This window comes from Dendrobates tinctorius, unplaced genomic scaffold, assembly GCF_039654945.1.
Source record: "Dendrobates tinctorius isolate UK_male_01 unplaced genomic scaffold, ASM3965494v1 ptg000183l, whole genome shotgun sequence".
NCBI classification, from domain to species: Eukaryota; Metazoa; Chordata; class Amphibia; order Anura; family Dendrobatidae; genus Dendrobates; species Dendrobates tinctorius.
In genome coordinates this window covers 5,910,009-6,186,058 of record NW_027361850.1, presented here as the reverse complement: position 1 = coordinate 6,186,058, position 276,050 = coordinate 5,910,009, and the positions used below count along the sequence as shown (strand labels likewise).

Genomic DNA, 276,050 nt, shown 5'->3' with positions numbered 1-276,050 from the left:
TGTATTCAGACCCTTTACTCAGTATTGAGTACAAACACCCTTTTGAGCTAGTACAGCCATGAGTCGTCTTGGGAATGATGCAACAAGTTTGTCACACCTGGATTTGGGGATCCTCTGCCATTCTTCCTTGCAGATCCTCTCCAGTTCCATCAGGTTGGATGGTGGACAGCCATTTTCAAGTCTCTCCAGAGATGCTCAATTGGGTTGTGCCATCTGTCTTAAAAGGTCACCTTCTTCATACAAGAAATGCCTGTCAGGATTGTACAGTCAATTGTTAAAGAGGAACAGCCCTTTTTGATAGAAAAATTAAGGGGTATGGTTCTTCAGGAGGTCCAGTAATTCCTAGGCACTTTTCCCAGTCCCTCCCAGTAACGCCATCAGGGGCGAAAAAGAGGAAGATATCCATAGAGGAGCATTCTGACTCTAACTCCCAGGGAGGTCCGGGATCCTTCACTAGTGAGTGTTGGGAAGAAGGCGAGTTTGTTACAGGGGCAGATCAGTCCCAAAGCAGTAAAAAATATTACTTTGCATCAGAAGATTTGGAAGAACTTCTGACGATGGTGAGAACCACTACGAATGTGATAGAGGAAGAAATTGTCCAGAACCCAGTTCAGGACGAAATGTTTGGGGGTCTAAGATCTAAGATCTCAGAAAGAGTTAGTGCTTCCGGTACATGAGAATATTCAAAAGCTGATATTGGATGAGTGGGAACTGGTGGAAGAGCGCTTAGGAACACCAACAGAGCTGAAAGGAAGATTCCTACTGGAGGAGGAAATATCCAAATGCTGGATAGAGGTACCAAAAGTGGATGTACAGGTGCCAAAAAAGACAACCTTGCCCTCTGAGAATTCCTCCCAATTACGAGACCCTATGGATCGCAAGACAGCCTGCTAAAGAAATCGTTGGAAATCTCTGAGGCTTTGTTGGATGCGAATGTGGGATCTACCTGTGCAGCCAGGTCAATGTTCCAGTGGCTATATCAGCTGGAGGAACACCTCCACATGGGTACCTCAAGACCAGAGTTATTAGGATCTATACCTCTTTTTTAAAAAAAAAAAAAAGCAGCCAAGGGGTTCCTGACCGAAGCATCCGCAGAGTCGGTAAAAATGGCAGCCAGATCTTCGGTGTTACCAAATTCAGCCAGAAGAGCATTGTGGCTGAAGTTATGGAGCAGAGATGTCGTTTCAAAGGTCACACTTTGCTCTATTCCCTTCAAAGGAGAATATACAGTACAGACCAAAAGTTTAGAAGAGCAAGTCTATTGGGTACTTGGGCATTAGACTTCCAGAAGATTCATATAAATTATATTGTCTTAATTATAGACCCATTATTCTTAAAGTGACTAATCTCCTGAATTCGTGGAAACATTTTATTTTGTCTTTCACCGGGAAATGTCACTTAATTAAAATGATAATCTTTCCAAAGTTATTATATCTATTTCAAAGATTACCACTTTTATTATCCAAATCGGACACTAATCTATTGAATAAGACATTTCGACAGTTTATAACGGGAGTCGGGGGCTGTTCACGCATTGGGTTCTGTAAACTACAACTGCCAAGAGCTGAGGGAGGTATTAATTTCCCTAATATTGCTAGATATAACATAGCAGCTAACCTACGATATGTAATTGGTTGCGAGGAACATCCCACTTTGCCAATACTCACTTAGGGGGGCAGCTTTATCCACATACAGTACAGACCAAAAGTTTGGACACACCTTCTCATTCAAAGAGTTTTCTTTATTTTCATGACTATAATACCCATCAGATTTGAGGCTGCCTTGACGTTGGCTGGTGGGCAGATATTTGGCCAAATTTTATACTAAGTCTCATATTTTTTCTATAATTCTAAAGCTGTATTGCAATTCTAATTACATATATTCCACATTGACATGCCTTAGCATGATAGAATGCAACCATTCTTTGTATAATGACCTCAAACACACGTCCAGGCTCTGTAAGGGTTATTTGACCAAGAAGGAGAGTGATGGGGTGCTACGCCAGATGACCTGGCCTCCACAGTCACCAGACCTGAACCCAATCGAGATGGTTTGGGGTGAGCTGGACCGCAGAGTGAAGGCAAAGGGTCCAACAAGTGCTAAGCATCTCTGGGAACTCCTTCAAAACTGTTGGAAGACCATTTCCGGTGCTTACCTCTTGAAGCTCATCAAAAGAATGCCAAGAGTGTGCAAAGCAGTAATCAAAGCAAAAGGTGGCTTCTTTGAAGAACCTAGAATATAAGACATTTTCAGTTGTTACTTTTTTGTTAATTATATCATTCCACATGTGTTACTGCATAGTTTTGATGCCTTCAGAGTGAATCTACAATTTTCATAGTCATGAAAACTAGTTAACCCCTTGTGATGGATTGCAGCGGGGGACCTGACTGAACAGCGGAGAATTATGTAGATTGTTGGTCTTTTATTTATTTTTATTTTTTTTACAGAACAAGGGCTTTTTTTGGGTTAGCAACATAATAAATTTGGTCAAAAACTTTGTGTAATTATTTCATTAAAATTTATTAATGTCTGTCTTTTTCAACCTTTTACTACTATAGGATTAATAATGGATAGGTGTCTTATTGACAACTCTCCATTATTAACCAGGCTTAATGTCACCTTTCAGTAGTAAGGTGACATTAACCCCTTATTACCCCACTTGCCACCGCTACAGGGCAAGTGGGAAGAGTCGGGCAAAGTGCCTCTTTTTTTCTGGGCAGCCTCGGGCTGCTATTTTTAGGCTGTGGGGGGGGGGGGGAAATATTAATGGCCCCTTACCAGCCTGAGAATATCAGCCCCCAGCTGTCTGCTTTAGCAAGGCTGGCTGTCAAAAATGAGGAGGGGGGGGGGGGGGGACCCCACGCAGGTTTTTTAAATTTTTTTTTTTTTTTTTTTTAAAGCGTGGGAACCCCTCTATTCTTGATAACTAGCCTTGAAGCTGACAGCAGCTGAGGGTTGCAGTCCCCAGCTGTGAGTTTCGTCTGGCTGGTTATCAAAAATAGGGGGAGACCCACACCGTGTTTTTTTTTCTTAATTTATTTTTATTCGGCGCAGGTGCGGCAGATGAATACTCCCATCCACCGCTGCTGCTTTCACTGCAATTCGTGGTAGTAAGTGTCAGATGATGGGATCAGTTGTCCCATCAGCTAACACCAGTGACCAGAGCTAAACTGGGCATGCTCAGTTAAAAAAACGGAATCCATCGCTGGATTCCGTCATGTGACGGACTACGATGGATCCGTCGCCCATAGGCGACCATTCTAGCAGGCAACGGATCCGTCGCTGTCCGACTTTTTGACTGAGACAAAAAACGTTCCTTTCTACATCATCTCCGGCCGCCGGACAGAAAATTTCCAATGGATCCGGTGAACGATGGAAGAAACGTGAGGCCATCCGTCGCTAATACAAGTCTATGAGAAAAAAATGGATCCGGTGGCATAAGTCTTTTTCAAAATTTGACGGATTGAGACTGATTACAAAAAACAGATACGTGAAAGGGGCCTTACTGGGCTTATCGATGGTATCCCTTGTTCTCTCAACAGATATTTTGGATATTCAGTTGTCCGATCATGCCCTGGTGGTTTTCAAATCTAGATTGGTAAATCCAGCATACAAGGAAAGGAGGTGGAGGTTTCCGTCTTATTTATATTCGTCTGACGATTTCAAGGCTGTGTGCCAACGTAACCATTTTTTTCGCGTTTTTACTGGCAAAAACGCTTAAAAATCGTTCAAAAGAAGCACCCCACTCAGTTTAATGCATTTTGCACTTTTTGTGCATATTGATGTTTTTTCCACGAAAAAACGTTTTGCGGTAAACGCCGCATGCTCGTTAATTTTGCAGAAAAGTCCATGTTTTTAGCTATTTTCTATGTGTCTGGGGACGCTTGGAAAAAATGCATCAAAAACGTGTGGGGAAAAAGCGCCCGTTTTCTGGGAAGGAGTCCGGTTTTCATGCAGAAACTTTCTGCAAACGTGGGCACATAGCCTTAGGCTTATCTACAGATGTCGTGGAACACATATAAAGAAGACAATAAGGAACACTGTGCTGATCCTCACTTTATTCTGGGATTCCTCTAAGGCAGTTTTAAGGTGACAAATAAACTATGTTGGGAATAATGGAAAAATTACTAGAGGCCACATTAGTGGCTCAGGAAAAATTGACTCAGGCCTATAAACATTTTAAACTATTCAATACCCCCATAAATAAACAGAAATTCATAGAGGATAAAGAGGTAGCCAAAAACATTGAGCATGAAAGAGTGTTATACAGTCTAGATTATCAAAAACACAAGTATTTTAAATGGGAGAACAGGCCGGGGAAGCTACTTTCCTCACTAAACTTTTTAGACAAGCAACTAGAATCAATAAGAGCTGTATTCAAGATGAGAAAATTACAATGGATAATGAACAAATAGATGAATTTAGACATTTTTTTGGATCTTTGTGTGCAAGTGGAGGAAAAGAGATTGCAGAGGCTTCGTGCTTCTTTCAGGATGAGGTGGCTCCTAGTATTGCGGAGGATCATAGAAATTTGCTTAATGCACCCATTACCATTACGGCAGTGTTGACAGCCATCTCTACTCTTAAGATTTCTAAAGCACCAGGTCCAGATGGGTTTAGTGGTGAGTATTATAAAATCCTAGGTCCATCGGTGGGACCACACTTCTGCAAGTTAATGGAATAATGGAGAGGGGCTACATTCCAGATAGATTTAATGAGGCTTGTATTATTTTGCTTCCTAAGCCTGGGAAAGATCCGTTGCAGGTAGAGGGGTATCAATGCAGATTTTAAGGTCCTTACAAAAATATTGTCAACTACGGTCCAGCAGGTTATTCCTGAGCTAATTTCATCACATCAGACGGGGTTTGTACATGGGAAATCAATAACCTATAAGAACAGCGATAGGTGCCATATCTAGTAGTAGGCTCAATAACAGTAAAAGGAACATAGTGGTGGGTCTCAACACAGATAAGGCCTTTGACAGGGTCTATTGGAATTATTTATATAAGCTATTGGAGGTCAGAGGGTTTGGGTCCTGGTTTTGCAATGCTATTAAATTGGTATATAGGGACCCCACATCTAGGCTTTTTATAAATAACACCCTGTCGGTGCTTTTTGCCATCCAAAGGGGTACGAGACAAGGATGCCCATTGTCTCCATTATTATTTAGTTTGGCATTAGACCCTTTATTGAGAACGCTTCAAAATTTGCCATACTTTCATTGGATTCCCACTGGGAACATGGAGACAAAATTACTAGCTTTTGCCGATGATATTTTATTATTTATATTGCCAACCCAACACAAGCTATCCTAATCATAATTTCGACAATCGAAGATTTCGGGAATCGTACTGGCTTTAAAATTAATTATAATAAGTCAGAAGCATTGGCAATATTTAGATTGGGTAGAGTAACTGAGAGCTGGTTTCCCTTTCAGTGGAAGAGCAAGTCTATTGGGTACTTGGGCATTAGACTTCCAGAAGATTCATATAAATTATATTGTCTTAATTATAGACCCATTATTCTTAAAGTGACTAATCTCCTGAATTCGTGGAAACATTTTATTTTGTCTTTCACCGGGAAATGTCACTTAATTAAAATGATAATCTTTCCAAAGTTATATCTATTTCAAAGATTACCACTTTTATTATCCAAATCGGACACTAATCTATTGAATAAGACATTTCGACAGTTTATAACGGGAGTGGGGGGCTGTTCACGCATTGGGTTCTGTAAACTACAACTGCCAAGAGCTGAGGGAGGTATTAACTTCCCTGGTATTGCTAGATATAACATAGCAGCTAACCTACGATATGTAATAGATTGGTTGCGAGGAACATCCCACTTTGCCAATACTCACTTAGGCTGGTTTCACATTTGCGTTAAAACAACGCTGCGCCCTGCGTCGTTAAGCCCCGAGCCGGCTCCCTGCCCGCCCCATCCGGGATCACCGCCTACTTTCGCATTTGCACGCATGCGATCGGCGCACCCTATCTTTAGCATAGGGTGCGCCGATCATGCGCTGCCAGTGTGAAAGTAGCGTGCTGCGCACTTTTGACGGTGCGCCGTGCGCGCCGAAATGCAACATGCTGCATTTCGGCGCGCACGGCGCACCGTCAAAAGTGCACAGCACGCTACTTTCACACTGGCAGCGCATGATCGGCGCACCCTATGCTAAAGATAGGGTGCGCCGATCGCATGCGTGCAAATGCGAAAGTAGGCGGTGATCCCGGATGGGGCGGGCAGGGAGCTGGCGCGGGGCTTAACGACGCAGGGCGCAGCGTTGTTTTAACGCAAATGTGAAACCAGCCTTAGAGGGGCAGCTTTATCCACATACAGTACAGACCAAAAGTTTGGACACACCTCATTCAAAGAGTTTTTCTTTATTTTCATGACTATAAAAATTGTAGATTCACTCTGAAGGCATCAAAACTATGAATTAACACATGTGGAATTATATAATTAACAAAAAAGTGTGAAACAACTGAAAATACTGTATGTCTTATATTCTAGGTTCTTCAAAGTAGCCACCTTTTGCTTTGATTACTGCTTTGCACACCCTTGGCATTCTCTTTATGAGCTTCAAGAGGTAGTCACCGGAAATGGTCTTCCAACAGTCTTGAAGGAGTTCCCAGAGATGCTTAGCACTTGTTGGACCCTTTGCCTTCACTCTGCGGTCCAGCTCACCCCAAACCATCTCGATTGGGTTCAGGTCTGGTGACTGTGGAGGCCAGGTCATCTGGCGTAGCACCCCATCACTCTCGTTCTTGGTCAAATAGCCCTTACACAGCCTGGAGGTGTGTTTGGGGTCATTGTCCTGTTGAAAAATAAATGATGGTCGAACTAAACGCAAACCGGATGGAATAGCATGCCGCTGCAAGATGCTGTGGTAGCCACGCTGGTTCAGTATGCCATCGATTTTGAATAAATCCCCAACAGTGTCACCAGCAAAGCAACATCACACCTCCTCCTCCATGCTTCACGGTGGGAACCAGGCATGTAGAGTCCATCCGTTCACCTTTTCTGCATCGCACAAAGACACGGTGGTTGGAATCAAAGATCTCAAATTTGGACTCATCAGACCAAAGCACAGATTTCCACTGGTCTAATGTCCATTCATTGTGTTCTTTAGCCCAAACAAGTCTCTTCTGCTTGTTGCCTGTCCTTAGCAGTCGTTTCCTAGCAGCTATTTTTACCATGAAGGTGTGCTGCACAAAGTCTCCTCTTAACAGTTGTTGTAGAGATGTGTCTGCTGCTAGAACTCTGTGTGGCATTGACCTGGTCTCTAATCTGAGCTGCTGATAACCTGAAATTTCTGAGGCTGGTGACTAGGATGAACTTATCCTCCGCAGCAGAGGTGACTCTTGGTCTTCCTTTCCTGGGTCGGTCCTCATGTGAGCCAGTTTCTTTGTAGTGCTTGATGGTTTTTGCCACTGCACTTGGGGACACTTTCAAAGTTTTCCCAATTTTTCAGGATGACTGATCTTTATTTCTTAAAGTAATGATGGCCACTCATTTTTCTTTACTTATCTGCTTTTTTCTTGCCATAATACAAATTCTAACAGTCTATTCAGTAGGACTATCAGCTGTGTATCCACCGGACTTCTGCACAACACAACTGATGGTCCCAACCCCATTTATAAAGCAAGAAATCCCACTTATTAAACCTGACAGGGCACACCTGTGAAGTGAAAACCATTTCCGGTGCTTACCGCTTGAAGCTCATCAAGAGAATTCCAAGAGTATGGAAAGCAGTAATCAAAGCATCAGGTGGCTACTTTGAAGAACCCAGAATATAAGACACAGTATTTTCAGTTGTTTCACACTTTTTTATTAATTATATTCTGCTTTCATTAATTTCAAATCTACTAGTAAACTTTTCACATACGTCCCGAATCAGAGTCTTTTGTGATTCGAATCCATCAGCGATAGTGTCTTTAAGGGACTTACAGAAATTTGCCAAAATCACCTCAGATACTAGCTTATTCGAACTAAGAAACCTCTCGTAGTTGACCATGTCGAGAGTTTGGGTATCAAGGCATGTGGCCACGGAACATCCCTTTTTAGGGAGAAGCTTTACCAGACTGCTAGTTAGAGAGAATTCACTTGACGTGCTATCGGAATCTGGATTAGTAGCACCTTTGTCATGTTTACCCCCCTCCAAATTCTTCCTCTTATGCGATTGTGACAAGTCCATGTGGAGTTCCCCCCGTGGACCTCAGGTGTTTGAGATGACTTTGGCAAAAGATTTTGAAACTCAGAAGCTCTCTCTGTGTCTGTTTCCCCTTAGACGCTTTACCATGGCATGCAGTGGAGGCACCCGCCAATGGAACATGTTTACCATCTCCCCTTTTAATGGGGAACCTAGACTTAATCGGACTGACCAAATTAGGTAGGTCAGCTGTTGGCCTAGTTTGCGGAGAAATCTAAGTTTTTGGGATTTTAGTAGTTGAAGATTTGAATCTAGCATTACCTGAGGCCATGTTGAGAAATGGCAAGTACAGTGAGCAAAATAAAGTTAAAAATTATAGCTAAGGAAAAGAACTCCCCACATCATATTAGCATAAAGTATGAGGACTGTTATGCACTAATCCAGGGGTGGGGAACCTTTTTTCTGCCGAGGGCCATTTGGAATTTTATAATAGCGTTCGGGGGCCGTACAGAATTATTAATAATGATAAGCGAGTATACTCGTTCGGGTTTTCCCGAGCATGGTCGGGTGTACTCCGAGTATTTTGACGTGCGCGAAGATTTAGTTTATGTCGACAGTGCACCCGCTTCCCCAGTGCAGCCATCTCCTCAGTGCACCCTTTTCCACAGTGCAGCCATCTCCTCAGCGTAGCCATCTCAGTGCACCCGTTTCGCCAGCGCAGCCATCTCCTCAGTGCACCCTTTTCCCCAGTGCAGCCATCTCCTCAGTGCACCCGTTTCCCCAGCGCAGCCATCTCCTCAGTGCACCCGTTTCGCCAGAACAGCCATCTCCTCAGTGCACCCTTTTCCCCAGTGCAGCCATCTCCTCAGTGCACCCGTTTCCCCAGTGCAGCCATTTCCTCAGTGCACCCGTTTCTCCAGTGCAGCCATCTCCTCAGTGCACCCGTTTCTCCAGTGCAGCCATCTCCTCAGTGCACCCGTTTCTCCAGTGCAGCCATCTCCTCAGTGCACCCGTTTCTCCAGTGCAGCCATCTCCTCAGTGCACCCGTTTCTCCAGTGCAGCCATCTCCTCAGTGCATCCATTTCCCCAGTGCACCCGTCTCCTCAGCGTAGCCATCTCCTCAGTGCACCCGTTTCCCCAGTGCAGCCATCTCCTCAGTGCACCCGTTTCGCCAGAGCAGCCATCTCCTCAGTGCACCCGCTTCCCCAGTGTAGCCATCTCCTCAGGGCACCCATTTCCCCAGTGCAGCCATCTCCTCAGTGCACCCGTTTCTCCAGTGCAGCCATCTCAGTGCACCCGCTTCCCCAGTGTAGCCATCTCCCCAGTGCAGCCATTTCCTCAGGGCAGTCGTTTCCCCAGTGTAGCTGTCTCCTCAGTGCACCCGTTTCTCCAGTGCAGCCATCTCCTCAGTGCACCTGTTTCTCCAGTGTAGCCATTTCCCCAGTGCACCCGCCTCCTCAGTGCACCCGTTTCTCCAGTGCAGCCATCTCCACAGTGCATCCGTTTCTCCAGTGCAGCCATCTCCACAGTGCACCCGTTTCTCCAGTGCAGCCATCTCCACAGTGCACCCGTTTCTCCAGTGCAGCCATCTCCTCAGTGCACCCGTTTCTCCAGTGCAGCCATCTCCTCAGTGCACCCGTTTCTCCAGTGCAGCCATCTCCTCAGTGCACCCGTTTCCCCAGTGCAGCCATCTCCTCAGTGCACCCGTCTCCCTAGTGCAGCCATCTCCTCAGTGCACCCGCTTCCCCAGTGTAGCCATCTCCTCTGTGCAGCCATCACCTCAGGGCACCCGCTTCCCCAGTGTAGCCATCTCCTCTGTGCAGCCATCTCCTCAGTGCACCCGTCTCCTCAGTTCACCCGCTTCCCCAGTGTAGCCATCTCCTCTGTGCAGCCATCACCTCAGGGCACCCGCTTCCCCAGTGTAGCCATCTCCTCTGTGCAGCCATCTCCTCAGTGCACCCGTCTCCTCAGTTCACCCGCTTCCCCAGTGTAGCCATCTCCTCTGTGCAGCCATCACCTCAGGGCACCCGTTTCCCCAGGGCAGCCATCTCCGCAGTGAACCCGTCTCCTCAGTGCATGCTCCGCTCATCCCCTCCAGACGCTCTTTCTACACCCCCCAAGCGCCCATTCCCCCCGCCGCTACTCATTCCCCCCCCGCCTCCGCTTTCCTCTCCCCCCAGCTCACCTGTGGCTTGGTCCGACTCCAGTCCATTCCCTGCTGCTGCTTCTTCTTCCTGTTTGTGTGTGAGCGCGCGGTCACGTGGTACCGCTCATTAGGTTAATGAATATGGGCGCCACGCCTATGAGAGGGGAGTGGCGTCCATATTCATGATCTTAATGAGCAGTGCCACGTGACCGCGCACTAACACAGGAAGAGCAGGACCATCAAAACTTTAGCGCAGGCACGGCTGAAGGAGGTGAGTATGATGGGGGGGCAAATGGGGCCCTGCTGAGCACAATACCGCAGCACCTCTTAAAGGGCCCGCGGCCACAAAATGGGGAAAGTGGCTGCGGGCCGCACAGGATGATATGGCGGGCCGTATAGGGCCCGCCGGCCGGACGTTCCCCACCACTGCACTAATCAATAGTATGACAGGAAGACTAAAACTAAATTATGGTATGGAATAAATAGTGTATTGAGTGATATGACTTAACAAAATTTCCTCAAGCCTTGTGAAATGGTCAACTCTTCCAACAATTTATCTCACTAAGATGAAATTTATATCATAAATTATATAAAAGGGTTAACACACAATATGTAAATGTTATTGCAAAAAGGAGTCAGATGAGCAACTCTCTAGTCTAAAATATATTAAATGAGTAACACTTTTAGCAATTTATCTCTCTAAGATGAGATTTCTATAAACAGAATTATCACCCAGTATATAAATGTAATTGCAAAAAAGAGTTAATTGAGTAACTCTCTGGAGACTAAAAGACATTAAATGGTGAACACTTCTAGCAAATTATCTCTCTAGGATGAGATTTCTATAAGCAGTTTATAATCTATAAAAGTCAATGACAAAATAGTTTACTTAAGCATATAATTACATCCAATGTTTATCAGCCGGGTGACTCTTCTTTAGTGATACGTTAGTCTAGAAAAGAGAGAGACAACAAATTGCGAGCATATATAGTATTGTAGTTAGCTTAAAGGTACTTCCGGCAACATATGAAGTGAGAGGCCAAACAATTGCATCAATAACCTTGGCCAGACTTACCCACAAGCCAAATATATAAGGACATATACTATGATGCCCAAAGTGTGAAATGAACTCTCCTCTATAAAGCAACTCAGCACAATACCCTCCTTTAATGTCCAAGTCAATAAATTAATGGACCAGTTTGTGGATGTAAAAACATGAAGTTAATGCTGAGTCCCTTAACATAGATAAATATATATAAAAAAGGAAAAAGAGATAAAAAGTGCCCAGTATTTGGCTATAACCAAGCAAGAAAGTTCAGTCTTTGTTTACCAGGGCCCTAACAGGACTCTTAAAAGGTTAAATTATAGCTGCTTTTGCATTAAAAAAAAAAAACTTCTTGTTATTCTTCTTATCTTCTTCTTTTTCTTTCCTCTGTGTCTTTAAGATTCAGCTTTACCTGGCTCCTCACTCACTGGTATCTCTCCTCGCACATTCCAACCTCTGCTCTCTTCAGCGCAATAAACTTTGCGCCCTTTTCCAGCAATGGCGGCCGCGTCACTTCCGGTTTTGTTGTTTGGACGCGCACAGCTTAGTTAGCTCAGAAAAACTCCCAGGCAGCCCGAGAATGCTGCAGCAGCTTCCCCCATGGTCCCGACGAGTCCAGGGCAAGTATCCCTCGTCACCTCAGGTGCTCCCTCTGTTTTTTTCAGCGTGGTAAAATTTGCGCTCTGTGACAGGAACAATTGCGGCGGCGTCACTTCCGGTTTTGTTGTTTGGACGCGTCACCGCTTCGTTACCTCAGAAGAGCTCCCAGGCAGCCTGAGAATACTGCGGCAGTTCCCTCCACGGTCCCGAAGAGTCCAGGGCAGGTATACCACGTCACCTCAGGCGCTCCCTCTGTTTTTTTTTCAGAGCGGTGAAGTTCACGCTCTGTGGCAGGAAACAATGGCGGTGGCGGCGTCACTTCCGGTTATGTCTTTCAGCCGCGTCAGCACTTCTCCTCACCTCAGGAGCCGCCGGCCTCACTGAAAAGATTGCAACAGCTCCCCCAGCTGCATCAGCAGCTCCAAGACAGATGTCCCACGACTTAATAAGGTGATTTCTAGGCAGATGAACGTCGGACAGGGAGGTCCCAATCTTTCAAAATGGCACCTGACCCCTCAGCAAACGTCCTTATTCAAATGGTGTCAATGATAAAGGCAGCATATAATAGATTCCTTTGTGAAATAAATAGCGCTGATGTAAGTTTTTCTTCACCAGGGGAATCCCTTCACACCTGGTATCATCCCACTGACAGGATCACCTCACACCACACCGATTCTTGTCAGTGAGTTATGGCTGCCAATCAGAAAAAAAAAAAAGTCACAAGCTTTAAATAAAGTATTCCAAAGACTCACTGGTGGTTGTTATCATTTTTGGAGCATTTTAAGCGTATTTCCATCAATTTTATAACTGTCGTTGCTTGACTGTATAGTCCCACGGGAGCTTCAAGCTTACACAACCGCCATGGTGCTCAGCTTAGGCCACGCCCCCAGGGCAGATGGTATCCAACATTATTTTTGTTGATGTTTTTCCTCTTCATTTTTGGTGAGGCCCTAAAATAAAATGAATAGCAAAGAGAGTATAATAATATCTGGGTGCAGATGGTACATTTGTCTAGTCAACCAAAGGTACAGACCTGTGTGCTCCACTCCTGGTTTATTTATATGAATGCGAGAGTGCCCACGTTGGCTTTGGACAGGTGGATGCGCCTATGTGTGATTACATCCCCCTCTGTGATAAACACACGTTACATTACACTTGTCATGGGGCTTGCCAGCACTTCCAAGTAAAAAAGTACAAGCCTAGGCCATGTGTCCAGTTTGGAAACCAACAAGTTAAATGGGCAGACTCATCACTTAGTACCTGCAGACATGTGGACATGGACAAGTACTTTTTCACCATGTTGTTATAACGCTGGCAACTGATTGTACCGACACCGTATCAGATGGTGGTGGTGGATGTTGTGGCGTGCTGATGAATTTTTGACATATTTCAGCCATGCTAACTCTCCCTTCCGGGGTGGTGCACTAGGTGCGTTGGTGACTTCCTCCTCCTCTGCCAGGTGGGAACGCCATTAGTTGTGCCTCTACCAGCGTGTGATTGTATTCACACATTTTGCCATCCCGCTCCATTGAGGGAAGTAATGATGGTACTTTGTCTTTGCAGCAGGGATCCAGCAGGGTGGCACCCAGTAATCAGGAGAGGTACGATCGGGGCAACTCTGCGGTCGTTGCGCAGGCACAGCAGCATGTATTGGCTCATTTGTGCCAGGCTGCCCAGAGGCAAACACAAGCTGTCCTCTGTGGGAGGTGTATGGTCTGTGTCCAATATCCTCCATGCCATGCTCCAGTGATGCTCGTGAGCTACTTTGAGGGCCACCCTGTTGTGTTCACGACATGATGGTGAAGTGTTGTTCTGCAGAGCGACTCACCCGTGCGTGCTGCAGTTGAAACTCCATTATTGCTAGCCTCTGCTCTCACAGTGTCTGCAGCGTATACACCTCTTGACTACCACCTTGTTGATACGTCGCATATGAGGCACTGAGCGAGAAGGCAGGAGTGACGATGCAGCGCACACAGGCGAGCAGCTGCAGGTTGTGAACACCATAAGTGTGCACAGATGACCTACAATTTCTGCAGCAGCTTTCAAATATGGGTAATTTTTAATAAAGATTTGCACCACTTAATTTAACACATGTGGCAGGCAAGGGATGTACATCAAACAGGCTAGGCCTAGAGCTGCTATCAGATTTCACACGCTATCGTACACCACCAGGCCAAGATTTATGTTCAGCAGCCCCAACCACTCATCGGTCTCTTGTTTAATCACTGTCCACAGCTCCTGCGCAGTAACGTCCCTGCCCGTGCTTACTGTTCCATGTATCGGTAGTTATCTGTACCTTGCCACTGATGGCGTTGCGCAGTGCACACCTGATTTTGGCTGCAACATGTGGGTGCTGGACAGGAATGGCCTGCTTGAAAAATTAGTGGTGGATGTGAACCACGTACTGCACAACAGCAACCACCATCACTTTCTTAAAACTGCTTTTCTTCATTAGATGGAATGGCAGCGTTTCAAAGGCCAGGAATTTGTAAATGCTGTTATTCAGGACCAGGGCCAGTGGGCGGGTAGTGTGGTATTTCCTTTCTCTATAGGGTTTGAGTGATGGAGAGCTGAACGCTTCCATGGGACGGGATGGAGATGCTCGGTAACACTGCTGGTGGTGATGCTGTTGTAAGGACGAAGACCAGGCTGCGGGTACCTCTACCGAGCCTGGTCCAGAACTGTTGAGGCTGCCTCCCATGTTGCATGGGGCAGTAATGAGGAGCCGGATCAACCTCATGACCCGGGGAGGCGGGATAAGATAAAAGGAAAAGCATGCGCCGCAGCAGTTTGGCAATAACAAGCAGCAGCGTACAGCTGAGAGCAGTGCGCTCCATCCACCGAGCATCGGCGCTGCGGCAGGCTGCGTTTGCCATCCACAGCGGGACTGCGAGAGATAAAGGTGCCTTGTGCCCCATGACAGAAACCGAGAAAGATGCTGTGCACTCCGTGACTGTACCGCACAGGTGCAGAGCAGAGAAAGCTGAGCACCAGACCTACGCTTGCAGCCTTCCCTGCCAGTTGCTGAACGGCCATTTACGCTTCACACTGGGAGCGCTGCGGATTTGTTTGTTTCGGCTGCATGTGTTTATGGACTAGAGACTCAGCGGAAGGTACCGAAGACCGACTGCTGCCGCCAGTAGACGGACCATCGTTTAAAGGAACCCATGGACTATGGAGTTTTGGAGATGTCAGATGGGGAAATTGTGGACTGAGGACATTACATGTTGGCCATCTATATGGATTTGTTGTACAACCCTGGATTTATGGAATAAAAATAGTTGCATCGGTAACCTGCCTAGGTGATTATTACAACCCACAACATCAGATCTTCACAGGGATGATTTGTTCTCACTTTTCATTATTGTGCTAGCCTAGTTTTTGTTAATCATGAGCTATTAATCTCTTACAGAACCATTTTCGTTTTTCATATTACAGAATTGTATCTTTATAAATGTCACATGGATGGGCCGTATGGCATCCAATGTTTTCTGCTCAGACCCATCTGAGTTGTCACATTGCAAGCACGTCCAGATGAGAAAACCCCACAGATCTGCCCAGCCTGATAGAATAACATTGCTCCGAGTGCAGGCCAATATGCAGAGGACTGCACTCATCTGATTAATATGCCAGCATGAGTGAGACACAAAATGTGAAGCGTCACATATTATACAGAACAGTACTGGTGGTAAAATAAGACAAGGGAAGCAGAACTATCAATATAGAAGAGTGATAAACAGAGGTGACCATAAATATTTGGGTAATTCATAGATAAGGAGTGTGAGGTTTTATTGCCCTGTGATTTTAGGTCTGACCCAGGGCTGTGAAGTTTTCAGGAGGTCTGAGGAGCATATTCCTTCACTGATGTAGCAAGACATAAATCCATGCGACACATTCATTCCAGCTCTGTCACAGGTCCGTCAATTTTGTAAACCATTAGTATCCAAAAAATAAAATGTGAATATTGCCTAACATTACAAAGATATTTTTCCTCTAGAAAATATGCCATCGCCTGTCCCATCAGTGGTGACAGCAGCAGTCAAACCCCCAGCGAAAAGCAGCTTATGTATTTTTAAGAAAAAACAATTATGGACAGAAAAAAAAAAAACCATACAGCTTGTCCGGCTGTATGGGCTCCATGGAAGTGCGGATCTGGTCTACTGGTGAGGACTTCCCTACAGATAGTTCCCCCAGTAAACCGCAATGTGCGGACACAGCCCGATACTGATCCAACTGCAGTTACCACATTTTTTCGGATTATAAGACACACCCCAAATTTTGAGGAGAAAAATAAGAAAAAAATATTTTTAATAAAATGGTGGTGCTTCTTATTGCTTACAGGGGGTGGTGGCTGCGGTTGAAGAGGTGTCTCAGGGTCGCTGCTGGAGGAGGCAGGAGTGGGGTGATTCTGCAGGGCACAGGCAGGGATGAGTGGGGGCTCCGATGTGCGGCATGCTGGTGCAGGGATCTCTGGCGGTTGCTGGCTGCTGCTGCGGGTGTCTCCGGTGCCCAGCGCTGCCCGGGGCTCTGCCGACATTTTCCGAAAGGCCAGAGCCCCGATACTTCCACAGTTCCCTGTGTGTGTTCTGTGGACTCCGGGAATATGGCCGCCACCAGTGGCGGTGCATGCGCAGACGGTGATCTCGGGACCAGTATCTCGAGAGATGAGATTTCAGAGCTGAGATCTCAACTCTCGAGATCAGTGGAAGTACTGGGGCTCTGGCATGTCGCAAAATATTGGCAGAGCCCCGGGCAGCGCTGGACACCCACGCAGCACCGCCACTGGAGACACTCGCAGCAACAGCCGGGCACCCCCCTCATCCCAGCCTGTGGCCTACACCCATAGTATCGGTAAGGAATGTACGCTTTGTAAAACGCACACCCATTTTCCCCCCAACTTTGGGGGAAAAAAGTGCGTCTTACAAAGCAAAAAATACGGTACTCCACTAATGTTACACCAAGTTTTATCATTCTAGAAATGAAAATTGAACTCATATCTGTCAAACTATTTTATTACAAGTCATATAGTTAGAACTAAAATATATAAATATATGCATACATACAAATAAATAATGAGTTTTAGAAATCAAAACAATGAATTAAGGCACATTGGAGAATGACAAAAAAAACACAACAGTTTGTACCAAAGTCCCCTGTGCTTTAGCTGCAAAAATTGTACCCCCTAGCAAGCCATGAGAAGTGGAAAGCAGGGCTGTGGAGTCGGAGTCAGAGTTAGTTTTGGTTGGAGTCGGAGTCGGTAGAAATGTACCGACTCCAGCTTTAAAAAAAATGTATTAATATTTCATAATTGAACTTTCATATGAATTTTATAAATGTTACTCAAATATATATGTTCTATCAAACTATGAACAACAGTGATAAGCAGTTCTGCTGGAGATAGAGACATTTCTTACTTCTTGTGTGTCACTGTTCTCCACTGCCCTTATCTAATCTTATACTTGGTTAACCTCATGCTGCCCCAACCCCCCTACTTACAATGTATGAAACTGAAAGTGAAAATGTGTTGCAAATTCTTAGTAGTAAAGCTCCTCCTCTAGACTAGATCATACTAGGTGTGCGTCTTCCAAGCATCTCACAGCTGCCTGCTACTCAGAAGAGGAAGACTGTAAGAAGTATTATCCTTTCAACAAACTTTGCATCAGTTAACTGTGAGTACATGAGGAATAATAACAGTATTACTGACCACTATATCAGTTGTACGACCTGGCAATAATTTTGTACAATTGTTTTTAGGAAAAACAATTGTCATTTGGATTGTGAATGCAGAATTAAAAACCTGAGAATGTCAAAGAAGCATCACATTAAATCAGCTGTATTTGAACATTTCACCATCACTCAAGATAGAAAACGTTATGTCTGTCAGTGTATGACAAATGATCCAGACGAAAACAAATGCTGTGAAGCCAAGATGAGTGCATATTCAGGCAAAGATAAAAATGCTCCTACCAGAGCTTCTAATCTAAAGAGACATTTACAGCGCTTTCATCCAGAAGTACTGAAAGCAGTGGATGAGAAAGACTGCATCCAAACCAATGAACCAGTGCCCAGCTCTTCCAGCCAAACAAAGGAGCAGAGAACTTTGCAGCCATCAGTTGCAAGATATTTTGTCAGTGACAAAGTTACTGTGACAATGACAGTAGATACATTTAAAAAACAGATCATAGAGCTTGTTGTAAAGGAGTGTGCCTATTTCATTATTTTCACCATTATTTTCACGACCAGCTTTTATGTGTCTGAATGGGGAAATGGCCCGCAAGCTTGGTGTTTCTCTGGAGAGAGAGAGTATTAGAAAATTAGTAATCGAAGAAGCTTTTAAACAAAAGGAAGAACTTAAAAAAACGCTCAAGGGACGCTTTCTGTTTCTTAAAATGGATGCCTGCACACGTCACAGAGTGAACTATTTTGCCATCAATGTCCGATTTGTTTGTGACAAAAATGAAATAGTTACCAAGACATTGGCAGTAAAAGACACCAAAGCTCATCACACCAGTGAGTTTCTCCAGGTCTTGGTGGAAAAGGTTCTGCAAGACTATGAACTTAAAAAAGAGCAAGTTCTTTCTGTCGTAACTGACAATGCTTCAAATATAAGTACTATTAAGCTAATGAATGAGAGTAATGATGGTGACCAGCAGCTAGAAGAACATTCTGAGTCCACAGACACAGAAATGTTTGAAATAGAGGAACACAGTATTGTAACTGAGGAGCAAACTGAAGTTGCTTCAGATGAACAGCAACATGATAGTTTAGATGATCTTGTTGAAACTGTGTCAATATGTTCTTTCATTCATCACATGCGCTGTGTTGTGCATACGCTACAGCTGGCTATAAGAGACAGTCTGCAAGAAGGACATGCTGCTGCACTGATTGGCAAGGTGAGAAAATTGGTTACTGTTGCCAGAACCCCTAAAGTTGACTCAATTTTGAAGAGACGTGCTGAAAAAGGGGCAATTATTGATCAAGCCACACGATGGGGCAGTACTTACTTAATGATTCAGCACTGACGCTAAATGAGTCAGTGGAATCAGGTGACTGAGCTGGAAAAATTGCTAGAGCACCCATTTACAGTGACTAAAAAATTACAAGCAGAGGACTTAACTCCAGGTATTTTCTTAAAGGAGTGGAAGAACCTGATGTTTCGCCTGTCCCAAAGAGGAGGGTTAATTGCAAGTGGCATTGCTACATCAATGAAACGGAGAGAGGAGCTACTATTATAAAATAACATTCTTTTGGCAGCTGTTTATGTAGACCCAATGCATCGGATTCTTCTAGATGATCAACAGCTAAGTAAAGGAAAAGAAGCTCTGTTTGAAATAGCAGTAAGGATGAAAGGGTTGCAGAACAGTCAGGAGGAAGAAGAAGAATTTGGTCGTCCTGCCAGATCTTCACCCTCCTCATCAACTGATGAAGAATTTAATTTCGAAAAATATTTGGACCACAAGGACCGTGCAAAGCGTTCCCGCATAGAAGAGTCATCCCCATCAAGGAACACAGCCAGTACATTTCAGCAGAATTTTTCATGTGCACTAAAAGAAATTGAGAAATTTGACCGTTCATCAAAAATAACAGTGCAACAAGCGAATCCTCTGTATCCTGACATTGTCAGAGATGTTGCCCGAGTGGTTACTGCTTTGCCACCAACACAAGTTAAGGGCATGGCACACTAAGAGATATCACTAGCAATATCGCTATAACTAGTGACGTTATAGCGATATTGCTAGCGATATCGCTGTGTCTGATACTTACCTACGACCGGCTCCCCCGCTGGTTATCGCTGATCGCGCGAGAACGTTCAGGACTGTTTCTCGTCGTCAGCTTCCTGTGGCGCTTCCTGCTGTGACGACGAGCGACGCGTGGAGCCGGGCGGGAGGACGCAGGATCGCCTGGTGTGACAGGTAAGTAGCGATCCCCGTCCCCAGCGATGTCGCTAGTGAGATCTGCCTGTGTGGCAGCTCACTAGCGACCACTTAGCGATGTACCAGCGATCCTGACCGCGTCATATCGCTGGTCGGGATCGCTGGTACATCGCTAAGTGTGACAGTACCTTTAGTGTAGAGAGGTTGTTCTCTGCTCTCAAAATAATTAGATCAGATTTGAGGGCATCCATGAAGGAGGATCTGACAGAGGCAATACTTTTTCTGAGGACAAATTTATAGATTTCTTCTTATTAACTGCATAAAAGTGTTTATTGCATATTTACTTACAGTTTAGAAAAGTTTATAAAAGTTATTTGCTATATTCTAATTGTATTCTAATAAATGTAGTTTTTGCTCTAAGTGGTCTGATTACTTATATGATGGTGAGAAACTGAATAAGCACGATGTTTAATATTTTACAACAGTAAATTTGTTGTTATGAATTGGCCATTTATGAAGGAGTCGGAGCCTGATAAAATCCAGGAGTCGGAGACGCAACTGTGGCTTACCGACTCCACAGCCCTGGTGGAAAGAGGGCAGGGAAATTTCAGAGATCTTAGACTCATTAGTGATGAGCGAGTATACTCGTTGCTTGGGTTTACCCGAGCATGCTCGGGTGTTCAAAATACTCAGAGGACACCCGAGCATGCTTGGGAAAACCCGAGCAACGAGTATACTCGCTCATCACTATCATCTATTTGACATCAGAGGTGCGCGGAGTCACACCTATTTTGGCAGAACACGGATGGTGGACGCACCAGCACTCCATTTGGTGGGGAGATGACAAATGATGAATTGGCATCCAAAGAGGTCACTATTGTGGAGGGCACGGTGACAAAAGATGGAGGAAATCCACAACACCTAGAATAAAACAAAGATTTTTTAAAGAAAAGTCCTGCCTAAGTTGTACAAAAAGACATGGCCGCACCTCCCAATATTCATACCTTGATATAATGCCCATCAGCAAAAATGTACATACTGAACATGAGGTTAATACTTTACATTCTGATCAGACTGTATGAAGCCCACTACCACGTCACTGTGAACAAAACAGTGGGTCCCTAGCCTTAAAGGTGGGGCGCAGTGGACAAACCTTGGTTAGAGCGGCAGCGCACCCGCCAAGGCTAGCGGCAGCGCATTTCCTTCCCTACACCCACTTTCCCAGGCAGACTCCCAGTGCGCAGTCCCATGCAAGCAACATCACCCACTTCTCCCTAGGCAGACCCCCCCTCCAACATGCGCATGCAGCCCCATGCAAGCAACGCCACCCCCTTCTCCCCAGGCAGACCCCCCTCCAGGATGCACATGAAGCCCCATGCAAGCAACGTCACCCCTTTTCTCCAGGCAGACCCCCCTCCAGCATGCACATGCAGCCCCATGCAAGCATCGTCACCCACTTCTCCCCAGGCAACCCCCCCTCCAGCATGCACATGCAGCCCCATGCAAGCAACATCACCCACTTCTCCCCAGGCAACCCCACCCTCTAGCATGCACATGAAGCCCCATGCAAGAAACACCCCCTTTTCCCCAGGCAGACCCCCCCTCCAGCATGCACATGCAGCCCCATGCAAGCAACGACAACCCCTTCTCCCCAGGCAGACCGCCCCTCCAGCATGCACACGCAGCCCCATGCAAGCAACGACAACCCCTTCTCCCCAGGCAGACCGCCCCTCCAGCATGCACACGCAGCCCCATGCAAGCAACGTCACCCCCTTCTCCCCAGGCAGACCCCCCCTCCAGCATGCACACACAGCCCCATGAAAGCAACGTCACCCCCTTCTCCCCAGGCAGACCCACCCCTCCAGCATGCACACACAGCCCCATGAAAGCAACGTCACCCCCTTCTCCCCAGGCAGACCCACCCCTCCAGCATGCACATGCAGCCCCATGCAAGCAACGTCACCCCCTTCTCCCCAGGCAGACCCCCCCTCCAGCATGCACACGCAGCCCCATGAAAGCAACGTCACCCCCTTCTCCCCAGGCAGATCCCCCCCTCCAGCATGCACACGCAGCCCCATGAAAGCAACGTCACCCCCTTCTCCCCAGGCAACCCCCCCTCCAGCATGCACATGCAGCCCCATGCAAGCAACATCACCCCCTTCTCCCCAGACAGACCCCCCCTCCAGCATGCACACGCAGCCCCATGCAAGCAACATCACCCCTTTCTCCCCAGGCAGAGCCCCCCTCCAGCATGCACATGCAGCCCCATGCAAGCAACATCACCCCGTTCTCCCCAGGCAGAGCCCCCCTCCAGCATGCACATGCAGCCCCATGCAAGCAACATCACCCCATTCTCCCCAGGCACAGCCCCCCCTCCAGCATGCACATGCAGCCCCATGCAAGCAACGTCACCCCCTTCTCCCCAGACAGACCCCCCTCCAGCATGCACATGCAGCCCCATGCAAGCAACATCATCCACTACTCCCCAGGCAGACCCCCCCTTCCAGCATGCACATGCAGCCCCATGCTAGCAACATCACCCACTTCTCCCCAAGTAGACTCCCAGCTCCTGCATGAACATCCATTTACCTGATCTGTGCCTCCAAATCCCGCCATGACACAGAAGGCCATCACACTACACAAGTGAGCAGCTAGACTGAAACTTTACCCATCAGTAGCACACTAGCAGGATGCTCTCTATCCACCGGATGCCTCCCACAGTCACGTGTCATGTAGGAAGTGACAGTGAAGATGGCAGTTTCCGGGTTCTGTACTGTGGGGATAGCGCTCTCTACTGGCTGACTGCCGATGAGTACCGCACAGAATGAAACGTCTTTCATGTTCCTTGCGAAAGGGTTAATAGCTAGACTCTTGTGTAACATATCACTAGACTGAAGAAATTCTAAATAGAAACCTATCGCTTTAAGGCGGTGGAACGCACGTACCAGCGCTCGTGACACGCACGTACTAGGAGTTTCTTTACGTTCACTTACGCAAAATCGCTCCGCGCGCCTTAGATTGTCATACAGAGGCTTCCGTTAGTCAGACATATTGTCCCAGAGGAGCCGGGAGAGGCCCTGACAGACCGGGGGCGGCATGGGTGAGATTTGGGGGATGAGAGCGAAGGGGGGATCCAAGTATGACGTTGTTATGCGGGTACTTGGCATGGTGCTGCCCGGAATCCGCCGGAGGGGCTCAGTCTCCCTACCCTGGTGCCTCACTCGCCGCTGTGGGGAGTTGTACTCCATTTCGCACACAAGTTTAGTCTATGTGCTGAGCCCTGGGGTCTTCCCTGTCCCCAGCATTCTCTGCCCTCAGTGCCCATGATGGAGCTGGCAGACTCCCTGCTCCTGCGTATGTGCTAGTGAGAATCGTCTTACTCCACTGAAAGCCTGGACAAGTCCAGCGCCCCTCCTGTACTCGGGTTGTGTCCGTTACTGCAGCTCTCCTCCAACTAAGAATGTGGCACATCTGCAGTACCACAAACCACCTGTGCATTGGAGGGGTGCTGTTTTTGGTCGGTCTCTTGAAAAGAGAGGGAAATGTTTTATAGCGGGGGTTTTCTCCTACTGTAAACCTGCTGGTCTGCAGCCACGAAACAGTGTGATGGGGCAGTATTATACCTCTGTGTACACCACACTACATAGCTTACATCCAGCCTCTGCTACAGCCGTCACCGCTGATCATTGGAGGGGCTGGACCCCCACTGCTATCATCTTGGTGACCAATCCGAACATCAGCTCGCCAACATCGTAGCAGTGTTGAGTGCTACACCATTATTACACGTATATAGCATACATTGTCTTGTGCACAGCATGGCGTCACACATGTAGCTCGGAGAGACAGTGCGCGTGACAATTAGACAATGCCTGTGGCCTGCAAGCAAGCGACAAACTGCAGCGGCACATTGTACTGATGGTGTATAGAGGTTTACAGTGCTCAACACGGTATAAATACAACGTCAGCAAATAGGGAGCCTACTGTAAGCTGTACTTCTACATATATAAAGTCTCACAAAAAAGGAAAGCGCTTCTAAAAGGTGCTGTGTGACCAAATAACTGGTCATGGCTTCTATTAATGGCATTAGTCTGAACATGTATCAGCAGTGTACAGGGTATTGGAATGATCTCCGTAGACGCGTCCCCAAAGTGTCGGGTAAGGCTGGTTTCACACTAGCGTTTTTTAACGCAGCGCATCGTGCGCGTGCATGCGTCCTGATCCCCTATCTTTAACATGGGGGCACATGGTCTAGCGTTTGCACGCGTTCTTATGCGTTTTCGTGCGCATGCGTTTTTTTGTGGCGTGCGCCCAGGCGCGCCGGACGCAACCTGTTGCATTTTTGGTCCGTCCGACCTGTCTCAAAAAAACGCATGCACACAAGTGTGCACGTAATACGACAAAATAACACATTACAGCTTATGGGAATGCAGACGTGCGCATGGACACGCGCACGTCAGCGTTTAAAATCGCATGCGTTTTAAGAGTCAATATGGCTGCAAACTGGTTAAAATGCATGCGCATAAAATAAGCAAACACATGCAAAACGCTTGATGTGTTTTTTGCATGCGTTTGGACTGCGCACGCAGCGCAAAAAACCGCTAGTGTGAAAGTAGCCTAACACATGTATTCTGGGTTGTCGACCTACTCCTATTAACTGGCCCAGAAATCAGATGTTCCTGAGCGTTTATGGACATAGACTGTCTCTGACTCTCTGGACAGTTGGTGTACCGTGTAACCCAGCATGTATGTTGTGTGACGACTCCATCGTGCTAACACCACTCGCTTGCTGATTTCCTATAGCCTGCAAGCTCCAGATTTCCCCTTCTCTTCCTAAGGTGTTGTGAATGCGGCCACTGGACCTCTGTCAGTGAGCAGACTAGCCAGCAGTTTACACTCTGTTGTGACAACCTGCACTTGTTTGAGAACTAGTTCAGTGGCTGCATGAACAATAGATGTCTCAGGCAGGTGCCCCTCTTAGTTGAATGTGGGTCTGTTGAAAGCCACATGAGCTGGCATCTGCCACCTCCAGACATAGTTTGAAATGAGAGGTTGTGTTTGTTCCCAATTGAACCCTTAGGCTGTGTGCCCACGTAGCGTTTTTAAGCGTTTCCGCTGCTATTTTAAACGCGCGATTCTGCCGCGGAAACGCTTAAAAAAAGCATCCATGCATTTGTAATAGAAAACGCACATGTTGTGCCAATGGTGCGTTTTTAACCGCTGCGGAATTGCTTAGCGGTTAAAAACGCAGCATGTTCATTAATTTTGCGGAATTGCCTGCGATTCCGCATACCATCAATTATATTGGCAAAAACGCTTACGAAAACGCATGCAAAAACGCTTGACAAATGCTTACAAAAGTGCGTCAAAAACCGCATGCGTTTTCCCGGGAGCAGGGTGTGCGATTCTGCTCAGGTTTATTCTGCATGAGAATCGCTACGTGGGCACATAGCCTAAGGGTTATGTTAAAAGCCAATCAAGCTGTATGGGTAAGGTATAAAAGTCTACGGTGGGAAAGCTATTAAATTATTTGATTTCTTTCAATCTGACAAACGCTGACAAACAGAAAATGAGCTATTGTTTAAAAGGAACCTGAATCGGAGCCAGCCTCCACATGTTTTTCTCTGAAATGCTTGGAGACCATAGCCGGAGACTAGATAAATGCAGTGCTGCCCCTTGCCGACGTCCCCCAGAGCTGCTGCAGGTGATTGACAGGACTCTCCTGCAACGATTTTTAAAGCATATTTTATCTGAAATGCCAGATTCCTGCTGCCTGTGGTTTGGGAGGATGAATTAGGTGACTGGTTCCCTTTAAATTAAGCCTGGCAATTACAAGCTGCTTGTGGTTCAGGCAGCATGATCAGATCCTGGCTCTATTATTTCTGCCAGGTATGTTTTACCCTGAAATTCTGTTTCATTTGAGATTTAAAAAAAACAAACAAAAAAAACATACATTTAAAAGCCACTTGGGGACCATGTTGCTCGAGTAACTACCAGTGACTTCTCATATAAGCTTATAGAGAAAAAATCCAACCTTAAGCAGTGTCTTCAGCCAACCACACAGTGGGCATAAGTTTTCATAAAATTGCATCTATTTTGCGGGGATAGTTAAAACGCAGCAGATTTACTGCTAAAAAACCGCAACAAAAATAAAATTAAGCATTTCCGCTTTGTGTAAACACAGCCTAGACTCCTATACCCTGTTGAACATAGGGGACATACTGTAAGAAGCAAACGACTGACTCGCACCTCACTGAATGGGATTAGAGGTATACCGACCCTGCTCACATTGTGATGTGGGAGTTGGGGGTGCTTTAATATTGCGTTTAGCAGGGCTGTGGAGTCGGAGTCGGTGCTCATTTTGGTGGAGTCGGAGTTGGAGTCGGTATAAAATGGACCGACTCCGACTCCTAAAATATATAATAAATTGGGTACAGTAATTCAATGCAGGATGTGCTGAATATTTTTTCATAGGAGTTTGGGAAAGTTATGAAATGTCCTATAAATGGCTGTTCTATTCCTGATCTAAGGCTACATTCACACACAGCGTTTTTCCTGTGTTTTTTGAGGATACGTTTTTCAGCTGCAAAAGCTGATCATCTTTTTAAAAAACTGCATCACCTGAAAGGTTTTTGAGCTCATAGATAATGTTTTCAATAGCAAAAGCAGATTAGAAATCTGCTCTATCTATCCATTTATCCATATCTGTCTATCCATATCATATCTGTACCAAAAAGAATGAAAACCGGGTAGTACACCAATATATATTCTGTTCTATCTAAATATCTTGATTATTGGATCATAAAAATGATTAAATGTCTGAGGTTCACATTGTACTACAATAAATTTTTCACTTAAATATAAGCAATATGTGTGGGAGTCGGAGTCGTGGAGTCGGAGTTGGAGTTGGAGTCGGTGTAAGGGAAATTGAGGAGTCGGAGTCACAGGTTTGGCTTACCGACTCCACAGCCCTGGCGTTTAGGCAATTTAGGTTCAGTTGCTCCGCCGGGGCTTAGGTCCGAACCCCTCACAAAATGGAATTTGAACTTCTACACAAACGGAACCATATACTATAATGGTGCTGACACAGCAAATGTGCACTCTGTCATGCATCCTTTTTAACCATGTGTGCCTACTGTAGGCAGACACCTAAATGCAGCCTGCTACGTCCCAGTGACCGCCTCCAGTAGGTGTACATGCCCGAAAATGATGCACGGCTAATCACACGTTTGCTCTGTCGGCACCATTCTAGTCTATGGCCCTGTTGGCACATACATCCGAATCACATATTTGTAGTAGGTTTAGACACAAGCCCAGACAGGGCCACTGGATGGGTGCCTAAATGCTATGTGAAAGCACCCTTAGCTAGCTGGATTACCCTCTTTAAAGTATTTCCAGAGCCAGCTCTTGTCAGGAGAAAGGTCATTATGAACGGAGGCGCCACAATTGAGGTGTGACCTGTTCTGAATGGTGGATCCGGTCTTGTCTACTGTAGATAGTTATCTGTCATTCTAATCTCATCTGTGATGATAATGAGACTGCTGAAACACAACAGAAATGTAAGTGTATCAGTGTGAAAATTATAAGATTTCTTTGTTATAATTACTTTTTTTTTTTTTAGTGATATGGAAAATTGAGAAAAAAGTAAAAATTGTATAACATACGATGCATTTATCAATACTTGATTTAACCCTGTAATGACTTATGAAGTATGATGTCCGTCACACGTTGTCTCCCTGTCTTTGATGAAGGCTCACACACCGAGCCCACATCTTTCTCGTGCAGCTGAGCTCCAATGACAGCGGCTGTTAATGTGTGATCATGTGATGCAGATGTGTTGCCATGACAGCCAATGTTGTGGCATTGCTGTATATAGCAGAAGTGATCAGATCATCGCAGATTCAAGTTCCCTAAGGGGACTAATAAAAACTGTGAAAAGTTTTAAAAAAATGTAAAAAACTTAAAACAATGTGAAAAAAATAAAAGTTGAAATCACCCTCCTTTTCCTTCATTCAAAGTATAAAAAATACATTCAACTGTTATTGCTACGTTTGTAGAAGTGCTATCTATCTATTAAAATGTAAAATAAATTAATTCCATCGGTGAGCAGCGTAATCAGAAAAAACAAGATGCCAATATGGGCAGTTTTTCAGCTGCTGAAACAAATGTACGGTAATAGGTGATCAAAACATCATATCTGCGCCAAAATTATATCAATAAAAACATTGTTCTCATGCCGCAAAAATCAAGCCCTCACTCCACCCCATATCCTGTTGCATTTCTTGGAATGTGGCAACTCAAGCAAATTTTGTTTTTACAAATTTCTGAATTTGTTTCACCACTTACGGTAAATAAAACAAAAATTCTGCATGTTTGATGTCGGTGTAATCGTACTGACCTAGAGAATCATATTGTCAGGTCATTGTTACCGTAAAATTACAGCTGTAGCTAAAACCCCCAAAAAACTACTGCAGAATCGCAGGTTCGCCACACTTTGAATATTTTCTCACTTTCCAGTACAGCATATAATAAAATAAATGGTGTTATTTGAAAGTACAACTCGTCCCAGAAAAACAAGCTCTCACATGGCTATATCGACGGAAAATAAAAATAAGTTATGGCTCTTGGAATAAGAGGGAGGATTAAACGGGGGGAAAACTCAGTTCTTAAGGGGTTTAAACAGTAGGTAATTTCTGATTACATGTTGCTTTTAATAAAGGAATAGACCATCTCTTCTTAAAATGAGTCAATAGTAAAGGAATAGTTTGAAGGGTTGTTAAAGCATAGCTGACCATAGTGAAAGGAGAGCGACGAGGTGTTTGTAAAGACACACAGCTCTGCTCTTCTCTCCCGGAGCAGTAATTGCTGACAGTGAGGTCGATGAGGAGAGCAAAGCTGTGTGTTTTTACATGTCTTTACATATTGCACAGAGAAAGCAGACTTTCTCTATGGACATACTGCCTATGATTGGTCAGCGTCATACAGGGGAATAAGTACATCCCCCCCAATGTAGAGTCTTTGCTAACATCCCCTTGGTCTTAAGCCCCCGTTACACACTGCGATATCGCTAGCAATATCGCTGTAAAGTCACCGATTTTGTGACGTTGCAGCGATATTGCTAGCGATATCGCTGTGTCTGATACTTACCTCCGACCAGCTCCCCCGCTGCTCATCGTTGGTCGCGCGAGAAGCTCCTGGATCATTTCTCGTCGGTCACTTCCTGCGGCGCCGACGAACGACGCGTGGAGCCGGGCGGGAGGACGCAGGATCGCCGCTTCTGACAGGTAAGTAGCGATCCCCGTCCCCAGCGATGTCGCTGGTGAGATCTGCCTGTGTGGCAGCTCACTAGCGACCACCTAGCGATGCACCAGCGATCCTGACCGCGTCATATCGCTAGTCGGGATCGCTGGTGCATCGCTAGGTGTAACGGTACCCTTAGCTTGCAAACTTTGCATTCTAATCTTCACAAATATCTCAGAAAATAAAACATGCATTTTATGCAGCACTCCAGCCACTATTCATGATGTGGCCAGTTTAACATGCTAAAACCGGTGACAGGTAGTCTTTATGTATTTCCATAGTAGCAATAGTGATACATCACTGTATATGTTTTGTGGTGTGGAAGCTCACTAGCGTTGCGAACTATTGGTATCTGTGACAAAGGATGTCCTCATAAACGTTTTAATTTATTTTTTTAATCTTAAGCCATATTGTTCAGCATTGCACAATTATTATTTTTTTTCTTCTAGACTCCTTAGCGAGCCCCGGGAAGGACAACAGTCGCATGAAGAGCTACAAGAACAAGGCTCTAAACCCTGAGGAGATGCGCAGGCGACGTGAGGAAGAAGGAATCCAGCTCCGAAAACAGAAGCGTGAAGAACAGGCTAGAATTTTTAATTTCATTGTTATACACTGTGTAATATAATTGACTGTTTTTGTACCTTCCATAGAAGGTACAGTATGTATGGCGTTGGCAACTTGGTGGCCATCTGTTTATACAGATCCTCCCAACCACTACATTTCTGGTGTCCCCATTTTAGAGATTTGTGGTGGCAAACCAATCTCTGGACCCACTAGCACTTTAATTTTACACGGTGGATAGGATCTATGAAGTCCACCCATGTTAATAGCGCATATGGCCACAGGTTGTCTTCATGCAACTATGAATAGCATAGTAACTGTGAGCTCACTATGTTATTAATTAAAAAGAGAAAAAAACTTAGTAATGGTGCTTAAGGGAGAGAAAAAAAGAGAAAAAAACAAATCTGAATGTTCAGATTCTATCCAATTTCTTAGTATGTATAATATATGAAGTTCTGCTGTGGCATTTCTCTGGGAAGAAAATCTCTGTAGGAATTGTTCTGTTTTCCAACAATGACAAGTATAATTATTCTTATCTGATCCATAAGGTCTTTTTTTTTCCCCTATATGCAGCTTTTCAAGCGTCGCAATGTGGAACTGGTTTCTGAAGATGCATCCATGTTTGATGGGCCTTTGATGGACTCTTATGTCAGTTCTACAACTTCTGGGGTATATTTAGAACTAGAGATGAAATATACTGATTATCGTACTTATCCATAGTGAAGTGAATTTCCTTTTGTCTACTGATAGGATGGAGTGATCACTCGGGAAATGGTTGGACTACTACTATCTGATGATCCTGACTTGCAGTTAGCTACAACACAGAAATTTCGAAAGCTGCTATCAAAGGGTGTGTATGAACATTGCCTATTGGTGTGATTGAGAGGCAGGTATTATAAAGTCATTATGCAAATGTTGGTATAGTATTTGTCCATCCGATCTATACAGACCTATAGAATAATTTGTCAGTGTAAAATGATGATCATGGAAGCTCACCTATTGTTGTTTTTTTTTTTTTTTTTTTTTTTATAGAGCCAAACCCCCCAATAGATGAAGTGATCAATGCTCCTGGTGTAGTAGAGCGGTTTGTGGATTTTCTTCAAAGGAGTGATAACTATACACTACAGGTGCGTGCACTAAAGTAGAGAAAAGCTAATTGTTAGGTAGAAAGATGCACAGAATTCATGATTGTTATTGTTTGTCACAGTTTGAAGCCGCCTGGGCCTTGACAAACATTGCTTCGGGCACTTCACAACAAACAAAGATTGTGATAGAAGCAGGAGCTGTGCCAATCTTTATCCAGTTGCTAAACTCTGAGTATGAAGATGTTCAGGAGCAGGTTTGAATATCCTGTTTGTTTGCCCTGTGTGTTTTTCTGCTTCTTGGTCTGTGTTTTGCTGGTCTGTTTTCTGAGAGTAAGTGTAATTTACTATGGGTTCCTGCAGGCGGTGTGGGCCTTGGGCAATATTGCCGGTGATAGCTCAGTGTGCCGTGACTATGTGCTGAGTTGTGACATCCTTCCTCCTCTTCTTAAGTAAGTATATTGTGCAGATCAGTCAAGTGTAACATTGTATGTACCGTATTTTTCGGATTATAAGACACGCTTTTTTCCCCCCCAAGTTTTGGGGGAAAATGGGGGTGCGTCTTATAATGCGGATATACCTTATCAGCCGTGGAGGAGCAGGGTCCCAGGGTCGCGACTGAAGGAGGCAAGAGTGGAGCGTTGCCGCAGGCTGGGATGTGGGGGCGTTCGGATGTGCGCCGCGCCGCTGCGGGGGGGCTCTGCCGACATTTTGTGAAAGGCCAGAGCCCTCGCAGTTCAATGGTTTCCTATGTGGTGGGCTCCGGGAAAATGGCTGCCATGGGCGGCGCAGATGGAGATCTCCGCATCAAGATCTCGGTAGATGAGATCTCAGCCACCACCCCCAGTAAGCAATAAGACGCATGGATTATAAGACACCACCATTTTATTAAAAAGTTTTCTTATTTTTTTGCCTCAATTTGGGGTGCGTCTTATAATCCGCAAAATACAGAATGTAAGAATATGGCTGATGTGCAACTGTTACAGCAATTAGCTACTTTTTAAAGTGATATTTGTACTGCAATATTTTACAATTTTTTAAGTTTATTTTTTCCCCCTTCAGTCTTCTTACAAAGTCAAGCCGTCTTACCATGACCAGAAATGCTGTATGGGCATTGTCTAACCTGTGCCGTGGAAAGAACCCACCTCCAGACTTTGACAAAGTTTGTATAATTTTTTATTTTAAAATTTTGCTTACTGTAAAGAACACAATTTTTTTTTTTTTTACATGTTTCTTAAGAAGAATAATGATTCCTTTAAAATTCTATATTTTTGCTTTTTCTAGGTATCGCAGTGTCTTCCTGTGTTATCACGTCTCCTGTTCACCAGTGACTCTGACTTATTGGCAGATGCTTGCTGGGCACTCTCATACCTTTCTGATGGGCCCAATGAAAAGATCCAAGCAGTGATTGATTCAGGGGTCTGCCGTAGGCTGGTGGAACTCTTAATGTTAGTGTCAAATATTCTTTAGATTTGTCGGTGGTGAGGGATGGGTACCGTATTTTTCACTTTATAAGACGCTCCGGATTATAAGACGCACCCCAAATTTTGAGGAGAAAAATAGGAAAAAAACTTTTTTTGTAATAAAATGGTGGTGCATCCTATAATCCATGCGTCTTATTGCTTACCAGGGGTGGTGATCGAGGAGGCCGGAGTGGAACATTGCTGCTGGGATGAGGGGGTGTTTTGATGTGCAGCGTGCCGCTGCCGTTGTCTGATACTGCTGCCGCCCTCTGTCCCCTGATGCTTGCCACCACCGCCATTCTCTGTCCCCCGGTGCCTGCTTGCCACCACCGCCGCACTCTGTCCCCCAGTGCTTGCCACCACTGCCGCGCTCTGTCCCCCGGTTCTTACCGCCACCGCCGCGCTCTGTCCCTCGGTTCTTACCGCCACCGACGCGCTCTTGTCCCCCGGTGTTTGCCGCCATCGCCGCGCTCTGTCCCGTTCAGCGTTGGGGGTCTCTGCCGCTCCATGTCTGCTTTCCTGTGTCTTTCTTCCTGGAAAATGGCCGCCGCGCATGCGCAGATGGACATCTCGGCACTGAAATATCGGGAGATAGATTTCAGTGCCGAGATGTCCATCTGCGCATGCGCGGCGGCCATTTTCCAGGAAGAAAGACACAGGAAAGCAGGCATGGAGCGGCAGAGACCCCCCCCCCCCCCACGCTGAATGGGACAGAGCGCGGCGGCGGAAGAAACTACGGGGGGACAGGAGCGCAGCGTTGGCGGTAAGAACCAGCAGACAGCGCAGCGGCAGCATCAGGGCACAGAATGCCGCGGCAAGTACCCTCCGCGGCAGCGCAATGGTATATCCTCTTTGTAAGACACACCCCCTTTTTCCCCTCAATTTTGGGGGAAAAAAAGTGCGTCTTACAAAGCGGAAAATACAGTACTTTGCTATATTTGAGAAATTGCAGATGAAAGGTTAATTGGCCTTTGACTCCAGTTTTGTAACATTTACACACTTTTCATTCTGATATTGATGAGAAGGCATGCGGGAGTCAGATGTGTTAAAATGCATGCACCTCTTAATGAATGTGGCGTGTCTGAAAAGTTGCGTGTGCATCTCGTCACTAACTTACTCCAGTATGGAGTAAGATTAGTTTAAAACACCGTAGCACATCATGAATATGACAAGCGGGTGATGCCACATCCCAGTGTCACCCCAGCTCTGCCCATTTTCTCAGAGCTGGGAGAAAATGGTAGGCGGACGCAAAGGTCACAACATTTTAGTGCAGCCTTACTTACGTTCCAAAATGTTGCAAAATTTCCAAACCTATTATGACCAGATTCTGTTATAAAAGCAATGATGAATCAGACTTGGATTTGTAATAATGCATTTTCTAAAAAAAACCACAACAATATTGTGTATCTGGCATTAAAGCGTAAGCAGGATTTTGTGCAGTAAACTACAGACACTGTCAGGTCGGCGTCATTATACTGATTAAAATGATACCTTGTGGTGAAATCCCTCATGTGGTTGTTTAATCTGTGATTGTAGTTTTCAACTAAAGTCTTTTTTTTTTTTTTTTGTAAAGCTTCTAGCAGATCAATGACTGTACTTTTTTCTCTTTGTATATAGCTAACTTCTCTTTTTTTCTTTTTTTCTACATTAAGGCACAATGATTACAAAGTGGCCTCACCTGCCTTGAGAGCCGTAGGGAACATAGTGACAGGAGATGACATTCAGACACAGGTGAAAACTAATTTTGTCAATTGTGACCTAAGAAAAATTGCACCATATTTATTAAGAAAACACATACATACAATTCCTTATAGACTACACATACAAAACACATATCACAGCATGGGCATGCATTGAAGAAGGGGGAAGCCAGATCAAAAATTCAAATGGATCACTCCATATGATGCTAGGTTTTTTTCACCCTGGATAAATGGGTGTGGGATCTATTTCTTCCTCCACAGCCTTTTAATGACTCTTGGGTTAGTTCCCTGCCCTATTCCCTTTTGCTTACTAACAGTACTGCTCTTTTTAGGAATAGTCATGTTCAGTACAGGTATGCCTGTCCCTGACACAAAGCATATAACACATTTTTTTTTTTTTCTTCATCTTTCTTCTCCATCTAGCCTAAAATAGCCTTGATAACCACCTTGGCCCTCAATTTGTCTCAGCAGAGTTTTCAGCTAATACTTACCTTTCTCTGTAGCAATTATGTCCCCATCTCTTGTTTTTGCCTACCATGTCCAATGTGAAAGTTGTATGCTTTCCAGTAAAACCTTGAGTAATATTTTTTTTCTGCAGGTTATCTTAAATTGCTCTGCTCTTCCTTGTCTCTTACATCTTCTGAGTAGCCCAAAGGAGTCTATCCGAAAGGAGGCCTGTTGGACCATCTCTAATATCACTGCTGGCAATAGAGCTCAAATACAGGTAATGTGAGTATGACCCAATGAAAAGGTCCTTAGTGGACCTTCACTTTTTAACAGTGCTACTTAGTAGACGGAGGCCTAAGTCCTAGTGTTCTGGTATGAAGCTGTGATAAGCAACCAATATTTTCTTCGGTCATTCATGCTTCAGCAATAATTTACAGATGGATTTGACCCTGTTAAACTTGTTTTGCCTGTGGGAATAAAAAACCTGGCAAGATGGAAATGACCATGCCAAATCCTTCCCATGCAGTTCACCATAAGTGCTGTTTAGCTTTTTCAAAGCCCTTTCTATCGAAAACCATTGAATCCGCATTGACTTTTGTTTCCCTTCAACTTTTTGTAACAAAATGTGAAGATCTGGTAGCTTTTAGTCACTATTTAACTAGCAGAACCCTTTTGTGACTTTTGTTCCTCCGATGTCCATCTTTGTTTCCAGGCCGTTGCCGATGCCAATATATTTCCAGTATTGATTGAGATTTTACAAAAAGCAGAATTTCGCACACGAAAAGAAGCTGCCTGGGCCATCACAAATGCCACATCTGGGGGCACCTCAGAGCAAATCAGGTAATAGCAGCTGAATATACATATTGAAAACTTGTGTAGAAAGCATCAGCATTACATCTCATCTAGACATGGATAATTTAATTATGTTAATTTGTTTTTAGATACTTGGTGGACTTGGGTTGTATCAAACCACTTTGTGATCTCCTGACAGTCATGGATTCAAAAATAGTGCAAGTAGCTCTGAATGGACTAGAAAATATCCTCCGTCTTGGGGATCAAGAGGCAAAACAAGGGGGTGGTGGCATGAACCCTTACTGTGGACTGATAGAAGAGGCATATGGTAAGGCTAAGAAATGTGGCTTTTGTAATATGTAGCCAATCTAACACGCAGTCATATTCTGTATGTAGAAGGAGGCTTGGCTGTCAATGACACACAGGCCCTCTCCTAGAAGAAGGTAGAAGCCTTTTCTCTCTCGGATCAGCTAAGGATTGTTACACTGATTGCTCTTTACATTATGTATTCCCCAACACTGCTATTGGATATTGGGAAATGTGGCCGTCGGTATTTAACAACACTAGGTATCCTTTGGCATTCAGTTGGCTGCTGTTGTGCACCTGGAAGCTTCTGTGGGACACGCTTTCAGAAAAATAATCTGAAAGGAGTCAGCATGCAATAAATACATATTTCTCATTCGCCTTATTGGGGGACACAGAGACCATGGGTGTATGCTGCTGCCACTAGGAGGCTGACACTATGCACAAAAAAAAGGTTAGCTCCTCCTCCGCAGTGTACACCCCACCGACCGGCAGGGAATTCCTCAGTTTAGCTTAGTGTCAGTAGGAGGTGGACACGGGTCTTTCATTAGACCCATATCTACCTCGATGTGCGTCGTTCCTTTTCAGGTTTCTCCGGAGGGATACAGGGTGAATAGTCACCTCTGTAGTCCCACGAAGAGGCTGCGAGTACGGCGCGAACTGCCGCCCCGTATCCTCGCAGCTCTCTGCACCAGGACCAGCAGCCTTCCGGGCGGACGCCAACATGTATACGTGTCGGCTTTTCTGAGAGTCCTGGTCGTCCGTTTCCCACCCACTCGCCTGCCGGAGCCTGTCGGTCGGATGAGACGCAGACAAGCTTCAATCAGAAGGTACCTTTATTTTCACGGTTCGGGCCCGGGACAGGGTGAGTATTAGATCCCCACTCGTCTCTGGACTTGGTCAGGAGAGATTCCCTTGGAGCTAGGATGCGGTAGCACTGCGGGTCTCCGGGGCCGTCCCGCGCCTCCAGGCAGCCTTGTTTGAGGTCAGCCGCTGTCCCTATCCCGGACAGGGGTCTTTTCCCCGGCAGCGCTCATGTTGCGGTTCCTCCGCGCCGCCCCTGTGCTGACAGGCAGCCGCCGCGATTAATTTAGGCCCCGGCATCAGTTCGGGCCTACTCCTGTATCACGGCCACGCCCCCCGCCCCTTTCTACTAAGCGGGCTTCTCTCCCGCCCGTTCCAGGCCCTCCCACCGCTCTTCTCAGCCTGTTCCTGGCCAGGGGTGGTGCCGTTTTCAGCAGGTGGTTAGCCCGCTCTCCTTCTTCCCCTGGGAGCGCGTTTTTCCCTGATTCCTCTCAGGCGGTCACCATCTTGCAGCCGCACAGCCGGACGCCCCTGTCAGCCGGATATCGCTCCCCGGGCCTGTCAGCCGGATATCGCTCTGACCTGCAGCTGCAGAGAGGTGGATAACTTCGTCTCTGGGGTCACCGGACCGTGAGTAGCTCTGCATCTGCAGGCTGACACCCTTCTCTGCACCCTGTCCCCCAACCTTCCGGCACTACCTCAGGTTTCACTATGTCCAACTCCAAATCTGACCGTAACCGCCCTGCGGCTCCCTCCTGTACTCTCGTCAAGTTCTTTGCATGCTCTTCTTGCAATCGCAAACTTCCCTCAGTTCAGTCTACTTCCCTCTGCCTGGATTGTAGCAATCCTATTCAATCTGACGCCGCCCAGGAGCCATCTAGGGCCCCAGGCGATAGTGAACCCCCCATGCCTGGGTGGGCCTCGTCTCTATCACAGTCAGTGGCAGACCTCACCAGGGTGTCTCAGTCCCTAGTAGCCGTCTTGGATAAGTTGCCCCTGGACACCTCTACAGGGTCCAGCAGGCCTCAAGAGGTTCCATCTGAGTCGGCCAGCGCTAGTCGCAAAAGACCCAGGCAGGATCTCCAGCCGGAATCCTCTCCTCGCCCCATGTCACCACATAGTCCTTCTCGGCAGCCTCCTTCCCGGGCCTCCTCTCCCGAGTCAGGTGAAGCGCTCTCGGACAGGTCAGCTGAGGGGATCTTAGAGCTGGATTCGGACCAGGATGCGAACATGAGGGTTACTGTGCAGAACCTCATTGCAGCGATCCATCAGACCTTTGACATTGCTGACCCCCCTGCGAAATCCTCAGATCAGGAGGTTTCGTTCAGACGGGAGGAAACACCCTCCAGGGTATTCCCTTTACATTCCGAGTTTGGAAAGATTTTTACCAGGGAAAGAGGGGATCCGACCAGACACTTTCAACGAGGGAAGCGTCTCGACGTTCTGTACCCGTTTGCTAAAGAGCTCACGGACAACTGGTCCGCCTCTCCCTCGGTCGATCCGCCCGTGTCCAGGCTTTCTAATAACACGGTTCTCCCACTTTCAGGCGTGGTGTCTCTAAAGGATTCTAATGATAGGATCATAGAATCCCTAGCGAAGTCTGGCTTCGACGGCAGTATGCCCAATTTTTGCTTCATCTTGGGCAGCAAAAGCCATAGCCACTTGGGCAGAGGATCTTCGTCAGGGCATCCTAGAGAAAGCACAACCAGATCGATTGGCCGATCTTGCCAATCAGATTTCCCATGCGGGGGATTATCTGCTTTCTGCTTCTTTGGATACCGCATCCTGCGCAGTTCAGGCGTCAAGTAACGTTGTGGCAATCCGACGTACAATTTGGCACAAGGCCTGGCAGGCGGACCTGTCTTCTAAAAAGTCGCTTACTAATCTGCCTTTTCAGCGAGGGCGCCTCTTTGGATCCCAATTGGACCAAATTATTAAGGACGCCACCGGAGGCACGAGTTCTCTCCTGCCTCAGTCCAAGCCTCGCAGACCCCCACTGAGGCGTCAGTTTCGACCCTTTCGGGCTTACCGCTGTTTCAATACGGCAGAGACCTCCTCCAACCAACAAAGACCGCAGGCACGCCAAGATAGGAAGAAAGTTTCCTTCAGACCCACTCCTGGCGCTCTCACTCTTCGCAGGGCAGACCATCCAGATCCAGATCTGGACGGCCCACATCAGTATGACTATCCTCGGACTCCCCAGGGTCCCTTCCAATTGGGAGGTCGACTCCTGTTCTTCAAGGACGTCTGACTGGCCTCAGTAGAGGACGCTTGGGTCAGGGAGGTTGTATCATCAGGATACAAGATAGAGTTTGTCTCTCTTCCACGGGATCGTTTCTTCGAATCCCGTCCTCCAAAAGATCCAGCTTTGATCCCGGGGTTCTTTACGGCCATCAACTCTCTCCTCAGTTCCGGGGTGATTGTGCCCATTCCAGAATCTGAGCGGTTTACAGGGTTTTATTCAAACCTGTTTGTCGTGCCGAAAAAAGACGGGGCGGTCCGACCCATCTTGGATCTCAAGCTGCTCAACAAGAGAGTCCGTCTTCGCCACTTCCGGATGGAGTCGGTTCACTCGGTAATCGCTTCCATGGAGGAGCAGGAATTCATGTGCTCAATAGACATCCAAGATGCCTATCTACTTGTTCCCATATTCTCCGGACATCAGAAGTTCCTGCGTTTTGCGGTTCGCCAGGAACATTACCAGTTCGTCGCGCTGCCCTTCGGTCTCGCCACCGCTCCCAGAGTCTTCACGAAGATCATGGCTGCGTTGATGGCCTTGTTGAGGATCAGAGGTCTCGTTCTTTTTCCATACCTCGACGATATTCTGATCAAAGCTCCCTCTTTCCAACATGCACGCCTAAGTTTGACGATCGTCCTGGACACTCTTTCCGATTTCGGGTGGATCATCAACAGGCAAAAGTCCTGTCTGGTCCCTACTCAACGTCTTGTGTTTCTGGGCCTACTGTTCGACACTCGTCGGTCAAGGGTCTTTCTCCCACAAGAGAAGATTCTCTCCCTGCAGCAGGCTGTACGATCGCTGCAGACCACACGATTTCCGTCCCTCCGAACAGCTATTAGGGTCCTGGGAAAGATGGTGGCGGCAATAGAAGCAGTTCCCTTTGCCCAATTTCACGCCAGACCGCTCCAACACGCCATTCTGTCGAGGTGGAACAGGTCGGCTCTGTCCCTGGATCGCCCTGTTCGTCTTTCATGCCGGATCAAACGGTCACTCAACTGGTGGTTGACGTCTCCTCTCATCCTCTTGGGGCGGTCTTTTCTTCCTGTTCACTGGCAGATTGTAACAACGGACGCCAGCCTCCTCGGCTGGGGTGCAGTGTTCCGCAATCACACTGTTCAGGGTCGTTGGTCGACTCAAGAATTTGCTCTGCCGATCAACGTACTAGAGATACGAGCGATCCATCTGGCTCTCGTCCACTGGGAAAGGCTCCTCAGGGGCCTGCCTGTCCGGATTCAGACAGACAATGCCACAGCGGTGGCATATGTCTACCGCCAAGGAGGGACACGGAGTGTCTCAGCCCTGGCAGAAGTGTCCAAGATCCTTCAGTGGGCAGAGATTTCGGTACCGACAATCTCCGCGGTACACATTCCCGGCGTAGACAACTGGGCCGCCGACTTTCTCAGCCGCGAGGGTCTCGCGGCAGGAGAGTGGTCCCTACATCCGGAGGTATTTCTTCAGCTCTACGTCCGGGGGTAGATCTGCTAGCTTCTCGCCTCAACAGGAAGGTCCCACAGTTTGTATCCAGAGCTAGAGATCCTCTCGCAGTGGGCGCCGACGCTCTGGCCATTCCTTGGTCACAGTTCGAGCTCCCCTACCTGTTTCCTCCCCTGCCTCTTCTTCCCAAGCTGCTGAAGATCAAAGCAGAAGGAATTCCAGTCATTCTCATCGCCCCGAATTGGCCCAGAAGGTCTTGGTTCGCGGACATTGTCAACCTTCTCGCGGACGCCCCCTGGAAGCTTCCAGACAGGGCAGATCTGCTGTCTCAAGGTCCGATTTGCCACCCCAATTCTCGGCCGCTCAATTTAACGGCGTGGCTGTTGAGACCGAGGTTTTGAAACGAGCGGGATTCTCCGGTCGAGTAATTCATACCATGATCCGAGCCAGGAAGCCATCATCTTCCAAAATTTACTACCGTACTTGGAAGGCCTATTTCACTTGGTGTGAGGCCAATAACATCGCGCCTATGTGCTTTTCGCTCCCTTCAGTTCTGGCGTTTCTTCAGGCAGGGCTGGATGCGGGGCTTGCTCTCAGTTCCTTGAAGGGTCAAGTTTCGGCGCTGTCCATTTTATTTCAGAAGACTTTGGCCTCCCGCCCTCAGGTCAAAACCTTTCTTCAGGGCGTGGCTCACACGGCTCCTCCGTATCGAGCGCCCGTGGATCCATGGGATCTTAATCTGGTTCTTGAGGTTCTGCAAGGTTCTCCATTTGAACCTCTCAGAGAAGTCTCCCTTTCCCTTCTCTCCTGGAAGGTAGCCTTTCTGGTGGCCATCACCTCCATCCGGCGCGTGTCGGAATTGGCGGCTCTTTCCTGCCGGTCTCCTTTCCTGGTACTTCACCAGGACAAGGTAGTTCTGCGGCCTCCACCCTCTTTTCTTCCGAAGGTGGTGTCCTCCTTTCACCTCAATGAGGATATTGTTCTGCCGTCCTTCTGTCCGAGTCCATCTCACCCTCGGGAGCGGTCCCTGAACAAGCTGGATCTGGTCAGGGCGATGAGAGTCTATCTGTCTAGGACGTCTTCCTTGCGAAAGACGGACTCTCTTTTCGTCATTCCAGATGGGGCGCGGAAAGGTCACCCGGCTTCCAAAGCTACTATTGCTCGCTGGATCAGATCGGCAATTTTGGAGGCCTACCGGGTTAAGCATCGAGTGGCCCCTCCGGGGATCAGAGCGCACTCTACCCGGGCAGTGGGTGCTTCCTGGGCGGTACGCCACAGAGCCTCCGCGCTGCAGCTTTGCAAAGCTGCAACCTGGTCTTCGGTTCACACGTTTGTGAAATTCTACAAGGTCCACACCTACGCTTCGGCGGACGCCAGCCTAGGTAGAAGGATCCTGCAGACAGCGGTGGTGAGTCCACTGGCCTGATGGAAGTTTGTTTCCCACCCCAGGGACTGCTTTGGGACGTCCCATGGTCTCTGTGTCCCCCAATAAGGCGAACGAGAAAACAGGATTTTTGGGTTGCTTACCGTAAAATCTGTTTCTCGGAGCCTTCATTGGGGGACACAGCACCCTCCCATGTTCTACAACTCCTGTTCTTACTTTGGTTGATTGGTTACAGTTGAGTTGTTTGTTCTGTTTTCAATCTGTTCTGTTGCTTCTCCTACTGCTTTCTCACTAACTGAGGAATTCCCTGCCGGTCGGTGGGGTGTACACTGCGGAGGAGGAGCTAACCTTTTTTTTGTGCATAGTGTCAGCCTCCTAGTGGCAGCAGCATACACCCATGGTCTCTGTGTCCCCCAATGAAGGCTCCGAGAAACAGATTTTACGGTAAGCAACCCAAAAATCCTGTTTTTTTTCCCCCAATAGATTTAATCACAAGGTGAAATTTGCAGCACTAGTCGGCGTTCTGATGACCGCTGCTCAATTTCCATGTAGATTTTTTGCTGCGAGTGTATGAGCCCTGGAACATGTATTGAAACATACAGTGAGTACGGAAAGTATTCAGACCCCTTAGATTTTTCACTTTGTTTCATTGCAGCCATTTGGTAAATTCAAAAAAGTTCATTTTTTTCTCATTAATGTACACTCTGCACTCCATCTTGACTGAAAAAAACAGCAATGTAGAAATTTTTGCAAATTTATTAAAAAAACTGAAATATCACATGGTCATAAGTATTCAAACCCTTTGCTCAGTATTGAGTAGAAGCACCCTTTTAAAGGGAAGGTGCTGTGATTTTAATTTTTCTATTAATAATTATTGATTATATAATCAATTATTTTTAATACAAAATTAAATGAACTACTTTTTATAGATTTTTATTTAATAAATTTTACTTTTGCCACTGGGGGCTGCCATTTTCACTAGTGGGAGAGTGTGTTTCTGAGCACGACATTTACACTCCTCACTTACGGCAGCCATGGGCATAAGAGACTGCAGCCGGACTCCGACCGCATCTCTTGCATTGAGTCTGCTTCGCCTGCCTCTCAGCTGTGACCTGGGCACGCCCCCAGGCTGTCCAAGTCACTGCTGTGGGAGGAGATAGCGGCCATTTTATTGTAGCCCACATCATATGCTGTGGATATTTTTCCCCTGTCCTCACACACAGTGCTAAGTGCATGCGATGACAGGAGCTGCCGGGAAGCGAGGGTCCAGGGTGAGTATCTGCAGCCTGTAATTAGTGATCACAGCCTGTAATTAGTATTACAGTGTAGGCTGCAATCATCCCTCACTGCCAACCTAGTCAGAGCACAGCAGGGAGATGTCACACTGCTCTGCCCTGAACACAATTTAGCACTTCCTGGTTAGAGGAGGGAAGGTAAATGCATGGGTTTTTTTTTCCTGTGCATTGTATAGAATCAGGGGTGGGGAATGTCCGGCCCTTCTTTTAGCAGTCTCCAGAGTTTTGATCTTTTCCAGCTTCAGTATAGTGAGGTGTCAGTTTCCCCCCCCCCCCCCCTGCTGTTTTCTTAGCTTCTAACTGGGGGCTGGAAGGTGTCAAGGAGACACAGAGCAGTGTGTACAAGTGGGGAACATGTGTGATACTGACTGCTGAATCGTGTATCTAATCCTATTCTGTGATATGATATACGCTCTGCCAAGCAGTGTGTCTAATCCTATCCTGTGTGATACTGTCTGCTGAGCCGTGTATCTAATCCTATCCTGTGTGATACTGTCTGCTGAGCCGTGTATCTAATCCTATCCTGTGTGATACTGACTGCTGAGCCGTGTATCTAATCCTATCCTGTGGGATACTGACTGCTGAGCTGTGTATCTAATTCTATTGTGTGATACTGTGTGCTGAGCTGTGTATCTAATCCTATCCTGTGTGATACTGTGTGCTGAGCTGTGTATCTAATCCTATCCTGTGTGATACTGGGCTGTGTATCTAATCCTATTCTGTGTGATACTGTCTGCTGAGCCGTGTATCTAATCCTATCCTGTGTGATACTGACTACTGAGCTGTGGATTCTGCTGCGTTTCCGCAGCGGTTTTGGCCCTACGGAAACGCAGCAGTTCCGCAGACCAAGTACAGTACAATGAAACCATATGGGTTTTCAGAAACGCTGTGCTGACGGTGCGTTTTTTTCCGCGCGGTTTTGCTGTGGTTTACAAACCGCAGCATGTCAATTGTTTGGGCGGTTTCCGCAGCGGTTTCACACCTTTAACATAGTAGAGGTGTGAAATCGCAGGGCCAAACCGCAGGTCACTTTACCTGTGGTTCCGCGCGGAAAAAAATGCAGGTGAATCTTCAGCGTGTGCACATAGCCTAATTCTATCCTGTGTGATACTGTCCGCTGAGCTGTGTATCTAATCCTCTCCTGTTTGATACTGTCTGCTGAGCTGTGTATCTAATCCTTTTCTGTGTGATACTATGTGAGATATGTGAGATCTGGCGGTATTATGTGTGAACTATATGGCGGTATTATGTGTGAACTATATGGCGGTATTATGTGAAGTACATGGCGGTATTATGTGTGAACTATATGGCGGTGTTATGTGACAACACTACGTCGGTATTGTGTGTGAACTATATGGCGGTATTGTGTGTGAACTATATGGCGGTATTATGTGTGAACTATATGGCGGCATATAACAACACTAAGTCGGTATTGTGTGTGAACTATATGGCGGTATTATGTGTGAACTATATGGCGGCATATAACAACACTACGGCGGTATTATGAGTGAGTTATATGGCGGTATTACGTATGATCTCTATGGCGGTATTATGTGCCAACACTACGGCGGTATTATGTGTGATCTATATGGCGGTATTATGTGTGAACTATATGGCGGTATGTGAAACACTACGGCGGTATTGAGTGATATGGCAGTATTACGTATGATCTCTATGGTGGTATTATGTGACAACACTATGGCGGTATTGTGTGAGCTATATGGCGGTATTATGTGTGAGCTATATGGCGGTATTATGAGTGAGCTATATGGCGGTATTATGAGTGAACTATATGGCGGTATTATGTGTGAGCTATATGGCGGTATTATGTGTGAACTAGATGGCGGTAGGCGGTATGTGTGAACTATATGGCAGTATTATGTGTGAGTTATATGGCGGTATTATGTGTGAACTATATGGCGATATTATGTGTGGTCTATATGGCAGTATTATGCAAGAACACTATGGCAGTATTATATGCAGAAAGAGGACCCATTCTAGGGTGGTTCTGGCTGAGCACCTGCACACAGGTCTGGGGTAATAGAGTGGGCAGCATGCCCTCCCGTTAGGTGCAGTCAGGGGAGGGCTGGTGAGGCAGCTGAAGAGAGGGGTCTCATTTTTATCATTACTATATGGCTACATATCCCCCCAGCCTGCTTTCCAGCGTATCCCCGGACTGTGCCTATCGCCTCGCTTTCACACATCGCCAGGACAGGATGGAGAAGACAGGATCTGAGGAGGGGAATGGGGTCTTTGCTTGTAAAGTCTGGATCTGAACAGGCCATCAATCAGCAGAAATGTTTCCTGGTTTTCTATGGAGCAGACGGTCCATCCATGTGTATAAAACACAGCGCTCTATGTACAATCCCTCGCTGCTCCGTGCACCGAACAGGATGCCCCCCCCCCCCATAACCCAGCACACTGCTCTCCTGAAATACTCTGTGCTGCTGTCACCCTGCACCCTCCACCATACATCTCCCTCTGTAACACCCCATAGACCAGCACACTGCTCTCCTGAAATACTCTTTGCTTCTGTCACCCTGATCCTTCCCCCATATATCTCCCTCTGTAACCTCCCCATAGACCAGCACACTGCACTCCTGAAATACTCTGTGCAGCTGACACCCTGCTCCCTCCACCATACATCTCCCTCTGTGACCACCCCCCCCATAGACCAGCACACTGCTCTCCTGAAATACTCTGTGCTGCTGTCACCCTGCTCCTCCACCATATATCTCCATCTGTGCCCCCCTATAGACCAGCACACTCTGTGCTGCTGTCACCCTGCTCCTCCACCATATATCTCCATCTGTGCCCCCCTATAGACCAGCACACTCTGTGCTGCTGTCACCCTGCTCCTCCACCATATATCTCCCAGAATCCTTGCTGTCTGCCATCCATGGTGACTATCTACTTGTCAGTAACTTTGCAGTCACCCAAAAAATGGCTGCTCACTGTGTTCCTAAGGCTATGTGCCCACTTATGCAGAAATTTCCTGAGCAAAACCTGATTCCTTCCCAGGAAATCCGCATTTTTATTGTTCGCATTTTTGTCGCGAGTTTTTTGCACGCTTTTTTTCCGGAGCATCCACATTCTCTTTTTTTTCCGCAAAATTAATGAACATGCTGCGTTTTTTTTCCGCGATGCGTTTTTATGCGGAAAAAATCGCATCATGTGCACAAAAATTGTAGAATGCATTATAAGAATGGGATGCTTAATGTATGCGTTTTTTAAGTGTTTTTGCATGGGAAAAACCGCTTCGCTTATGTTGCGTTTTTGTAAGCGTTTGAGCCGGATCAGACGCTGCAGAAACGCTTAAAAGAAGCTTCCTATTAAATTTAATGCATTTTTGGCTTTTTGTGCCAATGCATGCGTTTTTAAACGCTTAGAAAACGCTTAGTGGCTAAAAATGCAGCATGATCATTTTCCGCATAGCTGAGCGGTTTTAGCCATTTCCAATGTTCCCAGAAACCGCACGGAAAAAAAGCGATTTTTGCACAAAAAACGCGCGGAAATAAAACGCGCGGTTTCTGGGAAGGAGTCTGGTTTTCTGAGCGTTTAAAAACGCTAATGTGGGCACATAGCCTAAATGTCATCCTCTCTTATCTCTTAGCAAACACCCAGAAGGGGAGGAGAGGAGTGACACCACACCCATGTCAGCAAACTCCGCCCATATTAACTGCAGGGCAGTAAGGGGAGCTAGTTGTACAATAGGTTTTTGTCAAATTTCAGTAGCTGCTCCCCCTAGTGTTAACAAGTGGAAATACCAAACATTTTTAAATTATTTTTCATATTTTACTAAATTATAAACAAATCATATTTTTTAATAAAATTTAAACCTTTATTCTTTACATTTTTACAATTGCTGGAAAAACATTTTTTTGATGACACCTTCCCTTTAAGCTAGTACAGCCATGAGTCGTCTTGGGAATGATGCAACACTTTCCATACCCACTGTATAGGCAATAGAAAATAGGGCCAAGAAAGTCATTAACTAATTAAAACTTCCATGGTAGTGAAGGAGATAATGTCGCTAATTTAGGTAATCTAGGATAGGAGGAATTATTTTATTCTTTGATGCGCCTGTTCTAGTACCAGGCCGTCCTATCTATAATACAACTGGAGATGTGTCCTGTCCGAAGCCTCGCCGCCTGCGGAGTGTAGCGCTGCAGTCATCGCATGCACATAGCGCACTACAATACAATGCCATTTTATGGAAGACACTGTGTATGCGAATTCACACCGTGCTTTAAATAAAATAACACAAAGCTAAAAATGTATAAATAAAACTGCTCGCCACTCGTATAGCTAGTTATTCTGTATAAGGGTAAAATAGTGAGGAGTCTCAATTAGTTTAATACCAGCACTGCTGAAACACTTCATCAAAAATGTCAAATCTAAATGCGATTGTTTAGATTTCTGCACATGCCATTAAGCATTTGCCTGTTTGGTTTATATACCCTGATATGTTTTGACATGGTTTATTTTGTGTATCCATACATCTATTAAGGGAAGTGCAGGGAACCCCAAGGACAGCCACCCACCGTAGAGCAGGGGTGCCAACCTCTGCTGTCTAGGCAGGGATCCAGATATAAGGGTGAAATGGGGACTATGGATACTTCCAAGCTTTATGATATGTATACATTTTATATGTAAGATACCTGGATATAATATACTGCCTGATATGCATTTTTCCTTTTTTGCCCCAAATAGCTGGTTATGCTATATTATGTGGTGGAGCACGTCCCGAGTTCATGAATTCATATAGGGCTTATTGTTTTTGAGCCTCTTACCTCCTATCTGGTTCTAAGCTTGCATTTGGAGGAGCACTCTGTGGGGTACAGTACTAGAACTTACTAGGGAATTAAAGGGAACATGTCAGCAGGATTGTACTGAGTAACCTACAGACAGTAGGGGACTTTGTAGGGATTTTCCAGGTTTTTCTCTATATTTATCAATACAGCAGTTTGAATGTGTCCTATATGTTGATAGTCCATTATTGTTTAATAAGATACATTCTAATAAAATATAGGGGTCTTTATATGTTGGCTCATACAGTTAGACCTCTTTCTCCTCCTATCACAAATATTTTTTCATGCCTCCACTGTATGCCCAAAACCTGGTCTGAAACGGGCCCTAACATGTCTGAAAATATACTGGCGCCGAGGAAGGCTAAAGGCCCCGTCACACATAGCGAGATCGCTGCTGAGTCACAAGTTTTGTGACACAACAGCGATCTCGCCAGCGAGATCGCTGTGTGTGACAGCGATCAGCGACCGGCCCCCCTGCCGGTATCGCTGATCGCTCTGGGAAACCTCTGGAATTTTCTTTGGTCGCTGGTCTTCCGCTGGCCCTTAGATACCCGATGTGTTCGTTAGTTACCAGCGCGCTGATGCAGGGAGTTGGTAACTAACGTACACATCTGGTATCTAAGGGATGCACGTCCCTTGGATACTCGATGTATACGTTAGTTACCAGCTCTCTGCATCAGCGCGCTGGCAACTAACGAACACAGCGACGCCGTACACTCGACGTCGCTGTGCTGATCGCTGGTGAAGCGGTCTGTTTGACAGCTCACCAGCGATCACGTAGCGACTCACCAGCGATCCTGACACGTTGATATCGTTGTCGGGATCGCTGATGAGTCGCTATGTGTGACTCCAGCTTAAGTCATCCATCTACACCTGCACTTTTCATTTATCTAATGTAATTCCTAAAAAAGCTATTTTAATATAGAATATATTTGAATATATTGATGTTTATCCAGTTGCAAGCTTAGTAAAAGATCATGTCACGTAATAACAGCTCCATACAAGAGGCGATGTTGTTTACCTTTTTACATACATTTTGCTTTCCCTTTCCAGGTTTGGATAAAATTGAGTTCCTGCAGAGCCACGAGAATCAGGAGATTTATCAGAAAGCTTTTGAACTGATTGAACATTACTTTGGCGTGGAGGAGGAGGACCCCCAGATTGTTCCATCAGTGGATGAGTCTCAGCAACAGTATATTTTTCAACCGACAGAAGCCCCTATGGAGGGATTTCAGCTGTGAATCAGAATCCTTAAGACAATTGGAGTTTCCCATCTCCACTATTTGGCTAAAGTTGTGGAGAAGGATGGCTGGGAAGTCGAGCTATTTACGGTTTATTAGGAAAGTTTCTGCCACTCCTCTTAACGCTTTGCTCATGCAGAGAAAGCTGTGATTTAACCCCATACTCAACCTTATGCTGCTTTTTGCGAGGTCTGTATGCAAAGCTCATACTCTCCTCTGCCTCTGAACTCTCTCTGCTTCATAAGGATACATATATATATTTTTTTTCTTTTTGTTTTCAACTTTAAAATGGACTTTTGGTATCTGAAACGCATTAGGGTTGAATGCGTGGAGCATCTGTTCTTTTTGTGCAGCAGAAAAGGAGCAGAGTCAATTGTACATTTATTTTTTTGTTTTCTGTTTAATGAAAAATATATAGTGCTATTTAAAGTTATAAAAAAAAAATAATAAATAAATGAAATGGCTAAAGGCACTGGATAGTGGTGATGAGGCTGAAGCAGTCATTTACACTACTTTCATAGGTTTCTCGGCAGTAACTGTGATATTTTTATTCGTTGCTCCTGTGGACATTTTTATCAGGAGGGACTTGCCAGATTTCAGACATTTATTCTTGTTGACTTGAAGATGGGCACTTGGTATTGGCAACACAAGCTCATGAGTGCCTTATAGCATTACCTGCCTCTCTGAATAGCTGAAGATCTAAAAGGTCCTAATTTATGCTCATGGAAAGCATGTTGCTTTTCAATTGGGTATGACGGCTACAAGGTTGCAGCCTGGACCAGTATTCTTGTAGAAGCAGAATAGTGACTTGCAGTGTAAGTATTTTCAAGAATATTGTGGAAGATAAAAAATGTTGCCACCCAAAGAGCGCGCAGGAAGCGTGTATACTTTACATACAGATGGCAAATGCTACCTTGTGGCAGCTTGAATAATCTACTAGGTCCACTACGTGATGAGATGATTTTGCAATTCTGCATTTGGGTTGCATTTTTACACCAGTATCACAAATATCCTTTTCTTAGGTCATTATCTTTGATTTGTGACTAAGGCCTGTATTGGTGTGAAATGCAGAATGAAATATATCTACTTGAATTAAACTAATACTGAGTTGGCTTTTAGTTCCTTTTTCTTGTTATTGCAAATCTTGTTTTCACCAGATTACCTGGCATCGGATGTCTATGGTTCCTAAGAGCTATTCCTTGTATACAGGACATTTTACTTGTGTAAACAGCATTTCCATACCTTCAATGCTTCCATTTTTAGGGGATGAATCAAATTGCAAATGACTTGCAAAAAAATCTCAATTTCAATCATGTTGGAATTATTACCATAGTTGTATCTTTATTTTTTTCTTAAAAGGGTCACAATAAGGCTAGGTTCACATAGCGTTAATGCGATCGCGTTATGTGAGCCCGCTAGCGCAGATGCTTCATCTGCGCTAGCAGTGACGGACCCCCGGACACCGCAGCCCGCGTCCGAGGGTCCGTCACAGAATGACGGCACATCGCTAGCGCATGCCGATTTATGGCATGCGCTAACGATGCACTCCTAATGGAAGTGGATGGCAGCGTTAACGGATTGCGTTACATCGCGTTATGCCGCGGTGTAACGCAATCCATTAAACGGACTGCATTAATACAGGGTGACCCCAGCCTAACCCACAATTTAGGGCTGGTTTCACACATCTGTCTTTGATTGTCCAATTACATAGTGTGATGCACCAACCGGCCATGGCTACACCGACCCGAAGTAAACAGTTTCGTGCATAGATGAGGCTGTCAAGTTCTTTGGTTAGGAGACCCACGGCAGTTCCGACAATAGGGGTCCATGTTCGGGTCACAAAACATGCTCGTGTGAAACCAGCCTTACTGTGACTAAAGGTGCTGACAACTAGCTTAGCTTTAGAGCTAAAAGAAGCCTCCAAGCAAGTGACTCCATCTGCTAATTCGTTTATGGTCACATCCAGTGGTGTGTTTGATATTGTAGGACTTTTGACATCCATTGGAAACATTAAATGACCATTTTTTTCTCCGTAAATTGACATATACACAATACCAAAGGTAACTTCAGTTTCCAGAGTCACCTTTAGAAGAAAATACGATCATTATTTTCCAGACGTTAAAAGGCCCCACCCCAATTCCCTCAGTGTTTTTCCTGTCCCTGCATGGAGGGACGCACGAGAGAAGTGCTGCTTACCGGAAGGCTCGGGGATTGTGCGGCTCGTCCACATCCTTCCCCCTGTCAAGTGGCCTGAGGCTGACACTTCCTAGAGGGGAGTCCCTCAGCCCCAGAGACCAGCGAGCGGTCGTGCTCCTGAGTTGAGCTGCTCCTCCCGATGGGAGGCGCTCGGACGCTGGCCGGTTTACATCGCTTCTTCCGGAAGTCGCGCTATGTCAGGCCGTCGCACTTCTGGTGACGTCACGGGCGGCGAGATGGACCAGGATGGCGGGGTAAGTGCGCTGTGCACAGCCCCGTCCTCAGCACTCAGCCCCTAAGGCCCCTTTCACACATCAGTTTTTTACCATCAGTTACAATCCGGCGTTTTTTGAAAGAAACGGATCTGGCGACTGATGCTGCTGGATCCGTTTTTTTTCTCATGGACTTGTATTAGCGACGGATAGCCTCACGTTTCGTTCACCGGATATGTCGAATATTTTTTGACCGGCGGGCGGACACGACGCACAAAGTCACGTCTTTTGTGTCCGTCGAAAAATCGGACAGTGACGGATCCGTCGCAATCCGTCGTTTGCTAGAATGAAAGCCTATGGGTGCAGGATCCGTCGTCATCCGCCAAATATATATATATATATATATATATATATATATATATATATATTCATTGAGACATATATATATATATCTGTGTGTGTGTATATATGTGTGTATGTATGTGTGTATATATGTGTATATATATATATATATATATATATATATATATATATATATATATATATATATATATATACACAGAGAGAGAGATATGATAGAGATATATATATATATATCGTGTGTGTATGTGTGTGTGTGTATATATATATATATCATATATATATATATATATATATATATACATATATATATATATATATATATATATTTCTACATAGCATAATAGCCGCTAAATCACCGGCTTCGGTGAACTCATTCCTGAACCCGTCATGATATGACTCATGATTTACATATAGTAACGATTTATGTATGTCAGTGTTTAGTCAATTTAGTAGTTTGTGTTGGGAAAAATTTGGAACTCTAGGGGTTAAATTTAAGGCTATAATCGCGGAAAAAAATTGCATGGGCTCCTGCGCAATTTTCTCTGCCATAGAGGGAAAACCAGTGAGTGAGGGCAGATATTAATAGCCTAGAGAGGGATCATTGTTTTGGCCACCCCAGAAAAGGCACGTCTATAAGATGCACCTTTTCTGGCACTTAGCCTCTCTATTCCCATGGCTTTTAGCAGTTGCTCATGGGTAGAGTTGAGCGACTTTGGTCGGATCGGGTTTCATGAAACCCGAATGAAACAAAATTTGATTCGGATGAAACTGGTCCGACTAGGGCTAAAAAAGTCGGTATTTCCTTTGAAACCCGACCCCAATGCAAGTCAATGGGGAACAAAAGTCGGCATTGAGTGTGATGAATGTCAGCCGGTCAATGCCGACTTTTATTTCCCATTGACTTGCATTGGGGTCGGGTTTCGGACGAAACTCCAACTTTTTTTGCCCTAGTCCGACCAGTTTCAGCCGAATCAAATTTTGTTTCATTTGGGTTTCACGAAACCCGATCCCACCAAAGTCGCTCAACTCTACTCATGGGTTAATAATAATGGGTTAATGTCCCCTTGCTATTGAAAGGTGACATTAAGCCGGGATAATAATGGAGAGGTGTCAATAAGACACATCTATTATTAACCCTAGGATAGTAAAGGGTTAAAAAAAGACATTAATTAAAAAATATTTTAATGAAATGAATACACAAAGTTTTTGACAATTTATTATTCTGCCAGTCCAAAAAAAAAAGCCCTTTTCTCTTTCGTCTCATTGAGGGACACAGGAATCATGGGTGTGTGCCGCTGTCACTAGGAAGTTGACACTATGCCATGAAAAAAATGTTAGCTCCGCCTCCGCAGTATACACCCCTCCGACCGGCTGTAGGACAATCCGTTTTTCCTTAATGTCAGCAGGAGGTGGACAGGGGTCTCTCGCGGACCCATGCCTGCCTCTGTGCGTCGTTCCTTTTCAGGTAACCATGGAGGGATACAGAGTAGATCTGCTACATCTGTATTCCCACACCGGGATTGAGTACGGCGTGTACTGCCACCCCGTATCCTCATGAATCCCATTGGCAGGACCCGAACCCCTAACACAGGACTTGTGTTCAGGTGGCCGCTCCTGGTCCTGACATTCGTCTCCCATCAATCGCCTTCCAGAGCCTGATGATCGAGAGAGACGCCCTGCAGAAAAGGTTGGACAGCAATCTTTTCATGCAGATAACAGACCCCTGTTACTGGGTGAGCTGAAGGTAAGAGGCTGCAGCGTTTTATATTCTGGTCACCAGCCGCCCTAGGCTGAATGTGACTGCTCTAATCAGCACCCTGGCTTGCACCACATGGCTCTAAACTTATTTTGAGAGCCAACACTTACTTTTCAAGCACGTCGGTGCAGCGCGGTTCCAGCCTCCCGTGGCAGCATTATGGCCCTGGGCTCCAGCAGCAGCACGGCCGACGCCAGATTCCGGCTTCCTGCAGGCTCCGCCCCTCAGCTTCCTTTTCCTGTACCAGCGCCATCTTGGTGCTCCAGGAGGCCGGGCGTGGATTTTATAAAGCTTCTAGGCAGTGGGGGCTGTTCACCTCGCTCTCTCCGTCATCAGCCTTCGGGTGGCAGCTGCGGTGGGGAGACAGGTCGTGGGTATAGGTTGCTCCCTCACTCCGCTTTTTACCCCCGACGGTGGGCACCAGGTAAAGCCTGTCAGTATGCCCAAGGGAGAGCAGTCCCGCTCCTCATCCGCTTCAGCGACCATGGTAAAATATATGTACTAAATGCAATGTCAGGCTTCCTTCGGGTCAGTCCTTGCCACTCTGCTCAGATTGCAGCAGAACCACGGTGTCCCCTACTCTAGAGAGCAGGTGCAGCCCCCCGCCTTGCCTGCCAGAGCTCCCGCATTATCCCTGGAGCAGGAGGAAGCCACCCTGCCTGCCGCCCAGGGGCCATCCATCGCCACGGGAGACAGTGAGTGTCCAGGATGGGCCTCTTTCTTATCTATGTCCGTGGCCGACCTTACCAAGGTGTCACAGACCTTGGTAACGGTGCTTGACAGATTGGCACTTCAGACTCCAGTGGACACAGGAGCATCGAAGGAGCCTCCTTTTGGGCCTTCTAGAGGCCGTTAAAGGTTTAGACAGGACCATCAACCCAGGTCCCCTTCTCAATCTATCTCACCGCCAGAATTCCTCTGGCCGTCTGCCTCCTCCCAGTCCTCATCCCTGGAATCAGGCAAGGCATTATCAGAGACACACTCAGACGAGGCTTCTGAGTATGGGCCAGAACAGTCCCAGGGCGTCAAGAATATGGTTCAGGGCCTCATTGCCGCAGCCAATGAGACCTTTAACATTGGGGACGCCACATCAAAACCTAATGATCAGGCTTTTTCATTTAAGCGTCATAAGTCCCCCTCCAGGGTCTTTGCCTCCCACAAGGATTTTGAGGAAGTGTTGGCCAGTGAAAGGGAAAACCCAACCAGGCGGTTTCAGAGGGAAATCCGTTTTGGGATTTTATATCCTTTCCCTCCAGATCTCACCGCCAACTGGACTGCCTCCCCTTCAGTGGATCCACCAGTGTCCAGACTCTCTACCAATACAGTCCTCCCACTCGCCAGTGGGGCAGCCCTAAAGGATCCCAATGATAGGAGGATAGAATCCCTGGCAAAATCCGCCTTTGAGGCAGCAGCCGCTACATTGTGTCCAGCCTGGGTAGCTAAGTCTGTTACGGAATGGGCCAAACAGCTTAGACAGGGCATATTGGCCGGGGCCACACCAGCAAAACTGGTGGAGTTTGCAGATCAAATCTCTCATGCCGGGAGGTATATGGTATCAGCAGCCCTGGATGCCACGTCTTGCGCAGCTCAAGCATTCAGCAACGTGGTAGCCGTCCAGCGGACGGTCTGGCTAAAGACTTGACAGGCTGATTTGTCCTCAAAGAAATCACTGACCAATCTGCCTTTTCAGGGTGCCCGACTCTGGGTCAATGTTAGATCAGATCATTAAGGATGCAACGAGGGGTACAAGCTCCCGTCTCCCTCAGGCCAAGCCTCGTCGATATGTTTTCAAACGTAGGGCTCAGCCCTTTCTCCGTGCCCCAGCAACAGACCCTTATGCTCAGGGCCCACAGAGGTCGCAAGCACCTAGAGATAGGAGGAGGGTATCCTTTCGGGCCACCCCTTCATGGCTTTCCCGCAGTTCCAACAGCAGAGCTACCAGGTCAGGGCCGAGCAGAGCCGCTTCAGCTTGACGCCGGCAGGGAATCCAACTCCCTTCCCAGTATCTCTCCCAGACTAGGAGGCCGCCTTCTCTTCAGAGATGTGGGGCAGAGTTCAGTAGAGGATATCTGGGTAAAGGAGGTGGTATCCACAGGATGCAAGATAGACTTCAACGCGCTTCCGTGAGACTGTTTTTTTCTATCACAACCACCAAAAGATGCTGCTATGGCTCTAGGTTTTTGCGGCAATCGACTCTCTCCTCAACGCAGGAGTAATCATCCCCGTTCAGGAATGTTTTACCGGCTTTTACTCAAACCTGTTTATGATACCAAAAAAGGATAGCTCAGTTCGTCCCATACTAGACCTTAAAAGGCTAAACAGATGGGTCAGCTTATGCAATTTCAGGATGGAGTCGATTCAGTCAGTAATTACGTCTATGGAGGATCAGGAATTCCTATTTTCCATAGATATCCGGGACGCCTACCTGCACGTCCCCATTTTTCAGGGACATCAAAGGTTTCTGCGTTTTGCTGTCCAACAGCAACTTTTCCAATTTGTGGCCCTGCCATTTGGGCTGGCAACAGCCCCCAGAATTTTTACAAAAATTATGGCAGCGATGGTAGCTATATTAAGGGTCAGAGGCATAGTATCAGTACCATTTATTCGGTCATCCATGACGGCACCACCTGAGAGAGGGGATCCACCCTTCAGGAACAGGAAATCCTACAGATACATAAGGGCGGCACCTCTCCCACGCATCAGTTGGTTTCCTGTTCCTAGAGGACAGGATTCCCTACAGATCTTACTATCATGGACGAGGAATCCCCAGGCCGGCTGTCCGACTCAGGTAGCGGGGAGTCTCCTACCTCGGGCGGTGCGGGGTCCCCTGGATGCGCCACGGTGGACCCGAGCAGGGCTCCACGACGGTGTGCTGAGCAGGTGGGAGCGGGGTCCGGCAGATGCCCGTTTCCAGGGCCGGCGCCGACAGGTACGTAGAAATTCCCCCCCAGACCCCGATCCCTGGCCCTCCTAGTGCGGTCACCCCGCGGTCCGGGTCGCGGTCTGGGGCCGGCTGCTGTAGCTTGGTGGCGGGCGGGGAGCGCCATGCCGGGTCGGGCGGCACCGTGTCGCTGGCGGCCTGCGCGCCCCCACGCGTTCACGGAGGCCGGAAGTGACGCGGGGGCGGGGCCGATGGTGCCGGGCCAGAAGTCAGATGCCGGCCGGCTTTTCTCTGCGTCGCCGAGGCACAGGGGGTGGAGTCCATGGACATCTCGGGAGGGGGGGAACTAGCCCCTGGCCATGACACCTGCTAACCAGGATTTCCGGGGGGAGGATAAAAAGGGCACAGAATCGCTGCAGAGCGGCTTTAGCTCATGTGCAGCAATGGATGAGCCAGAAGCTCCCGTGACCCAGCCGGACCGAGAGCAGGAACGTACCTCAGAGAGGTCCCAGACAAGCTCCCAGCAAAAGAAAAAATGAACTGGACAATCTGGCCACAGAAGTTCCTCCAGGCCGAAGTATCCAGCTCGCCCCCCCCCGTGATCCGGTACCTACGCCTTATGCTCAGGGTAAGAGATCTTCGTGCCCTGATGCAGTGTTCTCCTTATGTTTTTTTCTCCTATAGGGGAAGAAGTGCGCTGATAAAGCGAAAAACAGGGAGTGCGCCCTTTGCAATTGCCCCTTGCCAGACGCCTACCCTAAAAAACTGCCGGTCATGTATACGGCAGACGGTAAAAAAAAGTGAGGGGGAATATCTATTCGGTCCAGTCCTAGATGAACTCCTGGAGAAAGACAGCGACTATAAAAAGAAATTCCCTTCCCTGCCCACCCCTTCCTATAGACGTCCCTTCGCTAGGAAGAGATTTTTCCGTAGAAGATCATCCAGAGACCGGGGCAGATGGGAAGGTAAAAAGAAAAAAGGTACCGTGTTTATGTTTGGAGGGGGACGCCAGGAAGCATCCCGTGAGACCAAGAAACCTCCCCAATGACTAGCGGCTCCGGTGGAAGGTAGACTATTGGCCTTCTACCAAGCCTGGTCACTGATCTCAAACAGTAACTGGATTCTGGGGTTGGTAGCCTCAGGTCTAAGGCTAGAATTTTCCTGTGCCCCCCCCGGAACAGTTTTAAGGTCACCCCGCTCAGGTCTTCCCTGTCGGAACAGGCTGCCCTAGAGACTGAAATCCATGACCTATGCCATAAAAAAGTACTGATAAAGGTACCAGAGGTAGAGAAGGGCGAAGGCTTCTACTCCCCTCTATTTTTGGTCCGTAAACCGGATAGTTCTTACAGGACCATAATCAACCTGAAGGCACTCAGTAGATACCTGATCATTTGGCCATTTAAAATGGAAACGATTAATTCCACAATAAAGTTACTGTTTGAAAACTGCTTTATGGTGGTGTTAGATTTAAAAGACGCCTACTACCATATACCCATCCATGCGTCTCATCAGCATTTCCTCAGAGTGGCGGTTCATTTAGAGGGGTGCCCTGGGAATATAACGTAACCTGGGTAGTCTCCACAGACGCAAGCCCTACGGGTTGGGGGGCCCACATGGGGGAGGTCTTAATCCAGGACCTATGGGAGTACCATCAGTTGGAAGTGTCCTCCAACCTGAAAGAGCTAACAGCCGTAGAGCAGGCAGTTAAAAACCTTCTTGTGTATCTACAGGGTCACCATGTTTGAATATTCTCCAACAATCAGGTCACCGTGGCTTACATCAACCACCAAGGTGGGACTCGTTCCTGACCCCTGATGAAGGTAGCAGAGCGGCTGTTTCAATTGGCAGAGCAACATTTTCTGTCTTTAACAGCTCTGCACATAAAAGGAAGAGAAAACACCACAGCGGACTTCCTAAGCCACAACCTTCTAAGACAAGGGGAATGGTCCTTAAAAACCTCCATCTTCGACCTGATCGTACAAAAATGGGGGCAGCCAGAAGTGGACCTCTTCACCACCAGAGAGAACAGGAAGGTGCCTCAGTTTTGCTCTCTAAATCCCAGAGAAAAGCCGCTGGCAGTAGATGCTCTTCTGATCAAATGGGACTTCGGGCTAGCATACACTTTCTCTCCCCTGTCTCTACTACCCCTTGTGATGAGGAAAGTCAGGAAGGACAAGGCGAGGATTATAGTGATCACCCCATTTTGGCCCAGGAGAGCATGGTTCTCATGCCTCAGGACCATGTCGGTGTCCGACCCATGGGTCCTACCAAACATCCCAGATCTCCTATCCCAGGGCCCAGTTTACCATCCTCAGGTGACTGGCCTACATCTGACGGCGTGGATTTTGAACGGTCACTACTAAAGGAGAAAGGCTTCTCCCCAGCCCTAATTAACACCTTGCTCAAAAGCAGAAAACCAATTACAACCAAAATCTACGTTAGGATCTGGAAAAGATTCCTTCAGGGTTCAGGGGTAGTAGCTGGGCAGTCCACACTGATAGCGCAGATCCTAGAATTCTTACAAAGAGGTCTGGACATGGGGCTTTGTTAAATATTAATAATCCGTTAATTTCTTATAAGACTCAGTTCTGTACATTGCTTTAGCTTACACGACATAGGCTATTTTTAAGCTTGGCTCATGGTACAGGACAACTCCATATATACCTGGATCACGTGCTTTAAGAGACGTATATAATTCATGGCTCACTCTAGAGGTCGCTCGATCATTCCCTCACCATCATGAGACACAGACGCAAGATGTCATCTCTGCACAGACATAGCTGAACAGCTGGTATGTAACTTTGCTATTTGAGAAGCTGAACAGAGCCAGACGCCATTTTTACCATTTGCCATCCCAGAGAAAGAAGGTGACAAGCTTAGCTATGAACTAATGGACAATCTCTCTTTCACCTATTTTTATGTTTTTCTGTAATAATCTTTTCTTTGATGGAAGAATCCAAATAAACCACTATATTTTTATCTGGTAACTAGTCCTAAGTATTTTACAAGGATAAGCATTATTTTACATTGGAGAGCCAGGCAGATCTGAATTTTTGTTCTTTTTTGCGGATTTCCCTCAACTTGCCCAAAAGGGGGATTGAACTTTGCTAACATCAGTCATATGTGCAAGTTATCAGGAACTCCACTATTCACAAGAATCAGACAGAATCTAGAAGTGAGGACTAAGAATTGCCAGATGGATTGAGAAGTACTACAAGTGCCAAAGTGCCAGACGTGCTGAAGCCAGACGTGTGAAGACTGGAGCCCAGCATTGTCCATCAAAGGAACAAGCTGAGACGTTTAAAGGTAAGAGAAATAAAATGGATGTCATTAATTCTCTTGCTAAGCAGAGTAAATTGAAATTTAAGTCTGTAGACAAGTCTAATCCAGAAGTATTATGGCTTAGCTTATATGCCGAGTGCGAACTGGAGAATCAGAAGTTAGATTGTAAGTTTTTCAATAGAGAAAGAGAGAGATTAAAAAATATTCTACAGATGGTAGATATATATCATAGATCTGTGTCAGAGAAATCAAAAAATGATTGTGTAAAGGAAAATAGTGATGTTCCCGAGATACATTGTAATGTAGAAAAGCAGTTACAAGATGAAAGGCAAATAGTAGCAGCAGCTATTGAAGGTGACCTTGCAGACGTGGAACAAGATGGAGAAGTAGGAGGAGACTTCAGAACTGACGTAGATGACGTACAAGGGAAAGACGGACCACTAAAAATAGACGACTCACAGGCCCAACTCCAAAGTAAAGTAAGGAAAAATTTGATAAAAATATGCAAAATCATTCCTGCATATGATAACAAAATCCATGTTTGTAGAAACTCTGAGGTTTTTGAAAGCTGTGTTGACAAATTTGATTTATCTAACGAGGAGAAGAATCAGTTGTTCAAAATGTGGATCCCTGTAAACTTTGCTAGGAGATTGACTTTAAAGTTATCTGGTGAAAAACATGATAATTTATCTGATAAGGATAGATTACAAATTCTTATTTTTTGTGCATCAAATGAAAATCATCCAGATATTGATATTCTTCAAAAATTAAGGATTGGTCGGAAGGAATGTACTTTTACGTTTATGTCCATACATGAACGTCTGTACAAAATGCTGAGTGAGAATGTCAAAACACGGTCCCTCATAAGGAGTTTTGTAAGCAAATTTTGGTTTTTAAATCCTGCATCTCGTGTTATTGCGTCACAAAAAGATTCTTTATTGGAATGTGCGCAATCTCTTGATTTTGCCAGAAAACACGAGAATCGTGAAAGGAAAGGAAAAAATTGTGCCAATTTTGTGAAGACAGGCAGAGTAAAATCTTATCAGAAGCCTGTATTAGCAAAGCCTTCTAAAATGATTTTTACCCAAAATCAAATCTATGAAGAACGAAGAAAATCACATGTTTGTTATAAGCCATATGGAATGATGCAAAGGATCACCGAAAAAACTTCACAGTTTAAGCCCTATAAAATTCCAAGTTCTGATTTTCTTTCTGTAACAAAGATGGCCGAATTTAACAGACAGAAGCAGGTGGTGAGTGACATCATGGCCTGTAAACTGAATACTCTGCTCCAAGAATCTATCAGCTTTAAAATGGCAAGAACTTTTCAGGATATTTTTTGCAGAGAAATAAGTCTGGGTGTAGGAATTGGCTAGAAAAAGTAATATATATACAGTATTATGTAAAAGAATTATACAATTAGTCAGTTATATGTAATTATTATATAGAGTATAATCCTGTAGTTTTATGGTTTGTGGATAGATACATATTCATACAGTATATAGTGTTTGTAGAAGTAATCTACTTCAGTAATAATATTTAGAATTATGAATATGATATTAACCTTCTCTTTTATTTTTCCTTAGAATTTTTATTTCAAAGCAGGACTTAATCGGGAAAAATTCTCTTACAAGGATTTATGCCTTTATTTACACAGGAAGTTGCAATAATTGCATGATTTTATATTTAACACTTATAAAGAAAATAACTAACTGCATTTTAAAATATGTTCTGTGTGTGCCTTTACTGCATGGCTTGACATGGCAACCACAGCATATGAAATTTGAACCTTGTTCTAATAATAGGTATACCAGTAATACTATGTCCCTGTTCTTTAGGAAAATAATTTTTTAGGGGGTCTCAACTTTTGCAAACCAATGGAATTTTTTTTCCAGGCCTAAATGTCAAGTATAGCTATACAACATATATTTATGTCATGTGTATTTGGGGAATATTCAAAGAAATATTAAGACTAAATTTAAATAGTTTACAATGCATTGATAATTTGGGTTAAAATACGTGTATTCATCACACCTTCGTATGTGGGATAATATGTGACACAGTCTGAGTGACAGATGACTGAGTGTATGAGCAGCTGCTGAGCGAGTAATGTGATACGTTTGTTGTGTGAGGCCTCAGGATTCTGAATGCAAGAAAAAAAACCAAAAAAAGCTTATCTTTAGAAGAAATATGCAGATCAGTTAAATTATTAGAATATTAGGATATAGGATGAAATATTATCTATACAACATATATTTCTATATTTCTATAGTAATTATTATTTCTTGATTTAGTTAATTGTGGATAAGTGCAATCGCACATCAAAATGGTTTATGAAGAAAATCTACATTTAAATTAATTTTCCAAAGGATAATTTTATGATATTCACATTAGTTTTAATGGTTACACATTTTCAGACAAATAATGGTATAAGCAAGTATAATATTTACACAATTTATACATTAATTATTTTTCATTTTGGTTTTGATAAATGAATTACTTCATGAAACAATATTTTTTTGGTATTAAGGGGGAAAATATGTTTTTGATCCTGACTACATCATCACATTTGATTAATATCTTCTTCACACATTTTAATAGAAAAGAAATATTAATAAGGTACAATGGTATAAGTATTGGGTATAATAACAAGTATATAAAGAGTCATTTCTTTACACTAAGAGGAATATTACATGCAAAGTTGCATAATTTGAATATTTTGGTAACACAAGTTTATGACAATTATGAAATAATCCAGATCATGGAAATATTAAGGGTATATGTTACTGAAGACATAACTACTCTGCATCAACATAAAGGCCTTATTTTTATTCTTATTCTTATTTTTAATTTTCAATTTTTTAATCTATTTTTATTTTAATTCTTAAATTTTTATTTTTTTCTTTCATCAATATTTAGTAAAGTAATATCTACTGAGAATATTGCTTCATTAAATATAGCAATGATATGGTTCTATTACAAAGAAAAATGTTTCACTTCTGAGTTATATGCAACAATTCTTTTATTCATTCATTCGCTCACTCATATATTCTTATTTTGGTTCATGGCTTTACATTCCTACATATTATTAGTATAATAAATATATTCCTTATTAATAAAGATGAAAACACTGGTTACATAAAACACTGACACCTATGGGTTGAAAAAGGTAATTACACCTATGACATAGAATATTTTTTTATCACATGAAAAATATGGATAATAATGTATTATCACTTATTATTGGTTTATTATTTCAATCATTGAAATCCATATACAGTACAAATTCTGATAATTATATGGATATTACTGATTGCTATGGTACGCTGTGATATTATAGGATAGGAAAATTACCAGATTTGGTATAGAATAGGGAATGAAGACTTCGAGCAAGATACTGAAATTACGTTAATAAAGACTTTTCATATTTCTAAACTTTATTGATTCTTACCAGTTGCAAGAAGAAGAATGCCGCTATCCAGAAGTCCCAGAAGGTAACAAAGCTATGATTACTGAGTAACAGATTGACAGTCACAAGTGCAGTATCCACCACTGACAGCCACAAGTGCAGTATCCACCACTGACAGCCACAAGTGCAGTATCCACCACTGACAGCCACAAGTGCAGTATCCACCACTGACAGCCACAATTAAAGTGTCTAACCTGACAACCAGAGGATGATGATCCTATGATGCTGAGATGAACGGTGTTATCATGTTCATGTTCTTACCAAGTTCCAGAGGTTTCCAATCACCTGAAAAGCTTCGATGTAAAGCTGGTGAACAATAAGGTAATTGTCAGGAAGCTACAACCCTGACATATGTCCTGTGCATTAGGACAAGGACTGGTTATGGTGCTATGTTTAGCAAGGAAGAGCCATTTTAACCCTTGCTTTACTGACCAAAGACGTCACACCTGTTCAAAGACCAGTACTGATGAAGGATTCCAGAATATCCAAGGCGAGCCAATGTAAGCCCAGGTTTTTAAAGATGACACTGCACAGATATTAAAGCTGCATTTCATCCATAGACTTTGTTTCTTATCAACATTTGAATTTATGGACTTTGATTTTATACGCAACACGATTTCTACAACATCTATATGCTATAGAAAAACTGTGTTTTTAAAAGAATCAAGAAGAAGACAGAAGACATCAAAATGAAGACCAGATGACATCAGATGATGATGACTGGACCTGAGATGCTTCAATTTAGACTTAGGGAAGTATAATTATACATACTTTATATGAATATTGTTCACGGCTTACCATAACATGAATTCACATCAATTATGTCATTGAGTACTTATAACGGTAATCTGATATTATTATTATTATTATTGATATTAAATTATTTTGTCAAAGAAGAAAGAAGATCTTGTTATATTTTGAGGGTTCCAATTAATGTCTGTCTCCCTCAAAAGGGGGAATTGTTAAATATTAATAATCCGTTAATTTCTTATAAGACTCAGTTCTGTACATTGCTTTAGCTTACACGACATAGGCTATTTTTAAGCTTGGCTCATGGTACAGGACAACTCCATATATACCTGGATCACGTGCTTTAAGAGACGTATATAATTCATGGCTCACTCTAGAGGTCGCTCGATCATTCCCTCACCATCATGAGACACAGACGCAAGATGTCATCTCTGCACAGACATAGCTGAACAGCTGGTATGTAACTTTGCTATTTGAGAAGCTGAACAGAGCCAGACGCCATTTTTACCATTTGCCATCCCAGAGAAAGAAGGTGACAAGCTTAGCTATGAACTAATGGACAATCTCTCTTTCACCTATTTTTATGTTTTTCTGTAATAATCTTTTCTTTGATGGAAGAATCCAAATAAACCACTATATTTTTATCTGGTAACTAGTCCTAAGTATTTTACAAGGATAAGCATTATTTTACAGGCTTTCCACCAGCACCCTTAAAGTACAGGTGTCAGCCTTAGGGGCCCTTTTTAACTGCAACATCGCCCGTAACTATTGGGTCAATAGGTTTATTAAGGCAACAGGCAGGTCCAGATCGGTAGTAAGAAATAAATTTATGCCATGGGATCTAAACCTAGTCCTCACGGCCATGACAGAGGCCCCGTTTGAGCCTATCTCATCAGCCTCCACAAAAAAACTGTCTCTTAAAGTGGCTCTTCTGGTAGCGTTGACATCAGCCCGTAGAGTAAGTGACATCCAGGCGTTATCTAGACTTCCTGCTTACATACAATTCAGGGACGACAGGGTAATTCTTACACCCAATCTAGCATACCTGCCTAAAGTAGCCTCCAGTTTCCATAGAACTCAGGAGATAGTCCTTCCATCCTTCCTCCCTAATCCCACGAACAATAAGGAAAGGAAACTACACACTCTAGACGTTAGGAGATGTCTCCTAGAGTACCTGGCAGTTACCGACCCCTGGAAAAAAGATAATGCCTTGTTTATCTCCTATCATGGCACTAGAAAGGGTCTTAGGGCTTCAAAAAGCTCGCTAGCGAGGTGGATTAGGGAGGTCATTTCATTAGCATACACCTCAAAGGGCAAACCGGCTCCTGGCAAGCTGAGGGCGCATTCCACCAGGGCCATGGCAACCTCGTGGGCAGAGAGATCGGAAGTCTCGATCGACCAAAGATGTAAGGCAGCTACTTGGTCCTCTCCGAGCACCTTTTACAACCATTATAGACTAGACCTGGGTGCTTCCTCAGACCTCTCCTTTGGTGTCAGGGTTCTGCAGGCTGTAGTCCCTCCCTAAAGTAATTATTACTCTCTGTAATTATCTCAGGTGGTGCTGTCATGGACGACCGAATAAAGTTGTAGTTACTCACCGGTTAACGGTATTTTTCGGTGTCCATGACAGCACCCGTATATTTCTTTCCTTTAGTTTAATTGGGGTGTGCACGTCTTCCTCTTATATGTACACTGGTAATGAATAGTTGTGTAAAGTATTGTACATAAATTATGATATTAACCTTGGTGGTCCTCTTTGTGCTCTGTAAACTAACTGATTCGTGGGAGAGGTGCCGCCCTTATGCATCTGTAGGATTTCCTGTTCCTGAAGGGCGGATCCCCTCTCTCAGGTGGTGCTGTCATGGACTCCGAAAAATACCGTTAACCGGTGAGTAACTACGACTATCTCGACGATATTCTCATCAAAGCGACATCCTTCGCTCAGGCCCGGGAAAACCTAGCAGTGGTTTTAAACACGCTGTCCCGGTTTGGTTGGATTGTAAACAGAGAAATCTCACCTAACGCCAACACAACACCTAGAATTCTTAGGGATGATAATAGACACCCGCCGCTCAAGGGTCTTTCTCCCAGAAAGAAAGTGAATTACCCTCCAGCAGGGAATTCGCTCTCTGTTAAAATTCCGACTTCTATCCTTTTGCGCTGCCATGAGAGTCCTGGGGAGGATGGTGGCAGCCTCAGAGACAATACCCTTTGCCCTGTTCCATTCCAGGATACTGCAGAGGAACATCCTTCTTCAGTGGGACAGGTCCATCTCTTCGCTGGATCGCCCCTTCCTCCCTTCCATTCAGACCAGGCAGTCCCTCAAGTGGTGGCTGACCTCCCCCCTTGTTCATCTGGGACGGCCTTTTCCCCCTGTCCACTGGCATGTGGTAACTACAGATTCCAGTCTGCTGGGCTGGGGTGCGGTATTCTGTCACCTGACGGTCCAGGGACAATGGTCAAGGTGAGAATCCTCACTATAAATCAACATTCTAGAACTGAGGGCGGTCTTTCTAGCACTCCTACATTGGGAAAGATACCTCAACGACCAGCCAATCCAGATTCAAACAGACAATGCCACAGCGGTGGCATACGTCAATCACCAAGGGGAACCAGGAACCATGAGTCCTCGGGCACGGGCCGAGGTATCCAGAATATTCAACTGGGCAGAAACCGCGATTCTGGCAATTTCGGCAGTTTACATTCCAGGCACAGACAACACGGCCTCCGACTTCTTCAGTCGGGAGGGGCTCGCAGTAGGAGAATGGTCTTTGCATCAGGACGTGTTCCGTCAGATATGCTGGTTATGGGGGACTTCAGACGTGGACCTTCTGGCGTCGCGACAGAACAGAAGGGTCCAAGCTTGTCTCAAGATGCCGCGATCCTCTAGCAATAGGGGTCAACGCGCTGGTCATTCCCTGGACACAGTTCAGACTCCCTTACCTGTTCCCTCCCCTTCCTCTCCTGCCCAGACTGCTAAAGAAGATCAAGGCGGAACGGGTGCCGGTCATATTGATCGCCCCGTACTGGCCCAGGAGGGCCTGGTTCGTAGAAATTATCAATCTTCTCGCAGGCACCCCCTGGAGATTCCCCGACAGACCAGATCTCCTGGTTCAGGGGCCGTTTTACCACCCGAATTCTTGGTTGCTCAATTTGACAGCATGGCCGTTGAAACCACAATACCGAGAGCAGCGGGATTTTCGGACCGAGTCATTAATACAATGATCCAGGTTAGGAAGCCATCCTCTTCCAGGGTCTATTATCGAGCCTCGAAGGCCTATTTTGGCTGGTGTGAGTCTAATCACATCACACCTATGCCCTGTTCCCTACCATCTGTCCTAGCCTTTCTCCAGGCAGGATTAGATGCGGGTCTTGCCCTAAGTTCCTTGAAAGGCCAGGTATCTGCTCTCTCTATTCTTTTTCAAAGAAATTTGGCCTCCCGCTTACAGGATAAGACCTTTCTGCAAGGGGTGGCACATGCAGCTCCTCCTTACAGATCCCCAGTGGCTCCATGGGGATCTTAACTTGGTCTTGGAAGCCTTGACAGATTCACCCTTTGAACCCCTCCAGGAAGCTCCCATGTCTTTGATGTCCTGGAAGGTGGTATTTCTCGTAGCCATCACCTCTATTAGGCGGGTTTCAGAATTAGCAGCATTGTCCTGTCGCCCTCCATTTTTAAATATGCACCAGGACAAGGTTGTTTTGCGGCCTCCTCCTAACTTTCTTCCCAAGGTGGTATCGGCCTTCCACCTGAACGAGGATATAATCCTTCCGTCATTTTGTCCCGCTCCAACCCATCCTCTGGAGCGTTCTTTGAATAAGCTAGACCTGGTCAGGGCGATAAGGGTCTATTTGGCCAGGACCGTTCCCTTCAGGAAGGCAGACTCGCTCTTTGTTATCCCCAATGGGGTGAGAAGAGGCCTGCTGGCCTCTAAGACTACAATTGCCCGCTGGATCAGAATGGCAATTCTGGAAGCCTACCGGGTCAAGGCCCATTCAACCCGGGCGGTGGGCGCCTCCTGGGCGGTACACAATAGGGAATCAGCCATGCAGTTGTGCAATGCAGCTACATGGTTGTCCGTGCATACCTTTTCAAAGTTCAATAAGGTCCATACCTATGCTTCAGCGGACGCCAGCCTAGGCAGAAGAATCTTGCAGGCAGCAGTGGTGAGTTCTCCGACCTGAAGGAAGTTTCTGTCTTCTCCCACCCTAGGGACTGCTTTTGGACATCCCACGGTTCCTGTGTCCCCCAATGAGACGAAAGAGAAAACAGGATTTTGGTTGCTTACCGTAAAATCTGATTCTCAGAGTCTTCATTGGGGGACACAGCGCCCTCCCATGATTCTATTATCTGTAAAGATTATATGATTGACTTACATGATAATGTCTCCTACTGCTTTTTCACTAACTGTCCTACAGCCAGTCGGAGGGGTGTATACTGCGGAGGCAGAGCTAAAAAAATTTTTCATGGCATAGTGTCAACCTCCTAGTGACAGCAGCACACACCCACGGTTCCTTTGTCCCCCCAATGAAGACTCTGAGAAACAGATTTTACGGTAAGCAACCAAAATCCTGTTCTGTAAAAAAAAATAACATAAAAAAACAACTATATACATACCTCTCCGCCATTCTGTCAGGTCCCCTGTTGCAATCCATCACAAGGGGTTAACTAGTTTACAATGGGGACCGGTGCTAATGCTACTGGCCCCGCTGTAAACCATGGCAGAATGAATTCATCTCTGTGCAGGCGCCCCAGCTGACCAGAAATTAACTGATTAGCGTGGGAAAGTTTCTGTACTTTTTCCCGCGCTGTCAGTTCGCCTCAGGTCAACCGGGAACTCTGCGCAGCCTCACTGACTACCGCTGATGTCACTGAGGCTGAGAGGAGTCCCCAGCTGACCTGAGGTGATCTGGCAGCGTGGGAAAAAGTTCAGAAACTATCCCACGCTATCGAGTTCACTTCAGGTCAGCCAGGGACTCCGCGCAGCCTCACTGACTATCGCAGTTGGATCCGGCGAAAAAACGGTTTCATCCCATTAGTTTTTCACAATCTGCGATGGATTCGTTGAGCCGACGGATTGTGACTGACGTCAAAAAACTGAAGTGTGAAAGTAGCCTAAACTATTCCCTCTCTTGCGCTGTGCAGGATAAGGGAACCTCAGCTATGCCCATGCCTATGCCCAAACGGACTGGCAAAGCCTCCACAAAATCCAGGCGATGCCCCATTTGTCATACGAAGCTCCTTGACACCTATGGCAGAATGCTTTGCGATACCTGTACTACCAAGGTTGTAAGGGAAGAACAGCCATCCTTCTATCTGAAATGAGGTCCCTGATCCGGGAAGAGGTACAGGCCTCTATATCCGGCAGGTGGAGGAGGTCCCAACACCATAGTCCAGACAAGACTTAATGTTCGGGGGGCCTTAGAGCACAAAAGCAGCACGTGTTCCCGATAAGTGATCACATTCACGTTATGATGTTGGAAGAGTGGGAGGATGCGGAAAGACAGTTGGTGCTGTCTTGTGACTTCAAAAGTCGCCTACCTTTTGATCCGGAGGACATTAAGGACTGGGAGGAGATTACTAAAATTGTTGTGCAGGTTGCTAAGAAGACATCCATCCCATTTGAGCACTCTTCAAGTTTAAGGGACCCACTGGACAGTAAGGCTATCATTCTCCTGAAACGGGCTTGGGAGTCATCTGCAGCCTTGAACAGAATGAACATAGCTGCTACGTCTGTGGCTAGAGCTATGTTCTTGTGGATGGAGCAATTGGAGGAACATTTGTCCAATAAGACCCTGAGAGATGATATCTTAGCCTCCCTTCCCCTGATGAAATCAGCTACTGCCTTCTTGGCCGATACATCTGCCGAATCTGTCAGATTCTTTGCTAGGAATAAATCACTGTCCAATGGGGCCTATAGAGCGATTTGGTTAAAATCTTGGTCTGGGGATAATAATGCCTCCAAGACAAAGTTGTACACCATTCCCTTCTCTGGGTTGAGGGTATTCAGGCTGACATTGGATATGATCTTAGAGCAGGCTTCTGATAAAAAGGGGTTCCCAGAAGACAGGTTTAGAAGGAAACAGTCCTTTCGGAAGGGAGTTCCCGCCCAGAGACAATTTGAATACAAGAGTCAGATGTAGGGCCAGCAAAGGAACCTACAGTGGTTCCTATGGTAAAGGAGGGAAGAGCAAGAGCTTCTTGTTTGGGTCGAGCTCGAGACCCAGCAGGCAATGACACCATTCTGATAGGGGGGAGGCTCAGACACTTTGTGACAAATTGGCTCCAGATTACCCAGACCATAGTAGTAGAAGGGTATGAAATAGAATGTACCTCTCCTCCCTCCAAAAGGTTTATTGTTCACACTATAGTGGCAGCAGATTCCGCTATGGCAGCAGATCAGCTCGGCCGTTGTAGTTTCGGTTCCCCTGGCAGAGGTGGGCGAGGGTCACTATTCCTCCCTGTTCTCCATTGTAAAACCTTCAGGAGAGGACTGTACGATAACTCTAAAACCTCTCAGCCTTTGGGTCAAATACAAAAAGTTCAGAATGGAGTCTGTAAGATCTACAGTCCACTTCATAGACAAAGACGCCGTTATGAGCAGTGTCGACCTGAAAAGTGCCTACTATCAGGTTCCTGTCCACCCAGCGTCCCAAAAGTTTTTGAGATTTGCGGTGAAGCTGCCAAATCAAACCTGCCACTTCCAGTTTCCGTGACTTCCTTTTGGCCTGGCCTCGGCTCCCCGAGTTTTCACCAAGCTGATATCAGAGGTGGTGGCTTACCTAAGGAACGAGGGGATCGTCATAGTGCCGTACCTGGATGACTTTCTTGTGGTGGCAAGGTCGACAGAAGGAATGGTTCGACCCAGAGATCTGACCATTTCAACGATGGAGTTCCTCGGCTGGTCTATAAACAGACAGAAGTCTGATTTAATACCAGAGACCAGGAAGGTCTTCCAGGGGGTGCTGCTGGACTCTGGTTGCAGGACATCCTTCTTACCAGTAGGGAAACAGGAGTCAGTGCAGAGTCAAAGAGCTGTTGAGGAACCGAGTCTCCATCAGATCAGCTATGAAGCTGTTTGGCCTAATAACAGCTTGCATCCCTTGTGTCCGGTGGGCACAATTCCACTCAAGAATTCTGCATAGAGATATCCTATCAGTTTGGGATTGGCAGCAGTCCTCACTCGGCAAAACAATGTCTTTATCCCCGGCAGTAAGAAGATCTCTACATTGGTGAACTCAGCCCAGAAACCTACAGGTGGTCATCCAGTGGATTGCCTCCCCGTGCATGGTGATTACTATGGACACCAGCAAGTGGGGATGGGGAGCTCACCTAGAGGGAAGAATTCTACAGGGCAGATGGCCGGAAGAGATCCGCTACAGGTCTTCCATCTACAGGGAGCTTTACGCCGTGTGGGAAGCTCTAAGACGGAATCAGGAATTGCTGAGGAATCAACACATCAGACAACGTAACAACAGTTTCCTTCCTGTGGTACCAAGGGGGCCCCAGACATCGGGCACTCCAAGATCTAGCAGAAAGAATCTTTTCCTTGGCAGAGGAGACATTCCATCAGTAACTGCGGTTTATCTCGAAGGCTCTCAAAACGTTGTGGCAGATTACCTAAGCAGACGGAAGATCTGGCCAACAGAATGGGAGCTGAATGAGGAGGTGTTCCAGTACCTGTGTCATCTCTGGGGGACTCCTCGGATAGTCTTGTTTGCGACCAGGAATAATTCAAAGGTACCTAGATTCTAATTGCTGAATCCTTTGGACGTCCCAGAGGCTGTCGATGCGCTGAGTCAGAGGTGGGACAAGTCCATCTCTTATGCCTTCCCACCGATGGGACTCATTCCTGCTGTCCTCAGGAAAATTCAAGAAGATCGGGAGAAGGCACTTCTGATTGTCCCATACTGGACGAGAAGTTGGTTCCCACTGCTAGGGGCCATGACGATAGAAGACGTAATCCTGCTTCCTTAGAGGGAGGATATTATCCACCAGGGGCCCAGTCTTTCAACAGAACCTAGGAAGGCTTCATCTTTCAGCTTGGATCCTGAGAGGGACATCCTGAGAGCTCGGGGCTTGTCGGACCAGGTCATAGCTTCTATCCAGGCTAGCAGGAAACCGGTCACTTCTGCAATATACTAAAAGATCTTGAAGAGGTTCTGCTTGGAGCAGGGGTGGGCAATTAATTTTCCCAAGGGGCCACATGAGAGACCATGACTGTTGTGGAGGGCTGGACCAATAGCTTGAAATTAATTCTACTCCATATTAATTTATTAATATTAATTGTATCACTTAATATTGAGTAGAACTAAGTATGCTGACACCCCCCTATATTTCTTTGAACCCAAGTATAGCCCCTTCTGCATATCGTATTAACCCCCCACAGCCCCTTATATACAGCCTCCCCTTATACAGCATGAGCCTTGCACAGCTTCCCCATATACAGCATGAGCCCCAAACAGCCTTCCCATATACAGCATGAGCCCAACACTGCCTGCCTATATACTGCATGAGCCCCACACAGCCTCTCCATATACTGCATGAGCCGCACACAGCCTCCCTATATATACTACATGAGCCACACACAGCCTCCCTATATACTACATGAGCCACACACAGCCTCCCTTTATACAGCATGAGCCCCACACAGCCTTCCCATATACAGCATGAGCCCAACACAGCCTCCCAGTATACTGCATGAGCCCCACACAGCACGAGCCCCACACAGCCTCCCTATATATACTGCATGAGCTACACACAGCATGAGCCCCACACAGCCTTCCCATATACAGCATGAGCCCAACACAGCCTCCCTAAATATTGCATAAACCCCACACAGCCTCCCCCCATATACAGCATGAGCCCCACACAGTCTCCCTATATACAGCTTGAGCCCCACACAACCTCATATGTGGCATGAGCCCCAGACAGCCTCCCCATATACTGCATGAGCCCCACACAGCCTCCCTATATATTGCATTAACCCCCACACAGCCTTCCCATATACTGCATGAGGCCCCCATAGCCTCACCATGTGCAGAATGTCATCCCCATAGCCTCCCCACGTGCAGCATGACACTCCATAGCATCCCCATGTTCTGCACGACAACTCCATAGCCTCCCCTTGTGCAGCATATCACCACCATAGCATACTCATGTTCTGCACGACAGCCCATAGCCTCCCCATGTGCAGCATGTCACCACCATAGCCTCCCCATGTTCTGCACGACAGCTCCATAGCTTCCCCATGTGCAGCATGTCATCCCCATAGCCTCCCCATGTTCTGCACGACAGCCCCATAAAATCCCCATGTGCTGTCTGTCACCCCCAGAGAATCCCCATGTACTGTCTGTCACCCCCATAGAATCCCCATGTACTGTCTGTCACCTCCATACAATCCCCATGTTCATACACATGAAAAAAAAAAAAAAAAGACCACCACATGCTCACCTCCGTCCCGTTCCCTGGCGCTCTGCTTCTGTTGCAGCCTCTGGTGCGCTGACTCTCCAGCGGTACACAGATGACGCGATGAGATGACGTCATCGCGTCAGCTGTTTCACACGCTGATTAGTGGAGGAAGTGGCTGGAGGCCCCTCCTCCACCAATGCTGACAGCGCCTAGGGAGAAAATGGAGAGAGCCAGCGGGCGGGCACGGTGCAGTCCGCGGACCTCTGGTTTCCAGCCCCATGGCTGTCTGGGTCCGTGGGCCGGACTAAGACAGCCAGAGGGCTGGATGTGGCCCACGGGCCGCACTTTGCCCAGGTCTGGCTTGGAGGGTGGCAGGTCCAACTTCTTGGCGGGTGCTCTCGAAATCCTAGGGGTCTTAGATTTCCTTCAGGCAGGATTTAATAAAGGACTTAGACCCAGCACCCTAAAGGTTCAGATAGCTGCGTTGAGCACTTACTTTGACTGCCCCTTGGCCACTCATTCATGGATAATAAGGTTCGTCAGAGCAGTACAGAGATTGCGCCCTACAATCAGGCGGTCAACACCCCCTGCCCCCCCTTCGGGTCTAAACCTCATTCTTAGATCCCTATGCAAGGAACCTTATGTTCCAGGGGAACAGATGCCCATCTTGGTCCAGACATTAAAAACGGCGTTCCTTGTGGCCATTACCATGGCTAAACGAGTAGGTGAGATCCGGGCCCTGTCTACCCGGGACCCATATCTTCAAATCTGGGAGGATCATATAATCTTAAGATTGGACCCCTACCTTTACACCCAAGATAGCATCCTGCCAGAACTTAAACCAGGAAATCATTATACCTTCCTTTTGTGAGAACCCCTCAAATGAGGAGGAGCGGGCCCTCCACACGTTGGCGTCAGACGAGCAGTTATTGAATATCTAGAGGCCACTCTTAGTTGGAGGCAGGACCATAACTTGTTCATCCTGTTCGGGGGTAAAAATAAGGGGAGGAAAGCCTCTAAATCGTCTATCTCAAGATGGATTACCTCTGTAATTTCCTTAGCCTATAGGCCCTTTTACATTTAGCGATGCACCAGCGATCCGACCAGCGATCCGACCCGGTCAGGATCGCTGGTGCATCGCTAAATGATCGCTAGTTAGCTTTCATACAGAAAGATCTCACAGCGATGCAGCAGCGACGCAGCGCACGATACTCACCTTTCACACACAGCAATCCTGACGTCCTCCCGCCCGCCTCCACGCGTCGCTCATCGTCACAGCAGGAAGCCCAGCAGGAAGCAGACGACGAAAAATGGAGCCGGACATTCTCACGCGATCAGCGATGGACAGCGGGGGAGCCGGTCGGAGGAAAGTATCACACATAGCGATATCGCTAGCGATATCGCTATAACGTCACAAAATCAGTGACGTTTTAGCGATATTGCTAGCGATATCGCTTAGTGTAAAACCCCCTTATGAGTCAGAAGGCATTAGCCCCCCTGAAGGTTTAAGACAACATGTCAGTATCACTTTACAGTCGCCAACCAAATAGCGCAGCACTGTGATCCTAAACTTCATTCTCCTTTATCCTTGTGTATGTGCCCAGAAGGGGAGGAACTGTTAAAGGCACATGATGAAAACACAAAAATTGAGCTTGATTTAAGTGGGTATACATGCAGCACATAAACGCATGTTCACATTGTCCATAAAGAATACAAAACCTACAAGAAGCAAAATAAACATAAACACAACTGTAACAAAATAAGTAAAATGCAAAAATGCATTTAAATATTAAGTATTTAGTAATACTGTTTTTGATCAAAAATAGCATAAAAACCATCGAAAAGGTGACCCTGATCGGGATGGTTCTACGCTGTTTAATATTAAAAACCTTACCATGTGTCATAGTTGACCTCAGTGTGTGAATAAGGGCAGATGAAAGGAGAGGGTCCTTCTTGCAGCTTATTCAGTAGGCGCTATAGCTTGCTGAATAAGTGGGGACCCGAATAAATTCGCTCAACTCTAGTCAAGAGGCTCATGGTCACTCTGGAAGCTTCAGAGATCCTCAGCCCAGGTGGGAGAATCAGTCCCCATGACAACTATTAGTTGTGTACTCCATAAACCTGGACTTTATGAAAGAGTGGCAAGAGGAAAGCCATTTTTAAAAGCAAACCATAAGTTCCATTTGCAGTTTGCAAAAAGCCATTTAGGGGACATAGCAAGCATGTGGAAGATGGTGCTCTGGTCAGATAAAAACAACAAGCTTTTTGGGCTAAATGAAAATGCTGTGTGGTGGAAAACTTAACACTACACATCACCCTGACAAACACCATCCTCACTGTCAAACATGGTGGTCGCAGGGGATTCTTTTTCCTGGTGTTGGAAAAAAATTCCAAACTATATTAAAAAAAAATTGCACCATTTTCCGATACCTGTAGCGTCTCCATTTTTTGTGATCTCGGGTTGAGTGAGGACTTATTTTTTGAGCGCCGAGCTGACATTTTTAATGATAACATTTTGACGCAGATATGATCTTTTGATCACCTATTATTGCATTTTAATGCAATGTTGCGGCAACCAAAAAAAGTAATTATGGTGTTTTGACTTTTTATCTCACTTATCTCAGGTTAACCCTTTTTTTTATAGGTCGGGTGATTCTGAATGCAGTGATACCAAATATGTGTATGTTTGATTTTTTTTTATTGGTTTATTTTGAATAGGGCAAAAAGGGGGTGATTTAAACTTTTATGTATTTTTTAATATATATATATATATTTAAAAAAATTTTTTTAACTTTTGGCATGCTTCAACAGTCTCCATGGGACACTAGAAGCTGCCACATCAGTCCACTTGGTGCAACAGCTCTCCAAGGTGTGATCACTCCTTTTTAGATGCAGACGTAACGAGCAGATCTAATTTGATGCAGGTGTTAGTTTTGGGAATGAAAATTTACAGGGTGATTCCATAATTTTTTCCCTCAGAATTGATTGATTCCATAATTTTTCCCCTATGCTTAGTTTAAAAAAGTAACCATTACTGACTACCACATTTTTTGTTCTTGATTTCGTCTAGTGTTTCTTAAAGCCAGAAAGTTGCCATTTGAAATGATTTTAGTTTTGGGCCATGTCTGTGACCTGCTTTTTTTCTACAAAATTAAACAACTGAATGAACATCCTCCAAGGCCGGTGATTACATAATTTTTGGCAGGGGTTGTATTTTGGACTTAAGTTGGATGAACCAAATAAAGCCTGGAAGATTTTTCCATGGACTTCTGGAGCTGAAAAAACTTTATTAAAAAGTTTGTGACAATATAAGACTGGTGTCAGGGGGCCAATGCCAATGTTTTCTATAATTTGCAACTGAATTCATGTCCTAAGGATGCAGATACAGTTAGGCTGGGTTTACACGTAGCGGAACTCCCGCAGAAGTTACCACGAGAATTCCGGAATTCCATTCCGCAGGAAAACTTCATTTTAAATTCCCGCGGAAAAAGTAGCGATTTGCAAGCGTAATTAGCTTGCAGAATGCTAGCGTTTTCCAAGCAATCTGTAGCATCGCTTGGAGAACTGATTGACAGGTTGGTCACACTCGTCAAACATAGTGTTTGATGAGTGTGATCAACTTTTTACTATTGAGGCTGCCTATGCGGCATCAGTAGTAAAAAGATCTAATGTTAAAAATAAAAAAATAAAAAATCGGGTTATATTCACCTTCCAACGTCCCGCGCAGCATCCCCAGGCCTCCGCGATAATCCGGCAGGTCCCGTTCCCAGTGATGCATTGCGGCAATGACCTTTGATGGCGTCGCGGTCTAGCGAGACTGCTACAGTATCGCGAGACAGCGACGTCAGCAAAGGTCATTATCGCAGTGCATCACTGGGAACGGGAGCTGCCGTGTGTATCGCTGAAGCCTGGGGACGCTGCGCGGGATATCGGAAGGTGAATATAACCCTTTTTTTTAATTTATTTTAATTCTATTTTTTACAGTCTCCTCTCCTCCGAACCGTGGGTACCATCCACAAATGTTCTGCTTACTTTTCGAATGGTGGGCACAGCCACATGCGGAAAGTAAGCAGAACAATGCATTCCTATATGGGCAGAATTGCCGCGATTCCGCAAAATAATGAGCATGCTGCGGATTTTTCCGCGATGCGATTCCGCCGCGCGAAAATCTGCAGCATTAGCACAGCATTGCGGAATCCCATAGGATTGCATGGGATGCTGTTTTTTTGCGTTTTCGCGGAAAAATCGCGCATTAAAAACCGCCGCAAAAAAAGCGAAAAAAACGCGACGTGTGAATGCAGCCTTAAAGGTTGAACTTTTTAGCAATTCCATGTGTTGGCGCCATTCTGATCCAGAGACAATGGAGTCTCTACTGCCACAATCTGTACATCACTATATAATCCCCAGTTTCCCATAACTCATGAAATCTAAACAACACTCCCCTACACAGAGTATATAAAGAGATCCCAGTCCTCTAGGTGCAGATGGGGTCAGAGTCCTCCTCTTCATCCAGGAGTGAGGTTTTATCTTCCAGTGGATGCTACTACATCTACTTGAGCCCTTTACCCTCAGGCTGATTTCAGTGTTAGAAAAGGGACAGTAATTAGGCTATGTGCACACAGTGCGGACTCTGCTGTGGATCCGCAGCGTTTCAGGCTCTGTGGGTGACAGGACAATTGTGTACAAGATAATTGTGTACGGACTATTGTGTACAGACAATTGTGTACAGGCCAATTGTGTACAATGACAATTGTGTACAAGGCAATTGTGTACAAGGCGATTGCCCTGTACACAATTGTCCTTGTACACAATTGTCCTTGGACACAATTGGCCTGTACACAATTTTCTGTACACAATTGTCCGTACACAATTGTCCGTACACAATTATCTTGTACACAATTGTCATGGAACCGGCTCTGTGGGTCGGCAGCAGATTTAGGTGTGTTGTACAGTACTATTGTTTTCAATGGTAAACTGAAAAACGCTGTGCACATGCTGCGGATTTTTCCGCGCGTTCAAATCCGCAGCATGTCAATTGTTTGTGCGGATTCACACCTTCTCCATTGTAGAGGTGTGAAACCGCAGGCTAATCCGCAGGTAAACCGCAGGTCTTTTGACCTGAGAATTTACCTACTGATTTTTCCAAATCCGTGCGGAAAAATCCGCAGGACCTAAATCTACGTGTGCACATAGCCTTACTTAAAAAACGCACATTTTATAAAGATGTTATCATTTTTTTTCCTCTAGTTGATTTGTTAAAAAAATAAATATTCTCTGGTTATGATTAAATCATTTTTGCCATGGATTAAAAGAGACAATGAAACATAAAGTTAATCATAAATGTCCAAGAGGAATAATTTAGACACTTCTATATTCAATACACACTCTATATCTATTACAGCAATAGCAGGTAGCTGTCAAATATGAAGAGATTCCATCTTGATAATTACAATATTAAATTTTATTAATTCATACAAATATTTGTTACTTAAAAAGACAGGGTAAAACGGCCTCGAAAGGAAGGGGGGTGGTGGACACAAGGAATTATAAGGCCTGTTTCACACATCCGTTTTTCTGCTCAGTCGAAATCCGCTAAAATGGCGGAAAACGGATCCGCAGGCGGATTGAAAGAAACGGGTGGCACGGACCGTTGTTTTGACGGATCCGTGTAAGGTACAATTTTAAAGGAACCGTGTCTGGAATAAGGAGAGAGAGAGAGTTTTTTTCAGCTGCCAGAACCGGGTTTAGGGTTAAATTTCTGCTAAAGGTAATTCTTCCGGGCATGCGCAGTGAAAAATGCGGATCCGGCAAGGCAAACAAACGTTTCATGGTCCGTCCAGTCATGTCAGCGGACGCTAAAATTTTGGCGGATCCGTAAAAAAGAGGATCCAACGGATGACCATCCGTCAAGATCCGCCGATAATGCAAGTCAATGGGAAAAAAAACGGATCCGCCAAGAAAAATGGCCGATCCGTTTTTTTTTGGCAAAACGGCGGATTTTGACTGATGGTGACAAACGGATGTGTGAAACAGGCCTAAGCAGACACAACTTACAGTTATGCATATATGTAAGTAAATCCTGCTAAAGAGAGAGTATATAAAAGTGCAGGATAATTATGGAGCAAAAACGCAATATTTATCTGTAATATCAAAACATTATGGAGCGAGAAGTGAATATTCGTCTGTAATGTCAGGACATATTGGTTATTACAGGTAAAGTGCTAGTGCAACAGTTCATGATATACAATGCCCAGCTATAATCTATAGATATTTCAGGTGAGAAAATGACTATATATAATAAATACATATGCCCCCAGAAGAAGCATTGGCGAAACAGCATCCATCGGGTATGGGGGGGGGACACAGCCTTGCCTTTTTCCCTGACTATCCTTATATTACAGTGATGCACCATGGAACTCTGTCTGATATGACTGATTATTGGTAGGGATGGGCTGTTTTGTATTGTGTAGCTTTGAGGAGTTTTTTGAGAGCAGAGTATATTTCTCCATGATCAGGATCTATTTACCTTAGAACTATAATAGTCCCTCCATTTTGGTATTTATTATATGTACAGTGGGTACAGAAAGTATTCAGACCCCTTTATTTTTTTTCACACTTCCTTTCAATGCAGCCATTTGGTAAATTCAAAAAAGTTCATTTTTTTCCCATTAATGTACACTCTGCACCCCATCTTGACTGTAAAAAAAAACCAACAGAAAAGTAGATTTTTTTGCAAATGTATTAAAAAAGAAAGCTGAAATATCACATGGTCATAAGTATAAAGAGCACCTGATGCAAACTGGAGTAGCGAGCACTTTAGCTCAACACTAATGACGACATATTCAATATTCAATATCTAATTATGTGTGGCACCTGTGAGTTCAAAATGCTCACTATGCACCTGGATAAAGTCCTTGAGGGGTGTGGTTTCTAAAATGGGGTCACTTGCGTTGGATTTCTACTGTTTAGGCACATCAGGGGGCTATCCAAATGCAACATGGCGTCCACTCTCGATTCCAGACAATTTTGCATTTAAAAACCTTCATCCCTTGCGAGCCCTGCTGTGCGCCCAAACAGTAGATTTCCCCCACATATGGCTTATCAGTGTACTCAGGAGAAATTGCACAACACATTTTGCAGTCCATTTTCTCTTATTACCCATTTGAAAAGAAAAAAAAGTTTGTGTCTAAAGTACTTTTTTTTGGGGTAAAAACGTTTTTCCTTCCACATTGCTTCAGTTCAGTTCTCGTGAAGCACCTGAAGGGTTAATAAACTTCTTGACTGTGGTTTTGAGCACCTTGAGGGGTGCAGTTTTTAGAATGGTGTCACTTTTGGGTATTTTCTGTCATATTGACCTCTGAAAGTCACTTCAAATCTGATGGAGTCCCTAAACAAAATTGTTTTGTAAAATTTGTTGGAAAAATGAGAAATCGCTGGTCAACTTTTAACTCTTCTAAGTTCCTAACAAAAAAATTATGCTTCCAAAATTGTACTGATGAAAAGTAGACATGTGGGAAATGTTGTTTATGAACTATTTTGTGTGACATGACTCTGTGATTTAAGTGGACAAGAATTAAAAATGTTAAAGTTGCATAATTTTCTAAATTCTTGCCAAGTTTCCTTTTTTTTTTTTTAAATAAACGCAAGCCATATCAAAGAAATGTTGCCACTATCATGAAGTACAATATGTCACGAAAAAACATTCTCAGAATCAGTGGGATCTGATGAAGCATTCTAGCGCTATAACCTCATAAAGGGACAGTGGTCAGAATAGTAAAATTTTGCTTGGTCATTAAGGTCAAAATTGCCTCGGTTACTAAGGGGTTAATAGTATATATATGTTTTTATGATATAATTAATGAAATTGAAGATTTTAATTATCAAATTGGAACCTCTTCATCTATGACACCTACCTGCTATTGCTAATACAGGGTGTGTAAAGAAACATAAAGGATGCAAAATATCATAGATGATTAGTCCTTTTTGAGCATTGAAGGAAATCTATCACCAAGTTGTTGCTACTCCATCTGAGAGCAGCGTGATGAAGCAGCCTAGACCCTGATTTCAGTGATGTATCACTTACTGGGCTGCTTGCTGCAGTTTCAATAAAATCCCTGTTTTATCTGCTGCAGATCTAGCAGTTCTCTGAATGCTGAGCTCTGTATAACTCTGCCCACACTACTAAGCAGCCAATCAATAGTGGGGGTGGGGTTATACAGATCCCTTTAAATATAGAGGACTTCTTGACAGCAGATTTACTAGTCCTGTAATGATAATCTCCTGCTGATAAAGCAGTAATTTTATAAGAGCTACAGGAAGCAGGACAGGGACACATCACTGGAATCAGGGTCTCTGTCTACATATTATGCTAGTCTCGAACTAGGTGGAAAAAAACATAATTTCCAGCCAGAGGATCATCAGGAAATCAGTGATACTGTTCAGCTGTCCTTTAGCACTAGCACAGAATGGATTTAATAAACAGCACTTATTCGTATCTGTGGATTGTCCGTCCGGAGGCAAGAGCAAAACATGTTCTCTGTAATCACACTGATCACGGACAGAGGACAGTGTTCTTCAAGAGACTATATCAAAAAAATTTTTTACCTGTAGAGTCCTCATAATTCAGACCACAAATTCTCTCCCAATGGTAACAGACTTATCTCTAATCCCCGTCTCACAGTCAGCAGAATTACCCTCTAAGCCAGACCTGGGCAAAGTGCGGTCTGCGGGCCACATCCGGCCCTCTGGCTGTCTTAGTCCGGCCCACGGACCGAGACAGCCGTGGGGCTGGAAACCAGAGGTCCGCGGACTGCACCGTGCCCGCCCGCTGGCTCTCTCCGTTTTCTCCCTAGGCGCTGTCAGCATTGGTGGAGGAGGGGCCTCCGGCCACTTCTTCCACTAATCAGCGTGTGAAACAGCTGACGCGATGACGTCATCTCATCGTGTCAGCTGTGTACCGCCGGAGAGTCAGCGCACCAGAGTCTGCAACAGAAGCAGAGCGCCAGGGAATGGGACGGAGGTGAGTATGTAGTGGTCTTTTTTTTTTTTTCCATGTGTATGAACATGGGGATTCTATGGAGGTGACAGACAGTACATGAGGATTCTATGGAGGTGACAGACAGTACATGGGGATTCTATGGGGGTGACAGACAGTACATGAGGATTCTATGGGGGTGACAGACAGTACATGAGGATTCTATGGGGGTGACAGACAGTACATGAGGATTCTATGGGGGTGACAGACAGTACATGGGGATTCTATGGGGGTGACAGACAGTACATGGGGATTCTATGGGGGTGACAGACAGTACATGGGGATTCTATGGGGGTGACAGACAGTACATGAGGATTCTCTGGGGGGTGACAGACAGTACATGGGGATTCTCTGGGGGTGACAGACAGTACATGAGGATTCTATGGGGGTGACAGACAGTACATGGGGATTCTATGGGGGTGACAGACAGTACATGGGGATTCTATGGGGGTGACAGACAGTACATGAGGATTCTATGGGGGTGACAGACAGTACATGGGGATTCTATGGGGGTGACAGACAGTACATGAGGATTCTATGGGGGTGACAGACAGTACATGAGGATTCTATGGGGGTGACAGACAGTACATGAGGATTCTATGGGGGTGACAGACAGTACATGGGGATTCTATGGGGGTGACAGACAGTACATGGGGATTCTATGGGGGTGACAGACAGTACATGAGGATTCTATGGGGGTGACAGACAGTACATGAGGATTCTATGGGGGTGACAGACAGTACATGGGGATTCTATGGGGGTGACAGACAGTACATGAGGATTCTATGGAGGTGACAGACAGTACATGGGGATTCTCTGGGGGTGACAGACAGTACATGAGGATTCTCTGGGGGGTGACAGACAGTACATGGGGATTCTCTGGGGGTGACAGACAGTACATGGGGATTCTCTCGGGGTGACAGACAGTACATGAGGATTCTCTGGGGGGTGACAGACAGTACATGGGGATTCTCTGGGGGTGACAGACAGTACATGGGGATTCTCTCGGGGTGACAGACAGTACATGAGGATTCTCTGGGGATGACAGACAGTACATGGGGATTCTATGGGGGTGACAGACAGTACATGAGGATTCTATGGAGGTGACAGACAGTACATGGGGATTCTATGGGGGTGACAGACAGTACATGAGGATTCTATGGAGGTGACAGACAGTACATGAGGATTCTATGGGGGTGACAGACAGTACATGGGGATTCTATGGGGGTGACAGACAGTACATGAGGATTCTCTGGGGATGACAGACAGTACATGAGGATTCTATGGGGGTGACAGACAGTACATGGGGATTCTATGGGGGTGACAGACAGTACATGAGGATTCTCTGGGGATGACAGACAGTACATGAGGATTCTATGGAGGTGACAGACAGTACATGAGGATTCTATGGAGGTGACAGACAGTACATGAGGATTCTATGGGGGTGACAGACAGTACATGGGGATTCTATGGGGGTGACAGACAGTACATGGGGATTCTATGGGGGTGACAGACAGTACATGAGGATTCTATGGGGGTGACAGACAGTACATGGGCATTCTATGGGGGTGACAGACAGTACATGAGGATTCTATGGAGGTGACAGACAGTACATGAGGATTCTATGGAGGTGACAGACAGTACATGAGGATTCTATGGGGGTGACAGACAGTACATGAGGATTCTATGGGGGTGACAGACAGTACATGGGGATTCTATGGGGGTGACAGACAGTACATGAGGATTCTATGGGGGTGACAGACAGTACATGAGGATTCTCTGGGGGTGATAGACAGTACATGGGGATTCTATGGAGGTGACAGACAGTACATGAGGATTCTATGGGGGTGACAGACAGTACATGGGGATTCTCTGGGGGTGATAGACAGTACATGGGGATTCTCTCGGGGTGACAGACAGTACATGGGGATTCTATGGGGGTGACAGACAGTACATGGGGATTCTATGGGGGTGACAGACAGTACATGAGGATTCTCTGGGGATGACAGACAGTACATGGGGATTCTATGGGGGTGACAGACAGTACATGGGGATTCTATGGGGGTGACAGACAGTACATGAGGATTCTATGGAGGTGACAGACAGTACATGGGGATTCTATGGGGGTGACAGACAGTACATGGGGATTCTATGGAGGTGACAGACAGTACATGAGGATTCTATGGGGGTGACAGACAGTACATGAGGATTCTATGGGGGTGACAGACAGTACATGAGGATTCTCTGGGGGGTGACAGACAGTACATGGGGATTCTCTGGGGGTGACAGACAGTACATGGGGATTCTCTCGGGGTGACAGACAGTACATGGGGATTCTATGGGGGTGACAGACAGTACATGGGGATTCTATTTGGGTGACAGACAGTACATGAGGATTCTCTGGGGGTGACAGACAGTACATGGGGATTCTCTGGGGGTGACAGACAGTACATGGGGATTCTCTGGGGATGACAGACAGTACATGGGGATTCTATGGAGGTGACAGACAGTACATGAGGATTCTATGGGGGTGACAGACAGTACATGGGGATTCTCTGGGGGTGACAGACAGTACATGGGGATTCTCTCGGGGTGACAGACAGTACATGGGGATTCTATGGGGGTGACAGACAGTACATGGGGATTCTATGGAGGTGAAAGACAGTACATGGGGATTCTATGGAGGTGAAAGACAGTACATGGGGATTCTCTGGGGATGACAGACAGTACATGGGGATTCTATGGGGGTGACAGACAGTACATGAGGATTCTATGGGGGTGACAGACAGTACATGGGGATTCTCTCGGGGTGACAGACAGTACATGGGGATTCTATGGGGGTGACAGACAGTACATGGGGATTCTATGGGGGTGACAGACAGTACATGAGGATTCTCTGGGGGTGACAGACAGTACATGGGGATTCTCTGGGGGTGACAGACAGTACATGGGGATTCTCTGGGGATGACAGACAGTACATGGGGATTCTATGGAGGTGACAGACAGTACATGAGGATTCTATGGGGGTGACAGACAGTACATGGGGATTCTCTGGGGGTGACAGACAGTACATGGGGATTCTCTCGGGGTGACAGACAGTACATGGGGATTCTATGGGGGTGACAGACAGTACATGGGGATTCTATGGGGGTGACAGACAGTACATGGGGATTCTATGGAGGTGAAAGACAGTACATGGGGATTCTCTGGGGATGACAGACAGTACATGGGGATTCTATGGGGGTGACAGACAGTACATGAGGATTCTATGGGGGTGACAGACAGTACATGGGGATTCTATGGGGGTGACAGACAGTACATGAGGATTCTATGGAGGTGACAGACAGTACATGAGGATTCTATGGAGGTGACAGACAGTACATGAGGATTCTATGGGGGTGACAGACAGTACATGAGGATTCTCTGGGGGTGATAGACAGTACATGGGGATTCTATGGGGGTGACAGACAGTACATGGGGATTCTATGGAGGTGACAGACAGTACATGAGGATTCTATGGAGGTGACAGACAGTACATGAGGATTCTATGGGGGTGACAGACAGTACATGAGGATTCTCTGGGGGGTGACAGACAGTACATGGGGATTCTCTGGGGGTGACAGACAGTACATGGGGATTCTCTCGGGGTGACAGACAGTACATGGGGATTCTATGGGGGTGACAGACAGTACATGGGGATTCTATGGGGGTGACAGACAGTACATGAGGATTCTCTGGGGGTGACAGACAGTACATGGGGATTCTCTGGGGGTGACAGACAGTACATGGGGATTCTCTGGGGATGACAGACAGTACATGGGGATTCTATGGAGGTGACAGACAGTACATGAGGATTCTATGGGGGTGACAGACAGTACATGGGGATTCTCTGGGGGTGACAGACAGTACATGGGGATTCTCTCGTGGTGACAGACAGTACATGGGGATTCTATGGGGGTGACAGACAGTACATGGGGATTCTATGGGGGTGACAGACAGTACATGGGGATTCTATGGAGGTGAAAGACAGTACATGGGGATTCTCTGGGGATGACAGACAGTACATGGGGATTCTATGGGGGTGACAGACAGTACATGAGGATTCTATGGGGGTGACAGACAGTACATGGGGATTCTATGGAGGTGACAGACAGTACATGAGGATTCTATGGGGGTGACAGACAGTACATGAGGATTCTCTGGGGGTGATAGACAGTACATGGGGATTCTATGGGGGTGACAGACAGTACATGAGGATTCTATGGGGGTGACAGACAGTACATGAGGATTCTCTGGGGGTGACAGACAGTACATGAGGATTCTCTGGGGGTGATAGACAGTACATGGGGATTCTATGGGGGTGACAGACAGTACATGAGGATTCTATGGGGGTGACAGACAGTACATGAGGATTCTATGGAGGTGACAGACAGTACATGAGGATTCTATGGAGGTGACAGACAGTACATGAGGATTCTATGGGGGTGACAGACAGTACATGAGGATTCTCTGGGGGTGATAGACAGTACATGGGGATTCTATGGGGGTGACAGACAGTACATGAGGATTCTATGGGGGTGACAGACAGTACATGAGGATTCTCTGGGGGTGATAGACAGTACATGGGGATTCTATGGAGGTGACAGACAGTACATGAGGATTCTATGGGGGTGACAGACAGTACATGGGGATTCTCTGGGGGTGATAGACAGTACATGGGGATTCTCTCGGGGTGACAGACAGTACATGGGGATTCTATGGGGGTGACAGACAGTACATGGGGATTCTATGGGGGTGACAGACAGTACATGAGGATTCTCTGGGGATGACAGACAGTACATGGGGATTCTATGGGGGTGACAGACAGTACATGGGGATTCTATGGGGGTGACAGACAGTACATGAAGATTCTATGGAGGTGACAGACAGTACATGGGGATTCTATGGGGGTGACAGACAGTACATGGGGATTCTATGGAGGTGACAGACAGTACATGAGGATTCTATGGAGGTGACAGACAGTACATGGGGATTCTATGGAGGTGACAGACAGTACATGAGGATTCTATGGGGGTGACAGACAGTACATGAGGATTCTCTGGGGGGTGACAGACAGTACATGGGGATTCTCTGGGGGTGACAGACAGTACATGGGGATTCTCTCGGGGTGACAGACAGTACATGGGGATTCTATGGGGGTGACAGACAGTACATGGGGATTCTATGGGGGTGACAGACAGTACATGAGGATTCTCTGGGGGTGACAGACAGTACATGGGGATTCTCTGGGGGTGACAGACAGTACATGGGGATTCTCTGGGGATGACAGACAGTACATGGGGATTCTATGGAGGTGACAGACAGTACATGAGGATTCTATGGGGGTGACAGACAGTACATGGGGATTCCCTGGGGGTGACAGACAGTACATGGGGATTCTCTCGGGGTGACAGACAGTACATGGGGATTCTATGGGGGTGACAGACAGTACATGGGGATTCTATGGGGGTGACAGACAGTACATGGGGATTCTATGGAGGTGAAAGACAGTACATGGGGATTCTATGGAGGTGAAAGACAGTACATGGGGATTCTCTGGGGATGACAGACAGTACATGGGGATTCTATGGAGGTGACAGACAGTACATGAGGATTCTATGGGGGTGACAGACAGTACATGGGGATTCTCTGGGGGGTGACAGACAGTACATGGGGATTCTATGGGGGTGACAGACAGTACATGGGGATTCTATGGAGGTGACAGACAGTACATGAGGATTCTATGGGGGTGACAGACAGTACATGGGGATTCTATGGGGGTGACAGACAGCACATGGGGATTCTATGGGGGTGACAGACAGCATATGGGGATTCTCTGGGGGTGACAGACAGTACATGGGGATTCTCTGGGGGTGACAGCCAGTACATGGGGATTCTCTGGGGATGACAGACAGTACATGGGGATTCTATGGGGGTGACAGACAGTACATGGGGATTCTATGGGGGTGACAGACTGTACATGGGGATTCTATGGGGGTGACAGACAGCATATGGGGATTCTCTGGGGGTGACAGACAGTACATGGGGATTCTCTGGGGGTGACAGCCAGTACATGGGGATTCTCTGGGGATGACAGACAGTACATGGGGATTCTATGGAGGTGACAGACAGTACATGAGGATTCTATGGGGGTGACAGACAGTACATGGGGATTCTCTGGGGGGTGACAGACAGTACATGGGGATTCTATGGGGGTGACAGACAGTACATGGGGATTCTATGGAGGTGACAGACGGTACATGAGGATTCTCTGGGGATGACAGACAGTACATGGGGATTCTATGGAGGTGACAGACAGTACATGAGGATTCTATGGGGGTGACAGACAGCATATGGGGATTCTCTGGGGGTGACAAACAGTACATGGGGATTCTCTGGAGGTGACAGACAGCACATGGGGATTTTATGGGGCTGTGGTGCAGAACATGGGGAGGCTATGGGGATGACATGCTGCACATGGGGAGGCTATGGAGCTGTCGTGCAGAACTTGGGGAGGCTATGGGGATGACATGCTGCACATGGGGAGGCTATGGAGCTGTCGTGCAGAACATGGGGAGGCTATGGGGATGACATGCTGCACATGGGGAGGCTATGGAGCTGTCGTGCAGAACATGGGGAGGCTATGGTGGTGACATGCTGCACATGGGGAGGCTATGGGTTGTCGTGCAGAACATGAGGATGCTATGGTGGTGACATGCTGCACAAGGAGAGGCTATGGAGTTATCGTGCAGAACATGGGGATGCTATGGGGTGTCATGCTGCACGCGGGGAGGCTATGGGGGTGACAGTCTGCACATGGTGAGGCTATGGGGCCTCATGCACTATATGGGAAGGCTGTGTGGGGCTCATGCAATATATAGGGAGGCTGTGTGGGGCTCATGCAATATATAGGGAGGCTGTGTGGGGCTCATGCAGTATATGGGGAGGCTGTGTGGGGCTCATGCCACATGAGGTTGTGTGGGGCTCAAGCTGTATATAGGGAGACTGTGTGGGGCTCATGCTGTGTATGGGGGAGGCTGTGTGGGGCTCATGCAGTGTATGGAGAGGCTGTATGGGGTTTATGCAATATATAGGGAGGCTGTGTTGGGCTCATGTAGTATATATAGGGAGGCTGTGTGGGGCTGAGGCTGTGTTGGGCTCATGCTGTATATGGGAAGGCTGTGTGGTGCTCATGCTGTATATAGGGAGGCTGTGTGTGGCTCATGTAGTATATATAGGGAGGCTGTGTTGGGCTCATGCAGTATATATAGGGAGGCTGTGTGGGGCTGAGGCTGTGTTGGGCTCATGCTGTATATGGGAAGGCTGTGTGGGGATCATGCAGTATATATAGGGAGGCTGTGTGGGGCTCATGCTGTGTGGGGCTCATGCTGTATATGGGAAGGCTGTGTGGTGCTCATGCTGTATATAGGGAGGCTGTGTGTGGCTCATGTAGTATATATAGGGAGGCTGTGTTGGGCTCATGCAGTATATATAGGGAGGCTGTGTGGGGCTGAGGCTGTGTTGGGCTCATGCTGTATATGGGAAGGCTGTGTGGGGATCATGCAGTATATATAGGGAGGCTGTGTGGGGCTCATGCTGTGTGGTGCTCATGCTGTATATGGGAAGGCTGTGTGGTGCTCATGCTGTATATAGGGAGGCTGTGTGTGGCACATGTAGTATATATAGGGAGGCTGTGTGGGGCTCATGCAGTATATGGAGAGGCTGTGTGGGGCTCATGCAGTATATGGGAAGGCTGTATATAAGGGGCTGTGGGGGGTTAATACGATATGCAGAAGGGGCTATACTTGGGTTCAAAGATATATAGGGGGTGTCAGCATACTTAATTCTACTCAATATTAAGTGATACAATTAATGTTAATAAATTAATATTGAGTAGAATTAATTTCAAGCTATTGGTCCAGCCCTCCACAACAGTCATGGTCTCTCATGTGGCCCCTTGGGAAAATTAATTGCCCACACCTGCTCTAAGGCCATATTTCCACAGTGATTATTTGGCGAGTTTGTGACGCTGCACATTTTCTGTATATCATTTACATTTTCAATACTGCTTTGAAGTATTTTTGTATATTGTGTTAAATATAATTACATTGTTTTGTAAACTTCCTGTCTGCTCAGCTTTGATACAGCTTTATTGATAATGTTTTGTGGATTACATCCATTTTTTGGCCTGTTTGATTATATACATGTCACCCAATTTTCTGGAACTGTAATACGCTGTAATATGTTTTTCTTTTTTGCATCAAAATATGCAGCAGAACTTCTCCTAACTGAGCGTGTCATACTCAGATGTGAGGACGTGCAGATAGGGAGGCGGTTATCATAGACGTGATCATATGCTGCCGTCTGTCCTGGGGAGGGTGAAGAAAGCACAGTTTGTTTGTCTTTATAACCACAATCTCTGGATAGGGGGATTCTGAAACCAGAAAACTCCTTTAACGCTTCCAACCTCCGTGGCTTCACTGCAGCTCACACTGATCAGTCAGGGAGGATTTAGGGCACATTACGATATGTTACATCAATATTTGTAACCAGACGCCCAGAGAGGATCCAAAACACAGAGGAGGTGACCGTGATCCCGTTATTATTTCTCTCTGTTCCCCTCTGATTTTTAGCTTACAAATACGCATGTAAATTACTGCCCCAAATACTCTCTGTGTGAATGAAGCGAGGAAGCCGCTGGTAATCGTGTAATATTTTGTGAATCCTTACTCCGAGGGTGAGTGCACACTAACAGGTGCTGCGGCCGGCAAATATCCAGACATATGACCCAGTGAAGTGTGATGGTGTAGGGGGGTGGACTGACCTATGGACCTGTCTGATGCAGAAAGAAAATGTAAAAGGTGATGTGTACTGTGCTTTATTTTGACTTGAATGTATATGTGTGGGATAAAACTGGAATTAGTAAAGTACGATGTAGTACCAGGTTTTGGCCACAAGATGGAGACAGTAGTGAGAAAAGGACTCAACAGCAGCTTTAGGCTAGGGAAACTGCAGAGTCATGGTGGGCGTAGTCGGGACTGGGAAGGGGATTTCCAGAAGGAGGAGATAAAAGGAAGGAGATACCCAGGAGGCGACAAAAGGGAGAAGAGCTGAGGAGAGGACGGAGGGAAGACGAGCTCAAGAAAGAGAGAGAGAAGAGAGATGGAGACTTGAAGGGGGGGTGGCCCTGAGAGGACAGCTGCAGGTCAGGAAGGGACTAATGGAGGTCTGGGGTACCGGACAGCTAGACACTGTGAAGGAACAGTAAGTGTTGCAGCGGGCAGACTCGGTCGGGGGAATCGCTGTGGCTCTAACGGCAGCCACGGCGAAAGATACCAGAGGGTTAGTGCTGACAGGAGTAGGAGGAGGAGACAGGTACCCGGGCATTGGAGCAGAAGCTGTCGTGTTTGCTGTGGATTTCAAGAGGACACCCAATAAAGTTGGACCTGGTTGAATGAGCTTCTGTGTCTGTCGTCAGTCCGTCTCGCAGCCGAAAGGGACCACCCCCCCAGTCGGCACACGTACTACAAGTGGCATAGTCGGCAGGATCATCACCGCCTAATACACCAAAGCCGGTGGTGAGATCGTGCCAAAGATTTAAAGGACCCGAGCTGAATGGGTTGTAGATTTGCTTGAGTGGATTACAATTCAGGACTGTGATTGACCTTGCTAAAAGGAACCTTGAAAGAGACTTTGTGCATCTGCAGAAATGGCTGTGGCACTTAAACATCTGAAAGAGCTGGAGGCCCGCCCCTGGAATAGGAGTGATGCTGCTGGGAAAGCTGGGTGCCGCTGTGGGAAAGCTGGGCACCCTCCCACATTAAAGGATCACAGCAGGCGGTGAAGTCCCCAACAACCGGACCTACGGAGCTGGGAGCCTTTACCAAAACGGCAAGCTCTCACCTGTCTTGAAGACCTCCCGCAGAAGGAGTCCCTGACATCTGAGCCTGCTGTCCCGGAGCCGGATCATCCAGTGGAGATGCGTCTGCGCTTTCCACAGCCCACACCGGAGGCAGTGAGGGAGGCGGAACCCGTTCTTCAGCTGGACGAACCTTCGCTCACGCGCCCCGCGGAAACATCGGGCCTGGAGGCCAGTCCTGATGGACGGCAGGATGAAGAACAGCAGTAGACACCAGGCGACGGGACCGGAAGCAGCAGAGGACTGGCGGGGGCCTTCCCGCGGGTGACGGCTGGCGACATCGAAACCATCCAGCGGGAGGAGGCCGGCGGCATTGTGGAAACTCTGGTCGCTCAGGTGCCCGAGTCCCCGGAAGAACTGTGGAGCAGCCGGGAGGAGGCCGCGGTGCCGGGGAAAGTGAGCATCTCCCCGCCCTGGCCGGTGGCACTACAGGCAGCCCCCACTTCCCCGCCCCGTCTGGACACTAGGCCCAAAATCCCTGATAGTGATTTCCAGCCTCCCCGCCCTGTTATACGTTACCGGCCCAAGGGGGTACGAGGCCTAAGGTCCACGCTCCTGAGTTTCAGCCTCCCCACCTGGCCTCCCCTCACTCATGGACATCGGCGCCCGACGAGTCCGTGGCCTATGCTGGGCCGGCTGACGTCCACACCATTGACCCCCCCCAGCCTCACCCGGCTTCTCCCCATCCCGTGTCACCGGCACGGAGCGGGTCTGTGACCTACACTGGGCCGTCCTTCTGGATTACTGACATCGTCGCCCAGAAAAAGAGCAAGGAGCGGAGCCGCGATATCAGAGGGGGTGAGTGCATCCTTACCCCGGCCGGTGGCGGACCGCGTAGCCTCAACGCTGTCCCATTGCAGGGAGATGAGGCCCAAGGTCCGCATCACCGGGCCCCCACACTCCCGCTCGGCGTCCCCTGAAACCACCGTGCCCTCCGGAGAAGATGTCGGTCCCTGTGCAGAGGCAGCTGAGGACGCCTCTGCCCCTGTTTCTTTCCCTCGGTTTGGGGGCTCTGCAGAGTCTTCTTCGGCCTGAGTCAGGGCCCGGGTCTCCCGCAGGGATGCGGCCCATGACGTATGCAGCGGAAGTCTCCGTGGCCCCTTCTTCCCCTTCTACTGCATGTTTATACCATCTAGGATTGCCCCACATTCCCCCAGGGTCAGGAACCCTGCAACACTCGCCTGGAGAGTCCATGACGGCCTACGGGACCTGAGGCAGGACTACGGGGGAAGTGGACACTCATGACCCTGAACTGGTAGTCATCCTGGTGAGCTCCACCATGGTGGAGTTCTCTGCAGCCGGTAGCCATGGTCGGTCAGCAGGGGGAGACCCGGAGCGCCGCTGAACCATCTGATGGTTGCACAGCCTGGGGACTGTTCAACGTCCCCTCAGGATAAGAAAAACCCTTGCTCCAGCAGCAAGGACATATGCTGTGCTGCCGACAAAGGAAGGGGGCGCACCAATGTCTGAAGATGTTTAAATAATGTTTGACAAATATTTGAGGTTAGAAATGTTGGAAAATTTGGCAGATAGGCCGAATAGTTTAACTATTGCCAGAATAGTGTTAAATTGTTATATTGAAAAATATGTTCAAAGAAGAGGTCCAAAGTGTGAAGAAGTAGAAAATGCTTGCCATGACTAATCATAAAATAAAGTTAAAGATGGCTTGTGATTTGGAACAGACAGTGGTCCACAGGTCAGGACCTAGGTGGAAAGATACCCAAAACGGTGACCTGGTAGGCCAGAGCCTCCGTCATTTCGCCCTAAAAGATAAAGATTGTTTTGAAAGCAGAACAGTGGGGGAGAGTACCCGTCGAGGATTCCGGATGGTCCTAACCCAATGAATGAAAATTGAATCGCCATAGAGGCATACGCGCCTGCGAGTAGCCGTCAGCTACTCGGAGTTTAATTACTCCCGGCTCTGCCCAGCACCTCGTGTAGAGCTAGAGGGCTCCGGGCTCTGCTCGGCAACCAGCCACACAGGCAAAACGAAGGATACGGGATTGTCGGGGACGACAATGGTGAAAGGAAGGGAATATGTAGGAGGGTGGACTGACCTATGGACCTGTCTGATGCAGAAAGAAAATGTAAAAGGTGATGTATACTGTGCTTTATTTTGACTTGAATGTATATGTGTGGGATAACAGCTGGAATTAGTAAAGGACGAGAAAAGCAGGACTCAACAGCAGCTTTAGGCTAGGGAAACTGCAGAGTCATGGTGGGCGTAGTCACGGGACTGGGAAGGGGATTTCCAGAAGGAGGAGATAAAAGGAAGGAGAGTCCTGGGGGCAGGGAAGATACTCAGGAGGTGACAAAAGGGAGAAGAATTCAGGAGAAGATGGAGAAAAGATGAGCTGGAGTCTCCAGGAGAGATGGAGACTCGGAGGGGGGGTGGCCCTAAAGGGACAGCTGCAGGTCCGGAAGGGACTAATGGAGCCCTGGGGTACCGGACGGCTGGACACTGAAGGAGCAGTAAGTGTTGCATCGTGCAGACTCGGTCGGGGGGGAAGCACTGTGGCTGTGGGCCTAATGGCAGCCACGCTGAAAGATCCCAGAGGGTTATCGCCGAAAGGAGTAGGAGGAGGTGACAGGTACCCGGGCTTAGGAGCAGAAGCTGTCGTGTTTGCTGTGGATGTCAAGAGGACACCCAATAAAGTTGGACCTGGTTGAACGAGCTTCTGTGTCTGTCGTCAGTCCGTCTCACAGTCCAAAGGGGCCACCCCCCAGTCGGCACACGTACTACAATGGACCTGACTCCCAAACATGAATCAGACAGAAGTCCCCACAATAAATAAACAGAGCACTGTAATTGGGTGTCAAACGTTCTCAACTTTATTTAAATTTACATGACACCGAAAATAGCACAACCACCGACTCATGAAAAGTCACCCCCCAGCCCTCAGGAGAGGAAAACCAGGCCCGGATTGGCAATATAACTAACCGGGCATTTTCCCGCTGGGCCGCTGTCACGTGGGCCGCGGGTGGCAGCGCCCGATAATCTGGCCGCTTGCCAGCTGCTGCGGCCACTGTTGCTCCTGCCGCCGGCTCTCTGCGGGCATGGCGGTGATAGTTTCAAGTTCCTCCCGCACTGCAGGGAGATAAGCCGCCACGCACCCCATCCTCGCCTTAGCATGAGACCCCCTCCCCCCCGCAGCCACTCACAGCCACTCACAGCGTCGCACTCGCTTGCCTGCTCGCTCTGTTCGCAGGACCTGTGATGAGGTCACAGGAGGGGAGGAGTCAGGGGTCACATGATCAGCAGGAGCCTTTGTCCAGACCCCCGATCATGTCACCCCTGACTCCGCCCCTCCTGTGACCTCATCACAGGTCCTGTGCGCTCAGCCTTGCCTCTACCGTCTGCAAGACTCTGCTTTGCTGTTGTCATGGTGCTGGTTGAGGTATGTATGTGTGGGGTCAGGATTTACAGTGTGGATGTAGCAGAGCTGTGTGTGTACGAGGTGTACGGAGCGGAGCTGTGTGTACGAGGTGTACGGAGAGGAGCCACGCGTGTACGAGGTGTACGGAGCGGAGCTGTGTGTGTACGAGGTGTACGGAGAGGAGCCGTGAGTGTACGAGCTGTACAGAGCGGAGCCGTGAGTGTACGAGGTGTACGGAGCAGAGCCGTGTGTACGAGGTGTACGGAGCGGAGCCGTGTGTACGAGGTGTACGGAGCGGAGCCGTGTGTGTACGAGGTGTACAGAGCGGAGCCGTGAGTGTACGAGGTGTACGGAGCGGAGCAGTGTGTACGAGGTGTACGGAGCGGAGCCGTGAGTGTACAAGGTGTACGGAGCAGAGCCATGTGTACGAGGTGTACGGAGCGGAGCAGTGTACGGAGTGGAGCAGTGTGCACGAGATGTACGGAGTGGAGCAGTGTGTACGAGGTGTACGGAGAGGAGCCGCGCGTGTACGAGGTGTGCGGAGAGGTGCCGCGCGTGTACGAGGTGTGCGGAGAGGAGCCGCGCGTGTACAAGGTGTACGGAGAGGAGCCGCGCGTGTACGAGGTGTACGGAGTGGAGCCGTGTGTACGAGATGTACGGAGCGGAGCCGTGTGTGTACGAGGTGTACGGAGAGGAGCCGTGTGTACGAGGTGTACGGAGAGGAGCCGCGTGTGTACGAGGTGTACGGAGAGGAGCCGTGCGTGTACGAGGTGTACGGAGAGGAGCCGTGTGTACGAGGTGTACGGAGAGGAGCCGTGTGTACGAGGTGTACGGAGAGGAGCCGTGTGTACGAGGTGTACGGAGAGGAGCCGCGCGTGTACGAGGTGTACGGAGAGGAGCCGTGTGCACGAGATGTACGGAGCGGAGCCGTGTGTGTGTACGAGGTGGAGCCGTGTGTATGAGGTGTACGGAGCGGAGCCGTGTGTATGAGGTGTACGGAGCGGAGCCGTGTGTATGAGGTGTACGGAGCGGAGCCGTGTGTATGAGGTGTACGGAGCGGAGCCACGCGTGTACGGAGCGGAGCCGCGCGTGTACGAGGTGTACGGAGAGGAGCCGCGTGTGTACGAGGTGTACGGAGAGGAGCCGCGCGTGAACGAGGTGTACGGAGAGGAGCCGCGCGTGTATGAGGTGTACGGAGAGGAGCCGCGCGTGTACGAGGTGTACGGAGAGGAGCCGCGTGTGTACGAGGTGTACGGAGCGGAGCCGTGTGTACGAGGTGTACGGAGAGGAGCCGTGTGTACGAGGTGTACGGAGAGGAGCCGCGTGTACGAGGTGTACGGAGAGGAGCCGCGTGTACGAGGTGTACAGAGAGGAGCCGCGCGTGTACGAGGTGTACGGAGAGGAGCCGCGCGTGTACGAGGTGTACGGAGAGGAGCCGCGCGTGTACGAGGTGTATGGAGAGGAGCCGCGCGTGGACGAGGTGTACGGAGAGGAGCCGCGCGTGTACGAGGTGTACGGAGAGGAGCCGCGCGTGTACGAGGTGTACGGAGCGGAGCCGTGTGTACGAGATGTACGGAGCGGAGCCGTGTGTACGAGGTGTACGGAGAGGAGCCGTGTGTACGAGGTGTACGGAGAGGAGCCGTGTGTACGAGGTGTACGGAGAGGAGCCGCACGTGTACGAGGTGTACGGAGAGGAGCCGTGTGTACGAGGTGTACGGAGAGGAGCCGCGCGTGTACGAGGTGTACGGAGAGGAGCCGTGTGTGTGTACAGGTGGAGCCGTGTGTGTACGAGGTGTACGGAGCGGAGCCGTGTGTATGAGGTGTACGGAGCGGAGCCGTGTGTATGAGGTTTACGGAGCGGAGCCGTGTGTATGAGGTGTACGGAGCGGAGCCGTGTGTATGAGGTGTACGGAGCGGAGCCACGCGTGTACGGAGCAGAGCCGTGCGTGTACGAGGTGTACGGAGAGGAGCCGCGCGTGTACGAGGTGTACGGAGAGGAGCCGCACGTGTACGAGGTGTACGGAGAGGAGCCGCGCGTGTACGAGGTGTACGGAGAGGAGCAGCGCGTGTACGAGGTGTACGGAGAGGAGCCGCGCGTGTACGAGGTGTACGGAGAGGAGCCGTGTGTACGAGGTGTACGGAGAGGAGCCGTGTGTACGAGGTGTACGGAGAGGAGCCGTGTGTACGAGGTGTACGGAGAGGAGCCGTGTGTACGAGATGTACGGAGCGGAGCCGTGTGTGTGTACGAGGTGTACGGAGAGGAGCCGTGTGTACGAGGTGTACGGAGAGGAGCCGTGTGTACGAGGTGTACGGAGAGGAGCCGCGTGTGTACGAGGTGTACGGAGCAGAGCCGTGCGTGTACGAGGTGTACGGAGAGGAGCCGCGCGTGTACGAGGTGTACGGAGAGGAGCCGCACGTGTACGAGGTGTACGGAGAGGAGCCGCGCGTGTACGAGGTGTACGGAGAGGAGCAGCGCGTGTACGAGGTGTACGGAGAGGAGCCGCGCGTGTACGAGGTGTACGGAGAGGAGCCGTGTGTACGAGGTGTACGGAGAGGAGCCGTGTGTACGAGGTGTACGGAGAGGAGCCGTGTGTACGAGATGTACGGAGCGGAGCCGTGTGTGTGTACGAGGTGTACGGAGAGGAGCCGTGTGTACGAGGTGTACGGAGAGGAGCCGCGTGTGTACGAGGTGTACGGAGCAGAGCCGTGCGTGTACGAGGTGTACGGAGAGGAGCCGCGCGTGTACGAGGTGTACGGAGAGGAGCCGCACGTGTACGAGGTGTACGGAGAGGAGCCGCGCGTGTACGAGGTGTACGGAGAGGAGCAGCGCGTGTACGAGGTGTACGGAGAGGAGCCGCGCGTGTACGAGGTGTACGGAGAGGAGCCGTGTGTACGAGGTGTACGGAGAGGAGCCGTGTGTACGAGGTGTACGGAGAGGAGCCGTGTGTACGAGGTGTACGGAGAGGAGCCGTGTGTACGAGATGTACGGAGCGGAGCCGTGTGTGTGTACGAGGTGTACGGAGAGGAGCCGTGTGTACGAGGTGTACGGAGAGGAGCCGTGTGTACGAGGTGTACGGAGAGGAGCCGCGTGTGTACGAGGTGTACGGAGCGGAGCCGCGCGTGTACGAGGTGTACGGAGAGGAGCCACGCGTGTACGAGGTGGACGGAGTGGAGCCGTGTGTATGGAATGGAGCCATATGTGTACGGGATGTACGGAGCGGAGCCAAGTGTGTACAAAGCATACAAAGCGGGCTTTTCCCACGGACACAGGAGTACACGGCGGAGCCCCGAGGAGCATTTTAAAACACACACATGACGTTCCACCTGAAGTGATGTGCTGGAAGCTGACGGGAAATGAGAATTTCTTGAGGAGATTGTGACGGAACCAGGAATGTTTCAGATCCATCACCGTGTCCTCCTCCGACAGCGCAGACAGCAGGATCGCCTTGGAATCGGGGATGCCGGCCATGTGAGCGGATCATGATAGGTCCTGCACCGGGAGGCTCAGGTGGGCACTACAATGGGAGCCGGGCTGCTACAGTATCTTTGTAGAATCTTTCTTTATTTCTTTCTCTCTTTTTCTTTCTTTCTCTGTTCTTTCATTCTCTGTTCTGTCTTTCCCTCATTTTCTTTCTCTCTCTGTTCTTTCTTTCTCTCTCTGTTCTTTCTTTCTCTCTCTAATCTTTCTTTTTTCTCTCTCTATTCTTTCTTCCCCTCTTTCTTTCTTTTTCTTTCCTCTCTTTCTCTCTGTTCTTTCTTTCTTTTCTTTACTTCTTTCTTTCTCTCTCTGTTCTTTCTCTGTCTCTCTCTGTTCTTTCTTTCTTTCTTTCCCCTCTTTCTTTCTCTCTCTGTTCTTTCTTTGTCTCTCACTGTTCTTTCTTTCTTTCCCCTTTCTTTCTCGCTCTCTCTGTTTTCTTTTTTCTCTCTCTCTCTGTTTTCTCTCTTCCTTAGTGCCAGTCAGTGTGCCCATAATGCCAGCCACTGTGCCCTCAGTACCAGTCAGTGTGATCAGCAGTGCTAAATGGGTGCGATTAGGTGTGGACATGGGTGTGACTAGTTGTGAAATGGGTGTGGCTGGGCGTGGCCAAAATTTGCAGCGGCGCGCTATGCGCGCCGCAGTCTTTGTCCATCTTTCCCTTCTTCAAAAGTTGGGAGGTATGATAGGGGCGGCTATGACCAGGGGGTCTGGTTGCCCAATAGAGAGCAGTTCTGCCAGGAATTCTGTCACCGTGCGTACAAAAGGGGACAGAGATTTGGGAGGAGTACTGTACCTAAAAGCAATAAATAGGACTGAGCTGAAATACTGGGCACAGCTCTGACTACATGTTATATAGTCGTGTTAATCTCCTCTCACTTCTTGTAAACTACAACTGTACAAAGATATTATATAGTCACCATGTGACTAGTGGGCCTGTGTAACTTCAAATGCCAGGGCTGAATTTTAGTCCCAGTCCGGCCCTGAGGAAAACCCCCTGTGAAGCAAACCGCTAGGGGACCATGGCTGGAGGTTCACCCTTCCCGTGGGCTTAGAGATATAGTGCCGATATAACAGATGGAACGGCAGCAGAGTATTAGAATTTGTACATTTTACCAGATTTACAGTGAACGACATAACAAATATAGATTATAAATGTGATAAACCGGATATGGGAGAGATCTGGCTGCGATATCTGCCACCACGTTGGCTGCTAGAACCAATCTGGCTGATCTGATTCCCAGGTGGATGTCCAGGATCATTTCTCCCTTACAGATCCAGGTCCAAGTCTCAAGAAGTTGGACACTTGGTTAAAAGGATTGCTCTGGATGACTCCTAATAGGATAAATATCCCCTTCCCCGTTTCTCCTCCCCTTCCCAATTTATTACCCATTAAAGTCATAGATCCCTCCATGAACTCCCAAAGGAGAGCAGCTCTTTGCAGAGGGTAACAGCAAGGAATCCTGCACTGGGACCCCCCTCTTTTACCTTCCCATGCCCTGGGGGTGTCTAAAGCAGATGACCCCTCCAAATTACCACAAGGTCGGCACATCACGTGGGGTTGCTGTGCTGACCTTCATACTGTATGGAGTGATTATGGGGGGGACATTAAACTTAATGGAGTGGTTATGGGGGACATCAAACTTTATCTAGGTTCTGTGGTGCACCTCATACTGTATATTGGGGGCAGTGATGAATACCATAATATATGTGGGGCTGTGGTGACCATCTTACTGTGTGGGGTTCTGTGAGGCATCATACTTTGTAAAGGATTTGTGGGGTCATCATACTGTGTGGGGGCATAATACTCTATGGAGGCTATGAAAGGAGTATCATAGTGGGTGAAACCACTTAGGGACTTTATTAGGGGCAAAATGACTAAGTGCTGCAATACATATCCTTCGTTACATAAAAAGTTAGGAATTATGCCGTTCTGTGACTGTGTCATGATAGGACTTTTTCTATGGGTTATAGGAAGTTTCGCCCCCAGGAAGATTCGCCCCCCGCACATTTTGCCCCCAGTGTTTCGCCCCCGGATGTTTCACCTACAGCATTTTGTCCCTGGATGTGTCGCCATCTGATGTTTCGCCCCTAGCATTTTGACCCCAGATATTTCACCCTCAGCTTTTGGGGTCAACATGCAGGGAACAAAACATCTAGGGCTGAACATACCTGGGGTAAAATATATGGGACCCCAATTGCTGGGGATTCCTGTGGCTGCCTTTTCAGCAGCTCACCCAGTGTCTCTTCTGGCTGGTCTTAAAGGAGTATTATCACCCTAGAACACAAAAAAACTGACATACTTACCTGTCGCAGCTGCAGCTCCTTGGGTCACAGAGTGCAGTCTAGCGGTTCCCCGTGATGTCTTCTCCTGCTTACGGCTGTCTTTTCATCTTGCCTGGATTACTGATCCATGAAGCATGATGAATGCCGCGGCAATGAGGCCGAATGTCTCCTGGCCACTCACTGACATGACGTCACTCCTGCCCCATTCATCAGTCAATCCAGGGGGCAGGATGCCTCCTGACACCAAAACACTGCTGCGCATGCTCAGTGCCGCAATGAGATCAGGCAGAAGAAGAGGATGCTGGGAAAAAGGAGAGGATTCGTGGTGGACACCGGATCCAGCATGGCGATCGCCAGCCCACACAGCTAGGAGAAGATCAGGCAAAGATGAGTAGAAGACCTCTAGGTAAGTACCAGGAGGGGAAGATCGGCAGCATGCTTTCGGCATGAGAATTCCCCTTTAATGCAGGCTATGTATGGAAGCAGGGGGACTGTTGCCTGACTACAGGGTTAATCCCACCAACCTTCTCTGCAGAACTGAGATATTGGCTTTGCTGAACTAAAGTGGTGGTTAACCAGCTTCTACAGAACCTCTTTATCAGGTCTTCAGAAGAGGGGTTTTGGCATAAGCCTCATAGAACACTCTGCCAGTATACCAAATAATGGAGCAGCAGATAAAACTGGTATTCTCACTTCAGGAACGCTTTTTCTATTGATGCCCATTCCTCAGATAAGGCCAAGAATAGGGTCCAGTTGTATTCTGCATTGAACCAGCTGCTTATCAGCAGCTTTCAGCACCAACAACAAGGATAAGTGACTGGAAGCTGCAGCCATAGCTCTCCATGATTTCAGTGAGATCCAGGGAAGATGTGACAGTGCCTGGTACAGAGCTGATCCACCGTGACATGCCTTATACAGGGGCATGCACTGCTCTGTGCAGAGAAATGCATGTTCTGGACGGGACTCGGTTGTGTACATCCGGTCTTTCAGTAACAAATGGCCCTTTGGGGACAACCATTAACTTGGTGTGGCTATTCTGCCTTCAGGCACGCTGACACGATGTGCAATCCAGCATACAGTATAAACCAAAGCTCTGTCTTCCAAAATAAGCAGACTGTTCTCTGTAGTCTAACTTGTTTATTTATGAAGAGTATAGAACATGTGCGGTAAAACTACAAGAAATACCAATAATATGCATAAGTATTGGGCAAATGATCACAGCTAACACAATCACAGAAGTGTACATTGAGAGGCAAACATTACATAGGAATACATTAGTTTATGATTACATTTACATTTATGATTACATTTACTGAGAACTGGCAACTAAAGGGTTAATGACATCTCTTGGCTGCTAGACAGTAAATAACACATCTCTGAATCACTGCATTGCAAGAACGATTAAGCTTACCAGATATGCTTTAGCCGGGTAGTGACTCAAGTAGAGAAGTTGAAGGAAAAACAAAGGTTACACAGGAGGACAAAATAACATGTGCATCCTATGAGATCCACAGTAGTGATGTGTCGTTCGTGAATGAACCGAGACAAAAAGCCGACTCTTTCATGTGACCGACAGGAGTCAGCTCACCACTGGGAGCTGAGCCAAATTTTTTTTTTCCCCTGCTGTTTGCGTAGCTTCTTCCTGCCTGGCTGGGAGCTGGGAGGAGCTGAGGAGGAGACTTAGAGCAATGAGCACAAGTGGGGAATGACTGGCAAGGCTTTGACATGCGACTGGGCTCCTACCACATGAACACATAGATGTACGGTGATTGGCTGCTCAGTACAGTGAGTGCACACACATGATCTGTGATAGATCACAATGTGCAGTCACAGAGACTGTCAGTGTCACTGACATAACAGTGGATGTCCAGCAGCTGCAGGATGAGCAGAGACACTGAGCTCAGGCACTGACAGCCATCTTATCCCTCTCATTATTTTCTGTAGTTCCTGCTGCTCTACAGTGGGAAAGTAATAATATAAATCTGAGGCAGAGAAACTCTGTGGACAGATCTGGGTATATGTATAATATAGCGCTCTAAGCATCACTCTGTCCGAAGCCTATATAGACTGTGCAAGTGCTACGCACCTGCGCAGTCTGGCTCCAGACAGAGTGACGCACCCCCCCCCCGAGATCACGGTAGACGCACTCCCCCCAGGAGATCACGGTATGCGTAAGCACTGAACGCATACCGCGATCTCCGGCCCAACACCTTACCGATTTGGTGTTGCAGCGGGGTATTGCGTCTGGCGGTGATGACAGGAGAGGGCGGGTTGTTGGGCCAGAATCGCGTTCCGGCGCCATTTTGTGGAAGACACACTGCAGTGTGTCTTCAAGAAAATGGCGCCAGAAAGAGAGGAATGTGCAGGCGCCAATTCCGGCCCAGCAACCCGCCCTCTCCTCACATCATGGCACAAAAGATTACCAATCAGGTATTCACCGTGAAGTCAGTAGAGGGCGGGTTGTGGCGCCATGCATACCTGGATAGGGGGATTAGAGGACCATGCATACCAGGATTGGGGGGTGAAGGGTACCATGTGTGGCGCCCCTGATGGTTCAGTCGCCACAGAGGTACTGCACCTCCTCCTGAGGTGTGGTACCCCACTATCCAGGTAAGGTGGAGACACCTGACCACACTCCAACACCTGCATCCCACACAACACAGTAGTGTAGCAAAGCACCCTTTTGTGGCTCCCTGCTTGGAACACGAAGCGTGCTGGGAGGCGGGTGGAGTTTAGTTTGCATCAAAAGAGCGGGAAGAGTTTAAGATTTGGTCAGTCTGACAGAGTCAGAGGAAGAGTGAAGATCCCCTGAGTGGGATGGATGAAGGAAGTGCTACAGCCGACCTCAGTGACCTGGGTCTGCTGGCACAAGAAAGGGACATTGATTGAAAACCTGACTCTCTCCATAGGAAGGAAAGGATTTGTATGGAACGTGAGGAGAAGAAAGGAACTAAGGACTAGGGTTAGAGCAGAACCCTTCCCAAGTTCACAGCGCAAGGCCGGGGTCCGGTCCCCAAGGTTGTATGGATACTAATGGTCCTGCAGCAGACACCGGAGGAATAGAAGTTGTCACCGCTTTATTCCCACACCAGACTTGGGGGCACAAGGTAGTAAGGAGTCCCCGAAGCAGGCTACAGCTGTCTGCCGTACAAGTAGAGTTCATTGGAACATCTGACAGGAGGAACTCCAGTGTAACTCAGTACTGTGAGTACTTCACTCCGGGCACTAAGAGGGATACATTCAGAAAAGGCACATATGTTGTCGGAGTTTTGGAAAGGAAGACTTCATCTTGCTAGGAAGTTGGCTGAGCCCCTGACCTGGAGGACACGGCACGGATGCGGGCCCTTGTACCACAACGGTCTGTGAGTAAAGCTTTGGAACTACATGCCCTGGTGTCCTCCACTTATTCCTGCGTCAACCCACTCAGCACCGCTACATCTCCCGCACCTGACACTGCACCATCTATGTGTCACTTCTCCTACACTGCCCTGGTCCTACAGCCCTGCCTGTGGAGGGCTATAACATCTTTGCTGCACCAGACCATCTGTCCCAGAGGATCTGTCTGCAGCGTCGGCTTAACATCTTCATTGCCGAACACCACAGGTGGCGTCACGAAACACTCATAAACTTTAATCATCACCCACAAGCTCGACAATCCCCTTTTACAATGGACGCCCAGGGCCACGGACCGGGTAATTGCCACTGTGACAACTCCCATTGAAACCTACGGGCCCGGTACCGAGTACCCCGCGGCCCTAGCAAGGGGGCGCTCCATTTCTGGCGTCACGAACAGGATGACATAGCCCGATGCCACCAGGTTCTGTGTGCCTAAGATTTATTGGACTTAAAGATTGCTGACAATGTGCAGAATAACCAAATTGATAGAATGTAAAATGGACTCTAAAAATGGCTGCCGGCGCGGAGAAGGGCGTGACAACATGGGTGGTCCTAAGAAAAGACCGCGAACTGTCCTGGGCCTCCCCTGCCTGAACTTCTATGCAGCTGCAACATGGCACACCCCCAGAGGGGTTGGTATACTGGCTTCGTATGGAGGAGTAGGAAGAAGACGCCGCCCTCAGAAGGAGGAGCGAGAACCAGGGTCGGGAAAGGAGTCAAGACAGGAAGAAGAAGGAGAGAACGCCATAATGGAGGACGGGCGGAGGCCAGGAGAACGCAATGGAGAAAAACCACTTGCTCCCAGGCAGCCCCTGCAGGGCATACGACCGCTGCAATACCACCTACAGTGCCCACCTCCACCTTTAAACCGCTGCTGCCAATGGATGTGGCCTGCCCGGAGGAGGTACATGAGAGTCCCGGAGCAGGCGCTGGAGCAGGGGCTGAGGCCCTACACAGACTTGGCGCGGCCGCGCAGGTCCATCCCGGAGGCCTTGGCAGGCGCCAACCCTGCACCAGTACAGACCCAGCTGCCGTCCGTCTACCAGGCAGCCTCGGGGGTTATGGCTGCCATTGTTCACCACCCTGTACCCATGCCAGAACCGGAGCCTCATTGAGAGGCACCAGGTACGGTCACTGCCCCGACCATGATGCTTGTGTTAGGGACGGCGCCTGTGGACAGAAATGGTCCCGTGATTGCTCAGGCCTCAAGTGACAGCACCCAAATGGCGCTATACCAACAGCAACAGGTAGCAATGCCGTTAACTGCAGTGCCACCTGAAGTTGAGGAACAACATCCCTTGGTACCAGCTGCAACTCCTGCAGAATCACAGGCAGCAGTTACTCCAGCTGCCATTCCATCTACACAGGCAGATGCCCACCTCACTCCGTGGGAGGAAGAATACCTGCAATTTGTGGCCAGTAAGCAGGAAGAGGATGCCCACAAGTTCTCCCCTGGAAGCAGCCCAAGTCATCAGCTTCCAGCGCCCCAGGAGGGGACCACCAACACTAACAATGCTTAATAACTAATTCTGTTACCCAGGAGGGTATTTGCACTGTTGTGCCTCAAAGTTATTTTTGTTTTTTTTTGTTGTTCATCATGTTTTTCCAGGTTGCCCAGTTTTATTGGGAACATTTTCATAGAACTGTGGAGATCATGGACACTGAATGATCCAGAACTGTAATGTATATAGTTGCACCTCCTTAGGTGCCCTCTCTTGGTTTTACATAGCCCTTTTTGGAATAAGGACTACCTCAAGAATTGGAGTTTTGCTCTTAGAATAAAGACATTTCAAGGCAACTTGGCAGGACCAGTGTCTAACCTACATAACTGCATTTAAAGAAATGTTTGGTATTTTTGATAGAACAGATTTTATAGTTGGTAGTGAGGTTTAGAAATCTGATTAATAGTTTACTTATGCTAATATTTGAATAAAGATTTAAAAATTGCAGGTGACGAACCTGGCATCAGCGGTTGTCACTTAAGGTTCAAAAGTAATAGTAAAATGTGAAGGAAAAGAAGAAGTGAGGAAGAAATGTGTTAATGATAATACTTGAAAGTGGTAGTGAGTTTACTGCTAATAGCACTTTGAATTAGGTACTGTATTAAGATATAGATAGTTAGTTAAAATTGTTTGTAACGTTCAAGAGTCAGTGCCTCCCACATTGGGAAGTTTAGATAAGAATTGTTTATTAAGCATTTCAAAACATTTTTTTGTATGTTCCTGTATTTTTCCCATCTTTGTTTCTTTTGCAGCCCGCGGACGTGCTGTGTTTAATGGGGGGGATATGTGAGTAAACAGCATCGTGAGTGAGCCGGGACTAGGTAGTAATGAGTCCCCGAAGCAGGCTACAGCTGTCTGCCGTACAAGTAGAGTTCATAGGAACATTTGACAGGAGGAACTCCAGTGTAACTCAGTACAGTGAGTACTTCACTCCAGGCGCTAAGAGGGATACGTTCAGAAAAGGCACATATTTTGGCGGAGTGTTGGAAAGGAAGATTTCTTCTTGCTAGGAAGTTGGCTGAGCCCCTGACCTGGAGGACACGGCACAGATGCGGGCCCTTGTACCACAACGGACTGTGAGTAAAGCTTTGGAACTACATGCCCTGGTGTCCTCCACTTATTCCTGCGTCAACCTACTCAGCACCGCTACATCTCCCGCACTTGACACTGCACCATCTACGTGTCACTTCTCCTACACTGCCCTGGGACTACAGCCCTGCCTGTGGAGGGCTATAACATCTTTGCTGCACCACACCATCTGTCCCAGAGGATCTGTCTGCAGCGTCGGCTTAACATCTTCATTGCCGAACACCACAGGTGGCGTCACGAAACACTCATAAACTTTAATCATTACCCACAAGCTCGACATTCCCCTTTTACAATGGACGCCAAGGGCCACAGACCGGGTCACTGCCACTGTGACAACTCCCATTGAAACCTACGGGCCCGGTACCGAGTACCCCACGGCCCTGGCAAGGGGGCGCTCCTTATGCATACCAGAATTGGTAGGTAAGGGGTGCCATGTATACAAGGATTGTGGATGAGGGGACCATACATCCTACGATAGGGATGAGGAGGGACCATGCATACCAGGATAGGGGGATGAGGGGACCATGTACACCAGGATAGGGGGTGTGGGGACCATGCATACCAGGATTGGGGGTGAGGTGACCATGCATACCAGGATTGGGGGATGAGGGAACCATGCATACCAGGATAGGGGGGTGAGAGGACCATGCATACCAGGATTGGGGGTGAGAGGACCATGCATGCAGGATTGGGGGTGAGGTGACCATGCATACCAGGATTGGGGGGTGAGGTGACCATGCATACCAGGATTGGGGATGAGGGGACAATGCATACCAGAATTGGTAGGTAAGGGATGCCATGTATGGTGCAGATATCAGAGTTACTCTGTAAGAACCTGGAACATGTCTCCAAGGATTTACTTATAAGAGTATGTGCACATGTTGCGGATTGCTGTGTGGAATTTATCTGTGAGGAATCTGCATCTCTTGGCAGAATCCACAGGTCTAAATCCGTGAGGTTTTTATGCAGATTTATTGTGGATTTTGTGCGGATTTCGCCTGCGTTTTTACACATGCGGATTCCTATAATGGAATGGGTGTAAAAACGCTGCGGAATCCGCACAAAGTATTGACATGCTGCAGAAAATAAACTTCTGCATTTCTGCTTGGATTTTTCCGCAGCATATGCGCAGTGTTTTTTCCCCCCATAGAATAGCATTGTACTGTAAATCACTTCTGCATCCGCAGCAAATCCGCAACGTGTGCACATAGCCTTAGAATAATCAGTGCCGGCAGATGTCACAGCACTGACTAATGTAGAACACATGGACAAATATCAGATATTAGAGGATAACACAAAACAGCAATACGGACAGGAGTGAGGGCCTGATCCCAGGAGCTTACACTCTGAGAAAATGGCTAATAAGCCTTCTCTAGACCCCTGTACAGCTGTATAATGAGGCCCAGGCTTTATAGTTAAGAGACTGGAGTGATAAAAGTGGGGAAAGCAGCACTTTTTGCAAGAAGAGACGCTTTTTGAGCCAAAAAGAGTCGGCTCTTTTTGGTGAGCGGAGCTGAGTGAGCCAGATCACCAAAAAGAGCCGGACTGCCCATCACTAATCCACAGAAGCAAAATGGCCCTTCTTCATCTCAGAATACATTGCTTCCTTCCCACAAAGCACTGCTTTAATCCCATAGTGCATTGCTTCTGTTAAAGTCACAGGCTTTATAATGCTATTGAAGACACTGCTATAAATTCAGCCACAACTAGATGGTGCTATAATTAACCCAGCAATAAAAAAACATGCTTTGCCCTATTAAGAGGGCAGAAAAGTGGCCCTTGGTGAATATGAGTTTGACACCCCTGATCTAAGACAAGTGACCATAATTTTACTGTCATGTACTAGTGGTGTTACACTTAATGGCTTCTTCTTGTCATCCATTATATATCATACTGTATCTAGTGATGAGCAAACCCTATCTGGAAAGTTCAGGGTTCGTATCGAACATTGCCTACTCGGGTTCAATTGAACCACATTGGTCCGAGTGCAAACCAATTTTTTTATCGGATTGCAGTCGTTCGAGTTATATGCCAGTGTGAGCGAACCCTTATAAGGAGGCACAATAGGGGGTCATTATCATTATAGGGGAAGCAAGGAGGCATTATTATTATTATTATTATTATAAGAAAGCACAGGGGGTGTTTGTCTTATTATAAGGAGGTGAGGGGTCATTATTATAAGGGGGCCTCTTTAGGGAAGGTGCACACGTTCAGTAATTGAACTATCTGCTACTGGCTATTGAACGCAGTTGAATCCGCATGTGTTTATTGAACCATGCAGATTCACCACGTCCTATACAATGTACCGGTGAAATTTGTCTTGCGGAGACTCACGTCTCCGTAAGATAAATAGACATGCTGCAGTCTGGAAAGATGGACCGCATGTCCGTCTCCGCAGGTGATCTGCGGGCGTCTGTGCACATGGAACGCCATCGCACACCCAGGGCAGCGGGGTACTCGGTACCGGGCCGGTGTCAAGGTGGGAATGTGTCACAGCAGCGGTGACCCGGTCCGTGGCCCTGGGCGCCCAATATCAATGGTGGTGATGTTAATGGTGTTAAAGTTTATTAGAATAGTTCGTGACGCCACCCGTGGTGTTTGGCAAGTAAGATGTTGAGCCAACGCTGCATGCAGATCCGCTGGGACTGATGGTGTGGTGCAGCAAAGATGGTGTAGCTCCCCACAGGTGGAGCTGTAGTCCCAGGGCAGTGTAGGTGCAATGGATAAGGAGAGGCGCAGAATGGTATGGAGACTGGTACCCAGGTGTAGTGGCGCGGGAATAACTGGAGGACACCCGAGTATGCGGTTCCAAAGCTTTACTCACTGTTTGCAGTTCACTCAATTGCCTGCCTCCGCACTGTGTTCTTCAGGTCAGGGCTACAGCCAACCTCCAGGCAGGATAGGATTCTCCCTTCCACACTCCGCCAATATGTACCTTACTGAACGACTCCTCCAATGCGCCTTTAGGTGCGAAGCACTCCAGTACTTAGTTACCCTGGAATGTCTCTCTCTAGGTGTTCCTAGTCTTTACTTGTATGACAGACAGCTGTAGCCTGCTTCGGGGACTCCTCACGGCATCCCGGCTCTCTATTCAGTTGCTGTTGTGTCCCAAGTCTATGATGGGAGCAAGGCGTTAGCGGCTCACTACTCCTCCGGTGTCTGTTGCCGGACATAAAGATCCAATCAACCTCGGGGACCGGGCCCCGACCTTTGCGCTCTCTGGACTGGACTGGACTCTGGACTCTATCTTTCTTCAACCAGCTTCCCACCGTCCTCCTATTCTCCTTCGTTCCGATCTGTTCTATCTCTCTTATGGAAGGTTAGGTTATCAATCTTATCAGTCTCTTTCTCTGGTCTTTCTCGTGCCAGCAGCCCAGATCACTGGGACCTGCTGCAGCACGTCCTTCAGACACCCATCTTCTCTCTCCAACCAACTACTCTCCCTCACTCTCACTCTTCCCACGCTTTTATATCATCTCACTCCACCCGCCTCCCAGCACATCTCGTGTTACGAAGCAGGCTTCCACGAGGGGTGCTCTGCTAACCCCCACCCTGAAGCTGTTAGGCGGCCCCACTGAACTATCCTGTGTGTGGAATGCAGGTGTAGAGTGTGGTCAGGAGTTCCCACCTTACCTGGATGGTGGGGCACTACACCTTAGGAGAAGGTGCAGTACCTCTGTGGCGACTGAAGCCTCAGGGGCGCCACACACACATAGTGGAAATGGGATTTCTTGAAATCCCATCCACTATGCTGCAACATCTGAACGCTGCTCAAGTACACAGCGTCCAACCCACAGCGTTTACTGACCTTGTGCACCTACTCTTACTCCGGCTGAGGAAAAATGATGGGTACAAAAAATCCTCGATACAGTATAATGCAGGTCCTATATAGTACATATAGTAAAATGCAGTCCCCATGGTCCTTGATAGAGTATAATGCAGCCCCCTGAGTATACTGTAGCCCCCCTCATAGAGCATAATATTGTCCCCTCAGAATATAATGCAGCCCCTTCAGAGTATAATGTAGCCCCATACACACAGTATAATGCAACCCCCCAAAAAAACACACACACAGTATACTGCAGCAACCTCACACACACAGTATAATGGAGCCACCCACCCACACACAGTAGAATGCAGCCCCTTAAAGGGAATCTGTCTCCTATTTTTTTGCATATAAGATACGGCCACCGCCATCAGTTACTTATCTACACATTCGGTAATGCTGTAAATAAGCCCCCGATGTGACCTGAAATATAAGAAAAATGAGTTATATTATACTCACGCAGGGGCGGTCCAGGTCTGATGGGTGTCGTGGTCCGGTGCCTCACATCTTCTAGCAATGACGTCCTCTTCTTTGCTTCCCGTCGTGGCTCCGGCGCAGGCGTACTGCTCTGCCCTGTTGAGGGCAGAGCAGAGTACTGCAGTGTGCAGGCGCCGGGAAAGGTCCGTCGCATGCGCACTGCAGTACTCTGCTCTGCCCTCAACAGGGCAGAGCAGTACGCCTGCACTGGAGCCGCGATGGGAAGCAAAGAAAAGGACGTCATCGCTAGAAGATAGGAGGCGCCGGTCCCAGACCGTGACACCCATCGGACCCAGACCAGACCCCCCACCCCCCGGTGAGTATAACTTGTTTTTCTTATCTTTCAGATTACATCGGGGGCTTATCTACAGCATTACAGAATGTTGTAGATAAACCCCTGATGGCGGAGGTTGCATCTTAAATGCGTGACAGATTCCCTTTAAGAACATAATGCAGCCCCGCACACACAGTATAATGCAACCCCCCCAAAAACACACGCACAGTATAATGCAGCCACCCACACACACACACACACAGTAGAATGCAGCATCTTAAGAACATAATGCAGCCACCCCACACACAGTGGACATGTACTGCATCCAAAGCGCTGCCAATTACTGAACCTGTGCACCTACCCTAAAGAGGCCGGGAAACGAGTGTTGAACGACTTCAATATTGTCGATCACACTCATTTAGCGGCCTGAACTCAGCGCATGTAAATACAACCGAAATGCTTCTGTGTGATGTGCAATATGTGAGCATGTGGGGCCCCATTTTAAATTTTTGCCTAGGGCCCCACTTTGTCTAAAACCGGCCCTATGTGTACCTTAGTACTCGTTTCCGACCACATACGGGGTGTTACGATGTTCAGGGAATATTGTGTAAAAAATGTCCTGTCCGTTTTCTCCTGTTACTCTTGTGGTAATGAAAAATTTTAGGGTCAGAATAACATTTTAGTGGGAAAACTTTTTTTTTTTTTTTTGGTTTCCATGTCCCAGTGATGTAAAATTCTGTGAAGAACCTGAGGGGTTCAAAATGCTCCCACAGCCCTAGATGAGTTCAACTTCAACCAAAACTGTGCTCCAAGAGTCAGACAGACAGCGCCATTCCCCTGCCGAGTGCCCAAACGGTGGCTTCTGACCACATGTGGGGCATCGTTGTGCTCAGGCGAAACTTGTGAGGTCCAACTTCTCCTGTGTTCGACCCTTGTGAAATAAATAAATGCGGAGCCAAAAGAACGCTTTTGTGTAAAAACAATCTAAAACGTTGAGTTTGCGCCCCACTCTTATGAAGCACCTGTGGGTCCATCATGGAGACTGCACCCATAAGCGAAAGGGAAAATTGCTGCTATACTTTTAACCCTTTAAATAGCCTAATGAAAGAAAAAACTTTTCAAAACCAAAGCTGACACAAAGTAGTCATATAGGGGGTGTGATTTATTAACTAGGGTGTGCGCGCCCTCATAGCCCCTCATTACGCCTTGGAGGGGCAAGCTGCACCATTATCACACGTCACGTGTTTACACTGCACGAAAAGGCGGGGAATTGTAACCGTCTGTCCGTGTGCAGCACAAGGGGAAGCACAGCCCTCAGCCTGACTCCTCCCACACATGTGACTGATCACATGGACATGACGTCATCGCAGGTCCTTTAGCTGCTAGGCTTCAGCACTTACCAACGTCTGCACTGTAGTGGCTCACTTCCCCTTCACATCGTAGACAATGAAGGACCAGGAAATGCAAACTTGCACAACAGCTGCACTTCCAGCCTCCGCCAACAGCTCCCCTGCCCCCATACCAACTCCTGAAGGACAGGACCCTGCAGCTCCAGGCACAGCTGCCAGCCAAGGTAAGTGTCATCTCTGTGCCCATCCTGAGAGGGGAGTACCTTCTAAATGTGACTAGTCACTAGGACTGGCCCAGGATGGGGTTATGGGGGCTTGTGTACAGGGCGAGGAGTTTTGTTGTTCTGATTCTTTTCTATTTGTTGCAGATTTTCATGTTTATTTGCTTATTTTTTCCTAAACCTAGAATTGGATAATGAAAAGCGATGACTGGACGATCCGACTTGATCTTCTTTGAATCCCACTTTGGTATCCCCTAACTCCATTGTGACCTGTCTTTTTGCAGGCGGCCATAATACCGGTGTAGTTCAGCGTCCATATTCCGGCTGCCAGTTTTCTGACCCGAGCTAATGGCATCATGGATCCGTATGATACTATTGGCTCAGGCTACAAAATCCACTTTCAGGCTGGAACTTGGATGCATGAAAAAGGTTGTTAAAATGTGCCTCAATCAGGGCTATAAGGGGATGTAGAGTTAGGTGCTTTTGCCAGGAAGTCTTGGGGTATCCAGCACCAGTTACATAGATAAAGAAATTACAGCCCCAAGGCCTGAAGTGAGAGATCTGATGTCTGCCAGGTGCAGTGTTGTCTCGGAGACCACCACATACATTGCTGTCCTTGTAGAGCTGCCACTGCTCGGACTAGGTGGGACACAGTGGTGCTCAGTGAACTCAGACAAGGTCTCCCTGACAACACTACACAAGTGACAGCACCACAGGAAATGTGGCATGTAAGGCCGGGGGTCACACTTGCGAGTGCAGCTTGAGTCTCTTGCATCAATACCCGGCACTCAGGACCGGAGTGTGCGGCTGCATATCTTTCCAGTCCGAGCCGTCGCCGCCGGGTATTGATGCGAGAGACTCGAGCTGCACTTGTAAGTGTGACCCTGGCCTAAGTCTGCGACTTCTGATACACCTTTTTGTCTGCTGAAACTTCACATATGCCTTAAAGTTTTTTTTCCCCACAAAGTACATTTCAATCAATAGCTCTTTGAATAATAATAGGTTCCACAATTGTATGAGTTAAAAAAATGTTCCTGTGCTGATACCTTATAAATGTGCCCCTGCTGTGTAATGGTTGTGTCTGCCTGTGTAGGGATACGGTCTGATCAAAAAGTATTATTATTATAGTAGCACCATTTATTCCATAGTCCTTTTACATGTGAGGAGGGGTATACATAATAGAATACAAGTACAGTAATCTTAAACAATACAAGTTACGACTGGTACAGTAGGAGAGAGGACCCTGCCCGCGAGGGCTCACAGTCTACAAGGGATGGGTGAGGCTACAGTCAGTGAGGGTAAAGGTGGTCATCTAGTGGTATAGTGGAGCAAAGGCTATTACCTATTGTAGGCTTGTCGGAGGTAGATCTTCCAGTTACGTTTGAAGGTTTCCATGGTAGTTGAAAGTCGGATGTTTTGGGCTAGGGGAAATGCACTTGAGAAATCTTGAATGCGATTGTGGGAAGAGGAACTAAGAGGGGAGTAGAGAAGGAGATCTTGTGAGGATCCGACATGGTGTGCTGGTAAGTACTGGGAGACAAGGTCACAGATGTGTGGAGAAGACAAGTTGCAAATGTCTTTGTTTGTCATGGTTAGGGTTTTGAACTGGAGTCTTTGGGTAATAGGGAGCTAGTAAAGCGATTGACAAAGAAGAGAGGCTGAGGAATAGCGGGGGTGGGGGGGACTGGTGGATTAGTCAGGCATCAGAATTTAAGATATATTGGAGGGGAGTGACTGTTAGAAGGGAGATCACAGAGCAGGAGGTGGCAGTAGTCAAGGTGAGAGATGATGAAGGCATGCATTAGTGCTTTTGCAGTTTATTGGTTAAGGAATGTACGGATCCAGGAAATATTTTTGAGTTATCAGGGGGCGGAAAAAGGCTTGGATTTATGGTTTGAAGGAGAGATCAGTCAAGGGTTACTCAGAGACAGCAAACTTGTGGGACTGGGGAGAGTGAGCAGCCATTGACTTTGATGGATAGCTCTGTTGGGGGAGTTGAATGAGATGGTGGAAAGATGAATTTTGTTTTGTCCATGTTAAGTTTTAGAAATTGAGCAGAGAAGAAGGATGGAATGGCAGACAGGCATTGTGGGATTCTGGTTAGTAGGGAGGTGATATCAGGTCCAGATGGGTAGATCTGTGTGTCATCAGCATAGAGGTGATACTGCAAGCCGTGAGATTCTGTGAGCTGTCCTAGGCCAAAGGAGTAAATGGAGAAGAGCAGGGGCCCTAGGACTGAAGCTTGAGGGACACCAACAGATAGGTGGTGAGATGATGAGGAGGTTGGTGTGTGAGTGGGAGACGCTAAATGTCCAGTCTGTTAAGGTACTGTCACACTTAGCGATGTACCAGCGATATGACGCTGTCAGGATCGTTGGTACATCGCTAAGTGGTCGCTAGTGAGCTGCCACACAGGCAGATCTCACCAGCGACATCGCTGGGGACGGGGGTCGCTACTTACCTGTCACACCAGGCGATCCTGCGTCCTCCCGCCCGCCTCCACGCGTCGCTCGTCGTCACAGCAGGAAGCCCCGCAGGAAGCTGACGACGAGAAACAGTCCTGGACGTTCTCGCGTGATCAGCGATAACTAGCGGGGGAGCCGGTTGTAGGTAAGTATCAGACACAGCAATATCGCTATAACGTCACAAGTTATAGCGATATTGCTAGCGATATCGCTTAGTGTGACAGGCCCTTTAGGTATGAAGAGATTTAGGATAGGGCCAAGTCTGTGATGCCAAGAGATGAGAGGGTCTGTAGTAATAGGGAATGGTCCACTGTGTCAAAGGCAGAGGACAGGTCCAGGAGGAGGACGAAAGAGTAGTGTTGCTTTGGCAGTTAGTAGGTCATTAGTGACTTCAGTTTTGGTTGAATGATGTAGTCGGTAGCCAGATTGTAACTGGTCAAAGAGGGAGTAGGAGAAGTGGGAGGACAGAAAATCAAGTAAACTTCGAAAAATCCCATATTTACAAAGATGAGTGCTAATAAATAAATAAAAAAATGCATGAGGACACGGGGAAGTTGTCCTACTAGATAGAGCTGTGGTTCAGCAGAAAAATTGAAGGGAAAAAATCCCAACTTCCTCATTCACAGGAGCTCTTGGCTTTGCTGAGCGCTCCTATGTTCTCTATGAATGAGACGTTGTCAGATTCCTATGGTGGTGGCTTATCTCGCCAACAACAAAAGGATCAGCATTCTGAAATCAGACATGCTCTGGAGTCTTTCTCTTCCTGCATCATCTATTGGTGGATAGTTGGATGGCCCCCATACACTGTTGGCCGAACCTGCCTATATTGCTAAGATCAGATGACGTTAGTCTGTGTTTGGGGACCATAAGGCCCTGTTCACACATTCATGATTTGACAGATTTGTGTGCCGATCTATGTGAAAGCATCCACATCCCATCTATATAAATGTGGCTTCCGCAATCAGTATTTATGTGCTACAGAAAATTTCCGCCCAGATTTTTGTCCACACTGAAAAAATAAAATAAAATGCACAAGAATAAGTAGCATTCTATTCATTAGCTCTATTGAAAGGGGCTTATTTTTTTTCAAATCTGAGAGACTTTAATCTGCATGTCCAAAGCAGAAAGTGTCATCTTTTAATTTCTGTTGTAGTAGTTGCATGTGGGATATCGTGTGTGCTTTCAGAATTTACACTACAGCGATTTGTTCTGTAAATGATGTATTTAGCTCACTGAGCATTGTCTACAAATAATTGTATGCTCCTCTTAAGGTACATTTATACAGGCTGATTCAACTAATCTGACAGCGTAATGTAGAGACAGAGACCCTGATTCTAGTGACATTTGTTTTCTGTAGTTTTGATAGAACTGATTTTATCAGCAGTAGATTTTAACTAGAGGACTAGTAAACTTGTTGCCATGTAGTCCACCATATTCATGAGCTGTGTATAACCCCCATCCCCTACTACTGATTGTCAGTTTTTCTGCCTATGCACCATACACACAGCTGCCAATCAGTGGTGTGGTGGGGTTATACAGAACTCAGCATTCCGAGAACTAGTAGAAAAAAACAGTGATTTTTATCAAAAATGACAGCAAGCAGCCCAGTAAGTGATACATCACAGGAATCTGGATCTGTGCCACTACATCATACTGCTATCAGATGGGGTCGAAAAAATTGGTTTTAGATTCCCTTTAATGAACGCTGATGGAAAGTATACAAGTTGTTCAGTGCTCGATAATGTACTTGTTTACATAGGCCAACAAAAACTGATGGGAACAGTTCACTTCATCATATTGGCTGCACAGACTGAATATTGCATTGATAATGATTATTTTTCCAGTGGCATAAAAGATCGTCACCCAATGAATGAACTTTTTGCTCTTTCAGTGCGTGCTCTACATCACTATTTTCCTTGTATGTGGCTTATATACAGAGTCTTATCTCTGTATACTATGTTTTAACAGTCAGGAGTGAGTGTTTGTAGATTGTCGGCCTGTGTAAGTGCAGCTTTCAGCGAGGCTAGGTCTCTACAGGTTTCCTGCCTCTGGATATAAACAAAAATGCTTCTATTCACTGATCTAAGTGAACACTAATGGGCATGTGAACATTGCCTTACTTTGTTTGCTCATGTTCTTGTTTTTGCAGGTGAGGGAGCAGTTTGTCATGCTGTTGCTCCTAACTGTGATGTCTCGGAAGAACTTAGCAGGCAGTTAGAGGATATTTTGAATACCTATTGTGTGACTGCTGGCCAAGAAGGAATGGCGGACTCTGAAGAAACTGATAAAGGTCCTCCCGAGACTGCTAAAAATGGAGAAACTGAGGTTGTGGTGCCAGAAGTTAATGGAGTGAAGGAGGAACTACTTGGTGCACATAATAACCGGAAAATAAGTGACCCAGATAAAGATCAGAAGCGAGTGCCAGACAAGAAAAAGGCAAAGGGGCTCGGTGAGTAATAACTTTGCCAGTGCAGAAACCAGATTTATGGTGAGAGCCCTACTCCATGTCACTAATGCTGTGTTACAAAGCAAGGAGTCATATCATTTACCTGGTGGTGTCTCATCGGGACATCTGTTAGTTATACATTTTACAATGGAGTTGGTGGCTCTATACTATCTAGTCTACTGAAAATGTGGAAGCGGCCAAGCAAATATGCAGTTTTTAGAACTTCTAAACGGAGGACCTTGTCACAACACCATCTTACTCCACAGAATCACAACACTCCTGTTTGGGAATTTGAAGGGCTGTTTAGTGGGTGTGTACTTGTACCAACTAGTATAAACTATAACTTAGTGTGAAGAGGCTCCATATAATAGAGATGTATGCGGGATGAATAGAAAATGGAATAATGAACACTACTGACAGCCTTTTATGTACGTACGTTGATGCTGCGAACTGGTCTTCCAAACTGAATATTCCCATTCAGCCATTTCTTTGCATTTCAGGAAAGGAGATCACCCTGCTAATGCAGACCCTAAACACACTAAGCACCCCAGAAGAAAAACTGGCTGCCCTGTGCAAGAAATATGCAGAACTGGTGAGAGCGGATAGAAATATAGACAGATATATTGTAATACTTTGTCACGTGACGTGATACTAATGCCTACTGTGTTGTCCCCAAAGCTGGAAGAACATAGAACGTCTCAAAAACAAATGAGAGTTCTGCAGAAAAAGCAGACTCAGCTCATCCAGGAGAAGGACCAGCTCCGTAATGAGCACAGCAAGGCCATTCTAGCTCGTAGTAAATTGGAGAGTCTTTGTAGAGAGTTGCAGAGACACAACCGAAGTTTGAAGGCAAGTATAAACCTATGTTTCATGCATAGAATACAGAGAGGAAGCAGTTGCACTGAGCCCTGGTGCCATATGGTGTCCGAAAGCCCCTCTTCCATATAAGACACTAGTAGGTGATGGCCCCTGCTACAGATTTTGCATTGGGGCCAACTTGCGCCTCTTGAGGCAGGGTTATAACTATAGGAAGTTTTCTTTTCCCGGGCAAACGTATGTTGGTGTCCATGAGATATTATCATTAATACATAGTACACTTGATCTTGAAGTATGAAAAAATAAATACAAAATTAGGACCAGTTTAGACTTTCTGTTTTACCTGCACAGGAGGAGGGTGTGCAAAGAGCCCGTGAGGAAGAGGAGAAACGCAAGGAGGTGACTTCTCACTTCCAGTTGACACTGAATGACATCCAGACTCAGATGGAGCAACACAATGAGCGCAACACGAAGCTGCGCCAGGAGAATGTCGAACTAGCGGATAGGCTAAAGAAGCTGATAGAGCAATATGAGCTGAGGGAGGAGGTACGTAAGTAGTCTGCAAAACGTGAAGATGTGAACGCTGATCATCTCTCTGAGGAACTGGTTTAGCAGACACAGCTGGTTGCCTCAAAAGAACCTTCAATGCTCCACTCAAGTAAAATGACAAAAAAATGCTTATGTAAAGGTATACAAATTCCCAGTTTGATGTTAATGCATTATGGTTGTAATGTGAAGTCAGAGAGAGGTTTTTTTTTTTCATCTTTTGGGAATCGTTTTTGCTTCTCATTGTAAAGTACGTATTTTGTCGACACCACCAAAGGAATGGCCAGATTTGGGTGTGACACAATGCATGGAAATACAGGTTTATAGTTACCATAACTAGATCCTGTGGAAGCTGTTCCATGGCTTGTCCCATTCTCCTGATACTGCTGCTTAGGCAGTGAAACATGTTTGGATACTGTGGGGGGGTTAATTGAGTGTTCTCAATTTAGTGTGTTAAGGAGTTATCCCCCTCTTCTTAAAGCGGACCATTCACTAGATATATATATGCATTTTTTTTTAAGTTGAAACTTGAGTCCCTCCACCAATTACTGCTGCTCTGCTGATTTTGGAGCAGTTTTTTTTTTTTTTCTTATTCTGTGCTCCTCTGCTTCAAAGTTATGCTTCCCGGTAATAAAGCACATTTTACCTTCAACCAACTGGCTGTGTACCCCAGAACTTTTCTGTGGACATCCCTCCTGTTAGACAGCAGTTCGGTGGTATGTTCTTGTAGATTGTGAGCCCTCGCGGGCAGGGTCCTCTCTCCTCCCGGACCAGTCGTGACTTCTATTGTTTAAGATTACTGTACTTGTATTTATGTATACCCCTCCTCACATGTAAAGAGCCATGGAATAAATGGCGCCATAATAATAATTAATAATAATAATCCCGATTGGTTGAAGGTAAAATTTGCATCTTTATTACCAGGGTTCATAACTTTAGAACAGAGGGGCACAGAGAAAAAAAAGGAAAACTGTTCTAGAATCAGTGGAGTATCGGTAATTGGAGAATGTACTCGGTTTCAGTTGCAAAAAAAAAAATCCACTGAAAGGTCCACTTTAAATGAGTATTTTGGATTGTACTTGTGAAAACCATGCAATTTACTTCTTAATTAAAGTTCATCTCTGATCTTTATTTACTACCAATGAGACTGCACAGTACTTACAAGCTGATTGCCACTGAGCTTGGAAGCACCGCACTGTGGCTGTCTGGAATTGCAGGAGCACCATGTTGGCTCCTGATCTCGGCCAGTTTCAGTACCATTGCACATCCAAGACTTCAGAAGCAAGGCTGCCTGATAAAGCGACATTGCAGGGCACCCAGTTAGGCCGGCAATCCTGCTGGTGTCAACTGTCAATCACGCCGTAGCGCCCAACTGCACCCATCATTTAGGAAGTCTGGAGGCTGGTAAGCAGTGTGCTTCTACTTAGAAAGATGGGACAACCATTGACTCCCCTATATTTTAATCAGTATGTGTGAACAATTAACACACTTTTCATCTGGACCCAATTTAAGGCTTGGGTCAGACGACAGTATAAAAAATTGGTACAATTTATTTTTTTTTTCTCACTTGTCATTTCAATAATAATTTACAAGACCATTTACAGGTTTCTATGTTACAGAATTGCAAATTAGCCATAAAACAAACAGATGCTATACCGTGGCTCTGTATGGAATCCACATTTTTTGTTTCTCGCACCCATCTGGTTTCAGAGTGATCTCATAGTACTCTGCAGTTTTTTTTCACAGTCTATGATCAGTACTGTCCCATTGAAGAACATTGGTCCAATTTTGTTTGATTTAAGAGTTCTTTTCTCTTTTAATGCATAGCAATAAAAACAAGCTTTTCTATGCGTGTTCGAAATCGGTTGTGTAGCTGGTGGGGTATAGAACCCTCTTAGTTATGGTCTTCTGTTTAGTTGTCGCTGTAATGAGTTGCTTAATTACAGGTTGTTAGCATTGACAGTGACCAGAAACAGCAGGGCAGCCAAGGAAAATATTCCCACGTATTTCCTTCAGTTTCTAGCACTGCCAGATATTCTCTTATGGCCAAGTCAGCACATGAAATTTCTCTCGCTTCTTCTCCTTTCTACAGCACATTGATAAGGTTTTTAAACACAAAGATCTTCAGCAGCAGCTAGTGGATGCTAAACTGCAGCAGGCTCAAGAAATGCTGAAAGAAGTGGAGGAGCGTCATCAGCGGGAGAAGGACTTTGTAAGTCAAACACCCACGTCTTTTCATATTTCCTTTTGTGCTGACCATTACGAGCTGCCATATTTTCTCTACAACTATTTCATTACTGTTCCCACTTTTTACTAACATTTTTGCTATTTGTCAGCGCCACCTCAAGATATTGCGGTGAATCTCCAGTTTGTGTGCTTGAGCGCGCTGTATACTTAGTCTGGCGCATTCATCAATGGCGATTTAATGCTTTCCTTCCCATTACTCTGCGTAGCAAGAATATGAGAAGTGCTTGTAACTCATAGGTATGACACACTCACAGTACGTATCTCAGCCAAAATACGGCATACGTCTACATGAGGAACACATAGCTGGAATCACTATTTGCTGCTGCTTAATACTTAATCACTACTTGAGAATAGTGATGAGCGAGTATACTCTTTGCTCGGGTGACCTTCGAGTATTCTGGCGTGCTCGGAGACTTAGTTTTCATCGCCTCAGCTGCATGATTTGCGGCTGCTAGACAGGCTGATTACATGTGGGAATTCCCTAGCAAACAGGCAATCCCCACATGTATTCAGCCTGTCCAGCAGCCACAAATCATGCAGCTACGGTGGCAGAAACCACATCTCCGAGCACGCCAGAATACTCGGAGGTCACCAGAGCATGCTCGGGAAACCCCAAGCATTGAGTATACTCGCTCATCACTACTTAAGAGGCAACATTAAATAGGAGACAAGTTCCCTTTAATCACTTGTGATAAAATTTAGAATCTAGCACCTGACTCATTCTTTGCTGTTGTATCCAGCTGTGATAGCCGTAACCTCACTTTTGCGTTTTTGCAGCTGAAAAAAAACCGCAGCATTTTACAGTAAGAGCAAAGTGATGGAGATTTCTGGAATCTCATGCATTTGCAGCTTTTTTTTTTTGGGGGGGGGGGTTATTTCCAAATCTGAAGCATGTTAATTTTTTGAGCATTTTTGCAGTGCTCCACTGTTTCCAATTACGTGTCAAAAATTGTGCATATTTTACAGTGTTTTTTTCTCGCCAAGCGTATTTGCAGTAGACTTTTCTGTAGCAAAAAAAGGAAATGTGCATATACTGTACTGTTACTGTACATTTATAAAAAGTTTTTATTTATTACAGGCATGGCATGGTATTACTGAATGGGGGGTCCAGGTTCTGAAACTCTCTGTTGGGTCTGAACACTGCTTTGAAGTCTGCTACTCATGCATAGATGAGTGTACAGGCTCAGTAGTAAGTCTATGGGTCCGTACACAGCTCTGAGTGAATGTAGAAAGCCACAGATTTACTATTGAACCCGTACACCGCTCTGCAGGACCCCCACCAATCAGCAACACTATACATTGCCTGCCAAGCTCAGATCAGGCTTCCCTCTCCTCCTCAGCATGTATCCTTCTAATGCTTTGAAGTGTCAGTCATTTCAGCTGAAAAACTGTGGCATGCAGGCTGGAATTGCCAAAGCTTCGTCAGGATCCAAGCCGCGGTGAAGAGTGAAGTCTGATCCATAGTGCCTGCCTAGACTGCTGTCACTCATTGAAAGGCAGCCCACACCAACAACGTGCATTTCTTATTTCGTACAGTTCCCAAATCAGATGTAGCAGCGCCTGCATGACAACAAATGAATAATATAACCCACACAGAGATGCAGTAGCGCAGGTTATAGAAATATATTGGAAAACTGATTGTGAAGAAGGGTTAGGACATATGAAAGGGGGTCAAATTGTAGTGTAAAACCCCTTTAGGCTATGTGCACACGTAGCATTTTAAAACGCTCACTAAAAATCGGACTCCTTCCCAGAAATCGCGCGTTTTTTTCCGCGCGATTTCACTGCGATTATGATCGCGATTTTGCAGCGATTTTCGCGTGCGATATTCAAGCACTTTCCAAGCGATTTGAAGCATCGCTTGGAAAGTGATTGACAGGTTGGTCACACTCATAGTGTTTGACAAGTGTGACCAGGTTTTTACTATTGAGGCCGCCTATGCGGCATCAATAGTAAAAGATAGGATGTTAAAATGCTAAAAAAAAAATAAAAAATCGGGGTATATTTACCTTCCGGCGTCCCGTGCTGCATTCCCGGGCCTCAGCGTTCCCAGTAATGCCTTGCGAGACCTGTGATGACGTAGTCTCGCGTTGCTATAGCGATCTCGCGAGACCACGTCATTACAGGGCCTTGCCGCAAGGCATTACTGGGAACGCTAGGCCGGGAATGCAGCGCGGGACGCCGGAAGGTAAATATACCCCGATTTTTTTTTATTTTTTTTTTTATTTTTTATTCTTTTTTTTTTACAGGGGTATGGTGCCCAGGGCCTGGAGGACAGTCTCCTCTCCTCCACACCGTGGGTACCAACCGCACATGAGACGCTTAACTTCCCGCATGGTGGGCATAGCCACATGCGGGAAGTAAGCGATTCTCATGCATTCCTATGGGTGCGGAATCGCGGCTATTCTTTGCGATTCCGCACAAAAGAATGAGCATGCTGCGATTTTTTTCCGCGATGCGATTCCGCCGCGGAAAAACGCAGCATTAGCACAGCATGTGCGGAATACCATAGGAATGCATGGGAGGCGTTCTGTACACGATTTTTAAGCGTTTTCGCGCTGAAAATCGCAGCAAAAACGCTTAAAAATCGCTACATGTGCACATAGCCTTAAATTCCCAAACTTTTCTGGAGACTTATTTGCATAGGAAAGGTTGGAAGTAAATGCATTAAAATCCCAAGAGATATAGATAAAATATATTAGTTTAATTGTCCATTTTGTTTTTCTTTATATATAGCTTTTGAAGGAAGCAGTGGAATCACAACGTATGTGTGAGCTGATGAAGCAGCAGGAGACCCACCTAAAGCAGCAAGTAATAGCTTCTTTCTTTCGTACTCATTGACTCTGCACATTTCTCCGTAAAGTTCCCAGCTTGAGTTTTCCAGGCATTTAATAATAATAATTTTATTTATATAGCACCAATATATTATGCAGCACTTTATAATTAAGCAGAGACATGCACAGACAAAGACATTGCAAAATAACACACGTATCAACAGTTACAGGAGGAGTGGGAGTCCTGCTCGCCAGCTTACAATCTGAGGAAATAGGGGGGGGGCACAATAGTTATAAAGAGATTGTCATGTATGGTCCAGCCATCACTACAAAATATATAGGGCATTTCTAATAAACTGTGTGATCTAGTCACTAGCCAGTATTAGTTACCAAGTACTATTGGGTGCATGGAGGATGTGGACACAGATGAATAGAAGGAGCAGATTCTCAGGAAAATTTAGAAGGAGGTAACAAGGAAGAGTTAGGTTAGTGAGTTGAGATGATCGATTTGTCTAAAGAGATTTTTAAGCTTGCTCTATAAACTTGTGTGGGCTAGGTATTAGTCAGATCATCTGGGGGAGTGCATTCCAAAATACTGGTGCAACACGAGAGAAATCTTGAAGACAAAGATGCAAGATTAAGATTATGGTGGATGTTAGTCTTGGATCAGTTGGTTGCAGAAAGGAGAGCTCAGGTAGGATAATAGACAGAGATGAAGGAGGATCTAGGGTGGTGCAGAACTGTTTAGAGCTGAGATGTTTGTATTGTATTTTGTATTGAGTGGGCAACTAGTGCAATGACTGGCACAAGGTGCAGGCATCTGTGAAGCTTCTGAATAGAATTCGATCCTGGCTGCTGCATTCAGAAATTTGAAACAATGATCTGAGTTGATTGATGGATTGGTCCTGTTTTTTTTTTTTTTTTTTTTAAATTTTGATATGATTTGAAGAGCATTTCTGAATATCCACTGCACAATTAATCATTTCTTATGGTAACATTTGTGACTTTTATTACCCATACATGACCTGACTGTTACTTAGGAAATAGCGGGTATCCTAGTAATACCATGTATGCTTAGAGTAATTGTCGGCCATTGTAGCACTGTCTCATTCTCTCTTATTTTTCCCGTAACATTCAGTTGGCCCTGTATACCGAAAAGTTTGAGGAATTTCAAAACACTCTTTCTAAAAGCAATGAAGTCTTCACGACATTCAAGCAGGAAATGGAAAAGGTGAGTTCTAATCCGTGTCTTGCTCCTCTAACTTCTTTTAAGATCTAATTTTTGGCTGTCTTACTGTCCTTCATTGCATCAGAAGCTTAAACGGGGGAAAGGCAATGTTCCTTTTCCCAGGAATCGTGTCATTCTTGTTTACAGACTGTTTTTATTTTTTTTTTTTATTTAATTTTTTTAAGCTTTTTTGTCCCATGATTACTTGTTACACCATTACATCTATATTGTGTATTCTCTACATTCCGAACTATTTAGGTAGAAGTTTATTTTAATTTTTCTGTTGAAATAGCCATGCAAGGGCTTGTTTTTTTTGTAGAACAAGTTGAAGTTTTAAATGATCAACTCGCTTCATATTACCATACAATGTTTAAAAAATTAAACGTGGTGACATAGTAGAAAAAAATGCAATTCCAATGTATTTTTTGGTGGTTTGGTTTTACTGCATTCATTGTGTGGAAAAGTGACCTGGTAATGTGATTTTTCCAGGTGTGTATGACTATAGCAATACTAAACTTCACAGGTTGATTTGGGGGTTTGTTCGTTTTTGTGTTTTTGGTTTTTTTTTTGTTTTTTTTTGTTTGTTTTTGTTTTTGTTTTTTTTTTGTTTTTTATTATTTCGGCGGTTTAAAAAAAAAAGTTTATTATTCCTTCAAGTTATGAGGGCTTTAAGCACTCTGAACTTTCGTTTGAAATTATATTTTGGATTACAGTCTGTTTTCGTCTGTTTTTGTTTCTTTTTTTTTTTTGTACTTTTTACATACGTTACATTTTAGATATGTTAGATATGCCAAGCCCAATATATTTTAAAAAAATTAATAAAATAAAACTTTTTTTTTTTTACTTTAACACTTTTTTTTTTTTTTTTTAATTTTCTTTTATCATTTTGTATGGTCTCCTTAGGGAAGTTGAACCTGTGATGGTTTGATCACTTATTCTGCAGTTTATAGTTACATTGTGGCCCAGCTTCATAGAAGTGCCCACATGGCAGCGATTTTGGGGGAAGATGGGGCGAAAGGGGGGCATTTAGCAGACACCTTGCTACATGGTAAACTATTGACATGCTGTGAACGTGCAGCGGAGAGGAAGGGTTGGCTGTCAGTGATTGACATCAGTTTCTAAATATTTGAACAGCAGCAATCAATGCCAGCTCTGGTTGCTGCTGTTATAGGCAGCAGCAATCTGTGTAACACAACTGGCTTCTGCCCGGCATGGAGCGGGATCAGCTGTGACAGTTTCGGGGGGTGAAAATGTGTTTAATAGCAGTTTCCCATATATCCCACTTCCTTGCCTTTTAAAATGATTTCTACATGACATAAGTAATGCTATTTTATGTACAATGAGCTAGAACAAGATATGCAATCAATTAAGTGGTTACAAATACAAAACAGAAGTCCTATAATTAATCCTATTTATTGTTATGATGGTATTTGTCTTGCAGATGACAAAAAAAATTAAAAAGTTGGAGAAAGAGACAACTATGTACCGATCCAGATGGGAGAGCAGTAATAAGGCACTGCTTGTCATGGCTGAGGAGGTTAGATTTGTGAAATATTTGCTCTACATAAAACAACTAGTAATAACTCTAATACAAATGATAAAAATTTATTTTCCTATTATGTGGTTTTCCTTTTTATAATAACAATGTGATTTGGGGGAGTAAAATTTTATTTTTGCAACCAGAATGCTACAGTATAATAAAGCATCTGGAAAATTAAATCAGTGCTGGGGGCTTTTATGGACTAGGAGGCACGAGGTCAGCTTGTCCTGTAGGAATAAACTAATGTCAATTTAAACCACACCGCCCAATAAGTGACACATCACTGGAAAAAAAAGTATTTCTCCCTACATCATGCTGCTGATTGATTCCCTTTAAATTCTGTTCACTTGGAACCATAGCATGTAAATCTTAAAGAATATATCCAAATTGTTGAGCCTAGATAAATGGCACTTCCAATCAACTACAACATCCTATAAGGCACAGGAAGTACATAGCCATAAAATAAAGAGCCTTTATTCATATATAGTTACAAAAACATTAAAAACTTTAAAAGGAGATACATGTCCAATATACTCTCACAAGGTCCATATGTAGGTTGTAATAATAATAATACACAAATGTGTAGATAATACTATATTGCAAATAATAGGCACTATAAAAAGCATGAGACATACACATGTAATACAAAAGATGTGTAGGTACAATACCAATGTAAAAATAGTGTCCCTGCTATAGAATAGGGGTTGTGCCTTATATATACTCTGCAAAAGCAGCCAATATGAGGCTAGTATAGCATATAGTAGCAAGCGTTATTGTACAATCAAAAAGGACCCATGCTGATTATCATCGCCATTTCCCATATAGAGAAAATGGCCATAAGATTTAAAGTGCAGAGTGCAATAGAAAACATGCAACCTTGTAAAGTATGGATCCCCGACGCGCATTTCGCGTTATCTTCGTCTCAGGGGGTAATAGATTTAAATCTTAGCCTCATATGGGCTGAATTCTGATCACATCTCCGCAAATAACGCTGGCCTTTGGTATATTATATCAGCCTTATGCAGGAATTGTTTGAATGCACTTTTAGTGGCAATCGTATGCCATATCAGCTTTATGTGGGCACTTGCTGACTATATACTTTTTGAATGTTTGTGACATGCACGTATATCATTGTATGAATGCCTCATTTTCCCATTTGGATACTATTCTAATGGGTCTTAACTATATGCACTTTACTTGAAGCATTATTGGCTGCTTTTGCAGAGTATATATAAGGCACAACCCCTATTCTATAGCAGGGACACTATTTTTACATTGGTATTGTACCTATACATCTTTTGTATTACATGTGTATGTCTCATGCTTTACATAGTGCCTATTATTTGCAATATAGTATTATATACACATTTCTTTATTATTACAATCTACATATGGACCTTGTTAGAGTATATTGGACTTGTATCTCCTTTTAAGGTTTTTAATGTTTTTGTATAAATATATATATATATATATATATATATATATATATATATATATATATATATATATATATATATATAAATAAAGGCTATATATTTTATGGCTATGTACTTCCTGTGCTTTATTGGATGTTGTACATCTTAAAGAAATTGGTGTTATGTGACCTATGCAAATTTTTCTCTTGAATTGCTCCAGATTCACAGCTAGATTCAGTTTTACAGTATATATGGATATATAATGAGGTGGAAATATTTGCATTTGTATTCTGTAACAATCATTCTGCCAATAATGCCTTAAAATATGACAAAATACAAGAACTTAGAAAATGCCTTTCTAGAAAAGCTGCCATGAATTAGACATCAATAGTTGACCTATCTGGAATACAAAATAGTGAAGGTGAGCGAGCTAGACTGAAATAGGTGCTAGTCCAGATGTCCTCCTTCTCTGCTCTCCTTCTACTGATGTTTCTTCTGTAGATCATAGCTTGGGGCAGATGAGATGCTTTGTATATGCTTTATGTGTACCCCTCTTACCACTTTGTGCCCTTTATCTCTCTGTTTCCTCACTTTACTATGGTTTCACTAAATTCTTCTCATCCCCACCCCCCAATTTAATTGTAATTACTTTTTCCTTCCAGAAAACTCTTCGCGATAAAGAGCAGGAAGCTCTGCAGGCCAAGATACAAAAATTAGAAAAGCTCTGTCGTGCCTTACAGACAGAGCGTAATGACCTGAACAAGAAGGTGCAGGGTCTCAGTGGACCTCCAGCCCCCTCTCCAGAGACCACTCCAGATGATTGTATGAGCTGTGCTGCACCCACCAGCAGTGAGAATGTTGAACTGAACAGCAGTGGTGCATGCGGGCAGGATGCCCTGCCAAGCTCGGTGCCGTCTCCTACTCCAGCTGCCGCAACTGAATAATACAGATGGGAGTGAATGCTTCATATGTAATGTCCTCATTCCTTTTATAAAATGGCTTCCACTTTTATACCCGCCTTACATACACTTACACTTCTTTTTGCTTTTATGTTATTTTATTTTTTTTCCTTTCCAAATTATCCTGTAAAACAGTCTGTATATTGTGCACCAGTGGCAGTCTACTCTGGAGCCACATGCCTTCTGCAGGTTGCCCAAACTCAATGTATTTCTTTTTTTTGGATACTATTGTCACCCCATTTTAGCCCTATCAGCTGCCAGCACCGCCATCAGGGGCTTATCTACAGCATTCTGTAATGCTGTAGATAAGCCCCTGATGTAGCCTGAAAGATAAGAAAACAAGTTAGATTATACTCACCGGGGGGCGCGGTCGAGTGCGGTGGGTTTCGCGGTCCGGTGCCTCCCATCTTCTAGAGAAGCCATCCTCCTTCTTACTTCTCCCTCGGCTCCTGCACAGGCGTACTTTCTCTGCCCTGTTGAGGGCAGAGTAAAGTACTGCAGTGCGCAGGCACCGGACCTCTGACCTTTCCCGTCGCCTGCGCACTGCAGTACTTTGCCCTCAACAGGGCAGAGAAAGTACGCCTGCGCAGGAGCTGAGGGAGACGTAAGGAGGAGGACATCATCACTAGAAGATGAGAGGCACCGGACCCCCAGGTGAGTATAATCTAACTCCTTTTTTTCTTATCTTTCTGGTTACATCGGGGGCTTATCTACAGCATTACAGAATGCTGTAGATAAGCCCCTGATGTCGGTGGCTGCAGCTGATAGGGCTAAAATGGGATGACAGATTCCCTTTAAGGAAATAATTTAATAAAATAAGGCATACTTTAGTGTAAAATATCTGCTGGAAATTGGTGTGAAAGATGTCAGCTTGGACTTCTGTTGCCAGTCCATAATTGGTGCATGTATGCTAGTCATATCTAAAGTTTGCATCATACATGGAACCTGTGAGAGTCTGTTCTAGGTGCTAACTTTGGGATCATCCACTATATGTGACACCTTGTAGACAATCCCAAAGTCAGCTCAGCCTCATTGCCAAACCAGAAAAGGGAGAGGATGACATATGTTGCAGAGGACCATTAGAGATGTCCAAGTTGCTTTATATTTTACAACCTGCTAGAAAATAAGATGTTAAATCTGATTGGCAGAAAGATCACTGCTATGTTTTTCACTTGTTTTTTCTTAAATAAACCACCTCAACTTTTTGCCCATGCAACCAGAGCACAGTACATGTTGTATATGAAAAAGTGAAAGTGCTTAGTGAGAAGCTCATAGGGAATGCATTCTGATGGCATGTGTTTCCCAGATGATGGCTAGTAGTTTTGTGAGAGTTAGAGCCTTTCGTTAAATTCTCATGTGCTATTATGGGCAAAATGTTAATTTAGTGGCATAGTTATCTTGTTTGGTTTATTAGGTATTTCCACCACCCTCCCCCGATAATGGCACCTATCACCTATCCACTGTGTAGGTGATAAATGTTTATTGTGGGACACCCCCATCCCCATGCGGAGACCCTCCACCGATTACTAGAGCCTCCTATTACTCCTTGCTGTCTCTGTCAAGCAATGTACGCACTTTCATTGTTTCTGGTACAGTCAAGGGCTGTACTCTCTTGAAGGAGGGTTTACATTTTGTAGCACAAAAGATCATTTCACCTGATGAACAAGAGTTTTATTTGTTCGAGTGTTAGGCAGCCTGTTTATAGTGAAACAAACCTTCCTAGGAACGTTTCGTCACGATAATCTTTCAGTGTTAATGCACATTAACTTTGCTAAAAAAAAAAAAAAAATTAACGCATCACCGTGCTCCAGTTTAATCCCAATTTAATCAAGGAGGAATATGTCCTTGGGTCCACCTTTTAATGAGATTGGGAAATGGCTATCTCTATTATTTTTCCTAGAAAAAAGGATCACTCTTGTCAATTGGTTGTCCCAGATTATGCAGCTCTGCCTCATTCACGTGCAAAGTCACGCGGCCTACTACAGTACTATCCAACCACTGTGGCTTATTCGGTTACCGTTAATAGTTTTACAAGAGCCCTGTTACTTTCTTATAGCATGTCCTCGTGAAGTAAATATCAACTCTTAGTCTTTTTTTGCATTTTATTACCACTGTCCATTACTGGCATGGCCAAATATGGGGAGTCTGTGAAGAGCTTTACTTTTGCACCCCTTTATTTTTCCGTATTCTCATTGCTGAATGTATGTATCACAACATGCTGCAGCAAGCAGGGCTGTGTCTTGCGCATGAATATTTTTTGCTTTTATGCACACACCAGAAGTCTTTCATTGTCACTGCGGGTATGGTACAACATAATAATTGTTGTTAGAATGAAAAACCTTTCCACTGTTACGTGTGTCATTTTTAAAGGCTACGTCATATGTCATATGGCTAGTTCCAGAATATAATTGCTATTAATGAATCAGAATGATAACATATATTTCCCCGGATTCTCTTTGGTCATGTATCAGCAAGGGAAACACATTCTTAAAATCAGTTCTTCAGTGAATGGTGAAACCAGTTTGTGAATGATGTAACAAGGTAAACTGCTGCTATATATCAGGGGCTCTTTAGCTGTCAAATGGGGACCAGTAATAAAAGCCTCCTTGGCCAGGCATTTGTACTTTTAATGTGGTGTATCCAGCACTTAGGTACCAAAGAGACTGTCCTACTCTGTGAGTTAGGCAAGCAGGCTGATCTTCATTGTTATAATTGAAGTAGAGTGTAATACTGAAAATAAATAAATTGTGGCTTTCTATTCCATCAGTTTGTTTCCTTTTATCTACAGACTTTCTGGCATACGTGCAAAGGGCACACAAACCTTGCCAACTGTAATACACTGGTGATTATGTAACGTAATCTGTTTTCCTTTTTTGTGTGGGTATATGTCAGAATCTATACTATCGGTTCCACCAACTTGTCATGAGCACCACTCGCTCTCAACATGTGCCGCAGATGGTACTGCAAAGTGGGACTCTGCTTCCCATACCCAATTGTTCACTCACCAAAGGCAATTGGTGAAAATGATGGCAATGGGGTGGAAACGAGCTAAGCACACCCCACAGCCAGTTCTCTCATCCACACCACTTGCAGTTTTGATAGACCAGCAAGATGCCACCATCGGGTTACACACACACACTCCTCCTAGGTACTCTTTTTGCACTGCGGCATGCATAGGTTAACACAATCAAGCTATTATCGCCCATTTCAGAGTTCATGGGTACGTTTAGAGCAGCAAGGAATAAACTTTTTAAATTTTAGATTAAAATAAATACAATGCTTAAAGTTACAAAGGATGAATTAATAAACGCGTGCATAGAAGCAACAACAGTATAACATAAAAGGGATAAAATATAGATATTTACGGATTGGAAATCACTTGAGACATTTTAGACTACAGAACAGTAGAAGGACTTGGGTATTCTGGTTACAAGTAAGCTGAGCAGCAGTACTCCATGTCAAGCAGCAGCCGCAAAAGCAAACAAGATTTTAGGGTGTATAAAAAGAGAGAAAATCCTACAACTCTAACGTATTATTACTCCTTTATAAATCACTGGTGAGGACATATCTAGAATAGGGGATACAGGTTTGGGCTCCACATTTTAAAAAGGAAATTCAGAAGTTACAGTCAGTTCAAACGTAGGCAACTAGATTATTACAAGGAATGGAAGGCCTCTCACATGAGGAGAGGTTGGACAAGTTGGGTTTGCTTAGCTTAGAAAAAAACCCATCTCAGAGGAGACTTAATTTACATGTATAAATATATGAATGGTAAGTACAAAGCACTGGCACATGACTTATTCCTTCCAAAGTCCATACTAAGGACCGGGGGCACTCATTACAGGTGGAACAAAGGTGATTCTGGCAGTGAAATAGTAAAGGGTTCTTTACAGTTAGAGCAGTGAGACTGTGGAATGCCCGACCACAAGAGGTAGTAATGGCAGACACTATAACAGCTTTTAGAAAAGGGCTGGATGATTTCCTCAGTAGACATAACATTGTGGGTTATAAATAATATAGTGACAAAATGTACAATTGGTGGAGAAAAGTTGAACTTGATGGACATGGGTCTTAGGTAAAAATAATTAAAAAAATGTATGTATTTCTGTTAGAGTTAGGCTAAAAGTTAGGGTTGTGGTTATGGTTGGGATTAGGGTTAGGTTTGTGGTGTGTTGGGGTTAGGGTTCTGGTTAGCGTTAGAGTTGGAGTTAAAATTGGGGGTGTTCCACTGTTTAGGTACTTCAGGGGGTCTCCAAATGCGACATGTTGCCACCATTGATTCCAGCCAATTTTGCATTTGAAAAGTCAAACGGGTACTCGCTCCCTTCTGATCCCTGCCATGCACCCAAACAGTGGCTTTCCCCCACATATGGGGTATTGGCGTACTCCGGAGAAATTGCAAAACAAACTTTGTTGTCCATTTTCTCCTGATACCCTTGTGAAAATAAAAAAAAAAAAATGGTTCCAAAGTAATTTTTTTGTGAAAAAAGTAAAATGTTCATTTTTTTCCTTCCACATTGCTTTAGTTCTCGTGAAGCACCTGAAGGGTTAATAAACTTCTTGAATGTGGTTTTGAGCACCTTGAGGGGTGCAGTTTTTAGAATGTTGTCACTTTTGGGTATTTTCTGTTATATTGACTCCCCCCCCCCCCAAACTCTCTTCAAATGTGAGGTGGTCCCTAAAAAAAAAATGGTATTGTAAATTTTGTTGGAAAAATGAGAAATCGCTGGTCAACTTTTAACCCTTATAACGTCCTAGCAAAAAAAATTGTTTCCAAAATTGTGCTGATTTATTTTGTGTGACACCACTCTTTATTTAGCACGGTGGCTCAGTGGTTAGCACTGCAGCCTTGCAGCGTTGGGGTCCTGGGTTTAAATCCCACCAAGGACAACATCTGCAAGGAGTTTATTCTCCCCGTGTTTGTGTGGGTTTTCTCTCACATTCCAAAGACATACTGATGGGGCTCACAATCTAAATTCCCTATCGGGAACAGTGCCAATAATGTCTGTAAAGCGCTGTGGTGCTATATAAATGAGTAAAATAAATCTAAGGGTACTAAAATTAAATGTTTGAAAATTACAAAATTTTAAAACTTTTTGCCAAATTTCAGTTTTTTTCATAAATGGATAAATGCAATTTATATTGAAGAAATTTTACCACTATCATATTTTTTCTTTAATTCCAATAAATTGTATTAAATTTTGAAAATTTAATACAAAACAGCCTCCTGCCAACACACTTTTTGACACACGTGATGGATATAGATCCCAAAAGATTGCAGAAGGCCACTTAACTTTTTTGATTGGCTAGAAATAATATGGAGACATCTGACACTGAATCATCTATTGATTTTAAAAGGCTAGAGAAAGCTATGATTCAGGAGATGAAGATATGGTGGGATTTTACTATATTAAACAATTATATACAACGCAATATGATCCCAAGAGGGTTGCGTATTAAGAAAATCCCAACTACTGTTTTTTCCAGTGAATTTGTTGATGAATAGAATGAAATCCTTTCTGCATGCTCAATGAAATTAATGCAACTTATTGTTAAACATGAGGAAGCTAAATCAGAGAACATACGGACTGAAATTGCTACAATAAAGGCTTCCCATGACCAACATAGGGATGAAGCAAAATCCTGTGTGTGTGTGTGTGTGTGTGTGTGTGTGTGTGTATATATATATATATATATATAAGTGTGTGTGTGTGTGTCAGTGAGAGATATAGTATGTATATATGTCTTTATTTATTCAGTCGTCCATGACAGTACCACCTGAGAGAGGGGATCCGTCCTTCAGGAACAGGAAATCCTACAGATACATAAGGCTGGCACCTCTCCCACGCATCAGTTGGTTTCCTGCTCCTGGAGGACAGGATTCCCTACAGATCGTACCATCATGGAATCCCCAGGCCGGCTGTCTGACTCAGGTAGCGGGGGGTCTCCTACCTCGGGCAGTGTGGGGTCCCCTGGAAGCGCCAGGGTGGGCCCGGGCAGTTTTCCACGACAGTGTGCGGAGCAGGTGGGAGCTGGGTCCGGCAGATGCCCGTCTCCAGGGCCGGCGTCGGCAGGCGAGTAGATCTCCCCGCCCCCCCCAACCCCCCCCCCCCCCCGCGATTCCCGGTCCTCCTGGTGCAGTCTCCCCTCAGTCCAGCCGCCGGTGGCATGTGGAGAGCACCGGGTCGGGGGGCGGCGCCGTGTCACGTTCACGGAGGCCGGAAGTGACGCAGGGGCGGGGCCGGCTTTTCTCCCATGTGTCGCCGGGCGCCGGCATTGCGGCGGGGGGGGGCGAAGCGCAGGGAGGAGAGTCCATGGACGTCAGGAGGGGGGGGAATTAGCCCCTGGTCATGACACCTGTTAACCCGAATTTCCGGGGGAGGATAAAAAAACGGCACGGCTTTGGCTCATGTGCAGCAATGGACGAGCCAGAAGCTCCTGTGACCCAGCTGGACCGAGAGCAGGAACGTACTGTACCTCAGCGAGGTCCCAGGCTAGCTCCCAGCAAAAGAAAAAACGAACTGGACAATCAGGCCATAGAAGCTCCTCCAGGCCGAAGGATCCAGCTCGCCCCCCGTGATCCGGTACCTACGCCTTCTGCTCAGGGTAAGAGATCTTCGTGAATGTGCCCTGATGCAGTGTTCCCCTTATGTTCTATAGGGGAAGAAGTGCGCTGACAAAGCAAAAAACAGGGAGTGCGCCCTTTGCAAATGCCCCTTGCCGGACGCATACCCTACAAAACTGCCATTCATGTATACAGCAGACGGTTAAAAATAAATAAATAAATGAGGGAGTAGTCCCAAAAATTACCATACATACTTCCTTACCCTTTCCCCACTCCTACAGGTGGCGGAAGAAACCCCTGACTTCGCTACGAGTCTAAGGGAAATTATCAGAACGAAAGTTAAAGCCCTAAAGTCCATATCCCAGGGGGAGTCATCTAGGAAAAGAAAGAGAGCAAGTTTCTCAGGGTCGGGCTCCTCAGCTGACCCTAGAGGAAATGAAGATTTCTCAGAGCCCTCGACCTCCTCGTCAGCATCCTCTTCAGAGGAAGACGCCTGTCGTTTCTGCCTGGGCCTAGAACAAGTGGACAAACTAGTCAAGGCAGTTAGGGCTACCATGGGGGTAACAGACACAAAACCAGAACGGTCAGCGCAGGACCTAATGTTCGGTGGTTTAGAACCCAGGAAACGTAAGTCGTTCCCGTTAAACGACAAAGTCCAAAACCTGATCAATAGGGAATGTAAGAAACCAGAAAGGAAAGGCTCCCTACCACCAGCTTTTAAGCGGCGATATCCCTTTGAGGAACCCGTGGTGAAAAAATAGGACAAAGCCCCGAAATTGGAAGCAGCAGTGGCTAAAGCATCCAAAAAATCCGCTATTCCCTTTGATGACATGGTTTCTTTAAAAGATCCACTAGATAAGAAGGCAGACTCCTACCTGAAAGGGACATGGGAAATGTCAGCTGGCGCCCTGAGACCGGCAGTAGCAGCTACCTGCACAGCCAGATCTATGATGGTCTGGCTGGACCAGCTGAAATCACAATTAGAGGACAGAGCCTCGAGAGAATCTATCTTGAAGACCCTACCTACCATCCAGAATGCGGCAGCCTTTTTAACCGACGCTTCGGCAGATTCGGCAAGAATGGCGGCCAAAGCCGCAGGTCTATCAAATGCAGCCCGAAGGGCTATATGGCTAAAGTGCTTGCCCGGGGATATCCAGGCCAGATCCCGACTTTGCTCCATCCCGTGTGAGGGGGAATATCTATTCGGACCAGTACTAGATGAGCTCCTGGAGAAAGCCAGCGACGATAAAAAGAAATTCCCTTCCCTGCCCACCCCTTCCTATAGACGTCCCTTTGCTAGGAAGAGTTTTTTTCGTAGAAGATCATCCAGAGACCGGGGCAGATGGGAAGATAAAAAGAAGAAAGGTATCGGGTTTATGTTTGGAGGGGGACGGCAGGAAGCATCCCGTGAGACCAAGAAACTTCCCCAATGACTAGCGGCTCCGGTGGGAGGTAGACTATCGGCCTTCTACCAAGCCTGGTCACTGATCTCAAACAGTAACTGGATCCTGGGGTTGGTAGCCTCAGGTCTAAGGCTAGAATTTGCCTATGCCCCCCGGAACAGTTTTAAGGTCACCCCGCTCAGGTCTTCCCTGTCGGAACAGGCTGCCCTAGAGACAGAAATCCATGACCTATGCCATAAAGGAGTACTGATAAAGGTAGCAGAGGCGAAGAAGGGTGAAGGCTTTTACTCCCCCCTATTTTGGGTCTGTAAACCAGATAATTCTTACAGGACCATAATCAACCTGAAGGCACTCAACAAATACCTGGTCATTCGGCCATTTAAAATGGAAACGATCAATTCCACAATAAAGTTACTGTTTGAAAACTGCTTTATGGTGGTGTTGGATTTAAAAGACGCCTACTACCATATACCCATCCATGCGTCTCATGAGCGTTTCCTTAGAGTGGCGGTTCATTTAGAGGGGTCGTTGCAGCATTTCCAATATGTCGCCCTTCCATTTGGTATAGCAGTCGCCCCCCAGGTGTTCACCATCTATGAGAAGCAGACATCCTGGTAATCCCCTACCTGGATGACTTCCTTATTGTAGGCAGAACAGCAGACCATTGTCGGGATCAATTGCAAGAAGCAAAATCAGCTCTGGAACGGTTAGGGTGGCTACTAAACATTAAGTCCCGTCTACAGCCCATGAGAGTTCAGCAGTTCTTGGGCCTAACCCTAGATTCGCGGAATCAGGAGTGTCGTCTTCCACCCGATAAATTAGTTCACCTACATCATCAGGTCTCGAACGCCTCCAATAACCCCACCATGTCTCTTAGGAAGGCGATGTCCCTCCTAGGTTCTCTCTCGTCCTGCATCCCCGCGGTCCGGTGGGCCCAGTTCCATACAAGGGTGCTACAGGGCGAGGTTTTACATCATCAAAAAATCCTGGGCGGTTATCTAGAAGGCCAGTTGACTTTGTCCCAACATACTTTGAAGTCCCTTGATTGTTTTCGTCTAGCCACCAATCTAGCCAGAGGGGTGCCCTGGGAATATAACGTAAACCGGGTAGTCACCACAGATGCAAGCCCTACGGGTTGGGGGGCCCACATGGGGGAGGTCTTAATCCAGGACCTATGGAAGTACCATCAGTTGGAAATGTCCTCCAACCTGAAAGAGCTAACAGCCGTAGAACAGGCAGTTAAAAACCTTATGTATCTACAGGGTCACCATGTTCGAATATTCTCCGACAATCAGGTCACCGTGACTTACATCAACCACCAAGGTGGGACTCGTTCCAGACCCCTGATGAAGGTAGCAGAGTGGCTGTTTCAATGGGCGGAGCAACATCTCCTGTCCTTAACAGCTCTGCACATAAAAGGAAAAGAAAACACCACAGCAGACTTCCTAAGCCGCAACCTTCTAAGGCAAGGGGAATGGTCCTTAAATACCTCCATCTTCGACCTGATTGTACAAAAATGGGGCAGCCAGAAGTGGACCTCTTTGCCACCAGAGAGAACAGGAAAGTGCCTCAGTTCTGCTCACTAAATCCCAGAGAAAGCCCACTGGCAGTAGATGCTCTTCTGATCAAATGGGACTTCGGGCTAGCATACGCCTTCCCTCCCCTGTCCCTACTACCACTGGTGATGATGAAAGTCAGGAAGGACAAGGCGAGGATTATAGTGATCGCCCCGTTTTGGCCCAGGAGGGCATGGTTCTCATGTCTCAGGACCATGTCCGTATCCGACCCTTGGGTCCTACCAAACATCCCAGATCTCCTATGCCAGGGCCCAGTTTACAATCCTCATGTGGCTGGCCTACATCTGACAGTGTGGATTTTGAACGGACACTGCTAAAGGAGAAGGGTTTCTCCCCAGCCCTAATCAACACCCTGCTCAAAGCAGAAAGCCAATTACAACCAAAATCTACGTTGGGATCTGGAAAAGATTCCTTCAGGGTTCAGGGGTAGTAGCTGGGCAGTCCACTCCCATAGCCCAGATCCTAGAGTTCTTACAAAGAGGTCTGGACATGGGGCTCTCCAACAGCACCCTTAAAGTACAGGTGTCGGCCTTAGGGGCGCTTTTTAACTGCAACATCGCCAGTATCTATTGGATCAATAGATTTATTAAGGCAACAGGCAGGTCCAGACCTGTAGTAACAAATTTATGCCATGGGATCTAAACCTAGTCCTCACGGCCATGACGGAGGCCCCATTTGAGCCTATCTCATTAGCCTCCACCAAAAACCTGTCACTTAAAGTGGCTCTTCTGGTAGCATTGACATCAGCTCGTAGAGTAAGTGACATCCAGGCGTTATCTAGACTTCCTCCTTACATACAATTCAGGTGTGACGGACTCAGCTCCTGCTGAGCCCATTTTTTGAGTGGACCCTCTGGGTCGTGGCACCCACCCACCGAGGGCGAGCTGACCTTGTGAGAATCCACCCCCTATACAGGGAGTGTCAGGGGCAAGACCAAGGGGGTGAGCCACCACGACTGCTGGGACCAGACGGCCGGCTCAGGGGACACTAGACGAGTGTCTGACGACAAGGACGAGCAGGAAGCAAGACGAGACTAGACGTAGGTGCAAGGTATCTTCATTAGAATAACACAAGATCACATACAGAGAAAACAAGCAAAACGTGCAAGGTGCGCGCGTGGGCACGCCAAGGTCCATAACATGGTACGTGCCAGATGGCACGCCTAGGCACAGGTAATGGCATGATGGCATCGGACTCCGGACTGCTGGCAAACCGACAGGGTCCAGGGATCAGGCTGCGGACGTCAGCTCCGGACATCAGGCCGTAGTCATCTGGTTCTGGACCTCTGGCAACGGTCGGCAGGTTCCGGGCATCCGGCAGGCAAACCAGGGTTCAGGCAAGGAGGCACGACAGATATCCAAGCAGGGTGCGTGTTTAGGGAACACGCCAAGGTCCAAGGCTAGGTGCGTGTGTAGGGGGCACACCAGGGTCCAAGGCTAGGTGCGTGTGTAGGGGACACGCCAGGGTTCAAGACTAGGTGCAAGGCAAGGTGCGTGTGTAGGGGACACGCCAGGGTTCAAAGCGAGGTGCGTGTGTAGGGGACACGCCAAGGTTCGCAAACGAGACAGGGTGCGTGTGTAGCCACGCCAAAGCATAGAATAAGACAGTGCGTGTAGAGACACGCCAAGGTACAAGGTATAAGACAGAGTGCGTGTAGAGACACGCCAAGGTTCAAGGTACAAGACAGAGTGCGTGTAGAGACACGCCAAGGTACAAGACAGAGTGCGTGTAGAGACACGCCAAGGTACAAGACAGAGTGCGTGTAGAGACACGCCAAGGTACAAGACAGAGTGCGTGTAGAGACACGCCAAGGCACAAGACAGAGTGCGTGTAGAGACACGCCAAGGCACAAGACAGAGTGCGTGTAGAGACACGCCAAGGCACAAGACAGAGTGCGTGTAGAGACACGCCAAGGCACAAGACAGAGTGCGTGTAGAGACACGCCAAGGCACAAGACAGAGTGCGTGTAGAGACACGCCAAGGCACAAGACAGGGTGCGTGTAGAGACACGCCAGGGTTCAGAGCAGGGCTGCGTGCTAGGAGCTACGCAGAGACGCACACCTCACTGGCCAATGCACACGGCTGTAACGCCAGCACGAGGCACGACTAAGGCACAGGAGGGGGCAAAGGAACCTTCGTGCTAGGAGCCACGTCAGGTTCAGGGCAGGGTGCGTGCTAGGAGCCACGCCAGGGTTCAAGGCAGGATGCGTGCTAGGAGCCACGCCAGGGCACAAGGAAGGGCTGCGTGCTAGGAGCCACGCAGGGGGCACGCCACACTGGCCAGTACACACGGCTGTACACAAACACGTGGCACTTACCACGGCACAGGAGACGGCCAAGGGGAACCCACGCCGGGGTTCAATGCAAGGACAAGGCAGGGAACAAGGCAAGGAATACAGGCAGAAACAGAGCCAGGTCAGAGAGAGGACAGAGTCTAGCAGCGAAGCGTAGGCAGAAGCCCAGAGCCGGGCCAAGGGAAGACCTTGGGACTAGACAAAGAAACGAGCACTAAGGAGAGGAGAAATGGTGCGTGTGCCAGGGAGCACTACAGAGCACCATAGGAGAGAGCGAGGCAGAGCAAGCAAAGACTGAGACCATAGGGAGGAACACAAAGCAAGGAATAGCAAGGCAGAGAACACAGGGAGGACTACAAGTCAAAGCATAGCAAAAGCAAGACATAGCAAAACAGGCGAGGCAGAGAACACAGGAAGGACTACAAGTCAAAGCATAGCTAAGGCGAGACATAGCAAAACAGACTAAGACAAAGAACAGCAGAAGGACTACAAGGCAAAGCAAGGCAAAGACAAACATGGCACGAGAGACAACACAAGACATGGCACAAGACAAGAGGCGGAATACGAGCACGGAGCGTGTGCAGAGACGCACTACAGAGCAAAGTGCAAGGGCACAGAATAGAGGGAGCAACCCCACAGACCCAGAGCCTTGCAGGGAAGCAACACAATAATCAGGCCCTGAGCATAGGAAGAGGCGGCCTGATATAGGGCATAGCACCTCCTCCTCCAGGTCAGGACCAGGGGAGAACTTCCGGGATTCTAGACATGACGAGATGATTGCAGAACCAGACAGTGCAGGATCTTAAGAAACATCACATGATCAAGGACTCCAGACATGATGAGAAGATCACAGAAGGCAGAGCAGAAACGCAGGGATCCTGCAGCTCAGACATGAGGTGAGTCTGCACACAGCTCTAGCGAACATGCAGGACAGCAGACAAAACATGCGCATGCACATCGCTCCAGGAGTTCTTGAGACAAACAGACATGGCAGACATGGCGGACGTGACACTTACATACAATTCAGGGACGACAGGGTAATCCTTACACCCGATCCAGCATACCTGCCTAAAGTAGCCTCCAGTTTCCATAGAACTCAGGAGATAGTCCTTCTTTCCTTCCTCCCTAATCCCACGAACGATAAGGAAAGGAAATTACACACTCTAGACCAGGGGTCCCCAACCTTTTTTGTACCAAGGACCGGCTTCAAGCAAGACCATTCTTCCATGGCCCGGCAGGGTGGGGATAGAGGTGTGACAGGGGCGGGGCTTTGGTCATAAGGGGGCGTGGCTATGGATGCGGTTGTAGTTTAGCAGTGCATACTTATTTAATTATAACATTTATAATGTGACTAAACTCACCATAGGTTTTGAATGAGTGGGAGTACCTCGCTTGTTTCTCTGTTTCAGTGGGAGCACTGGGTTACTTCTACTGATGACCGTCACTGCTAATGATGATTGGAACCTACAAGGAAATGGAGCATTGAGCACTTAAGAAAAATTGTACTGGAGTACTGTACATGCTGATTATTTTCTAATCATCAGAAAATGTATGTGTGGTTCCCCCCGTCCTGTCCAGCTCTGTGTGGCTACCCCTGTTGTATGCATGGCTCCCCTGTCCCATCCTTGTATACATGGCTCTGCTCCCATTCTTGCATACATGGCTCCGCTCCCACTCTCCCATCCTGTATGCATGGTTCTGCTTCCACTCTCCCATCCAGTATGCATGGCTCTGCTCCCACTCTCCCATCCAGTATGCATGGCTCTGCTCCCACTCTCCCATCCAGTATGCATGGCTCTGCTCCCACTCTCCCATCCTGTATGCATGGCTCTGCTCCCACTCTCCCATCCTGTATGCATGGCTCTGCTCCCACTCTCCCATCCTGTATGCATGCCTCTGCTCCCACTCTCCCATCCTGTATGCATGGCTCCCCTGTCCCATCCTGTATACATGGCTCCCCTCCCACTCTCCCTCCCTTGTATATATGGCTCTGCTCCCACTCTCCCTCCCGTGTATATATGTCTCTGCTCCCACTCTCTCTCCCTTATATATATGGCTCCGCTCCCACTCTCTCTCCCTTGTATATATGGCTCCGCTCCCACTCTCCCTCCCCTGTATATATGGCTCCGCTCCCACTCTCCCTCCCTTGTATATATGGCTCCGCTCCCACTCACTCTCCCTTGTATATATGGCTCCGCTCCCACTCTCTCTCCCTTGTATATATGGCTCCGCTCGGCTCCCACATCCTCCCCCATCATACTTGCCCTCACATCGCTGACCTTTCTTCCGCTGAACTTCCCTCTCTGCATCGCGCGGCGCTTCAGCTCCTGTGCAGAGCGGTCACGTACTACCGCTCATTAAGGTCTATGAATATGGACGCCACGCCTATGGGATATGAGTGGCGTCCATATTCATGACCTTAAATGAGCGGTACACTTAACCGCTCAGCGCTGGATGAATCCGCCGTGCCGACAGGGACCGCTAGGTGAGTATCAGCTGCTGCACCGCCGCCAGCTCCCCTTGTGTCCGTGGACCGGCAAGGGCACTGCAACGGCCCGGTGCTTGGGGACCCCTGCTCTAGACGTTAGGAGATGTCTCCTAGAGTACCTGGCAGTTTCCAACCCCTGGAAAAAAGATAATGTCTTGTTTATCTCCTATCAGGGCACTAGGAAGGGCCTTAGGGCTTCAAAAAGCTTGCTAGCGAGGTGGATTAGGGAGGCCATTTCATTAGCATACACCTCAAAGGGCAAACCGGCTCCTGGCAAGCTGAGGGCGCATTCCACCAGGGCCATGGCAACCTCGTGGGCAGAGAGATCGGAGTTCTCGATCGACCAGATATGTAAGGCAGCTACTTGGTCCTCTCTGAGCACCTTTTACATCCATTATAGACTAGACCTGGGTGCTTTTCCAGACCTCTCCTTTGGTGTCAGGGTTCTGCAGGCTGTAGTCCCTCCCTAAAGTAATTATTACTCTCTGTAATTCTCTCAGGTGGTGCTGTCATGGATGACCGAATAAAGTCGTAGTTACTCACCGGTTAACGGTATTTTTCGGAGTCCATGACAGCACCTGTATATTCCCTCGCTTTAGTTTGATTTGGGTGTGCACGTCTTCCTCTTATATGTACACTGGTAATTAGTAGTTGTGTAAAGTATTGTACATGAATTATGCTATTAACCTTGGTGGTCCTCTTGTGTTCTGCAAACCAACTGATGCGTGGGAGATGCGCCGCCCTTAAGGATCTGTAGGATTTCCTGTTCCTGAAGGGCGGATCCCCTCTCTCAGGTGGTGCTGTCATGGACTCCGAAAAATACCGTTAGCCGGTGAGTAACTATGACTATTTCATACGGAGCTAGATAGCAGAATGGCCATTAATTCATTTGTTGGCTTCTGTAAAATCATTACAGAACCCGACAGGATAGGAGACATGATTTGCATACAGTAAACTGTTGTGAGCTCATTTTTCCCTTCACCATTGAGGTCTGATGAACTCCCTCCTCTGGTGAAGGAAGGTAGTGAGGCTGATTACCAGACACATGGGCAGCTAGATGATGACTGGATGGCTGGAATTGAGGACTGGATATAAGGCTGCCTACGCCCTTCTTCCTGGCTGGTGATTTTCCTACTGGATTCTTGGAGACCAGTCTGATTCCTGCATCTCAAAGCTAAGTTTTTCTGCTCTGCTTTGTACTCTTCAGTTTTGTTTTTGTTTTGCCTTGTTTTTTTGGGAGTTCTCTCCCAAAAACCTCTCTGGTTTTTCTGGACTTAGCTGGTATTTTGTTTTTTCCTCCTTTGGTGACTCATCATAACAGTAAACCATTGCATATCTGTAAGATTTATATTGCATACAGTAAACCATTGCATATCAGTAAAATTTATATATGTCAGTCAATAATAGTGTTAGTGTATGTGTGTAAAATATTGGAGCTGTAGGTGGATAGGTTCAGGGGTCTGCAATCCGATAGCTGCCAACCTCTCTGGTTTTTCTGGACTTAGCTGGTATTTTGTTTTTTCCTCCTTCGGTGACTCATCATAACAGAATCACCAGCCATCCCGCAGATCCTAGGGTACTCAATAGCAGGAGAGAATTGTAAAAAAAAAAAAAAAAAAAAGTGTCAGAATTTTTTTTTTTTTGTGTGCATATTTTTTCCTCTATATCTCTGAGGCCGTAGGGGGAATTTTTCTCTCAATGGAGATGAAGCAATTGTCTGATCGTGTGGAGCAGCTCGCTGCTGAAGTGCGGGGAATTTCTGCCTATCTTGCTCATTCACATGCTGCTGAACCAAAGATTCCTACTCCTGATGTATTTTTGGGGATCGGTCTAAATTCTTGAATTTCAAGAATAATTGTAAATTATTTTTTGCCTTGAAGCCTAACTCGTTGGGGAACTCTGCGCAGCAGGTTAAAATTGTCATCTCTTTGCTGCACGGCGATCCCCAGGATTGGGCGTTTTCTTTGAAACCTGATGATCCTATTCTGAATAATGTGAACGCATTTTTTCAAGCCTTGGGGTTGTTGTATGATGAACCTAATGCTATTGATCAGGCTGAAAAGACCCTGTTGGCATTAAGCCAGGGTCGGGATTCGGCAGAGTTGTACTGTCAAAAATTCCGAAAGTGGGCGGTCCTTACTACCTGGAATGATGGTGCCTTGGCAGCCCTCTTTCGGAAGGGTTTGTCAGAAACTGTAAAAGATACTATGGTGGGATTTCCTGTTCCCTCTGGTCTTGACGATTCTATGTCATTAGCCATTCAGGTGGATCGGCGTTTACGTGAACGCAAAACTACACGAGAGATGTTGCCACCTGTTGAACAAATGTCTGAACATATGCAATGTGATAGAATTTTGTCTAGGGCGCAACGTCAGGAGTTCAGAAGGCGTAATAAGCTGTGTTTTTTTTTTTGTGGAGATGCCTCGCATATTATTTCTGTCTGCCCTAAACGAGAGAAACGCTTTGCACACACGTTTTCTGTTGGGGGTGTTCAACCCAAGTTTCTTCTGGCAATTACTCTGATCTGCTCCCTGTCCACATTTTCCGCCAAGGCTTTTGTGGATTCAGGAGCAGCTCTTAACCTGATGGACTTGGATTTTGCTAAACGTTGTGGATTTCCTATGACACCTCTGCGGACACCTATCCCTTTGAGGGGTATTGATGCTACTCCCTTGGCGAAGAATAAACCTCAGTTTTGGACCCAGGTGGTAATGTGGGTCGCCCCAGACCATCAAGAAAATTGCAGATTTTTGGTGTTGCATAATTTGCATGATACCATTGTTCTGGGGTTTCCCTGGTTGCAAATTCATAATCCAGTTCTGGATTGGAAATCTTTGTCTGTGGTGAGTTGGGGTTGTCGGTGTGCCCTTAGTGATGCTCCTGTTTTCCCCACCTCTCCCCAGTCGCATGATTTTCCAGACTATTTGGCTGACTTTTATGATGTATTTAGTGAGAATGAGTCTGCGTCTTTGCCTCCTCATAGGAGTTATGACTGTGCAATTGAGCTGAACCCGGGGTGTAAATTCCCCAAGGGTCGGCTTTTCAATTTAACTGTACCCGAGCACGAGGCTATGCGATCCTATATTAAGGAGGCATTGGAGAAGGGTCATATTAGACCATCCTCTTCACCCTTAGGTGCTGGGTTTTTTTTCGTGGCTAAAAAGGATGGTTCATTAAGGCCTTGTATTGACTATCGTGCCCTCAACAAAATTACTGTTAAATATCAGTATCCGTTACCCCTGATTTCTGATCTGTTCTCCAGAGTTAAAGGTGCTTGCTGGTTTACCAAGCTTGACCTCAGGGGGGCGTATAATCTTATTCGCATTAAGCATGGGGATGAATGGAAGACGGCGTTTAATACTCCGGATGGACATTTTGAGTACCTGGTAATGCCTTTTGGGCTCACTAATGCCCCTTCTGTCTTCCAGTGCTTCATGAACGATATATTCCGAGACTTTGTGGATAAATTTTTGATTATCTGGATGATATTTTGATCTTCTCCAAGGATTGGGATTCTCATGTGGAACATGTTCGGACTGTGTTCCGGATTTTGAGGGAGAATTCCCTGTATGTCAAGGGATCGAAATGCCTTTTTGGGGTACAGAGGATTTCATTTTTGGGATTTATTTTGTCTCCGTCAACTATTGAAATGGACCCGGCCAAGGTACAGGCCATTTATGATTGGGTTCAGCCCACTTCTTTGAAGGCCCGCCAGAAGTTTTTGGGTTTTGCTAATTTTTTTCGGAAATTTATAGCTAATTTTTCTGGTATTGCCAAGCCATTGACGGATTTGACTAGGAAGGGTGCTGATGTGCTGAATTGGTCTCCGGAGGCTGTTTCTTCCTTTCAGGAGCTGAAGCGAAGATTCACTTCTGCTCCGGTTTTGCGGCAACCTGATGTCTCACTCCCGTTTCAGGTGGAGGTGGACGCTTCTGAGATTGGTGCAGGAGCGGTGTTGTCCCAAAAAGATCCTGTGACATCTAAAATGAATCCTTGTGCTTTCTTTTCCCGAAAGTTCTCCCCATCCGAACGTAACTATGATGTGGGAATCGGGAACTGTTGGCCATGAAATGGGCATTTGAGGAGTGGAGACATTGGTTGGAGGGAGCCAAACACCAAGTCGTGGTCCTTACTGACCACAAGAATTTAATTTACCTGGAGTCGGCCAAGCGCTTGAATCCTAGACAGGCTAGGTGGGCCTTGTTTTTCACACATTTTGATTTTGTGGTCTCTTTTCTTCCGGGCACTAAGAATGTCAAGGCAGACGCCCTCTCTAGGAGTTTCCTTGCTGATTCTCCTGTTGTGACTAAGCCTGCTACCATCTTAGGCGAGGGGGTAGTTCTTTCTGCCATCTCGCCCGATTTGAGACGTGCTCTGGAAGAGTTTCAGGAGGACAAACCTGAGCGTTGTCCCAGTGGAAAGTTGTATGTTCCTGACCAGTGGAGGAAGAGAGTGATGTCTGAAGTTCATTGCTCTGCATTGGCTGGTCATCCAGGTATTTTTGGTACTAGAGATCTGGTGAGTCGGTCTTTTTGGTGGCCCGCCTTGTCTCATGATGTCAGGAATTTTGTGCAGTCCTGTGGGACTTGCTCCCGGTCTAAACCTTGTTCTCGCTCTAGTGGCTTGTTGATGCCTTTGCCGGTCCCCAGGAGGCCGTGGACCCATATTTCAATGGATTTTATCTCTGATATGCCTGTCTCTCAGAGAATGACTGTTATTTGGGTGATTTGTGATAGATTCTCTAAGATGGTCCATCTTTTACCACTCCCTAAGTTGCCATCTTCCTCTGAGTTGGTGCCCTTGTTTTTGCAACAGGTGGTTCGCTTGCACGGGATTCCTGAGAACATTGTATCTGATAGAGGAGTTCAGTTTGTGTCTAGATTTTGGAGGACTTTCTGTTCCAAGCTGGGAATTCAGTTGTCCTTCTCCTCTGCGTTTCACCCTCAGACCAATGGGCAGACGGAGAGAACAAACCAGACTTTGGAGTCGTATTTGAGATGTTTTATTTCTGCCGATCAGGATGATTGGGTTTCATTTTTGCCCTTGGCCGAATTTGCTTTAAATAATAGAGCTAGTTCTGCCACTTTGATGTCACCTTTTTTTTGTAACTTTGGTTTTCACCCTCGATTTTCTTCAGGGCAGGTGGAGCCTTCTGCCTGCCCAGGTGTTGACACTGTGGTGGAGAGAATGCACCAGATCTGGGACCAAGTAGTGGATAAGTTGTCTCTCTCCCAGGAAAAGGCCCAGCGGTTTTCCAACCGGCGTAGGACCGTTGGTCCCCAGTTTAAGGTGGGTGATATGGTTTGGTTGTCATCAAAAAATATCGCTGTGAAGGTGGCTTCTCCTAAGTTTAAGCCTAGATTTATTGGACCTTACAAGATTTTGGAGATTATTAATCCGGTCTCTTTTCGGTTGGCTCTTCCTGTCACATTTAAAATTCATAATGTGTTTCATAAGTCCTTGTTGAAGAGGTTTGTTCCTGTGGTGGCACCTCCTGACCCTATATTGGTTGAAGGTAACATGGAATATGAGGTAGAGAAGATACTGGATTCCTGTCTGGCTAGACGGAGACTCCAGTATTTGGTTAAGTGGAAGGGTTATGGTCAGGAGGATAATTCCTGGGTCTCTGCCTCTGATATTCATGCCGAAAGATTGGTGCGTGCCTTTCATCGGGCTCACCCGGATCGCCCTGGTGGCATGGATGAGGGTTCGGTGACCCCTCCTCAAGGGGGAGGTACTGTTGTGAGTTCATTTTTCCCTTCACCATTGAGGTCTGATGAACTCCCTCCTCTGGTGAAGGAAGGTAGTGAGGCTGATTACCAGACACATGGGCAGCTAGATGATGACTGGATGGCTGGAATTGAGGACTGGATATAAGGCTGCCGACGCCCTTCTTCCTGGCTGGTGATTTTCCTGCTGGATTCTTGGAGACCAGTCTGATTCCTGCATCTCAAAGCTAAGTTTTTCTGCTCTGCTTTGTACTCTTCAGTTTTGTTTTTGTTTTGCCTTGTTTTTTTGGGAGTTCTGCCATCCTCGGTGAGCTGAATTCCATTTTTGTCTCTGATCTGTTGATTTTTTGCTCTGTCTTCAGAATATACCTGAGTGCTGATAGTCTTTTGAAGCCTAGCGACTTCAGGGCCTGTTTTTCCTATCAGTCGGTTGGCTCATTTTGTTAGGGTTTTTGCGGATGGCAGACAGCAGCTTTCCTATCCTGTCCTATGTAGTTAGCTTGGGCCCCATCATTTGCTCAACCTATCTTTCTATCTGTGTTAGTGTTTTCATCTTGCTTCACCGTCATTATATGTTGGGGGCTGCCTATTGCTTTGGGGTCTGCTCTGGGGCAGTTTAGTTTTTCCCCTTTCTGTCTTTAGGCTATGTAGTTCTCCGGCTGTGATCAAGGGGTCTAGGGCTCCGTAGGAACCCCCCACGGCTACTGCTAGTTGTTGTGGATAGGTTCAGGGGTCTGCAATCCGATAGCTGCCAACCTCTCTGGTTTTTCTGGACTTAGCTGGTATTTTGTTTTTTCCTCCTTTGGTGACTCATCATAACAGTAAACCATTGCATATCTGTAAGATTTATATTGCATACAGTAAACCATTGCATATCAGTAAGATTTATATATGTCAGTCAATAATAGTGTTAGTGTATGTGTGTAAAATATTGGAGCTGTAGGTGTTAAATCAAAGAATTCACAGAAAAAACTGGCGTGGGCTCTCGTGCAATTTTCTCTGCCAGAAAGGGAAAGCCAGTGACTGAGGGCAGATATTAATAGCCTAGAGAGGGACCATGGTTATTGTGCCCTCCCCCGGCTAAAAACATCTGCCCCCAGCCACCCCAGAAAAGGCGCATCTGTAAGATGCGCCAATTCCGTCACTTAGCCTCTCTCTTCCCATCTCTTCCCATTGCCCAGTAGCAGGTGGCATATGGGGTAATAAGGGGTTAATGTCACCTTGCTATTGTAAGGTGACATTAAGCCTCGTTAATAATGGAGAGGTGTCAATAAGACACCTCTCCATTATTAATCCAATTGTATGAAAGGGTTAAAAATAAACACACACATTAAGAATAAAGTCTTTTAATGAAATAATTAAACACATTTTTGCCATCTTTATTAAACTCCCAATCCAATTGAAGCCCTTGTTCTCCTGTAAAAAATCAAAAATAAAAAAGCAACAATATCCCGTACCTATGCGCTGTACAGTCAAGTCCCACGCTGCAATCCATCTCAAGGGGTTAAATAGTTTACAACCGGGAGCAGTGCTAATGCTATGCCCTGGCTGTAAACCACTGCGTAATGAATGAAAAAAGCTGCCTGCGCAGCCTCCCCGCCTGACCGGACATGAACTCCGTAGCGTGGGAAAGTTTCTGAACATTTTCCGACACTGCTGAGTTCACTGTGGGTCATGCGGAGAGTCTGCGTAGCATCAGTGACTACCGCTGATGTCATTGAGGCTGCCCAGACTTCCCGCTTGACCTCAAAAATTGTTAGGCTCATTTTGAATTTGCTAAAAGATGTGGGAGACTCCCCAAATGTATGGAGGAAGGTGCTGTGGTCTGATGAGACCAAAATGTAACTTATAGTCTGTAAGTGATTTGAGACTGGACAGAGATTCACCTTCCAACAAGACAATGACTAGGGATGAGCGAGTAGTGAAATATTCGGACTCGCTGTACTGGTTACGAGTAGCTCCTAATACTCGGGTACTCGTAACAAGTAGCGAGTCCAATGTATGTCTATGGGAAATGCGAGTAATGGGCGGAGAATGTGTGTGGGGGTCTGTGAGGCTGTGTGTGCGGGCTCTGCCGGGCTGATCGGGGGTCTGTGCGGCACAGACCCCCGCACACACATATGAGGCTGCGCAGCCAGCCAATCACAGTAATGCCACAACAAAGAAGGCGGTGGCTTTACTGTGATTGGCTGAAACATGCCGGGCAGGAGATCCGAATATTGTGAGGCGAGTAGTGAAATTTACTCGCTAGGATTAGAGTACTGCATTACTCGCCGAGTACTGAATCCTAACGAGTATACTCGCTCATCCCTAACAAGGACCCAAAGCATACTGCTAAAGCAACACTCAAGTGGTTTAAGGGGAGACGTATAAATGTTTTGGAGTGGCCTAATCAAAGCCCTGACCTTTAATCCAATGGAGAATTTGTGGTCAGGCTTGAAAATTGCTGCTCACCAGAGGAAACCATCTAATTTGAAGGAGCTGGAGCAGTTTTGCCTTGAGGAACAGGCAGTTGCATAACTACCATGGGGCAGAGGGGGTGGTGGTCCCAGGCCCTGTGCTCTGAGGGGGCCCACCTGGAGCTACGCTTACATTCTGTGGCAGAGCAGGAGAATCGATCATCTCCCTGCTCTGCTGCCCGGCAGCTATGTTCTCTTCTGCACAGGACCTGTGGTGAGGTCACAGGAGGGGAGGAGTCAGGGGTCACATGATCAGGGGCCTCAGTGTATGCAGGACTCTGCTGTGCTGGTTGTCATCGTGCTGGATGAGGGGAAGTTTGTTTGGGGTCAGGAGGGGTTTACATGGTGCATGTAGCAGAACTGTGTGTGTACAAGGTGTACGGAGCGGAGATATGTGTACGGAGCGGAGCCGTGTGTACGAGCGAGGTGTACAGAGCAGAGCCATGTGTACGAGCGAGGTGTACAGAGCGGAGCCGTGTGTGTACGAGGTGTACGGAGCAGATCCGAGTGTTCATGAGGTGTATGGAACGGAGACTTGTGTGTACAAAGTGTACGGAGTGGAGCCGTGTGTGTACAAGGTGTACGGAATGGAGCTCTGTGTGTACAAAGTGTACGGAGCTGAGCTGTGTGCGTACCGGGTGTACAGAGTGGAGCCACATGTGTATAGGGTGTACGGAGTGGAGCCATGTGTATGGGTTGTACAGAGCAGAGCCACGTGTGTACGGGGCGTACGAAACGGAGCCCTGTGTGTACGAAGTGTACGGAACTGAGCTGTGTGTGTGCGGAGCAGAGCCATGTGTGTACGAGGTGTACAGAGCGGAACCGCATGTGTACGATGAGTATGGAGCAAAGCCGCATGTTTACGAGGTTTACGGAGTGGAGCAATATGTGTACAAGGTGTACAGAGCATGGCCGCATATGTACAAGGTGTACGGAGCAGAGCCGCGCGTGTACGAGGCATAGAAAGCGGAACCGTGTGTGTATGAGGTGTACGGAGCCATGCGTGTACAAGGTGTATGGTGGGGAGCATTCATACCTCCCGGATCCAGTGGGACATACCCGATTTTGAAAGAGTCTGCCCCACTGCCCCGGCTGGGAGCTTACTTTTCCCGCGGACACAGGAGTACACGGCGGAGTCCTGAGGAGCACTTTAAAATTTGCACGTGATGTTCCACTGGAAGTGACGTGCTAGAAGCTGACCGGAAATGAGGTAATTTCAGGAGGAGATTGTGACAGAACTATGGAGGCACTTCAGGGAATGCTTCAGATCCATCACCGTGTCCTCCTCCGACAGTGCGGACAGCGGGATCACCTTGGACTCTGCGATGTCGGCCATGTGAGCGGATCATGATATGTCCTGCACCGGGAGGCTCAGGTGGGCACTACAATGGGAGCCGGGCTGCTATAGTATCTTTATAGAATCTTTCTTTCTCTCTCTGTTTCTTTCTCTCTGTTCTTTCTTTCCCTCTGTTCTTTGTGTCTCTCTAATCTTTCTTTTTTTCTTTCTCTCTCTTCTTTCTTTCACTCTGTTCTTTCTTTCCCCTCTTTCTTTCTCTCTCTAATCTTTCTTTCTCTAATCTCTGTCTCTCTAATCTTTCTTTCTCTCTCTGTTCTTCCTTTCTCTCTTTTCTTTCTTGCTCTGTTCTTTCTTTCCCCTCTTTCTTTCCCCTCTTTCTTTCTTGCTTTCTTTCTTTCTTTCTCTCTGTCTCTCTGTTCTTTCTTTCTCTTTCTTTTTCTTACTTTCTCTCTCTCTGTTCTTTCTCTCTCTCTCTCTCTCTCTCTGTTCTTTCTCTCTCTCTCTCTGTTCTTTCTCTCTCTCTCTCTGTTCTTTCTCTCTCTCTCTGTTCTTTCTCTCTCTCTCTGTTCTTTCTCTCTCTCTCTCTGTTCTTTCTCTCTCTCTCTCTCTCTCTCTCTGTTCTTTCTCTCTCTCTCTCTGTTCTTTCTCTCTCTCTCTCTCTCTCTGTTCTTTCTCTCTCTCTCTCTCTGTTCTTTCTCTCTCTCTCTCTGTTCTTTCTCTCTCTCTCTCTGTTCTTTCTCTCTCTCTTTCTGTTCTTTCTCTCTCTCTCTCTGTTCTTTCTCTCTCTCTCTCTGTTCTTTCTCTCTCTGTGTTCTTTCTCTCTCTCTCTCTGTTCTTTCTCTCTCTCTCTCTCTCTCTCTCTCTGTTCTTTCTCTCTCTCTCTCTGTTCTTTCTCTCTCTCTCTCTCTCTCTGTTCTTTCTCTCTCTCTCTCTCTGTTCTTTCTCTCTCTCTCTCTGTGTTCTTTCTCTCTCTCTCTCTCTCTGTTCTTTCTCTCTCTCTCTCTCTCTCTCTCTCTCTGTTCTTTCTCTCTCTCTTTCTGTTCTTTCTCTCTCTCTCTCTCTCTCTCTCTCTCTCTGTTCTTTCTCTCTCTCTTTCTGTTCTTTCTCTCTCTCTCTCTGTTCTTTCTCTCTCTCTCTCTGTTCTTTCTCTCTCTCTGTTCTTTCTCTCTCTCTCTCTCTGTTCTTTCTCTCTCTCTCTCTCTGTGTTCTTTCTCTCTCTCTCTCTGTTCTTTCTCTCTCTCTCTCTCTCTGTTCTCTCTCTCTGTTCTCTCTCTCTGTTCTCTCTCTCTGTTCTCTCTCTCTGTTCTCTCTCTCTGTTCTCTCTGTTCTTTCTCTCTCTCTCTCTGTTCTTTCTCTCTCTCTGTTCTTTCTCTCTCTCTGTTCTTTCTCTCTGTTCTTTCTCTCTGTTCTCTCTCTCTCTGTTCTTTCTCTCTCTCTCTCTGTTCTTTCTCTCTCTCTCTGTTCTTTCTCTCTCTCTCTCTCTGTTCTTTCTCTCTCTCTTTCTGTTCTTTCTCTCTCTCTCTCTGTTCTTTCTCTCTCTCTCTCTGTTCTTTCTCTCTCTCTGTTCTTTCTCTCTCTCTCTCTGTTCTTTCTCTCTCTCTCTCTCTCTCTCTGTTCTTTCTCTCTCTCTCTCTCTCTCTGTTCTTTCTCTCTCTCTCTTTCTGTTCTTTCTCTCTCTCTCTTTCTGTTCTTTCTCTCTCTCTCTTTCTGTTCTTTCTCTCTCTCTCTTTCTGTTCTTTCTCTCTCTCTCTCTCTCTGTTCTTTCTCTCTCTCTCTCTGTTCTTTCTCTCTCTCTCTCTGTTCTTTCTCTCTCTCTGTTCTTTCTCTCTCTCTGTTCTTTCTCTCTGTTCTCTCTCTCTCTGTTCTCTCTCTCTCTGTTCTTTCTCTCTCTCTCTCTCTGTTCTTTCTCTCTCTCTCTCTCTCTGTTCTTTCTCTCTCTCTCTTTCTGTTCTTTCTCTCTCTCTCTCTGTTCTTTCTCTCTCTCTCTTTCTGTTCTTTCTCTCTCTCTCTCTCTGTTCTTTCTCTCTCTCTGTTCTTTCTCTCTCTCTGTTCTTTCTCTCTGTTCTCTCTCTCTGTTCTCTCTCTCTCTGTTCTCTCTCTCTCTGTTCTCTCTCTCTCTGTTCTTTCTCTCTCTCTCTGTTCTTTCTCTCTCTCTCTGTTCTTTCTCTCTCTCTCTGTTCTTTCTCTCTCTCTCTGTTCTTTCTCTCTCTCTCTCTGTTCTTTCTCTCTCTCTCTCTGTTCTTTCTCTCTCTCTCTCTGTTCTTTCTCTCTCTCTCTCTGTTCTTTCTCTCTCTCTCTCTCTGTTCTTTCTCTCTCTCTCTCTCTCTCTGTTCTTTCTCTCTCTCTCTCTCTCTGTTCTTTCTCTCTCTCTCTCTCTGTTCTTTCTCTCTCTCTCTCTGTTCTTTCTCTCTCTCTCTCTGTTCTTTCTCTCTCTCTCTCTCTGTTCTTTCTCTCTCTCTCTCTCTGTTCTTTCTCTCTCTCTCTCTCTGTTCTTTCTCTCTCTCTGTTCTTTCTCTCTCTCTCTCTCTCTGTTCTTTCTCTCTCTCTCTCTCTGTTCTTTCTCTCTCTCTCTCTCTCTGTTCTTTCTCTCTCTCTCTTTCTGTTCTTTCTCTCTCTCTCTCTGTTCTTTCTCTCTCTCTCTCTGTTCTTTCTCTCTCTCTGTTCTTTCTCTCTCTCTGTTCTTTCTCTCTCTCTGTTCTTTCTCTCTGTTCTCTCTCTCTCTGTTCTCTCTCTCTCTGTTCTCTCTCTCTCTGTTCTTTCTCTCTCTCTCTGTTCTTTCTCTCTCTCTCTGTTCTTTCTCTCTCTCTCTGTTCTTTCTCTCTCTCTGTTCTTTCTCTCTCTCTGTTCTTTCTCTCTCTCTCTCTGTTCTTTCTCTCTCTCTCTCTGTTCTTTCTCTCTCTCTCTCTGTTCTTTCTCTCTCTCTCTCTGTTCTTTCTCTCTCTCTCTCTGTTCTTTCTCTCTCTCTCTCTGTTCTTTCTCTCTCTCTCTCTGTTCTTTCTCTCTCTCTCTCTGTTCTTTCTCTCTCTCTCTCTCTCTGTTCTCTCTCTCTCTCTCTCTCTCTCTGTTCTCTCTCTCTCTCTCTCTCTCTGTTCTTTCTCTCTCTCTCTCTCTCTCTCTCTCTCTGTTCTCTCTCTCTCTCTCTCTCTCTGTTCTTTCTCTCTCTCTCTCTGTTCTTTCTCTCTCTCTCTCTCTCTGTTCTTTCTCTCTCTCTCTCTGTTCTTTCTCTCTCTCTCTCTCTGTTCTTTCTCTCTCTCTCTCTGTTCTTTCTCTCTCTCTCTCTCTGTTCTTTCTCTCTCTCTCTCTCTGTTCTTTCTCTCTCTCTCTCTGTTCTTTCTCTCTCTCTCTCTCTCTGTTCTTTCTCTCTCTCTCTCTCTGTTCTTTCTCTCTCTCTCTCTCTGTTCTTTCTCTCTCTCTCTCTCTGTTCTTTCTCTCTCTCTCTCTCTGTTCTTTCTCTCTCTCTCTCTGTTCTTTCTCTCTCTCTCTCTGTTCTTTCTCTCTCTCTCTCTCTGTTCTTTCTCTCTCTCTCTCTCTGTTCTTTCTCTCTCTCTCTCTGTTCTTTCTCTCTCTCTCTCTGTTCTTTCTCTCTCTCTCTCTCTGCTCTTTCTCTCTCTCTCTCTGCTCTTTCTCTCTCTCTGTTCTTTCTTTCTTTCTTTATCTATAACTAGCTGAAGAGCCTGGCGCTGCCCGGGCATAGTAACTAACTGTGGTTAGTTATAACAAATTATAATTATCCTCCATCCCATAGTCCCGTGCCCATATACCCATCATACATATCCTCCATCCCATAGTCCCATGCCCATATACCCATCATACATATTCTCCATTCCATAGTCGAGTGCCCATATACCCATCACACATCCTTCATCTCATAGTCCCATGCCCATATACCCATCATACATATCCGCCATCCCATAGTTCCATGCCCATATACCCGTCATACATATCCTCCATCCCATAGTCCAGTGCCCATATACCCATCACACATCCTCCATCCCATAGTCCCGTGCCCATATACCCGTCATACATATCCACCATCCCATAGGCCCGTGCCCATATACCTGTCATACATATCCTCCATCCCACAGTCCAGTGCCCATGTACCCATTACACATCCACCATCCCATAGTCAACCATTATGACATCATAATGAGCGGCGGGGCTTGATACGCACACACTGTTTCCCCATTATGTAGATAGGGGCATTATGACATCATAATGAGGGGCGGGGCTTGACGCGCACACACTTTTTCCCCATTATGTAGACAGGGGCAAAATTGTTTGGTGAATTGGAACGCGCGGGGTTAAAATTTCGCCTCACAACATAGCTTAGGACGCTCTCGGGGTCCAGACGTGTGACTGTGCCAAATTTTGTGGCTGTAGCTGCGATGGTGCGGATGCCTATCCCGGACACACACACACACACACACATACACACATACATACTGTACATGCATACATACATGCATACATACACACTTTGAGCTTTATATATTAGATGTAGCCCCCTTCATATGGTATAATACAGCCCCCCAAAGAATATAATGTAGCCCCTTCAGAATATAATGCAGCCCCGCTCATAGGGTATAATGCTGCCCCCCCTCATGTGGGGTATCATACTACCCCCTTCATATGGGGTATCATGCTGCTCCCTTCTCATACGGGTATCATAATCATGCAACCAGGACTCACTATATAAATTAAAAAAAAAAAACTATACTCCTCGCTCCCACACTGATTTCAGCGGCGGCTCTGCTCTGATGTCTGGAGCTGCACTGAAGCCAGGCCGGTACACAACAGGGACGCGATGAAGTGACGTCATCGCACACCCGCTGTGTGTCAGAGGAAGAGGGTAATGATGGGAGAGGGAGCGTCATGTGACGCTCTCTCTTCCACTATTGCGGCGCACACTGGGGGGCCGTACTGACACCCTGTCCCCCTGTCTTCCGGCCCTGGGGGGTGCGGGGACCCTGGTCTGCGGGCCCTTATAGTGTTCAGTGTTAGCCGCAGCCTGCGGCAAACACTGCCCGCTTAATATTCACTCCTCTCCTCGCCCATGGGGGCATGGGGAAGCATGAATATTCATTTCACTTTAGCAGCGGGAACAGGCTCTGGCTTCCTGTCACCCACTGCTGCTCTGCTGGCATTGGGGGCCCCCATAGCAGCTGCTGGTGTTCCACTATTAGCGACACACCACTGGCTGGGGGCCCCTGAAGCAGCAGGGGCCCTAGGCAGCTGGCACTATATGGTTCTCCGGTGGCCCAGTCCGACCCTGAATGTGGGCACTGTTTTCTAAGGCACTTGCACCCGGCATTACTATATTCTAGAGAGTTGCTTTAGAATTTAGAGGTCACACAGAACCACACAATAGGTGCAGTAATAGGGACACATATGGCAGCAGCAGCAGCAGCTCAGTATTGGGGTTTGATGAGGTTGAGGGGTTTGTGCAGGATGAGAATAGTCCAATTGGTGACAGCGGTAAAAATGAGAAGTGAAACGTGTCTTTTTTGTATTCTCTGCAGCCGAGTCCTGGCTGGAGGAGTCGTCATGTTGGTCTGGGCCAGATGGAAAAGACCTGAAAAGTGAACTATTCTATCAGAAAGAACATCAGCGGTAAGTCATTATCTGTAACTCTGCTCTAATCTATTATATGTTCTGTAGGACTGGTATTTACCACTGACCATATGGCAGTAATATCAATATTGGTCTTTTTATATATAGATTATTTTTGCCACAGCGCGGTCATCTGATGAGGTTCTCTGGATAGGGGCCCACTCAGAAGTTTCACCCCCCCCCCCCCCCCCCCGAATCAAAACCCTAGCTACGCCTCTGGGAACAGGCAAAAATCCCAGTGGCAAGATGTGGAAAGCTCATGTAGAGACTTATCCAAAGCGACTTGCAGTTGTAATTGCAGCAAAAGGAGGCTCAACAAAGTAATGACTTTAGGAGGGTGAATAGTTAGTTATACACACTGATGTTTTCAGCTATTTCATCTTATTTGTTGTTTGCTTCATAATAAAGAGAAAACCTAATTTTCACAGTTGTAGCCATGTTATTTACATGAACTGATGCAAACCCTCAAAAAAAAAACAACAACTGTGAAATTACAAGGTAGCAAACACAAAAAATGCCAAGGGAGAGGGAGGGGGAACATTTTTGAAAGTTACCAAGTGCCACAAAATGATTTCTCCAGAACAATGGTTGAAATAAAGATAAGGTGGACATTGACAACCCCTAGTGTAAACTGAACGTGATCCAGCAGTCTCATAAAATAGAATCCAGCATTTATCTCCCATAAATTGGAATAAATGCTGGATTCCAGCTACTCTTCACTGCTCTCATTCCATAGCACAGAGAGGAACGTTGTAGCATAAAGTCACCGCACACTGTGTGCTGGTTAGAAGAAACCTATTTGTACTGGATGAGATGTAAGACCAGTGAAGAGGAGGCAGATTGCATCTGAGGCGTTACCACAGGGATGCCCAGCAGTGAGGGGGATGTGGAGGATGGATGAAGAGGAGGGTTCACAAGCTGGGGACATTAGAGGAGGAGGCATAGAGGAGGGACGAGGTGACAGCAGTGTGGTGGTACTGGGATAATGGAGGCGTGATTAGTACACAAAGTACATAGAGATCAGTGTGAGGAGAAGGGATCATCCTCTTCAGCTAACTTCCCCCAGCTCAGCTTCGGTCATTGCCAGGTAATGTCCACTCTCACTTATCGGGGTCGGTTTGGGATGTGGGGAGAACACTGGGCTTCCTTTTCTCATAATGGGATTATTGACACCTCCTACATCCTCCCATAATGTCTTCTTTCGGCTTGTTGTGTTCTGTCATGGAGCCCTAAACCATCTGCTCCTTGTTGTGTTCTGCCCTATGCACCGCATAGTCTTACAGTTACGCCATATCACTAGTATAGCTTCTGATGTGTGTACTGTAATAATCCGCATCGTTCAGTTACATGGAACCACTTGGCAAACTTACAGTCAGGAACTCTGGCTTTTACCAATCAATAATGTTGCCAAGGAAGATTCCGAATGAAAACTGTAATTAACGTAAGTGATTCCTGAGACATAATTCAGAGTCATAGCTAAGTTCTCCCTGACCTGTGCAATTACTCTGGCTCTTTATCTAAATAGACCGGTTAAAGGGAACCAGTCCCGTTGTGCATGCAGTCCGATCTATGAAGGAGAAGCTGAGCAGAGAGATATACTGAATATTTTCTGTATAAAACACATACTTGAAAAACCGGTGTCATCAGTATTTTTCAGGTATGACACCCGGTATCATCAGTGTTATGGATCAGTGTGTCATCAGTGTTTTTCCAGTATGACACCGGTATCATCAGTGTTTTGCATCAGTGTGTAATCAATGTTTTTCCTCTATGACAGCGTATCATCAGTGTTTTTCTGGTATGACACTGGTATTAGTGTTTTGCATCAGAGTGTCTTCAGTGTTTTTCCGGTATGACACCGGTATCATCAGTGTTGTGGATCAGTGTGTTATCAGTGTTTTTCCGGTTGACAATGGTGTCATCAGTGTTTTTGCATCAGTGTGGTCAACAGTATTTTCCCAGCATGACACTGGTATCATCAGTGTTTTGGATCAGTGTGTGTCTTCAGTGTTTTTCCGGTATGACACCGGTATCATCAGTGTTTTTCCAGTATGACACTGGTATGAAAAATAAGTTTTATTATACTCACCCGGGGGGGGCGTCTGATGCGGTCCAGTCTGATGGGTGTCACAGGTCCGGGTCCTCCCATCTTCTTGCAACGCCGCCCTCCTGCTTGCTTTGCCACTCTTCGGCAAAGCACTTCTGCGCAGGCGTACTTCTCTGCGCTGTCGAGGGGAGAGCAAAGTACTGCAGTGTGCAAGCGCTGGGCTTCTCTGACCTTTCCCGGCACCTGCGCACTGCAGTACTTTGCTCTGCCCTCAACAGGGCAGATAAGTACGCCTGCTCAGGAGAGCGATGTGGGGAGCCATAAAGCAAGCAGGAGCTGCAACACTCATCGGACCGGTGTTGCAGGTCTGGACCTGGGGCTTATCTACAGCATTATAGGTGTGCACCCTTTCTGAGCAAGATCTTTATCGAAACGCGCGTTAAGGGGTACACTGGATGGTTTTCAACTCTGGGCAACTATAACTATTTGTTGTTTCAAATTTACCTCTTGAGTTATGATGTACACCATTTGTTTCTGGCCCTCTCTCTATACTATTCATTATTTATTCACATTGGGAGATTTTTTTATGCATAGAGATGATTAGGAACAAAACTTCAGCAATGTCCGGTATTATTAGTTATTTTACCATTTAACATTTATTCTGTTGTGTAGCACAATTAATTTTGCATTTGCACTTTATATGATGCATTAGTGCTACCTTTAGACAATTTTTTTATACACATAGTGGTTGATGCAGTCTGATTTGTATTTTTCTGGGCATTTGTATTTTATTTATCCAGTGTTTGCTTTTTCCAGTTTCATAGTATACATAGAAATCATGGGGCCCCAGAGCAAAAATCCTAATAGCCCTGCAGATAATTTGTTGGCCCCACATACAGTCCAGTACATAGTAATATGGCACCACATAGTCCTGCACATATAATGGTATCACATATAGCCCTGCACATATAATGACATCACATGTAGCATTCTGTTATGCTGTAGATAAGCCCCCGATGTAACCTGAAAGCTAAGAAAAATTAGTTATATTATACTGACCGGGGGGCGGTCCGTACTTTGTCCGATGGGTATCACGGTCCGGTCCGGCGCCTCTCCTCTTCTAACGGTGACGTCCTCTTCTTTGCTGCCTGTTGTGTTTCCGGCACCTGCGCACTGCAGGACTCTGCTCTGCTCTCAACAGGGCGGGGCAGTGCGCCTGCGCAGGAGCCACGACAGGCAGCAAAGAAGAGGACGTCACCGTTAGAAGATGGGAGGCTCCGGACTGGACTGCGACACCCATCGGACCAAAACCGGACCGCCCCTGGGTGAGTATAATATAACTCATTTTTCTTATCTTTCAGGTTACATCGGGGGCTTATCTACAGCATTCCAGAATGCTGTAGGTGAGCCCCTGATGGCCGTGCCGGCAGCTGATACTGGAAAAATGGGGTGACAGTTTCCCTTTAACCCCTTTCCTACAATGGACGTAATATTCCGTCCATGTGACCCTGGACCTAATTCCCATGGACGGAATATTACGTCATAGCGATCAGCGGCGCCCATGTGATTATCACAGCTGACACCCGGCACAATGTGTCAGGGGCGGTCACGGACCGCCCCCGACACGTTAACACCTTGCACACCGCGATCAAACACGATCGCGGTGTACCGGGGGTTAAAGGGAAGCATCGGCAGGGAGGGGGGCTCCCTCCGTGCTTCCCTGAGCCGCCCACAGCAGCGCAATGTGCAGCGCTGCTGCGGGGGGCTCCATCCCTGCAGGTCCCCGGATCCAAGATGGCGACAGGGACCTTCGGGGGCATGCAGGGAGCTGGCTTCCTCATGCCTGCAAAGCGCAGGCAAGGAGGAAGCCTTGTGCAGTGCCTGTGACAGATCGCTGATCTGTCACAGTGATCTGTGATGTGACAGATCAGCGATCTGTCACATGACAGTTATGTCCCCCCTGGGACAATGTAATAAAGTTAAAAAAAAAAAAAAAAAAAAAAAGTGTAAAAATAATTTAAAAAAAAATCGCTAAATAAATTAAAAAAATATTCCCAAATAAATTCATTTTTTGGAAATAAAAAAAAAACAATAAAAGTACACATATTTGGTATCGCCGCGTCCGTAACGACCCGCCCTATAAAACTGTCCCATTAGTGAACCCCTTAAAAAATAAAAATAAAAAACGAAGCAAAAAATGATTTATTATCATACCGCCGAACAAAAAGTGCAATAACGCGCGATCAAAAAGACGCATATAAATATCCATGGTACTGCTGAAAACGTCATCTTGTCCCGCAAAAAAACGAGCCGCCATACAGCATAATCAGCAAAAAATAAAAAAGTTATAGCTCACAGAATAAAGCGATGCAAAAGTAATTATTTTTTATATAAAATTGTTTTCATTGCATAAAAGCGCCAAAACATAAAAAAATGACCTAAATGAGGTATTGCTGTAACCGTACAGACCCGAAGAATAAAAGCGCTTTATCAATTTTACCGCAGGCGGAGCGGTGTAAACGCACCCCCCCCAAAACATGACTCGGTGGGTCAAAATATGAAAAAATGAGGGGGCGTGGTTTGCAGGGGACAGGAGCAGACGTGTTTTGCTGAGCTCCTGTTATTTCCCCTATTTAAGCCTGCAAAAGCTTACTTTAAAGCAGAACTTTGGACTCTCAAACCTTCTAAAGAATGCCTGGAATAAAGAAGAACCCGGATCCGAAGAAAAACAACTTTATTATTGGATTAAAAAGTTCTCTGAATAGATCTGAAGGAGGCCTGCCTTCCAAAACAAAGCCGCGGCTTGGATTTACAGCATCCGGCCAAGAGAAGTGGAAGGAGATGACTCAGCTTGACCAACAGACTCCCTGGGCTGAAGGCGCTAAGAAAGCATCGCAGACAGCGGCTCCAGTATTTCGGGGGTCAAGCCTGCTGAAGCGTCGGGAGATCGCGGGGAGATGTACAGAAGAATCCTCCCCGGGGTCGGCACTGGGCCGGAGAGGAGGAAAGCCCAATGCAGGGAGGGAAGACAATCCTAGGAGGCCAAGTACAGCAGCAGGACCAGCGGCGGGACCAGTAAAAGCAGCGGCGCCGGTGGGAGGAAGAAACCGGCATGAATCTGCTTCTATCAAGCCGGCAGCAGGTGCAGGACGGGTTCCGAGGAAGGCGGCGGTAACGTCAGCGGCCACAGGAGCGATCGGCGGCATGGAGACAGCGTCACAGGAGGTCCGGGATCCAGAAGTGACAGCGGTGAGCATATCAGCGACCGCGGGAGCAACCAGAGACTTGAAGGAGGCGGCGGTCTCTTCGCCGCCGGCGGCGGGAGCTACCAAGAGACGGGGAAAAGCGGCGGTGATTGTGTCCGCGGCTGATGGAGAGGTTGGCTCTGCTGGAGAGGTGGAGGTGAGTCTGTCGGGGGGCTTCGGGAGCAGCGGGATACCCAGGGGAGGCGGCGGTGCCGGCTACAGAGGCTGCCGGAGCAGCCAGAAGAACAGAGAAAATGGCGGGAAATTTAAAAATGGAGGAGGGAGCCGTTGGGAGACTGGGGAAGACAGCGTTGTCATCAGTAGCGGTGAAGCCGGTAGTAATGGCGGCAGTTCCAAAAGTGGCTGTGGGAGCAATGGAGAGCATGAAAGTAGTAACAGATACAAGATCTGGAGACTTTGCAGTAAACTTAAAAGCTAATGAAGGAGCAGAGGGGAGCTTTATAAATGAAGAAAGAATTACACATATTATGAAAGAAGCTGAGAAAGACTTTACAACAAAATTCAAAGCAGCTACTGGGATAACACTTAAGTCAATGAGAGAGCTAGATGAGCAGGGAATGGAGGAGAGGTGGGGTGAAACAGCATTGTGTATAATGGACGAGATGGCTGAGGGGGAGAGATGGGAACTAGCGGAGGCAATGGAAACGAGAAGCTCTATTACAGTAGAACAGACACAAAATAGTAGAGATGATCCCAAGCGGAGGGGGGAGGAACTAAATTTTTCTAATGATATAAGCTTTGTCATAGGGGATAGCTTTAAGTTATGTGACAAGGTGGTGATGGGGGACGAAGACCAGCAGGATTACATTGCAACCTCAATAAGACATAACCAGCATAGGCCCCTTTCACCCATTTTAATTATTGATGGTAGACTCAGACATGAAGCACCAACATTTATCCCAAAGAAGGATGAGAAGGTACTTTATGGGTCATGGCAAGGGGAGGAAATAAAGAGTCAAAGTTTTGAATTTTCTGGGCCCAGTGACCACTCAGGGGATTTATCTGATCAAGCAAATAATTCGTATAATTCATTAGAAGATTTGCAAGGTATATATTCAGAGGGCATTTCGGAGATGGGGTCACCTGAATCTAGACGTAGTAATATATCTGTTAGTACAGATTCTGAGCTTAATTCTTCAGACTTTTCTTCAGAAGATGGGCAAGAGGGTAACTCTGATTATGAAGGGAATGACCATAGGAAGGAAAAGTATAGTACATCTATCACATCATTAATTGACAAAATACCTGCATCTGATGGTTATCCTACAGAGGATTTCCTGATTAAATTAGTAAAAGCTTTATTAATATCTGTTGAAACACTAGGGGGGAATTCTATTATAGGGAAAAATTCAGAAGCAACGTGTACGTCAGAGCTTTTCTTAAAAAAACTCTTTCAAAAAGTGCTGCTTTCCTTCCTGGAAGAACTTAATCCTAAACCTACAACAACCTTAGTTATTCCTACTCAAGACTTCAGAACGAACGATATTTCTCAGTTGAAACTCGAAACTCTACGTGCTGAAGAAACCAAGAATTTATTTTCACTTGCAAAATCTGTAGAAAAAATTCAAGAAGACATAGACTCCTTCAGAAATAATCTGGCTATATATGAAGATTTTAAGAGGAAAAACAACGTTAAGATCAGGGGAATCCCAGAGAAAGTTCCTGCCTTTCAATTAAATAATTATATCTCCTCAATGATTCATCAAATTATTCCTCACACAGGCAAGATAAACCTGATTGAGAAAGCCTTTAGAGTCCGCAGACCTCCTTCCCTCCCGTCTGATGTTCCCAGAGATGTCATTGTCTCATTTTATCCTAATTGGATTAGAAATACACTGCTGAACATCGCAAAAGATCCGCTGTTTCTCTCGTCATCTTACAGCCACCTATCCTTCTATAAAGATTTTTCTAAGGATACATGGAAGAAAAGAAGATCACTCCAATCAATAACGAAGGAACTTCGTTGTGCTAATATTTCTTATACTTGGACCCAAAATTCCACCCTCCAGATAAAGTTTGCAGCAAAGATGTTTGCCATTTCTTCCCTGGAAGAGGGTGTTGAATTTTTGAAAAATATTGGAAGATTGCCCTCGGCGGACTCACCTGGGATCTCGAGACTTCCTAAAGCAGACATCACCCCTCTGTGAAGATGTCTAAAGATTACAAAGCTCTAAGATGGTGGCAGACTTGTCCTCCTTTTATTTTATTTTATTTTTAGGAGTAAAATTATTCATGGTTTTTTAAATTTACAAAGATTCGGGCACTAATAATAGTAGTACGTTTTAACAGGGCACATTATTTGTGTTTAACAGATTAGAATTAGGAAGATAAAGAGGTATAAATATAAATATATATATATATATATATATATATATATATTATATTCATGTAGAATAAGCAGGTATTTGCTTTTGTAGCTTTGTTTGAACCTTTTTTTTACCCCCAATCGGTCCTAGAGCCACCTTGCGTGGTTGAGGACGGGGGGGTAAAGCCTCCAAACAGGTCCTAGACCACCTAGTGGTTACGGACGGGACAGGTAACATGCAACTATAGCTTTTATTTTTGTATGTATGATGTATTTATGGTACTTTATGTTTGTATACCTGTCTATCCCCCATCTGGGGGTCTCCCTGTATTTACAGGGGGTATCCTTTCCTCACCTAACCCTTTCCCACTTTCTTTCCTTTCCTGTTAAAAAATTCACAAAACTTAATAAAAACACTTAAATAAAATATGAAAAAATTATAGCTCTCAATATGTGGTGATGCAAAAACTATTTTTACAATAAAAAACGTCTTTTAGCTTGTGACAGCTGCCAAACATAAAAAACGCCATAAATAGTAAATCAAACCCCCCGTTATCACCCCCTTAGGGAAAAATAATAAAATTAAAAAAATGTATTTATTTCCATTTTCCCATTAGGGTTAGGGCTAGGGTTAGGGCTGAGATTAGGGTTAGGGGTGTGTTGGGGTTAGGGTTGGAGTTATAATTGGGGGGGTTTCCACTGTTTGGGCATATCAGGGGCTCTCGAAATGCAACATGGCGTCTGATCTCAATTCCAGCCAATTCTGCGTTGAAAAAGTCAAATGGTGCTCCTTCCCTTCCAAGCTCTGCCATGCGCCCAAACAGTGGTTTACCCCCATATATGGGGTATCAGTCTACTCAGGACAAATTGCAAAACAACTTTTGGGGTCCAATTTATCCTGTTACCCTTAGGAAAATAAAAAATTGGGGGCAAAAATATCATTTTTGTGGGAAAAAAATGATTTTTTTTATTTTCACGCCCGGGCGTTATAAACTTCTGTGAAGCACTTGGGGGTTCAAAGTGCTCACCACACATCTAGATAAGTTCCTTAGAGGGGTCTAGTTTCCAAAATGGGGTCACTTGTGGGGGGTTTCCACTGTTTAGGTACATCAGGGGCTCTCCAAAAGCAACATGACACCCGCACACCATTCCATCAAAGTCTGCATTCCAAAACGTCACTACTTCCCTTCCGTGCCCTGACGTGTGCCCATACAGTAGTTTTCTCCTACATATGGGGTATCAGCGTACTCAGGGCAAATTGGACAACAACTTTTGGGTCCAATTTCTCCTGGTACCCTTGAGAAAATAAAAAAATTGGTGACTAAAAGATCATGTTTGTGGAAAAAATACGATTTTTTTACTTTCACGCCCGGGCGTTATAAACTTCTGTGAAGCACTGGAGGGTTCAAAGTGCTCACGACACATCTAGATAAGTTCCTTGGGGGGTCTAGTTTCCAAAATGGTGTCATTTGTGGGGGGTTTTCACTGTTTTGGTACATCAGGGGCTTTCCAAACGCGACATGGTGTCCGATCTCAATTCCAGCCAAAACGTCAAATGGCGCTGCTTCCCTTCCGAGCTCTGCCATGCTCCCAAATAGTGGTTTACCCCCACATGTGGGGTATCAGCGTACTCAGGACAAATTGCACAATAACTTTTAGGGTCCTGTTACCCTTGGAAAAATAAGAATTGAGGGTGAAAAGATCATTTTTGTGGAAAAAATATGATTTTTTACTTGTATGGCTGTACGTTATAAACTTCTGTGAAGCCCTTGGGGGTTCAAAGTTCTCACCACACATCTAGATAAGTTCCTTGGGGGGGTCTAGTTTCCAAAATGGTGTCATTTGTGGGGGGTTTCCACTGTTTTGGTACATCAGGGGTTTTCCAATCGTGACATGGTGTTCGATCTCAATTCCAGCCAATTTTGCATTGAAAAAGTCAAACGGCGCTCCTTCCCTTCTGAGCTCTGCCATGCGCCGAAACAGTGGTTCCCCCACCACATATCAGGTATCGGCATATTCAGGACAAACTGCACAATAACTTTTGCAGTCCAATTTCTCCTGTTACCTTTGGTAAAATAAAAAAAAATTGAACCTTAAGTATTTTTTTTGTGAAAAAAAGTTAATGTTCATTTTTTTTAAAATATTCAAAAAAATTCCTGTGACGCACCTGAAGGGTTAATAAACTTGTTGAATGTGGTTTTGAGCACCTTAAGGGGTGCAGTTTTTATAATGGTGTCACTTTTGGATATTTTCTATTGTATAGACCCCTCAAAGTGGCTTCAAATGTGATGTGGTCCGTAAAAATAAAATGGTGTTGCAAAAATGAGAAATCGGTGGTCAACTTTTAACCCTTATAACTTCTTAACAAAAAAAATTTTGGTTCCACAATTGTGCTTATGTAAAGTAAACATGTGGGAAATGTTATTTATTAAGTTTTTTGTGTGCCATATCTCTGTGATTTAAGGGCATAAAAATTCAAAGTTGGAAAATTGCGAAATTTTAAAAATTTTTGCCAAATTTCTGTTTTTTTTTTCACAAATAAACGCAAGTTATTTGAATGAAATTTTACCACTAACATGAAGTACAATATGTCACGAGAAAACAATGTCAGAATCACCGGGATCCATGGAAGCGTTTCAGAGCTATTACCTCATAAAGGGACAGTGGTCAGAATTGTAAAAATTGGCCCGGGAGTTAACGTGTAAACCACCCTTGGTAGTGAAGGGGTTAAAGGCTGTTTTCAAGGGTGCCAGGACAGAATGTGGAATTAATGTTCAAGGCTTCCGATTTAGAAAAGTTCATTTTGAAGTTTGAAAGGCTATTGTATGTACTGAATTCTGTCATCAAGTTCGGTAAAGAACTAGTCGGTTTATTGATGATGAAACGCAGGTCCGCAATCTTGTAAGGGTAGCCGCGAATGCAGGGACCCACTGTGTTATTGTTAGAGCTAATTCTTCTAAGAAAAGGTTTCAATGTGAGAATGAAAATTAGAGGGGAAAGCGGACACCCTTGTCGCGTGCTGTTCCATATACTGAAATCCTTAGATAGGAACCTGTTAACTTTTAAACAAGCGGTTGGTTTTGAATGCAATGCTAAAATCCAGTGTAACATTGGATTTCAGGCCCAGTGAAGAAAGCATTTCATTCATAAATATCCAGCTCACCCTATCGAATGCCTGTTCTGCATCGGTGGACAGAGGCAGGGGCTGAGATTTAAGTTTGGTCCTATATACAAGGTTCAAAGCCTTGGTTGTGTTATCCCTTGCCTCTCTACCTCTCATAAATCCTGGATGGATAACATCTGATAATAGCGGAGATAGTCTGGATGCAATCATTTTAAGTGGCCACTTTTGACCTGGTGACAGGTACTCTTTAAAGGCATTGTCTGGGTTTAGGGTACAAGTCTGCAGTCATTTTATGCTATTGCAGACTTGCGAATCCTCACAGCGCGCAGTATTCTCCGGTGGCAAGGATGGGAGCAGCAGGTGCGTGGCCGCAAGTATGGATTTGCATATATGTTGTCACGTGCTGACTACAAGTGCATTGAAGGAGGCCAGACACGTCCATTCAGAATGTCACTGGAAGTATACTTGCTTTTCAAGCAGCTTGAAATGAATTTCCAAGAATACAGCTATAGCTTTAAAGTAAGATATTAATATATAACTACAATATTAATAACAGATTGTTATTAAAAATGTTTGACACTTTATGAGTGAATAGAGGAGTTGGAACTATGGTCAGAACTTTGACTTAGCGACTGCACAGTCCTGTTGGCCTGGTGCAAGTCATTGGCCAACCACTTTGTGTAACTCTAACCTAAGTCTTCATTCAGACATTAGTAAATTTGTTGTTTTGTAAACATTTTTTTTTTACAAAGCTCTTCCTAACCGTTGTTATGGACAGTACACAGATGTCATTACTGTGATGTCTACGAATTTCACAGACCTATTGGCTTATATGGATGATTGTGATCCATGACTTGGTTCAAAATCAGAAAGGTCTCTGTGACTTTTTTTCTCAGACACGTAAAACTTGTTTGTTTGATAGGTGAAAATCACCGATGGAACACGTACATGAAAAAGGAACGTATCAATGAAGTTTTCATGTATGCTTTAATAATGCTGGTTTTAACCTTACCGTATTTTTGCGGGCCGATTTTTGCGTCCACAATAGATTCCTATGGGGCCGCAAAATCGGCCCGCAAAAATTCAACGGTGTGCCGTATGGTCGTGGGGGCCATATTTGCGCCTTTTAAAAGATCAAGTTTGCTCAATCTTTTATACGGCGTACGGACACGGCCCCCATTAAAAAACAATGGGGCCGCAAAAACAAACGGAAGTTGTTTCTGCGGCGCATCGTGACTTCCGATTTTGCGGAAAAAAGAAAAGACGTCGATCCGCAAGCTTTTTTGCGGCCCGTTATTGCAGCGAACTATAAAAATTGTGGGGCTGCGGCCCACAAAAACGGGCCGCAATAACAGGCCGCAAAAACTGTGGTAAAAGTAGCCTAAGGCTGGTTTCACATTTGCATTTTTTAGCGCTGGAAAAAAACGCATATGTGCGCATGCGTTTTTTCCCCTATATTTAACATGGGTGCGCATACCTGCGCGCTTGTAAGCGCATGTATGCGATTTTCATGCTCTGCGTTTTTTTGGGGTGTGCGTTTGTATTTTCCAGACGCAGCATGTTGCATTTTTTGGCCCTGCAAAAAAGCGCATGCGCACATATGCGCACGTTTTGCGCTAAAAATGGCCATTATAGCCTATGGATGCGCATATGTGCGCACTGGCATGCTCATGTATGCGTTTTTTTGCATATGCGTTTTTTTTTTTAACCATGGAATTTAGGGGTTTGGGTTAGAGTTAGGGTTAGTTAAGGGGGTTTAGGGTTAGGGTCAGGGTCAGGGTTAGGGTTGGGGTTTGGGTCAGGGTTAGGGTTAAGTATGGTTTGGTTAAGGGTTAGGGTCAGGGTTAGGGTCAGGATTAGGGTTAAGTATGGTTTGGTTAAGGGTTAGGGTCAGGGTTAGGGTTAGGGTCAGGGTTAGGGTTAAGTATGGTTTTGTTAAGGATTAGGGTCAGGATTAGGGTTAAGTATGGTTAGGGTCAGGGTTAGGGTTAGGGTTGGGGTTAGGGTTAGGGTCAGGGTTAGGGTCAGGGTTAGGGTTAAGTATGGTTTTGTTAAGGGTTAGGGTCAGGGTTAGGGTCAGGATTAGGGTTAAGTATGGTTTTGTTAAGGGTTAGGGTCAGGGTTAGGGTTAGGGTTAGGGTCAGGATTAGGGTTAAGTATGGTTTGGTTAAGGGTTAGGGTCAGGGTTAGGGTTAGGGTTAGGGTCAGGGTTAGGGTTAAGTATGGTTTTGTTAAGGGTTAGGGTCAGGGTTAGGGTTAGGGTTAGGGTCAGGGTTAGGGTCAGGGTTAGGGTTAGGGTTAGTTAGGGTTTAGGGTTTGGGTTAGGGTTAAGTATGATTTGGTTAAGGGTTAGGGTCAGGGTTAGGGTTAGGGTCAGGGTTAGGGTTAGGGTTAGGGTCAGGGTTAGGGTTAGTAAAGTCATGGTTTGGGTAGTGTGAGGGGCCACCTAAAAATGTTGGAAAAAAACGCAAACGCGGTAAAAACGCACTAAAAACGCATACAAACGCATAAAAACGCTGCGTTTTTTTCATGCATGCTCATAAAAATGCTTGAAAAAAACGCAGCAGTTGTATGCTTTTGTATGCGTTTTTTCAATGCGTTTTTTTGCGGGAAAAACGCGCTGCAAAAAAAAGCAAGTGTGAAACTAGCCTTAGATGTGTAGTAGAGGGGTTACAAGGTCACTAAACTTCAGGAAGGCAAATTTCCAACGGTTGAGAGATGATCTTGGTGCAATTAACTGGGACGATATCCTGAGACATAAAAATACACAAAGAAAATGGGAGACGTTTATTATCATCCTGAATAGGACCTGTGCACAATATATACCGCATGGGAATAAACATGCTAGAAATAGGCGGAAACCACTATGGCTAAATAGAGCTGTAAGGGGTGCAATAAGAGATAAAAATAAAGCATTTAGAGAATTAAAGCAAGTAGGTAGTGATGAGGCATTAAATAAATACTGAAAATTAAATAAATTCTGTAAAAAGCAAATCAAGACAGCAAAGATTGAGACAGAGAGACTCATTGCCAGAGAAAGTAAAAATAATCCCAAAATATTCTTTAACTACATAAATAGTAAGAAACGAAAAAATGATAGTGTTTGCCACCTTAAAAATGGTATGGGTGGAAATGGTGGACGAGGATGAGGAAAAGGCCAATATGCTAAATTACTTTTTTTTTCTACAGTATTTACACAAGAAAATCCCATGACAGATAACATGATCAGTGATAACAAAAATTCTCCATTAAATGTCACATGCTTAACCCAGAAGGAAGTACGGCGGCGTCTAAAAATCACTAAAATTGACAAATCCCCGTGCCCGGATGGGATACACTCCCGAGTACTGCAGGAATTAAGTACAGTCATTGATAGACCACTATTTTTAATCTTTAAAGATTCCATAATAACAGGGTCTGTACTACAGGACTGGCGTATAGCAAATGTGGTGCCAATATTCAAAAAGGGGACAAAAACTGAACTTGGAAATTATAGGCCAGTGAGCTTAACCTCAACTGTGGGTAAAATCCTGGAGGGTTTTCTAAGAGATACTATACTGGAGTATCTCAAGAAGAATAACCTCATGACCCAATATCAACATAGGTTTACGAGGGATCGTTCCTGTCAGACTAATCTGTTGAGTTTTTACAGGTTATATCATAGAAAATCATAGAACCGTAGAGTTGGAAGGGACCTCCTGGGCCATCTGGTCCAACCCCCTGCTCAAAGCAGGATTCGCTAAATCATCCCAGTTAGATGTCTGTCCAGCCTCTGTTTGAAGACTTACATTGAAGGAGAACTCGCCACTTCTCGTGGCAGCCTGTTCCACTCATTGGTCACTCTAACTGTCAAAAAGTTTTATACACTAGTATTATATACACTAGTTTCCTTGATAGGGCGTTGATCTGATTGCCGTATATGGAGTCAAGAAAGAATTTTTTTTCCCCAATGTGAAGCTTACTGATTGCCACATGGGTTTTTTTTTTGCCTTCCTCTGGATCAACATGTTAGGGCAGGTTAGGACAGGATATGGGTTGAGCTAGATGGACTTAAAGTCTTTCTTCAAGCATAATAACTATGTTACTATGTTACTAAGTAGTTTCCAACAGCCCTTTTGCCTGATGTATTGATAATATACACGTGCCTGAATACGGAAGTCTTCTCTAAAAGTTCAGTAATATACAGTTTTATTTCCCTGTCCAGGGGCAGATGCAGAGAGAATAAGGCCCCTGTACAAGAACAGTATATGGACCTTTTGCTGTCCAATAGGTCATCATAATGCACAATTTCTCCTGCATTGGAGGTGGAAATAGAGCCCCTTACCTCTTGGGCCCCTGTGCGACTGTACACATTGCACCAATGATATGTCCACCCGAGCCGGTGGCTTCCTTCTCATGTTACCCACATCATTTCCAGTTTAGCTTTTTCAGGAACCCTATACTGTTCCATCTTCAGACAATGAGCGAACGTGCTTGGATAAGGTGTTAGACGAGCATGCTCGAGTGCGAAGCGAGTGCCTTCGGTGTGCTCGAATAATATGTTCAAGTCCCCGCGGCTGCATGTCGCACGGCTGTTAGGCTATCCCTGCATGTGATGCAGCAGTCTAGCAAACAGGCAAACCCTGGATCCGTTACGGCTGTCAAACAGCCGCGAGTCACGCAACTGCGGGGACTCGAACATATTTTTTAGAAGGGAAAAGAGGCTGCTTGTATTATGTTGTATATGAGTAGTGAATTGCAGTTTAGGGTGTAGAAGTCTTTCTCTAGCTTTATGTAGATGAAGAGTTAACACAGTAGAATAGGAAACTTCTTGATGTTTGGCCGATGATATCACATTAAAAAAATAGTACCATGTGTCACAGAAAGCACTGTGCTGAGTGATGCCAGGAGACTTTCTAATGTCACCAGACAGGAAGATCTCATGTCACTAAATCATTCATCTAGCAGATTATGTTGGCGAAAATGAAGCATTCTATATGGCAGTGTGCAAAATATTCACTTATGGATATAAGTGAATGTGAAATGGAAATGTGATGATACAAGAGTAAATTCTAAAAGTAGAACAAATGGTGGTAGATAAGACACCGTCACAGGGAGCGCCGTCACAAAGCCCAAATAGACTGCTATGTGCCCACATTGGGCTTCTATGTGCCCCCGATGTGACAAAACAAATCATAGCATGCTCCATCCAGTGTGACATTACAGAGACATTCTTCCCTCGAAGCAATGCACTCAGGCACTTCATGGCAGCACACCGACTCTGCAATATGAGAATCTGTATGGTCTCTGCTTGTGTCTATACTGTGTGTATGAGGCCTTAAAATAGTTTGTGCAGCTCATAAATGTTTTTAATGCTAAATACGGTCACAATCTCTCATTCGATATCAAATATTGGATTTAAAGAGCAGCTAACGTCATGATTTTTATTCCAGAAATCAATAGTAGACATGAAAAAAGCAATTTTGTAATAGATCTTTGCCAGAGAAATCTGCTTTCTCCTCCAAGACTGATCTTTCACTCTATTTTCATGGATAAAATCTGTAATATCTGTAGTCAGTGAATGCAGATGTTGCCATTACTGAAATAGATGACAGTTGGTGCTTATAAAATTCTATAAGGAGGGAGGAGCGAGAGGCAGACACAGACATTATGCTGCAAGTTCTCCTGAAATGACAGTGCCCCATAGCACTTTAACAGCACCAATTGTCCTTTTCTACCTCCGTAATGGGAAAATCTGAATTCACTGAAGAATTAAATTGATAATTTTGAGAGTGAAAGATCAATTTAGGAGGACAAAAAGTGTATTTCTCTAATAAGATAGTACAAAGTTTCTGATTTTCACCTGTACTATTGATTCAAGAAAATCAATAAAACAATGGATACGCTTTAAAGTGAACCAGGTTTGGCCGATATAAGCTGCGGCCACTGCCTTTCAGGGCTTATCTACAGCATTCTAGAATGCTGTATATTTGCCCCCGGTCTGACCTGCAAGATAAGAAAAATAAGTTTTATTATACTCACCCGCGGGGCGGTCTGGTCCAATGGGTGTCGCAGGTCCGGGTCCGGTGCCTCCCATCTTCTTGCGATGCCGCCCTCCTGCTTGCTTCATGGCTCCCCGGCATCACGCTCCTGCGCTGGCGTACTTATCTGTCCTGTTGAGGGCAGAGCAAAGTACTGCAGTGCGCAGGCACTTGGCCTCTCTGACCTTTCCTGGCGCCTGCACTTAATCATTGCTTCATGTCACTTTCAGCGATTTTGTAGTGTTATCTCACCCACAGGTTATGTTCATACGTTGCGTTTTTGCTGCATTTTTTTCTGCAGGCAAAACCTGCTCACTTGGCAGTAAAGAAGCTGCTTACCAAAAGCAGGTTTTACTTCTTTTTATGCTGTGTAGTCTCTTGTCTGTGCTGACAAAGTTTAGTGCCTCCTAAAAAATCATGATTTATCTTCCTTAAGGTTTTGGCATCAAAATTGTAGCAAAAACTGATACCTGCATTTTTTACTGCAAAACACAATGTGTGAACATAACCTGTTGTTGAAAGATTGCTGAAAAAACGCTGAAAGAAGTGATGACATGCTGCAGTTTGCAAAAATACATAAGTTTTCCAAATCAGTCAGTAAATAAAAAATAATGTGTACATGAGATTTCTGATACTGTAAAACGCAGCTTAAAATTTGCATAAAAACCCACAGCAAAAACACAACTTGTGAACAAAGCCGTTAAAAGCAATGATTAAATGCAAAAATGCAGTTATCAGGTTTTGCTGTGTTTTGGTGAAAAAAGTTGCATCATGTTTTTTTTGGGGGGGGTACTAAACTTTATCAGCATGCACAAGAGATCGCAAATATGCAGCAAAAAAAAGCAGCAAAAGAAATGTGGTTAAAAAAAAGTTGGTACCAAGAGATTATATTAATGTGGTTGTTACTCGATGCGTTTTGAGGTATATCACACTTCTTCAGGAAATAATCACATAAGGACAAGTTCACATAGGAAACAGTAAATGAATGGGTTTCAAATAAAGCGGTGAAAAAAGCTTTTTTGGTGCCTATATTTGAAACCCATTCATGTAGAAACAGTCTTCCATGTCAACGTGTCCTTATGTGTTTATTTCCTGAAGAAGAAGTGTGATATACTTCAAAACGCGTTGAGTAAAAACCGTATTCATACAATTTCTTGGCAGCAGATTTTCTTAAATTTCAACAGCGTGGAAATACTCCACATAATTTTCCATCCTAATCTGCAATTTGTCTGGTGACCCGCGGATTTGCAGCAGCTGACTATTCATTTAAATGTGTGCTTTCTACTACTTCAGGTTGGCACATACTGTTTTTTTAACTAAGTGAAGTGTTTTGGATAAGTCCCTATTTGCGCTTTTTTTGCTCTTCAGCTTTTCTGCTACCTATTAGGTGTAGCAATTCTAAAATTCAATGACTGCTACTGCAGTGGCGTAGCGTGGGGGGGGCGGTCCGCCCCAGGCGGCACGTGTGTGGGGGCGGCGCGGCAGCAGCAATTCCTCCTCCTCTCCTCAGCCCTCCCCGCTGACTGTGCACCATTTCCATGACCAGCGGTGTTCAGGGACAGTTGCTAGGAGACAGCAGAAGCGAGGCTTGGCCCTCACGGCTCCGCCCCCTCTGTGTGAGCGCTCAGCTGATGTGGTCATGTGACACCGTCAGGTCACGTGACAGACAAAGTCTGGATGGCAGCAGCTGAGGGGTGAGTGTCGGTGCCCGATGTCGTGTGAGAGAAATGTCGCAGCTATTTTAGCGACACTTATTTTTATTCCTGCAGAACATTCGAGTGAGAAAACCCACAGTCCCTGCCCGCTGGTTCAGCAGAAACTATATGCTGGGACTTATAGTGCTTCAGTACTAGTATGTTGTCTGCTGATAGTCATACTACTGTGTATGCTGGGACTTGAAGTCCCACATGATATTACAAGCTGTGTCCCTTCCTCCAGGAGGCCTGCTGGTCCTTGTAGTCCTTCTGTATATGGTACGAACTACCTGTCTGGGCTCATACTTAAAGGAAGCTGAGATATGAGGGGCTGTTTGATGGAAGCCGCACACTGTCCCAGCCCCATTACTCCCTGAATATGTGTCTGTTTGTGGCCGGGGGAGAAAGGTGTCGGGTGCAGTCCTGCAGGATGGCTGTTATGTTCCTGCAGTCAGTGAATGGCGGAGAAGTGAACTTTGAGATGAGATTGTAGTGAGAGGAGATAGGGAGCGGAGGGTTAATCGTCCGAGATCACCCCTCTGTATGCACCTGCCTCCCACTTCCCCAGCACAGATGCTGCCTCCTACTTCCCCAACACGGACGCTGCCCCCTAATTTCCTCGGCCCGTACGCTGCCCCCCATTTCCTCGGCAAAGACGCTGCCCCCCCCATTTCCCCGGCACGGACGCTTCCCCACCTCTCCCATTAAGGCGCTCCCCCCCCCTAACACGGCCATGGTGTCCCCTGTACAGACCGTGTCCCCATTTGTTTACGTGTGTTTACTGGAGACCGGACCACAAAGTGTCGTCATACAGACCAAAAAGAGGAATTGACGAAAGGCGTCAATTTGTGGTAGAGATTCTAATACTGGAACAACTGCAACTCCCAGCATGTCCTGCGAGCTCTTGTGGAGCCACAACTCCCAGCATGTGCTGCGAGCTCTTGTGGAGCCACAACTCCCAGCATGTCCTGCGAGCTCTTGTGGAGCCACAACTCCCAGCATGTCCTGCGAGCTCTTGTGGAGCCACAACTCCCAGCATGTCCTGCGAGCTCTTGTGGAGCCACAACTCCCAGCATGTCCTGCGAGCTCTTGTGGAGCCACAACTCCCAGCATGTCCTGCGAGCTCTTGTGGAGCCACAACTCCCAGCATGTCCTGCGAGCTCTTGTGGAGCCACAACTTCCAGCATGTGCTGCGAGCTCTTGTGGAGCCACAACTTCCAGCATGTGCTGCGAGCTCTTGTGGGGCCACAACTCCCAGCATGTCCTGCGAGCTCTTGTGGAGCCACAACTTCCAGCATGTCCTGCGAGCTCTTGTGGAGCCACAACTCCCAGCATGTCCTGCGAGCTCTTGTGGAGCCACAACTCCCAGCATGTCCTGCGAGCTCTTGTGGGGCCACAACTCCCAGCATGTCCTGCGAGCTCTTGTGGAGCCACAACTTCCAGCATGTTCTGCGAGCTCTTGTGGAGCCACAACTCCCAGCATTAGATCTTCATCCAGCATCATCAAGCTAATACATATATACATATATATATAGAGAGAGAACTGCAAGAAGATGAAAGTCTAGAAATGTAGAAATATTAACATCAGAGTTAGTAGCAGACTAAAAATTAGATCTTTGAGTGTAGTGTGGGCTCTTCGGATGCTTCCGGATTATCAACGACCAAAGGGGCGGCAAATTTTTCGACCGCCCCGGGCGCCACAAACAGTTGCTACGCCACTGCTGCTACTCGGGCAAACTCTTCTCGGTTCCTATGTCTTCCCCTTGTAAAATAATAACACGTTCAATCACTTCTGGTGCTACTGCTATACCAGTGGTATGGTTATATCATGCGATCCCTGCGACCAATCAGCACTGGCTTTATTCTCCCTGCCAATGGGCAAATCACATACATTCGGACCTCTGGATGTATGCAATTTATAAAAATGTCACGTAATCCCCAGGAGAGCCAGCTTCTTTTCCACGCCCACTTCACTGGAGTGACAGGTCTCTCCCTGCATGGGTGTATGGAAAGAGACCGATCACTCGAGGGCAGTGGGAGAGTGAGAAGCCGCTGTGGACCCATCTGTCCGATTAACCTCCGATGCGGCTTGGAGCTCGAAGGGTATTAAAATATGTTTTTCTCTTAAACACTGCTGTGCTTCAGAGTAAAATATTTATGCCTAGAATCGTGCATCCACTGTCTGATAGAAGCTGGCCCATGTATCGGGCAGCATGTAAAAGCTGTCAGGTTCCTTTTAAAAGGAGCTGTCTAATTTGTGAATGTACTCTTGTACTATGCATCAAGTCACTAAGACATGGTTCAGACAGCAAAGGTAAACATAAAACCAGGCACATTGCAAATTGTGGATGTGACTGTAAATCTGTATGCAGCTTCCGCATAGATGCAGGGCCTTTCTACTTCATGTGTAAAGTGACTGAGTGAGGTAGCCATGGGTATGTGCTCACTTTGACATCCTACAGACAAAACATTTCCCAGTGCCGGTGTGCTACTGAATGTGGCCATTTACTTGTGGCCAATAGGCTTCCACTGGCTCCAGGGTTTCATCTTCCAGAACCTTCGTAGCAAACAATCCAGGGGACACTGAATTCGTTAAAACAGTCAAACTTTTACTTGGCAACATATGGTCATTGTAATGAAGCATATAGGATAGGACCCAACGGTTTACAGTCTTTCCCGCAGGTACCGGACAATAACTTCAGCCCTAGTTCTCAGTATTGGTAGCGCATCCCTCTTGCTAACTCCTCTAGCTCTATGAATTCTTCAATACAACAAGTAGTGCACCTGGATTCCATCACCTCCTGCTTCTGAAAGTTTGAGTCCATCTTTCCCTGCAGCTCCACATGTTTAGTGCGCCCAAGAGCACCGACATCCATCTCGAGGTACCCAGGCCGACAGAATGATTTGCACGCAAGGATTCAATGGCAATCCGAGTAACAGGCTCACGTTGTCCTGAGCAGCCTACTGCCTATGACCACTGCTGCCACTTCTCCACACTTTCGCTAACTGCCTTTGACACTTCCTGAACTTAGCAATAATTATCAGTTCCCCCTCACTAATCTGGGTCGGCTGTTACAGTTAACCCCGTCTAGGCTAAACTGCATCCCCAGAGGGTTTTACTTTCAGATAACATACATTACAATAAAATACCACTTGGGGTCTCAGACTGTAGAACATCATCTCCACCACTCCTACATTCCCTCACACTTTAATTATTGTCGTCCATAACTGGACCTTAAAAGAAAAGTCAGTGCATATATCATAAAACATTGTAAAAACATTCGGCTGAAAACTTGTCCCGACATTTTATAAGTAGACATCCAGCCATTCTTGGTTAAGGGCCCCTGGAACAGCAAGTGACAGTCCATAGATTTTAAAACTTTTATCAGCACCGGTCCTTCTCGGTAAGGATCCTGAAAGCAGAGTATCCATGTATATATTTTTAACAGGGGCCTGTAGGCCAGCACAACGGTAGCCCTTTTTGTTCAAGGGCAAAATTCAGAAAATGCACAGTCTCTGTTATTGAGGATATCAGACCCTCATGGTTGCATCAGCGCCTACAATTTCAGCAGAAACAGGTGCAACAAAAATAAACACAAAGTTAAGATAAAATAAACTTTAGCCGATTCGGCTTTCATAGACCTCCCCGGCCTCGAAGATGTTATAACAGTCCCACGGATTCTGTTCAAATGCAACAAACACAAACTCTGGAAGCCAGGCGAACAGTCTTCAACTGAAATGGAGGCAGCTCGCCCCCAACACGGTTTTTTTTTTTTAGCTGTCACGATTTTTCACCCGATTTTCACAAGATAGGACTGAGACGGTTCCTTGCTAAACTTTTGATTCCAGCACTAAAGCATTTTGAGCCCCAACAACCTCCCCTTTCAGGATTTCTTCATGGCATCTTGCTGCTCCTTTATAAAGGTGGTCCAGGCGGTGGGGGAGGGTGGCCTTTTTCACTTAAAGGGCTGATCTGGAAACTTCACTGGTCAAGGATCATCTCCCTAGGACATGGTGCTTCCATAACCCACTTGGGTAGGCCCATAGCTGGTTACCTGGAAGTTCTGAACCACTTGTTTTTCTGTAGCGCTGTTTCCCTCAGATGGTCCCTTCATGCAGCCTGAACCTTCAGCTTGCAGCTTCGTTAAGCTCGTCGACTGCGCCTACCCAGACAATTTAGCCAATTCATGGCCTTCCTGGGAGTCTTGACAAATTGCTTCTTAGACAGGAAATACTCTTCAAGGATTATTTTTGCCCCTTCTCAACAAAAGATACCAGCTTTCAGGGCCTGAACGAACCCCTTTGGAGCCTCTCGGTCCATTTCTGTCGGGCCTCCCTCTGGGCCTTTTGCCATAAGTCTTCTTGGTCCCACTCTTGTCTGTGTACAGACTGTGGAGCCGGGAAGGCAGATATTTCCTTTTCACCACATCATGACTCACGTAGACATTGTGCCCAGTCCACTCCTTTTCCAAGAACCCGAACCCTATATTGATGTTGAACGCTATCACTCAATCTCTGGTCTGAGCATCTTCCACTGCCTCTCATCGGGCACTGTTAGACTCCTCCAGCCACCCCCTTAGGTAAAGATCAGTCCACTTTCTACGGGCCAGCAAGTCATCCATCTCAGGTGAATATTTGGTCAAGGGATGACCTCCCTAATGAACCGGGATTCATGTAGCTTATACAGGCAGCTAAACCGCTACATCGGGGGTCCAATAAGGAGACTGTAGGTTGAATCTGTGCTTTATTGAACGTAGTGGTATATTGATGTGGTGAAACATCGATGCTGACACAAGGGGAGTAGAGAAATGAGATGTTCACAGGAAGCAGGCTTGAGAGAAAATGGAGGACTGGAGGGAAAAATGGAGGCTGGACTAAACCATAATGCTTTGCAAACTTACAAGGGGGCTTTGTAAGCTTTCCCAGGATGCATTGTGAAGAGAGGTAAATTATAGAAGCAAAAATGAAAGTAAATACACAATGACACTGCAGTTATGACTCTGGTCACTAGATGGAGCCAAAACAATGAAAACATTAAATCTATGGATGAAACTGAACATTTTGAATATTCACTAGTAAATCACTATATATATATATATATATATATATATATATATATATATATACAAGCAGACAGTCAAAGATCATGAATTATGTTGTAGACAGAACACCTGTTCTATCTCCCACCACAAGATATGGCCTTCCCAAAACCCTGTCTGATGACAGATGCACATATAGCAGGATGCAGCAGGCCTCCACTAATAAAGGCAAGGGGCAGCACAGGTGCAAACTACTGATAAAAACAACCACCCCACACCTAACAAACCATGGAGGGGTTGGCTGCCTAGTAGAAAAAATGCACATAGATAAGGCTTGCATAGGACGCCAGTCACACAGGCAAGTGTGATGCAAAGTGTCTGGCTTGCGTTTTTTCGAATTTTTCCTTTAACTGTTTTGATATTAGTGTTAGGACTCGCAAATATGAGCAGGCGTGCCATGCGGGCTTAATCTATTTTGGTCAAAATACTAACCAATACTTCATTTAATGTACTCTTTGTATGCATTAATTTTTTGCACTTATCATATCAGTTTTTGCAGGATGCAGTCTGGCCTCTTTTTGTTGGCTTGGTCTTTTGGGACGTCTGTCACTGTGTGTTGCATATTATAGTGCTGGAGCAGCCCACCTGATAATACTATGGGCGTCATTAATAGGTTGCAAGCCAGACACTTTGCATCACACTTGCCTGTGTGACTGGCGTTCTATGCAAGCCTTATCTATGTGCATTTTTGTCTTCTAGGCAGCCAACCCCTCCATGGTCTGGTAGGTGTGGGATGGTTGTTTTTATCAGTAGTTTGCACCTGTGCTGCCCCTTGCCTTTATTAGTGGAGGCCTGCTGCATCCTGCTATATGTGCATTTGTCATCAGACAGGGTTTTGGGAAGGCCATATCTTGTGGTATGTGTTTTTTGAATTTTTTCTATGTTAGCTGTCCTGTTCTATCTCCCGCCAGTTGATACGATGGATCTTCCTCTGTTCCGCTCTTACCTCTTCCATGCTGACATCAAGCCCGATGTCAGGGAGAGGTGTTCCCATGCCGGCGGTTTCTGGGATCTTCTCTCTCTCAGCCAAGGGGGCCTCTTCCTCGTGCATATGACTCCGCAAAGCACCCTCAACTCATGGACCAGGAGTCCCACCTCTGTCTGTGGCGTGGTTGACCACTGGATCACCATATGTGGTGGGGGTAATGGTCCTTGGACAGCGCCCGTCGTCTGGTGATTCCCCACTGCAGCCTCGGGGTGACAATTTCAGGCATTTCTTGCACCTCCGTCTCCTCCTCACTTCCATCGGGCAGTTGGAAGATTCACTTGAATCTTGTCCGTCTTGCACCGCCGCTGCTCGGAGCTCACTTCTTTGCTCTTCACTGCTCGTGTATTGAAGAGAAAGTAGCCCCGGTTGCTCCTCGATGACGTGCTTCTTGCACGCCTGGCTCCTCCTCTTCCTAGGCCGGATAATGGATGTGATCGCCATGTCCTATTTTACTCCTGGCAACTCCATCTTTGGCAGCGCCTCCTGCCATTGCCATCCTCTACCCGATGGACTATGCTTTATGCTGGACCGCGCCCTCTTCCTGAGTGCACCTCCCACTTTGGGTTGGATCCTGGCTGCAGGGCACATCCTTCTTTGGGCTGACACTCTTGGGAGCTAGCCATATTTTAGGGCTCTCGGGCTCCAGCCACTCCCACGATGGACTGTCCTTCGTCTCTTCACTGCCGCTATTGTCATCTTGAAATCCATGCCTCTGGCCTCCATCTTGGGCCGCACATATTTGGGCGCTCTTCCATTGGTGCCATAGGTTTTCCTTACCCCGCTTTTTTTATGCGATGAACTCGTATTCTGCCAACTATGCCAAATGTAAAGTGCCTGAGCGAGGTAGACATGGACGAGCTGCTGCTTCTGCTCGATCTGGCACCATACAGACAAAAAGTGTCCCAGTCCCCATGTGCTATTGAGTGTGGGTTGCATCACACTTGATTGTGGCCCAGAGGCCTCCACTGTCTCCAGGCTTTCATCTTACAGAATTTTCGCAGCAAACAATACAAGGGACACTGAATTTGTTAATACAGTCAAACTTTTACTTGGCAGCTTACGATCATTACAATGAAGCAAAACGGATTACAGTCTTTCCCATAAGTACTGAACATAACTTCAGCCCTAGTTCTCAGTATGGGTAGAGCATCCATCTGAAGCCCCAGCGGGTTTTACTTTCAGATAACACACATTAGGGCTCATACTTGCGAGAGACTCGCACGATTCTCGCATGAAAACCCGGGACTGCCGCTGGCACTGGGACCGGAGCGTGCGGCTACATGTATTTCTATGCAGCCACACGCTCCGGTCCTAGTGCGGCGGCAGTGCCAGGATTTCATGCGAGAGACTCGCATGAGAATCGTGCGAGTCTCTCGCAAGTGAGTATGAGCCCTTAGTATAAAATACATTTAACCACTTAGGGTGTCAGAGAGAAGAATATCATCTCTACCACTCCTACACATGCACTAATCTGGTAATAGGCCATGATAGGGCATGTATAGGTTATCATTAGTCAGTGTGCTGTCCTGTGCGCACACGGACAACACTCTGGCCTAAACCATGGCATACATAGGGTGGCCATGGTTGTCACGTTTGACAAGATATTTTTTACAACTACACTGATGCAATATTACAGCTACTGCAGGGGAAATGTAAGGAACTTTGCAGCGACAACAGCTGATCCCCAAGGATTGTCACTTGCCAGGTCACATTTCAGCTGAAAAGAATTTCATTGCGATACATCACAGAAAGCACAAAATATTTACTGATGTTTTAAAAGGTTTGTGCAGATTAGTAGTTGTAGTAAACTGAGTGACCAATTTTTCCAATTAAATTATTCTCATCTATTCTTGGTAGAGGATTCAAACACATTCGTAGGCTGAAATTATATGTCAACATGAGCATCACGGTGGCTCAGTGGCTAGCACTGGAGCCTTGCAGGGCTGGAGTCCTGGGTTCAAATCCCACCAAGGACAACATCTCCACACTCCACACACATACTGATAGAGAATTTAGATTGTGAACCCCATTGGGGACCGAGATGATGATGTCTGTAAAGCGCTGCGGAATATTATAGCGCTATATAAGTAATGCATAATAAAGAACATTACTAACTTGTCCGAGATATACTTGGTTATGGAGTCCTGTTGCTTTCACGATCACCAGTCAATATTTGTGACGTACCGCATTGATAGACCATAAAACATTGCTGCTGGGAATGCCCAGTGGATTTTTGGTGGTTACAGAAAAGCACTTTAGTGTGGTTGATTCTCTGTCTCTTTTCATGACTTCCAGGAATAGTATAAGCTGAGAATAGATTCTTGGTTGAAGAAAATGTAAAAATCATCCTCACTTGGTACTAAGATTTGTTAAACCATCCAAAGAAACTAGCATTTTAACCCCTTTACCCCAAGCCTATTTTCTGAGACTTTTTTCATGACACATAGTACTTCATGTTAGTGGTATATTTTCGTCAATATGACTTGCGTTTATGAAAATATTGAAAATGTGACAAAGAATTAGAAAGTTTTGTAATTTTGAAATTTGATGCCATTAAACCAGATACCACACAAAATAGATAATAAATAACATTTCCCGCATGCCTAATTTACATCAGCATCTTTTTGAAACTTTTATTTTGTTAGAAGGGTTAAAAAAAATTTTCCAACAAAATTTACAAAAGCAATTTTTGTAAGAACCACATCACATTTGAAGAGACTTTGACAGGCCAATAATGTGACAGAAAATAACCAAAAGTGACACCATTTTAAAAACTGCATCCCTCAAAGTGCTCAAAACCATATTCAAGAGGTTTTTTAACCTCTTGGGTGTTTCCCAAAAATTAAAGCAATGTGGAAAGAAAAAATTAAAATTTTAATTTTTCCCACAAAAATGTTGCTTTAGCTGCAACATTTTCCTATTCACAAGAGTAACAGAAAGACATGGATTGTACAATTTGTTGTACAATTTATCCCGAGTACATTGCTACCCTATATGTGGTAGAAAACTACTGTTTGAGCACATGGCAGAGCTCAGGAAGGAAGCACCATTTGACTTTAGGAACGCAAAATTGGCCGGAAATAGATCGTGGACATCATGTCTCTTTTGCAGAGCACATGATGTGCCTAAACAGTGGCAAGCCCCTACAAGTGACCCTATTTTGGAAACTTAACTCATCAAGGAATTTGAGAGGTTTGGTGAGCACACCGATACCCCATATGTGGTGGAAAATTACTGTTTGGACATGAAAAGGGAAGTGCCCTTGTACTGGTATATATGTATTTGTATGCTAGCCATGCATTTAAATTATAATATATATGGCAGGGGAGTTTCAGTCTTCCAATTAGAAATCGTCCAGACCTGAATAAGTAAGATGCTTCTTTATTGGACATGCCGGCATGGAGAGAGAATGACAACCACACAAGATGTGAGGAGTCCTCTGTCTAACTCAATACATATTCTTAAGAGTTTAAATAGCAAAACCCAAAGGGTGTTGAAACATTGCGTTTGCAAAAAAGAATACATACAATATGCTGAGCTTCTTAGAATTCCTTATCTACAGTTACCGAATCAGCAATCGAGAAATAACATAAAACATAACTTTTAATAATAAATGTAAAAGCTACCAAAGATAGTAGTGCAAGTAAATCACTAAATCAAAAACCACAAAAAATAAAGGAGGTAACTGTATAAGTCTCTATGCCAGATTACTACCAATATATACATGTGGCTATTCCAAGTCCAAAATTTTTGAGAGATTGGACCAGAAAATACTTGGACTAAACCAGTGCAAAAAAGGCCAAGTAAAAAATGAACAGTTTACTTATCAGAGGAACTAAAGAGGCCTCTACCCTGTAAAGGTTATCAAGGAATATGCCTATTCATGTATATAATAAGGACATAATAATAAACCCATCAACAAAGAAATGTGAAAAGGAAAGATCTCACCACATGATGATGGAGGATGTCCAGGATCAGATGTCCCATCAGAGTCATGTCAGGTCAGGAAGAAAAGGGGGGTTCACCCTATACAAGCCCTGTTTGAACTATAACTGACACCCATGACTCCCGCCCTAACAAGGGCAGTCCACATCTAATCCCTATAAACCATAGCCCTACAAAATCCCTGTGCATCCCAACGCGTTTCGTCACTAAATGACTCTTCAGGGGACATATTAGCACAAACTGGGCATCATGACAGAGTATACAGGCTGCCTCCATTTTCATCTTAGGAGGCAGCCTGTATACTCTGTCATGATGCCCAGTTTGTGCTAATATGTCCCCTGAAGAGTCATTTAGTGACGAAACGCGTTGGGATGCACAGGGATTTTGTAGGGCTATGGTTTATAGGGATTAGATGTGGACTGCCCTTGTTAGGGCGGGAGTCATGGGTGTCAGTTATAGTTCAAACAGGGCTTGTATAGGGTGAACCCCCCTTTTCTTCCTGACCTGACATGACTCTGATGGGACATCTGATCCTGGACATCCTCCATCATCATGTGGTGAGATCTTTCCTTTTCACATTTCTTTGTTGATGGGTTTATTATGTCCTTATTATATACATGAATAGGCATATTCCTTGATAACCTTTACAGGGTAGAGGCCTCTTTAGTTCCTCTGATAAGGAAACTGTTCATTTTTTACTTGGCCTTTTTTGCACTGGTTTAGTCCAAGTATTTTCTGGTCCAATCTCTCAAAAATTTTGGACTTGGAATAGCCACATGTATATATTGGTAGTAATCTGGCATAGAGACTTATACAGTTACCTCCTTTATTTTTTGTGGTTTTTGATTTAGTGATTTACTTGCACTACTATCTTTGGTAGCTTTTACATTTATTATTAAAAGTTATGTTTTATGTTATTTCTCGATTGCTGATTCGGTACTTTGTATCGTGAGAATCTGTGGGTATTTAACCCACTTTTTTGCTGTTTATCTCTTATCTACAGTTACCAGAGAAGTCATGTAAGACAAGGAAACCTGCTAACGTTCACAAAAAGTAACACCCAAAAGTAACACCCATGTATTACATCAGCTGAAAAGAGTTTCAAAGTCTTAAGCAAAAATAAATGGCATATATGCAGTCATGTGCATAGATACATATATACACACATATATACACACTCATACATACATACACGCATGGGTATATATATATTTATATATATATATATATATATACACCCATGCACACATAAGAAAGAACTTTATTACAATTATTATAACATTCCCTCATCTTGTAATAAAATCATTTATCTGTACACATTGGGGACAGATTTCTTTTTGTCAGATTTCACAGAAGATCTTCATATAATCTAGAGGGAGAGTAATATGTATATTTATCATTAAGTCCCAAATTTTTCATTCTTTCGTTGGATTCCGAGGTCTCCATTCCTTGATACATAGGTTTTTGTTATGGCAGAGTCAATCAGTCTTTGAACAAGTCCTCTAATGCATAGAATAGCACAGCATCCACAAACAATCAGCACTCCGGCCACAATGGTAAGAGATGTCAACGCAGAAATGAATAATCCGGACCATTTCCCAAACCATCCTTCAGTCCAGGAATATGTCATCATATCCAGAGTTCTCTGCTAATTCATTAGACAGGGCAGTCAGTCCATCAAGAGCTTTGGAGATACTTCCATCAGGATCTGTATCAGGGATAAAGGGTGCAACAAAAATCCTCCAAACATTTTATATACACCTCCCTTTTCTGCTACTAACTTGTCTAATGCCATCCTATTCTGCCAAGCCATGAGAGGAGATGGTCCTAATTGCTCAGCTATCCCTTTAACTGCATCTCGGGTATAATTAACAAATCTCTGCTGGTTATAGTATAAGTAGTTTATCCAATCTACATTCATTTTTATAATCACCCACCAAATTATGGATTCCCACCCGGCTGCTACCTGGTTCCTAGCCTTGTACTCGGTGCTCACTCCCCTGGGAACTCCAATGTCATCTCTGTAGATACTAGAATGGAAGGATCCTTGCAGAGTTTCACGCTTCTGTCTCTTCCACTACGTACCTTTGGCCATATCCCTGTTGACAACAGGTGGAACGGCATGATTGGCTGGACCACCGCACAATCCCCTCGGGAACCATGTAGTAGTCTGGCTCTTATGCTTTTATCACCGCATAACCACCATATATCCGCTCTCAGGGTAGTGTGGTCTGACCATATGGCTGAGTACTTGGCCCTGTGGGAGACAATGATCCATTCTCTACAAGAATCGCCTTGGAGCTCTCCGAAGTCGTGCCCATGCCCTGGAAGACTAAAACAAGTATAGTTACCAGGATTAGCAATCACCTGTGGTGGGATATCCGGTTTCTCAAGTGGAGGATATAAAAATGATAACATTTTACATTTTCCTTCCCTGAGCAGACATAAGTTTTACTATATAACTTAATTTTTTAAACCTTTTTGCAATGTAGTTAAGCCATTCTAGCCATTCATTCTTCTCCTCACAGCCTCTCTCTAGAGCTAGTTTATCTTCATAAGTTAGGTTAGACAATCTAACTATGAACCTTATGGACTCTGTTATGGATTCTCTCTGGCATACCTTCCTTGGGTCTATGTATGCTATTATTCTGAACTTCTATGTAGAAATATCATATTGGCTCTAATCCTGACATATCAGCTCTTCTAACCTTTGATCCCTCATCTTAGGTTTTTTTTAAAAATTCTCAGTAGCTGATTACAATTATTCTTATTTGTGTAAGGGGATCTCCTTTTTCCTACTGGGGAATCAGACTTTAAATCTATGTAGCCATAAGGCTTATACCCATAGTCTCGGGCTGCAGTTGTCCATGCTGCTTTACTCCAGTCACACACATACATCCTCTCTGCTATTAGAGCTCATAACACAAACATACTTATCAGACTGCTAGTTTCACAGCTTGTTCCCTATCTCTGTATCATTTATACAACAGACAGAAATCCAGTAACATGGCGGCCTCCTGCCCAATTTCAAAAGTAAGATTGAAAGTCCTAAATCTGAAACCATTCTACCACCCTGGACTTTCCTCTCCTGCTGGGTCTATTACCCTCCAATCTCCCATCACCATGGTCACAAAGAATATACATGTGACTAACCCTGATGTACACATCCTAGATCTGACCGTCTTGTCTGGGTAGGGGGATGAATGGGAGACTTCACCAGTTTGAGACAAGCTTTCCCTTGTGGAAAACCTCCCTTTGTAGCTGGACTTTGACAAGCAAGTCAGATCCTACTCTGTCCCTACCTGTCTGACAAGTTTACAGTATGAGAGATGGATCCAGGAACTGCGCTCAGCAATCTTGACCACAGCAGGAGAAGTCCACAGGACCTGGTAAGGACCTTCCCACTTAGGATGGTGCTGATGTCTCTTCTTTATCACCTTCACAAGGACCCAGTCTGCAGGTTTCACGATCTCAGGTTTTGTTAGTGGGTTTTCCTGGAACAAAACTACGAGTAGAAACTTCTTTGTGAGTTAATATCTTAGCCATGTATTCTGCTAATGTACAATCAACTTCCGCATCTATTCTTTTAAAGGATTTTAGCTGAGGTAACAGAAAAGATCTCCCGTATATGATTTCAAAGGCTGTCAGCACTACAGATGTCCGTGTGACATACATATATAGTACAACCAATAGGAGACAGTGCAACCAATTTTTCCTGTTTCCTGCATGGTCTTTGTCAACCTATTTTTCAAGATCCCACTGTGTCTCCCAACCAGTCCGGCTGACTGAGGATGACAGGCACAGTGGTTTCCTAACTCAATTGACAATGTTTTTAGGTAATAACAACATTACTTAGTTTACTATATATTTATTGGAACCCCAAATCTGGGTATGATTTCCTTTAGAAGGACCTTTGGTACCATTAATGCATCAGGGTGGACAGCTTCAATCCACCTGCTGAAAGCATCCATAATAACAAGGCCGTACTTTTTCCCTCACACTTGTTCAATAAAATGCATACAAATGTGTTGGAATAAGTATTCAGGGTGAGGACATTGTCCTCTCTCTGGTCTCAGGTTCCTTTAGGAATTATTTTTGCACAAGTAATGCAGATTAAACACAAAATTTAATAGTTAGTAAAGCCATACATCATAAATACGTAAGATATGACCTCTACCATCCCTCCTGTTGATACATAGCTTATGCCATGGCTCAATACTGTGACATATCTTAGGAGGTCACTGGGCAGTTCATACATATAGGGCATCTATAAAGAAATAACCCCTTTTGTTACCAATTTTTTTTTTTTTTTCTTTTAATGCCAATAGCATGTCATCCACATATAAGAGTATCTGGCTCCCTTCTGGTGACTCACATTGAGCTAGGTTAGCCGATTTTACCTGGTAAACAATAGGTGATTCACAGTACCCTTGTAGGATACTGGTGACTGTATACCTGCTCCCCTTATATGTGAATACAAACCAAACCTGGCTATCTGGATGTACCAGGATGCTGAAGACATTACTGACATCACTGTAAAGACCTTATGTTCTGGCCTACAGTCATTCAGCAGAGTATGGGGGTCTGGCACTGTGGGGGCTCTTGTTATCACCGCCTTGTTTACAGATGGGGGCGCCCTCCCTACTGGAAACAAGGTTGTGTTACAAGGTGAGCTGGCACAGGGTATAATCACCCCTTTTATCGATCCCACATCTGCAGGTCATGAGGACCACAAAGATTCTGGGTATGTGGTCAATTCTTCCTCTAATTCTAGGAAAGGATCAGTATTTCTCACTAATTCCCCTGCCTCACTGCAGGTGGACACTGGGTTTAGAAATGGTGTTCCACTTTAGTACTTGTGAACATGCCTGCAGTCTGGCATTGTAAAATGAGCCGTCACCCAAATCCTCCCATCGTTACTTTCCTTACACTCTTCAACAAAATCACCAAGGAATTTCCATGTTCTACCTTTACATCTGGAGAGGGAAACATGTGGCTCGGTACCTCTAAAAAGCAAAAACAACAATTTAATTTGTTCTGACAGTTTACAACTGATGGCACAGTTACCTTTATAATTCCAGTGTATGGTGTGCAAAGAACAAGCTAGAGCATGAAAATTTCCATATTTTATATCAGCACCCCTGAAATACCTGTAGTACATGGTGCAGTGTAGTTCTTCAGGTGTGTGAATATCTACATTTGTATACCTTTATCTATTGCTTCCTTGATGAAGGACTCAGTAATAAAGGATGGTCCTGCAGTTATTAGATCTAGACTGTAATAATATCTGGATTCTCCATACCCCTGGAGCACCATTGTCTCAGCCATGGATTTCACCTATAGTCCGGCAGCAGTAGGAATTATTCCCAGGCTCAGGGCTGCATCATATCCCTCCCACACAGCTGATATTATAATTTGTGTAATTGCACTTTTACCTGTGCCGAGAGACCGGTATCTCCACAGGCGTAGACATTGGCTCTCTGTGTATTACCAATTGCTTTTTTTACCACTATGCAGGCAGCAGACAGTCCAATAGTCGGTATCTCTTCTGGATGGACTAAGGTTCTAGTGGCTCCTGAATCAACAAGAAAAGTGACCTCATGGCTTCCCACAAGGACGGTTACTTCTGGAAATAGTGTTTTTTATAAATGTATTTCTACTTTAGCCAAATTAAATATTTCCTCTCATTACACATTTCTTGTACCAAATTTTAAACTAAGTTTATCATCCAATGCAACCCATCTGTCAAAAGACACATTCAGGGTCTCCTAGTGGCCCCTTCTTATCTCCAAACCACAAACACATTCCACAACAATCCTCATGTTAACAGCTTATCTCCCCACCCTCAGGACTGTGTGCTCTGGGTGGTGCCTACTCCTTGTTTGTCAAGACTAAAAAGACAATGTCAGGGATCTACAATGTTTACTCTCTATTTGTTACAATATATAAGAGTTAGGCCTATAAGTTACCAATAAGGACACATTACACATTTGATCTGAAGACTGTTCTCTCTGGGTACCTGATGAGAAAGGACCATATCCAGTCTCATTCCAGGGATACCCTCTTGGTACAATCTTAATAACTTTCCAGCCATCAGATGAAATGGTCAATAACAATCCTGCCTTACAATGAGGACAAGATCTTAAAATATATATCTATGGGATAAAGTCCCATAATGATGTTACATAAAATTCTTAAACACAAAAAGACAAACAACAAGATGAGGACTATACACAATATAAACCCTGGAGCACAATGGATTTCTACCCACTTTTAAAAAGTTTGACAAATATCAGTGAAATTAATATGTCAACAAGAAGATAAAAAACCAACAACAACAATTCAATTACTGCTCCTAATATCCAGGATCTAAATAATCCTCACTGATTAAACTATGTCCCAGATATTTACCTGCTTGTATCTCTATATCTTGCCATCTCCGTCCAATGAAGGCCTGTAAGGGCCTAGTATGACAACACAGTGTGACAAACGCGAACGGTCCCCAAGGAATGGGGTCACGATGATAAATGTGGTCACTGATCTGAACGAGATAAATATGCTCACAGGGACTTCTGACCAGTGTAACAGTACAAACATACAACAGCTTCCACAGTTAGGGATTGGACAGACACACGTACACAGAGACATAAGACAGGAGAGTAAAGTTCCCTCGTACTCCTATTCCTGAAGTGCTGAGATAAAGTCCAATGACACCGCCTCTTTATATACAGAGACGTTCCCGTTCTTAATATCAGGTATTCAGAGCACCACAGGCGCAGACTCTCCTCAGTGAAATGAGGAGGGTTCAGTCACTCTGTGTTATTAAAAGAAAAACATATAACAAAACAACATAGAATATTCTCTATGGGGATCAGGTGACATGTACCTAGGTGATTTATACCACTATAATAACCTATGATTTGTCTCCAGTCCACAGATGACTGTTGACCACGCCTACTGGACACCCTTATACAGTCAGGATTTTATTTCAATCCTCATACATTCACTCAAGATAACATTCAAGGAGTCTCATGTGTAACATAAAACATATATTTATGGCGTTTTAGTTCTATGTAGTTTTAAAAGACAGACAAAACAGCACACTTAACAGAAAACAACATTCAACAAAGTACAGAAGACAAAACAGAATACCGGCAAAAATTCATCTTATACTGGGTTCTATTTTAGGTTAATCCAGCGGATTCCTTAATCCTCCGAGAATCTCCCTCGATTCTCCCATCTAGATCAATTTAACGTGCACACGGAGTTTTTTATTCCACAGTAGCCTTCTCACACTGGCTTTGTACCCATTCAAAAAATAAAAAATAAAATAAATAGAGATTATTGTTATTTAGCGGAATATCTTAAAAGAACAAACAAACCCCAAATCTATGGAGCTTCGCAACTTACAGGAGTTATTATAACGCCAATTGCATGTAAACTTCCAACTTACAGGAGCCTCTCACAAACCTCAATTGGAAAAAGTCTACAATCACAGTTCCCATTCAATTCCAAGAATAACATTCATACTGGATTAACAAAGTTACCGAATATAATGAAAATTATAAAATGTTCTTACCTGTATTCAGATACAGACGATTCCCAGAGATTCTTAGACTATACGAAATCCGTCACTTTCCCTCAGACCGGGATAACTGATTAATGCCCCTGGTGACGCCTAATGTCAAGGCGGAGGACTTACTTAAGGAGTCCCAGACTCCCCCGTGCACGGTTTACAGTACTCACCGGTGAGGGAAAGGTGTTGGATTCCCTGCCAACGCACCAAAATGTCAGGGGAGTTTCAGTCTTCCAATTAGAAATCGTCCAGACCTGAATAAGTAAGATGCTTCTTTATTGGACATGCTGGCATGGAGAGAGAATGACAACCACACAAGATGTGAGGAGTCCTCTGTCTAACTTAATACATATTCTTAAGAGTTTAAATAGCAAAACCCAAAGGGTGTTGAAACATTGCGTTTGCAAAAAAGAATACATACAATATACTGAGCTTGTTAGAATTCCTTATCTACAGTTACCAGAGAAGTCATGTAAGACAAGGAAACCTGCTAACGTTCACAAAAAGTAACACCCAAAAGTAACACCCATGTATTACATCAGCTGAAAAGAGTTTCAAAGTCTTAAGCAAAAATAAATGGCATATATGCAGTCATGTGCATAGATACATATATACATACATATATATACATATTCACACACTCATACATACATACACGCATGGGTATATATATATACACACATATATACATACACATACACCCATGCACACATAAGAAAGAACTTTATTACAATTATTATAACAATATATGTATATTGTATTTATTTTCAGAAAATGAGAAATGGTCAAAATAATAAAAAATGCAGTGCTTGAAGACCTCAAATAATGCTAAGAAAACAAGTTCATAATCATTTAGAAACAACAATACTAATGTTTTAACTCAGGAAGAGTTCAGAAATCAATATTTTGTGGAATAACCGTGATTTTTAAATCACAGCTTTCATGCGTCTTGGCATGCTTTCCACCAGTCTTTCACATTGCTTTTGGGTGACCTTATGCCCCTCCTGGTACAAAAATGTAAGCATTTCTCCTTTGTTTGATGGCTTGTGACTATCCATCTTCCTCTTGATTACATTCCAGAGGTTTTCAATGGGGTTCAGGTCTGGAGATTGGGCTGCCAATGACAGGGATTTGACCTAGTTGTGTGGCATGGCGCATTGTCCTGCTGGAAAAACAGCCCTCAGAGTTGGGGAACATTGCCTGAGCAGAAGGAATCAAATGTTTTTTCCAGGGTAACCTTGTATGCAGCTTGATTCATACGTCCTTCCAAAGATTAACCTGCCCAATTTCAGCCTTGCTGAAGCATCCCTAAATCATCACCGATTCTCCACCAAATTTCACTGTGACTTGTACGCCTCTCCAGGTCTCCGTCTAAACAGTAGACAACCATGTGTTGGGCAAAGCTGAAAATTAGACTCATCAGAGAAGATTATCTTAAGGGCCTGTCACACTTAGCGATATTGCTAGCAATATCGCTATAACTTGTGACGTTATAGCGATATTGCTAGCGATATCGCTGTGTCTGATACTTACCTCCGACCGGCTCCCCCGCTGGTTATCGCTGATCGCGCGAGAACGTCCAGGACTGTTTCTCGTCGTCAGCTTCCTGCGGCGCTTCCTGTGGAGAGACGAGCGACGAGCGTGGAGCCGGGCGGGAGGACGCAGGATCGCCTAGTGTGACAGGTAAGTAGCGACCCCTGTCCCCAGCGATGTCGCTGGTGAGTTCTGCCTGTGTGGCAGCTCACTAGCGACCACTTAGCAATGTACCAGCGATCCTGACCGTGTCATATCGCTGGTCGGGATCGCTGGTACATCGCTAAGTGTGACAGTACCTTTACTCCAGTCCTTATGGTCTTTGGCAAACTTCAGCCTGGCTCTCCTTTGCTTCTCATTGATGAAAGGCTTTTTTTCTAGCTTTACATGACTTGAGCCATGCCTCTAGGAGACTGTTACGAACTGTTCTTGCCATGCACTTCACCCCAGCTGCCATTTGCCATTCCTTTTGTAGGTCACTTGATGTCATCCTGCGGTTGCGGAGTGACATTTGAATAAGATGACGGTCATCCTGGTCAGTGGAGAATCGTTTTCGCCCTCTGCCGGTCTGTAGATTTGTTGTCCCCAATGTCTGCTGCTTGACCTTGCTTGTTGTAATGGACTGCCATCTTAGAAATTTTAAGGATGGAGGCAACATGACGCTCACTGTATTCCTCTACTAGTAAAGCCAGAATTGAGCCCTTCTTTTCCTCACTCAAGACTTTTCTTTTCAACTCCTTTGGCATGGTTAAAAGTTACTTTTCGTAACAAATTTAACAGACAAATCAACTAGCTCCAGATCAAGAGATAACAGTGCTCTTTGAGGTGTAATTTTGAAATTTTAGTGGAAGGAAGTAATATGCAGCGACACACTGTTCCAAAGATCTTTAACCTTGAACTGAGCCACCCTGCATGTATTTACTCCATTCACTGCTAGCAAGCAGCCTGAATGGTACAACTTCCCACCTCTGTTGCCTCTATTTCTCTGCTGCAATATATCCAAATGGTACAACTCTTTACTTCTGCTGCTTTACCATTTTGCTGCATATTTTAATGTGCTTGCTAAAGCTTTGGTATAATTCATTTGTTGCACTGTATGTAATACTTACTGCTTTAGATCCATGACTGGGGCCTCTTTTCATCTTATCTGGTGGAAGACGCTATAGCATATTGACACAGCATGGTCTAGTGCCTTTGATCATCTAACCATCCCCTGGTGTGCTGGCCCCAGCTGCCAAATTATACCCAACCAGCTCCCACAATCCCTCTCTCCTGACCCTGTAGCGTGGCCTATATATGTAGTAGTTCCTAAGGGGAAGCACGCAGTGTGGGGTGCAGCACGCAAGCATCCTATAAGCAAAGCATCACAGAAGCTAAGCATCATGAAAACGGCAGTTATACATGGCAGTTAGTCAGGGCAGGAGTCAGGTAACCCTCACTTTGCTTTCCCCTTTAACCATGTGCTTTATTTTTATCCTCCTGTGTTCTCTTGCCATCCACATTCACCACCCTATCCCCCCTCCATCACGACTCATACACATCAGCCACTCTATACTTCCCTCTCCCATGTACATCTCCCATGCACTCCTCACCTTCCTGAGAAACCTCAGCCCATCTTGCCCAAACACATCGCAGAAAAAAACTACTTACAATTCCAACAACTATTTGCTCTTTATCTTCCTACTCCTACTGATTTCAGGGGACAGCTCCCCCAACCCTGGCCCACCATCCCCCAACCCCTACCTTACCTCATATCGAAACCATAATAATCTTAGTAATATTACTTGCACTCCCTCATCTCCATCTTTTAATTGTGCCCTCTGGAATCCACGATCTGCTTGTAACAAGCTTCCTTTCCTACACAACTACTTTCTGAACAACTCTCTTAATCTGTTGGCCCTCACTGAAACCTGGATTCAGGATTCTGACACTGCCTCTCCTGCTGCCATTTCCTATGGTGGCTTACAATTCTCCCACTCCCCGAGACCCACAAACAGACATGGTGGTGGAGTCGGCATCCTCCTGTCCCCACAATGCACTTTCCAGGTCATCCCCCAAGTTCCATCACTCTTGTTCCCTTCTTTTGAGGTCCACACCATCAGGCTCTTTCGTCCCCTTTCCCTCAGAGTAGCGGTCATATACCAGCCCCCAGGCTCACCCACCCACTTCCTTGACCACTTTTCAGCCTGGCTGCCGCACTTCATGTCCTCAGAACTTCCAACCCTTATCCTGGGAGACTTCAACATCCCCATTAACAGCCCTATTTCCACATCTGCATCCCAGCTTCTATCACTAACCACCTCTCTAGGCCTCTCGCAGCTTTCAGCCTCTGAGACACACAAGGACGGTAACACCCTTGATCTGGTCTTTGTCCGACTCTGCTCAATCTCCCACCTAAATAACTCACCGCTTCCACTCTCTGACCACAACATTCTCTCCTTCACACTCACAAATCCGCGCCCACCCCAGCTCACTCCTACCTACCACACAGTCAGAAATCTACAAGCCATTAACCTTCAGACACTTTCAAACTCCCTACACTCATCACTGTCCCCAATCTCCTCTTTTTCCTGTCCTAATCCCTTGACCAAGTAGCTCCCCTCACCCTCAGAACCTTCAAGCACAGAGCTGAACAGCCCTGGCTCACATCGCAAACTCAACTTCTCCAGCGATGCTCTAGGAGTGCTGAACGCCTATGGCGAAAAACCCGCACACCAGAAGACTTCATCCACTTCAAATTTATGTTAAGAACCTATAACGCTGCCCTTCACCTTGCCAAACAGACCTACTTCACCACCCTGATCTCCTCACTAGCCAACAACCCCAAGAAACTTTTTGACACTTTTCACTCCCTCCTCAGGCCAAAAGCACAAGCCCCTATCACAGACATTTGTGCTGATGACCTGGCCTCCCACTTTACAGAAAAAATAGATAATATCCGTCAGGAAATCTGCTCCCAACCACCAAGTGCTGTGACTCCCATCCCTTCCTGCATCTCCCCTGGCTCACTTTCCACATTTGATCCCATCACAGAAGAAGAAGTCTCCAGACTCCTCTCTTCTTCTCATCCGACTACATGCACTACCGACCCCATTCCCTCACATCTCCTCCAGTCTCTCTCTCCAGTCGTCACAACCCACCTAACTACAATCTTTAATCTCTCATTCTCCTTGGTCATTTTCCCATCCTCCTTCAAACACGCCATCATTACTCCATTACTAAAGAAACCCGCTCTCGACCCATCCTGCACAAACAACTACAGACCACTCTCCAATCTCCCCTTCATCTCTAAACTTTTGGAGCGCCTAGTTTACTCCCACCTTACCCGTTACCTCTCCACTCACTCCCTTCTAGACCCTTCACAGTCCGGCTTCCGCCCCCTATATTCGACTGAAACTGCACTCAGCAAAGTGACCAATGAACTTCTGCAGCAAAACGTAATGGTGACCACTCTCTGCTCATTCTTCTTGACCTATCTGCAGCTTTCGATACTGTTGACCACCATCTCTTACTCTCTAGGCTCCAGTCACTAGGCATTAAGGACACTGCTCTCTCCTGGTTCTCTTCCTATCTCTCTGACCGCTCCTTCAGTGTTTTGTTCTTTGGCTCCACTTCATCTCCTCTTCCTCTTGCTGTCGGGGTACCTCAGGGCTCAGTCCTTGACCCCTTCTCTTCTCTCTCTACACAGCCCCAATTGGACAGACCATCAGCAGATTTGCTGATGACACTTGCTGATGACACACAACTATACACGTCATTCCCCAACCTTACCCCCTCTGTACTACAGAACGCCAGTGACTGTCTGTCCGCAGTCTCCAATATCATGTCCACTCTCTATCTGAAACTCAACCTCTCCAAAACTGAACTTCTTCTGCTCCCGCCATCTACTAACCTCCCTAAATCGGACATTTCCCTCTCCGTGGGTGGTACCACAATAACACCCCGGCAGCAGGCGCGCTGTCTAGGCGTTGTGTTTGACACCAATCTCTCCTTCACAACCCATATACAATCTCTTGCCGCTTACACCTAAAGAACATCTCTAGAATCCGCCCTTTTCTCACCATGGAAACAACAAAAACCCTCACTGTAGCATTGATCCACTCCCGCTTGGTTTACTGCAAAGCTCTATTAATTGGCCTCCCCGTCACTCGACTATTCCCTCTCCAGTCTATACTTAATGCAGCAGCCAGGGTTGTCCATCTGGCTAATCGGTACTCGGACATGTCCTCTCTTCATCAGTCATTACACTGGCTGCCCATTCATTATAGGATCCAATTCAAAGTACTTGTTCTCACCCACAAAGCTCTCCACGGTGCGGCACCCCCCTACATCTCCTCCCTCTGTTAGCACGGGTGGTCAGGAGCGGGAACTCTGAGAGTGGACCCTCTGGACCGTGGCACCGAGGGGCCCCGGGCGAGCTGCCAGGTGGAACCGACCCCTATACAGGGACCGTTAGGAGCAGGCCCAGGGGTTCGAGTACCACGGTAGCCGGTACCGAGAGGGGCGGCTCAGGATGGACCGGAGTAAGACTGAGACTGGAGTTGGACGGCAGGAGCACTGAAGACAGGACTGGAGTAGGACGGCAGGAACACAAGGCAGGGCTGGAGTAGGACGACAGGAACACTGAAGGCAGGAGTGGAGTAGGTCGGCAGGAACACAAGGCAGGACTGGAGTAGGACGACAGGAACACTGAAGGCAGGAGTGGAGTAGGTCGGCAGGAACACAAGGCAGGACTGGAGTAGGTCGGCAGGAACACAAGGCAGGACTGGAGAAGGTCGGCAGGAACACAAGGCAGGACTGGAGAAGGTCGGCAGGAACACAAGGCAGGACTGGAGAAGGTCGGCAGGAACACAAGGCAGGACTGGAGAAGGTCGGCAGGAACACAGGTAGCGGGACTGAGAAGCTGCTGTGAGGAGCAGCCGAGACAGGAACTGCAGCAGCAGTGTGTGCACGAAGGAGCGAGGCCAGAGTGTCAGGAAACACAACGATCAGGCGCCTCCCTCAGGGGGAAGCGGCCTGATATGGCCCCGTCTGGTCAGCCATTGGTCCACAGGTGCTTCCGGGTTAGGGCACAGCCGGAGCATAAGAAGCAGGAAGGAGGCGCGGCCTATGGCGCATGCGCATAGCATGCAGGGAAGGCATCGGTCGCGGACCTGTCTCAGGTGACCGCCGCGGCCGTCGGGTGGAGAGAGGCTGCGGCGTGGGAGCGGAGGGCGACTGCGGCGTGGGAGCGGAGGTCGGGTGAGTATGGCGGAGCGGTGTAACAGTACCCCCTCCCCTAAGCCGCCCCCCCCCGGAGGTTAACAAGAAACCTCTTGAGGATACGGGGAGCATTAATATTCTCCCGAGGCTCCCAGGATCTCTCCTCAGGACCAAAGCCCTTCCAATCAACGAGAAAGAAAGTCCTACCTCTAACCCTTTTCACAGCGAGGATGTCCTGTACTTCAAAAATGTTGTCGGCCCCCACCGGCTGAGGACCAAGATCAAGCGAGGAGTGGAAACGATTCAGCACCACAGGCTTCAGGAGAGAGACGTGAAAGGTGTTCGGGATCCGGAGCGAAGCAGGCAACCTCAATTTGTAGGCAACTTCGTTAATACGTCCCAGAATTTCAAACGGACCAATGTAGCGTGGACCCAACTTGTAAGAGGGCAGTTTTAGTCGGACGAATTTGGAGGAGAGCCAGACCTTGTCGCCAACACGATACGGAGGAGAATCCAACCTCTTTTTGTCAGCATAGTTCTTCATCTGATCAGCGGATCTCTTGAGTGATGTGTTGGTCTCAGCCCAAATCTTAGAAAATTCCGAGGACAAGGCATTGGCCGCGGGTACCTCAGATTCAGGGGTTATCGGAAGAGGAACACCAGGATGTCTGCCAAAAACAATGAAAAACGGAGACTTGGCCGAAGACTCACCAGCATGGTTGTTATAAGCGAACTCTGCCCAGGGGAGTAAGTTGACCCAATCGTTCTGGTGGGCGTTAGAGAAGTGGCGTAAGTATCCCGTAAGCGTCTGGTTGGTACGCTCTACTTGTCCGTTGGACTGTGGATGGTAGGCCGAGGAGAAGTCGAGGGAAACGTTCATGAGCTTACAAAGCGAAAGCCAGAACTTGGAGGTAAACTGAACCCCTCGGTCAGACACAATGCGTCGAGGTAGACCATGAAGCCTGAAGACTTGATGAATGAAGATTTTGGCCAGCTCTGGCGCTGAGGGAAGGCCCGGCAGAGGGATGAAGTGAGCCATCTTGGAAAAACGATCCACCACCACCAGGATGACTGTGCAGCCCGCAGAGCAGGGTAGATCGGTGATGAAATCCATGGCGATGTTCTCCCAAGGAACCGTAGGGACAGGCAACGGAAGCAACAAGCCGGACGGAGATCTCCGTGGCACCTTGTTTTTTGCACAGGATGGACAAGAAGCCACAAAGTCGAGTACATCTTGGCGATGTGAGGGCCACCAGTAGTGACGTTTGATAAGGTCAAGAGTCTTCTTAGTTCCGGCATGGCCGGCCAGTTTGGAGGAGTGCCCCCATAGAAGAACCTTTTGCTTGAGATTCTCTGGCACAAGCGTCTTGCCAGGCGGAGGAGTAAGCCAGTTCACTGGAGCCACGGTGATGATCCTAGTGGGATCAATGATATGTGACGGTTCCTCCGTGGATTCGTGTGGTTGGAAGACCCTGGACAGGGCGTCGGCTTTGGAATTCTTGTTGCCGGGACGGAATCGGAGCTCGAAATCAAATCGGGCAAAAAATAAAGACCATCTGGCCTGGCGAGGGTTTAGTCTCTGGGCAGACTGGAGATAGGCCAGATTCTTGTGGTCCGAGAAGATGACAAAAGGATGGACAGCTCCTTCCAGGAGGTGGCGCCATTCCTCCAAGGCCAACTTGATGGCCAAAAGTTCCCGGTCACCGATCGAGTAGTTACACTCGGATGGAGAAAAGGCCTTCGAGAAGAAGCCACAAGGGTGCAGGCGACCGGAGACGGTTCTCTGGGACAACACCGCCCCGGCACCAGTTGAGGAAGCGTCCACCTCGAGTACAAAAGGTCGATCGCTCTCAGGGCGATGCAGGACCGGAGCCGTGGAGAAAGCCCGTTTTAGGGTCAGAAAGGCCTGCTCTGCCTCAGGAGACCAATCCTTGGAAGTAGACCCTTTACGGGTGAGCACAGAAATGGGTCTTGTGATCGCGGAGAAGTGGGAGACAAATTGCCGGTAATAGTTGGCGAACCCGAGGAATCGTTGTATCGCCTTTAATCCGACGGGGCGAGGCCATTTGAGGATGGCAGACAACTTCTCGGGGTCCATCCTTAGACCAGCGTCGGAGATAATGTATCCCAGAAATGGCAGAGAGGTCTGTTCGAAGAGACATTTCTCGATCTTTGCATACAGACGGTTCTCCCGAAGCCGCTGAAGCACCAGGCGGACACTCTTTCTGTGGGACGAGAGGTCCGGCGAGAAGACGAGGATGTCGTCTAAGTACACGACCACACAGGAGTACAAGAGATCCCGGAAGATCTCGTTGACGAACTCTTGAAAGACTGCAGGAGCATTGCAAAGACCGAAGGGCATAACCAGGTACTCGTAATGGCCATCTCGAGTGTTGAAAGCGGTCTTCCACTCGTCACCTGCACGGATACGGACCAGATTGTAGGCTCCTCTGAGGTCCAGCTTGGTAAAGACCCGAGCCCCTCTGAGACGGTCGAACAGTTCTGGAATGAGTGGAAGAGGGTACCTGTTCTTGATGGTAATCTCATTCAAGCCCCTATAGTCGATGCATGGCCGAAGAGTCCCGTCCTTCTTTTTGACGAAGAAGAACCCGGCTCCTGCGGGCGAAGAGGATTTCCGTATAAAGCCTTTGGCGAGGTTCTCTCGGACGTACTCAGACATGGCGGTGGTCTCCACGGGAGACAGAGGGTAGATTCTTCCCCTTGGGGGGGTTGAACCAGAAACAAGTTCAATTGGGCAGTCAAACGGCCGGTGTGGAGGGAGGACCTCCGCTTCCTTCTTATCAAAAACATCGGCGTAGGAGCTGTAAGCTGGAGGAAGACCCGGGAGGTCTGGAGGTGACCGTGGAGCGGCCGCCAGGCGGACAGGAATCAGACAGCGAGCTTGGCACGGGTGCCCCCAGCGGAGTATCTCCCCAGAAGACCAGTCGAGAACAGGCTGATGAGTCCTTAACCATGGAAGACCGAGTAGAATGGCGTGAGAGAGCTTAGGTAAAACGTAAAAGGCTATCTTCTCTCGATGTAAGGCTCCGATTTGCAATTCCACCTCTTCAGTGACTAAGGTGACGGACACCTGTAGCGGTTTGCCATCCACGGTGGCAATCTGAATTGGGTTAGGTAGAGTGACTACAGGAATTCGGTATTTGTCTACCTCCTCCGGCCGAATGAAGTTACCCGCTGAGCCCGAATCCACGTAGGCCACCTCGGAACCACGCCTCCCTCCTGAAACCAAAAGCACAGAAATCGTAAGGGGTTGAGAGGAATCATCATCATCACCTAGGAAGGCCTCTCTTACCTGACCTAGGTGGAGTCGTTTCCCTGTCTCTTAGGACCGGTGCGGATATAGTGTGACGAATGACCGCAATAGAGGCACAGACCTTGTGCCCGTCTCTCTCTCTGATGTAACTTGGCCAACCTGAGATGATCTATCTGCATGGGCTCACCCGAAGAGAGGGAAGAAGATCCGACTGAACGTGAGCTGGCCGACTGAGTGAAAGGAGAAACTGACCTGGAGGAGCGCCTGTCTCTCACTGACTCCCGAGCGCGCTCCAGGAAGCGCAGGTCAATGCGGGTAGCCAGCGAGATAAGGTCCTCTAAGGTGGACGGGGTATCTCGACCTGCGAGTTCATCCTTTATTTTACTAGAAAGACCGCGCCAGAATGCCCCCACCAAAGCTGCGTTATTCCAGCCGAGCTCGGAGGAAATAGTGCGAAAGCGAATAGCGTACTGTCCGACCGTGAGAGAGCCCTGGTGTAAGTTAAAGAGTGACTCAGTGAGAGAGGCTAACCGGCCCGGCTCATCGAAAACCTTACGAAACGTATCCAGGAAAACCGGGAGACTCGAAACGACCGGGTCGTCACGTTCCCAGAGCGGGTTTACCCAAGAAAGGGCCTCTCCCTCCAGATGGGACATGATGAAGGCCACTTTGGCCCGGTCCGAGGGGTATTGCTGCGGCAGCCATTCAAAGTGGAGACTACACTGATTTAAGAACCCCCTACAGAGCTTGGGATCCCCAGTGAAACGAGGCGGCTTGGCGAGGCGGGGCGTCGGAGGAGCAGTAGACGCAGGGGGAGGTGTCGGCACTGCAGCGGCAGCCTGGAGGGCCGACAAGCGACTATCAAAGGAGGCCATGTAGGACAAAATGTGGGTTTGAGTATCTTGCTGCTGACCCAGCTCCTGTTGGAGACTGGCCAGCTGAGTGGCATTTCCAGGATCGGCCACCTGTAAGGCCGACAAACGGGTGTCCATCGACTTCATGATTGACATAATGCGCCCCTGATTCTCCCGTAGGAATAGCAACTCTTTCTGGGTAGCAGCCGTAGTACCGGCGGAGTCCATGGCCTGATCGTACTGTTAGCACGGGTGGTCAGGAGCGGGAACTCCGAGAGTGGACCCTCTGGACCGTGGCACCGAGGGGCCCCGGGCGAGCTACCAGGTGGAACCGACCCCTATACAGGGACCGTTAGGAGCAGGCCCAGGGGTTCGAGTACCACGGTAGCCGGTACCGAGAGGGGCGGCTCAGGATGGACCGGAGTAAGACTGAGACTGGAGTTGGACGGCAGGAGCACTGAAGACAGGACTGGAGTAGGACGGCAGGAACACAAGGCAGGGCTGGAGTAGGACGACAGGAACACTGAAGGCAGGAGTGGAGTAGGTCGGCAGGAACACAAGGCAGGACTGGAGTAGGACGACAGGAACACTGAAGGCAGGAGTGGAGTAGGTCGGCAGGAACACAAGGCAGGACTGGAGTAGGTCGGCAGGAACACAAGGCAGGACTGGAGAAGGTCGGCAGGAACACAAGGCAGGACTGGAGAAGGTCGGCAGGAACACAAGGCAGGACTGGAGAAGGTCGGCAGGAACACAAGGCAGGACTGGAGAAGGTCGGCAGGAACACAGGTAGCGGGACTGAGAAGCTGCTGTGAGGAGCAGCCGAGACAGGAACTGCAGCAGCAGTGTGTGCACGAAGGAGCGAGGCCAGAGTGTCAGGAAACACAACGATCAGGCGCCTCCCTCAGGGGGAAGCGGCCTGATATGGTCCCGTCTGGTCAGCCATTGGTCCACAGGTGCTTCCGGGTTAGGGCACAGCCGGAGCATAAGAAGCAGGAAGGAGGCGCGGCCGCGGCCTATGGCGCATGCGCATAGCATGCAGGGAAGGCATCGGTCGCGGACCTGTCTCAGGTGACCGCCGCGGCCGTCGGGTGGAGAGAGGCTGCGGCGTGGGAGCGGAGGGCGACTGCGGCGTGGGAGCGGAGGTCGGGTGAGTATGGCGGAGCGGTGTAACACCCTCATTTCCGTCTATCGGCCTAGCCGATCGCTGCGCTCTGCAAACGACTTTCGACTAACCTCTGCACTAATCCGTACCTCCCACTCCCGACTCCAAGACTTCTCCCATGCTGCTCCTATCCTCTGGAATACTCTACCCCAAGAAATTAGGACTAACCACAATTTGCATAGTTTTAGGCGCTCCCTCAAAACACATTTGCTCAGAGTGGCTTATCACGTTCACTAATCAAAGTCATTCTATGTGTAAGTGTGCGTGTGTAGCCCATTCACTATATCCATCCATCCTTCACTCCCTCAAGATGGCTGGACCTTCATTGTAAATATACAATTGTAAATACATACCTGTACTTTGTATCTCCCTCACCTCATTGTAGATTGTAAGCTCTCACGAGCAGGGTCATCTTATTTCGTTTTATTTTGCTTTAATTATTGTATTGTTAACGTTGTTACTTATGGCTTGTGTTTTGAAACAGTTAAACTGTAAAGTGCTGAGGAATATGTTGGCGCTATATAAATAAAGATTATTATTATTAATCTTTGGGCAACCCCAAAACAGGTGAAAGAGATTTCCTTGTTGGCCACAATACCTCCAACAAAGAGGTGAATGTTCTTGATTTATGTGCGATAGTCTAATAGGGGTGAAATACCACCTAGTCAGAATCTTGAAAAACGATTCATGAAGAGTCATTGAAATAGTAGACTTGTAGGTGGATCTAATGGTGCTGTCCCAATGTTCAACCCCAATTGCCAAATTTAAACCAGACTCCCACCTCCTCATGTATGCATTACTTGAGCTAGCCAGATCATCGTTGAAATAATTATATACGTTTTTTAACCCCTTTATACCCAAGAGTGGTTTGCACGTTCATGACCGGGCCAATTTTTACAATTCTGACCACTGTCCCTTTATGAGGTAATAACTCTGAAACGCTTCCATGGATCCCACTGATTCTGACATTGTTTTCTCGTGACATATTGTACTTTATGTTAGTGGTAAAATTTCATTAAAATAACTTGCGTTTATTTGTGAAAAAAACGGAAATTTGGCGAAAATTGTTAAAATTTCGCAATTTTCCAACTTTGAATTTTTATGCCCTTAAATCACAGAGATATGGCACACAAAAAACTTAATAAGTAACATTTCACATATGTTTACTTTACATAAGCACAATTTTGGAACCAAGTTTATAATGGTTAAAAGTTGACCAGCGATTTCTCATTTTTACAGCACCATTTTATTTTTACGGACCACATCCCATTTGAAGTAACTTTGAGGGGTCTATATGATAGAAAATACCCAAAAGTGACACCATTCTAAAACTGCACCCCTCAAGGTGCTCAAAACCACAGTCAAGAAGTTAATTAACCCTTCAGGTGCTTCACAGTAATTTTTTGAATGTTAAAAAAAAAATGAACATTTAACTTTTTTTTCACAAAAAAATTACTTCAGGTCCAATTTTTTTTTTATTTTACCAAGGGTAACAGGAGAAATTGGACTGCAAAAGTTATTGTGCAATTTCTCCTGAGTACGCTGATACCTGATATGTGGGGGAGAACCACTGTTTCGGCGCATGGCAGAGCGCAGAAGGGAAGGAGCGCCGTTTGACTTTTTTAATGCAAAATTGGCTGGAATTCAGATCAGACGCCATGTCACGTTTGGAGAGCACCTGATGTGCCTAAACAGTGGAAATCCCCCCACAAGTGACCCCATTTTGGAAACTAGACCCCCCAAGGAACTTATCTAGATATGTGGTGAGAACTTTGAACCCACAAGGGCTTCACAGAAGTTTATAACGTACAGCGGTACAATTAAAAAATCATATTTTTTCCACAAAAATGATCTTTTCACCCCCAATTTTTATTTTCCCACGGGTAACAGGACCCTAAAAGTTATTGTGCAATTTGTCCTGAGTATGCTGATACCCCATATGTGGGGGTAAACGACTATTTGGGCGCATGGCAGAGCTCGGAAGGGAAGCAGCGCCATTTGACTTTTTTGGCTGTAATTGAGATCAAACACCATGTCGCGCTTGGAAAGCCTCTGATGTGCCAAAACAGTGGAAACCCCCCCACAAATGGCACCATATTGGAAACTAGACCCCCCAAAGAACTTATCTAGATGTGTGGTGAGAACTTTGAACCCCCCAAGTGCTTCACAGAAGTTTATAATGCCCGGGCGTGAAAATAAAAAAAAATCATATTTTTTCCACAAACATGATCTTTTAGTCCTCAATTTTTTTTATTTTCCCAAGGGTAACAGGAGAAATTGGACCCCAAAAGTTGTTGTCCAATTTGTCCTGAGTACGCTGATACCCCATATGTGGGAGAAAACTACCGTATGGGCAAACGTCAGGGCTCGGAAGGGAAGTAGTGACGTTTGGGAATGCAGACTTTGATGGAATGGTCTGCGGGTGTCATGTTGCCTTTGGAGAGCCCCTGATGTACCTAAACAGTGGAAACCCCCCACAAGTGTCCCCATTTTGGAAATTAGACCCCCTAACGAACTTATCTAAAGTAGATGTGTGGTGAGCACTTTGAACCCCCAAGTGCTTCACAGAAGTTTATAACGCCCGGGCGTGAAAATAAAAAAATCATATTTTTTTTTCCACAAAGATGATATTTTCTCTTTCCCCCATGACGGCACCACAGAAAGAGAGGGATCCGCCCTCAGGGACAGGAAACCTACAGATGAAAAAGGCGGTACCTCTCTCCCACATCAGTTGGTTTCCTGTCCCTGACGGGGAACCTACAGCACGTACCTGACAAGTCATCGCAGGATTCCGGGGACCGATCCAGACCGGTGATAGGCAGCGGGGCTCCCTTCCTCGGCTGGGTCGAGGCCTCGAACAGGCTCCCCCCCCCCCCCCCCCCCCCGAAGCACCACCACCGGGGTCGGCGGGCCTTGAGGGTGAGTGGAGAGAGGCAGTGAAGAAATCTGGAAGTCTGCCGATCCCAAAATGGAAAAAAAAAAAAAAAGAGGGGCTACCTCCTGCAGTATAGCGACGGCGGTCACTACAGGAGAGCCCCGTCGAACCGCAAGGCAGCATGTGCAGGTGGCGGCAGTTACCGGGGGTACAGGTCAGAGCCTGCCATACCGTGGAGCAGGGGAGGCGGCGGTGACCTCCGGGAGCCGTGAAGCAGGCAGGCCGGCAGTGCAGGCAAGGGCGGCGGTGGCCACCAGCTACGAGTACAGCGCCGGGAGTGCGCAGGAGACCGGCGCCGAGCGCGCAATACGCTGGTAGGACGGGCGCGCGCGCGCCATTACAGCTCCCTTAATGAAGGGAGGCACGGTGCACTGCTGGGTAGTATTGCGGGGCACACGCGAGGCTTCCGGTGGGGCGCGGGACTTCCGGCGTGGAGCAGGGATCCCTGGGTAGGGGGCGGCGGCGCGAAATGTAAAAAAAAAAAAAATTTTGGCGGGGGGTAAAAAAAAGAGGCTTTAAAAAGCACGCTGAAAGAGAAGGAAGCGGTCACCATGAGTGGGAAACCGCAGAGGGAGAAGGAGACACGGCAGCGGTCCCCGAAGCAGGGACCACAGCAAACGCAGGAATCGCACCAGCACCTACAGCGCCTATGTGACTCTTCCCAGCAGCGCAGCAGCAGCGGTCATGCAGGATCGCGGTGCAGCCAAAGCTCCACCATGGCAGCACAGCCAGAAGTGGACTCAGCAGTGGAGATAATCCCTACGCTCGAGACGGTATCGTTAGTTCCACAGGAGGGTGAGTGATCTCCGTGAATGCCCGCTCGCTAATTTGCGACTATTAATTTTTCTTTTTCAGGGGCGTAAATGCACTACCAAATCTAAACACATGGTATGTGCTATATGCACGGAGGAGCTACCCCCTGCGTGGGAGAAAAAGCTCTGTGCGGCTTGCATAGAACAAACAATACAGGAGGAATCCCCGAGGTTTGCTTTAGACCTCAAAACGTTAATAAAAACCCAGGTCGAAGACGCCCTTAAGGGTGCTAGAACCTCAATGAAGAAACGCCCGTCCAGGTATAGGTCCCCAGAGTCGAGCGTCGGTGAGTCGGGAAGTGAACTATCCGACTCAAGTGATTCATCATCCTCCCAGTCCTCTTCATCATCCTCAGAAGGGGGATGCAGCTGCTTTCCCATTGAGGATACGGACGCCCTAGTAAAAGCTGTGAGGACAACTATGGGTCTGGTAGACGAACGCCCCAAGAAAACTGCCCAAGATATAATGTTCGGAGGACTAGAGCAAAAAAAACGGAGGGCTTTCCCGATTAATGAGAAAATCCATTCCCTCATCAAGCGAGAGTGGAAAAAGCCGGACAAAAAAGTCCTCCTAACACCAAAGAGAAAATACCCCTTTGACGACCCGGCCTGCTCCTTATGGAGCAAAGCACCTAAATTAGATGTAGCGGTCGCTAAAGCTTCTAAATAATTTACCCTGCCCTTCGAAGACATGGGCACCCTGAAGGACCCAATGGATAAGAAAGCTGAAACTTTCTTAAAAAACACTTGGGAAGCAGCAGGAGAGGGGCTAAAGCCAGCCATAGCAGCCACATGTACAGCACGTGCCCTGATGGTCTGGCTGGACCATTTAGATTCTCAGATAAAGGGGAAAGTCCCGAGAGAAACGATACAGAGATCAGTTTCGGTAATGAAGGGAGGAGCAGCGTTTCTGGCGGATGCGTCAGTAGACTCAACCAGACTGGCAGCCAGGACAGCGGCCTTCTCAAATGCCGCAAGACGCGCCTTATGGCTGAAATGCTGGCCGGGTGATTTGCAGACAAAAGCCAAGTTGTGCGCAATCCCGTGTGAGGGGGAGTTCTTATTTGGCCCAACACTGGACGACATCTTAGATAAGGCCGGGGACAAGAAGAAATCCTTTCCCGGGTTCCCCAGCCAGTCATACAAACGTCCTTTTCGGAACAGAAGGTTTATGCGGCGGAAGCCCCCAAAAGAGAACAAAGAAGGATGGTAGGATAGAAGGAACAAGAATAAAGGATTTATGTTTAACAACCCCCCCGACAACAAGAAGCCACAATGAAGGTACTCCCCGGGTTGGGGGAAGATTATCCTACTTTCTTCAGGCCTGGGAAAAAATATCCGCGAGTTCATGGATACTAGATATAATAAAAGAAGGTCTGAGGCTAAAATTCATCACCCTCCCAAACGATTCTTCTGTGATAACGCCCCAAAGGACATCACACGAGCAGCTAGCTCTACAACAAGAAATAACGAATCTACGAGAGAAAAACGTGTTACAAGAAGTCCCCTACCAAGACAGGGGCAAAGGCTTCTACTCCCCTCTCTTCCTTCGCAAGAAGCCAGACGGATCGTACAGGGCAATCATAAATCTAAAAAGGCTGAACAAATTCTTAGAAATTCAGCACTTCAAAATGGAGACAATAAAATCTTGTATAAAAATGCTTCCCCCAGCTTGCTTCATGGCCGTATTAGACTTAAGAGACGCATATTACCATGTGTCTATTCACAGAGACCACAGGAAATACCTCAGGGTGGCGGTGACAATCCAGGGGGAGATAAAACATTATCAGTTCAGAGCCCTCCCCTTTGGGCTAGCCATTGCTCCAAGGGTATTTACAAAGGTAATGTCGGAGGTAATGGCCCACATAAGAGAGCAAAACATTCTGATAGTCCCATACCTGGACGATCTCTTAATAATAGGGGTCACCTTTCACCACTGCAAACAACAATTGGACATGGTCATGAGGTCTCTACTAAGTCTAGGGTGGATGCTGAACTTGCCCAAGTCCAGGCTCGTACCAAGTCAGGTGCAAGAGTACTTGGGGATAACACTGGACTAAATCGAACAGAAATGTTATCTTCCGCAGGCGAAGGTGCAAAAAATGACAAAATGGCGTCACAAATGATAGCCTCCCCGAACACTACCCTGAGAAAGGCAATGTCACTAGTGGGGTCGATGACAGCCTGCATGCCAGCAGTTCAGTGGGCACAGAGCCACACTCGAAACTTACAGTGGGAAATATTAGACGCAGACGTTTCCCTGCACGGGAATTTAGACATGCAATTAAACATCTCACCAGAGACAATACATTCCTTAACATGGTGGACAGTTCCGGCCAACCTAGCCAAGGGGGTTCCTTGGGCATTGCCTGCGACAAAGATCCTAACTATGGACGCAAGCCCCTGGGGATGGGGTGCACATCTAGACAACCAGGTGGCACAAGGGCCCTGGGACCAGGGAAGAGAGTCCGCTTCCTCAAATATGAAGGAGCTGCTGGCAGTAAAACTAGCTCTCATTCATTTTCTAGATTCTCTTTGTTCCCATCACACAAGGGTTTTTTCAGACAACCAGGTAGTGGTAGCATATCTAAACCACCAGGGGGGCACCAGATCTCGTCTACTGATGGAGGTAACAAAGTCCATCTTCCACCTGGCAGAACACAATCTAGAATCCCTGACAGCTCTTCACATAAAGGGTACAGAAAATCGAACGGCAGATTTTTTAAGCAGGACACGTCTAAAACAGGGGGAGTGGGAACTAAACCAGTTAGTCTTCAACCAGATTGTGAAACTCTGGGGCCAGCCAGAAATAGACTTATTTGGGAACAGCCAGAATCGGAAGTTGGAAACCTTCTGCTCAATCGATCCCCGGGGGGCCCAGTAGCTCTAGACGCTTTCACGATACCCTGGGATTATCATCTGGCCTACGCCTTCCCCCCAATATCTCTCATCCCCCTAGTACTCAGGAAAATACGGGGAGACAAGGCGACGGTAGTGGTAATAGCGCCCTTCTGGCCACGGAGAATATTGTTCTCCTGGCTGAGAAGGATGTCCGTAACGGATCCCTGGGTTCTTCAGAAACCCCAGACCTGCTACCCAGGGACCGGTGTATCACCCCCACATAAAAAACCTACACATGACAGCTTGGCTTTTGTGAGGGAGCTCCTAAGTAACAAGGGCTTCTCGTCAAACTTGGTAACGATGCTACTACAAAGCAGAAAGCCAGTAACCACTAAATCATATGGCAAAGTGTGGAAGAAATTCATGTCAGTGTCAGGCTCCGACCCAACGGGCGAAATCCCTGTAGACAAGATTCTGGAATTCCTACAGAGGGGGTTGGAACAAGGGTTAGCTACCAGCACCTTAAAAGTACAGGTGGCGGCCTTGGGAGCTTTGTATAACTATGACCTAGCCAAAAATAGATGGGTTTTGAGATTCATTAGAGCCTCAAGTAGATCTAGGCTGATCCCCCTATCCCCCTACGCACCCCCCCCCGGGATCTAAACCTAGTGCTAAATGCACTAACCAGATCTCCCCTCGTACCCCTAGCGGAGGTTACCTTAAAAATATTGTCCCTTAAGACCTCCCTCCTCGTAGCATTAACTTCTGGCCGCTGCATTAGTGATATACAAGCCTTGTCTGCCCTCTCACCCTTCACGCAAGTTCTGGATGATAGGGTAATTCTTAGAACCGACCCAGCATATCTCACCAAGGTGTCTTCTCAGTTTCATAGGACCCAGGAAATCTCCCTACCCTCCTTCTGTACTAATCCCAAAAACAAAACAGAAGAGGTATTACACAGTTTAGACGTAAAAAGATGCCTGGTCCAATATTTGACAACCACGAGGGAGTTTAGGAAGGATAGGGCTCTGTTTGTCTGTTTTCAGGGTCCTCGAAAGGGTCAAAAAGCATCGAATGCCACACTGGCGAGGTGGATAAGAGAGGCCATCACCCTATCCTACTCCTCCTGCGGGGCGGCCATCCCGGAGGACGTAAGGGCCCATTCAACCAGGGCAGTGGCATCATCCTGGGTGGAGAAAGCCGGCGCTTCGATAGACCAGATATGTAGAGCTGCCACTTGGTCTTCCCCCTCTACATTTTTCAGACATTACCGTCTAGACTTGACCTCCTCTTCAGATCTCACCTTTGGGAAAAGGGTTCTGGAGGCGGTGGTCCCTCCCTAGATGTACAATCTTTGTAATTCTCTCCGTGGTGCCGTCATGGGGGAAAAAGAAAATCGTAGCTACTTACCGATAACGGTATTTCTCTGATCCCATGACGGCACCCGTACATCCCCTCCCTTTCACACACACAGGTGTGCACATTAGAGTGAGTTAGTTAGCTTTAACCCCTTCACAACCCATGACGCCTACGTAGGCGTCATGAGAAGTCGTGCCCAAACGAGCAATGACGCCCCCGTAGGCGTCATGTTGTAAATAGCGTTCCTGCAGGTCGGGTGACCGGGGTCATTGGAATGTCACCCAACCCGCAGATACAGCACAACATGCAGTTAAGCCCAGGGGGGGTGGCTTTGCACCCACGTGGTTAGGATCGCTCTGATTGGCTGTTAAAAGTGAAACAGCCAATCAGAGCGATAGTAATATTTCATCAATGAAAATTGATGAAATATTACAATCCAGCCATGGCCGATGCTGCAGTAGCATCGGACATGGCTGGAGCCACCGATTCGACCCGCCCCACCGGCGATCGCCCACCCGCCACTGAATGACAGCGGCGATCTGCCGCCGCTGTCATCATCTGCCCCCCCTCCCATTCCCTCCGCTCCCCGCCAGCTTCCGATCCCCCCCTCACCCCCCCGGTACCTTCTGAGTCCCCCTGTTGCTTCCGGTAACCCGCGGGTCCGGCTCGTGGGCGCCACCATCTTGGAAAATGGCGGGCGCATGCGCAGTGCGCCCACCCGCATCTGCCGGCTGCAGATTCCATTCTTTCATTTTGATCACTCTCACAGTGATCAAAATGAAATAAAAAGTAAATAAACCCCCCGATTATCACCCCCATAGGTAGGCACAACTAATAAAATAAAGAAAATATTTTTATTTTTATTTTTCCGTTAGGGTTAGGGTTGGAAAGAGGGTTAGGGATAGGGTTGGAAAGAGGGATAGGGTTGGAAAGAGGGTTAGGGTTGCAAAGAGGATTAGGGTTGCAAAGAGGGTTAGGGTTACAAAGAGGGTTAGGGTTGGAATTAGGGTTAGGGTTGGGGTGGAATTAGGGTTAGGGTGGAATTAGGGTTAGGGTTTGAATTAGGGTTAGGTTTGGAATTAGGGTTAGAATTAGGGTTAGGGTTGGAATTAGGGTTAGGGTTGGAATTAGGGTTAGGGTTGTGGTTAGGTTTATGGTTAGGGTTGGGATTAGGGTTAGGGGTATGCTGGGGTTAGGGTTGTGGTTAGGGTTGGGGTTAGGGATGTGTTGGGGTTAGGGCTGTGGTTAGGGGTGTGTTGGGGTTAGGGATGAAGTTATAATTGATGGGTTTCCACTGTTTAGGCACATCAGGGGGTCTCCAAACGCGACATGGTGCAACCATTGATTCCAGCCAATTTTGCATTCAAAAAGTCCAACGGTGCTCCCTCCCTTCCAAGCCCCGACGTGTGGCCAAACAGTGGTTTACCCCAACATATGGGGTATCAGCGTACTCAGGAAAAATTGCACAACAACTTTTGGGGACTAATTTCTCCTGTTACCCTTGGGAAAAAAAAATTGGGGGCTAAAAAATTATTTTTGTGGAAAAAAAATGATTTTTTCATTTTCACGTCTCTGCATTATAACCTTCTGTGAAGCACTTGGGGGTTCAAAGTGCTCACAACACATCTACATAAGTTCCTTGGAAGGTCTAGTTTCCAAAATGGGGTCACTTGTGGGGGGTTTCCACTGTTTAGGCACATCAGGGGCTCTGCAAACGTAATGACGACCGCAGACTATTCCATCAAAGTCTGCATTTCAAAACGTCACTACTTCCATTCCGAGCCCTGACGTGTGCCCAAACAATGGTTCCCCCCCCACATATGGGGTACCAGCGTACTCAGGACAAACTAGACAACAACCTTTGGGGTCCAATTTCTCCTGTTACCCTTGTGAAAATAAAAAATTGCGAGCTAAAAAATCATTTTTTGAGGAAAAAAATGATTTTTTATTTTCATGGCTCTGCGTTATAATCTTCTGTGAAGTACTTGGAGGTTCAAGGTGCTCACCACACATCTAGGCAAGTTCCTTATGGGGTCTAGTTTCCAAAATGGGGTCACTTGTGGGGGGTTTCCACAGTTTAGGTACATCAGGGGCTCTGCAAATGTAACATGATGCCCGCAGACCATTCCATCAAAGTCAGCATTTCAAAATGACACTACTTCACTTCCGAGCCCTGACGTGTGCCCAAACAGTGGTCATCCCCCACATATGGGGTATCAGCGTACTCAGGACAAACTGGAGAACAACTTTTGGGGTCCAATTTATCCTGTTACCCATGTGAAAAAAAAATTGCGGGCTAAAAATCATTTTTTCTTTTGAGGGAAAAAAAATGATTTTTTATGTTCACGGCTCTGCGTTATAAACTTCTGTGAAGCACCTTGGGGTTCAAAGTGCTCACTATGCATCTAGATAAGTTCCTTAGGGAGTCTAGTTTCCAAAATGGGGTCATTTGTGGGGGAGCTCCAAAGTTTAGGCACACAGGGGATCTCCAATTACGACATGGTGTCCGCTAACGATTGGAGCTAATTTTAATTTCAAAAAGTCAAATGGCGCTCTTTCCCTTCTGAGCCCTGCCGTGCACCCAAACAGTAGTTCCCCCCCACATATGGGGTACCAGCCTACTCAGGACAAACTGGACAACAACTTTTGTGGTCCTATTTCTCCTGTTACCCTTGTGAAAATAAAAAATAGCGTGCTAAAAAATCATTTTTGAGGAAAAAAAATGATTTTTTATTTTCACTTCTCTACGTTATAAACTTTTGTGAAGCACTTGGGGGTTCAAAGTGCTCACTACACATCAAGATAAGTTCCTTAAGGGGTCTAGTTTCCAAAATGGTGTCACTTGTGGGGGAGCTCCAATGTTTAGGTACACAGGGGCTCTCCAAACGAGACATGGTGTCCAATAAGGATTGGAGCTAATTTTCCATTCAAAAAGTCAAATGGTACTCCTTCCCTTCCGGACCCTGCCATGCGCCCAAACAGTGGTTTATGACCACATATGAGGTATTGGTGTGCTCAGGAGAAATTGCCCAACAAATTTTAGGATCCATTTTTCCTGTTGCCCATGTGAAAATGAAAAAACTGAGGCTAAAAGATAATTTTTGTGAAAAAAAGTCCTTTTTTTTTACGGATCAATTTGTGAAGCACTATGCATCTAGATAAGTTCCTTGGGGGGTCTAGTTTCCAAAATGGGGTCACTTGTGGGGAAGCTCCAGTGTTTAGGCACACAGCGACTCTCCAAACGTGACATGGCAAGCGCTAAATATTCCAGCATATTTTCCATTCAAAAAGTCAAATGTGCTCCTTCCCTTCTGAGCCCTGCCGTGCGCCGAAACAGTGGTTTATGACCACATATGAGGTATCGGTGTACTCAGGAGAAATTTCCCAACAAATTTTAGGATCCATTTTATCCTGTTGCCCATGTGAAAATGAAAAAAATGATGCTAAAAGAAAATTTGTGTTGGAAAAATTAAAATGTCCATTTTTTCCTTCCACGTTGCTTTAGTTCCTGTGAAGCACCTGAAGGGTTAATAATCTTCTAGAATGTAGTTTTGAGTAGCTTGAGGGGTGCAGTTTTTAGAATGGTGTAACTTTTGGGTATTTTCTGCTGCATAGACCCCTCAAAGCGACTTCAAATGAGAGGTGGTCCCTAAAAAAAATGGTTTTGTAAATTTTGTTGTAAAAATGAGAAATCGCTTGTCAACTTTTAACCCTTATTACTTCCTAACAAAAGAAAAATTTGTTTCCAAAATTGTGCAGATGTAAAGTAGACATGTGGGAAATGTTATTTAGTAACTATTTTGTGTCACATAGCTCTCTAGTTTAACAGAATAAAAATTCAAAATTTGAAAATTGCGAAATTTTCAAAATTTTCACCAAATTTCTGATTTTTTCACAAATAAATGCAAAAATTATTGACCTAAATTTACCACTAACATAAAGCCCAATGTGTCACAAAAAAACAATCTCAGAATCGCTAGGATGCGTTGAAGCGTTCCAGAGTTATTACCTCATAAAGGGACACTGGTCAGAATTGCAAAAAATGGCCAGGTCATTAAGGTCAAAATAGGCTGGGTCATGAAGGGGTTAATACTAAGCCACACTGTGCCTCTATTAAGCTTAAGTTCAGTAATTTGATTCATTTTGGATTTTTTATAACCATTTGAGTTGCAGCTGAAAGTTCTGTGTAATGCTCTGTAAACCCACTGATGTGGGAGAGAGGTACTGCCTTTTTCATCTTTAGGTTTCCTGTCCCTGAGGGTGGATCTCTCTCCGTGGTGCCGTCATGGGATCAGAGAAATACCATTATCGGTAAGTAACTACGATTTTTGCCCCCAATTTTTTATTTTCCTAAGGGTAATAGAAGGAATTGGACCCCAAAAGTTGTTTTGCAATTTGTCCTGAGTAGGCTGATACCCCATATGTGGGGGTAAAACACTGTTTGGGCGATTAGCAGAGCTTGGAAGGGAAGGAGCACCGTTTGACTTTTTCAAGGCAGAATTGGCTGGAATTGAGATCAGACACCATGTTGCGTTTGGAGAGCACGCGATGTGCCCAAACAGTGGAAACCCCCCAATTCTAACTCCAAACCTAACCCCAACACACCCCTAACCCTAACCCTAGCTATAACCCTAACCCTAATGGGAAAATGGAAATAAATACATTTTTTTAATTTTATTATTTTTCGCTAACTAAGGGGGTGATAAAGAGGGGTTTGATTTACTATTTATGGCGGATTTTTATGTTTGGCAGCTGTCATACGCTAAAAGGCGCTTTTTATTGTAAAATAGTTTTTGCATCACCACATTTTGAAAGCTATAATTTTTCCAGATTTTGACCCACTGAGTCATGTGAGGTCTTATTTTTGTGGGACGAGTTGAAGTTTTTATTGGTACCATTTTCGGGCACGTGACATTTTTTGATCGCTTTTTATTCTGATTTTTGGGACGCAGAATGAACAAAAACCAGCATTTCAAGAATTTCTTTTGGGGGGATGCATTTACACCGTTCCGCATGCAGTAAAATTGTCAGTACGATTACAGCGATACCTCATTTATGTCTTTTTTTATATTTTGGCGCTTTTATGCAATAAAAACAATTTTATATAAAAAATAATTATTTTTGCATCGCTTTATTCTGCGAGCTATAACTTTTTTATTTTTTCACTGATGACGCTGTATGGCAGCTCATTTTTTGTGGGGCAAGATGACGTTTTCAGCAGTACCATGTTTATTTATATCCGTCTTTTTGATCGCGCGTTATTGCACTTTTTGTTCGGCGGTATGATAATAAAGCATTATTTTTTGCTTTGTTTTTTATTTTTTAAGGGGTTCGCTAAAGGGGTTAACTAATGGGACAGTTTTATAGGGCGGGTCACTACGGACGCGGCGATACTAAATATGAGTACTTTTAATGTTTTGGGTTTTTTTATTTCCAAAAAATGAATTTATTAGGGAATATTTTTTTTTAAATTTATTTAGCTATTTTTTTTTTTTATAAATTATTTTAAAAAATTTTTTTTTTTTTTTAAGTTTATTATACTGTCCCAGGGAGGACATAACTGACATGTGACAGATCGCTGATCTGTCACATCACAGATCACTGTGACAGATCAGCGATCTGTCACAAGTAGTGCTGGAGGCTTCCTCATGCCGGAGCTTTGCAGGCATGAGGAAGCCGGCTCCCTGCAGGCCCCCGAAGGTCCCTGCCGCCATTTTGGATCCGGGGACCTGCAGGGAAGGAGGCCCACAGAGCAGCGCAGCACATCGCGCTGCTTCGGGGGTCTCAGGGAAGCATGGAGGGAGCCCCCTCCCTGCCGATGCTTCCCTAAACCCCCGGTACTCTGCGATCGTGTTTGATCGCAGTGTGCCAGGGGTTAACGTGTCGGGGGCGGTCCGTGACACAGTTGACCACTGCCTACTGCTACAGATTCTTTCTTCCCTTGGCATCAAAGACCTTGCCCTGTCCTGGATTTCCTCATACCTTTCTGACCGCACATTCAGCGTTTCCCACTCCCACACAACCTTCTCATCCCACCCCCTCTCTGTTACAGTCCCCCAAGGCTCTGTCCTGGGGCCCCTACTTTTTTCCATCTATACTCTTGGCCTAGGACAACTCATAAATTCCCATGGCTTCCAGTACCACCTGTATGCAGATGACACTCAGATCTACCTCGCTGGCCCAGATGTCACCTCTCTGCTGTCCAGAATCCCGGAGTGTCTATCAGCCATATTCTCCTTTTGCACCTCTCGCTTCCTAAAACTCAACGTAGACAAAACTGAACTCATTATCTTTCCTCCATCTCACATATCTTCCCTACCCGATCTATCTATTATGGTAAACGGCATCACGCTCTCTCCCGCACCTGAAATACGCTGCCTCTGAGTAACTCTCGACTCTGCCCTGTCCAGCAAACCACACGTCCAATCTCTTGCCACCTCCTGTCGCTTCCAACTCAAAAATATTTCCAGAATCCGTCCCTTCCTCAGTCCTCAATCTACTAAAACTCTTGCACATGCCCTCATCATCTCCCGCCTTGACTACTGCAACACTCTCCTCTGTGGCTTCCCTGCTAACTCTCTTGCACCACTCCAGTCTGTCCTCAATTCTGCTGCCCGACTAATCCACTTCTCTCCTCGCTATGTCCCTGTCTTCCCCCTCTGCAAATCCCTCCATTGGCTCCCAATTCCCCAACGAATCCAGTTCAAACTACTAACACTGACCTACAAAGCCATCCACAACCTGTCCCCTCCCTATATCTCTGAACTAATTTCCCAATATCTTCCCTCACGTAATCTTCGATCCTCCCAAGACCACCTACTCTCCTCCACACTTATTCGTTCCTCACACAACCGCCTCCAAGATTTCTCCCGGATATCCCCTATCCTCTGGAATGCCATGCCTCAACACGTCCGATTATCCACCACCCTCAGATCCTTCAAACGGAACCTGGAAACCCATCTTTTCAGGAAAGCTTACAGCCTGCAGTGACCATTCTGCCGCCTCACCACCGCCTGAGCTGCCGCCTCATCACCACCAGAGCTGCTGCACCTCCGACCTTCTGTCTCTTCCCCACTATCCCGAAGAGTGTAAGTCCGCAAGGACAGGGTCCCCTCCCCTCTGTACCAGTCTGTCATTGTAAATTTGTTTACTGTTAACGATATCTATAACTTTGTATGTAACCCCCCTTCTCATGTACAGCACCATGGAATTAAGATCATCCTTTAATCGTCCCACCATGGGGAAATTCAGAACATTACAGTAGCAAGGCAGGAACAAGTACAGATACAGATGCATAAAGGCATTACATTGACAGTAGGTAGGTACATAAACGGGGAAAAAAAAAATGTAACCTGACTGTCACAACTTTGGATCTATCAGTTCTCTGTTTGGGTCGTTCTCCGTTTTGGACAGTGCTGGTTATACAGCCTAACTGCAGCAGGAAGGAAGGACTTTCGATAGCGCTCCCTCTCACATTTAGGATGAAGTAGCCAGTCACTGACAGTACTGCACATCTTTGTCACGGTCTCATGCATGGGATGGGAATCATTCTGCACCATGTAGCTCACCTTGGCCAGGATCCTCCTGTCGCCTACTTCCTGAACTGGGTCAAGGGGGCATCCCAGGACAGAGCTGGCCCTTCTAATCAGTTTGTCCAGCCTATTCCTATCCCTGGTTGATATGCCACTACCCCAGCACGCCACACCAAAGAAGATGACTGATGCCACAACAGAGTTGAAGAAGGATGCAAGGAGTGCCCCTCTAACTCCGAAGGCTCTCAGCCTTCTGAGCAGATAAAGCCTGCTTTGGCTCTTCCTGTACACTGCATCCAAGTGATGGGCCCAGTCAAGCTTATTATTGAGGATCACACCAAGGTACTTATAGGTGTCGACTATCTCAATGTCATTTCCCTGAATGTTCACCACTACTGGTGGATTTTTGCCCTTGCGAAAGTCCACCACCAATTCCTTGGTCTTCCCGGAATTAATCCTAAGGTGGTTCCTCTGACACCACTCTACAAAAGCTTGGTTAGTGTCTCTGTACTCTCTTTCATCACCTCCTGTGATGAGGCCTACTATTGCAGAGTCATCAGAATACTTCTGCAAGTAGCAGCTAGATGAGTTGCACCTAAAATCCGCAGTGTACAGTGTGAAGAGAAAAGGGGCAAGAACTGTACCTTGAGGTGCCCCTGTATTGCAGATCACCGTGTCTGACACACTGTCCCGAACCTTTACAAACTGAGGTCGGTTCGTGAGGTAGTTAAGGATCCAGGTGGAGAGTTGGAGGTCCACACCAACAAGGCCCAGCTTGTCTCTCAGTAGACCTGGCTGTATGGTGTTAAAGGCACTAGAGAAATCGAAGAACATTATTCTCACAGTGTTCCCAGGTTTCTCCAGGTGAGAGAGAGGCGCTATATAAATAAATAATAATAGGGACGGGTGTCAGCTGTGATAATCAGCTGACACCTGGCCGCGATCAGCGGCGCTCACACCGTGTCAGGATGTCAGGAAAGGGTTAAACGCCAGCATATTTTTCTAGTTATTAAAAATACAATTGCCTTTTGGTGGAAGAAACCCGACCCACCATTATTTTCTGAAATTCTGGATAAGATCCATCAGCACAGCTCCATAGAAAAGAGATTCGCAATTGTAAATGACGGAATAAGCAAATACTCCAACAAATAGAAGGTTTGGAATACTAAATTTTGGAACGCTTAATCATATTTGGTCTGGTTTGAATTCGCTAGCTTGACTTCAAATATATACATTGTGTACGCGGTTGCGGTAATTTAATTTTGTATATTCATGTACTAGTAAGGTATGGTCAAATAGACTTGTTCTCTATTTTTTTTATCCGCTTAACCCTTTTCCCTTGGTTTCCCTTTATTATTCCCTTTCTTTCCTTTTCCTTCCCTCCCCTGTTCCTATCCCGTTATTTTACTAAAAATCCAATAAAATATTTGAAAAGAAAAAAAAAAAAAGTTACTTTTGGGATATTACTAGCACTTGTTTTGCCATCCAGCTTGTCCTAATGCAAGAGGATTGTGAACACCACAGCAGGTTTTTTTTTATACTTGTCAGACATGTAGAGAAGCTGATTTTTGTAATTCTGTGCAGTGGTCTCTTGATTTTTGCCAGAGCTGTATATATGTATATAGAAACATCTGGGCATGTCAACAGAAGATGGACAGATTTCCATCTGTTGTCTGTGGCTATATGCTGACATGGTTAATTACCATGTCAGGAGATAGCCACAGTGCTAGGATAAAAGGATCAAAGGGATTCTTTGTTCTGGCTGCAGCTACTGCCTGAAGGGGTCCTGGTGCCAGCACTGATATAATTATATCAGTGCGGGTGCCCAAAACTTCAAAGTGCCCTGCCATCATGCCGGGGAGCGAGCAGGGACATGCGTGTCGGGATTGTGCATCGCAATAGCGCTCGCACCCTGCCAACATGCGGACTGGGGGCGTAGCCATACAGGAGCACGCCCCGCCAGATTTAAATATCTGGCGGCAGCGCTCGCTCTCTTTCTCCTTGGACACCATGATGAGCAGACAAAGTATCTTCCCTTTTTCTCAACTAAAATGTTGCTTTCACCCCATGTTTTCAATTTTCAAAAGAGATAATAGAAGAAAATTGTTTACAATTTGTTACGTAATTTCTCCTGAGTATGCCAATAGGGCGGTCGAACACTATTCTTGAGGCACAGTTCAAAGCTCAAAAGTGAAATAGCACCATATTGGAGTTCAGATGTTGCTGGAATGGTTAGAGGGTGCCATGTCACATTGGCAGAGTCCCTGAGGCGCCAGAACAGCAAAACCCTTTTATTACACCCCTCATTTAATTCATCTAGGAGTGCATTAAGCATGTTGACGTCACAGGTGCCCCACAAAATGTTAGGGTAACTTCACACTATGCAATTTTTCAGCGTTTTTTTTTTCTTTTTTTTTTTTTCAGCAAAACCTGATCTCTTGGCAGGAAAGAATCTGCAGAAAAAAAAGCGTGTTTTTCTTGATTCTTTTGCTGCGATTTTGGCATGCTAGATTTGTCTCTTGAGCATTATGATAAAGTTTAGTGTTGAAAAAAAAGTCCTATTCTATAGAATCAGGTTTTGGCACAAAAAGCACAGCAAAACCTGACACCTGCATTTTTGGTGTGTTTTTTCACCACCTAATCATTTCAATGGGTGAAAAACGCTGAAAGAAGAGACATGCTCCATTGTGCAAGAAACCATGCAAAGCACAAAATCCTGATGACAAAAAACCAAGGGGTGTGCATGAGATTTCTGAAATCTCATAGACTTTGCTGGAACTGTAAAACACAGCTGAATATTTGCTTAAAAACTCATAAACAAAACGATAGTGTGAACTTAGCCTTATTACTATTGGGTGGTCATGAAAGAATAATTATATTTTTCCACTAAAACATTGTTTTAGCCCCAAGTTTTAATTTTTTTATAAGGGCTAAAGGAAAAAATGGACTGCACAGATTGTTGTGCTATTTCTTCTCAGTGCACCAACATGCTACATGTAATCAGGAACTACTTTTCAGGCACAGTGGAAAGCACAGAAATGAAGAAGCCCATATTGTAGTGCAGATTTTACTGTTAGGCCGGAGTCACACTACAGCGAGATACGGCCAAGTCTCGCAGGTTAAAACCAAGCTCTGGCACCGGCACTCCGGAGCGGATCGTGCAGCTCCATGTATTGCTGTGCGGCTGCACGCTCCGCTACAGAGTGCCGGCGCCAGAGCTTGGTTTGATTCTGTGTGTGATTCCGGCCTTATGGTTTCCTTGTACCATGACCTTGAAGAGCCCTTGAGGTCAGAACAGCAGAAGCCCCCATAAGTGACCCCATTTTACAAACTACATCTTTCAGTGAATTCATCTAAGGGTTCAGTGAGCATAGTCACACTACAGGTAAGTCAGAGAATTTGATACCATTGGGCAGTGAATAAAAAACAATTACATTTTTACCACAAAAAAAATGTTTTGGCCCCAGATTTTTCATTTTCACAAGGTGAAATGGGTAAAAATGGCACTAAAATTTGTCAACAAATTCTCCTGAATGTGGCAACACCCCATATTTTGCTGCACAGTACTTGGGAGGGATGGAGCACTCGTGACTCTTGGATACCAAATTTTCGAACAATAGTTTGTGGACTCCATATACTGAGCCCCTAAGTGCCAGAAGAGCATAATCCCCCAAGTGACCCCATTCTAGAAATTACACCCCTCTGGGAATTTATCTCCAGGTGTAATGGCCATTGTGACCCCATGGGTGTTTTCCAGACGTTGGACGTTGCTGAGTGAAAATTGCAAATCTGCCATTGTAGTGCCCAGTGTGTTGTAGTGCCACGTGCGTTGCAGTGCCCAGTACACTGTAGTGTCCATATATTGTGCCATAAATTAAGCTGGCTCTCATAGCTACAGAAATGCCAAATGTGGATGCTTAATGTGGTTTAGGCACACTGATGCTGTGAAGGGATAGGAGAATGTGTATTTGGGAGCGCAGAATAAAGTAGATATCTTTTGCACTTTTCCAGAGCCTTTTTACTACCAGTAACGTGGAAGCCCCCTATTTTTCCATTGACAGATGAAGGATCTTGTTTTTTTTGCGGATTAAGTTAAAACTTTTATTTGGAACATTTTAAGTAACATTTTGGATCAGATTTATCCTGTGCTCTACGCTGAGTAGTTACATTGGGGTTTCCATCTATATCTCTGAATGATATGGTTCAGATGAAGCCCTTGAGGTATCCATTCACTATATTGAAGCAGCAGAGTTACGCTGGAATCAGTCTGGCCTGTGTTCAGCAGTGTCTGTTTCCTAGGTGCACAAAACTGCGTGTTTTTATGCAGGCTTAAAAAGATGGACATTGGCCAGATATAGTCCATATTATCTCCATCTACCTCATTATAGGGAATCTTCCATCTTGGGTTCCATTTAAATCACGTATTTAAGAGATTTACACGAAAACCCAGGTGTAAGCTCTCAGCGTAAAGCGCAGGATAAATGTGAGCTGAGCCTTACTGTGATCATTGGGAGGCAGAATAAACGAAAACAATTGTTTGTTTTTATTATGTCGTTCACCGTGTGGTTGTCTATCAATCACTGTAAGTAATTTAGGGAATCCTATCAAGTTTAACATAAAAATCCCTGACAAATAATAAGGCGACACTCTAAATAATATGATACCAAAACTCCAAACAAACCCCTCTAATAAGAGATAAGGCCTACTTAAAAGGGGAAATATTGATTTAATTTAACTCTATATTATTGTGTAAAGTGTCACCTAATTATTTTTAAGTGTGGTTTTGTGATGTGTCCTCCATTTTTAAATGCATATCCAATAAAAAGAGAACGCCATTCACCGTGTCGTAAAGGTGATAGCGCAGCTTTATTCTTCGGGTCACTATGATTACAGCAATTACGTTGTGGGGGGTGCAGATCTGGTAGGAATGGCAGCCCTCTCTTGTAGCTTTCTAAATGCTGGGATCGCTATTGATCGTGGCACTTAGGGGGTTAAACAGCTATGGGTGGTACAATCTCCATGACGTAACTGTATGCCATTTTGCGGGAATCCAAATGTCATGATTTACAGTTAAGTTAAATGGGTTAATGTTCATCTTTAACCCCTTAATGACAGCCAATACGTCTTTTTACTGACCTGAGATATAAGAGAATATCATCCCCCTACAGGTGACAATCCAGCAGCTGTCGGCTGTACACTATAGCTGACAACTTGCTGTATCACAAACGATCAGTGTTGGCGCCGTCCATATCTGTTTAACCTCTTAATTGCTGCTGTCAAAAGTGACTACATCAAATAAATGGTTAATAGATTGTGGGGCCTTCTGCTTTAATCTAATTGACACACCGAGATCACGATTGTGTGGTCCTGATGTTTGCCATAGCAGTTCATGGCCAAATAGCGGCCTTAGAGTCTCCCGATTGTAGCGATCAGTTCAGAAGTTAGCGACATTTAGGTGGTAAACAAACACTTTTCCATTCCTGCTACTCCTCTTTGCATTAATTCCTGAAAATCACCTGAAGGGTTAATAAACTATCTGACAGAAGTTTTCAATATGTTGGGGGGTGCTGTTTTTAAAATGGTATCACATTTGGGGTTTTCCAATATATAGGACCCCCAAAGTCACTTGAAACCTGGATATGTCCCTCAAAAAAATAAATTTTGAAAATTGCCTTGAAAAAATGAAAAATTACTGCTATATTTTTAAACCTCCTAAAAGGCTAACAAAATATATTAGAGTTTTAAAAATGGTGCTGATGTAAAGCAGGCATGAGGGAAATGTTATTTATTAATGTTTTTGTGTGGTGTGATTATCTGGATTAAAGGGATAATCATTCAAAGCTTGAAAATTGCATTTTTTTTTACATTTTTTTTCAAGTTTGTGATATGTTTTGTTTATTTATAAAAAAATATCAACTTAAATTTACCATTATCATAAATTATAATGTGCCACGAAAAAACAATCTCAAATTCACTGAGATTTGTTGAAGCGTTCCAGAGTTATTACCACATAAAGTGACATTGGTCTGAATTTAACAAATTGGCCCTGTCACTAAGGGGTTAAAGGGCATCTGTCAGAAGGATCGTCCCTCATAAGCTGTCTATTAGGGCATATGATCATAGGAACCTGAATACAATGACACCATGGTATCTGAGATTTGAGCTTTTATTCCAGAGAAATATTTGTTTTTCTTCTATGTAAATGAGCGGTTCCAGGCTATGGGTTGGACACAGATTTGGATGAGAATCTACCTTCAGAAATATTTTGTGTATTTGCCACTCCATGCTCTTCTGATCTCACTGCAGGGCTGTGTGTGACTATAACCGACTCATTTGCAAATTCCTCTCAGATTCCATCTCAAAGGCAGACAGGGTTGCCATGTCGTTGCAATACAGCAGAGCTGTGAGAGCTGCAGCAAATGTGTTGTTGAGAACACAAAGTTCACTTCTACTGTATTGTATAAGTTACGTCTCACACTATTAAAGCTTCCTTTTATTAAAAATAAGCTCTGAGGGCAGATTCTCATGCAAACCAATGTCAGGGCCTTAGCTCTGAACAGCTTATTTACATGTAAGAAAAACATGGATTTCTCAGTTTCTGAACATTGGATCACAGATATCAAGGTATCATTTTATTCGACTTTCTATGACTTGTGTGCCCATATAGACTGCTCAGGAGAGTTGATCCTACTGACAGATTGCCTTTAATGGTCATTAAATGCTATATCATTTCACCGTGGGCAAAGATTTTATGTTGCTAACTGTAGTTTTATAAATTTTACAGAATACTGTAAATGGAGGATAAACGGAAAAAGAAAAGTCCAAAAGTATGTGTAACCCAAACACTTCCACCAGCTCCTGTGAGAAGAGTTTCTGCTCCTCCAAGTAACAGCGCCACCTTCAGCTTAGGCCTCCCACATCCACCCTCACCAAAGCAAAGGAATAAGATCAAGAGGTAATCACTATATCATCTTTCATCTTTATTTTTTTATAGCGCTAACTTATACCGCAGCGCTTTACAGTTTTGCACACATTATCATTATCTATTGCTCATAGGAAATGTGTATGTAAGATGCCCAAGCGAGGTAGTCATGGGTGAGATTCTGTCCCCACTCGCTTTGGCATCCTACAGACAATTGTGGGTCCTGGCCGGGTGTTAGTGTTGTGAGGGCCTTGTGCCCGTGCAGGCCACCGGTAGCCGATGACATTGGCTGGCCAGAACCATGAGTTCCACAGATTAGCAAAGGAGACTTCTGTTCAAACATGGGAACTTTAGGCTGTGTGCACACGCTGCGGATTAGGTGCGGATTCATCCGCGCGGATTTTGTAAAATCCGCAGGTGAAACCGCAGGTCAAAAGACCTGCGGTTTTACCTGCGGATTGCTCTGCGGTTTTGCCCTGCGGTTTTTCATCTCCTCAATGGAGGAGATGGCAAACCGCAGGAGAATCTGCAGAAAGAATTGATTGAAAACCGCAGATAATCCGCGCGGAAAATTCCGCACCGTCTGCATTGCGGTTTTTGATTCCCATAGGGAATCATGCTACTGTACACCGCAGCAAAAACTGCTGCGGGTCCGCAGCGGCCAAAACCGCTGCGGAACCGCGGCAAAATCCGCAGCGTGTGCACACAGCCTAAGTGAACTTGATGAGGGTTATATACAAGGGATAGCGGGTACACAATCTAAAGTAGTTTTCATTCACATTAAGAAGCCTTTTCACTAACATCATCCTTCCACTGTAGTCTACTCCAGGGCTGATGTAGCACACTATTTCGCCCTACTTCATTACAGCCTAGCTTGTCACCAGCGATTTCCACTATACCCACTCGGCGGCTCTGCGTCCTATCGCTATGGACGCCCTGGATCTACCGCTCTAGACCCTCACTAGTAACACAGTCTGTCTTCCTTAGATCAGTACCTTTGGCGTTTCTCAAGTTGAGGGTTTCACGTCATCCTATCCCAGGGCCCTTTTAAGGTAGAAGGCCACTCTGCCTCTTCTGTCAGTTCCTGGTCACGCTGAAAATGGCGCAATTGTTTTGTTTTTAACAAAGTTTGGAACTTTTTTCACCACTTAGATAAAAAAGAACCTATACATATTTGATGTCTATGAACTCAAAATGACCTGGAGAATCATAATGACAGGTCAGTTTTAGCATTTAGTGAGCCTAGTAAAAAAGCCAAACAAAAAACAAGTGTGGGATTGCACTTTTTTTGCAATTTCACCGCACTTGGAATTTTTTTCCTGTTTTCTAGTACACGACATGGTAAAACCAATGGTGTTGTTCAAAAGTACAACTCATCCCGCAAAAAACAAACCCTCACACGGCCATATTGAAAAATAAAGTTATGGTTCTGAGAAGAAGGGGAGCATAAAGCGAAAACACAAAACAAAAAAAAGCTCCAGTCATGATGGGATTAAAGAGGTTCTTCTGGACTTTAACATTGATTGAATATAGATCATCAATATGGGTGGGAGTGTGACACCCTGCAGATCAGCTGTTGCCGGTGCCAACTGAAACCAAAATTACTGAGTTGCGTAGCTGCATAATCCATCTCCATCAAGGGTATAGTGTTTGTGGCTGAGTATCGCACATACGCCTCTTACTGATTGGAACAGGTGGCAGATGTGCATTACACAGCCATGGCCACAATGCAGTTGACGGAACTATTTTACGCAGCTACACAACTCAGCACATCCATCTTCTGCTGGCATCAGGAACAGCTGATCGGCGGGGTTCCCGGTTATTGCACCACCACTGATCAGATACTGATGACATATTTTTAAGGATAAGCCATCAATGTAAAAGTCCTGATCATTCGCTTTTAACTGTTATTAATTAGTTTTCAAAAAAAGACAGTGCAGTATACTACTTTTAGCGCAAATAATTTCCAAAATCATAATTTCCCTAATTATGGTGCATCAAGTTACACCCCATATGCAAAGTGCATTGCAGTTACAGTGGGGCAAAAAAGTATTTAGTCAGTCAGCAATAGTGCAAGTTCCACCACTTAAAAAGATGAGAGGCGTCTGTAATTTACATCATAGGTAGACCTCAACTATGGGAGACAAACTGAGAAAAAAAATCCAGAAAATCACATTGTCTGTTTTTTTTTCATTTTATTTGCATATTATGGTGGAAAATAAGTATTTGGTCAGAAACAAGCAAACAAGATTTCTGGCTCTCACAGACCTGTAACTTCTTCTTTAAGAGTCTCCTCTTTCCTCACTCATTACCTGTAGTAATGGCACCTGTTTAAACTTGTTATCAGTATAAAAAGACACCTGTCTATGGTGAAGACCAAAGAGCTGTCAAAGGACACCAGAAACAAAATTGTAGCCCTGCACCAGGCTGGGAAGACTGAATCTGCAATAGCCAACCAGCTTGGAGTGAAGAAATCAACTGTGGGAGCAATAATTAGAAAATGGAAGACATACAAGACCACTGATAATCTCCCTCGATCTGGTGCTCCACGCAAAATCCCACCCTGTGGGGTCAGAATGATCACAAGAACGGTGAGCAAAAATCCCAGAACCACGCGGGGGGACCTAGTGAATGAACTGCAGAGAGCTGGGACCAATGTAACAAGGCCTACCATAAGTAACACACTACGCCACCATGGACTCAGATCCTGCAGTGCCAGACGTGTCCCACTGCTTAAACCTGTACATGTCCGGGCCCGTCTGAAGTTTGCTAGAGAGCATTTGGATGATCCAGAGGAGTTTTGGGAGAATGTCCTATGGTCTGATGAAACCAAACTGGAACTGTTTGGTAGAAACACAACTTGTCGTGTTTGGAGGAAAAAGAATACTGAGTTGCATCCATCAAACACCATACCTACTGTAAAGCATGGTGGTGGAAACATCATGCTTTGGGGCTGTTTCTCTGCAAAGGGGTCAGGACGACTGATCCGGGTACATGAAAGAATGAATGGGGCCATGTATCGTGAGATTTTGAGTGCAAACCTCCTTCCATCAGCAAGGGCATTGCAGATGAAACGTGGCTGGGTCTTTCAACATGACAATGATCCAAAGCACACCGCCAGGGCAACGAAGGAGTGGCTTCGTAAGAAGCATTTCAAGGTCCTGGAGTGGCCTAGCCAGTCTCCAGATCTCAACCCTATAGAAAACCTTTGGAGGGAGTTGAAAGTCCGTGTTGCCAAGCGAAAAGCCAAAAACATCACTGCTCTAGAGGAGATCTGCATGGAGGAATGGGCCAACATACCAACAACAGTGTGTGGCAACCTTGTGAAGACTTACAGAAAACGTTTGACCTCTGTCATTGCCAACAAAGGATATATCACAAAGTATTGAGATGAAATTTTGTTTCTGACCAAATACTTATTTTCCACCATAATATGCAAATAAAATGAAAAATAAACAGACAATGTGATTTTCTGGATTTTTTTTTCTCAGTTTGTCTCCCATAGTTGAGGTCTACCTATGATGAAAATTACAGACGCCTCTCATCTTTTTAAGTGGTGGAACTTGCACTATTGCTGACTGACTAAATACTTTTTTGCCCCACTGTATAGCGACTCAATCACACACATTGAAAAAAATTGAGAACCTGAGTCTAAGCTAATTATAAAAGATGTAAATTTTATTAAAAAATATTAAAAGGACATATAAATTGCACATGAAAAAGACATGTATTGAGCACACAATTAGATAATATATAGGTGCTGGTCAGAGACTAGTTAACCCAAAGCAAATAGTATTGGTAGCCTTGTAGTTCACTCACACTAAAGCCGGGATCACACTACCGTGTGCGATCTGAAAAACTCGCATGAGTCTCTCGCATCAACACCCGGCGCTGCCGCCGGCACTCAGGACCGGAGCTATAGCTGCATGCATTTCTATGAAGCCGCAGCTCCGTTCCTGAATGCTGGCGGTAGCGCCAGGTTTTGATGCAAGAGACTTGTGCGAGTTTCTCACATTACACACGGTAGTGTGATCCCGGCCTAATGGGATATATCAGTAAATGTAGACTGTAATGCGTTGTTTTGACGCATTCCGTGCGCATGCATTTTTTTTTTACGCCTTTGGGCGGACCCAAAAATGCAACATGTTGCGTCCGGCGCGTCTAGACTCACACCTGGAAAAAACGCATGCGCACGAAAACGCAGACGAATGCATGCAAACGCAAGACCATGCGCATACCATGTTAAGCATAGGTACGCATGATGCATGCGCACAAATGCGCTGCGCATAAAAACGCTAATGTGAAGCCAGCCTCAATTATTATTATATGTGTCCAGGAGACCCGATCCGGTACAGTTTTCCTTCCTCAGGGAGCGTGGCTTATCAGGTCAAGAGTCTCCAATTATATATCCAGTTCACCCAACCATGTGGTAAAACCGAATCAGGTTGACGCAGCGGCGCATGCGCACCATCCCTGCGGCCATTCACAACAGAGCGTCACCCCTTCAGACGAGCTAGGTCATGTGGGACGGCCGGCGCCTAGCCATTACCGCGCAACCCAGCAAGCCAGAAAAGACATAAGAACGCTCCGAGAAGATCGTCTGAGGAAAGCACGCATGTACACACATCCTAAACAGAGAATATCTGCACTGCGGGAAGAAAATAGGTATCTTTCCGCAGTAAAGAGTGGAAATAGATGCTGAGTAAATCTACATCAGGGTCACGCAATATCGATCTTTCCCCTGTTAGATACTACATTAACATGCATAACCGATTACATATAAATGAGCATAAGTGCGTGTGCTTTATAAAAATTACATTAATTACCCAACATACAGATATCTTTAGAAAACGGCCGACAAATAAGAAAAGTCATATAGATATAAATATTTCATATACCAGCAGACTACTCTTGTAGAATTTAACTGTAGGATATCTTTTTACCATACATTTGGCTAGTAAATTCTACAAGCATTGGAAGATTTTCCCAGTACATACACCAACTATTTCTTCATTCGTTCTTACTGATCTATTGTATCGGATAAGGGCAGCATTATCTCATTACATGGCAGAAATACAGATCATTTTAAGGGCATGATCTGATTTGAATGGTTAGGAGCCAATTTATACAATTTACAGTATAATACGTTTGGATCTCATTTTGAAACTCAACTTAACATACAAAATTCAATGTACCCATTCTATTGTGGAAATGTTATGGGTTTTCACAACAGAGTTTACCCTTTGCTATGCAAAAACCACTTGAAAGAGAGAAAATGTTTAACATGTCTAGAACTCCAAGTACTTTTGTTTTAATGCTACATGTGGATGGGGTTTCCAACACCAGGGCCGATTTTAGACAAATTGGGGCCTTAGGCAAAATTCAAAGTGGGGCCCCCATGTCCATATAAAACAAGTACATGTTACACCGATATCGGTGTCACCAGTGTTTTCAATCAGTGTGCCATTCATGTGCCATCCGTGTTTTTCCGGTATGGATAATGGAAATTAAATTACAAAACTTCTTATATACTTTCCATGTTAAACACGGACGGCACACGTACAGAAAACGGACAGCACATGTACGGCATGTTTACATGGACCCTCAGACTTGTATTGGCCCTTGTCATCTGTGCTGCTTGGAAAATACGGACATGAGTGCAGCACCGTAGGTCAAAAAGGGGACACGTGGCATCTGTGAAAAACATGATTGGTCGTGTGAAGGGGGTTGTACAGTCACATAATAGAAAACAGTAGCAGAATTGCCATCTTTTTCTATATCCTACCTCGCAAACGGCAGAATAAAAAGCGATTAAAAAAAGTCCTACACATCCCCCAAACTACTCCGCTAAATCCCCTCTGGCTCCGTGGCCAATGGTTATTATTCACTTTGCTGCTATAATATAAGGTGAAGCCACAAGACCCCTGCAGCCCAGTGCTAAGACTATGGGAGACCCCTGGAGCCACAAGACCACTGCAGCCCAGAGGTAAGACTGGCAGAGACCCCTGGAGCCACAAGACCCCTGCAGCCTAGTGCTAAGACCAGCGGAGACCCCCGGAGCCACAAGACCCCTGCAGCCCAGTGTTGAGACTGGCAGAGACCCCCGGAGTCACAAGACCCCTGCAGCCTAGTGCTAAGACTGGCGGAGACCCCCGGAGCCACAAGACCCCTGCAGCCTAGTGCTAAGACTGGCGGAGACCCCCGCAGTCACAAGACCCCTGCAGCCTAGTGCTAAGACTGGCGGAGACCCCCGGAGCCACAAGACCCCTGCAGTTTAGTGCTAAGACTGGCGGAGACCCCCGGAGCCACAAGACCACTGCAGCCTAGTGCTAAGACTGGCGGAGATCCCCGCAGTCACAAGACCCCTGCAGCCTAGTGCTAAGACTGGCGGAGACCCCCGGAGCCACAAGACCCCTGCAGTTTAGTGCTAAGACCGGCGGAGACCCCCGGAGCCACAAGACCCCTGCAGCCTAGTGCTAAGACTGGCGGAGACCCCCGGTGCATCAGTGCTGGAGCTGCGGGGGATTAATCATTTCATGCTAATTGTTTTTACATTCTCAGAAATCCCCTGTAGTGTCTGTTCACAAGAACCATTTTTGCTGCAGATTGATCTACAGTGTTGGCAGGAAATATTCAGCGTTTTTGCAGCCTTTTCATTTTCATTTTTTTTGTCCCATTCATTTGTATAGGGAAAAAAGAGCTGCAGAAATGCTGAAAGATGACAGCAACAGATTTATATGAAAAAAAAAAATTAAAAAAATTTCGTCTGTCCGGCGTCCGTGTCTATGTCTGGCTGGCGTCCGTGTCTGGCTACTGTACTGGGACAGCGTAGAATAGTATAGTAGCCTGCACTTTTCCACACAATAGTATATTAAGCCCTGTTCACACTGTGCTTCTGCAGTTCGTCCAGGGGCTCTGCCTGAATCCCTCTAAAATAGGATTCACATAAATTCCTGATGGGGCCAGAGATGGCACTAACACCGGCAGAGGTCAAATGAATTTGTTAGTTTTTTTCAGAAATTGACTGATTTATTTTCTTAAGCCGGGTGCACACAATCAGGAATTGGCAGCGCTTTGGACGCAGCACATGTTCGCTGCCGGATATTGAACGCAGCTGACTCCACATGTGATCAATGAACCGTACGGATTCACTGCGTCCAATGCATTGTACGGGTGAGATTTATCGCATCTCCACAAGATAAATAGACGTGTTGTGATCTGGAAAGACTGGCCGCATGTCCGTCTCTGTGGGTGAGCCGCGGGCGTCTGTGGACACATAGTGGGCATAGGATTTCTTGAGATCCCATCCACTATGCTGTAACATCTGGACGCTGCACAAGTACACAGTGTCCAACCCGCAGCGATTACTGACCGCGTGCACATACCCTCAGAGTCTGTCTGTGTTTTTTTGTCTAAAAGTGGCCACTTTTCTGTGGCTGTTGGAACACACTGAGACATTCAGAAAAAAAAACATCACATGTGGGATTCATGTGAACTCCATTCCTGTCATTGCAATCTATGGCTCTATAGGGAATTCAGGCAGAATGCAACAGTAAAGAAACACAGTGTGAACAGGCCCTAATGTAAGACACAGGCATTAGACATACCATATTTTTCGTATTATAAGATGCACTTTTTTCCCCAAAAATTTTGGGGTAAAATGGGAGTGAGTCTTATAATGCAGATATACCTTACCGGCCATGGCGGAGCAGGGTCCCAGGGTCTCTGCAGGCCGCAGGCTGGGATGAAGGGGTAATCGCAAGTGTGGCGCGCCGCTGTAGGTGTTCGGCGCAGCGGGTGTATGGAGCTGCGTGGGCTCTGCCGACATTTTGTGAAAGGCCAGAGTCCCCGTAGTTGCATGGTTTCCTATGGGGTGGACGCCCGGAAAATGGCTGCCGGGGGTAGTGCATGCGCAGATGGAGATCTCAGTGCTGAGTTCTCATCTCCCGAGATCTTGGTGCCGAGATCTCCATCTGCACATGCGCCACCTCCGGCAGCCATTTTCCCAGGAGTTCACCGAATAGGAAACCATGCAACTAGGGCGGCACGGTGGCTCAGTGGTTAGCACTGCAGACTTGTTGCGCTGGGGTTCTGGGTTCAAATCCCACCAAAGACAACATCTGCAAGGAGTTTGTATGTTATCCCCATGTTTGCGTGGGTTTCCTCCAAGTTCTCTGTTTTCCTCCCACATTCAGAAGACCTACTGATAGGGAATTTAGATAGTGAGCCCCATTGGGGACAGTGCCACTAAAGTCTGCAAAGTGCTGTGGAATTAATAGCGCTATGTAAATGAGTAAAAATAAATAAACTGCGGGGGTTCTGGCCTTTCACAAAATGTTTGCAGAGCCCCTGCAGCACTGAACACCCACTCATCGCGGCCTGCAGCAATGCTCCACTCCTGCCTCCTCCAGCAGCGACCATGGGACCCCACTTCACCGCAGCCACCACCCCTGGTAAGCAGTAAGACGCATGGATTATAAAAAGCACCATCATTTTATTACAAAAAGTTTTTTTTCCTATTTTTCTCATCAAAATTTGGGGTGCATTTTATAATCCAGAGCGTTTTACAATCCGCAAAATACGATAAATTACTGATGCCTGTTATGGCGACGCCACAATTACAGAACTATATATGCAGCACATATACACATTATACATGTACACACATTATATATACTTTATAAATATAGAAACATACACTATATACTGTATATACAGTATACAGACACATACAGTGTGTACAAGCACATATATAAAGTATATACACACATTCAGTGTATATACAGTATGCTCTCATACATATACAGTTTATATATTTTATATATGAACAACGACAAAGCAAAGTCCAGCAATAACGTGAGCAATCCAGGATGCTGTTAAAAAATTTTCTTTTTATTCATAAATCCATTAAAATGCAATGGTCCAAGCAGTTCATATATATATACACACACACGCACCACAGATATACACAATCATACTATATACTGTATATATGCACACACATACTATATACACATATACAGACACACATTGTATACTGCATATGTACACACACAGATACACATATACATGTATACTTACCAGGTTCTGCGGCTTCACTTGTACAGATCCATTCCGAGGACAGTGCTAGGAGCAGCTATAATGAGGACTCAGGAGGAGATGACACAGACACACTGTAATAATTACATGGGCACTATGGAATCTGATTGCGAGAGACAATATGAGAGAGACCAAAGTTGATGTAAATAAGTATATTTCACAAGAATGACAAAACTAAACAGAGTACTTCCTGCAACAGTAACAGAAACACAGCACAATATGGAATAATGCAGGTAAAGCAGAACTAGCAGTACACTTTCTGCAATTGTAACGAAAACTCAGCACAATATGGAAATTATATAAGTAGGGCAAAACGGTCAGTACACTTTCTGCAATTGTAACGAAAACTCAGCACAATATGGAAATTATATAAGTAGGGCAAAACTGTCAGTACACTTTCTGCAATTGTAACGAAAACTCAGCACACTATGGAAATGTCCTAAGTGACTGAAGAGCGGGCTAAGACCGCTAATAATAACCAGTCCAACTGTACTAATACTCAAGTGCGCACAGGGCACAGAACGTAGGAGTCCAGCAGCAGATATGTAAGCAAATATACGATATTAATGAGGCAGTCCCACGATATAGTAAATCAGCATGCACACAGCACTAGGGTGCGTAAGTCCAGCAAACATAAGGGTGAAAAGCACACGGTACTCAAACGTAGAAGTCCAGCATAACACAGGAGAGGCAAAACACTAGAAGGTCACTATATGTACCTATAGGGCTGAAAGTCCCGCACAAGTCCAGCAACGCAGCTCCAACAGACATTGACCCAGAGGAGATGGCAAAAGTCAGGATTCCTTAATGGCCACAGCAGCAACAAGGGTGATCAGATCTACACCAAGAGTCCAGACAGGTGCATGGAGGGAGGACTTGGAGCTGCCATGAGATAAATCCAAATTAGACGAGCCAGTTCACATGTGGAGGGTGCATGTCCAAGCTAGTTAGCATAGCTGAATCAGGAAAAAAGGAGATTGACAGCACTCCAGAAATAAAGAAAAAAATATATACTTTATTGTGGCAAATTAAGCCATATTAAAATCAAGTTGCCTGACGCTTTTCGAGTGCCTGGTGTGCACACTAGGCACTCGAAACGCATCAGGCAACTTGATTTTAATATGGTTTAATTTGCCACAGTAAAATATATATTTTTTCCTTTATTCCTGGAGTGCCGTCAATCTCCTATTTTCCAGAAGTCCAGACAGTAGTTGAGCACAGCAGGGCAGTAGGCAGCAGAATGTAGAGAGAAAGAGCACTGAGTAACGAGCAGCAGCCGCAGCAGGGAGTCCACTAGCAGATGGGAAGGAGCAAGACAGCAAAAAAAATACTCAGGCACAGGAGAACACATGACCCGGACTTAAATAATCAGGACAGACAGGAAGTTCCTTGACAGGGCGAGATCCAAGACTCTATCTTGGATCAGGGCGAACAGGCACAAGAAAAGCCCGGAATCCTTACACACAGGGCTGCAGGCATCTTCCTGGCTGGCTCTGACTGACCGCTGTTATGCTGTAATCGGTCCTTCCCCCTCACTCTTAACTTGTAACCTGAATGCAGGGAGAAAGAGGGAGAGTTGGGGGCTGGAGGGGGGTTTGAGAGAGATGTTCCGGGACTATATAGGATGCACAGTGTTATTCACTGCTGTACAGCCTCTGTGCACTTCACAAAGGGGCTGCAAATTCGGGGGCCCCCTTTGTGGGTTGGGGCCCCAGGCATCTGCCTGGTCTGCCTGTCCCAAACGCTGGCCCTGTCCATCCCTTATCCACGTGTATTGTACTCTAGATTGCCGTATACAGTGGGGAAAAAAGTATTTAGTCAGCCATCAATTGTGTAAGTTCTCCCACTTAAAAAGATGAGAGGCCTGTAACTGACATCATAGGTAGACCACAACTATCTGAGTCAAAATCAGAAAACAAATCGAGAAAATCACCTTGTCTGATTTGCCAACATTTATTTTGCAAATAATGGTGGAAAATAAGTATTTTGGTCATTAACAAAAGTTCCTCTGAATATTTTATTATATATCCTTTGTTGGCAATGACAGAGGTCAAATGTTTTCTGTAAGTCTTCACAAGGTTGGCACACAATGTTGGTGGTATGTTGGCCCATTCGTCCATGCAGATCTCCTCTAGAGCAGTGATGTTTTGGGCCTGTCGCTGGGCAACACTGTCTTTCAAATCCCTCCAAAGGTTTTCTATGGGGATAAGATCTGGAGACTCTCTAGGCCACTCCAGGACCTTCATATGCTTCTTACGAAGCCACTCCTTCATTGCCCTGGTGGTGTGCTTGGGATCATTATCATACTGAAGACCCATCCACATTTCATCTTCAATTCCCTTGATGATGGAAGGAGGTTTGCACTCAAAATCTCACGATACATGGCCCCATTCGTTCTTCCATGTATACGAATCAGTTGTCCTGGTCCCTTTTGCAGAGAAACAGCCCTAAAGCATGATGTTGCCACCTTCATGCTTCACAGTAGGTATGATGTTCTTTGGATGCAACTCAGCATTCTGTCTCCTCCAAACACGACAAGTTTTGTTTCTACCAAACAGTTCTACTTTGGTTTCATCAGACTATATGACATTCTCCCAATACTCTTTTGGATAATCCAAATGCTCTCTAGCAAACTTCAGAAGGGCCTGGACATGTATTGGCTAAAGCAGGGGGACATGTCTGGCACTGCAGGATCTGAGTCCCTGGCGGTGCAGTGTGTTACTGATTGTAGCCTTTGTTACAGTGGTCCCAGCTCTATGAAGGTCATTCACTAGGTCCCCCTGTGTGGTCCTGGGATTTTTGATCACAGTTCTTGTGATCCTTTTGACCCCACAGGGTGAGATCTTGCCTGGAGCCCCAGATCGAGGGAGATTATCAGTGATCTTGTATGTCTTCCATGTTCTTATTATTGCTCCCACATCACATCACACCAAGCCGCTTGCCTATTGCAGATTCAGTCTTCCCAGCCTAGTGCAGGGCTACAATTTTGTTTTTGGTGTCCTTCAACAGCTCTTTGGTCTTCACCATAGAAGAGTTTGGAGTGTGACTGTCTGAGGTTGTGGACAGGCTGATAACAAGTTCAAACAGGTGCCATTACTACAGGTAATGAGTGGCGGACAGAGGTGCCTCTTAAAGAAGAAGTTACAAGTCTGTGAGAGCCAGAAATCTTGCATGTTTTTAGGTGACCAAATACTTATTTTCCACCATAATTTGCAAAATAAATGTTGCCAAATCAGACAAGGTGATCTTCTGGATTTGTTCTCTCATTTTGACTCTCATAGTTGTGGTCTACCTATGATGTAAATTACTGGCCTCTCTCATCTTTTTAAGTGGGATAACTTGCACAATTGGTGGCTGACTAAATACTTTTTTTCCCCACTGTATATAGGTTCTAAATAAATTTAATTGCAAGACATTTAGTGAGTGATATTAGTAAAAGATCTCACTTCTTATGTTTTTCAGGAGTATTAAGGAGCGCGTTCGTCCATCTGCTCCCAGTGAAGTGGCGACTCCAGGGCCTAGTCTTCAGCACTCCTTCCTAACTGATGTTTCTCATGTGTGTGAAATGGAAGGAGGCCTCTTGAGTCTTCTCAATGACTTCCACTCTGGAAAACTTCAAGCATTCGGTAGTTGAGATAGAGGAAGCAATGGTCTAAAAGGGGAAAAACAATTAGGTTGAACTATAACTAGTGTTAAGCAAAAGTGCATATGATATTGTGGGGATGTACAGTATATATTTCCCTTCTTTTAAAGGAAGACAAAAGCGTGAAGAGAGGAGGACAGTTACGTATGTTAGCCAGATGCTCTCAGCCAAAAAGCTGTAGCGAACACTCTCGAATATTCTGATTGAATATGTTCACTCCAAGTTCTCTTTGAGCTGTATGCCAGGCATAGCATAGGGCTCCCAAAGTCTCTACCCAATGTACGTAAGGACAACCTGGCACCAAGTCAGAAGTGCCCAGTTTTTGTTCTAATTATATTTCCTAGTGTTGTTGTTTTTTTTTTAATTGCCATACGGTTCCAGAGATTTTGGAATTTTTACTTAGTGCTATTTTTATGGTCTTTGCAAAAGGGGCAGGATTCACAGGATACTCTGGGGCTCGACTTTAGACTGCTCAGCATTATTACCCAATGAACCTCGCCCCTTTGTAAAGACTAAATAAATAGGACTAAATAAAATGGACAGTATAGCGGATTTTAAAAAATTGTATGTTCACAGGATCAGTGGGAATAAAATAGGAGAAAAAACTGGGCACTAGTATGATGAATTTTTTTTTTTTTAAAAAAAACCTGTTTGTTCAGTGGGAATAAAATAAGAAGGAAAACTTGTTGATTCATCAAATAAATTTTGTCAGAATTATGGTGCAAATTGGTTTAAAAAGTCACAAATTTTTTGTAAAACATATAGTGGCACAAAAAAGTTGCCATTTTTGGCTTTTTCACAGTTGCGACATTCCCTACACCAAAAATCTTTCTTCAGTCAGAGACTGGAGTAAGATTTCTGATGTGACACACGGAGGTGCTAGACACTAGTCAGACGATCCAAATTCATTAAGAGGCATTTGCCACTCAATGAATCGGGTGTCTGACTCCACCAGGTCCCTCATCAAGATGGAGAGAAAATCTATCCAGTCTGTGCTTTATTGTAATAAGCCTTTTCCTTGTTACCTGTTTTCTGTAGGACGAGTATGCTCTTTCGAGCAGCTGGAAAGGGTGAGAGAGATGCAAGAAAAGTTAGCACGTCTTCACTTCAGTCTGGATGTGTGTGCAGAGGAAATAAAAGATGAGACCCACGCAGAGAGAAACCTGGAGCAATTGCTAAATAATGTAAGACTGAAATCGAATAGAAACTGTATATCAAAGAAACAATCTGATCTATGTTTAACACTAGGTTCACATGTGTACATCTGCAAACATATGATGTATGGGTTGGATGTACACGTAGGCATGTAAGCAAACATGAGCTAAACTTCAACCTATGCCTGTCTATATTTCGATGCATAAGTTTAATGTATGCAATATGTCTGTATGTGCTTTATGTTTTTCTTTTGAACAGTATCCTTTTTTCATTTAGTTTTTACTGGTTTACATAGACACAACCTTCTGGATTTTAGTGCCAACTTTGTGGGCGTGGAGGGGGTGCAGAAGGTGTATAAAAGAGCATACATTTATACATTTTTTTTTTTTAAATCACCAAAGGCATTTAAAAAATATACGTTATAGACATAACGATGAGTACTGTTTTACACTTTAACCCCTTAACAACCAGATGTATTTTCGTTTTTGCGTTTTCGTTTTTTGCTCCCCTTATTCCCAGAGCCATAACTTTTTTTTATTTTTCGGTTCAATATGGTCATGTGAGGGCTTGTTTCTTGCGGGACAAATTGTACTTTTGAACAACACCAATGGTTTTAATATATCATGTACTGGAAAATCGGAAAAAAATATCAAGTACAGTGAAATTGCAAAAAAAAAAAAGAGTGCAATTCCACAGGTTTTTTTTTACCATGTTCATTAAATGCTGAAACTGACCTGCCATTATGATTTTCCAGGTCATTACGAGTTCATAGACACCAAACATGTTTAGGTTCTTTTTTAAGTGGTGAAAAAAAATCCAAAGTTTGTTAAAAACAACGTTTTCCATTAAAAAATTATGCAATATCTTTATTTGTGCTCAACTATACTTTTCTGTACATAAAAAAAAGAAAAAATGCAAAACGTCATTAACCTGGCAAGTCAAACCTAAAGATGTTAACTGGGATTTAAAGGGACTGGCCACTATTTTTTAATCCCTTTTACCCCAAAGGGTGGTTTGCACGTTAATGACCGGGCCAATTTTTACAATTCTGACCACTGTCCCTTTATGAGGTAATAACTCTGGAACACTTCCATGGATTCTGGTGATTCTGACATTGTTTTCTCGTGACATATTGTACTTCGTGATAGTGGTAAAATTTCTTTGATATAGCTTCCGTTTATTTATGAAAAAAACAGAAATTTGGCGAAAATTTCGCAATTTTACAACTTTGAATTTTCATGCTCTTAAAACAGAGATATGGCACACAAAAATAGCTAATAAATAACATTTCCCACATGTTTACTTTACATCAGCACAATTTTGGAAACAACATTTTTTTTGTTGTTAGGAAGTTATAAGGGTTAAAAGTTGACCAGCGATTATTCATTTTTACAACAAAATGAACAAAACTATTTTTTTAGGGACCACATCACATTTGAAGTCACATTGAGGGGTCTATATGATAGAAAATACCCAAAAGTGGCACCATTCTAAAAACTGCACCCTTGAAGGTGCACCACATTCAAGAAGTTTATTAACCCTTCAGGTGCTTCACAGGAATTTTTGGAATGTTTTTTAAAAAATGAACATTTAACTTTTTTTCACAAAAAATGCACTTCAGATCCAATTTGTTTTATTTTACCAAGGGTAACAGGAGAAATTGTACTGCAAAAGTTGTTGTACAATTTATCCTGAGTACACAGATACCCCATATACTGTATGCAGGTAAACCACTGTTTGGGCGCATGGCAGAGCTCGGAAGGGAAGGAGCGCCGTTTGACTTTCCAATGCAAAATTGGCTGGAATTGAGATCGGACGTGATGTCGCACTTGGAGAGCCCCTGATGTGCCTAAACAGTGGAAACCCCCCACAAGTGACACCATTTTGGAAAGTAGACCCCCTAAGGAACTTATCTAGATATGTGGTGAGCACTTTGAACCCCCACATGCTTCGCAGAAGTTTATAATGTAGAGCCGTAAAAATAAAAAATCTTATTTTTTTCACAAAAATGAACTTTTCGCTCCCCGTTTTTATTTTTCAAGGGTAACAGGAGAAATTGGACCCCAAAAGTTGTTGTGCAATTTGTCCTGAGTATGCTGACACCCCATATGTGCGGTAAACCACTGTTTGGGTGCATGGCAGAGCTCGGAAAGGAAGGAGCAAAATCCTATTCACCGTTTGACTTTTTCAACGCAGAATTGGCTGGTATTGAGATCAGATGCATGTCATAGTTGGAGAGCCCCTGATGTGCCTAAACAGCGGAAACCCCCCAATTCTAACTCCAGCCCTAACCCCAACACACCCCTAACCCTAATCCCAAACCTAACCATAACCCTAACCACAAACCTAACTCACCTCTTACCCTAATCCCAGCCGCCCCAACCCTAACATTAACTTTAGCCCCAACCCTAACTTTAGACCCAACTCTAACCCTAATGGGAAAAATGGAAATAAATACATTTTTTTTAATTTTATTATTTTTCCCTAAGTAAGGGGGTGATAAAGGGGAGTTTTATTTACTATTTATAGTGGGGTTTTATAGCGGGTTTTTATGTTTGGCAGCTGTCACACTCCAAAAGACGCTTTTTATTGCAAAAAATAATTTTTGCATCACCACATTTTGAGAGCTATAATTTTTTCATATTTTGGCCCACTGAGTCATGTGAGGTCTTATTTTTTGCGGGATGTTTTAATTGGTACCATTTTCGGGCACATTACTTTTTTATTGCTTTTTATTCCAATTTTTGGGAGGCAGAATGAACAAAAAACAGCAATTCATTAATTTCTTTTGGGGGGGGGGCGTTTATACCGTTCCGCTTGTGGTAAAATTAATAAAGCAGTTTTATTCTTCGGGTCAGTACGATGACAGCGATACCTCATTTATATCTTTTTTTATGTTTGGTGCTTTTATACAATATAAACTATTTTATAGAAAAAATAATTATTTTTGCATCGCTTTATTCTGAGAGCTATTACTTTTTTATTTTTCCGGTGATGGAGCAGTATGGCGGCTTGTTTTTTTGCGGGACAAGATGACGTTTTCATCGGTACCACGTTTATTTATATCCGTCTCTTTGATCGCGTTATTCCACTTTTTGTTCGGCGGTATGATGATAAAGCATTGTTTTCTTGCCTTTTTTTTCATGTTACTCACTAAAGGAGTTAACTAGCGGGACAGTTTTATAGTTTTAGTATTTTATATTCATTCTTAGTTTTACACTTAGTCCCACTATGGGACACTCATTTTTTGCAGGCTGATCTCTTCTATAGCATACAGATCTGCGTGCTATAGAAGCTGTCAGCGCTGCAGCTTCTGTGCAATAACCTGAGACACTTCCTGACATGCACTGCGCATGAGAGGAAGTCCATCAGCTCTGGAGACCCAGATGTCGTCATGACGACATCGAATCTTCATGGCAGCGATCGGGACCCCGATCATGCCGCGGGGGTCTCCGATCCAAAGCCAGAGGGGCTGCCGGGTCCGGAACGCTGCGATCATGTTTGATCGCAGTGTATCGGGGGTTAAAATGCCGGGAGCGGTCCGTGATCGCTCCTGGCACTTAGTGCCAGGTGTCAGCTGTGAGAATCAGCTGACACCTGGCCGCGATCAGTTGCGCTCCCCCCCCGTGAGCGCAGCTGATCGCGTATGACGTACTATTCCATCCATGAGAATTAAGTCCCAGGGCACATGGACGGAATAGTACATCCAATGTCACAAAGGGGTTAATAAGTCTGTTGTGAACATGATTTTGTGTCACTAATACATTAGTATTATAGGATTTCCTATATGCAAAATTCCAGTTGATGGAGAAGCATGTGACCAAAGCAGTTCATCAGAATCCACCAATGCAAAACAGATTTTCCAAGTGCAATGTTTTTTAGTAGGAGGAGGACTGATCACATGTTCCTTCATCAACTGGAATTTTGAGAACAGGCAGTGTGTAAGGAAAGCTGCAATAACAAGCAGGATGAGAACCTATATTAGTTACACATTGGTAAGTGTCAAAAAATCTTGTCTCCAACACATTGGTTAAAATAATGGTAAAGGGGACAATCCCTTTAAAATTGATGGTCTATACTTAGGATAAACCAAACTTGTATGTTTAATTCTGAAATGCCGCAGTGATTTAATCAGCTGACATGTGCCCCTAACAGCCGCAGGTAGAATTGTGATCCACCCGTGACTGTTAACATGTAAATGCCGCTGTTAATCTCTGACTCTGACAGCTATTAATATCAGCTCTCAGCTGTTTGCTTAGCGTTTACTGATTATTATAGGAGAGACCCCCGCAAGAAAATGGCATGGGCTCCCCCAATATTTGCTAACCAGCAAAGGCCAAACAGACAGCTGCAGACTGATATTAATAGCCTAGGAAGGGCCCATGGATATTGGTCGCTTACCAGACTAAGAACATCAGCCCTTAGCCACTACAGAAATGGCGCATCAATTAGATCTGCCAATTTTAGCGCTTAGCCTCAATTCTTCCCACTTGCTCTGGTGCGGTGGCAAGTGGGGTAATAGTTGTGAGACTGCATGTGACCGGCGGTGACATCATTAAGGTTACCGCCAGTCTTAGGCAGTGCTCAACTCAATGTGTGGAGAGTGGTCGCATCACTGATGTGACTACTCACCAAACCACCTGGATCATTGTGGGACATGGATATTGATGGATTAGTGACGGAAAGGTGAGTATAACTTTGCTTTTTTATTTTTGTGTTTGTGGAATAAATGTATAAAAGAGAGCCGGGAAGTTTTTATTTCAAATGAAGGACTCTGTGTGTTTATTTCAAGTAAAGGACTCTACCTTGCCTGTGCCTTTATTAGATTTGACTATGGGGTTACCAATGGGGATGTCTTATAGATGTTTCTCCTTTACTAACCCGTGGGCTTGATGTCAGTGGCCAGCTGATATCAACCCCACAACTATTACCCCACTTGCCACCGCACCAGGGCAAGTGGGAAGATCAGAGACTAAGCACCAGAATTGGTGCATCTAATGGATGAGCCATTTCTGGGGTGGCTGAGGGCTGTTGTTTTCAGTCTGTGAGGGGGCCAATATCCATGGTTCATTCCTAGGGTATAAATGTCAGACTGCAGCTGTCTGTTTAGCTTTGCTGGTTAGTAAATAAAGGGGGCACCCCAACTCGTGTTTCACGTAAGCTTCCTCAAGGGAAGGGGGGGGTCAAAGAGGACAATATTGGTAAAAAATAGAAAACAATATGTATGTAAGACAAAAAATCTTGGCCTGAAAACTTCATCAGCTATGAGGTAGAGTTGGATATTGAGAGATAATCAGATATTACAGAATGATTAAACATGTGATATAGCAACCCTAACACACTAGCAATAAGTGTAGTAAACCACCCACAATTCAAGGAAAAAAATAAAAATGGGAGAAAAGTTTGGCCAAGGGAAGCTATATGCCATAAAGTAGTAAAATAGCACATCCTAGATATCACTGAATCAAATATTCCAGTTGCAAATTTATATTCATTACATAGTGGAATGTGTTGAGAACAATAAAACATAAAAATGATCAATGCAAATCAAAATTAATATCCCATAGAGGCCTGGATTTGGAATGGTACTGAAAATCAAACTGGAAAATCAAATTATGGGCTGACCCAACTTCAGTGGAAATGCCTCAAGACAAGGAAATGATGCTCAGTAGTGTGTGTGGTCTCCACGTGCCTGTATGACCTCAATACAACACCTGGGCATGGTCCTGATGAGGTGGAGGATGTTCTCCTCCTGAGGATCTCCTTCCAGACCTGGATTAAAGCATTAGTCTGTGGACAATCTGTGGTGCAACTTGGTGTTGGTGGATGGAGCGAGACATGATGTCTCAGATGTGCTCGATTGGATTCAGGTCTGGGGAACAGGCAGGCCAGTCCATAACTTCAAGACCTTCATCATGAAGGAACTGCTGACACGCTTCAGCCACATGAGGCCTAGCATTGCCATGCATAAGAAGTATGATTAACCTGCAGTTACATTATGTTGTTTATGTGTTCCCTTTATTAGTGTATATCACCTCCTATTAGACCATTCTGCACTGGTGTGCTGCGATGGAAGTCATTACAAATACCATTAATAAGCGTCCATCCATATACAGCAAAGATAATGTGTCAGTACCAATACCCCATCCAGGACATTACAGCTTTCTTTCTCTCCTGGAAGGTTGCTTTCTTGGTGGCCATCACATCTATCAGACGAACTTCAGAATTAGTGGCGCTTTCCTTTCGCTCTCTTTTTCTTGTTATCCACCAGGACAAGATCGTTCTCAGACAAGTTCCTTCATTTCTTCCGAAGGTAGTTTCCTCATTCTACATCAATGAGGATATCGTTCTACCTTCCCATTGCCCTTCTCCAGTTCATCCCCTGGAAATGTCTCTCCACAAGCTGGATCTGGTCAGAGCTCTTCATTATTACCTTTGTAGGACAGCTCCCTTTCGGCGCTCTGACTCTGTCATTCCGGAGGGTCAGCGTAAGGGTCTCCCAGCCTCTACATCTACCATCGCTCTCTGGATTCGTTCGGCTATCTTGGAGTCATATCAGGTTAAGGCCAGAACTCCCCCTTCGGGGATAAGGGCTCACTCCACCTGGGCGGTGGGGGCTTTCTGGGCCATTCGTCACAAGGCCTCTGCATCTCAGGTGTGCAAGGCAGCTACCTCGTCTTCCCTTAACACTTTTGCAAGGTTTTACCAAATTCATACCTATGCTTCGGTGAATGCAAGCTTATGAAGAAATGTTTTGCTGACGGTGGTTGCTAGACTCCCAACCTGAGTTTTTGAGATTTACTCCCCCCCCCCCTTAGGACTGCTTTGGGACAATTCCAATGGTTACCTGTGTCCCCCAATGAAGCGATAGAGAAAGATGGATTTTTGGTGCTCACCATAGAATCTCTTTCTTGGAGCCTTCATTGGAGAACACAGCATCCTCCCTGAATTATGCCTATGTTGGGCCTATTAATAGTTTCTTCTCCTACTGCTTTTTCACTTACTGAAGAGCTAACTGCTGAGAAGGAGCTTACTCTTTTGCCTAGTGTCAGCCTTCTAGTGACAGCAGCACACACCCATGGTTACCTGTGTTCCCCAATGAAGGCTCCAAGAAAGATTTTACGTTGAGTACCAAAAATCCATCTTTTAACAGCAAGAGATTATCACTGCTGGACTAGGTGTCACATGCCAGTTAGTCCAGATAATCTGTGTAACCCCACCACTACCACTGATTGGCCGGTTGATGACAATGCATAGTGTACTCCAGAAACTGGCAATCAGGGTGTGGGCGAGGTTGGACACAGTTCAGTTTTCTGATCACTGCTATATCTGAACAAGAGAAAATATGGATTCTGTCCATACCACACTAAGCAGTCCAGTAAATGCTACATTGCTGAAATCAGGCTCTCTACCGCTACATCATGCTGCTATCAGATTACATAACGATCTGCTGACAGTTTCCCTTTTTATGATAAAATCCATTGTAAAATTCCTTTTATTTCAATGCTGCACTATTTCCTGACAGTTGAAAATCTCTGCAATTTCTCTGATGTATCAGTGGTTTACTGAGATAAACCACAAAATGTGTATGTCTGAGCCACATTGTTGATGGGACACTGGCTCCAGTGGAAATGGTGCCAAATATTGATTCCAATCAACTACTTCTCAACTCCTAGCATTTCCCTGCATTATTTATGAGCACTTCTTATTTTTCATTATGTCCATAATGTTCTCCTTCATTGGAAGTCTATAAAACAGAGGTTGGACATGATGACCCTGTAGGTCCCTTCCAACTCTAACATTCATGATCAGAATAAATCCATCTTTTAAAAGCAAGCCGTGTTTCTTACTAACCAATCATAGTAGCTGTATACTTTTACAGTCACCCAGGAACAATCAGACATTATTGAAATATCATCAGTTTATCAATAATATACACCTTGATCACGTAATCTATCCATCCATCCAGCTATCTACAGTATCTATCTATCTAGACAGAGGAAAAAATGAAGGCAGCACTCCATAGACTTAGATGAAAAAATGTGGTTTATTTCAAACCCACACCATGTGGAGTGCTGCCTTCATTTTTTCCTCAGACTGGATTGGGGCAAGTATTGGATGCTTTGTTGAGGAGGCTTGTGCACCCACTTATTAGCATTGTGCTGTTCCATTTTTTTATATCTATCTAATCAAGGAATCACAATAAAAAGTAAAAGAATCGCTAGAAAAAATGAATAGAATTTTATGTGCTCTCCACTGAAAAAGTAACATGTCAGTTTCATATATGTTCTAGGGGTTTTATGCACCTACCTATCACTATATATCAATTTTATAAAATTGGAATTCACTATATACAGTAGTAACAATCTGTCAGGCTTCAGTGACCATGCTCTCTGTTAATCCTCAGGGGCACTCCCTGCCAATTCATGTTGTTATTGGACAATAGGTCCTAGTTATATGTTGAAAGAATTTCCCAACATATATCTCCAACCAATGCTGTAAACTGATTCTACTCTATTGGCATACAGTGTTATATGTTGTTCATAGATCCCATGTTTAAAAAAAACGAACCCAGTATAATGTGTGGGGCATGATTTTTGTATATAATAAAGTTGTTACTTTTCGACAAAGTAAAAAAAACATACCAATGTATACTGGCCTAAAGAAAGTTAAAAGAACACTCTTTAGACCTCAATCGGGAAAATGGGAGCCTCTGGACAGATTTATCATATACACCAAGACATATACTGCCTACACTACAATCCCAGTAAGAACCCACCCTTACATGATATGTGCAACATCTGACTCTCCATCACAGACTGTTTCACAGGAGGATTGTTTTTTTCATTTACTATATAGGAAATACATGTTATGGTATTGTTGTAATGATTATGTTCATTTTATTTGTGTTCTATCTGAAATTCAAGTGACTAAACACACTGAACATCTTATATTTCAGCTGGAAGAACTGAGTAATTCCATGTATCCTTTTCAGTAACACCTGTGTAAGAGGTAATAGTCACTGGGTAAGCCTTGGATAAGGCATTTATAAGGATACTAGATGGATACTGTCTTCTCTCATGTCATCTCTTCTTTGACCTGTGTACCCCATGTGCTCTCCCCCTTGTCTGCTCTCTCTCCACCACTGTGCTGTCTTATTCCCTCATGTGTTCTCTCGTTTGATGGCGGCGGTCAGTGAATCATTAGGCTGATCCCGGTGGCGGCATGTTTGCGACGGTGTTCCGCTGGTGGTACCATGCAAGAGGCTGCGTATGGCGTATACAGTGTGTGTGTGTGTTGCGTACAGCATATACAGTGTGTGTTTGTGTGTGTGTGTGGTGTGATGGTGTTCCGCTGGTAGTACCGCGCAAGAGGCTGGTACCACCAGCAGTTTCCATATTGAGAGAGACACCCATCACTTGAGTGTCCCAATGTGATGGTCGGTGAACTTCCACTGCTTGGAGTTCTGGGATTCGGACACATCTGGACGGAACAGGATGTGAAGACATTACAAGGTAATTATATATTAGATGCCATAGTTTTACTTATTAGAATATAGATCTCAAAAAAGAATAATCTGGGGTTCAAAGATTAAATAGTATACCAGAAAGCACAGAGGAAGAAACCCCTAAAATATAACTTTTAATTCAATGATTAAAAAAGACACACAGATGTGAAATCACTAGATACCAGGGGGTCTGAAATCAAAGGAGCAGCACAGCAATATTATCCGTTTTAAGCATATGAATATATATATCAGAAGGGCCATAGGCTATCATGCCCTAATATACCCTAGTACAGCCCTTCCTGACTGTGGAGGTTGGCACCCTAGTTGTAGACGACATGGCGCCCCCCCCCCACTCAACGTCGGCGTCCCTAATAACGCCCTAGACCACCCTACGCATACAAAAAAGGACAAAAAAAAGAAAAACACACACACCTATAATACCGAAAAACAATACTTTCAAAAAAGTGCTATAGTGCTGTAAACTTATCTTGTATATCCCAACAATGAAATCTTATCTCGGAGTCAAGCAAGGGTATAAAAAATGCAGCTTCATGACACTTATCTCGTAGTCAAAAAATACTGACAGCTGCTAGTAGGCAGATCAATGGGTAAATACCCCCTTAAAAAATTCAAAAAGCATCTTACAAAGGAATATAATGAATATAAAATAATTTTACTTAGGCTGGAGTCACACTAGAGAGGAATACGGACGAGTGCTATGTGAGAAAAAAAATCGCATAGCACTCGGACTAATGTTAATCTATGGCGCAGCTCCCGTCACCGTATTTTTTCTTGGCCGTATTATACGTGCGAGTGAAATCGCAGCATGCTACGATTCGCACCGTGTATCATCCGATATTCGCCAATGCAAGTCTGAGTGCAAGAAAAACTCGAACACCACACGGACCATCAGTGTGACTTGCGAGAAATACGCACCGGTGTCCTTTGAAATGCTGGCAATTAAAAGATAGAATACAAATATACAAATAGTATAGGTGTGTGTGTATGTGTGTGTGTGTATATGTGTGTGTGTGTATATATATATATATATATATATATATATATATATGTGTCAGTGACATATATATATATATATATATGTGCATATATATATACATACACACACACACACATTTTAGAGGTGGGCCTGATGCTATCACATCGGGAGGGAAGTGTGTGTGTGGGGTGTGTGTCCCGCCGCTGCCTGCCCACCCACCTCCATGCAGTCACAGCCGGCAGGAAAGACTGCGGCTTGCGGCCTGTGCTGAAGATGGGGTGCAAGCGCCCTCTGGTGGCGCTGCCGCACCCCATCACCTGCACAGGCCGCAAACCACCGTCTTTCCTGCCAGCTGTGACTGCACAGAGGTGGGTGGGCAGGCAGCGGCGGGATTCGGCGAGTGTAGTCAGGCGGCGGGGGGTCCGGCGTGGGTGTCCCAGTGGTGTCCCACTGGTGGTACTGCGGTAGGGCCTGGTACCACCACCGGGTGCTATATTGGAATACCCATCACTTGGGGATTCCAATATGGCGGTCAGCGTACTTCCGGTCGGCACGGTGAATTATGGGATTCGAGGACATCCAGACAGAAGTGGATGACGGACAATTTTAGGTAACTATATATTAGATATTTCATAGGGAGATAGACAGCAGAATAGCCATTAATTCATTTGTCGGGTTCTGTAAAATCATTGCAGAAGCTGACAGGATAGGAGACATGGTTTACATACAGTAAACCCATACAGAACAGTTAGATTTATATATGTATGTATTTACTAAAAGAATGTATTCCCGGAACAACCTGGCGTGGGCTCCCACCCAATTTTCTGCACCAGAGAGGGAAAGCCAGTAACTGAGGGCAGATATTAATAGCCTAAAACCATGGTTATTGGCCCCACCGACTAAAAAATCTGCCCCCTGCCAACCCAGAAAAGGCGCTGACGTCACTGATGTTACGCAGACTCACAGCCTGACCTGCAATGAACTCGGCGGCGTGGGAAAATTAACTGTCACTTACCCATGCTCAAGAGTTCACCCCGGGTCAGGCTGGGAGGCTGCACTGGCATCACTGATGCTGCCGCCGGCAGCTTCTCAGTCATTTCCTTGTGGTTTACAGCCAGGTGGTAGCATTTGCATTGCTCCCATTTGTAGACTATTTAACCCCCAGATATGGATTATGCCGTGGTACTGTTCACTGGACAGGTATGCTATATTGTTGCTTTTTGTATTTTTTATTTATTGCAGGAGATCGAGGGCATTGTTTGGATTAGCAGAAGAATGACGATGGCAAAACTGTGTGTTCTTTCATTTCATTAAAATACTTTCTTATGCTTATGTGTGTTTATTTAACCCTTTACAAACTTTAGGATTACTAATGGATAGGTGTCTTATTGACACCTCTCCATTACTAAGCTAGGCTTAATGTCACCTTACAATACAAAAGTGACATTAACCCCTTATTACCCCATATGCCACCGCCACGGGGCATTGGGAAGAGAGAGGCTAAGTGCCACCTTTTCTGGGGTGGCTGGGGGTAGATTTTTTTAGCCAGAGGGGCCAATAACCATGGTCCCTTTCTAGGCTATTAACATCTACCCTAAGTCAATGGCTTTCCCTCTCTGGCGCAGAAAATTGCGCTGGAGCCCACACCAGTTTTTTCAGTGAATACATTCTTTTAGTAAATTCATACAGGTCCCAAATTTTACACACACACACACACACACACACACACACACACACACACACACACACACACACACACACACACACACACACACTACTAACAGTATTTGACACTGACATATATAAATGTAACTGTTCTGCATGGATTTACTGTATGTAAACCATGTCTCCTATCCTGTCGGCTTCTGCAATGATTTTACAGAAGCCGAAAAATGAATTATCGGCTATTCTGCTATCTATCCCTCTATGAAATATAAAGATATTATATATATATATATACACACACACCTATTCTACGTGTATATATCTATTCTATCCTATTCTATACTGTATGCAGCAGATCATTTGCCGGCTTTTAATCTATCTATCTAAGATTATTTGGTTTTAAAACGATGTTTACAGTTGTGTTTTACAATGCGATTTTAACATGAGCTTTTACATAGAGAGAACTGCTGTATGTAAAAGCTCATGTTAAAATCGCATTGCATACGGATGCCATACAGATGTCACACTGTTACTAGATGCAAGGAAATCGCATCCTCGCATTCCAAATGGATTACATATGGATCAAAGTTCAGGGAACATTTGAGCGATTCTCGTAAAAATCGGACCGATGTTTTATACGGTAAGTGTGACTCCAGCCTTACCAGGGTACACCTTTAAGAAATATCAAGCAAAAAGAAAAGGAGAACACATCACTACTAGTGATGAACGAGTATACTCATTTTCCGAGCATGCTCAGGTGTCCTCCGAGTATTTTGGCGTGCTCGGAGATTTAGTTTTCGTTGTCTCATCTGCATGATTTGCGACTTGTAGACAGGCTGAATACATGTGAGGAATGCCTGTTTGTTAGGGAATTCCCACATGTATTCAGCCTGTCTACAAGTCATAAATCATATACCAACAAGTCTGATGCATCCACATGGTTAAAATTAACCATATGGAAAAAGGATTTAATGGCCTATCATCAATTACCACATAGAACGCATATGAAAAGGATGATCAAAAGGCAATACATAGAAAAATACAAACTTTTATTAATGCACAATTAAAATCACATTGTCAGATAGTGGTAAGAAATGGAAAGGTGTAAGATGCATTCACCACTCACGACTCTCAAGGACACGCAGGTCCAGGAAAATCATCACAGATGTAAAATTAAATAATACAAATATTTATACACCAAATGACTTTGTATTGGGCAATGGAAAATGGGCATTCAATTTGGAGCCAATACCTAGACACACTATTTCAAAACATCATCTGATATATAATATATGATGCAAAATTGGGACGGTAAAGAAAACCAGATTAAATATAAATAAACAATCCCCTATAATGGGGTTCAATACCGCAACATTATATCCCAATAGAGCAGCATGTATATATCTCCGGAGCCATAAAATAGACAGAACATTCAGGCAAATAGCATCCAGTGAATATTATATCATAACAGTGTTGGATCAACGGAATAATTAAAATATTAGCAATCCCTTATAATGGGGTAAATGCCACCATGTTATGTCCTGATATGGCAATGCATGTATGTCTGACGCCACCTAGTGTGCCAAAACTCTATTATAGGGTGCCAAAAATGGTCTTGAATGAATACTAATAATACCCCATAATGGGGTTAATGCCACCACATTATGTGCAATATAATGCATGTATGCCCATGAATCCAGCCCATAGTACAATTGCACATCGGAAGTCAGCCGGAAATTTAACCCTGAAATACTTTCTGGTGGACGAAAAAAAATCTCTCTCTCTCCTCTCTCTCTCTCTCTCCCCTCTTCCCAGGCAGCGGTTCCTTTAAAATTCTTCATTCGGCGGATCCGTCAAAAAAACGGATCTGGTGGCATCCGTTCACATCAGTTAATAACGGATCCGCTTTCCGCCTTTTTGGCGGATTTTGACTGACAAAAAACCGAAGTGTGAAACAGGCCTTACCTCTAAGTACGGTACATAAACTAATGGGAAAATAGCGCCATCTAGTGTTCAACTTGAAGACTGTTTCATTTGCTTCCTAATTCTGTTAAAAACACTGACACATACCGGTAAATGAATTCATCCATCTTTCTAAATACTAAAAGAATCAGCAAGACAGACAGAGAAGAAAATAAATGTGGTTCATACTGCTGCTGAAATGTTCAAATTGCTAAGGTCACTGGACACCATATTTGTGTGTTTGTTTATTACAAATATGCCTTCTCCTTCTTTATTAAAAAGAGTTATACATATAACAAATATATCCTGATGAACCCATTTAAAAACAATCCACAACCCTGATACTAATTGAGAGGTGTCGACAAAACAATTATACAGGGGTTTTCCTAAGATAGCAAGTTATCAGCTGTGCAAAGTGATAGGGCTATCTTGCTAATCACTGGGGGATTTCACTGCTGTCCACTTTGCAGCGCTCCGTCTGAATGGAGCAGAGGTCAAGCATGAACATCTCCGCTCCATTCATAGTTTATGGGACATTGGGTCAGTTGCAGTTTTAAGTTTGGTACCCATTTTCCCAAATGAGTTACTACTCTATCATAACAAAGATATGGTTATAAAAGATTTCCAAATCATTGCATTCTTGTTCTCTTTGCATTTCATACCCAACCTCTTAGGAAATGGGGTTGTAGATACCAAGTGTCAGCTGGGCATTTGTTAATCAGTGAAGTGTCTTGGGCTCTTGTAAATTTTCCCAAACCCATCCTCTTAGCTCCTGAGAGCTTTACTTGTCCCCTGTATCATAAAATGTGCAATCAAAATCACAGGCGTGAGGACAGCTTTAGACATTACCCAAGAGTAAGGCCTGTGAGGATTCCCAGCCATGAGCGCAGATCATTGCACCGGCTAAGAAATGCCCAGCAGAAACTTGGCATCTCATTAATATCCTACTACTAGATGGAGGCCCGATGCTATTGCATCAGGAGGGTGGTAATGTCACGATGGGGGTAGGCTTTGCAGCTTTGAGAATCTTTGCCCACCATGTGCTCACCCACCTATCCACTCTCTCTTTCCCCATGTGCTGACTTCTCCTGTGCTCTCTTCTTTGACCTGTCTACCCCATGTGCTATCCCCCTTGTCTGCTGTCTCTCTCCTTCCTGCGCTGTGTTCTCCCCTCATGTGCTGTCCCGTTTGAGCATTATCCCCCCTGTGCTCTGCCTCTCTCACCCCTGTGCGCTTTCTCTCTCCCCCATCTGCTGTCTTCTCCTCATTGTCTATGTCTGACAGTGTACAGAACATACCACAGCTCCTGGGCAGGGGAGGAAGCAAAAGACAATTCTGACATTACAGCAGGAGATCGCAGAGGATTCAATTTGTGAGGTAAAATATTGTTTAAAAATAGTCAGTGAAATATTTTACCTCACAAAATGAATCCTCTGTGATCCCCTGCTGTAATGTCAGTATTGTCTTTTGCCTTCTCCCCTGCCCAGATGTGGTATGCTCCGTGCATGGTCAGACACAGACAATTTTTTAAAATTAACTTTCGTTGGTGGGAAAACCCCTTCAATGTGACCGGCTTCCTCTGCCTGTAGACACATCTCGCATCTGCCGACGGGATCAGCCGAATGATTCACTGTGCTGCCCGGAATTCACGCAGGCGCAGTAAATCAGACCGCAGTACGGCGTATACAGTGTGTCTGTGTGGTGCGTCTGTGTCCCGCTGGTGGTACCGCGCAAGAGGCTGGTACCACCAGCAATTCCATATTGAGAAACCCATCACTTGAGTGTCCCAATATGGCGGTCGGTGAACTTCCTCCGCTTGGAATTCTGGGATACGGTGACATCTGGACAGAACAGGAAATTAAAACATTACAAGGCAATTATATAAATAGATTATTCTAGTAGTATGATTGGCAATGTTATAGGTTTAAAATCCTACTAGAAATCCCCTCTTGGTTCCTCCTCCCTTGCTATAAACTGAATCTAACTTTATGACAGTTAGAGTGATCAATGAGTGGAATAGACTGCCACGAGTGGTGAGTTCTCCTTCCATGGAAGTCTTCATCCAGATGCTGGACAGACATCTGTCTGGGATGATTTAGTGAATCCTACAGGGGGTTGGACCAGCTGGCCCAGGAGGTCCCTTCCAACTCTATGATTCTATGAAGTATAATCAAATATAATTACTACTCTAGTTAGTATAATAAGAATAGGATCAGATGACAGAACAATGCAGAATACTGCATGTATTACGAAGCCTTCAGGACTTGGGGGATGAATAGACATTTGAGTGAATAAAAAAAAGAGGGTTGAAAATTGATTGATAGAGAAGGAAAACTTAAAAACTTTTCAAACACACACAATCACTTTCTTATACATCCTTAATTAATTCTTAGACAAAAACTCAACCTGGCAGAAAACCAGAATGCGCCGCCATCTCCTAACGAAGACATGGCAGAGAGTATCCACTAGGGAGGATATCCACTACAAGACAATGAAGACTCACCATACAAGAGTCCACAAGTCCTCGCTGCTCTGTGACGCCATTCGGGAACACTAAGGAGAAATAGGCAAGAATCCGCTGTCCTACAGGAGGTACAAGCACAATATAGGGAATGCATGGATTTACGCTCCAACAGATATAGTTGGCATCAAGCAATATAGAAAATTGTGCAACTTTAAGGATACTAGAAGAAGAAACAGGTTTTTGTTAGTCTACGAGGTAACTTTGTTTTAATTTTTGCAATATAGGAATGAACTTCTCACTTCCTAATAAAAGGCCTAATATACAATGAACAGGTTGTCCAGTTATTTGTTAAAGCTGAGTTCCTGGATCCAGAGTATTTAAAGTAGTAATCCCCAACTGTTGTAAAACTACAACTTCCAACATGTTGGAGACACTTAAGATAAAAGAAAACAGTAAAATGCTACAACAATTAATAGGTTATACCCATGATCAGATGCTCACAAGGAAGTTTAAAGGGGTTGTCCATGGGGGGGGGGGGGGGGGGCATGTCTGGATGTTGTCCTGAGCAGATGCGCAGTTACAGGGCTCTTGCCAGGCTCCCTGCTTTTGCAGCTTGCGGCGCCTGCACCTGCGTTTTCTTTGTTCTCCCGAAGGGTACCAGGAGAGCGAGGACTTCTGCGCTTAAAGGGAATCTGTCACCCCTTTTTTGAGATATCATATAATCATATCATTCAATTGTGTGTCACATAAGGATTCTCTTAGTACTTTTGCTTCCCCTTGACCCTGCACCTTTCATGCATAAATACCTTTTTTATATCGGTTCAGATGTGTGTAAACTGCCGCTGTCCGGTCTGCTGGGCGGGGCTTATTCAACTGCTCCTCCCTCCCTGGCTTGCTCTACACAAGAAGAAATGCGTAGAGCAAGACAGGGAGGGGGGAGCAGGTGAATAAGCCCCGCCCAGCGGAACGGACCACGGCAGTTTACATACACCTGAACCGATATAAAAAAGGTATTTATGCATGAAAGGTGCGGGGTCAGGGGGAAGCAAAAGTACTAAGAGAATCCTTATGTGACACACAATTGAATGATATGATTATATGATATCTCAAAAAAGGGGTGACAAATTCCCTTTAACGGAGTCTCTTCAGCCGGCTCTGCGACCACCCTGGATGCCTTTCTTCTGCGGGAGCAGAGCAGCATGTCGGTCTGGGCACCATCTTGCTTGGAGGGGGAGGTGTCTGGACGGCATGCGGAGGATGCAGTTCCCAGCACTCTGGATGTAGGGGACTCACTGCCAACTTCGGTTGACTTGGTCCCAGGACGTGGTAAACAGGATAATCATGGGGGTGATGTCCCACCATAGCAGCAGGCTGATTGGGATCAGAACAGGAGACATTGATATCCCCTGGACCGTGCACCCTAGAAAATGGCGGTAAGCCACAGGCTGAGGAAATAAGACATCCTTCCTCTCCCTCCCAACAGCTCTATTTCTTGGTTCCGTTACTACCCTCCACACCCACACAGATCCTCATGGATCAATGCAGTAACGATGGAGGAGCGGGAAAAATGTTTCTTAAAAAGGGTTCCACTAAGATAACAGCTAAAGTCACTCAGGAGGGGGAGTGGGGTGAATATACAGGGGAGACCTCGGAGGACGAAGAGGCCCATAGGGAGATCACCCTTTGCTATCATGGGTGAAAGTTTGACACACCTCAAAGAGGTTTTTTTACGTTCATGTCTATGAAAATTGTAGATTCACTCTGAAGGCATCAAAACTATGAATTAACACATGTGGAATTATATAACAAAAAAGTGTGAAACAACTGAAAATATGTCTTACATTCTAGGTTCTTCAAAGTAGCCACCTTTTGCTTTGATTACTGCTTTACACACTCTTGGCATTCTCTTGATGAGCTTCAAGAGGTAGTCACCGGAAGTGGTCTTCCAACAGTCTTGAAGGAGTTCCCAGAGATGCTTAGCACTTTTTGGCCCTTTTGCCTTCACTCTGCGGTCCAGCTCACCCCAAACCATCTCAATTGGGTTCAGGTCTGGTGACTGTGGAGGCCAGGTCATCTGGCGTAGCACCCCTTCACTCTCCTTCTTGGTCAAATAGCCCTTACACAGCCTGGAGGTGTGTTTGGGGTCATTGTCCTGTTGAAAAATAAATGATGATCCAACTAAACGCAAACTGGATGGAATAGCAAGATGCTGTGGTAGCCATGCTGGTTCAGTATTCCTTCAATTTTGAATAAATCCCCAACAGTGTCACCAGCAAAGCACCCCCACACCATCACACCTCCTCCTCCATGCTTCACGGTGGGAACCAGGCATGTAGAGTCCATCCGTTCACCTTTTCTGCGTCGCACAAAGGCACGGTGTTTGGAACCAAAGATCTCAAATTTGGACTCATCAGACCAAAGCACAGATTTCCACTGGTCTAATGTCCATTCCTTGTGTTCTTTAGCTCAAACAAGTCTCTTCTGCTTGTTGCCTGTCCTTAGCAGTGGTTTCCTAGCAGCTATTTTACCATGAAGGCCTGCTGCACAAAGTCTCCTCTTAACAGTTGTTGTTGAGATGTGTCTGCTGCTAAAACTCTGTGTGGCATTGACCTGGTCTCTAATCTGAGCTGCTGTTAACCTGCGATTTCTGAGGCTGGTGACTCAGATGAATTTATCCTCCGCAGCAGAAGTGACTCTTGGTCTTCCTTTCCTGGGGCGGTCCTCATGTGAGCCAGTTTCTTTGTAGTGCTTGATGGTTTTTGCCTCTGCACTTGGGGACACTTTCAAAGTTTTCCCAATTTTTCGGACTGACTGACCTTCATTTCTTAAAGTAATGATGGCCACTTGTTTTTCTTTACTCAGCTGCTTTTTTCTTGTATAATACAAATTCTACCAGTCTATTCAGTAGGACTATCAGATGTGTATTCACCAGACTTCTGCACAACACAAGTGATGGTCCCAACCCCATTTATAAGGCAAGGAAGCCCACTTATTAAACTTGACAGGGCACACCTGTGAAGTGAAAACCATTTCCGGTGACTACCTCTTGAAGCTCATCAAGAGAATGCCAAGAGTGTGTAAAGCAGTAATCAAAGCAAAAGGTGGCCACCTTGAAGAACCTAGAATATAAGACATATTTTCAGTTGTTTCACACTTTTTTGTTAAGTATATAATTCCACATGTGTTAATTCATAGTTTTGATGCCTTCAGAGTGAATCTACAATGTTCATAGTCATGAAAATAAAGAAAACTCTATGAATGAGGTGTGTCCAAACTTTTGGTCTGTACTGTGTGTATGTGTATATATATATATATATATATATATACACACACATACATATGGGTCGCCCTCCCAGTGCTGTGGGGCAGGTCACTCAGAGGGGAAGGTGTCACAGCAGCGGTGACACGGTCCGTGGCCCTGGGCGCCCAATGTAAAAAGGGGGTTTGAATGGTGGAATGTAGGTGATTAGATGAATAGTTTGTGACGCCACCTGTGGTGTTCGGCAAGGGAGATGTTAAGCCGACGCTGCATGCAGATTCTCTGGGACTGGTGGTATGGCGCAGCAAAGATGTTATAACTCCCCACAGGTGGAGCTGTAGTCCCAGGGCAGTGTAGATGTAGGGGCAAAGGGAAGGCGTAGGTGAGGCAATGTCGGGCACCAAGATGTAGCAGTGTCGGGTGTGTTGGCGCAGGAATAAGTGGAGGACACCAGAGCATGTAGTTCCAAAGCTTTACTCACAGTCTGTTGTGCAAACAGGTGCCTGCCTCCGTGCCGTGTCCTCCGGGTCAGGGACTCAGTTAACCTCCAGGCCAGATGGAATACTCCCTTCCAACACTCCGCCAACATGTGCCTTTCTGAACGTCTCCTCTTATAGCGCCTTTAAATGAAGTACTCCTAGTACTGAGTTACACTGGAGTTCCTCCTGTCCAATGTTCTTATGAACTTTCCTTGTACGGCAGACAGCTGTAGCCTGCTTCGGGGACTCCTTGCTTCCTAGTCCCGGCTCACTTCTCTGATGCTGTTGTGCCCCCAAGTCTGATGTGGGAATAAAGTATTGTTAACTTCTACTCCTCCGGTGTCTGCTGCAGGATCATTAGTATCCATACAACCTCGGGGACTGGGCCCCGGCCTTGCGCTTAGAACTTCTAGGAAAGGTTCTCCTCTAACCCACGTCCTCTGTTCTTCTGTACTCCTCATGTTCCGTACTAATCCTTTAGCACATTTCGTGTTCCAAGCAGGGAGCCACCAATGGGTGCTATGCTACACTCCAAGCAGGGAGCTGCCGAAGGTGCTTTGCTACACTACTTTGTGGTGTGGGGTGCAGGTGTTGGAGTGTGGTTGGGAGTCTCCACCTTACCTGGATGTTGGGGCACCGCACCTCAGGAGGAGGTGCAGTACCTCTGTGGCGACTGAGCCTCAGGGGTGCCACATATACATACACATACACACACTTAAACAACACAATGTAACTCCAAGTCAATCACACCGATTTTGAATCAATTTCTCCTGCTGTTGTGCAAATGGAACAGACAACAGGTAGAAATGATAGGCAATTAGCAAATGACCCCTATAAAGGAGTGGCTCTGCAGGGGGTGACCACAGACCATTTCTCTGTTCTCATCCTTTTTGGCTGTTGTTTTGGTCATTTTGCATAGTGTTGTTGCTCTCACCCCTAGAGGTACAGTAGCATGAGGCATCATCTACAACCCATGGATGAGATGCTAGGAGATATATATATATATATATATATATATATATATATATATATATATCAAATTATTATTTTAGACTTTTCTACTATTAAAGAAAAGGTGGTGATTCAAAGTTTTTTAATTTTAAAACTTTTTAAATCTTTTAATCTTTTTTTTATTTTTCCATCAACATAGCCATATGAGGGCTTGTTTTTTGCGGGATGAGTTGTACTTTTGTATGATACCATTGATTTTCCCATATAGTGTACTAGAAAACTGGAAAAAAAAAAATTCCAAGTGCAGTAAAATTGAAAACAAAGTGCAATTCCACAATTGTTTTTGGGTTTTTAAAGTATGTTCACTCTCCTCTGAGGCTTCCCCCTTTGTCAGGTCCTTTCTTTGGGATCAGTTCCTTGCATCTGGCCTAATTAGTCTTAGAGAAAACCAAAAACTAAACACAAAACAAATATCCTGGAATAAAAAAGTAAAAAAATATATTGCAAAAATTGCATGAAAGTAGTAAAAATAGTAATAATGAAGGTATTTAGTTAACATAATTTTGATCAAAATAATGTAGAAGCCATCCCGCCACGTCACGGCAACCCTTGTGGGACAGTCCTAACTCTTGTATTTAAAACCTTTCCACTTGTCAAGTGACGTAAATTTCTCTCTAATTAGTCTTAGTAGCGATTATGTTACTCACCTGTCCTGACTTTAGTGCCGGGTTTTGTTCGTTTTCCTATGGCTGGCATCCTCTGTACTAAACTGCATCGGGTGACTATGGTGACCCTGAAAGCACCTATGATATCATTAAGGCAGGTTCAGGCAGCTGTTTGCCTCTTCAGTATTCAGGTAGTAGAGCGCTTTGCTATTGTGCTTTTCTGGAATTCAGCCACAATTCCCACTTAATTCTGCTCAGGCCAGGAGGCTAAATATCATTTCCATTGCCCCAGAATGCTATTAAAGATCCCAACTATTATTATCAAGCTCAGTTCTGCTGGCCTGCCACAATTCGCACTCTCAACTTTGCTATCAAAGTACCTGACTACAAACTTTTCTCTGCTATTCTTGGTGTTTTTCACAACTAACTACAACTTCAATTATGTAGGCTACGTTCACACTGGGAGTTTGCTGCTTTTTATGCTAATTTTCAGCTACTTTTTACAGTACCAACAAATGATATTTCAGAAATCTCATGCGCACACACATTGTTTTTTTTTATCATCAGGATTTTGTGCTTTGCATGTTTTTTGGACACATAGCATGTCACTTCTATAAGCATTTTTTAACCTATTGACTGGAATGGTGGTGAAAACCCCCCTGAAAAAACGCACCAAAAACGCAGGTATCAGGTCTTGCTGCGTTTTTTTTGTGCCAAAACCTGATTCTATAGAATATAACTTTTTTTTCAACACTAAACTTTATCAGCATGCCCAAGAAACAAATCTGGCATGCCAAAACTGCCACAAAAAAACGCAAGAAAAACATGCTTTTTTGCTGCAGCTTCTTTCCTGACAAGAGATCAGGTTTTGCTGCAGAAAAAAAAACAGCTGAAAAAACAAGTCTGAACCTACCCTTAAGCTGGAGTCACACATAGCAATCTCGCTAGCGAGATCGCTGCTGAGTCACAACTTTTGTGAAAAAAAAGTGTAAAAATAATTTAAAAAAAAATCGCTAAATAAATTAAAAAAATATTCCCAAATAAATTAATTTTTTGGAAATAAAAAAAAAACAATAAAAGTACACATATTTGGTATTGCCGCGTCCGTAACGACCCGCCCTATAAAACTGTCCCATTAGTGAACCCCTTAAAAAATAAAAATAAAAAACGAAGCAAAAAATGATTTATTATCATACCGCCGAACAAAAAGTGCAATAACGCGCGATCAAAAAGACGCATATAAATATCCATGGTACCGCTGAAAACGTCATCTTGTCCCGCAAAAAAACGATGCTGTATGGCGGCTCATCAGCAAAAAAATAAAAAAGTTATAGCTCACAGAATAAAGCGATGCAAAAGTAATTATTTTTTATATAAAATTATTTTCATTGCATAAAAGCGCCAAAACATAAAAAAATGACCTAAATGAGGTATTGCTGTAACCGTACAGACCCGAAGAATAAAAGCGCTTTATCAATTTTACCGCAGGCGGAGCGGTGTAAACGCACCCCCCCAAAACATGACTCGGTGGGTCAAAATATGAAAAAATGAGGGGGCGAGGTTTGCAGGGGACAGGAGCAGACGTGTTTTGCTGAGCTCCTGTTATTTCCCCTATTTAAGCCTGCAAAAGCTTACTTTAAAGCAGAACTTTGGACTCTCAAACCTTCTAAAGAATGCCTGGAATAAAGAAGAACCCGGATCCGAAGAAAAACAACTTTATTATTGGATTAAAAAGTTCTCTGAAGAGATCTGAAGGAGGCCTGCCTTCCAAAACAAAGCCGCGGCTTGGATTTACAGCATCCGGCCAAGAGAAGTGGAAGGAGATGACTCAGCTTGACCAACAGACTCCCTGGGCTGAAGGCGCTAAGAAAGCATCGCAGACAGCGGCTCCAGTATTTCGGGGGTCAAGCCTGCTGAAGCGTCGGGAGATCGCGGGGAGATGTACAGAAGAATCCTCCCCGGGGTCGGCACTGGGCCGGAGAGGAGGAAAGCCCAATGCAGGGAGGGAAGACAATCCTAGGAGGCCAAGTACAGCAGCAGGACCAGCGGCGGGACCAGTAAAAGCAGCGGCGCCGGTGGGAGGAAGAAACCGGCATGAATCTGCTTCTATCAAGCCGGCAGCAGGTGCAGGACGGGTTCCGAGGAAGGCGGCGGTAACGTCAGCGGCCACAGGAGCGATCGGCGGCATGGAGACAGCGTCACAGGAGGTCCGGGATCCAGAAGTGACAGCGGTGAGCATATCAGCGACCGCGGGAGCAACCAGAGACTTGAAGGAGGCGGCGGTCTCTTCGCCGCCGGCGGCGGGAGCTACCAAGAGACGGGGAAAAGCGGCGGTGATTGTGTCCGCGGCTGATGGAGAGGTTGGCTCTGCTGGAGAGGTGGAGGTGAGTCTGTCGGGGGCTTCGGGAGCAGCGGGATACCCAGGGGAGGCGGCGGTGCCGGCTACAGAGGCTGCCGGAGCAGCCAGAAGAACAGAGAAAATGGCGGGAAATTTAAAAATGGAGGAGGGAGCCGTTGGGAGACTGGGGAAGACAGCGTTGTCATCAGTAGCGGTGAAGCCGGTAGTAATGGCGGCAGTTCCAAAAGTGGCTGTGGGAGCAATGGAGAGCATGAAAGTAGTAACAGATACAAGATCTGGAGACTTTGCAGTAAACTTAAAAGCTAATGAAGGAGCAGAGGGGAGCTTTATAAATGAAGAAAGAATTACACATATTATGAAAGAAGCTGAGAAAGACTTTATAACAAAATTCAAAGCAGCTACTGGGATAACACTTAAGTCAATGAGAGAGCTAGATGAGCAGGGAATGGAGGAGAGGTGGGGTGAAACAGCATAGTGTATAATGGACGAGATGGCTGAGGGGGAGAGATGGGAACTAGCGGAGGCAATGGAAACGAGAAGCTCTATTACAGTAGAACAGACACAAAATAGTAGAGATGATCCCAAGCGGAGGGGGGAGGAACTAAATTTTTCTAATGATATAAGCTTTGTCATAGGGGATAGCTTTAAGTTATGTGACAAGGTGGTGATGGGGGACGAAGACCAGCAGGATTACATTGCAACCTCAATAAGACATAACCAGCATAGGCCCCTTTCACCCATTTTAATTATTGATGGTAGACTCAGACATGAAGCACCAACATTTATCCCAAAGAAGGATGAGAAGGTACTTTATGGGTCATGGCAAGGGGAGGAAATAAAGAGTCAAAGTTTTGAATTTTCTGGGCCCAGTGACCACTCAGGGGATTTATCTGATCAAGCAAATAATTCGTATAATTCATTAGAAGATTTGCAAGGTATATGTTCAGAGGGCATTTCGGAGATGGGGTCACCTGAATCTAGACGTAGTGATATATCTGTTAGTACAGATTCTGAGCTTAATTCTTCAGACTTTTCTTCAGAAGATGGGCAAGAGGGTAACTCTGATTATGAAGGGAATGACCATAGGAAGGAAAAGTATAGTACATCTATCACATCATTAATTGACAAAATACCTGCATCTGATGGTTATCCTACAGAGGATTTCCTGATTAAATTAGTAAAAGCTTTATTAATATCTGTTGAAACACTAGGGGGGAATTCTATTATAGGGAAAAATTCAGAAGCAACGTGTACGTCAGAGCTTTTCTTAAAAAAAACTCTTTCAAAAAGTGCTGCTTTCCTTCCTGGAAGAACTTAATCCTAAACCTACAACAACCTTAGTTATTCCTACTCAAGACTTCAGAACAAACGATATTTCTCAGTTGAAACTTGAAACTCTACGTGCTGAAGAAACCAAGAATTTATTTTCACTTGCAAAATCTGTAGAAAAAATTCAAGAAGACATAGACTCCTTCAGAAATAATCTGGCTATATATGAAGATTTTAAGAGGAAAAACAACGTTAAGATCAGGGGAATCCCAGAGAAAGTTCCTGCCTTTCAATTAAATAATTATATCTCCTCAATGATTCATCAAATTATTCCTCACACAGGCAAGATAAACCTGATTGAGAAAGCCTTTAGAGTCCGCAGACCTCCTTCCCTCCCGTCTGATGTTCCCAGAGATGTCATTGTCTCATTTTATCCTAATTGGATTAGAAATACACTGCTGAACATCGCAAAAGACCCGCTATTTCTCTCGTCATCTTGCAGCCACCTATCCTTCTATAAAGATTTTTCTAAGGATACATGGAAGAAAAGAAGATCACTCCAATCAATAACGAAGGAACTTCGTTGTGCTAATATTTCTTATACTTGGACCCAAAATTCCACCCTCCAGATAAAGTTTGCAGCAAAGATGTTTGCCATTTCTTCCCTGGAAGAGGGTGTTGAATTTTTGAAAAATATTGGAAGATTGCCCTCGGCGGACTCACCTGGGATCTCGAGACTTCCTAAAGCAGACATCACCCCTCTGTCAAGATGTCTAAAGATTACAAAGCTCTAAGATGGTGGCAGACTTGTCCTCCTTTTATTTTATTTTATTTTTAGGAGTAAAATTATTCATGTTTTTTAAATTTACAAAGATTCGGGCACTAATAATAGTAGTACGTTTTAACAGGGCACATTATTTGTGTTTAACAGATTAGAATTAGGAAGATAAAGAAGTATAATTATATATATATATATATATATATATATATATATATATAATATATTATATTATATTCATGTAGAATAAGCAGGTATTTGCTTTTGTAGCTTTGTTTGAACCTTTTTTTTACCCCCAATCGGTCCTAGAGCCACCTTGCGTGGTTGAGGACGGGGGGGTAAAGCCTCCAAACAGGTCCTAGACCACCTAGTGGTTACGGACGGGACAGGTAACATGCAACTATAGCTTTTATTTTTGTATGTATGATGTATTTATGGTACTTTATGTTTGTATACCTGTCTATCCCCCATCTGGGGGTCTCCCTGTATTTACAGGGGGTATCCTTTCCTCACCTAACCCTTTCCCACTTTCTTTCCTTTCCTGTTAAAAAATTCACAAAACTTAATAAAAACACTTAAATAAAATATGAAAAAATTATAGCTCTCAATATGTGGTGATGCAAAAACTATTTTTACAATAAAAAACGTCTTTTAGCTTGTGACAGCTGCCAAACATAAAAAACGCCATAAATAGTAAATCAAACCCCCCGTTATCACCCCCTTAGTTAGGGAAAAATAATAAAATTAAAAAAATGTATTTATTTCCATTTTCCCATTAGGGTTAGGGCTAGGGTTAGGGCTGAGATTAGGGTTAGGGGTGTGTTGGGGTTAGGGTTGGAGTTATAATTGGGGGGGTTTCCACTGTTTGGGCATATCAGGGGCTCTCGAAATGCAACATGGCGTCTGATCTCAATTCCAGCCAATTCTGCGTTGAAAAAGTCAAATGGTGCTCCTTCCCTTCCAAGCTCTGCCATGCGCCCAAACAGTGGTTTACCCCCATATATGGGGTATCAGTCTACTCAGGACAAATTGCAAAACAACTTTTGGGGTCCAATTTATCCTGTTACCCTTAGGAAAATAAAAAATTGGGGGCAAAAATATCATTTTTGTGGGAAAAAAATGATTTTTTTTATTTTCACGCCCGGGCGTTATAAACTTCTGTGAAGCACTTGGGGGTTCAAAGTGCTCACCACACATCTAGATAAGTTCCTTAGAGGGGTCTAGTTTCCAAAATGGGGTCACTTGTGGGGGGTTTCCACTGTTTAGGTACATCAGGGGCTCTCCAAAAGCAACATGACACCCGCACACCATTCCATCAAAGTCTGCATTCCAAAACGTCACTACTTCCCTTCCGTGCCCTGACGTGTGCCCATACAGTAGTTTTCTCCTACATATGGGGTATCAGCGTACTCAGGGCAAATTGGACAACAACTTTTGGGTCCAATTTCTCCTGGTACCCTTGAGAAAATAAAAAAATTGGTAACTAAAAGATCATGTTTGTGGAAAAAATACGATTTTTTTACTTTCACGCCCGGGCGTTATAAACTTCTGTGAAGCACTGGAGGGTTCAAAGTGCTCACGACACATCTAGATAAGTTCCTTGGGGGGTCTAGTTTCCAAAATGGTGTCATTTGTGGGGGGTTTTCACTGTTTTGGTACATCAGGGGCTTTCCAAACGCGACATGGTGTCCGATCTCAATTCCAGCCAAAACGTCAAATGGCGCTGCTTCCCTTCCGAGCTCTGCCATGCTCCCAAATAGTGGTTTACCCCCACATGTGGGGTATCAGCGTACTCAGGACAAATTGCACAATAACTTTTAGGGTCCTGTTACCCTTGGAAAAATAAGAATTGAGGGTGAAAAGATCATTTTTGTGGAAAAAATATGATTTTTTACTTGTATGGCTGTACGTTATAAACTTCTGTGAAGCCCTTGGGGGTTCAAAGTTCTCACCACACATCTAGATAAGTTCCTTGGGGGGATCTAGTTTCCAAAATGGTGTCATTTGTGGGGGGTTTCCACTGTTTTGGTACATCAGGGGTTTTCCAATCGTGACATGGTGTTCGATCTCAATTCCAGCCAATTTTGCATTGAAAAAGTCAAACGGCGCTCCTTCCCTTCTGAGCTCTGCCATGCGCCGAAACAGTGGTTCCCCCCCCACATATCAGGTATCAGCATATTCAGGACAAACTGCACAATAACTTTTGCAGTCCAATTTCTCCTGTTACCTTTGGTAAAATAAAAAAAAATTGAACCTTAAGTATTTTTTTTGTGAAAAAAAGTTAATGTTCATTTTTTTTAAAATATTCAAAAAAATTCCTGTGACGCACCTGAAGGGTTAATATACTTGTTGAATGTGGTTTTGAGCACCTTAAGGGGTGCAGTTTTTATAATGGTGTCACTTTTGGATATTTTCTATTGTATAGACCCCTCAAAGTGGCTTCAAATGTGATGTGGTCCGTAAAAATAAAATGGTGTTGCAAAAATGAGAAATCGCTGGTCAACTTTTAACCCTTATAACTTCTTAACAAAAAAAATTTTGGTTCCACAATTGTGCTTATGTAAAGTAAACATGTGGGAAATGTTATTTATTAAGTTTTTTGTGTGCCATATCTCTGTGATTTAAGGGCATAAAAATTCAAAGTTGGAAAATTGCGAAATTTAAAAAATTTTTGCCAAATTTCTGTTTTTTTTTTCACAAATAAACGCAAGTTATTTGAATGAAATTTTACCACTAACATGAAGTACAATATGTCACGAGAAAACAATGTCAGAATCACCGGGATCCATGAAAGCGTTTCAGAGCTATTACCTCATAAAGGGACAGTGGTCAGAATTGTAAAAATTGGCCCGGGAGTTAACGTGTAAACCACCCTTGGTAGTGAAGGGGTTAAAGGCTGTTTTCAAGGGTGCCAGGACAGAATGTGGAATTAATGTTCAAGGCTTCCGATTTAGAAAAGTTCATTTTGAAGTTTGAAAGGCTATTGTATGTACTGAATTCTGTCATCAAGTTCGGTAAAGAACTAGTCGGTTTATTGATGATGAAAAGCAGGTCCGCAATCTTGTAAGGGTAGCCGCGAATGCAGGGACCCACTGTGTTATTGTTAGAGCTAATTCTTCTAAGAAAAGGTTTCAATGTGAGAATGAAAATTAGAGGGGAAAGCGGACACCCTTGTCGCGTGCTGTTCCATATACTGAAATCCTTAGATAGGAACCTGTTAACTTTTAAACAAGCGGTTGGTTTTGAATGCAATGCTAAAATCCAGTGTAACATTGGATTTCAGGCCCAGTGAAGAAAGCATTTCATTCATAAATATCCAGCTCACCCTATCGAATGCCTGTTCTGCATCGGTGGACAGAGGCAGGGGCTGAGATTTAAGTTTGGTCCTATATACAAGGTTCAAAGCCTTGGTTGTGTTATCCCTTGCCTCTCTACCTCTCATAAATCCTGGATGGATAACATCTGATAATAGCGGAGATAGTCTGGATGCAATCATTTTAAGTGGCCACTTTTGACCTGGTGACAGGTACTCTTTAAAGGCATTGTCTGGGTTTAGGGTACAAGTCTGCAGTCATTTTATGCTATTGCAGACTTGCGAATCCTCACAGCGCGCAGTATTCTCCGGTGGCAAGGATGGGAGCAGCAGGTGCGTGGCCGCAAGTATGGATTTGCATATATGTTGTCACGTGCTGACTACAAGTGCATTGAAGGAGGCCAGACACGTCCATTCAGAATGTCACTGGAAGTATACTTGCTTTTCAAGCAGCTTGAAATGAATTTCCAAGAATACAGCTATAGCTTTAAAGTAAGATATTAATATATAACTACAATATTAATAACAGATTGTTATTAAAAATGTTTGACACTTTATGAGTGAATAGAGGAGTTGGAACTATGGTCAGAACTTTGACTTAGCGACTGCACAGTCCTGTTGGCCTGGTGCAAGTCATTGGCCAACCACTTTGTGTAACTCTAACCTAAGTCTTCATTCAGACATTAGTAAATTTGTTATGTAAACATTTTTTTTTACAAAGCTCTTCCTAACCGTTGTTATGGACAGTACACAGATGTCATTACTGTGATGTCTACGAATTTCACAGACCTATTGGCTTATATGGATGATTGTGATCCATGACTTGGTTCAAAATCAGAAAGGTCTCTGTGACTTTTTTTCTCAGACACGTAAAACTTGTTTGTTTGATAGGTGAAAATCACCGATGGAACACGTACATGAAAAAGGAACGTATCAATGAAGTTTTCATGTATGCTTTAATAATGCTGGTTTTAACCTTACCGTGTTTTTGCGGGCCGATTTTTGCGTCCACAATAGATTCCTATGGGGCCGCAAAATCGGCCCGCAAAAATTCAACGGTGTGCCGTATGGTCGTGGGGGCCATATTTGCGCCTTTTAAAAGATCAAGTTTGCTCAATCTTTTATACGGCGTACGGACACGGCCCCCATTAAAAAACAATGGGGCCGCAAAAACAAACGGAAGTTGTTTCTGCGGCGCATCGTGACTTCCGATTTTGCGGAAAAAAGAAAAGACGTCGATCCGCAAGCTTTTTTGCGGCCCGTTATTGCAGCGAACTATAAAAATTGTGGGGCTGCGGCCCACAAAAACGGGCCGCAATAACAGGCCGCTAAAACTGTGGTAAAAGTAGCCTAAGGCTGGTTTCACATTTGCGTTTTTTAGCGCTGGAAAAAAACGCATATGTGCGCATGCGTTTTTTCCCCTATATTTAACATGGGTGCGCATACCTGCGCGCTTGTAAGCGCATGTATGCGATTTTCATGCTCTGCGTTTTTTTGGGGTGTGCGTTTGTATTTTCCAGACGCAGCATGTTGCATTTTTTGGCCCTGCAAAAAAGCGCATGCGCACATATGCGCACGTTTTGCGCTAAAAATGGCCATTATAGCCTATGGATGCGCATATGTGCGCACTGGCATGCTCATGTATGCGTTTTTTTGCATATGCGTTTTTTTTTTTAACCATGGAATTTAGGGGTTTGGGTTAGAGTTAGGGTTAGTTAAGGGGGTTTAGGGTTAGGGTCAGGGTCAGGGTTAGGGTTGGGGTTTGGGTCAGGGTTAGGGTTAAGTATGGTTTGGTTAAGGGTTAGGGTCAGGGTTAGGGTCAGGATTAGGGTTAAGTATGGTTTGGTTAAGGGTTAGGGTCAGGGTTAGGGTTAGGGTTAGGGTCAGGGTTAGGGTTAAGTATGGTTTTGTTAAGGATTAGGGTCAGGATTAGGGTTAAGTATGGTTAGGGTCAGGGTTAGGGTTAGGGTTGGGGTTAGGGTTAGGGTCAGGGTTAGGGTCAGGGTTAGGGTTAAGTATGGTTTTGTTAAGGGTTAGGGTCAGGGTTAGGGTCAGGATTAGGGTTAAGTATGGTTTTGTTAAGGGTTAGGGTCAGGGTTAGGGTTAGGGTTAGGGTCAGGATTAGGGTTAAGTATGGTTTGGTTAAGGGTTAGGGTCAGGGTTAGGGTTAGGGTCAGGGTTAGGGTTAAGTATGGTTTTGTTAAGGGTTAGGGTCAGGGTTAGGGTTAGGGTTAGGGTTAGGGTCAGGGTTAGGGTTAGGGTTAGTTAGGGTTTAGGGTTTGGGTTAGGGTTAAGTATGATTTGGTTAAGGGTTAGGGTCAGGATTAGGGTTAAGTATGGTTAGGGTCAGGGTTAGGGTTAGGGTTGGGGTTAGGGTTAGGGTCAGGGTTAGGGTCAGGGTTAGGGTTAAGTATGGTTTTGTTAAGGGTTAGGGTCAGGGTTAGGGTCAGGATTAGGGTTAAGTATGGTTTTGAAAAGGGTTAGGGTCAGGGTTAGGGTTAGGGTTAGGGTCAGGATTAGGGTTAAGTATGGTTTGGTTAAGGGTTAGGGTCAGGGTTAGGGTTAGGGTCAGGATTAGGGTTAAGTATGGTTTTGTTAAGGGTTAGGGTCAGGGTTAGGGTTAGGGTTAGGGTCAGGATTAGAGTTAAGTATGGTTTGGTTAAGGGTTAGGGTCAGGGTTAGGGTTAGGGTCAGGGTTAGGGTTAAGTATGGTTTTGTTAAGGGTTAGGGTTAGGGTTAGGGTCAGGGTTAGGGTTAGGGTTAGTTAGGGTTTAGGGTTTGGGTTAGGGTTAAGTATGATTTGGTTAAGGGTTAGGGTCAGGGTTAGGGTTAGGGTCAGGGTTAGGGTTAGGGTCAGGGTTAGGGTTAGTAAAGTCATGGT

At 45.4% G+C, this 276,050-nt stretch overlaps 3 protein-coding genes across 9 annotated transcripts; all 3 read left to right on the top strand.

The window, feature by feature from the left end:
• The first annotated feature begins 22,759 nt into the window (after positions 1–22,759).
• KPNA6 (karyopherin subunit alpha 6) lies at positions 22,760–49,788 on the top strand. 2 transcript variants are annotated; one of them, XM_073551968.1, is made up of 14 exons: positions 22,760–22,917; positions 29,564–29,697; positions 30,249–30,323; positions 30,426–30,525; positions 30,708–30,802; positions 30,883–31,014; positions 31,121–31,209; positions 31,820–31,919; positions 32,042–32,205; positions 33,873–33,951; positions 34,519–34,644; positions 35,080–35,207; positions 35,309–35,487; positions 48,483–49,788. In XM_073551968.1, exons 1-14 carry the CDS (start codon positions 22,914–22,916, stop codon positions 48,668–48,670), a joined length of 1,593 nt encoding a protein of 530 aa, XP_073408069.1. In that variant the 5' UTR covers positions 22,760–22,913; the 3' UTR covers positions 48,671–49,788. The 2 variants fall into 2 exon arrangements, with proteins under 2 accessions (XP_073408069.1, XP_073408068.1); XM_073551967.1 differs by having other exon boundaries at positions 22,761–22,917; positions 30,249–30,344.
• A 63,166-nt stretch (positions 49,789–112,954) lies between these two features.
• TXLNA (taxilin alpha) lies at positions 112,955–132,454 on the top strand. Its single transcript, XM_073551965.1, has 10 exons — positions 112,955–113,258; positions 117,870–118,169; positions 118,667–118,758; positions 118,845–119,015; positions 119,334–119,528; positions 121,621–121,740; positions 124,512–124,586; positions 125,688–125,780; positions 127,219–127,314; positions 129,395–132,454. The coding sequence occupies exons 1-10, from the start codon at positions 113,132–113,134 to the stop codon at positions 129,674–129,676; spliced, it is 1,551 nt and encodes a 516-aa protein (XP_073408066.1). The 5' UTR covers positions 112,955–113,131; the 3' UTR covers positions 129,677–132,454.
• Positions 132,455–142,402: 9,948 nt separating this feature from the next.
• LOC141055030 (coiled-coil domain-containing protein 28B-like) lies at positions 142,403–260,425 on the top strand. 6 transcript variants are annotated; one of them, XM_073551961.1, is made up of 8 exons: positions 159,957–160,200; positions 219,393–219,460; positions 222,350–222,467; positions 229,466–229,636; positions 242,165–242,328; positions 243,384–243,529; positions 252,460–252,482; positions 260,026–260,425. In XM_073551961.1, exons 4-8 carry the CDS (start codon positions 229,476–229,478, stop codon positions 260,099–260,101), a joined length of 570 nt encoding a protein of 189 aa, XP_073408062.1. In that variant the 5' UTR covers positions 159,957–160,200; positions 219,393–219,460; positions 222,350–222,467; positions 229,466–229,475; the 3' UTR covers positions 260,102–260,425. The 6 variants fall into 6 exon arrangements, with proteins under 6 accessions (XP_073408065.1, XP_073408064.1, XP_073408062.1 ...); XM_073551962.1 differs by lacking the exon at positions 219,393–219,460; XM_073551960.1 differs by lacking the exon at positions 222,350–222,467.
• Positions 260,426–276,050: the final 15,625 nt, after the last annotated feature.

What these genes read in the sequence shown, in the direction of transcription:
- KPNA6 (XM_073551967.1), top strand. An exon ending in TCGAAAGCTGCTATCAAAGG is followed by an intron (nt 30,526 to 30,707) that starts GTGTGTATGAAC and finishes TTTTTTTTATAG; the next exon opens with AGCCAAACCCCCCAATAGAT. An exon ending in AGGCTGGTGGAACTCTTAAT is followed by an intron (nt 32,206 to 33,872) that starts GTTAGTGTCAAA and finishes TTCTACATTAAG; the next exon opens with GCACAATGATTACAAAGTGG.
- TXLNA (XM_073551965.1), top strand. Translation starts at nt 113,132, where the DNA reads ATGAAGGACCAGGAAATGCAAACTTGCACAACAGCTGCACTTCCAGCC. An exon ending in AGGCACAGCTGCCAGCCAAG is followed by an intron (nt 113,259 to 117,869) that starts GTAAGTGTCATC and finishes TTGTTTTTGCAG; the next exon opens with GTGAGGGAGCAGTTTGTCAT. An exon ending in GACACAACCGAAGTTTGAAG is followed by an intron (nt 119,016 to 119,333) that starts GCAAGTATAAAC and finishes TTACCTGCACAG; the next exon opens with GAGGAGGGTGTGCAAAGAGC.
- LOC141055030 (XM_073551964.1), top strand. Translation starts at nt 229,476, where the DNA reads ATGGAGGATAAACGGAAAAAGAAAAGTCCAAAAGTATGTGTAACCCAA. An exon ending in CAAAGGAATAAGATCAAGAG is followed by an intron (nt 229,637 to 242,164) that starts GTAATCACTATA and finishes TATGTTTTTCAG; the next exon opens with GAGTATTAAGGAGCGCGTTC. An exon ending in TGGAAAACTTCAAGCATTCG is followed by an intron (nt 242,329 to 243,383) that starts GTAGTTGAGATA and finishes TGTTTTCTGTAG; the next exon opens with GACGAGTATGCTCTTTCGAG.